The 288,358-nt window shown below is 37.5% G+C and overlaps 11 protein-coding genes and 1 non-coding gene across 15 annotated transcripts in view; 4 read left to right on the top strand and 8 right to left on the bottom strand.

The window, feature by feature from the left end:
* The window catches only part of suz12a (SUZ12 polycomb repressive complex 2 subunit a), an 11,903-nt gene extending 99 nt beyond the window's left edge, over nt 1-11,804 (bottom strand). The window contains exons 1-16 of the mRNA XM_073839450.1: nt 11,110-11,804; nt 10,478-10,524; nt 9,912-9,976; nt 9,644-9,712; nt 9,486-9,535; nt 9,311-9,396; nt 7,711-7,930; nt 7,527-7,629; nt 7,340-7,445; nt 7,068-7,248; nt 6,884-6,972; nt 6,501-6,644; nt 6,083-6,240; nt 4,366-4,564; nt 1,896-1,975; nt 1-1,682 (exon numbers count right to left, since the gene is read on the bottom strand). The exon at nt 1-1,682 is cut by the window's left edge and continues 99 nt beyond it. Of these exons, the coding sequence (XP_073695551.1) occupies nt 1,409-1,682; nt 1,896-1,975; nt 4,366-4,564; nt 6,083-6,240; nt 6,501-6,644; nt 6,884-6,972; nt 7,068-7,248; nt 7,340-7,445; nt 7,527-7,629; nt 7,711-7,930; nt 9,311-9,396; nt 9,486-9,535; nt 9,644-9,712; nt 9,912-9,976; nt 10,478-10,524; nt 11,110-11,281 (2,043 nt within the window). The 5' untranslated portion in view covers nt 11,282-11,804 and the 3' untranslated portion in view covers nt 1-1,408. The remainder of the gene's footprint in view (nt 1,683-1,895; nt 1,976-4,365; nt 4,565-6,082; nt 6,241-6,500; nt 6,645-6,883; nt 6,973-7,067; nt 7,249-7,339; nt 7,446-7,526; nt 7,630-7,710; nt 7,931-9,310; nt 9,397-9,485; nt 9,536-9,643; nt 9,713-9,911; nt 9,977-10,477; nt 10,525-11,109) is intronic.
* Nucleotides 11,805-14,086: 2,282 nt separating this feature from the next.
* Nucleotides 14,087-14,158, top strand: trnat-cgu (transfer RNA threonine (anticodon CGU)). Its single transcript has one exon. It is a non-coding gene; the product is annotated as a tRNA-Thr (tRNA).
* Nucleotides 14,159-64,064: 49,906 nt separating this feature from the next.
* On the bottom strand, nt 64,065-134,627 carry rab11fip4a (RAB11 family interacting protein 4 (class II) a). Of its 2 annotated transcripts, XM_073839430.1 has the most exons (15): nt 134,372-134,627; nt 122,736-122,823; nt 118,741-118,826; nt 80,926-81,140; nt 80,229-80,396; nt 77,825-77,959; nt 73,735-73,770; nt 71,638-71,737; nt 71,341-71,444; nt 70,642-70,782; nt 70,452-70,533; nt 69,688-69,825; nt 69,438-69,593; nt 67,426-67,569; nt 64,065-67,045 (listed from the first exon to the last, which is right to left on the bottom strand). In XM_073839430.1, the coding sequence occupies exons 1-15, from the start codon at nt 134,522-134,524 to the stop codon at nt 66,929-66,931; spliced, it is 1,863 nt and encodes a 620-aa protein (XP_073695531.1). In that variant the 5' UTR covers nt 134,525-134,627; the 3' UTR covers nt 64,065-66,928. The 2 variants fall into 2 exon arrangements, with proteins under 2 accessions (XP_073695531.1, XP_073695539.1); XM_073839438.1 differs by lacking the exons at nt 118,741-118,826; nt 122,736-122,823; nt 134,372-134,627 and adding an exon at nt 95,824-96,171.
* A 2,551-nt stretch (nt 134,628-137,178) lies between these two features.
* On the bottom strand, nt 137,179-141,801 carry coil (coilin p80). The gene is made up of 7 exons (XM_073834212.1): nt 141,532-141,801; nt 140,128-141,142; nt 138,906-138,995; nt 138,423-138,470; nt 138,277-138,346; nt 138,044-138,132; nt 137,179-137,383 (listed from the first exon to the last, which is right to left on the bottom strand). The coding sequence occupies exons 1-7, from the start codon at nt 141,780-141,782 to the stop codon at nt 137,324-137,326; spliced, it is 1,623 nt and encodes a 540-aa protein (XP_073690313.1). The 5' UTR covers nt 141,783-141,801; the 3' UTR covers nt 137,179-137,323.
* A 156-nt stretch (nt 141,802-141,957) lies between these two features.
* On the top strand, nt 141,958-149,195 carry scpep1 (serine carboxypeptidase 1). Its single transcript, XM_073839410.1, has 13 exons — nt 141,958-142,114; nt 143,643-143,782; nt 143,929-144,018; nt 144,177-144,332; nt 144,424-144,498; nt 144,760-144,832; nt 145,014-145,051; nt 145,681-145,809; nt 146,315-146,405; nt 146,493-146,606; nt 146,698-146,835; nt 148,094-148,257; nt 148,989-149,195. The coding sequence occupies exons 1-13, from the start codon at nt 142,054-142,056 to the stop codon at nt 149,049-149,051; spliced, it is 1,332 nt and encodes a 443-aa protein (XP_073695511.1). The 5' UTR covers nt 141,958-142,053; the 3' UTR covers nt 149,052-149,195.
* Nucleotides 149,196-149,300: 105 nt separating this feature from the next.
* Nucleotides 149,301-162,596, bottom strand: engase (endo-beta-N-acetylglucosaminidase). The gene is made up of 14 exons (XM_073839420.1): nt 162,347-162,596; nt 162,160-162,236; nt 159,453-159,654; nt 159,217-159,365; nt 157,404-157,558; nt 157,173-157,321; nt 156,905-157,076; nt 155,356-155,459; nt 154,319-154,430; nt 152,676-152,860; nt 152,459-152,601; nt 152,251-152,350; nt 150,886-150,997; nt 149,301-150,588 (listed from the first exon to the last, which is right to left on the bottom strand). Exons 1-14 carry the CDS (start codon nt 162,445-162,447, stop codon nt 150,193-150,195), a joined length of 2,157 nt encoding a protein of 718 aa, XP_073695521.1. The 5' UTR covers nt 162,448-162,596; the 3' UTR covers nt 149,301-150,192.
* A 7,333-nt stretch (nt 162,597-169,929) lies between these two features.
* Nucleotides 169,930-182,491, top strand: slc16a3a (solute carrier family 16 member 3a). The gene is made up of 5 exons (XM_073834084.1): nt 169,930-170,051; nt 178,328-178,564; nt 180,151-180,294; nt 180,378-181,166; nt 181,247-182,491. Exons 2-5 carry the CDS (start codon nt 178,342-178,344, stop codon nt 181,597-181,599), a joined length of 1,509 nt encoding a protein of 502 aa, XP_073690185.1. The 5' UTR covers nt 169,930-170,051; nt 178,328-178,341; the 3' UTR covers nt 181,600-182,491.
* A 6,466-nt stretch (nt 182,492-188,957) lies between these two features.
* On the bottom strand, nt 188,958-227,200 carry csnk1da (casein kinase 1, delta a). 2 transcript variants are annotated; one of them, XM_073839398.1, is made up of 10 exons: nt 226,747-227,200; nt 210,037-210,147; nt 203,836-203,984; nt 203,298-203,526; nt 202,950-203,120; nt 200,587-200,735; nt 200,326-200,497; nt 199,535-199,647; nt 197,597-197,665; nt 188,958-191,045 (listed from the first exon to the last, which is right to left on the bottom strand). In XM_073839398.1, exons 1-9 carry the CDS (start codon nt 226,820-226,822, stop codon nt 197,633-197,635), a joined length of 1,203 nt encoding a protein of 400 aa, XP_073695499.1. In that variant the 5' UTR covers nt 226,823-227,200; the 3' UTR covers nt 188,958-191,045; nt 197,597-197,632. The 2 variants fall into 2 exon arrangements, with proteins under 2 accessions (XP_073695499.1, XP_073695494.1); XM_073839393.1 differs by lacking the exon at nt 197,597-197,665.
* A 3,804-nt stretch (nt 227,201-231,004) lies between these two features.
* Nucleotides 231,005-240,137, top strand: dus1l (dihydrouridine synthase 1-like (S. cerevisiae)). The gene is made up of 14 exons (XM_073839378.1): nt 231,005-231,056; nt 231,404-231,645; nt 231,781-231,889; nt 233,105-233,155; nt 234,358-234,470; nt 234,672-234,754; nt 234,836-234,939; nt 235,017-235,164; nt 235,574-235,670; nt 235,786-235,871; nt 236,111-236,277; nt 238,014-238,051; nt 238,168-238,243; nt 238,994-240,137. The coding sequence occupies exons 2-14, from the start codon at nt 231,409-231,411 to the stop codon at nt 239,113-239,115; spliced, it is 1,431 nt and encodes a 476-aa protein (XP_073695479.1). The 5' UTR covers nt 231,005-231,056; nt 231,404-231,408; the 3' UTR covers nt 239,116-240,137.
* A 189-nt stretch (nt 240,138-240,326) lies between these two features.
* Nucleotides 240,327-255,422, bottom strand: gps1 (G protein pathway suppressor 1). The gene is made up of 14 exons (XM_073839387.1): nt 255,368-255,422; nt 253,316-253,408; nt 251,510-251,691; nt 251,249-251,413; nt 249,458-249,593; nt 246,963-247,040; nt 246,803-246,863; nt 246,028-246,113; nt 245,811-245,905; nt 245,598-245,703; nt 245,392-245,472; nt 244,389-244,526; nt 244,054-244,188; nt 240,327-240,753 (listed from the first exon to the last, which is right to left on the bottom strand). Exons 1-14 carry the CDS (start codon nt 255,398-255,400, stop codon nt 240,679-240,681), a joined length of 1,464 nt encoding a protein of 487 aa, XP_073695488.1. The 5' UTR covers nt 255,401-255,422; the 3' UTR covers nt 240,327-240,678.
* Nucleotides 255,423-258,539: 3,117 nt separating this feature from the next.
* Nucleotides 258,540-265,448, bottom strand: rac3a (Rac family small GTPase 3a). The gene is made up of 6 exons (XM_073839366.1): nt 265,304-265,448; nt 262,853-262,924; nt 262,625-262,742; nt 261,778-261,840; nt 260,030-260,189; nt 258,540-259,729 (listed from the first exon to the last, which is right to left on the bottom strand). The coding sequence occupies exons 1-6, from the start codon at nt 265,336-265,338 to the stop codon at nt 259,599-259,601; spliced, it is 579 nt and encodes a 192-aa protein (XP_073695467.1). The 5' UTR covers nt 265,339-265,448; the 3' UTR covers nt 258,540-259,598.
* A 5,985-nt stretch (nt 265,449-271,433) lies between these two features.
* On the bottom strand, nt 271,434-286,199 carry prkar1aa (protein kinase, cAMP-dependent, regulatory, type I, alpha (tissue specific extinguisher 1) a). 2 transcript variants are annotated; one of them, XM_073839355.1, is made up of 11 exons: nt 286,092-286,199; nt 283,849-284,031; nt 283,581-283,748; nt 283,398-283,489; nt 283,238-283,299; nt 283,092-283,138; nt 280,409-280,567; nt 280,228-280,288; nt 276,194-276,315; nt 275,888-275,969; nt 271,434-274,470 (listed from the first exon to the last, which is right to left on the bottom strand). In XM_073839355.1, exons 2-11 carry the CDS (start codon nt 284,020-284,022, stop codon nt 274,298-274,300), a joined length of 1,140 nt encoding a protein of 379 aa, XP_073695456.1. In that variant the 5' UTR covers nt 284,023-284,031; nt 286,092-286,199; the 3' UTR covers nt 271,434-274,297. The 2 variants fall into 2 exon arrangements, with proteins under 2 accessions (XP_073695456.1, XP_073695449.1); XM_073839348.1 differs by having other exon boundaries at nt 283,849-284,028; nt 286,092-286,189.
* Between the last annotated feature and the right edge of the window lie 2,159 nt (nt 286,200-288,358).

Genomic DNA, 288,358 nt, shown 5'->3' with positions numbered 1-288,358 from the left:
TCCTATTCAAGATATAAATATCTTTTTTGACATTACTTTATATCAGTAATCCACATCTCGCGTAATCGTTGCTGTATTGAGAGCGCTACGCAAATTGCAATTACGCAACCACTTCAGCCAGTTCAGTAATTGATCTCCAAGCTTGACCAACATTTTTTTTTTTTTAACCCAGTGCACAGTTTTAGCAAAATAAAGCAGTAATGATTCACAAACATATCCCTTTCTTTTAAAACAGATACATACAACAACAAAAAAACAACTATGAAGACTTGCATTTCTGATTTGAAACCAACTAGACAAACATTACAGCCATTTCACTTTGGTCTAAAATAATATTCCTTCTGGAATGCAGTCCCCTTCAGCAAAGCCATCATGTCACTAAACTTATGTACACGTTACAACACTTTTCCTCCAGAAAAATCAAATGGGCACCATGAAGGACAAGGTAAATTAATGGACACTGTGATAAAACTAATGTATGTTGATATACGGAACTGGACACCGTTTTGTGTGCAGTAAAGCGTCATTGAAATCATTCAAACACGCATAAATGAAATCTGTTAGCACTGATTTAGACCAAAAGTTCAAACCCTGCTTAGAGTCCATGTTTCAATGGGTAAGGCAAGTGTAAACAATTTCTGCGAGGCATCGCCCACCCCACTGTGTTGTAGTACCCTGTACATGTATGTTTGCGTTGCAAGGTCAGTTCAATTAAGGCTCTGAAAAACTGATGAACGCTGCGGCGTAGACGGCCTGCAGCACTGATGCTCGCTCTTCAATCGGAGAATCCGAGGAAAAAAGTCATCAAGTCTTCAAGTGTGGTGCAACATTAAAGTGGATACCAAGCCACCAAAAACAGACCAATAAAACTTTGGTCCAGACAATTCCAGAGGAAAAAAAAAAAAGCTTGGGGTGGCACAAACCGAAATGCTGAAAAACTCTCCACAAAGAAAAGGGAAAAACTATACACAAGCGAAACTAAAATGTTAAAGTTTTCAGAATGAGTTTATCAACCCCTGTGAAAAATATGCAAAAGCAAGTTTGTAGGAGCCATTTCCATTCATCAATATTCAAAATATATTAAAAAAATCTTTTCATAGTCCTTTTTAAAAACAGGCACCTAAAACAAGTGCTAAAAATTTGCTAGAGCTACAGGGTTGTGTGGGTGAAGAAAAATCTGACCTGCTGATACAGTCCATCATAAAGACTAATGGCATCTTCAAGTAATTTGAATCTAGTAAAGAGTTGCTCTGTACTCTGATGACATCAGGCCAAAAATCATGATACGTAGAGTATGTGGCCGTCGAAACACATAACCAGCTTCTAACTCGACTTCAACTTTAACCCTGTGAGCAAAATATGGTGGCTCGGTGGCACTCAATTCAACGCAGAGCACAGCGAGGTGGTTTCAGTGATTCTGGGTCTTGACTAAATCTGATACGCTGGCTTCACCATCAGCACCGTCTTGCGTTTTGAATTGCTCCTGGCTGTCGTTTTGCGGATTCAGATCTCTCAGGTGAGCCATGGCCTTATCTATGGTCACTGTAGTTACTAAGCCAAAGTCGTGCATGCTGACCAGATGGAGCAGGACGTTGCGGCACAGATTCTTCTCCATGATGATGGTGCCGTGCTGTTCCACAAACAACATGCAGGCCTGATTCATTTGGTTGTCAGCTATCAATCTGCACACAAACAATAAGCAAATTACTGGCAGAAATGCAATCAAGCTCTGAGAGATGAGCTTATGTAACATGCAAGGTGATACGAGGAGAGTAGCCAGGCCACTGGAATATACAGAACAAAGATTGTTTAATAGGAGAGATTTATATTGATTCAATATAACGCTTTAAACAGAAAGGATTGGGGTGAAGAAGAAGTGAAAAAATAAAACGTACCCGTGTTTCATTACGTGCAGGTTCCACAGTTTCATGACCTCTTTCTCTCCCTCGTTGACATCCGTGAATTCATCGATTTGCTGAAGGGTAGTGAAGATGATCAAAATCCATTTAAAACAGTAAATGCTAAATAAAACTTATTTGCAATTTCAGATTTAGGGGGTGTTAGAAACCTATAGTCACTTAAATTATCATTTCATTTCCATAACAAAAAAAATGACAGATAATGTACTCACCCCCTTGTCATCCAAGATGTTCATGTCTGTCTTTCTTCAGTCATAAATAAATTATGCTTTTTGAGGAAAACATTTCAGGATTTCTCTCTATATAATGCATGTGTATGATGCCCCCGACTTTAAAGCTGCGTTTAAACTACATTTTGGAAGTTCAAAGAGCTCTAAACAATCCCAACTGTGGAAGAAGGGTCTTATCTAGCAAATCAATCAGTTATTTTCTAAACAATGACAACTTATATACTTTTTAACCCCAAATGCTCATCTTGTAGGGCTGCACGATTAATCAAACGATGTTGTGAGGTGCGTTTAGTCAATGAAGCCGGTACTTTGATTAGTAGTAAATCTCCATCACGTGTGTTCAGCTGGAGCGTTCAGAGACGTAAATCACTGACAAGCTACGCCAAATCGCGCTCAAAATCGAATGCGATTTTGAACGCGATTTGGCGTAGCTTGTCAGTGATTTACGTCTCTGTGTATAAATTGCCGCTCCAACTGAACGCACGTGATGGAGATTTACTACTAATCAAAGTACCGGCTTCATTGACTAAACGCACCTCACAACATCGTTCGATTAATCGTGCAGCCCTATCATCTTGTCTTGTGTATATGCAATGCGCATGCAGTTAGGGTATGTCGAAAAACTCCCATCTCGTTTTTGTCTTCAACTTCAAAATCATCCTACAACACTGTTTTACCTTTTCTTGTACTTCTGCAGCGATGTAGGACGATTTTGAAGTTAGGGAAGAAAACGAGACTGGAGTTTTTCGACATAGCCTAACTGTACTTACCCGGATCTCACAGACTACACATGCACATCGCAGAGACGAGACAAGATAAGCATTTAAGGTTAAAAAGTATATAAACTGTCAATTTGTTTCAAAAATAACCAATCGTTTCGCTGGATAAGACCTTCCTCGGCTAGGATCATTTAGAGCCCTTTAGAGCTGCATTTAAACTGCAGTTTGGAAGTTCAAACTTGGGGGCACTATGCATACATACAGGAGAGAAATCCTGAAATGTTTTCCTCAAAAAACTATTTCTTTACGACTGAAAGAAATACCCCCTTGTCATCTAAGATGTTTATGTAAGTACATTATTGTTCTGGAAGTGAACTAATCCATTACCAACATGCAATTTTGCAAATTAATTCAACCCTTTGGACTTTTAACTTTGATTGAACGGTCACATATAATGACGTTTCCTGGTTTAAGTACTATAATTGGGTCCCCAGTGCATCTACCAACCTAGAAAATGTGAAAAGAACAACCCAGTAACAAGCTTCTCTTACGCAAAAAGGGGATCTTATTATAATATTAGTGCCCCTTAATTTCCACTTACGGCACTGCCATTTTGTTTTCACAAGCAATAACGGTGTACTAGTTCTAACACCATGGCAAAAGTTTGAACAAAGCATGCTAACTGTTCTGTCTATTATATTCTATTATAATATCTATTATAAACTTGCGATTTCTTTCCCAGCTGTTTACATTCACAGACATAAATGACTGTTTTTGTAACACCTGTGTGTTTTTAATCAAACTTGCATGTATTTGACAGTTTAAGTGCAGTAAGACATGAAAGAGATCTTAGTTTAGTACTCACATGCCGTGTGACAGCCACTTTCTGTACGCGCTTAGGATGTGAGCGCTTAGAAAATCGTATATCAGAAGTTTAAACCGATATGACTTTAAAACACCAGAGTTCAGCACGATAGACATAATCAGAACCAAACAGACATTTTTAATCAGAGTATATGAGTTACGAGATGTAAAGACACAACTCTATTCTGGAAAAGGGGGCAGGGACCAGCAGCTCATTTGCATTTAAAGAGCAATGCAAGAAAAGTGTGTTTTTGCTTCTACTAAAAATGGGCTTTTTCAAAATGATATAATAAATTATCTGTGGGGTATTTTGAGCTGAAACTTAGAGACATTCTGGGGGACACCTGAGACTTACATTACTTATTGTAATAAGGGGCATAATAGGTCTGCTTTAATACATCTCAACGTCAGATTTGATGTAACATCCTCCTCAGATGTGATCTGAACATGCTGTGTCAGTGGAAGTATATCATATTCATGTCTCTCACAAACTGTGACTGAATCACAAACCACACACCATCTGTCTTGAGTTTTGATTTGTCATCTAGTGTCAGTCTGACCTAGGAAATGTTACACTGGATTTTTATTGCTAACAAAATCAAAGTGTTAATGATCTAATGACAGCTTTCTCACCATAACGGTCTTCTCCCTGAGCCATGCCGGGTCTCTCTCGTCCTCACTGTCCACTTCCATTTCCTGTGGTCTAAGAGGCACGCAGCTGTCACTGTGGAAGTACAGGCGGTTGTGGCCACTTATGTACGTCCTCTGCTGCTCCTGTTCTCCATCCTCTGGCTCCAGGAACTCAGACAGGCTGGGCTTTGAGCGCTTGGGCCTGAGGAAACCGAAACGCTTGATTTTAACCTCACAATCCAAAACAAGAGTGTAAAGTCTGTGATAGGCCTGGGCAGCATGGCAGTATGTACTGTAGAAATGTTTGCTGACTTGAATAATAGTCATTGTGGAATTCAACTGATGCAAAAAGGTGCGTATTTTTACCAATTTACAATGGAGCTCAAACAGAGTGCATCTGGTGGTATTTATAATGCATTACTGCTTTGAATTTGATTTTTAACTTAAGCGTTATATAATATAAAGCAGCTGTTTCAACACTGATGCCAAACGCATCATTAATTTTTTGTCCGTTTTATTTAGCATCCAAATAAAACAACTGACTAGTTAATGGAGGACATAATGGCTAAGCAATATCAAACACACTTTTTGATTTTATTGTAAATATTTTATAAAATATATTGTAACCACAATAGAAATAAAGGGAATAGTTCACCCAAACACCAAGACGACCAGACACCGTAACAGTTTTTTTCCCCAGGCAATCCATCTCATGAACACTAGTCAGTAAATGTGGAACACGCAGCACTATTATACACTTTATTAATCTATTCAGTATTTATTAATACCTACTTATATCCAAATTTGCACCTAATATACCTGTAACTAACAATGGCATACTCTGTATATTGTGTTTTTGCTATTTTGCACTTTGTCTTGTGTACATGTATATTGTTCTTTTTTATAATCTATGTCTTGTCACTCTATTGCACTGTGGAGCTGCTGTCACCAAAACAAATTCCTAGTATGTGTAAACATACCTGGCAATAAAGCTCATTCTGATTCTGATTTTGAAAATGAAAATTCTGTCAATAATTACTAACCCTCATGTTGTTCCAAACTCCTAAGACTTTCGTTCATCTTCAGAACACAAATTAAGATATTTTTTGATGAAATCAGAGCTTCCTGACCTTGCATAGACAGCAACACAACTACAATGTTCAAGGCCCAGAAAGGTAGTAATGACATTATTTATTTAAAAAAAAAAAATGTGACATCAGTCATTTAACCACAACGGTATAAACCTACGTCAGTCTTCGAAGCGCATTCACAACAGTACATGAGAAGAAATTGTTGAACCACTGATGTCACATGGACTATTTTAACAATATCCTCTCTGGGGCTTAAACATAGTAGCTGCGTTGCGGTCTATGCAGGGTCAAAAGCTCTTGGATTTTATAAAGGTCTTGCACACAACATGAGGGTGAGTAATTAATGACACAATTTTCATTTTAAGGTGAACTATCCCTTTAACGGTGGAATGTTTTACTCCGATGCAATTATTTTTGAATTTGGACACACACACACACACACACACACACACACACACACACACACACACACACACACACACACACACACACACACACACACACACACACACACACACACACACACACACACACACACACACACACACACACACACACACACACACACACACACACACACACACACACACACACTTTCAGTCTGTGTTTCACTTTCAACCCACACAGACCTGCAGACAAGGAAGTGTGTAACGGGAGTCCTCTTCACTGGGCCATTACGGCTGAAGGCAAAGCCAGGCTGGCAGTGGATGTCCTGAGGGTTGCCCACATAAGAACCGTCATAGCATTCATTAATCGACACATCTATCCTGGCTCCTTTAGGATGTGGCTGGGTGAGATAAACATGGCTTCATCATTTTAACAAATACAGTCCATATTTGGTAAAAATATTAAATGTTAAGTTGATCTCTACGTCCTCTTTAAGACGTCTAACATTCAGTCATTTTTTCAGACATTCTAAATGTTTAACCCAGCTCAACTATAAGCCATTCACAGATTGATTTCCACAAGTGTAAACACAGCAGTGTTACACGATGACGTAATCCATGTGGTCTGGTGACAGTTTCATAACCTTGAGATATTTCTTACCACATAGTTGAAGATGAAGCGGCTGTGGGACAGTTTGAGGTGCTTGAGGAGGCTGTAGAGCTTACGGCAGTTCAACGTGCACCAGGGACAGTGCAGGTCATCTCTGGCCTCTGTCTGCTGCCGTGTGTTATTGTTATACAGGAACTGAAAAATAGAAGATGGACACAAACCGTGACCACACAGCATCCCAAAACACAAGGTAAACAGCTTAATGTCAAGGCAAGACTTATGGTGATGATATAATATAACAGAATTGACAGTGGAAAGATGCCCTTTTGATAGTCAATATAAAGGCCTGGGATCACTGACAAGTGCTATGTTACGTGTACAGTGTGGTATGAAAGCACTATTTCCAGACAAATTTATAGATGCACATTACTCACCTGATAATAAACACGTAGTTTCTGGCGAGGTTCAACATGAGTGTGTTCTCTTCTTACTGGTAGATCAGCACCAACTGAATCATTAACAGCTGCAACAAATCAAACGTCACACAAATTATGCTTTAAAAGACCAAATAGTTAGTAATCTTTACTTGTAACCACTAACCAGCACTTGTGATCTTACCTACTGCCTGTGGAGGCTTCACATTGCTAGGCTTGCTGCTGTCCACTGTGCTGGATTCAGAATTGCGTGTGGCAAGGGGTTTGGCCACTGGGGCCGTTCCTCTTTCAGCCGTGTCATTGGTCCATCGCAAAGTGAACTGCAGTGTGGGTCCCTGAGAAAAAGTCTCGAAGGGTGGAAGCCACTGAAACACAGGGTAAAGATCCCAATTTAAAGTCCAACTTAATGATGTACAAGCATCTCGAATAGCCACGTCCACACTGCCTTCAACTGACCTTCCCATCTAGTATGGTTTCCCATGTTGCCCTTTTCTTGCCTACAGGACTTTCCTCCATCTCCTGCATGGAGACTTCATACTCGCCATCCAAAAGCTGGAGGCGTCTGTTTAAGGAAAGGAAAAAAATCTTAAACCAAACAAACATTTTAAAAGCAACTAAACGCAATTTAACAAAGAACACCTACCTGTTTTTATCAAAAACAGTCATTTGTGCCACAAATGTAGTTTCTCCATCATCCTGATTAGAGCAGTATCTCTTCTTCCTGTTAGACAGCTCTTCCATAACATCTGAGAAGAAAACAACATTGTTCATCATAATGAAACTCGCTTTAAGGTGCAAGACTATCATAAGCTATTTTAAGCACATACTGGTATCTCTTGTGGTCATGCTGTTGAGCTCTCTTCCCCCTGGACGAGACACTCTGAACAGAAGGGAGTAGGACTTCACCATGTGGCTGTTACTGGGTTCAAACTCCTGGCTGGGCACGTTCAGTGTGGGGAAAGCTCCTAGCTTGGTCTGACTGCTGTCTGGGTTCAGAGGCACCTGCTTTTTACCTGTAGGCACTTGCTTTACTGGACAACTTACATCCTAAAAAAAAAAGCAGAAATGAAACATGATCAGAGTTCAAAACATCTGTTAACTTTGAATCTATATACGTGACCCTGGACCACAAAACCAGTCATACAGGTCAATTTTTTTTATTTATCAGCTGAATAAAAATGCTTTCTATTGATGTATGGTTTCGTTAGGATAGGACAATATTTGGCTGAGATACAACTAATTGAAAATCTGGAATCTGAAAAAAAAAAATTCAAAATACTGAGAAAATCACTTCTAACGTTGTCCAAATGAAGTTTTTAGCAATGAATATTAATAACCAAAATTAAGTATTGATATATATACGGTAGGAAATTTACTGAATATCTTCATGGAACATGATACAAGATCTGTACACTGCCCTCCAAAAGTTTGGAAATGCCATAGAAAAGTGGGGTTTTGGATAATATTGGCATGAATCCTTTTTAATTTGTGATAATTTTGCACTGAGTGTACATAAACTGTTTATACATAGAAAAAAACTTCCATTTTCAATTCATCAAAATATCAACCATTAGCAGCCATTACAGCTCTGCATAATCTGGGCATCCGAGCTGTCAGTTTATTCAAACACTGACTTGATATTACTCCAAGCCTCCTGAAGGATTGCCCAAAGATGATTCACACTATGCTGATATCGTCTAAAACCACACTTTGCCAGAGGTGTTTCCAAACTTTTGGAGGGCAGTGTATCTGTATTTTTTGACTATTGCTACAAATATACCCATGCTACTTAAGACTGGTTTTGGGATCCAGGGTCACATATATGCTAGGGTACTACTAGAAGTTGACTAATGTTAACAAATTTTCAGTCCTTAGGTAGTAACATTAGCTCAACTTCTGCAAAATTTGGGGAGGGCAAAAAGGGTCCATTGTCTATTGTCAACAGTGGAGCAATTTATAAAGCACAGTTACAGCTTCAAACCAAGCAGTATCAGTGCAGTGTCTGTGTGGGGAAATCTTTCTCCCTCACACACAAAAAAAAAAAAATCCAGTTTGCATGGTTTCCTGCTGAAATTACTGGATTTCATCCATAAGAATTTGTTGAACAATAAATGTGACTGCACCTTTTCTTTTCTGGGACCAAAAATCTCGATGACTCATGCTGCACTATGCTGAATTAAGTCTAATAAAATGCTTTTAACACAGACATGTCTACACAAGACACAAAACTGTGCTTGTCAAGCGATTTCATTGAGTTTTTAGTTGTGTTGGCAAGCATAAGTACCAATTAAAAATTAACCTACAGTAGGGACAGATATGGCCACATATACTGTATCAAGGTTTTTTTGATTGCGGAAGCTTGTTTTTGTGAGGGAAAAAGGTCAGTGAAAGAGCTTTTCGTTAAAACTATTTATGACAAAGTTTTACCTTTCTCTTCTTGTGGCAGACCTTGACAAGCAGCACTTCCACAGACACTGAGTTTTCTTCATTCTCTGAGTTCTGCAATGGCTTCTCTGATGCATTGGACAACAAATCAGAATCACTATCACGATCAGAGAACATTATTTATGTACGCTGATAAGATGATAAAGTGATAGCTTACCAGTTTTATGAAAGAACCCAGTAAAAGTGAGCTGCAGGTTTGATGCCATGCTGCAAAACAAAACTGGAGTTAAAACTTCTGCATGCATTTTCCATTCAGTCATTTTTTTATTTTTGAAACTAAGCAAGCGAAATAAATCCAGATCAAGAACGTCTTACTTGTGCGATTCCTGATCCACTTTTGACTTTTCTACTTTAAATAGCAGGTCGTTCACGCTAAAGCATTTTCTGAAATAAGAGATATCAACACATCATTGAGATGTGAAACTCTCATTCAATTTATCAAACTACAACTGAAGAAAATCATTCAGTTGCAGTGCATGCAAACATGCAATTTTTCAAACTATGAGGCCTGCACAAGGAAACAGAAGGTGTGGCTTTTTGACAAACAAAGAGATTAAGACATTAGGTGCATGCATCGTTTTACCTTTTTGAATTTGTTCTTGAGTTTCTGTGGGACATGTAAGTAAGAGATCTGTGCAGGAAGATTGGCTGAAAGCACAGAAAAAAAAATGAAAGATAAAACCAGTCAAGTCTATTGTTATGGCAGCCATGTACAGTTAGTTCACCAGGCTTCCACAAAAGTTCACATCTAAATGTAAACAGCATGTCATTTGTGAACCTGGACCACAAAACCAGTCTTAAGTAACACAGGTATATTTGTAGCAATAGTCAAAAATACATTTTATGGGTAAAAATTATAGATTTTTATTTTACGCCAAAAATCATTAGGATATTAAGTAAAGATCATGTTCCATGAAGATATTTCGGAAATTTCCTACCGTAAATACATTAAAACCTAATTTTTGATTAGTAATATGCATGCATTGCTTTAAACTTCATTTGGATAACTTTAAAGGTGATTTTCTCAATATTTTGCACCCTCAGATTCTAGATTTTCAAACAGTTGACCCAAAAAATTGACAAAAATGGACGCTTATGACTGGTTTTGTGGTCCAGGGTCACATTTCTTCTTGATTATGGTCTACTTACTGCCATGAGATTCCTTGTGCGAAGAAATCTGTATATTTGAGTTGGTTCTGTGAACAGAAATGCATAGGTATCATGTACACCGATGTTGCCAGAATTAGACTCATGCCATGTAAATAACCATTTTTTTAATCGTACCAAGCCAGTATATACAAAACTAATAATTTTTTTTGTACAATAACACTCTTACACATAAATCAAGGTGGCAGCTAGTGTACAGAAACTGCAGTGAGGTTTTCAAGTATTTTGTTCACGACTGTCGTCCATTTCTCTATGACAGCAAGTGTCCAAAAGCATATTAAAATAATAAAAGACATAAAATCACCATAAAGCACGTGCCATCTCTTGATGCACGTGTCTAATTTTCATATAGGATGTGGCCTAGACAACTAATACGTGTCTAAATCCCTCTATTGTGAAAGAAACATGACATAAGACTTACAACATGAATTACCTGGCTTATTTAAGCATTTAGAGAACTACGGAACACAATTTACCGGTTAGTATTGTTGGTTAGCCTTCAAGCTAAGAGTACAGGTCGTAAAACAATCGGATACTGTTAAGTGTGCTCGAAAAACAGCAATTTGTTGGACACACAAAGCGAGTTTGGGGAAAAGTATTCAGGAGCAACTTACTCTCGAAGGCTTGCAGGAAGAGTTCGTGGTCCGCTTGAACCTGCTCCATCTTGGGTCGCTTCACTGAAGTCATCACAACACCGGACGATACGTGAGCTCCTCCATTAGCCGCTTTACTCGTGCTGTTGGCATAAAAACCGTTTCCACCAGATCCGTGCTTTTGTGGAGCCATCCTAAAATAGCGTTCGCGGTCAAATGAGACGTTTGAAACGGAACCCGGTGGATTCAGCCGAGTCCTGGGCCCAAACAAAGGGAGAGCAGCCGAGACCGGTTCGCTCCCTCAACAAAGTAACAGTTAACATAAACGAGCCGGCATTTTAGTTTGTTTTACAGACCGGATGGAATTCGCGACAATACAAATATACGTTTACGCGTAGAAACAAGGCAACAACGACTCATCCGCGTGTAGAATCGAGCGCGTCGCGAACTCTTATCGGATCATGTGTAGCGTTAATTTGGATTCCACGCGATACTGAACGCTGACTACACCACAAAAAAACCCACCGCGGCAGAAAGTGTGCTGAAAGATTAGCGGTCCGCTAGCTTGTCTTCACGCAGATATCGCCGCTGTTTACTTATTAAGAACATACAAGTAAGCCCAGAAGCTTTGTGCCCTATGGGAAACAGCCTGAAGTCGAAAGTGCTGTGAATATTACCCGCCCTCCGTCTTGAATGTATTCCACACAGCTGATAAAACCCTCGAGTTTGGACATTGCAGTCAAGTTTGGTAGAGAGTGTGCTCAGAGCTCACGCAGCCTTCCGTTTCGCTTATTATTTTTTCGCGGGAAATTCGTTTTTTAAAATAGAGACTGTGGCGAGAAAAGGCCTTAGCTGTATACATACCATTTAAGTTGTTTTTGAAAATGTTAATGTTGATCAGATGTTTTGTTTGTTTGTTGCCATTACTTTAAATTAAACGATAGAAAAGTAGGCCCCTCGTTATATTTATTTTTTTTTAAATATTACATAAATGTGACCCTAGACAACATAACCAGTCATAAGTAGCACGGGTATATTTGTAGCAATAGCCAACAATACATTGTATGGGTCAAAATGATCAAGTTTTATTTTATGCCAACAATCATTAGGGTATTAAGTAAAGATCACGTTTCATGAAGATATTTTATGCATTGCTAAGAACTTCATTTGGGCAACTTTAAAAGTGATTTTCTCAAAATTGGGATTTTTTTGCTCAGATTCCAGATTTTCAAATAGTTGTATCTCTGCCAAATATTGTCCTATCCTAACAAACCATATTTATTCAGCTGTCAGAGGATGTATAAATCTCCATTTCAAAACTGACCCGTATGAATGGTTTTGTGTGTTTTGGTCACATTGTTATTTTCTTTCAGTTAACTATAATAAACGTATATTCCTGTTAATTAATGAGTAATTCAAACAAGTGGAACAATCATTATGGATTGCTTTAGAAAACTATTTTGAAACGCCCTGCTTCTCAATACAGTTCTTGACTTTCTTGGCCAAATGTTTAACTCAAATGTGTGGACTGACTGTGCAGACTATTTACGTTTAAAATTTGATAGTAAATGTCAAAGACAAACCAAACATATTATGCCTAAATTACATAAAATAATGCCATTTTATGCCCCATAAAAAATGTTATGGATAGTTATTTCACTAGAGACTCCCATCACTTGATTAGGCAGTAACAAGTTATGAAAACCATTAAAATATGTGACCCTGGACCACAAAACCAGTAGCATGGGTAAATTTGAAGCCATAGCCAACAATATGGGTCAAAATTATAGATTTTTCTTTTATGCCAAAAATCATTAGGATATTAATTAAAGATCATGTTCCTTAAAGATATTTTGTAAATTTCCTACAGTAAATATATCAAATTTTAATTCCTCGCTAAGAATTTTATTTGGGCAACTTTAAAGGCAATTTTCTCCATTTTTAGATTTTTTTTTTCCACACTCAGATTGCAGTTTTTCAAATAGCTGTATCTTGGCTAAATATTGTACTGTCCTAACAAACCATATTTATTCATCTTTCAGATGATGTATATCAATTAAAAAAATTGACCCTTATGACTGGTTTTTAGTTAACTTTAATACATTTATATTCCTGAAAGAAATATAAATCAAACAAGTTTAACCATAATGCATTGCTTTAGAAAACGATTTTGAAAATCCCTGATCATCTGATCAAACGTTTAACTCAGTTGTTTGGACTGACTGTTTAGACTATTTACTTCTGAAATTTGATGTAAATGTAAATAAGACAAGCCAAACATATTATGTCTATATTACATAAAATAATGGCATTTTATATCCCATAGAAGTGTTATGAATGGCTATTTCACAAGAAGCTCCCATCACTTGCTTAGGCGGTAACAAGTTATGAAAACCAAGAAAATATTCTTTTTGGTGCTAGATTTTATTTTTTATTATTTATTTATTACATCATGTCCATCTACCTTTGATGTCTATTTCGTTCAAAATGAATGATGTATGCTTCGAGCTATATTTTGTGCCCTATTAGTGAAATACTATGGAGAAATATCATTATTATTAGTGCCTCGTCGTGCTATTTCACGGTTGTTATAAAATAATCGGAGTGTATGTAGGCTACAATACCGCATATAGACACAACGACTCGGAAAATATTTTTGCTTGCTGGATCCATACTTTAAATTACCAATGACACACATTTTGCGACGTTTTTGTGTGATTCGGGAGATGCATTTGTTGCACTTTTTATTTGATTTGTTGTAGACTGATTTAAATTGCTACACATCCGGGAATCCTCTGGTCTAACGTTTACCGGATGTGTTCAATTTAGAAGAGGGAATAAAAAGAGTTTGTTAGATTGCTTCTATAATGTGTATAAAAAAGACATGGGACTCACATATGACAATAATCAACCAAAAATTAAAAACAGTAGTTAAATTGCCAGTTTCAGTGGTTCGCTATTACACCAAATAACGTAATTTACGCCCTGTTGGCCATCAGGCGCGGTGGCCAAGTGGTAAGGCGTCGGTCTCGTAAACCGAAGATCGCGGGTTCGAACCCCGTCCGTGCCTCGGAAAATGAAAAAAACACGCTTTTTGCAAAAGTCTGTTTATGTACACAAACGAAATCGCATACAAATAGTTTTGTTTTCTTATATTACTATTACACCCCAGCAAGTTTTGTTTCAGCAGGAAACAATAGAAAGCTTGGCATAAGGAACCCAGCCAGAACAGACTTGAATCCTGTGATATAACCAACTGCATATAACCTGAATATTGTAATCCGTAGATGCCTCCTCTGTAAATTTGAACTACTAACTGAATAATGTACTGAAACGCCACAACATAAAAGTGCAAACACTTATAATTTAGAAATGTAAACTATTCATTCTGAAGAAATGAATGGTCTTTAATAAAAACAGTTTCAGTTTCAGTTTATTTCAGTTTCAGTTTATTTATAAAGCACTATTCCAACAACAAGAAGTTGTACCAAAGTGCTGTACAAGCAATTCTAAAATTAAAATAAAACAACACCACAATAAAATCCACATAATAAAACATAGATGCACAAGAGCTCATCCCTCTTCACCTAAAGAGGACATATGCAATAAGTGAATTTTCAAAAGGCTTTTAAAAGAGCCTACAGTTGGGGCAGACCTAATATAAAGTGGTAGCATATTCCATAGCTTAGGGGCAACTACAGCAAAGGCCCTATCACCCCGTTGCTTGAATTTTGTGCGCGGTACAGACAGCAAGATCCCTTTCTCTGCAGATCTTAAAGATCTAGAGGGCTTATGGACCTCAAGAAGTTCTGAAAGATATGATGGAGCTAGTCCATTTAAGCTCTTATAGGCATAGACTAGCATTTTAAAATCAACTCTATCTCGAATGGTCAACCAGCCCAGGGAGGCCAAACAAATATTTATAAATGTGTTAATTTAATATTGTGTTATTGAGGAGAGAAAAATATTTAATTGGGAAGCAGGGTCAGAAATGGACTTTTCCATTACGGGGCAATATTTGCCCCCTAGAATTGATTTCCAGGGGGATTTTTTACATTTGTGAGGACAATCACCTTGTTATAAATCACCATACTATGTTGTCTTTAATGTCAAATACTTAAATTTACCCAATCACTTTCAATATTTTAAACTGTTGTCAATAACAATAGACTGTTTAAAATGGTACCTTATACATATAAAAACAGGAGCTCATAGGGCAGCGATATTATAACAAAACCATGTTATTGTAGGTTTTACAAGAGAATTCACAAGCGTGCGCAATCAACACAGCTCCGGCGTTTTCAGCGCTGACTAATCTAAGTGCCTCTGATTGGTCAATGCATTTCAAAGCTCAACAGAAACGCCCTTGATTGGTTATAAGGCTTATGGAAGGCCAAATGGTTCAAAAACATGAAATTTTAACATGTCAACTAAACATGTACAATACGCATATACTGCGGAGCCATTGAATGCTTGAATCTGATTGGCTAACGAACATTCTAAGGTGTGCATTATTTTCAAGGAAATGCACAGCTAACGTAGTTCCAGGCAGATCTAGACTGCATAACACGTCTATATCGCTTCACCATGTGATTTCTCTTATTTCAAAGGTTCTTACAGCCTAAACATCTAAATAACCAAAACCCACAATGACACTGGCCAAACAAATAAATACAGTTAACAAAAGGATAAAAACAACAGATTATTTCCATGTTTTGCCACAAAATTGTTTTATTATGTACAGAAAGCACATACTCCATTTCTCCCACTCTCTCTTCCTTACCGATGCATACACACATACAGTTTGCACACACATAAACATACAGGCTAATGTTGTTAGTGCTGCTCTGGTGATTTCAGCAGTAACATAGTATAAAAACGTAAAAACTACATGACATTTTTCACAAGCAAGGTAACAGCAGTGTTGTTCCTGAAGAAAATTAACTTAAAGTTTCACTATTAGTAGAGACGCTGCTGCCGAACTCTGTTGAGAGACCGATGGACTCAGTGAGGTAAATCACACACTTAATCTCTGTCTCTCTCTATCTCTAAAATATAACTCCAGTCTGCTATTCATGTGTTACGAAGTGACAGAGATGTGAAGCGGGTGGATCCATGTGCACGCTTTTAATAATAAACAATGCCAAAACACAGGGGTCGAACACAGGAAAACAGATATACAGAGGGCAAGACACAAGAGTAATCCAGGGACAGGTGAGGGTCGATCAACGGCGAACGTAATCCAAAGGGGCAAGGCAAACGGGTAATTTAAACAGACAAGCTAGAGTCCAAATGAGGTACAAACAGAGTCCAAAATGGGAAAGACAAAGGGATAATCCAAGACAGATGGGAACTGCAGGGCAGGCTAGGATCAAGACACAGGTAAACAGACTTTGAAACAAGACTTAACTAGACTTCAGGACAACTAAGAATGGCTCCATTGCTACGTTAGGAGAGTGATAAACGCAACAATCCTCAGCCCTGAATAATGGGAAGGGCCTTGTATTTATAGTGAGTCTGATTGGATACAGGTAAAAGTGCAATCTGTGCAAAGGAACATGGGAAGTGTAGTCCAGGGTGACATGTAACAGTCTGTGTAGTGTGAGAGTCAACGTAATGATTGGTTGCGAGCGGATGGAAGACCATGGACAGGATTTGTGACACCATGGCACAAGCCTCTGTTGCTAAATCTAAAATAAAGTTTTGAAATTTGAAATGGAGGTGTTGGATGAGATGCGTAAGAAATGAATCCTACTCACAATAGCATTTAAGTACAATAAACAAACACATGCCTTGAAATATATAATCTGATCAATGTCCTGAGGTGTGGTATCCACAGTATAAGAGGAATACTTCACTTTGGTCCATTGAATCCTTAGAAAATAATGCACACTTGAGGTGGTGATGCTGCAACGTTGCAAAGCGGAGCCTGTTGTCAATTTTTCCTTATGCATTTAACGTGTATTATATGCATATTTCAAACGTGTAAATACGCGTATAATATGCATATTTTACGTGTTGTTGATGTGTTATAAAATGTACCGGTATGTGTTTTTTGAACCATAAAGGCTCAAGACCGAACAAAACAGCGCATAAAAGCAATTTGATGCAGTATGAGCGAATCTAAATGTAATTCCGCTAATTGACACTTTTCATTAATTTTCACATTTGTGACCCTAGATCACAAAACCAGTCTTAAGTAGCATGGGTATATTTGCTGCAATAGCCAAATGTATGGGTCAAAAGTATAAATTTTGCTTTTGCCTAAAATCATTAGGATATTAAGTAAAGATCATGTTCCATGAATATATTTTGTAAATTCCCTATCATAAATATATCAAAACTTAATTTTTGATTAGTAATATGCATTGCTAAATACTAAGGACAACTTTAAAGGCGAGTTTTTTTCAATATGTTGATTTTTTTTGCACCCTCAGATTCTAGATTTTTAAATATTTCGACCAAATATTGTCCTATCCCAACAAACCATACACCAATGGAATTTATTCAGCTTTTTATAAATATATATACATTTCATTTTAATCGTGACAGCTGCCCCTTCGTCTTGAATTTATTGGGCATTTGCCACAAGCCCTGTTAATTTCCGACCCTGTTGAAAAGGTTTAACAAAACAATGCAAGAGTGTAAGAATTGTGAATTGAAATGTAAATTGTGTGTAATGTTATTTTACGCATGTATCCACAAGATGACGCTGGCGCTCCAAATGAAAACATCTATTCAGTGCGCAGCTAATATAAGCCATGACAGTGAATTTTCTACTGCTCAAAATTATAAAACTATAAAGGCTCAAATCAACCAACACAACTGCTGTTTCTCTGTGGGACTCTGTGTGTATGTTAGCGATATTAAAGAAATTAACTGGATGTCTCCCGACACCGCGCAGACACTCTGCATTTATGAAATAAATGCGAACCCAGCAATAAACTTTCCAGCTGTCGTGCCCTAAACCAGAGGCTAAAAGACAAGTAGGTGAGTGTGACACATTCATAAATGCATGTGCTACCTAGAATTCCATTTTGGGGAGGGCCTGAGAACTGCACGATATCTCCACTCGCTGCTGCTGCTGTCGCACGACACATGGCACGAGTGTGCAGAATCCAGGTAAATCCTTTAAGAAGGCGGCGGTGACAGTCAGGACTACGCTACCGACGAGTGAACTTGATTCAATTTTGGCGCATCCGAGAAAAGAAAAAACACGCATATCTTCTCAGAAGAAACTTACGTGCTGGCTTTAGTTAAGAAGACATCTTTATTCCATTACTGTGACAGCAGTCGGAACCAGAATTGGACCGTACGATCGACAAACTTTTCTACAACTGTCAATACGTACAATCAAAACAGTGGACGTAAATCAAATACAAGTTCAGGTTGATACAACGCACAAACAATGGAAGTCGAACAGAGGTAAATTAATCTATTGTTGTTAATCGACGATAAGAAACTACGTCAATATATGCTTCTACATTCATGCTGAATTATTTATTTGGATAGTTTTAAGATAATATTTTTGGTTTCTAATAGTCTTCTATTATCTGACGATGTTAATACGTTAGTGTGGTAATGAAACAGGCAAAGCGTATTAAAACAGGCTACTGTTTAGTGGAATTGCGTAGTTTTTCATCATTATAAAATAAACACAACAGTTAATGTATAGTAATAAATGTTGTATATTTGGGGTTAAAGAAATTAATGTGTTAGAGGTTGGGTCTTTGCGGGCAAGGTGAGTAGTTAAATTTACTCTCAACTGGCCTACAAAGTCCCAGTTTCTGGCTCATGTAATCATCCTCACTTATTTCTGTCTGAATGGGTGTATTATAATACACACACATAATAAGAATGAAAAAATGTTTATTTAGATGTTCTGCAGGTGGGAAACATTAAAATGGAGATGTGTATATTCCAATAATTGACATAATTTAGCAAAAGAGTTAATTATTCTAAATAGTTTGCTCACTGTCTTCTGTCAAGGATTCGCTATGCAATATATCATTGCTGGAAGTTTAAAACGTATTAAACGTTATATGGTAAGGTCTGTGTGCGCCAAAAGTTTTCTATTTTGACTGAGCGCATTGTTATCGATTCTAGTGTGATTTGTTTAACTTGCACACTTAGACCTACCAGTTTAGTATTTCCTAGTACTTTACAAACATTTCTGTGGCTCATGATTGTAATATTGCAAGGACCCTCACGCTGTGTAATGGGCATGTTTGTAGTGCATGTATAAACACAGAAATACCAATCCGAATAGGAAAGAATCCCGCTCCGAAATGCACTGAACTCATTCACCTCTCTCGGCTACCCACTTAAATCCCAAAGCAAACCCCCTTTTTTATAAGGGCAATTTATAAACCCCTGGCATGCATGCTTGAGGGGAAGAGGGAGGCTAAAATTCCCCTCACTCTCTTCTTAATTTAAACTTTTCACTTGTTGGACGGCTGACAAAAGGGGTCTTGCTCGTTTCCAGCCGTCAGAAGCGAGGAAGCGATACAGCAGCTCCATGTCTGCGCTTCCCCAGGGGAGGGAAAGGGTGTCCAGCTCTCAGCAACACCCAGCCGCCGGATCGAAAGCCGGCTCCGTGCTGTTGAAATGTGAGTCTAGGAAGAGGACCCAAAAGGCAGCAAGAAAAATGAGGGACTTTTAGGGGCAGCTGTGTTTTATTAACCCAGTCATAATGCCCCTAAAAATCCTTATTGCTCTTGCAATTTTCAGCGTCCCTGCGTGGACAGACATGACCGAGCAGGGCTCAATGCACATGCATGACCTAATATAACCGAGAATAACAAAGCCTTCTTGTGAAATTCTTTTTTTAAGACCCTCCTTTTTCAAATGCAGGTTCCTAATTTGGCTATTTCAATTTGTGGTCTTTGCAACACAGTCAACGAATTGTCAAAAGATCTTGTGTAACTTAATGCGAAACACACTATATGTGGTTTATGTTAATAAGCGGTTGAGTAAATACACCCTTTCCTTCAATTAATGCATTGCAATGTACGATTTCTCTTAAAACCAGCTCTGACTTCATTCTGCTCTAAAATCGGACTGCTTTTTATCACAATCACTAGTCAATGTAAGCCTTGTGAACACTAAATGAAGTTTCCCTGCTTGAGCTTATGTCAGGAGACCTCTGGAACAAAGCTGTGTTGTCAAATATCAGTTTGAGCTCATTCATTCTTCCGAAACTTTCTAGTAAGTCGTCCAGTTCTTCTGGACGTGATTGTATTACTCTGTAGGCGTTCTTAGCTTGATCTTGGCCAGTCAGAGCAGAACCTGAGCTTGCTTCATGATCACAGTAGATTCTCTCTAATTATAATGTCACATGGAAATCACACTGACAAATTCAATAAACGCTCTGCATCGTCCCGCGTTTTGGTGAGGGGCAGGTAATAGCCTGCACAGAGGCTAAGAGAAAAAGTGACTCAGCTCGGAGAGGATGCATGCAAGACTGTGGAATCTTGAGCTGCTCTTTGAGATCGCCTGCTGTCCCACACGTCTCATTTGCGCTTCGCTATTATCACAGCATGCTGGAAATGGTGCATTTCCCTCCGGCCAGGACGTCCCTGTGCAAAAATAAGCCAAAGAGAAAGACATGGCTATTAAAGACCATTAAAGCAATATTTTAGACACGTTACATATTGAAATATATATATATATATATATATATATATATATTATATACTGTTTACAATATATATTATTTACTCTACTGATCAAGACTTTGGGGTCAGTACTTTTTGTGGTCCCACTTTATTTTAGGTGGCCTTAACTACATGTACTCGACATCAAAAAAATAAGCACAATGTATTTGTTGTGTTCATATTGTATTGCAAAACACTTTGAGATGGGACACAGGTAAGGTTAGGGACAGGTTTGGTGGTATTTAAGGGTGGGTTAAGGTTTAAGGGATCAGTCAGCAGTTTAATTATAAGTGTAATTATTGGGGGTAACGCATTACAAGTAATGTGTGTAACATAATCAGATTACTTTTTTTAAGTAACTAGTAAAGTAACACATTACTTTTTAATAACTAGAAAATAACTAAGGTACTTTTTCAAATAAGTAACGCCAGTTACTTTCTTTCCCCATTTATTGATTGAAAGCTCTCCTGCCCCCATGTTGAGAGAAATCAGGAGTTCTAGAATAAATGTGAACATGCATAATTCACCTCACTCACAAAAAGTATTGCTTAAAATGAATAAAAATTGTGAAATGCAACTCAGAATGTGACAAACCTGCAATAATTAAATGTTAAATAATACAAATATACTTTATGTATTAAACTCCATTTTATTAACCAGTGTCTTTGCTGCTGACTTTCAATGATCCAACTCAACCATACTAATAAGCAAAAATTGCTTAAGGTAAACTAACATGTGTCCGTCTTTTTTTGCGTTCTACTGTACAGACGTGAATTTACTTTTCCTTCAGTCTGAAGTTTTTGGTGTGAAAGGGCTTTTACATTTTTATATTAAAAACAAACAAGCAAGCCCTGCCCCGATTTAAAAAGTAACACAAAAGTAAGGTAATGCATTACTTTGCCTGAAAAAGTAACTAACGTAATTAGTTACTTTTTTGGGGGGAGTATCGCAATATTGTAATGCATTAAAAGTAACTTTTCCCAAAACTACACATGCAAGTATTTTTAAAATTTTAAATAAATGTACATAATAAGTGCATTGTAGCAAATAATTAATTTAAATTTAGGTACGTAGTAGTTAAGGCCACCTAATATGTGACCCTGGACCACAAAAACCAGTCATAAGGGTCATTTTGTTTTAGAAACTGAGATTTATACGTCATCTGAAAGCTATTTGGCAGAAAAACTAATCTAAAAGTGCAATAAAATCTAAATATTGAGAAAATCACCTTTAAAGTTGTCCAAATGAAGTTCTTATTAATGCATATTACTAATCAAAAATTAAGTTTTGATATATTTACAGTAGGAAATTTTAAAAATATCTTCATGGAACATGATCTTTACTTAATATCCTAATGATTTATGGCATAAAAGAAAAATCGATCATTTTGACCCATACAATGTATTTTTGTCTATTGCTGCAAATATACCTGTGCTACTTAAGACTGGTTTTGTGGTCCAGGGTCACATATAAATTGGGACCCTTTTTTAAATTAATGAACACCTTTTTTCAGCAAGTACACAAAAACTTGTTTAAAAGTGACCAAGGCATTTCTAATGTTACAGACGTCTTCTATTAAAACGGTTTTCTGTTTATCAAAGAATATTAAAATAAGATTTTTGCTAAATCATTAAGCAGCACAAACTGTTATTAACATTGATAATAATCAGAAATATTTATTGAGTAGCAAATCGAAATATTAGAATGATTTCTGAAGAATCGTGTGACACCGAAGACTGGAGTAATGCTGCTGAAAATTCATCTTTGCCATCACAGGAATAAATTACATTTTGAAATATTTAAATAGAAAACAGCTATTTTAAATTATAATGGTATTTTATAATATTGTTGTTTTACTGTATTGATCAGATAAATGCAGCTTTGGTGAGCATAAGAAACTTCTTTCAAAAACACAAAAACATGTCGGTGCCGATAGCCTCGTGCATGGGCAATGCGTCATATGTAACGCCGTTGCGCATTGGGCGTCCTAAGTTCGAGTCTTGGCTCGTGGACCTTTCCTGATCCCGTTTCCCCCTCTCTCTTACTTTACTTCATATCCACTTACTGTCCCATCAAAATAAAGGCATAAAATGTCTTTAAAATTAAAAAAAACATGAACAACAGTGTACCATTTTTGCTCATTCAACGGTGTGTCTTTATGGCTGTCAATTAATTTAAAATGTTGAACGTTGCACAATATGCTAATTAATTAATCTCTACCAATATTTGCTGGCTGAGAAAAAAAATCCAATGAAAATAATGAAAGAAATTTGCATTATTGTAGAAGACAAGTAAAACACTGAATGACATAACAACAAGTGGCTTTAAAGTCATTATATATTCTTTCCACGTCATTACATAACTTAAGTTCACAGCAACTCACTTGTTTAATTGTTTGATTATGCATACAGGCAGACTGTTGTGCCATGTCTCGCTCCATCACCGCTGTGAGCAAAAGAAAAAGAAACAACTAATACAAAAAACAAACGGGTATTTAAAAAAGAAATGGTACAGCACTAGAGGGAATTAAAGATCACAAACATTTGAATAACACTGTGCAAACAGAACTGGTTCAACTGAGTTTTGACATTTTGGAAAGATACTGAGGAACGATATGCCTGAATTTTAGGGCAGTGATGCTTTAGTTCCTATACTGCCCATGGAGGACAATGGAAGCATTATGGGCTGCAGAGTTCAGGACAAATTAACTATTTGCACTGTATAATGAGTAAGGGAGTTACAGTAGGTGTGAGGTCAAAAGCATGCTTAACAATTTCGGTTACTTTAAAAGCATAAGTGAAGGACAAATAAAGGTTTGGTGGTGCAGATGAGAAGATTTGATATGGGCTTTTAGTCAAAAATCACACCCAGGTTGCATACAGCGTGTGAAGGCGTCACCAGAACATCACAGAAAACAGATTTGAGTCCAACTAGCAGAATTTGGAGTTGTGTCATTGTTTAATTTAAAAGAAATGGAAGCCATCCACACATTTGGATGCTGATGTGGTATCACACATTACTTCAGTGATTGTAGTATGTGCTATTGATCGAGCTCACGGGAGTTTTCACAGAAAGAGATGCACCCAAACCCAGATTTCACACACACATATGAATCACACTCTCACTTTTTACAAACAAACATGCATAATGACGACGAGTGAAAACTTGTTGAGCGATCCCAAATGCTCATGAATAGCTTGTGTGTGTGTGATTCAGCAGCTGTGTGTTGTTGAGGAGTGAAGAGGCAGTGGTCTGTGACTGGGTGGGGAAGAGTACTAGAAGGCGGTGAGAAATGAAAGGTGACACAGATCTGGTGACTCAGCAGCACCGACACACCTCCTAAGCCACACTGACTCACAATCACAATGAGGAATTTGTTTATCTGAAAACCGTTAGATATTAATGCTTCACAGTTCACATCCGTTCATGGCCAAATTTATTGCATTAGTTTAGTTCATTGTTACCGCTAATTACTCGTAATAATTTTACGTGGTGCTATATAGAGAGAGAAATAAACTTTAACTGAAAGAACTCAATGGGATAGTTCACGCAGAAATGAAAATTCTGTCATTAATTACTCATCCACATGTCGTTCCAAACCCGTAAGACCTCCGTTCATTTTCAGAACACAAATTACGATATTTTTAATGAAATCCAAGAGCTTTCTGACCCTACATAGACAGCAACACAACTGTAATTTTTATGAAGCTACGAAACAACTTTTTGTGCACAAAGAAAACAAAATAACGACTTTATTTAGCAATTTCTTCTCTTCTGTGTCAGTCTTTGACCCGTGTTCACAAAAGTACCATGACGCATACGCAGGAGCTGGCATTCTGATGCAGAACACAGGTTTCGACAGAGCAATTTTTTGCCCAGCATTACTTATTTGAACCAGAATATCCAGATGATGAATTAAGAGATAGATGTTCTACGTGAAACGCTGTGCTCCTGTGTCAGCGGCAACACACACATGTGACACGTGTCGAAGACTGACACGGAAGAGAAGAAATTGTTTTCTTTGTGCACAAAAATATTCTTGTAGCTTCATAACATTTCGGTTGAACCACTGATGTCACATGGACTATTTTAAATATCTCCTTACTAACTTTTTGGGTCTTGAACATGTCAGTTGTGTTGCTGTCTATGGAGGGTCAGAAAGCTCTCGGATTTCATCAAAAATATCTTAATTTGTGTTCTGAAGATGAACAAAGGTCTCATGGGTTTGGAATGACATGAGGGTGAGTAATTAATGGCAGAATTTTCATTTTTGGGTGAACTATTTATGTCAGCTAGTTGCCACATAAAATTGATTATCTTCTTTTAGTTTAAACCTGAAGTACTACAATAACCAGGCCCAGTTCTTGACGGGTATAGATAGGTGGGCTGGCAGATATCCTAGGTGGGCATTTTTTTCTTGGGGGGTATTTATACTGTAGATATTGCTATATTGCCTATATTATATATACAATGAAGCCTAGAAAATCTTGCACTTTTACAAAATTTTTTTTTTTTTTTTGGAATAGTAAATTGTTTTCTTCTCTGGGTTATTGTTTCTACACTGGTGATACTTTTTAACTAACCTTATTATTTATACCAAACAAGGCAGTAATCATGTCTACAACAGTTGGAGGACATTTTGAGGAAAACATAAAGACCAGACCACTATGGTAAGAAACTAAAAAAAAGGGAATTTAAATGGATTTAGGGGAATATATTAAAAAAGCAAAAAGAACAGTAGAACAACAATAATAATTTTTGATTTAGTAATCGATCTTAACTGCAAATAATATTTTTATTTTAAAATTTGCACCCATTTAATTTCAGTTGTATTGTTGAAAACACAAAACAGAAAAATTATATTGTCGTCATAAACAATTACATGAATCACGTAAATGACAGACCATTTCTATAGTAACGAATGCAACTTTCATCGCACAAGCTCTTTACTTTCAGTTTTTATTCTTACATTCAGCATTAACAGCAAGCCAAAAGGGGTAAGCTTTCAAACAAACTGTATAGCTTACATCCATTTTAAAAGCTTATTGCCTTGTCCATGCAATGAATGCACATTATTGAATAAGCGGGTTTATTAGAACAATAATTTAACTGCTCAGGTAATTTCATTGGTAGGCTATGATATATATGCGTTGAACTCCCCGTAACTCGCAACCATGATAGCGCACAAAAATTTCTGCCCGTTTTTGCTTGTTGTCAGTCTCTGCTTTTCTGCAACAGACTGAAGCCTCTGTGTGAATTCAGCACACTTTGTATTCAGCTAATAAAAGAAAAATGCTGCAATTTTCTAGTGTTATTTTATTATTGTTGGGGCAGTCTCCAACTACACATCTTAAACTTCTCAAAATACAGTGCGCTTCAGATTGGTTTTACTTTTTCACTGTACAAAAAATGAATGCAATTTTTATCTAATTCTGATTGGGTGGGCAAGACAGTCATTTAAAAGACAAAAACTAATAAAAATGGCAACAACACATAAATACCAAAACTTTACAATTAAAGTAAAGTAAAATATAAATTTCAAAATATTAACAAAAACTATAATAGTTTATCAGTAGTACACATATCTCCCTAAAAATGTCTACGCTGATCTTTGCCATGCAACAAAAGTGCTTGGCAATCACTGCCTGTCAAGTTCATTACAATTTTACTTGCAATTCCAAGCATTTTAACCACAAAATGCAATTATTTTAGACAAACATCTCATGCATGCACTACCAGTCAAACGTTTTTGGACAGTAAGATTTTTTAATGTTTTAGTGCTACAAATTCAGCTTTGAAATCACAGGAATAAATTCCATTTTAAAATATATTCAAATTAACAGCTATTTTAAATAGTAAAAATATTTCGAAATGTTACTGTTTTTGCTGTACTTTAGATCAAATAAATGCAGGCTTGGTGAGCAGAACAGACTTTTACCAAACATCAAAAAATCTTACTGTCAAAAAACATTTGATTGGTAGTGTATATGAGAAACCAATAAGATGTTTAAAAATTGGTGGGTATTTTTTAGTTGTTGGTCATGTCTTATCTCGCCTAGAGCCCCAAATGAGCCAGGACTGCAAAAATAGGTACATGACGATCCTGACTTAAAATGAAGCCAGTATTTTAACAGAACACAGAGCTTCAGCCTCTCAGTTGTTCAAAGTGGGGTTGTTTCTGGTGCCCGCCTCAGACACAAAATGATGTTTTCTTCTCCGCAGCAGGAAGAGGCCTCAGGCCTGTAGGCACCATCCAGCTCCAACTGAGTAAACTACGTAAAAGCCCTAACCACAATCAAAGTACTTCTTTTCAAGTTTGCTTTTACATACTGTAGTAGTTTCACCCGGGTGTAATTGTCAAATTGTTGGCTGTACATATACTTATATAGTGCGCTCATGTGTGCGGGTATATACATACATATTCCTAGAAGCATTATTAATGCTAAGCAAACGTAACCAAGATACACAATCTCTACTGAGCCTCTGCTGGATGGAATAAGGAGAGGGAATGCCAGAATAAATCAAACACCTCGTGATTAAAATGATTCGCAAACATGCCCTGTGGTCTGTTAGACCTCTGCCAAAACTTTATGCGAACAGTGAAAGATTTGCCAGGAGAAACGAAAGATCCTATCAAATATAAGAAACAAGATGAGTAGGGCTGAAGAAATCTGCTTTTGTTAAAGTGAAAAATGAGAGAGGCAGCAGTGGTGAGATAGAAAAGTAGAAAGCGGCAGGAGAAAGATATCGCACAAAAAAAAGTGATGTGCAGGAACAGTACATTATACATGTGATATATGACTGAAGTCCTATAGCGAACACGATACAAATGACACGTTCAGACGTACCCAGCCAGCGGTCTTTAGCCTTGTGGTGTGCTCTACCACTAAATGTATTTTTAGTTAGAGGCAAACAATTTTCTCTGTATTCCCTCCTAGCATGTATGTCAAGGGGGAAAATAGTCTTTTAAAGAAACAGACAAAACATCTTTTATTCAAATCACATTTTGCTTCATGTAGAGACAATCTGTCATCTGCAATGACTATGTTCTGTGATACCTGGACTCTTTCGAGTTATTTCCTGTTTGGCAAGCAAATAGAGAAGGTCTCTGAAGAGTGTCTGGCAGATCAAACGTATAGACGACAAGTTGTCTTTCATAAAAACATTGAGATGAAATCAAATCAGATTAGGAATGTTTTAAAAATGATTATGGCATAGAATGCACAAATTGTTTATAAAAAGAAAGTGTATGAATTTATACAAGGAACAAATTTGTTTGAAAACAGTATTTATCAAACCGCCATTACATGGTTTTCTCTGGGTACAGGCCTTTTACCAATGGCTCAATTGCTCAAAATGGACAAAACAACTTCCTAAGAGCAGTTTAAATGATATGCAATATGAGCAGTCATAAACACACTGGAGAGTAAGAACCGACTGTGTGGTAAAGTCTGTCTATTGCTAATCCAACTTGCCAGCCAAAAACGTTTTCATATCCCAGACAGCAGTGGCCAAATATAAATTCCTTTAGTCAATTTGTAAGACAGATCCTTTACTTAAAAGATGCATTTTCAGTCATTTTAAATAGCAGTATGTTAATTATATTACATAACATAATTGTATATTAGCATCATTTCATAAATGTAAAGCTGCTTTGGAACAATGTGTAATGTGAAAAGCACTATGCAAATAAAATGGAATTGAATAATTTAGGGGGAGAAAAAATTGGCTTGACGAAGAAAGATCAGCTTTTATGCATAAGTTAGAAATTAGTGTATCTACCAGTCAAAAGTTTTTGAACAGTAAGATTTTTAATGTTTTTAAAGAAGTCTCTTCTGCTTACCAAGCCTGCATTTATTTTATTCAAAGTACAGCAAAAACAGTACATTTTAAAACGTTTTTACTATTTAAAATAACTTATCTATTTATATATTTTATATATTATATATATTTTAAAATGTTATTTATTCCTGTGATTTCAAAGCTGAATTTTTAGCATCATTATTTCAGTCACATGATCCTTCAGAAATCATTCTAATATTCTGATTTGCTGCTCAAAAAAATATTATTATTGTTAAAAACAGCTGAGTAGAATTTTTTTTACTCAGCTGTTTTTTAACATAATAATAATAATAACACGTGTTTTTTGAGCAGCAAATCAGAATATTACTAATTATTAATAATCACAGGAATAAATAACATTTTAAAATATATTAAAATAGATAACAGTTATTTTAAATAGTAAAAACATTTCAAAATGTACAGTTTTGCTGTATTTTGGATCAAATAAATGCAGGTTTGGTGAGCAGAAGAGACTTCTTTTAAAACATTAAAAATCTTTTAAAGAAACTTTTGGCTGGTAGTGTACACTAATTTGTAACTTATGCTTTTTTTATCAAGCCAACTTTTAATTTTTTCCCCAAATTATTAAATTCCATTTTATTCGCATAGTGATTTTCACAATACAAATTGTTCCAAAGCAGCTTTACATTTATGAAATTATGGTAATATACAATTATGTTATGTAATTTTTTTTGATGAATAGAAAGTTGAGAAGAACAGCATTCATCTGAAATAGATCTCTTTTGCAACATTATAAATGCCTTTATCATCACTTTTGATCAATTTAAAGCATCCTTGATAAATAAAAAAAATTATAATGACTCCAAGCTTTTTAAATACAGAACTAGTATAGTGTATAATGTTACAAAAGCTTTTTATTTTTAGATAAATAATGATATTTGGGCCTTTCTATTCATCTAAGAATCCTGAAAAAAAATTACTTGACTGTTTTCAACATAATAATAACAATATTTAATGTTTTTTGAGCAGCAAATCAGAATATTAGAATGATTTCTGAAGAAGCATGTGACTGAAGTAATGATGCTAAAAATTCTGCTTTGAAATCACAAGACTAAATTTGACAATATATTTAAATAGAAAATGTTATTTTAAATAGTACTTTGAATCAAATGAATGCAGGCTGGGTGAGCAGAAAAGACATCTTTAAAAAAAAAAAGAAAAAAACATACTGTTCAAAAACTTTTGACTGGTAGTGTAACTTGACAACTTATGTACAAACATAAAGAAGCTCAATAAAAAAACATGATGCCTGCAGGTAAAAGTTTCAGAAAGTTAGCATACATTAAGTTTTCTGTGAAATTGTGATTAAAAGATTGATAAAGGTCAAGTATCTTGGTCATTTTATGACCACAACAGTGCCATAGGTCAAGATAAATGACTTTTTAATGTCGCTTTGCTAAATTATCTGCATGTAAATATTAATTATAATTGCAATCATTATAAACCCTATCGTTGGAACCACAGACATTCTGACATCCCTTGGATTTGCTGAGACATGCATAAATATTTATTTCAGAATCAGCACATTTAAAAGACAGGTGCGTTACATTAAATTAATGCGAGTCAGATGAGACTAAGAATGTTGTTCTGTCTGCTGAGAAGTGTCTGTTTTGATTTGGACATTATTTTATTGTATGCATTTTAATTTCTGTTTTTAAAAAATCATTTAGTCATGATCCTTTACTTTTAAATAGTTAACAAATATGTTTACTCCATTGCAATAAATGATTGCTGTACTGAACACCAAACAGTGTACATTTTCACAGGTTGAATCCGTGCCAGAAAGGTTTAACTGGCTAAGACATTTTACAAATATACTATAGCAAACACTATGTTTATCCTATCCACAAGGATTGAACCAAGTATAAATCAAATTTTCTTGTTAAAACCATGCTCTTCCACATTTGGCACAGAATTACTGTTTCATCTAGTTCACCCAGCATACACAACTGACAGCTCATCAGTTAAATAAAGGGGCAGTTTACCCTTCCCAACATCATATTTAATAAGTCTAGCCGAGTTGTAAACAATATTTCCTGAAAATATAAATATAAAATGCCTCTCGAGGAAGTACAGCAAGCACTCTCAGTTTTGCTAGACACAGAGTCCATTTTTGTATGCATTTGTGAGCTACAGGCCACAGGATAATTGAGTGTTTACTTCTGATGACACTGAGTGTTATCATGAACATAATCAGCTAGACTGTTTTAAAAACCTTTTTGGTTCATAGCATTTCACAAATGTGTTTTATTTACACATCTGTAGTAAATAGCATTTTATTCAATCTTTAGATAGATTTACTCTCATACACTTAACGTTAGCATGACCTAATTAACATTTCATAAGAACAAATAATAATTTATGTTAAAAAAAACCTGTGAATGTTATTTAACAATCCAGTATTAATGAAGCTATGTGTTTGCTGGGTTCTTGCTCCACCAGAGCTGTCTAGTGAAAGTGTTGATTAATTTTTGGCAAATGTGGTGGTAGACTGTAACCAATTACCAAACTGAAAGGCAGGATTCAACCTTAAATAACCCTAAGAAACAAAACACACTTTTGCTTGAGCGGACTGGATTAGTGAATTAACCACTGCCTTGACCCACTTGTGCTGAATGCTCTTTGAATGAGTACATCAGGGGAGTTGACATCTTTGTTGCAGGAAGATAAAGAGGGGCATCAGTGCCCAAATTTAGCCCATTGTGGGCCAGGCCAGCTAGACTGCTAGAAATTGATGATGCTAAATGGACTAAATGAGAGTTCCAGACCGCACAGCACATCTACTGCACACAGGTGCAGAGAAAGGACAACTAACCTTTTTTATTGTGTACAAATTTATAATCTCTCAGCTTTTCATTTATATTTAAAGTCGGTGTAAAGCAATATGTGACCCTGGACCACAAAACCAGTCATAAGGTTAAATTTTACAAAACTGAGATGTATACATCATATGAAAGCTTAATAAATAAGCTTTCTATTGATGTATGGTTTGTTAGGATAGGACAATATTTGGCCGAGATACATCTATTTGAAAATCTGAGGGTGCAAAAAAATCTAAATACTGAGAAAATCACATTTAAAGTTGTCCAAATTAAATTCTTAACAATGCATATAACTAATCAAAAATTACATTTTGATATATTTACAGTAGGTATTTTATAAAAAAAAATCTTCATGGAACATGATCTTTACATAATTTCCTAATGATTTTTGGCATAAAAGAAAAATCAATCATTTTGACCCATACAAAGTATTTTTGGCTATTGCTACAAATATACCCCAGCGGCTTAAAGGAGAAGTCCGGTGTGATATTGACCTAAAGTGTGTTGAATCATGATACCGAGTGTGAACGTACCTTGCATATCTCATCTCGTCTTATCCACTGCAGTCCGAAATCTGGGGTCAGTTAGCCGATGCTCACAACAGGTTGTCAATGAGAGTCAATAGGACATCGAAGTAGCCATGTAAATAAATCACTGTTTTATGCCATTTACGAGGCACAAAGTAGCTCCACACTTCATTGGTAGACTTCCAAGGGCCCTGACATTTAAAACGAGACATTGAGAACTCAGAAAAAGCACCGGTAGTTTATTTACGAGAAGATTTATACAGACAGTAACTGCAAGAAGTTTACCGGTCGCCGCCATCTTGAATTTAGTCACGATAAGTCGAATGTCGAGCAGGAAGGAACTTAACAGGTTTTCAACTTATTAGCTTGTAGTTTCCTTCCTGCTCGACTCTCGACTTATCGTGACTAAATTCAAGGACTTTAAAGCACTTTACAGCTTTTCAATCACTAATGTATATATGCTTTTTTCCTTAGCAGTCATTTCTCAGTGTCATATGATCTTTCTGAAATCACTCTAACTTGCTTATTTGCTGCTTAAGAAACATTTTGTATTATTATCAATGTTGACAGCTGCTTAATATTTTTGGTGGAACCATGATACATTTTTAGAGGATTCTTTGATTAATATAAAGTGCACTTCACTGTCACATATGTGACCCTGGACCACAAAACCAGTCTTAAGTAGCATGGGTACATTTGTAACAATAGCCAAAAATACGTTGTATGGGTCAAAATTATAGATGTTTCTTTAATGCCAAAAATCATTGGGATAATAAGTAAAGATCATGTTCCACGAAGATATTCTGTAATGTGGGTGATTTTCTCAATATTTTTTTTTTTTTGCACCCTCAGATTCCAGATTTTTTTAAATAGTTGTCAAATATTGTCATATCCTAACAAACCATACATCAGAGGAAAGCTTGTTTATTTAGGGTTGATGGTCAAAAAAAGTTTTTGACCTTTATGACTGGTTTTGTGCTCCAGGGTCACATTTGATCAATTTACTGTGTCCTTAAATAAAAGTATTATAAAAATATTCTTACTCAGTGGTAAATGTTTTTTCTTCAGTTTAATTTTCTATTTATTCATTATTTTTATTAAATGCTGAACATATTAGTTGCACTTATTAAATATATATCTTTACATTTGATACTTTTCTATTTTTTGTTTTCAGCCAGGGCTCCCAGAAGATACTCCAGGACGTCAGTGGAGAAGACAAAACATACACTTAACACTTAATGTTTTTGAACAGTAAAGTTTTTTATGTTTTTTAAAGAAGTCGCTTGTGCTCACCAAGATTGCATTTATTTGATCCAAAGTACAGCAAAAACAGTAAGATTTCGAAATATTTTTACTATTTAAAATAACTGCTTTCTATGTGAATATAATTTAAAACGTAATTTATTCCTATGATCAAAGCTGAATTTTCAGCATCACTCCAGTCTTCAGTGTCAAAAGATCCTTCAGAAATCATTCTAATATGCTGATTTGCTGTTCAAGAAACATTTGTATTATTATTATAAATATTTAAAACAGTTGAGTATATTTTTTAAGGATTCTTTTATGAACAGAAAGATCCAAAGATCAGCATTCATCTGAAATAAAAAGCTGTCAGAACATTATACACTACCATTCAAAAGCTTTTTTTTTTTTTGGAAAAGAAATTATAGAAATCAATACCTTTATTTATCAAGGATGCTTTAAATTAATCAAAAGTGATGATAAAGACATTTCTAATGTTACAAAAGATTTCTATTTCAGATAAATGTTGTTCTTCTGAACTTTCTATTCATCAAAAAAACCTAAAAATTCTACTCAGCTGTTTTCAACATAATAATAATAATAATAATAAATGTTTTTTGAGCAGCAAATCCGAATATTAGAATGGTTTCTGAAGGATCATGTGACTGGAGTAATAATTCTAAAAAATCAGGTTTGTAATCACAGTAAATTATGTTTTAAAATATACTCAAATAGAAAACTTAAAATATTTCCAAATGTTACTGTTTTTGCTGTACTTTGGATACAATAAATGCAGGCTTGGTAAGCAGAAGAGACTTCTTTTTTTTTTTTTACATCAAAAATCTGGTAACACTTTACAATAAGGTTCTTTAGTTAACATTAGTTAACCACATTAGTTAACATGAACTAATAGTGAACTGCACTTATACAGCATTTATTAATCTTTGTTAATGTTTATTTCAACATTTACTAATGCATTATTAAAATCTTGTTAACATTAGTTAATGCAGTGTGAACTAACATGAACAAACAATGAACAACTGTATTTCGGTTAACTAACGTTAATAAAGATTAGTAAATACAGTAACAAATGTATTGCTCATGGTTAGTTCATGTTAGTTAATACATTAACTAATGTTTAACTAATGAACCTTATTGTAAAGTGTTACCAAAAATCTTACTGTTCAAAAACTTTTGACTGGCAGTGAAGAGAGATACAGAATATTACTTACTACATTCTAACTATTACCTCAATTATAACTAATTATTTTTTACACATTATTAATACAGTAATATTAGTTAATGTTCTTAATAAAAGATATTTAAAAGCCAAGCTCCTGTATAGCTTAAAAATGAAAATTCTGTCGTCATTTACTCAGCTTCATGTCTTTCCAAAACTGTATGACATTTTCTGTCTTCTGCAGATCACAACTGAAGACATTTTGAAGAAAGTTTTTTGTCAGTGAGGTCCAAAACAACACTGGACTTCACTTAAATTCATGAGACAAAAAAAATGCTCCACAGAAGAAAGTAAGTCGTACAGGTCTAAAACAAAAACAAATGCTAAGAGAATGTTAATTTTTTTTTGGCTGAACTATCCCTTTAATAGAGACAGAGGATGTTTTTGATGAAGAGGGTGTCTTAATATAGCCAGGTATTCTCAGCATCTCTCACCCCTCTCCAAGAGCCCAGCGATGTGACCCACAGGATTAACAAGTCAGTGTTTATGACAGAGGCCACGGAGGAGACCCCCCCCCCCCCCCCCAACACACACACACATTATCCTGAGGCCCGATGCTTGTGTGAAACTCAACCCATGACTCTCTAATGGAAGTTAACATCAGCATTCTAAGTGGACATGTGCTATCAGATGCCAACATTGTGATGACCTTAATTAGCAGTTAGTTAATGTGCAATTTTAAACCGGATAGGTTTTGTAATAGATGCGAAATAAAGCCTAATGAATACATCAGCTGTTATGCAGTCAGTTTACTTCTATTTAAAGTTCCTCAGCGGAGTAATTTTCTAAATACGTGACGGACACACCGTTAAGGTGTGAGTTTCCCGACGCTAATATAAGACACAGATGAGCGGCTGCTTCTGCCAGGGCAAGACAAGACATACAGTAGAAATGCACAAATGGCTTGATAAAGGAGCGGGTACATTCTTATGCCATGCCCTGCTCCCGCAGACCACGACGTTTTCTGACAATCCATCACCGACGTGCGAGCCAAGGGCTAAATGAAAACCAAATATGCCATACCTGCAGAAAGCTGAGCCAGCTAACACATGGGTGTCAGTTTGCTCATGTCGTGTAGGAGCATTTTATGAGGTGATGTTAATGGGATACAGAAAGGAGGTCCTTCTTCTGCACACTTCATCTCGGGGTATGTCATCCGTCAGGCCCCCTGAACCTGCGCTGGGGTCAGAAACAGGAGAACCAGATAGATTATCCAGACTAAATACAAGTTGTTCACACACTGAGACGCAGAATGCACTTTAAAGGTCACACATCCTGTGGATTCATGTGCTGGATAATATACAAGCACATACCAGATGTTAATTTGTACTCTGAAATGTTTCCTTTTACTTTCTCGCTTGTGCCTTCGTGATGTTAAAGATAATAATAGAAGTATTTCTGGTATTCATTTTAACTCCAGCCCTCACACCCACATGAGGACAACAAGTCACATGCTCGCTCATTTCCACCAGAAGCAACAAGTCAAACAGTCAGGATATCAACTTCCAGTATAAACTCACTGTGGATCTGAATCAGTCTCATAAATTTCAATAAAAGTGAATCTTTGATGCTGCATCCTTCATTCTGTCTTCTTTTTTACAGATACAACTGGCTCACTGACTGTAATCGCCCTGTGCTTAGATAAATCGTCACTTCCTTTCATCCTATGCTGATCGTATATCATGATGAATTTGTAACGGACATCATTTTAATCCACAGAAGCATATTTCAAATGTGAGATTGCCCAGAAACATGTTTTCATTCATGGCAGGAATTTGAAAACCTTTTAATGTCAAAGACCTCCAAGTATGATACTATTGATACTATTTTCCTAAAATATTACAAAAGCTATGCACCTTATTCTTCAGGGCAGTTAGCCATTTTGTATGCAAGACATTTCCAGTTTATTAGCTGCAGTAAATGGTAAAACAGTTTGCACTACAAACCAGCATGTTCACAATTATGATAACACATTAAAATAATATGTTAAGACACACCAGTTTGCAATATCTAGTAGCTGTTTTGTACAGCTAAAAATTACTGGATGAGGATGAGACCAGAAGCCAGAAGCATTCAATTTACAAATGGCTGCGCCCACCTCTTACTGGAAAATTAATGTGGATACAATACTGGGCGATATACACTGTTTGTTGCTGTTTTATATAAGCTCCACCTGCTGGCAGAGAGTGAATTTTCATCTCATTCAGCCCATCTGCTGTTTTTGTTTGGTGTAGATGTTTTATGTAGCATAATTTCACAGACATAAGCCAGGGATAAGAGAATGTATAGAAATCAACACGTTTATTTAGCAAGGATGCTTTAAATTGATCAAAAGTGATGATGAAGACCATTTATAATGTTATAAAAGATTTCTATTTTAGATCAATGCTGTTAATCTGAACTTTCTATTCATCAAAGAAACCTGAAAAAAGTCTACTCAGCTGTTTTCAACATAATAATAATAATAAATGTTTTTTGAGCAGCAAATCAGAATATTAGAATGATTCTGAAGGATCATGTGACTGGTAATGATACTAAAAAATCTACAGGAAAAATCAGACAAGATTTTTAAAGTTTTTGTGCTAAAAATTTGAAATCACAGGAATAAATTTTAAAATATATTAAAATAAAATAAAAAATCTTACTGTTCAAATACTTTTGACTGGTAGTGTATATGTAGCATATTTGTGATTAAGCCGTTTCATGCAGTCTGACTTACATAAAGGAAGAGTGAGGGGGAAAAAACGTGATAAACCGTAAAACAACCAAAATCCTAACAAAAAGTGATCAAAAGTGACATTCGGTCAAACCCAACAGTAGTGTGGAGTCAGTAAGTGTTTTTTAAACAGCAAATCAGCATACTTGATTGATTTGTGAAGTATCATGTGACAATGAAGAGTGGAGCAATGGCTGCTGAAAATTACACTTTGCCATCACAGGAATAAATTACATTTATTACAAAATATTTTCAAAAACAAAAAAGTTATTTTAAACTGTTTTGACTTTTCACTGTTATGCTGATGATACCCTGGGCAACTTTTTAAGCAATGTTGCCAGGCAACTTTGGCAAATGTTGCCGTCAGCGGGCAGCCAGGTGAGATACAGGGCCCACGACTGATCTAAATTATTCAGATTTTCAAAGTTGCCTGATTAAATTGCTCAAAAAGTTGCCCCGTGTATCATCAGCCTTATTGCTATTTTCAGTTAAAGAAATATAGCCTTGGTGAGCAAAAGAGATTGCTAAAAAAAACCTTATGTCCTCACACCATTTAATGGCACAGTGTTATGTTTTCATGTAGACAAACCCATTAGTAGGCCTACTATGTAAAAATCACTGCATGCAAGCTCCAAAAAATAAATAAAAAGGTTAATATTTACTTGGTATTGAGTATTTTTGTCCACTAATGTTAGAGTAATGCAGGATCTAAAAAACCAGGGCTGTCACAGAATAAAATAATACAATTTCTCTTTAGAAATCAGAATGAAAACGTATAATGTTGACATGATCAAACTGATCTTTTTTTAATTTCTATGTGCACACCCCGATTCCTGGGAGTCACCGGATGCCAAAACCTGAGGCCTATTAGATTACTTTTTATAGATTAATTAATTCTTAATCCACTTATTGACATATAAATTTTCCATTAAAAAAACCTACAGGCCTATAGTGTTTTCATGACAAGTCATCAATCAACAATGCCACTGAACTGAACGATTTTGAATTTTGCCGATTATTACTGCTGAAAAAGGTCAATTATAATCATGTTTTGGGCTGTACTAATCGGTCGGACCAGGAAAAACATTTGGACTGCCAAAAGTTGTTACAAATCAAGGAGATGAGTGTAAAAAAAACCCTGAGGAACAAAAGGCATTTGTGGTTGGCCAAACTGAACCAGGATTTCCAGGGCAAGATTCTTGACAACATTCGCGTTTGTTCTTATCATTTCCAGTCAGGTGAAATATTAGGCTAATATCTTAATTAATACTGCTTCTACGTATCTTTACCACCTATTAACTTTAATTTGTTAAACTATTGCGCCCTTTCCTGCTTACTAAGTCCTTCTCTATATGATAGCAGCTTCCACACATTTGTTTCCCATGGTTTAGACAGCCTAAATTAGCACAACAACATATTCAGTAGTCCATTAACCGTGCAATCCATGCTGTTGTTTACATTAGAGTATCTCCAATATGTCCATGCATTCTGGTAACTGACCAAACTGTAACGTAAGTGCAAACCCTCTGTACTTGCCTTATGTGGATAAATGATTTTTTCCTAGATGCACATCTAAAAGTTATATAACTTTGCCTTAACAAGTCATGTGACAGTATTATCAATGTATAGCATCTCACATCTTGCTCTAATCATTCTGAAACACAGCCCAAAGCCTGTAAAAATGATCACACTGCATGGAAACACTTCAAATGATCACAATTATGTTTGCAATATTCTGATTTAATTTGAGTTTTGGAATAACTATAAACACAGTGTTTGGTGAACAGTAGGCCAAGAGCTGGAGTCGGTCTGTCAGTCACTAAGCCACAGGGAGACAAGGGGGAAAGCGCAGGGGCGGCGGGTCGACACACCCTGGATCAGCGGCCCTGCATTACTCACGGGAACACGGAGAGGCTCTGCTGTGCTTTTCAACCTCTGTTCTCCAATCAGGGAGGAGAAACGGGCCCGGCCTGAACCAACAGCTGACAAACACACGTACACAGATACACAATAACACACAGATGCAGAGAGAGACGTATTGCTTTAACACAAACACAGACGCACGTGCGCTCCAGCCATCAACAGCAGCACACGCTGTAAAAATGCCAAGTCCTCTGTTTCACAGGCGTAGCATTTGAAAAAGATATTATTAAATGATCAGAATGAATAAAAACAAGCAGTTCTAATAACAAGACCTGATCAGCATTGAATATCCACGTTTAAAAAACATTAGACGTTTTAATTTAGACCGTTTCCTTTCTTTTGTGCAGCACTTGTCTACATTGGGCCCGAGAGGAGCATTTCTACAGGCCACCATGCATTAATGAAGCCATCTTGGCCCTGCTTTAAAGAGAGACCATTAATACATTGTTAAGATTACATTCCAGGGATAATTTAAGGAGGACTGCGAGACTGCGGTCTGGAGGAAAGGTTTCATGGATGGAGGAGTCATATAGGGAGAGGGCCAGGTCTCTCCAAAAACATTTCAGAGAGCAATAGGCATCTGGGTAAGCAGTACAAAGGCCATGAGGAGTATAATGACGCCAGTGAAACTGGTAAAAATGATCCAAAATGAGGTTGAAAAGTCCACTAGTGTTCAATGTACAGTGTACAATATACTAATTATTGTTTCAGCATAACAAGTAACTGGTTTGTCCTCTTTTATCTTAAAGTTGCAATGAAACGGAAGTTATAGGGCAGGGATTTGGTTCTATCAGATTAGCTGTAGGCAGATCAGGTGAATGTTAGCTTGTATTTGATTGTAGGAAAAGGGCTGGTTTAAGTCGAGAACACCTGCATATGTCATTGGAGAGAATTAATTTTGCCAGAAGATCAAGGCAGGAAATTTTGATTAAAAATGTCATTGCATGCACTTAGAAAACAGGAATTTCCATTTCATCCTGACTTTAATGACAGCAGCACTCCAGCTGCACGAACTCCACAAGTTTGTGAAAAACCTCATAATTATGTTTTCCAGCAAGATTCAAACAGCTTGAGCTTCAAAGGGAAAACATCTGACCATCTTATATGCTTCAGAATTGAACCAGTAATTTAGATAATCATTATATTGACATATTTAATGCATACTTAAATATTTCTTTTTTATTCACATCCTATTTTTTTTTTTTCAAAATACTAAAACTTTCTATTTTTTTTTTATATATATATTTCAAATCCAAGTTTTTCTGGTCTTAGACTTTGTGAAAATGTTCTATTTATTTTCTATTATAGCATTTATTAATATTTTAAAGTAGCTTTTTATTTTATTTTATTACGTTTTCATTTATTTTATTTCAGTTTTAGTCATTCTGATTATTTTAGTTATTTAAGGCAGCATTTCTATTTCCTGATTATTTGCTCACCTCATGTCATCCAAGATGTTCATGTCTTTTTTCTATAGTCAAAAATAATTGTTTTTGAGGAAAACATTAAAGGATTGTTCTCCATATAGCGTCCAAACTGCAGTTTCAATGCAACTTCAAAGAGCTCTACACAATCCCAGCCAAGAAATAAGGGTCTTATCTAATGAAACTATCTGTCATTTTCTAAAAAAAAAAAAAAAAACACAACTGTATATACTCTTTAACCACAAATGCTTATCTTGCACTAGCTCTGCAATGCGAGTGCGCATCTTCACACATTACGAAATCATGTTGGAAAAAGTCTTGCATGGTTAGTTCCTCATCTGTGTACTTTGGCTCAAAAAGGTAGGGTAGGGTCATAAGCTTCATCTCATTTTCTCCTCCAACTTCGAAATTGTCTGGCATCGTTGTTTTACCTTTTTTTGTAAAGGGCGTTTGACTTTCTTTGCACATTTGCTTTGTAAACACCGGGTCAGTACTTTCAACTACGTCACATGTGCGTGATTATGTAATGCATGAGGTCGAGCTAGTGCAAGACGAGCGTTTATAGTTAAAAAGTATATACTTTGTGTGTGTTTTTTTAGAAAATGACTGATCGTTCCACTAGATAAAACTCTTATTCCTTGGCTGGGAACAGAGCCCTTTGAAGCTGCATTGAAACTGCAATTTGGATCGTGTTCCTGTTAACTCCCATTGAAGTCCACTATATGGAGAAAAAGAGAATGTTTTTCTTAAGAACCTTAATTTCTTTTCGACTGAAAAAAAAGACATGAACATCTTGGATGACAAAGGGGTGAGTAAATTATCAGGAAAGTTATTTTATTTTATTTTTTTGGCATTATTTTAATTAACGAAAATGATTTTCGTAGTTTTACTTAACAATAACAACACTGCTTTACTCTTTTGTACAAACTAAAACACATGCTGATGCTGTCCTGATGGTGGGACGTGCACAAGCATGAGGGAGAGAGAACGCAAACATATACACACCCTCACACTCAGTTTCACCCTTTTAGAGGGGATTACGATGTATATTCTAATTATTTACATCCTCATCTAGTGTATATTACAGGATGGAGAATAGGCTGATTCATAGCGACAAGATGTGTTGAGAGGTCAGGCCTGAGGCACGGAGCTCCGGTATAAATCAGCAGGGCTTTCAGCAACAAAAGACAAAAACTAATCATGCTTCCATATGTGATAGAGATAAATCACATCTCTAATAAATCGAGTTAAACATACAGGAAGTTCTCCTGAAAGCAAACGGCTGTTGACTGCCTGCCAAGATGTCTTACAAATAAAAATATATACGTGATTATACAACGGTTTAATAACATAAGTTTACATTAAGTAACTCACATTTTAGACGCAATACTGTGTTAAAATACTTCCAAACGAAGTCAAAGCAGATTCAACTTGCTCGACGCGTCACGGCAAAACACGGCGTTACTGAATGAATCAGTGTTTGAAGGAATCGATTCACTGAACTGACGTTGGCGGACACGCGCAGACGTAAAGACAATAGCAAAATGTTTTTTAATTTTAATTTTCATAAATAAGTGATACAATTGAAAACGATATTTAAAATAACATAAAACATTATCATGATGAATTCTAGGGGTGATTAATGCTGGGCTGCATGTTTGAATCACTGCTATGCTCAGAACAATTCGGATGTTTCTGATGTTGCTGAATTATATAGACGGTTTCATCGGGCGCACGCGCCTGGACCTAAGTTAACTTCCGGTCTGTGTTTGTTTGTTTATCTGTCTGGTTCGTGTCGCGTAATGAATGAGTAATGAAGTTGGTCTCAGGTTATTGTGCTGTGGTATGTGTTTCCCAAACATTTATTTATTTGTGGCGACCTGCCACGATATAAAAACCGACTGATTTTCAAATAGACTTCGTTGAATAAACGTAATGCACGTTTAAAAATCAAACCGAGGCGTGAGTGTTTTTATATCACTGTATTTCTGAAGAAAGACTGTCTTTAGAAAATGTCATTTTCATTTCATCCTGCATAAGGCAGCGTTTTTAAATTAAGAGCTGCTTTGTCTATAGCCATTACCGGGGAAACCTCGTTTCTCGTGCTTAAAGCACCTCCTGCTGGCAGAGGATGAGTTTGCATTTTTAATAAATCAGTCTAATTTACGCAGCCAACATATTTCGCTTGTTATTAAAAAAATAATCTACTCTAGAAGGATTTAGCTGTTGTTATTGATTCTATTTGGATGTCTACCGGAAGATAAGTTTGGGCCACAAAAGCGCGCATGCGCAGTAACGTTTGTTTATGTTGTTGCCGTTGAAACCGTCGTGACCGTGGACCACAAAACCAGTCATAAGGTTAAAATTTTACAAACCTGAGATGTATACATCATATGAAAGATCAATAAATAAGCTTTCTATTGATATATGGTTTGTTAGGATAGGACAATATTTGGCCGAGATACATCTATTTGAAAATCTGGAATCTGAGGGTGCAAAAAAATCAAAATACTGAGAAAATCACCTTTAAAGTTCTCCAAATTAAGTTCTTAACAATGCATATTACTAATCAAAAATTACATTTTGATATATTTATAGTAGGAATTTTACATAAAATCTTCATGGAACATGATCTTTACTTAATTTCCTAATGATTTTTGGCATAAAAGAAAAATCAATCATTTTGACCCATACAATGTTGTTTAAAGGCTGTGAATGTAATTAAAGTAGTATCTCAGTAGCAATATAAGAAACTGGATGTATTACATCTGGTGGTTGCACACAGACAAAGAACTGGTGTGGTAAATCCGTAGCCTAGCCAGTAGCAGACAATGGCCTTAAATCATGATGATGAAACACTCAGGCAATGCAAAGCTCAGAGCCAATGTTAACATTGGACTTATGTAGTTAAGCCTGTGTCTGCAGGTTTCACTGTCAGACAAATACCCATATAACCCTGACCCAAAACTCCCGTCTATAGTTATAAGGGAGCTTAATGAGACCTTCTCCCACTCACAGTAACAGATGCACAAATGCCAGAACCTACAGAACAAATTTTAAGATAGATAATACGCAGTAGACATTTTTGCCAGTGTCTCAAAATAGCATCATTAGCGCATAGCGGTCATGTGGTTTTAAAATCCACGCTAAATGTCTTGGACGTCTATAGTATGATGAAGGCGGAGGCTTCGCACCTTCCCAACAATCCACTCTTCAACCTGTCATATGGCCAACATAGGAGACATAGAGGAAGAGATGTTTACCCGATGATGTCCTGGAAAACATCTGTTCTCTGCTGACCAGAAGATACAACAAGAGCTCTTGAACCCAGACAGGAGGATGGGCTGGGTGTGGGAGCGTACAATAAAGATGACAAGAACATCAGGTCTGACTCATTTCCTCATATTCATGAGGAATACCAACAACACCACTAAGTGAAATGTCCTATTGTGTCATAGAATGAAAACTGTCATGGAACAGTGGCATCATAGAGCTGCAGCTTTCCCAATGGGACACAGGTTTCACAGGCCTGCATCATGTCTCAATCCCATTCCAACTTTCTGTCCAATATATTTCTTGTGCAATAAAAAAAGACAACCCTGTCCCATCATGCATGTGTTTTCTACAAATGTATTGAGGGAGGTTGTCACCTCCCTTGTTGAAAAAAAAAAAAGACAAAAACCATAACCTTTCCTTTATATTAATAACGTTCAGAGCTGGATAGATTTTTGCAAATTAGTGGTCAAATGCTGTGTCTCCACCTGACTAATGAATGATCCTTGTGTGTATGTTGAAAAAACAGGAAGACTTTCTAAATGTTTATAAGCAGCAGGTTATTTTAGAAAGGAAAAAGATGAAAAAGACTATTGTCTGATAACGAGTATTTTAATCTAATTACAAGTACTTAATTTTTGGATTCTGATTATGTAATCCAGATAACGTAATAATTTTCTACCCAACTCTGATAATGTTGTGTAAAACAAATTAAATATAAAAAATTCTCTACATATGATAATTTACAAACAAAGCAAAGGCTCAAGCAAGTTTTTGTAATTGTTTGCGCAAAACGGTTCAAGCCCAAATTTTGACGTTCTGTAAAAACAAAACAACATTAAGTTATATTTCCTCATGACTGTGAGGGACAGATAGACAATACTGACTCACATTATTGAGTTATCACTGCAAAAAAAAAAACACACATCTTGAAAGTCCAAAAGCATTCACTGTGTGATGAAGCATTTTAGAATGTAGTTAGGAGTTTGTTTTTTATAGCTATTACACAAGCAAAAGTGTTTTCCTGATTATCAGCAGTTTTGAACGAATCGTTTGACTAAATGATTCAGTGAATCATTTATTAAAACAGACTTTCTGCCACCTACTGGCATTTTTAGAGTCATATTTATTTATCCATGACAGGCTTGAAGAATTAGCTCACTTCCAGAATAAAAAATTGCTGAATTTACTCACCCCCATGTCATCAGAGACGTTCATGTCTTTCTTTCTTCAGTCTAAAAGAAAGAATTTAAGGAAAACATTCTAGGATTTTTCTCCATATAGTGGAGTTCAATGGTGACCAACATGTTGAAGGTCCAAATTGCAGTTTCAATGTAGCTTGAAAGGGCTACACAATGCCACCCGAAGAATAAGGGTTTTATCTAGTAAAACGATTGTTTTTTTTAAATCACATTTATTTGCGTAATCACGTTGGTTCTTCAACTGTGTTCAAAAAGGTAAAATAGGGCAAAAAACTCCATCTCACTTTCTTCTCCAACCTCAAAATTTATTTTCTTATTCGCTTTGTAAACACTGGGTCAGTACTTCTGCATACACGCAATGCATGAGGATGAGGCTAGTGCAAGATGAACATCTGTTGTTAAAAAAGTATATACATTTAAATTTTTTTCTTAGAAAATGAACGATCGTTATGCTAGATAATACCCTTATTCCTCAGCTGGGATCGTGTGGAGCCCTTTGAAGCTGCACTGAAACTGCAATTTGGACCTGTAACCCATAAATCCTCATTGAAGTCCACTATGTGGGGAAAAACCAGCCCAATCAAGTGAGCCGTCGTCTGCAAACACTCGGTCAGGCCAGCCATCACCTGGATTTCAATGCTTGTCTATTTGTGGAATTACGGTACAGATGCGTGGCAAGGCCAAAAAGCTGAGAAAGACACTTTTTGGAAGCTTCATGTAGCCGTACGGTAATTCCACAAACAGACGTGCTGCAATATCCAGGAGGCGGCTGGCTTAACCGGGTGTTCACACATGGCGGCTCATTTGACCGCAATGAAAAAATCCTGGAATGGTTTCCTCAAAAACCTTAATTTCTTTTTGAATGAAGAAAGAAAGACATGTACACCCTTGAATGACATGGGGGTGAGTAAATTATCAGGAATTTCTTATTCTGGAAGTGAACTAATCTTTTAAATATCAGCCAAGGTACCAGCACAAAAACACATTAAGCAAAACATCCCACCATTTCAGGTCTCAGAAGAAAAACAGTTAATTTAAGAAAGCTCTTTTTTTTGTTTAATAAAAATGTGTTTAAAATTAGACACATTTTATAATTATTGTGTAAAGATAGCTACAGGAGAAATACTTGAACTATGTTTTTATAGAAGACCATTCGAAAAAATATATAGGTGTCACGACCACACACAAAGGGAGAAGGTGAGTATCTTTCAAGGTATTTATTAACAAACGTGCACAGTACAACACACGTGCAATCGGGTGAAATAAGGTCTCTGTGGTCAAATCTTCAAACAAACACAACAGGTGAGTTCAAGTTCATAAGGATCATAGCGTTAGCAATAGTCACTTCCCTTTAACACGATTAACGTGTATCACAGGAGAACATCAGAGCAATCCACGAGGAGCACAGGAGAACATCGGAAGAATCCACGAGGAGCACAGGAGAGACAACAGGAGGGAGAGAAGATCCACAGAGAAGCATCCATGCAACTTCGATACCAGCCGATGAGTGAGTGGCAGAGGTAGGTATATAAAGGGTGTGGTGATTGCTGGTGCAGGTGACGGTGATTAGTATTCTGGTGATGGTTCACGGGTGTGCTGTGGTGGTGATTGGCTGGTTGGTGGAGGATCGTGGTGATTGGGGCTGAGGGAACGTGCAGAGGGTGTGACATCACCCCCTCCTCCACGGGTGACTCCTGGCACCCAAGAACGGCGACGGGGACGACCACGACCTCTGGGAGCTGGGCGTTCGGGATGTTGGCGGTGGAATTCCTCGAGGAGAGTCGGGTCCAGGATGTCGTCACGGGGTATCCACGATCTCTCCTCGGGTCCGAACCCCTCCCAGTCCACTAGGTACTGGAGCTGGCCGTTCCGCCGCCGGGAGTCTAGGATTTCTTGGACTTGGTAGATGTTATCTCCAAGGATCTCTGGCGGGTCGGGAGGAGGAGGTGACTCCGACTCTGTGGAGGAAGGGAACAGGGGTTCAGTGTGGCGCTTGAGTAGGGAAACGTGAAACGAGGGGGCGATTCTGTAATGTGGAGGTAGGTTTAGACGGTAGGTGACAGGGTTGATCTGTGAGTGCACGGTGAAGGGCCCTATGTAGCGGGGACTCAGCTTCCTACTGGGCAGCCGGAGGCGTATGTCTCGAGTGGACAACCATACCTGGTCCCCGGGGAGGTAAACTGGGTTGGGTAACCTACGGCGGTTGGCATGTTCCGTATGCCTCCGTACTGCCCGCTGGAGATGGACGTGCGCTGAGTCCCACACCCTCTCGCTCTCTCGGAACCAGTGATCTACCGCGGGCACCTCGGAGGACTCTCCAGTCCATGGAAACAGAGCTGGTTGATAACCTAGAATGCATTGGAATGGGGTTAGACCAGTAGAGGTTTGACGGAGGGAATTTTGCGCATACTCAGCCCACGGTAGATACTGGCTCCAGGTGTTTTGATGTTGGGAACAGTACGTCCGAAGGTAGCGGGAGATTTCCTGTATTTTCCGTTCGGTCTGCCCGTTCGTTTGAGGGTGATATCCGGATGACAGGCTGACTGTGGTACCCAGAAGTTGGAAGAAGGCCCGCCAGACCCTGGAAATGAATTGGGGTCCCCGATCGGACACGATGTCTTCTGGGAGTCCGAAGTTCCGGAATACATTGTGGAATAGTGCCTCTGCGGTTTCTAGTGCTGTGGGGAGACCTTTGAGAGGTATTAATTTGCAAGCTTTCGAGAATCGATCGACTACCACTAAAATTGTGGTGTAACCCTGAGAGGGGGGCAGGTCTGTGGCGAAGTCAATGCCCAAGTGTGTCCAGGGTCGGCGGGGAATAGGTAACGGTTGTAATTTACCTTCGGGTAAGCGGCGTGGGGTTGTGTTGACGGCGCAGACCGAACATCCTTGGACGTACCGTTCCACTTCCCTGCTCATGTTGGGCCACCAATATTTCTGCTGGAGGAGCGAGAGGGTTCGCCTGCTGCCAGGATGTCCTGAGCCGGGGGACGTGTGCGTACTATCCAGCAGAAGGGGTCTGAGACGGCTTGGGACATAGACACGACCCGGGGGAAGCTCCGGTGGTGCAGGTTCCTCGAAGGTGGCGGCCCGTATATCTTCATCCAGCTGCCATAGTATGGGTGCGAGAAAGACAGATGGGGGTAGAATTGGATCAGGATCGTCAGAGGTAGGTTCAGGTGAGTGCATACGTGATAGGGCGTCTGCTTTGGTGTTTTTGTGGCCGGGTTGGTAAGTAATGTGGAAATTGAATCGGGCAAAGAATAATGACCAGCGAGCTTGGCGGGCATTTAGTCTCTTGGCGTTCTGAATGTACTGGAGGTTCTTGTGGTCGGTTATTACGGTGAAGGGGAACTGGGCTCCTTCCAACCAGTGCCGCCACTCTTCGAGGGCGAGCTTTATGGCCAGCAGTTCGCGGTCTCCAATTCCATAATTCTGCTCAGCTGGGGTGAGTTTTTTGGAATAGTACGCACACGGATGGAGGGATCGGGGTTCATCAGACCACTGGGACAGCACGGCTCCTACGCCCACGTCCGCCGCATCTACCTCCACCACGAAGGGCCTTGAAGGGTCGGGGTGCTTGAGGATGGGAGCGGTGGTGAACATTAGCTTTAGACGGTCGAAGGCTTGCTGAGCCTCTGGAGTCCACTGTAGTACCCGGCGACCTCCCTTTAAGAGGGAAGTGAGTGGAGCCGATAGGAGGCTATAGTTCTTTATAAAGCGTCGGTAGAAGTTAGCGAAGCCTAAGAAACGCTGAAGCTCCTTCACCGTCCTGGGCTCCGCCCACTTGGCCACTGCGTCCACCTTGCCGGCTTCCATGTGAACTCCCTCCGCAGTGATCACGTATCCGAGAAAGGAGATGGTGGGCTGATGGAATTCACATTTTTCTAATTTTAGATAGAGTTGGTACTCACGGAGGCGTTGGAGAACCTGACGGACGTGGTCTTGATGTTCTTTTAGGTTACGTGAGTAAATGAGGATATCGTCAATGTAGATGATTACGAATCGATGGAGGTAGTCGCGGAAGATTTCGTTCATGAAATTCTGAAATACGGAAGGACTGTTAGCCAGGCCATAGGGCATCACCTGATATTCATAGTGACCGGTGGGGGTGATGAAGGCGGTCTTCCACTCATCTCCTTCTCGGATACGGATCAGGTTGTATGCACTGCGGAGGTCGAGTTTGGTGAAGACACGGGCTTCCCGTAGTTCCTCCAAGGCAGCTGGCACTAGAGGAAGTGGATAGGCGAATTTCACCGTGGCGTCGTTGAGCACCCGGTAGTCAATGCAAGGTCTGAGCCCACCATCCTTCTTGGGGACGAAGAAGAAACTGGATGCTGCTGGGGACGTGGAAGGTCTGATGAACCCCTGTTGGAGAGCCTCCTGGATGTAATTCTCCATGGCTTCCTGCTCAGGACGTGAGAGGGGGTAGATCTTCCCGTGGGGTAGTTTGGCGCCTGGCAGCAGGTCGATACTACAGTCCCAGGGCCGGTGCGGTGGTAGTTGTGTGGCCCGTTCCTTGCTGAAGACATCGGTGAAAGACTGATAGACGGGGGGAATGGCGGTGGCGGATTGAGTGGCAGGGCTCTCTATGGTGGTGGCGTGCAGAGGGATAGGACGGTATGGAGACTCTGTATCTGACGAGGAAGGATGGTAGCCGTGGTCCTCACACGTTGCGCCCCACTCCAGGACCTCTCCTGTGCTCCAATCTATGCGGGGTTGGTGCTTAATGAGCCATGGTCTGCCCAGGATGACATCCACGTTGGCTCGCGGGAGTACTAGGAGGGTCAGATGTTCCCGGTGGTTGTGTTGGGAGACGAGGGTCACTTTTCTGGTCCGGCGAGATATCTTACCATCGCCCAATGGTGAGTTTTGGATTGTGGTAATTTGGTAGGTGACCTCATTTTGAACGGTGGGAATTCGATGTTTAGCAATGAAGTGTGATGAAACAAAATTGCCAGCCGCTCCGGAATCCACGAGCACATAGATGGGGAGAGTGCGAGAGTTTACTATTAGTTCAGCGGTAATATGGGGTAAGAGAGACATGGCCGGAGTAATAGATACGGTACTCACCATTGGACGAGGCGGGCGGACTGGACAGGCACTGATGAAGTGAGAGGCTTCTCCACAATATAGGCATAGACGATTATTAATTCGTCGTTTCCTCTCCGCGGGATCCAGGCGATAGGAGTCAGTAATCATAGGCTCTTCCGCATCTCGTTGGGGTGACGATGTTCGGAGTGGAGGGAAGCTGGGTACAGACTTCGTAGAAGGACACGCTGAGAGATGTTGAGAAATGCCTACTGCCTTCTTAATAAAGGTTTCCAGCGGTACGTCGTCATCGTAAATGACCATATGCTTGCGGATCTGGGGTTTAAGCCCCTTACGGTAGGCTGCTAGGAGAGCGACTTGGTTCCAACCACTGGTGGCCGCTAGAGAGCGGAAGCGCAGGGTGTAATCATGAATATTGGACGTACCTTGATTCAGAGTAATCAGTTCGTCGTGCACGGAAAGGGGAGTGAGAGCAGCTCCAAACACGTCCTTGAAGTGGGCAACGAAAGCATTATAGGAGATTAATGCATCGCTCCGTGAATTCCAGAGTGCATCCGCCCATTGAAGTGCCTGCCCAGTGAGGAGGGAAATCATAAAATATATTTTAGAACTTTCGTTTGGAAACTGGTGTGCGTTGGCTTCGATATAGAGGGAACATTGCAGGAGGAAACCATTGCAACCACCCGGGTCTCCGGAATAGTTCATGGGGCGAGAGAGGGGCGTGTTGGAAATCGTCGTTGGAGCAGCCGGTAGAGATTGACGAAGGACGTTTACCATATCCGAAAAGGAGTCGGGGGTATCTTCTGTGATAGCGGCGCTCGCCTCCATGAGTGACGTGGTGTGTTATTACTTTTGGGCTGGTATCCTGTCACGACCACACACAAAGGGAGAAGGTGAGTATCTTTCAAGGTATTTATTAACAAACGTGCACAGTACAACACACGTGCAATCGGGTGAAATAAGGTCTCTGTGGTCAAATCTTCAAACAAACACAACAGGTGAGTTCAAGTTCATAAGGATCATAGCGTTAGCAATAGTCACTTCCCTTTAACACGATTAACGTGTATCACAGGAGAACATCAGAGCAATCCACGAGGAGCACAGGAGAACATCGGAAGAATCCACGAGGAGCACAGGAGAGACAACAGGAGGGAGAGAAGATCCACAGAGAAGCATCCATGCAACTTCGATACCAGCCGATGAGTGAGTGGCAGAGGTAGGTATATAAAGGGTGTGGTGATTGCTGGTGCAGGTGACGGTGATTAGTATTCTGGTGATGGTTCACGGGTGTGCTGTGGTGGTGATTGGCTGGTTGGTGGAGGATCGTGGTGATTGGGGCTGAGGGAACGTGCAGAGGGTGTGACATCAGGCAATTTTTTTTTTTTTTTTTTTTTTTTTTTTTTAGCATGGCTTCCTTCATGGAAGAATGCATTCTGAGATCTTCCTGGATTTTCAGGAAGCAGCTCAAATCTAGAGTCAACAATCTCTTCACGGTGACATTATTCTTCCTTTCAAAACCGTAAGCCACAGCAGTTTTTCAGCACCTCCAAACATTTGCTCTCCTCATACCAAACTCATACCTGAAATTTACATGTGATGACTGTTTTCTGTGGTTGAAAACATAGGCCACTGCAAGCCCTGTTACCAAGCCAGTTCAAATTACCAAGAGCTAGTATTTTAAGTCCTACATTGAGTGTGCTTGGTAAAATTACTTTCAAATAGTTTTTTCCCACCAAGGCTGGTTTAAGCTGGTTAGCCTGCTCTAGTCAGCCCCAGCTTGCAGATAAAAACCATCTTTCTACACGCCCATTCTATTATAGTATTTTTTTGGAGGGCTCTTTAAAGTGTGAAACCGACTTCTCCATGCAAGTTTCTCTGTCCATTCATTTTGATGAATGGGAGTGCTAACAGATACTGCTCAAAGTATCATAATCCTCTTCAGTTTCCATCTGCGCCCACATAAAGTTGCTCCAGGCACACTGTCTAGTATGACTGAATTAGCTATGCATATTAATCAGATTAAATACTTCAGATTGAATAGACAGCTTGGGGTCATTACATGTGTCAAAAGACATTCAAGAGTCACTTAGACCCGGAGACACGCCGGTATGTCATCACCCAAGCATGGGTGCCATCTCAGGAGAAGTCCACAACCTTGTGATCTTCTTAGGCTTGGTGGCAGTAGATGAGCTAGATGAAGAGGAATGCCAGGACTATAACACGACCCACATGGCTCCACGCACAGCTTGGCACTCTTTCCAGGCAGGACCGGCACAGTTGCCCAGCAACAGTTTAAGTCTGCTCCCCATTGGTGGGTTTGGCAAAGCCAGAACATCGAAAATTTCTCAACACTGCAATCTGTTTTTCCATCAGTTACACAGAACCTGAAATGCCAAGCTGGAATCTGTTTCTGCTCTGCGTTTAGACTGACAAACAGATTATTGCCAAATGACATTCCAGTACGATACGCCAAAAACACTGCAGCGGGACTGGTTAAGACTCTCGTCGGCTAGTGCTTTTATGCATTAGCTTTCCACAAGCCATTGTCTCACATTAGCCCCCGATGTGCCAGGCAGCCAGACCAGGGCAGAATTCCCCTACTTTAAACAGCACGTTTCTATGAGTCATTATATGGGAAAGAGAGAGTGCTGGAGGCATGCCTGGACAGATCGGAGTTCCCCTTTACAGCACACACACATACACACACACTCTGAGTCACACACTCCATGCTCTCCAAAAGTTTTTTTTTTTTTTTCACAAAGTGTCATTTGGGATCCAGAGTCGCACTAGATTTGTCTTTATCTTCTGCAGCTCATGTTGTTCTTAATGCAGACCTCAATGACTTCTGCCAAGTAATGTTGTAATTAACACCATATGACGGTAAAGATTTCACATGTTCAGTTTTAAAGAGACTACCGTACATAAAGTCCCTTGATGCTGTGTCATTCATACTGCATTGCAGGCCAAGAAAACTAAACTACTTAAAGGAACAGTTTACCCCCAAAATAAACATTCAATCTACATTAACTCACCCTGTTGTTCCAAAGACAAATGCATTTCTTTTTTCTTCAGAACATGAAAGAAGATCTTTGTCTTTGTCTAAGGATGCTGGGGCCAACAACATTGGCTTTTATTGTATCATTGTATGGACATTATAATAGTGGTGAACAGAACCTCCCCAGCTCCACCTGTATAGATCTGCTATGGGTTGTTATATATGCTACTTGTGCAGCAGCAGTATGTCTTAAATACTCACAGCACTGTATCAGCATATGTGTTGGCAGTAGCTAGTTCCTGTACTTGCAGCAGCAGCAATAATCTACAACTACAGCAATAACCAACAGCAGCAGCAATTCAGCAGATCTATTCCGCCAAGACCAAATACATGCTAAATCTTTAGAGTTGTCATGATAGAAATATTTATTTTTTGCATTTTCATTTGCTCAAATAGCAATTTGTCTATGATAGTGTTTCAATGACTTTATGAAAGTGGCAAGAGATTGATTATGTTGGTCAAAATAGAGAAATATGTCAAATCTGCTGTCTCCCTCAGACTTTGTTTTAGAAATACACATATAAATGTACATAAATTTTTTAAAGTGGTCATAACATGGATTTTCTTTTTATTATTTTAATATGTTCCTTGAGGTTTATCTATAATGTTACTAAAGTTTTTTGCACAAAAAATAAAATAAAATAAAATATATAAATATGTGTAAACATGGTTTTTTCAACCCTCAATTTGGCCCTTTGTCTAAAACAATCTGGTTTAAGGGGCTGGTCCTTTAAAGGGGTCATCGGATGCAAAACTCACTTTTACATGTTTGAACATTAATGTGTGTTGGCAGTTTGTGTACACAACCACCCTACAATTATAAAAATCCACCCAGTGGTATTTTTTTAAATCTTTGAAAGTAAAATCCCCTTTTTAAAATCAGGTCATCCTTAGCTTCTTGTCTGTGTGACGGCACACTGACAGAGGCCACTCCCACAATAGTTGATTTACATGAGCGCCTTACCTTAGACCCGCCCTCACCGAGCTGAAACAGTCAGACTCTGATCACCATTGTGTCTCTAACTGAGTTATTTAGGTGTTCTGTTGTTGATCATTTACTCCCGACATCTGAGCCGCTGAAGACGCAGAGGATTAACATAACTTTCGTTTTTGAAAGGAAAGCGCCAATCCTGATCTACATATGTGTCTATGTTCCTGCGAATCATTCGTGATGCACCTTCACCCACAGCAGAAGTGAGTATAAGGTTTTTTTTTATGCATCTTTGCAAATGGCCTTTCTTAATAATGTGCTAGTTAGCAAGTTTTGCCGCTAAACGCGACTAAATTTGTAAAGTAAACATTACAACTCGTCATCCCACTGCAGAGAGGGGCGGGGCGAGCAGACCTCATTAGCATTTAAAGGAACATGCAACAGAATAGCTCACTCTAAAAAGGGCTGCTTTTGACAAGGTAAAAAGAGTGTTTTTTACACTACCATTGAGAAATTTTAACCAAAGTATGTTATAGACTTCTCATTAAGACCCTAAAGAATCACCTTGTGGAAAATGGGCTTCTGATGATCCCTTTAAGGCTTCTCAGTAATCGGCTACTGTTATGATTGGCTAACGTCATTGCATAGGAAACCATATCAACGCAATACCAACACCCTTGCTATTGCACATGAGTGTTTTGACAACATGATAAAAAAAAAAAAGGTCATTTCCAGGCAAAGCATTATTTACATTTACATTTACATTTATTCATTTAGCAGACGCTTTTATCCAAAGCGACTAACAAGTGGGAATACAACAAGTGATTCATCCTAAGGAGGCAGATCAACATAGGAAGTGCTCAAAAATACCATATATCAGGCGTTGTTAGAAGAGTGCAGGCTAGAAGGGGAAGATCAAGAAAGAGAGGAGAAATTTTTTATTTTTATTTTTTTATAGTGTCACATAGTGTCGAAAAAGATGGGTTTTCAGCAGTCGCTTGAAAGCTGTTAAGGAGACTGAATTCCGGATAGGGGTGGGAAGATCATTCCACCAGGCAGGAACGTTGAACGAGAATGTTCTGGACAGTGATTTAATACCTCTCTGTGGTGGTACAATGAGGCGTCTTTCACTAGAGGATCTCAGACTTCTGGAGGGAGTGTAGATTCGTAGTAGTGAATGGAGGTAAGCAGGTGATGAGCCGGTGACTGTCCTATATGCCAGCATCAGTGCCTTGAATTTGATGCGTGCTGTAACCGGTAGCCAGTGCAGAGATATGAAGAGAGGTGTGACATGGGCCTTTTTGGGCTCATTGAAGACCAGTCGTGCTGCTGCATTCTGAATCATTTGTAGAGGTCTGATTGTACATGCTGGAAGACCGGCTAAAAGAGCATTGCAGTAGTCCAGCCTGGAAATGATCAGGGCCTGGACAAGGAGTTGTGTAGCATGCTCTGTTAGGAAGGGCCTGATCTTTCTGATGTTGTGCAATGCAAACCTGCAAGATCTAGCAGTTTTAGCAATGTAATCTTTAAAGGTCAATTGGTCGTCAAAGATTACACCCATATTTCTGGCTGAAGTCGATGGGGTAATTGTTGATGAACCTAACTGGATGGAGAAGTCATGTTGTAAAGATGGAGTGGCAGGAAAGATGAGGAGTTCAGTCTTTGCTAGATTGAGCTGTAGATGGTGTTCCTTCATCCATGCAGAGATATCCGCCAGGCAGCCTGAGATCCGTGCAGCTACTGATGGATCATCTGGTTTGAATGAAAGATAGAGCTGTGTGTCATCAGCATAGCAATGGTAGGAGAAGCCATGCGCCTGTATGATGGGGCCCAGAGATGTGGTATATATGGAGAAGAGGAGGGGTCCAAGAACTGATCCCTGAGGAACCCCAGTGACCAGTTGATGAGTTTTGGATACCTCCCCTCCCCAGGCCACTCTGAAAGACCTACCAGAGAGGTAGGATTCGAACCAGCAAAGTGAAGTCCCTGTGATGCCCAACGATGAGAGGGTAGACAGGAGGATCTGGTGATTCACCGTGTCAAAAGCTGCAGATAGATCCAGCAAAATGAGTACTGATGATTTGGAATCAGCTTTAGCAGTCCGCAAGGCTTCAGTGACAGACAGTAGAGCAGTCTCAGTTGAATGGCCACTCCTGAACCCTGACTGGTTAGCATCCAATAGATTGTTCTGTGAGAGAAATAAAGAAAGCTGGTTGAAAATGGCTCTTTCCAGTGTTTTTGCTATGAATGGAAGGAGAGAGACAGGTCTGTAGTTGTCGATGAGTGAAGTGTTCAGTGTAGGTTTTTTGAGCAGTGGGGTTACCCGGGCCTGCTTAAACGTAGTGGGGAAAGTGCCTGTGAGAAGAGATGTGTTGATGATGTGTGTGAGCGCCGGTAGGATTGTGGGAGAAATTTCTTGGAGAAGGTGTGAGGGGATAGGATCTAAAAGACATGTCGTCGGATGGCTGGAGAGGAGTAGTTTGGCTACTTCTGCCTCAGAGTAAGGACAGAAGGAGAAGAGGGGAGTTTCAGCCGTGGGTGTGGTCAACTGTAGTTCCTGTGTGTGTGGAGCTGAGAACTTATTACTGATAGATGTAGTTTTGTCTATGAAGAATGTGGCGAAATCATCAGCTGTTATAGAAGTGGTGGGAGGTGGTGGAGGGGGGCAAAGCAGTGAATTAAAAGTTTTGAAAAGGTCGCGTGCATCCGGAGCATTGTTGATCTTGTTGTGGAAGTATGAAGATTTGGCAGTATGTACTTGGGAAGAGAAGGATGAGAGCAGAGACCGATACATACTCAGGTCAGATGGATCCTGAGATTTGTGCCATTTTCTCTCGGCTGCCCTAAGTTTGGACCGATGCTCTCGGAGAACATCAGATAACCAAGGGTTTGAAGGAGCAGCCCGTGCTGGCCTGGAGGAGAGAGGGCATATATCGTCTAGACAAGAGGTTAGAGTGGAGCACAAGGTGTCGGTTGCTGCATTAGTATCCAGGGATGAGAAGTGGGTTGGAGAGGGAAGGGAGGAAGATACTAAGGAAGAAAGGTGGGAGGGTGAGAGAGAGCATAGGTTTCGTCTAAAAGTAACAGGTAGAGGTGTTGGGGGAGCACAAGTAGCAAGATGTAGGTTAAGGGTAATGAAGAAGTGGTCAGAGATGTGTAGGGGTTTGACTACAATGTTATCTGAAATACAATTTCGTGTGTAAATGAGATCAAGTTGACTGCCAGATTTATGAGTGTATGTAGTGATTTAAATTTAAAACAGAAAATGTAAAAGGCATTATTTGAGACAAGAGCATATTAATATAATAGGCGCAGACCTGTAGCGGAACTGACTTTACCCTGCGCTGACGTAATTTCCGATTTTTGTGAAAAAGGCTTATCGTTTCAATCATACCGGATGACGTATACAGAGCGATGGTTTAACGCCAAAAGTTGCTCTTTTTTCAAAATAAACTTGCGTTCTAAACTACTTAGAACACTATCTAAGGGGCCGTTCACATGTCGCGTCTTTTGCGAGCTAAAGTTCGTTATTTCTAATGTAGACGCGCGGTATGTGCGCGCATAATGGAAGCGACGCGGTTGTGACGCGCTCGCGTTTTCCATGCGCAAGCTATAGAGCGGTATGGAAAGGAGAAAGCGACGCGCCTAGCGTTTTTAGGCGCGACATGTGAACGGCTGCATCGAATGATAACTTGCTGCCATGCTGGATCCATAGTTATAAACAAACTGCTTCGGTGAGTCGCATAGAAGTCGTCATCGTCTTGCTGCTCCCTCCCCGTTCTGTGATTGGTTCCCTATCTGAGGTGAAAATTTGGTCCATGGTTTCCATGCTGCCTTCCAGCGTGAATAAAATCTCGCTGCGCGGAAGGCAGCATGGGGACACCCAGGCTAGAAGGATAAATAAATGATGACAGAATTTTCATTTCTAGATTAACTGTCTCTTTATAAAGCAAAGAGCAAACACAGCAAATTGAATGAAAACAGCATGAAATCCACGTGGCCTACTGAAAACTATTCTCACTGACTTTTTAAACAACATGGCAGGTAATTTTTTTATTTTTCTTTACATTCAATAGGCCCTTACATATGCAGGAATTATCTTACAGTGCATCCTTTGTCCTCCTGTTACTAGTTTTACTATGTGGGAGGCCTTCAAATTGATTTTTCCCCTAAGAAACACAAAGGGAAATCTCACTAAAGATAATTTCCCTCAAAACACCTAAGTGAAGATGACCCGCTGGACGCGTGGGAGAACAGTGATCTTTTTATGGCCAGAGGGCAGACATCACGAAGAGAACAGCAATTAACACGCAGGTAATCAATTTTACTGGGAGGGAGGTTTGTGAGTCCCCTTAACAGCACCCTGTGAGAAAAGCACTCAGTATGGACAACGGGAATTTAAAGGGATAGTTCACCCCTCATGTCTTTCCAAACCGAATCTTTTTTATTTTTGTTTTGTTTTTTAACAAATGCAGAAAATCATACAGGTTTGGTTAATATAGTTAACTAAATCTAAAACTAAAAGCATAAAAACTATTTTTTAACTTTAACTATAAACAACTGAAATAAGACAGAATACAATTTTTTTGTTTTTTACAACTTTTCTTGTTTTATTTTGATTTGTACTAAAATTAGCACTTAAAAAAACATGGTAAAAAGGTAAACACAGTAATAAAAACTATAATAGTATCTCAGTTATACTAAAATAACACTGGTTTGGACTGACATGAGGGTGAGTAAATGATGACAAAATTGTCTTTTTGGGTGATTTATCACTGTCAGAATTGAAACCACTTCATTACATATATCTAGCAAGTCATAAACTTGTATCGGCTGTAAAGAAAAGTAGGAGACAAATGGCTTGTTACTAACAAAACTAAATAAAATCGGTCTAAATCTGATCTTGGATCATTTTCAGAGTCTAAACAGATCTTATCTGATCTTACGGATCTGATTAACGTTCCAAGCTAACATGCTTTATGAGTGTTGGATCAGGTCAGCACTGTTTATCTATCCCAGCAGACTATAAAGTAACTCTCAGCTGTGATTCGAAGACTCTGGCTAAAGTCCAAGACGGCCCATCCTAAAAGGAGATCCGAGCAAAGCGTGAAAGTGGGACAGACCCCTGTACTTTGGGCTCCTCTCTTACGTCCTCCCTGCTCTTGTGAGAAGGAGGTCATTCACACCTTGCAGTGCTCAATCATGAGGAGCAGCCGTGCCTGGCCCAAATAAAGCGCTACATTCCCCTAGCAGAGAGGTAATGTAGCACACACCATGACAGGCGAGTAGAGACTCTGAGGTCTGGTGTGGGAGTGAAACAGCTGTGGGCTACGGCAACATTGACAGGTCATTTACAACATATAGGGCTAATAGCTTGAAGTCAACTTCAGAATTGACCCTATTTATTTCCTTAAAGCAGAATCCTGGTTTCATTGTTGCATGGTCTTGCAAAGAAAAAATTATGTCATGATCTTTAATAAAAATCTGCTGAGATCATCGGACCACACAGGCTAATGTTAAACAATAGTCAACAAGCTATTTCCAAAACTACCACTCAGTTTGGCTCAGTCCTGAAAGTAACGCCTAAGATTCAATCACAGTTTATATATATACCAGTTTACTCTCAAATATATATAGTGAGAGACACAGTTAGTTTGAGCAAGGATTCATTATTTTGATCAAATAATGACAGTAATGCTACAAAAGATTCCTAGTTCAAATAAATGCTGTTCTTTTGAACTTTATATCCATCAAAGAATCCTGTAAAAATGATCACGGTTTCCACAAAAATAGTAAAGGAGTAGTTCACGTTCAGAACAAAAATTTACAGATAATGTACTCACCCTCTTGTCATCCAAGATGTTCATGTCTTTCTTTCTTCAGTCATAAGGAAATTATGTTTTTTGAGGAAAACATTTTAAAAATTTCTCTCCATACACTGCAAAAAATTCTTTTCTTACGTTTTTTTTTTTGGCCTGTTTCCAGCCAAAATATCTGAAAATTCTTAAATCAAGACGTGTAAAAATTATTTTCTTGTTTTCAAAAAAAACAAGCCAAAATTAAGTGATTTTTTTCTTAGAACAAGCTAAATAATTTGCCAATGGGGTAAGAAAAAATCTTTTATTTTAAACAGAAAACAAGATTATTTTTCTTACCCCATTGGCAGATTATTTTGCTTGTTTCAAGCAAAAACACACTTAATTTTGACTTGTTTTTTTTTCCCCTGAAAACAAGACAATGATTTTTACTCGTCTAGAAAATCCTTCTTGATTTAAGAATTTTTAGATATTTTGGCTGGAAACAAGACAAAAAATCTACGTAAGAAAAGCATTTCTGCAGTGTATAATGAACTCCTATGGTGTCCCTGAGTTTGAACTTCCAAAATGCATTTTCAAGAGGGCTCTAAATGATGCTAGCTGAGGAAGAAGGGTCGTATCTAGTGAAATGATCAGTTATTTTCTAAAAATAAAAATACAATTTATATACTTTTTAACCTCTGTGTTCAGTACAGTTAGGGGTAGGCCTATGTTGAAACTCCTCCAACTTCAAAATCGTCCTACATCGGTGCAGATGTACCAATTCAGTATTTACAAAGTGAACATACAAGGAAGGTCAAACGCCCTTTACAAAAAAAGGTGAAACAGAGATGTAGGATGATTTTAAAGTTGGCGGAGAAAATTCCGATAGCAGTTTTCGACATAACCTAACTGTCATGAACCAGAATACATGCAGAGCTAGACAAGCGTTTGAGGTTAAAAAGTGTAATTGTATTTATTTATTTATTTTAATAACCGATCGTTTCGCTAGATAAGATCATTCTTCCACGGCTGGGATTGTTTAGAGCCCTTTGAAGCTGCATTTAAACTGCATTTTGGAAGTTCAAACTCAGGGGCACCATAGAAGTCCATTATATGGAAAGAAATGCTAAAATGTTTTCCTCAAAAAAAAAAAAAACTATTTCTTTACGACTGAAGAAAGAAAGACATGAACATCTTGAATGACAAGGGGGTGACACTATCTGTAAATTGTTGTTCTGGAAGTGAACTACTCCTTTAAGCAGCACAACCATTTTTAACGTTGATCAAAAATCTAAATATATCCTTTTAAAAACTCAAAACCGGAGACAAAAGAGGCGTTTAGTCAGTTCAGGAGAGGGTCTGGAGGTTTTTTGTTTGGACAGCTGTGATAAAACACATGTAAGTCATTTTTGAAGAGCGCATTCCTGTTGGATGTGTCTAATGAGAATTGTGCGGGAGGTGACTGGCTTATCAGAGCCTCGGCAATGTGAAGAATGAGGATATTGCTCGAATACAAATACTTTATGCTGGGAATGCCAAGTGAAGTGCAGATACCATGAGACGTGTACACATAGGCTACATGTGAGTTTGTCATGTGACTATTATCTGGTCCAATTAAAGGCCCATGATAGCGCTCTGAAGGTCTGTGGCATGAACACACATCGAGCTGTTGGAAAACTAGCATTGCACTTTAATTAATTACACACCAAAAAACGACTAAATGGTACCTGAAGGTAATCTTCGCTTGTTGATGGATTTATTAGTTGTGTTGTGTTGTGAATATTTCTCTGTTTCAGTCATAGAAATGTAAAAAAGCACCACAGTTCATTCGTTTCAATTCAGTAGTAGGTTAAAATGTTTAGGAAACTCCGTAGCACCCCCTGGCGGATTATTCAAGAGGACGTTGAAGAATGTTGGTGTAAACTAGATTCATATGTGACATACTGTAAATTACTTTAAGTCATAACAGATCTTAGCTCTCCATTCAATAATGTTTTGGTTACATTTCATGTAATCTCTTACTGAAAGTACCTGCGTTATGAATGAAAGCTGTAAGGTCTGCAAATGAGAACAACCAGACATCCTTGTCATTCCCAGAATTTCCAGACCAGTGTGTAACTTTCCCACCTGAACTCAGCTACATATTTACTTATTTTAGGGAAGTTATATTTAAATCATCTGCTGTAAACACTGTGTCGGTGCCATTTCTGCCCAAATAAACATGATACTGTGGTGAGTTGTAGGCTTGTATTTTTTTATAGCCCTCTCTGACCTCACAACATGTTTTGATGAATCCAAATTTGGTTGGTTTTAGTTTGGTACTTTTGTTGCAAACTGCTGTTAGATCTCATAGGTGGAATAAGTGGGACTTGAAGATTCTGAGGGAAACTAAAATATAAAATTCTTGCTTTTCAAATTGGATTCAGCTACACTGTCTAAAATGTTTAAAATAGAAATTTTGTAGTTATGTGATGGAAAAACTATTTTTGGTTCTCTAAAGAACCTTTCAGGGTGTTATGAACATTTTTCATTTTTTGTAACTTTTTCCACTTTAAAAACCTTTGTGCAGGTTCTTCATGGAGCTATGCCAAAAAGAACCTTACTAAATCAATACTAAATTAATTTTTATATTTTATTAATTCCTCCTAGATTCACCATCCTCAAAAAATATATTTTATTGTTTCTTTTTTCTTTTCTTTTTTTTTTTTTTTTCACATCTATCCTAAATAAAAGAACTGTACCAGGCCGGGTCTCACTTGGTATGGAAGCTGAATAATAAATAATAAAAGGTAATTGCGACTTTTTATCTTGCAATTCTGACTTTTTTCTCAGAATTGTGTGATAAAAACCCGCAGTTCTGACTTTTTTCTTAGAATTGTGTGATATAAACTTGCAGTTCTAACTTTTTTTTCAGAATTGTAAGATATAAACTTGCAGTTCTGACTTTTTACTCAGACTTGTGATACAAACTCGCAATTCTGACTTTTTTTCTCAGAATTGTGAGATATAAACTAGCAATTCTGACTTTTTTCTTAGAATTGCGTGATACAAACTCACATTTCTGACTTTTTTCTTTGAATTGTGAGATATAAACTAGCAATTCTGACTTTTTTCTTAGAATTGTGAGATATAAACTTGCAGTTCTGACTTCTTTTCTCAAAATTGTGAGATATAAACTCGCAATTCTGACTTTTTTCTCTCAGAATTGTAAGATATAAACTTGCAGTTCTGACATTTTTTCTCAGAATTGAAATATAAACTCACAGTTCTGACTTTTTTCCAAAATTGTGAGATATAAACTAGCAATTCTGACATTTTTCTTAGAATTTCAGGATAAAAACCTGTAATTCTGACTTTTTTTTTCCGGAATTGTGATACAAACTCGCATTTAAGACTTTTTTTCTCTGAATTGTAAGATATAATCTCACAATTCTAATTTATTTTCTCATAATTGAGTGAAACAAATTCACAATTCTTACTTTTTTCTCAGAATTGAGATATGATCTCGCAATTCTGACCTTTTTTCTCAGAATTGCGTGATGCAAACTCACATTTAAGACTTTTTCTCAGAATTGTAAGATATAATCTTGCCGTTGTAATTTGTTTCTTAGAATACTCGCGATTTTGACTTTTTTCTCAGAATTGTAAGGTATAAACTCGAAATTCTGAATTTTTTCTCAGAATTGCATGATAAAAAACTTGCAATTCTGACTTTTTTTCAGAATTGCGTCATACAAACTTGCAATTCTGACTTTTTTCTCAGAATTGTAAGATATAAGCTTGCAATTTTTCACAGAATTGCGTAACATAAACTGGCAATTGCAAGTTATTAAGTCAGAACTGTGAGATATAAACTTGCAATTCTGAGAATTATCTTTTTTTTTTTTTTACCACCTCAAATTTGGACTTTATAACTTGCAATTTCAAGTTTGTATCTTACAAAAAAAGTCAGAATTGTGATGAAAAAAAAATCTAAATTATGAGATAAAAAGTCACATTTACTATTCTTTTTTTTTAATTCAGTGGCAGAAATGGGCTTCCATAGCTTGGGGCCCATTGGGCCCTTGGCCACTAATCCTGGCCTCCTATGATGTTACAGTCTTTGTCCACTAGATGAAGACAAAGTTGCATTTTGTGTTTACTGAAGCAGGCAAAGTTGTTTCCAAATTAAAATCGATCTGTTCATGTGTCCAAAACAGATGGAGAAGACAAAAAAAAAAAAAAAAAAAATCAATACTCTTGTCAATTCAAGTCATGCCAAAACAAGTCATTTATTGTACATTTCAAATTTGTCATAACTCTTGAGGCTTTTAAACTATTATTGGATTTTCTGAAAGCTGTTTTCATTTGTCCTTTCCTACAGTACTTGTGTAAATATAAATGAGTAATAGTAATCTAGTTACATACCCACACACTGGACAAAAGAAAGGTCTACCTTTTTCTATAACAACAAAAAAGGCGTAAACAACAACAGAAAAAAGGTTGCGAAAACCATGACCCACAGAAAATTGTCAAACTGTGTTACGTCTAACCTGTAACAGTGGACACAGACACAGCACAACTCTTCAAAATGTGCAAAAATGACATTGTTGCTGGGAATGGGTCAGGGTTTGGTCATCCAGAAATTATATGAAACATAAAGGTTTTAATATAAGTGTTTCTTCACAACTCACTGTTTGAAATCACATTACCTTTCTTTAGATTGACAATGAAGAACGAGTCTTGTCTGTAACATCAGCACTGATGAGTAAAGTGCGGCGTCACTTCATTTCAACGATTACAAATGATTTATACATTATCTAGTAGCTTGTCTAACTTGTCGTTTCTCATAAAACTGTATAAAAGACAGCCTTTCCTTTATTCGTTAAGGTTGATGAGTGGCACATCAATACAAATATTAACTAGTTTCTGTACAACATTTACAATGAGTGAAAAATGCTACAACACAAAAAGAACAGAAAGATATAAAAGCTCCTCTATAACCAGATTAATAGTTATTGAAACAACCGAAACATTAATCGTTACATTCCAAATAAAGGGCACAAACAGAAAGAGGTTAAGACCATGCAAAGAAACAGATTCAGTACAATTTGTGCAACAAAGCAAAACTAGTTTGTGACAATCGAGCATGTAGCAGTATTGGCTCCTTTTCCAAAACTACACAAGAATTTAAAATAATGAATCACATAGTATCTGACCAGCTAAATCTGGAAAATGCAAATATGGGGATACAGAATACTGTGAGGGACATGGTGATACATTCATGGGATGTACAGTTCAATGTGCAGCTTTCTATACCCATGACACTGATGTACAATATCAAGAAATTATTTAGCCTACTTAATAAGCTTTTTATGTTTTTGAAAGAAGTCTCTCATCAAGGCTGCAGTTATTTGATCAAAAATACAGTTAAAATGTATTCCTGTGATGGTAAAGCATCATTACTCCAGTCTTCAGTGTCACATGATCTTTCAGAAATCAATATGCTGATTTGCTGCTCAAGTAACATGTCATATTTTTTTGGAAATATACTACATTTCTTCAGGACTGATAAATAGAAAGTTCAAAAGAGCAGCATTTACTTGAAATATAAATCTTTTGTAACATAAATGTAACATAAATGTCTTTACTGTCCTTTTTGATCAATTTAAAGCAACCTTGCTTATTACATTTGTTTAAAAAAATCTTATGACCTCAACCTTTGGAATTGTGTGTGTGTGTGTATATATCATTGGATTTGCATATATTACATATAGTTTGACACTGACCATGATCTTAAAGGGACAGTTCACCCAAAAATAAAAATTCTGTCAGTAATTACTCACCCTCCCGTCATTCCAAACCCGTAGGACCTTTGTTCATCTTCAGAAAACAAATTAAAATATGTTTGATGAAATCCAAGTGCTTTCTGACTCTGCGTATTCTCATAGCTTCATAAAATTAAGGTTGAACCACTGATGTCACATGGACTATTTTAATGATGTCCTTACTACCTTTTTGGGCCTTGAATGTGTCAGTTGCGTTGTGGTCTATGCAGGGTCAGAAAGCTTTTGGACTTTATTAAAAATAACTTATTCGGTTCTGAAGATGAACAAAGGTCTTACAGGTTTGGAACGCCTATTTCTGGGTGAACTATCCCTTTAACATTTAAACCAGACTGTACTATGGCCATCATTTTTGGGGTTTTGTAGTTCTTGTTAAACAAGAAGATTTTATTAAGTCATAATCATTTACCTCTCACTCATTATGTATAACATCCGCCTCTTTTTTGAAACTTCAGTGGAGTATTTCATCCAAACTCAGATTCTAAGAAAAATAAACTTTCTTTTTCACATTTTCTATAGACTTTTCTTTCTATATGTATATACTATAATGTACAACTGTGTCATTTGTACTCACATTGTTCACTTGTGCTTCTCTACATGTGACCCCTCTGTCAAAAGACGCTGTTGGTCAGCACAGACCTGTTAGATAGAAGCTGTATGATAATTTCAGCCATTAACAGCAGTGACATGATTATATTATTATTTTCACATCCGACCACAACGTATGTTGGCAGAGAACATTCACAAGAAGTCCTCTTAACTGCTGATTATAGTTATTATACAGTCATGTCTTTCTATTGCTGTCTGTTGATTCAGTGCTGGATTGTTAAGACTTCATAGGCAAACATGTTCAAATAATATTAATAAACCCCACATGCCATAGGGCGCATGTATAGCTCTACTATACGGTGTGATCGTGTGATATTTTATATAATTCTACTCTTGTGTAGAATACAACACTGAGTTGTACATACTCAGAGGTAGTGTGTATATATATATATATAACTGAGAGCGAAAGTACACTTCTACTCTAGATTCCAGTTTCATCACTTGTTTTTGTCATTTCTACAGCCTAAACGCACAGCGTGATGACATGAGCAGTGATGGAAACCGTGACCCACGTGTGTGAGAGAGAGCACATGAGAGACACGATCATTTCGACAGCAACTTGCTCTGTAAATACATGATGACTTGGTGTGAGGGGGGCAGAGGCGGTGCATTTCACACCCCCGGCCTGAAGGGGGAGCTCTCTGCCGAGTGTGAGTCCTCTATTTGCTTTCAGCTCAGGAGCCTAATGCTTGATCTCTAAAATGGAGGGGTTGTGGTCGAGGATAGCCAGGATGATCTTGTCCATGTACTGCCTTAAACGGAAGTTGATCTCCTCTTGTTCTTTCAAAGCTTCAACAAGCTGGAAGGATGGAGAGGTTGATCAAATGAGTGACAAAAATGGCTTACATGTAAGGCTAAAGGACATTTTGTAGGTTCCTATGGATTAGAACATCTGCTAATGTTTTTAACGTAAATGCAAAATGCCAACAAATCATACAAAAACTATATATTACGGTACCATTCAGTGGTCAATTGTAGGCTACTTGAAGGAGTGATTCTTTAAAAAAAACTGGGCTGTCTACAAAGTAAAAAGGCAATTTTTTTTTTAAATCCACTCTACAAAAACATCACCTATAATACACTGTGAATGGGGACTAATATGCTATCCCTCAACGGGACCAGGTATAGCTATTTTGTGAGGTTCAGTGTTCTGTAGGTGTCTGTGAATGTTGTTCTCACCTCATCTCTGGAGGCATTGTCTATCTCTGCTGCCAGCGACTGGGCCTTGGTGTGGCAAGCAAACAGGTTTTTGGCCTCGTATAGGCTGAGGCTGAGAATCTGTCCATTCAGATCATCGTTCTGGTCTCTGAGTTTATGGTTTTCCTGTTAGAGAATTAAACACATCAGTTTGCAAACCATACTGAATGCAAGGAGGTATACAGTATACATACACACTGTAAAAAAAAAAAAGAGTCAACTTAAAATAATTTGTTACCCTGCTGCCTTAAAATTTTAAGTTCAGTTAACAAAAAAATTGGTTTGTTAAACTTAAAAGCTGGGCAAGTTACCCAGCTGCCTTAAAATTTTAAGCTGAATCAACTCAAATATCTAAATTGTGCAACTTGTCATTTCAAGCTGACTAAACTTTTTTAAGTTGACTGAACTTAAAAATTTAAGGCAGCAAGGTAACAAATTGTTTTAAGTTGACCTAAGTTGTTTTTTTTACAGTGTTGAGGTCAAAGGTTTACATACATCTTAGCGAATCTGCAAAATGTTATTTATTTTACCCAAATAAGAGGGATCATACAAAATGCATGTTATTTTTTATTTAGTACTGACCTGAATAAAATAATTCACATAAAAGATGTTTACATATAGTCCACAAGAGAAATTAATAGTTGAATTTATAAAAATGTATATACTTCTTAATACTGTGTTGTTACCTGAATGATCCACATCTGTTTTTGTTGTTGTTGTTTAGTGATAGTTGTTCATGAGTCCCTTGTTTTTCCTGAACAGTTAAACTGCCCGCTGTTCTTCAGAAAAATCTTTCATGTCCCACAAGTTATTTGGAGATCCATCTTTTCACACTGAGGACAACTGAGGGACTCATATGCAACTATTACAGAAGGTTCAAAAACTATGCATTAAGAGCCAGGGGTGAAAACTTTTGAACAGAATGAATATGTGTACATTTTCTTATTTTGCCAAAATAAAATTTTTTTTTAATTTAGTGCTGCCCTTCAAAAGCTACAAAAGATAATTACATTTTTCCCAGAAGACAAAATAAGTTAAATGTACCCTGATCTTCAAATTCAAAGTTTTCACCCCCCGACTCTTGTTGTTTTTCCTTCAGCAACAGTGAGTGTTTGAACTTTTGTAATAGTTGCATATGAGTCCCTCAGTTGTCCTCAGTTGAAAAGATGGATCTCAAAATCATACAGTCATAGTTGGAAAGGGTTCAAATACACAAAAATGCTGAAAAACCAAAGAATTTGTGGGACCTGAAGGATTTTTCTGAAGAACAGCGGGCAGTTTAACTATTCAGGACAAAAAATTGACTCATGAACAACTGTCACTAAAAAACAGCTGTAGATCATTCAGGTAACCACTCAGTATTAAGAATCAAGTGTATGTAAATTTTTGAACAGGGTCATTTTCATGAATTCAGCTATTATTTTCTCTTGTGGACTTTATGTAAATATATTTTATGTGAAATATCTTATTCAGGTCAGTAGTAAAGAAAAAAATAACATGCATTTTGTATGATCCCTCTTATTTTGCTAAAATAATGAACTTTCGCAAATTCTCCAAGATGTATGTAAACTTTTGACCTCAGCTGTATATATAATATAGACCAGTGGTTCTCACTAGGGGGCCTCAGCACACTTCCAAGGGAGCCACAAAATGGCTTAATATGATTTCAAATAAGACAAAACAAGTAAAATAAGCTAAAACAGCTAAAATCAAGGCATATTTCCTATTTTAATTTGTTCTTTTGACAACTCTTATTTTTTCTCAAGAACCAGGATTCCCATGGCCTTGGAAATTTTAAAAGTGTGATTTCCAGACCTAGAAAGTCACAGAAAATTCTCTAATAAATATGAATACTTCTAATTATCTAAGAGGTTTTTTTTTTTTTTTTCAAATTGCTATTTGTGATTAAAACATTTAATCCCATAATTATAATTTTTAAATTATAATTTTATAACAGACAGCACAATAAGCACGGCAATATCTTTCCACTGTACCTGCTTAAGCCGTTTTACTTCATGCTCCAGTTCAATCTCTCGAGTCTTGGCATTGTACTCGGACAGCCCTGCGGCGCTACGGCCTCGGCCGGGCTTCTCAGTCTCCAGTTTAAAAAGTTGTAGGTGCTCCAGTTCACGCCGCAAGTCCTCAATCAGCTACAAGCACATGTTAATTGTGTGAGAGGTCTGGAGATTTATGCTTCTGTATGTGTATAACTGTAATCTGCAATAAAAATGACACTGTGCTTACCTCCTGCATGGCCTCTCGCTCCTTCTGAAACTCATGTCTGTTCTGCCAAAGTTTATCCATCATTTTCCTATACAGATCCATCTCATCCTTCAAACGCAAGCTTGTATCTTCCAGTTTATCTGTCATGCGTTGCTTCTCCTGTGCACAAATATAAATACAAATATACACAGTGAGCATTTTGGACTTCATGCAGCTGTTTATTTTACCGTTGTGTCACCTCTGTATTTAATGTTTCACTGAATTTCAAATCAATAATAAAATCTGCCAACAATTTCACCCTAAATATAGCTTCTTTAGCTGATTTGAAAATTAAAAATGCATTTTTCAGTCTAGTCCACAAGAGGACCTTTAATTTTTTAGCTGTATCAGACAGTGACCTAGTTTTTAGCTTTATGGAAATGCTACAGCATCAAGTTGTGCAGTTGCTCAACAATGTTTCATTCCATCTCAGAGATCAAAGCCTCACAGACCCTGCGTCTAAATACGGGGCTGCTAATGTCATGCAGGCAGAAGCTTTCACACTCATTACACTAGCTAATGCAAACATCATGAAACAGTGTGCTGTTAACACTGACAAGCTCCAGGGATTTCACTGCCTCCTGAAATGTGTCAAAAGACGCTTCAGTGAGGTCAGAAGTGATAGTGTGAAAATAGGTGTGTGAACATGTGTCAGTGAGTGTTTTAGTGCAAGAGAGAAAGAAATTGGTCTTTTAATTGTAAAGCTGATGTATGGCGATGGTCAAGGGATTTGACGCATATCTGACCTGGTCCAGTTTCTCAGTTTGAGACTTGAGTCTGCACACGTTCACTTTCATCTCTGCATTCTCCTCTTCCAGCTGCTGAACCCTGTGGGAAGAAATCCTCCATTATAAAGTAGCATGTTTTAAGGTCTTGAGACCTCCATGTTTCATATAAATGTTTTTGTGCTTTTGTGTCTGACAGAAGACTAGATACCTGTTACTAAGCAGTTCAATCTCAGTACTCTTGTCTCTCTCCATCTTACTATAGGCCTCTCTGTGTCTCTTTAGCTCCTCCTCTAAACATTGCTCTGCACGCGTCTCCTGATCTTTGATCTGCTCCTCCAGCTCATGTACCCTGATGGACACAAATAGACATAAGAAAACATATACTACATACTCTATACATACATCTCTTATGCTCACCAAGGCTGCATTTATGTGATCAAAAGAGTAATAGAGTATAAACATTAATATTGTGAAATATCATTACAATTTAAAATGTAATTTATTCCTGTGATGGGAAAGCTGAATTTTCAGCATCATTACTCTAAGTTTCAGTGTCACATGATTCTTCAGAAATCATTCTAATATGCTGATTTGCTGCTCAAGAAACATTTATTAACAATTATTATTAATATTATTATTATTAATGTTGAAAATAGTTATTCCTCCATATTTTTTGTGGAAACTGACGCGGAAGGACTGATGAATAGAAAATTAAAAAGAACAGCATTTTATAACATTATAAATGTCTTTACTGTATTTCTAGATCAATTACATTAATTCTTGCTAAATGAAAAATGTTAATTTGTTTCCAAACAAGTCCTATTGACCCTAAACTTTGGAAGAGAAGTATAATTACGAATAAAGTAATAAATAATAAATCACCCAACTAATAGTCAGATCTCTTTACCTGTGAACTAGTTGTGTGTTTTCCTGTTTAAGTTTAGATTTCAGATCTCCATTCGCCAGACTGTCGTTCTCAAGCTCTGTTATCTTCTTTTCCAAATAACTCACCTGCAATGGAAATACAGAAGAATTCATTATTATAGACCTTTATTATAGACAACGTTTCTGAATCACATGCACAGGAAAACAGCATTATTTTAGTGGCCTTATGAAGTATATCTAAAACATTATTTGAATTTTATGCATTAAGCCTAAACAATAAACATGGTCTTCAGTGAGCAGATTATTATACTTCAAGGACCTTCTCAGTGATGTCAATGTCACAGGAGTCGATGCTGTCTCTGAACAGGTCCTCTGTGCTGCCCTGACTGCTGCTGAAGTTACTGTGGTGGAAGAGCTGACTGTGGGACACACAGAGAAACAGAGAATCACAAAATGGAACTAAAGTTACTAATCATTCTTCTGTCTAACCAGTTAGTGACTTACACTGCATCCAAAATCGAATACAAAAAAGTATGTAAGAAATTTTGAATTCATATTTGAAAGACGAAAAGCAAAAAGTGAATTCTGAAGTGTGCATTCGATGGACACTTTACTATACCATGAGGCCATGGGGGAGGATTTATAAATGGCAGTGCAGTGAGATCATGTGACAGTAACAACATGGTGTATGTACAGTCGTGGCCAAAAGTTTTGAGAATTACATAAATACTGGAAATTGGAAAAGTTGCTGCTTAAGTTTTTATAATAGCAATTTGCATATACTCCAGAATGTTATGAAGAGTGATCAGATGAATTGCATAGTCCTTCTTTGCCATGAAAATTAACTAATTCCCGAAAAAAAACTTTCCACTGCATTTCATTGCTGTCATTAAAGGACCTGCTGAGATCATTTCAGTAATCGTCTTGTTAACTCAGGTGAGAATGTTGACGAGCACAAGACTAGAGATCATTATGTCAGGCTGATTGGGTTAGAATGGCAGACTTGACATGTCAAAAGGAGGGTGATGCTTGAAATCATTGTTCTTCCATTGTTAACCATGGTGACCTGCAAAGAAACGCGTGCAGCCATCATTGCGTTGCATAAAAATGGCTTCACAGGCAAGGATGTTGTGGCTGCTAAGAATGCACCTAAATCAACAATTTATATCAAGAACTTCAAGGAAAGAGGTTCAATTCTTGTTAAGAAGGCTTCGGGGCGTCCAAGAAAGTCCAGCAAGCGCCAGGATGGTCTCCTAAAGAGGATTCAGCTGCGGGATCGGAGTGCCACCAGTGCAGAGCTTGCTCAGGAATGGCAGCAGGCCAAGACTTTTGGAAGATGGCCTGGTGTCAAGAAGGGCAGCAAAGAAGCCACTTCTCTCCAAAAAAAACATCAGGGACAGATTGATCTTCTGCAAAAAGTATGGCGAATGGACTGCTGAGGACTGGGGCAAAGTCATATTCTCTGATGAAGCCTCTTTCCGATTGTTTGGGGCATCTGGAAAAAGGCTTGTCCGGAGAAGAAAAGGTGAGCGCTACCATCAGTCCTGTGTCATGCCAACAGTAAAGCATCCTGAGACCATTCATGTGTGGGGTTGCTTCTCATCCAAGGGAGTGGGCTCACTCACAATTTTGCCCAAAAACACAGCCATGAATAAAGAATGGTACCAAAACACCCTCCAACAGCAACTTCTTCCAACAACCCAACAACAGTTTGGTGAAGAACAATGCATTTTCCAGCACAATGGAGAACCGTGCCATAAGGCAAAAGTGATAACTAAGTGGCTCGGGGACCAAAACGTTGACATTTTGGGTCCATAGCCTGGAAACTCCCCAGATCTTAATCCCATTGAGAACTTGTGGTCAATCCTCAAGAGGCGGGTGGACAAACAAAAACCCACTAATTCTGACAAACTCCAAGAAGTGAAAGAATGGGTTGCTATCAGTCAGGATTTGGCCCAGAAGTTGATTGAGAGCATGCCCAGTCGAATTGCAGAGGTCCTGAACAAGAAGGGCCAACACTGCAAATACTGACTCTTTGCATAAATGTCATGTAATTGTCCATAAAAGTCTTTGAAACGTATGAAGTGCTTGTAATTATATTTCAGTACATCACAGAAACAACTGAAACAAAGATCTAAAAGCAGTTTAGCAGCAAACTTTGTGAAAACTAATATTTGTGTCATTCTCAAAACTTTTGCCCACGACTGTAGTACATCCAAATTCCATTGACATGACCATATTCATATTATAAAGATAATACTTCTTAACAGCCAAAAAGTAAGTTCAAACTTAAATGTAGTACCTACTCAGTATGTGATTTCAGACACACTGATAGTAAGGCAATCTGGCATTAAGCCAGCACTTTGTAGTCTCATACTGTGCTATCATGTGAAAATAACAAAGATGAGAGACTTACCGACCAAATGCTGTACTGGAAATTTTCCGGTTTGGGCTGTAAAAAGAAATTGAAAAGATGCTTGTATTAGAACAAACAAATTCATAAAACAAATAAAATACCATCCAGAAAGGCCATTATATATATACCATTCATAAGTTTGGGATCAGTGCAATTTTTAATGTTTTTTAAAGAAATTTCTTCTGCTCATTGAGACTGCGTTTTTTTATCAAAAATACAGAACAAAGGGTATTATTGTGAAATATTATTACAATTTAAAATAACATTTTTCTATTTCAATATACATTAAAATTATTTTTTTCTGTGATCAAAGCTGAAATTTTAGCATCATTACTCTAGTAAACAGAGTCACATGATCTATCAGAAATCATTCTAATATATTGATTTATTATCAGTGCTGGGAACAGTTGTGCTGCTTAATATTTTGTTGGAACCTGTGATTCTTTTTTTAGGATTCTTTGATGGATAGAAAGTTTAAAAGAACAGCATTTACTTAAAATAGAAATCTTTTCTAACAATATATACCACTGTTCAAAAGTTTGAGGTCAGTACATTTTTATTCTTTCTTTTTAATACATTTAATACATTTATTTAGCAAGGATGTGTTAAACTGATAAAAAAAAGTGTATTTTTACACTATAAATGCTGTTCTTTTTAACTTTTTATTCATTTAAGAATCCTGAAAAAAAGTATCACAGGTTCCAAAAATTATGTGGCAGCACAACTGTTTCCAACATATATTATTCTAATAATAAATCAGCATATTAGAATTGATTTCTGGAGTAGTGGCTGATGAAAATTCAGCTTTACATCACAGGAATAAATTATATTTTACAGTATATTATATAGAAACCATTGTTTTATATTGTAATAACATTCCGCAATATTACTGTTTTTTTTTCTGTTTTTTGATTAAATAAATGCAGCCTTGATGAGCTTAAGAGACTTCTTTAAAAAACATTACAAGTCTTACTGATCCCAAACTTTTGAACTATAGTGTGTGTGTGTGTCTGTATATATATATATAGATAGATAGATAGATAGATAGATAGATAGATAGATAGATAGATAGATAGATAGATAGATAGATAGATAGATAGATAGATAGATAGATAGATAGATAGATAGATAGATAGATAGATAGATAGATAGATAGATAGATAGATAGATAGATAGATAGATAGATAGATATTTAGACTTTAGTTCTAGACTTTTACTAATTCACTTTTGTCCATGTGGCCAAGATCGTGTACTACAGTCAGTTTGTCCTAGGTCATGAGATTACACATATAATCAGACAGCTCTGGAAGACCTCTGTAAAAATAGAATACCTGCACTCTAATTATAAACCTCTCTCTGTGTTTATGTAACTGTGTGACCCACGTCACACTTTAAAGCCCTCTTCTCATTACATCACACAGGTCTGAACTCAAACAGCTCGCCGAAACACAAGTCAGCTCTCCTGTCTTCATACCCAACCCAGCTATCGCCGCACTGACAAAACACATTTCACTACAACGACACTAATAAAGCCAGACAATCTGCAAACCAAGGGAGATGAGGTCAACTACGCTCACAGCATTCACGCACATACCCTCAAAAGGGCAGTTGTGACCTGTCATGACCTGTTAAAGTAGCTGGCCATATTTGGTACAAAAAAAAAAAAATTCTGATGGCTTTTACTTTAAACAGTCATTCAACAGCAGATCTTTGTATAAGTCTGCATTTGTATGTTTTTTTTTCTAGAATATTTATTAATACAATGACACAAATGTTTGGTGGCCATTATAGAGCGGGTCGTATTGGTGCCGATCATGTTTTGCATGAATGCATTTCAACAGAGTATGCAGTGGAGGATTTTGACAAAAATGCCAGAGGATTAATAGCCAAAGGCCACAGAATGCCACATGATCCTACTTCCTCATCACACCTATTCAGTCAGAGAAAAGGAAGTCACACAGAACAGCCTCTCTTGCTCGCTTCCAAAAGGTAGCCACTTGATTATGCTGCCACCTTGTTTTATTATGATTTATAATAATAAAAATGAAAAGGCAATCCCAGAATGCACTGCATCAATCTAGGTGAAAAAATAATTCATTGTAGTGGAAGAAGTGATGTACAAAAGGTTAAATGTTAATTATTTTACCAAAATAAGAGGGATCATACAAAATGCATGTTATTTGTTAGTACTAAAAAAATTCACATAAAAGACGTTTACATATAGTCCACAAGAGAAAATAATAATTGTATTTATAAAAATGACCCTGTTCAAAAGTTTACATACGCTTGATTCTTAATACTGTGTTGTTACCTGAATGATCTGTTTTTTTGTTTGTTTGTCTGTTTGTTTAGTGATAGTTGTTCATGAGTCCCTTGTTCATCCTGCACAGTTAAACTGCCTGCTGTTCTTCTGAAATATCCTTCAGGTTCCACAAATTCTTTGGTTTCCATCATTTTTGTGTAGTAACAATGACTGTATGATTTTGAGATCCATCTTTTCACACTGAGGACAACTGAGGGACTCATATGCAACTATTACAGAAGGTTCAAACACTCACTGATGCTCCAGAAGGAAAAACTATGCATTAAAGGGGTGGAAATATTTTGTATTTAAAGAGCAGGTAAATTTAAAGTATTTTGTCTTCTGGGAAACATGTATCTTCTGTAGCCTCTGAAAGGCATAACTAAATGAAAAAATACAATATTTAGGCAAAATAAGAAAAACGTACACATCTCCATTCTGTTCAAAAGTTTTCACCCGCGGCTCTTACAACTCAACGATAACTTATAATCCTTTAAACAGACCTACTCTAAGCTATGAGATTGTTAATCGATGGTAATCTTTATGTCAACTTATTCTTTAAAAAACTGACTTTTCACTGGGAGTTTGATTGACAGGTGATCTGACCAATCATAATGCTGAATTTGCCAGAGTAGAATACCGTTGGTGGACTTGAACTTGAAAAATGAATGTTTGAATTTCTTAAAAATTTCGGTCAGGTAGATTAAATATTAGGCTAATATCTTAATTAATACTGCTTGTAAGTATCTTTACCACCTATCTTCAGTTTGTCAAAATATTGTGCCTTTTCCTGCTTACTAAATCTTACTGAAGCTTCCACACGTTTTTTTCGTGGTTTAGACAGCATAAATTAGCAGAACAACTTATTCACTAGTACATTAACCATGCAATCCATGCTGTTGTTTACATCCGAGTATCTCCAATACAGCCGTGCATCTGGGTAACTGAACAAAACGTGATGATTCTGACCTCTGAAATAACTCATGCAGTCCCATGACGGTTAAGATGCTGTCTTAGAAGGCTGCTGTAGGAAGTATGTAGTGAGGCCGCTCACTAGGTTTTGAGAAAGTGGATCTGTGTCGGTAGTATAATGTCTCGGTGTGTCAGCAGCAGAGGTGGAAACCTTATAATCCCATGATGCTTTAAATCTTGTTACAGATGAAAGATTGCAGTGTCGTGCTCCTGAAGTGCCAAATTTGTTAGGTGTCCACATAATAACAAAAGGATTATTTCAGCAGTTTTCATCAAATTCCACCACACACACCCACCCACTTAAACACCCCAGGCTTTTCTTGAGGGGCTCCGTTTTTTTTCCTTCACTGTCTGTGATAACATTCACAAAGATTAGTAAACCCTCGACTGGAACATTGTTGCTATGGTAACAGCTCTTCTGATGAAACCCGTCTCCCGATAAAGCTTCTGACAGACCAGGGTGATTAAAGAGACTCATAAAAATATATCTAGCTTTACCTAGAGTGAACTGAGACATAAAGAATCCTCTCAGAAGTGCAGCACTATGCCATTTAATATGAACTATAGATGCTGCAAAGTTCACATCCAGAAAAGTTCACTTCCGTAATCAAAATTTCCTGATCATTTACTCACCCCCATGTCATCCAAGATGTTCATGTCTTTCTTTCTTCAGTCGAAATGTTTTTTGAGGAAACTTCAATGGGGATCAACAGTTTTTATAACGTTCATGTTGGACTACAAAAAGGACATCCTCCCTGTAGCCCTCTATTAGAGTAACACACCATAACTCTTTCAAATAACTCTGTCATCTCTTACCTGTTAGCTTTGAGGTTCTTGAGTCTGGCCTCTAGGTCATTGAGCAGGTTGACTTTCTTGCAGCACTGAGAGCAGTAAACATCCAGAAGCTCACTGTTGTACAGGTGCCTGATCTTCTGAGGGGTCTGTCCAGCACTGGAAACACCATTAAGTCATGATCAATACTGGCAGTAAAAGACTTCAGATTTTACTTGCTCAGTATGTTTAATAACATAATATGGGGAGATCTTTCAAATTGTGTATAGTTGGAAAAGAACGTCTAATAATATGTTATTGAGTTCATGATAAGGTAATTAACTTTGATTCAACCAGAATCACACACAGAACAAATGAGAACAGCTAACGATACAAAACACCCACTCCCATGCCAAATCCGTTTCATAATTATTGGCTGTTGTGATTTTATGTTTAACAATGAGATGATTAATGGCTGTCAAAAGCATTAACGCAAGAGAGTCAGAATTATAAATAACTACTACGCATTAGTAATATTCTTAGTGACTCTCATGAAAACATGTGACCCTAAACCACAAAACCAGTCTTAAGTAGCACGGGTATTTTTGTAGCAATAGCCAAAAATACATAGTATGGGTCAAAATGATAAAAAATCATTTTGATAACATATCAAAACTTAATTTTTGATTAGTAATATACATTGCTGAAAACTTCATTTGGACAACTTTAAAGGCGATTTTCCCAATATTTAGATTTTTTTGCACCCACAGGTTTCAGATTTTCAAATGGTTGCATCTCAGCCAAATATTGTCCTATCCTAACAAACCATACATCAATGGAAAGCTTTATGATATATGATAGATTTATGATATATAAATCTCAATTCCAAAAAATTGACCTTTATGACTGGTTTTGTGGTCCAGGGTCACGTACATCCAGGTCATATTTCAACCTCAAAAAATATTAAATTAAATTGTGAAAATGTGGAAAGATTTGAACTTTAAGCACACCCAAATTATCACTATCATAGTGCACTTTCTTTCATTCTTGTTTTCTTTTATGCTTTCTTTCTTGCGGCAAAAAATTATAATTAAATTAAATATAATTTATTTCTTTTTTTGCTTTGTTTTGGCTTGAACTTATTCATTTCTGGTTTCATGCTTGAATTCATTTTTAATGTTTTAAAAAAAATATGCTCATCAAGGCTGCATTTACAGAAAAAAAGAAAAAAACAGTAATATTGTGAAATATTATTTAAGCAATAAGGTACGAGAGGCCGTGCTGTATCGTGAATAAATCACGGCTGAAGGGCGCTGTTAACCCCTTCAGCCGTAATTTATTCACGATACAGCACGGCCTCAAGTACCTTATTGCTTTTATAAAACGGTTACCACACAATCAAAATATTAAAATCAAAAATATATATTAATTTATATATATTAAATTGTACGTTTTCATAAAGTAAAATCATTAACTGCCTTCCGCTGTAAAAAGTAGTCCCTAACTGCTGCAGCTGTGTTTACGTTGCTAAGGGTGGTTGCTAAGGGGGCTCAATGATACACAAAACCGTTGAGTGAAGCGGTCATAGCAGTGCCGTATCATGAATACGACACAGCTGCTGACCAATCAGAACTGAGGAATGGAACTAACCGTTTTATAATACAGTTTAAATTATTGGATTTATATTTTAGTGTATTTTAAAATATCATTTTTTCTTGTGATGCAAAGCTAAATTTTCATAAGCATTATTATTCCAGTCTTAAGTGTCACATGATCCTTCAGAAATCATTCAAATATGCTGATTTATTACTTTTATTATCAATGTTGGAAACAATTTATAACATACAATAATTTTTTGGAACCTTTGACCCTTTTTTCAGGATTGTTGAACAGCATTTATTCAAAATATAAATCTTTTCTAACAATATAAGTCTTTGCTAATACTTTTTATTAATTTACCACATCCTTGGTGAATAAATGTATTTATATAAAAACAAAGAATAAAAAATTGCTGACCACAAACGTTCAAATAGTAGCTTATATTGTTACAAAAGATTTCTACATCAAATAAATGCTGTTCTGTTTACCTTTTTTTTTTTTATTAAAGAATCCTGTGAAGTATCACAGGTTTCCACAAAATATTAAGCAGCACAACTGTGTCCAACATTGATAATAAATCAGCATATTAGAATGATTTCTAAAGGATCATATGACACTGAAGACTGGAGTAATTATGCTGAAAATTCAGCTTTGCATCATAGGAATAAATTACGTTTTAAATTATATTCACATAGAAAACAGCTATCTTACATTGAAATAATATTTCACAATAATACAGCAATTCTGTATTTTTGATCAAATAGCATAAGAAACATTTTACTGATCCTAAATTTTAAAACTGTAGTGTATGGCCGTATTTTTGTGAGCGGTGCGTGCTAAATTGAGTTACCTGGAGGGCAGAGAGGAGCCCAAGTCAGAGAAACCATTGGTACGTGTGTCATCATCAGGGATGGGGCTGCTGGGAGTAAAATCCACATCTTCTCCCTCTCCATAGTCCTCAAACTGCTCCTCCACTGAGATTACTGAAGCCGCTGCTGACGAAACCATCTGACCACAGCTAAAACCAAACAGACAGGTTGCAGGTCTCACTTTATGTACTAACTATTAGTTATTTTATTTAACATAATTACTTTTTATCCATTTAATCAAACAGTATTTATTGCTACATTTTAACTAAAATTCTGGCAACAAATGTGACCCTGGACCACAAAACCAGTCATAAGTAGCAGAGGTATATTTGTAGCAATAGCCAAAAATACATTGTATGGGTCAAAATTATTGATTTTTCTATTATGCCAAAATTCATTAGGATATTAAGTAAAGATCATGTTCCATGAAGTTATTTTGTCAATTTCCTACCGTAAATATATCAAAACTTAATTACTAATATGCATTGCTAAGAACTTCATTTGGACAACTATAAAGGTGATTTTCTCAGTTTTTAGATTGTTTTTTTTTTTTGCACCCTCAGATTCTAGACAAACCATACATCCATGAAAAGCTTATTTATTCAGTTTTCAGATGATTTTTTAAGCTCAAATAATGCTAAAACAAGAACAACAAACATAATCATCCATAACACTGACTTGTTTCCATGTAGAAAGAGTGCACCCAGTCCTTCTTCTTTATCATGACGCCCTCCTTCAGAAGATTCAGATCCTGCCCCGCTGTCTCCTGCACTCTCCATGTCTGATTCCTGCACGTCCCGTCCACCCATTCCTTCCTCATCAGAATACAGCTGGCACTCTGGGTACGGCCGCGTGCACACAATGATCGGGGGTCCCAGACTCCCCTCCCCGTGCTGCAAAAAGATATCAGAGAAAACCTGTTGAATAAAGTCATATTGCTCAAAATCAAACGCAAAAGCAAAACTAGACTGGATTACTTTAACTCTCTATGTGGTCTTTTCAAACACAAAACTGAGGTGAAATAAGAACTTAAGACAACCTTTCTCAGAGGGACACAAAAGTTGGGTCAAAGGTTATGGAAACTTTGCTCATTAACCTTAGAAGACACAAATGGCGCCAAAATAGGACAAAAGTCATCATGGTAAATTGGTGTGAGACATTTCAATTGACTAATGAATTGTGAGTCTAACAAAGAGAAGAAAAGAATAAGGATTTAGATTGACAAGGGTGCTCTCAAAATTAAAATTAGATTTAAATATCCTCCATTTAATTTATACCATAGTGAACATTTCCCACTGTTCACTGTTTTTAACAGCTATTCTGTCCTGCAAGTGCAGTTCAAAATATTAATTTACTTATTAAAATCCATGTCACATCTCAATGGCACGAGGAACATGGGTATCAGCTGATGTTGCCCAGTGGCTCATTGTTAGAGCAGAGACAGAGCAGAATAATTACCACACTATGAGAGATTGTTAAATCAATGGTAAGTCTTTATATATGTTACAATACATACATATCTGACACTTTCTATCTGACTAATATAAAAGTTTATTTATATTTGCATCTTTGCATCTTGGGAGACACTGCATTATTAAAGCTGAGAGTTATGGCGGGTCATTAAGCCTTTACTACTTTCTGGGGAACAACAGCACACACCAAAGTGCTTTAAAATGACTTCACATCTTAGCTCATCCCTCATAAATGATTATACTGCAAATGATCATAATGCAATGCTCCAATAAAACCTTCTCTGCAACTTTCAGACGACATTAAAAATCACAGAAATAAATAGCCATAAATTGCTAGTTTGTCATAAAGTAGTCTCAGCCTCGGATGTTACACCCACGGACCTAAACACTGGCTGAACATCTGATGGCACACAAAACTGGAAACACTTCAGGAGTTTCAAAGTCATCATCTGATTGGTTGAATTCTACTGGATTTCCGGGAGATGTGTGTGTTGCGTTCTTTAATGTTCTGCCTGAAAACAAAGACGCAGTGTCGCCAAACCCCCTCATGGAAGAAGAAAGCTATTGTGTTTACAACTGTGACAATGAGCACTTATCAGTATCAACTACAAGCTTAATTTTCCAAAGTATGTAAAATATGTAGTAATATAAGTTTGCGGCATAGACTCTTCAAAATACGATCAAGAGTTTTACACACCAGTCTGTTACTGTGGAGACATTTCACGCCCCTAAACATGACGCAGTAGAAAGCGGAACGTGACTTGTTGCTTTAGCTGTCAGTCATAAGGCTCTTGGGCGGGCCTTGGCCATTCAATTCAGCCAAGGTTCCAAGACCTTCTGCCGTCAATCTGAAGGTCTGGCTATGCGAGAGTACTCATACAGTGACTCCAAACGTATTTGAACACCTTTAAAATTAACTTTCACTTAGATTTTTCTGCAGTTTCAATGCACAGATAAAATATCAAACAATTTAAATTACAAACATTAAACTACAAACATTAACTGATAATACTGAACCACATATCTATGGTTTTATTTAAATCATACTATCTGTATTTTCTGTGTGTGAAATGTTTTGCTTAAAATTTGTTTGTACTACATTTCATTAAAATAAATGCCAGGGAGTTTATTATTTTGTCCTAATGTAACGTCATTCATCACTGTGGCTTACGTGTAAACACTCAAATAATTGACCCTTTGCAAACAGCTTGATTGACAGGCGACCTGACCAATCATAATGTAGAATCCGCTATTTTTTCAGACAAAATTATCAGACAGGAAATCAGATTAACTTCAGTGGACTTAAACTTGGAAAATTGTGTGTATTGATGTCTTTCCGCAGTTTAAATAAAATACGTTCTGATGTTCATTCATGTTTATTGTGTGGTAAGGTAAGTGGTAAATTAAGTAAATGAGAAAAGACAATCGGTTTACATGTTGATTGATCTAATAGGGCAATACAGTAATCTGTCCCGACACATTAAAGAGCCACAAAATGGTATATATTGTTTTCTTCTTTATAAAAAATGACATTTTAAAGTCGAGACCTTGTTTCATACCAGAAGTAACCTTCTCTTGTCTGTCGGCGTGTTGTCAGATTCCTCTTTGCTCTGCAATGTATTTTTCACTGCTTGAGAACATGATGTGTACAGTCGTGGGCAAAAGTTTTGAGAATGACACAAATATTAGTTTTCACAAAGTTTGCTGCTCAACTGCTTTTAGATCTTTGTTTCAGTTGTTTCTGTGATGTACTGAAATATAATCACAAGCACTTCATACGTTTCAAAGGCTTTTATCGACAATTACATGACATTTATGCAAAGAGTCAGTATTTGCCGTGTTGGCCCTTCTTTTTCAGGACCTCTGCAATTCGACTGGGCATGCTCTCAATCAACTTCTGGGCCAAATCCTGACTGATAGCAACCCATTCTTTCATAATCACTTCTTGGAGTTTGTCAGAATTAGTGGGTTTTTGTTTGTCCACCCGCCTCTTGAGAATTGACCACAAGTTCTCAATGGGATTAAGATCTGGGGAGTTTCCAGGCCATGGACCCAAAATTTCAACGTTTTGGTCCCCGAGCCACTTTTGCCTTATGGCACGGTGCTCCATCGTGCTGGAAAATGCATTGTTCTTCACCAAACTGTTGTTGGGTTGTTGGAAGAAGTTGCTGTTGGAGGGTGTTTTGGTGCCATTCTTTATTCATGGCTGTGTTTTTGGGCAAAATTGTGAGTGAGCCCACTCCCTTGGATGAGAAGCAACCCCACACAAGAATGGTCTCAGGATGCTTTACTGTTGGCATGACACAGGACTGATGATAGCGCTCACCTTTTCTTCTCCGGACAAGCCTTTTTCCAGATGCCCCAAACAATCGGAAAGAAGCTTCATCGGAGAATATGACTTTGCCCCAGTCCTCAGCAGTCCATTCGCCATACTTTTTGCAGAAGATCAATCTGTCCCTGATGTTTTTTTTTTGGAGAGAAGTGGCTTCTTTGCTGCCCTTCTTGACACCAGGCCATCTTCCAAAAGTCTTGGCCTCACTGTGTGTGCAGATGCGCTCACACCTGCCTGCTACCATTCCTGAGCAAGCTCTGCACTGGTGCCACTCCGATCCCGCAGCTGAATCCTCTTTAGGAGACCATCCTGGCGCTTGCTGGACTTTCTTGGACGCCCTGAAGCCTTCTTAACAGTGCAGTGGAAAGTTTTTTTCGGGGTGAAGTTCATTTTCATGGCAAAGAGGGACTATGCAATTCATCTGATCACTCTTCATAACATTCTGGAGTATATGCAAATTGCTATTATAAAAACTTAAGCAGCAACTTTTTCCAGTTTCCAATATTTATGTAACTCTCAAAACTTTTGGCCACGACTGTATAGTGTGAGAGTGGTATTGTTTGTCAGACATAGCAACAGTAACTAACGAGGGTGGGTTTTTGCGAAGGGTCAAATGACTTCCCTAAGGAACCCTATAATAGGGCTCCACGATGTGGAAAATATGGACAGAATCTAGTCATAAAAATGGAATTTACTGTAATATGGAATGTCATGGAATTTGATGAATTTTGAATTAACTAATCAAAAATATGTCAGGACACCTAAATCAAAACTCAATATGGACTAGTGTCTCTAAATATTAACCTGCAAAAAATACTATTTAAATATGAATCCATGTTCTGCGTGTTTCTGTGTGAATGAATGGTGCAGACATTAGGTTTTGTTTACTACACACATACTGAAGCGCACGTGATGCTCACAGTGTTTTCAGACTCTGCCACCTCAATATATGAGTACATGAATGTAATCTCTAAAACTGTTCCAGGAGTCACTTAATTTTACTGTTTCTTTTTTTTTTATGTCATCTATTATATCATATACAAACAGACACTTAAAGGTTTTTACAGCAACCCATCAAAATAAAAGTGTGGTATAACTTGAAGAAACTGTGACAGAAATATAAGACTTAATGTAATCGTAGTTCTACTACTAATACTAAAATTAATATTATTAAAACATTATTTTTTTAAGAAATATTTACCAGAATCTATTTACTAGAAAAACATAAATACACAACACAGTATTTCTGAAAGAAGTTAACTAAAGATGCTTTTGTTTGTTCAAATGTAATGAAGCCATTAAAACGGAACCCACAAAATTACTGGAAAACACAGAATTTGGTAAAGACAAAAAACTGAATTTGAGAAAAAAATAAAAATAGACCAGAATTTATTTACTAGAAAAACATAAATACACAACACGGTAATTCTGAAAGAAGTTAACTTAAGATGCTTTTGGTTATTAAAATTGAACAAAACCATTTAAATGGAATCTACAAAATGAATGGAAAACACAGAATTTGGTCAAACAAAAAACTGAATTTGAGAAAAAAAAATTAGCTTAAATAAAAATGTAGTAGGGCCTTAAAATGTAGTTTTTGTTAAACCTTTAATAGATAGCTGTTAAATTGTGTAAGTTTCATGATTTCAATTAATTAGAAATGCTTTTTAATTCATATTTTTAATTTAACCATTAAAATAGAGTGTAGGAAAATTAAAACTGGGGGGGGGGGGTAATTTGTGGGAAAAAATAAATGGATTTGATAGGGCCCTACTTTTGACATACTAATACAGAGTACTTGTACTAATAATCTAATACTGAGAGGGATCTTTAATACACTCTCTGTATTACTACTGCTTGATTAGCACAGCAATGTAATATCCCTGGGTCTTTATGTTAAGCCCTAATTTTGCTTATTTTAGGCTTATGTTTTTCTTTACTCGAGAATATACATATGTGTATGTCTAACATATGTGTATATCTAACATATATATGTGACCCTGGACCACAAACCAGTCTTAAGTCGCTGGGGTATATTTGTAGCAATAGCCAAAAATACATAGTATGGGTCAAAATTATTGATTTTTCTTTTATGCCAAAAATCATTAGGAAATTATGTAAAGATCATGTTCCATGAAGTTTTTTTGTGAAATTCCTACTATAAATATATCAAAATGTAATTTTTGATTAGTAACATGCTTTGTTAAGAACTTAATTTGGACAACTTTAAAGGTGATTTTCTCAGTATTTTGATTTTTTTGCACCCTCAGATTCTAGACTTTCAAATAGATGTATCTCGGCCAAATATTGTCCTATCCTAACAAACCATACATCAATAGAAAGCTTATTTATTGAACTTTCATATGATGTATACATCTCAGTTTTGTAAAATTTAACCTTATGACTGATTTTGTAGTCCAGGGTCACATATATGTATTAAAAAGCTAATCTTTCCTTCAACCGCAAATTCATCCTTTTCCTAAAAGCATTTCATTCATATCATATCAGAGTGTATCTCAGAGAGGGTGACAGTGTGCTAGTGTGTATCTGAAGTGACCCCTCTCACATTCACACCTCAGTGAGCCCGTTACCTTCCTTTGTAGGTCACACACGATATTCGCTCACCTCTCCACTCACACCACACGGCAGATCTAAGAAACCAGACCAATACTGAAAAAAACAGGTGTAGAATATACTCAGAAATTGCTAGTATCATTCACAAATAATTACAAAGCTGTGACATACTAAATTAAAACACACTCCAATAATCTTATACGGATAAAGACAATTTGCAGTGTAGAACCAACCTGCCGGATTACTAGCATATATATATCCAGTCTTGCATTGATTAAAAAGGCCTTGAAAAAAAAAACATCTAGTTTGTCTGGACTGATCTGAGATTTTGACTACAAAAAAGGAAATGTAATGGCTAGCCGCAGGATTAAACATCACAGGTCTAGTCACAAATCTGGGTAAAACTTTGATTCTTCCCACATGGCTGTATCTTTGGAGATAAGAGTGGAGGCGCAGATTACTGATAAGTGATATCTGCATAGTCTTAATGTGAAGCTTTGACAGCATAATAGAGGTTCTCCCTGCTGAGCAGCGACTGTGATGAATGCAGCCCTATCAGATACACTCTGACTGCAGTAATGTAAGAGGAGATGCAGGGGTCTCCTGCAGTGCGAGCCCAGATAAATGAGCTATAAACGAAGACCCCTTTTGGTCCAACCCGACCTGAATCTGCCAGCCCCCCTTAGACAGCAACGTCTGGAATGCCTAGACTTAACATTTATTATTTAGACTGCTTTTTAGTCATGCATTAATACACAAACACACATCATTTTCTAAACCAAAAAATCCTATACACTCATAGCACACATGGTTAAATGTATTTCACTGATGAAAGTGGTTAAGAAATTGCTATTATCTTTTCACTCACCATTATTCTGTGTGTATGGTGTAGTGACAATGAAGTGATTTGATTTTTGTGACTGATTAACTTACAATAGGCATGACTTGTGGACTATTTATTTTTTATAGACACATTTTATAAAAATGAAGGGCAGCTTCACTTTAATCCAATCATTTTAGTTTATCTGTACTAAATTACACGTATCAGATTTCTATTTTAATCTTTCAGCTTACTCTTTAAAGTCAAAGCAGGGTTTTTACTGATTTTTAAGGTTAACATGATGGACTAATACTGTCATGCCGCAGTACTGCTGATCCACCAGCGTTTTATGCATTATTGCTGAGTTGCATCAAAGCTTAAATACAGCTCACATCCAAAATTCAAGGATGAGAAGAGCTAAAATACACTCACAAATGTGTCCACATTGCTTACAGTGGGCTGAGCTGGAGAGATGATCATCATTAAAAAGCCAGTGACTCCGCTCTGGACTATGCAGCCAGATATTGATTCAAACACATAGTGATGTCCATGCCGAGTCAATGCTGCTGTATTTTTGCAGGGTGTAAGTGGGATTCCGTCGATGGTTATTGTGTAATCAAACACGCTTTTATGTGTCATTACTGACCAAACAGAAATATCCTTTTATTACTTGGCTTAAAGGGACAGTCCACTAATTAAAGTTCTGTCATCAAGCGTGTTCATTAAACGAATGAAATGGTCAGAAAAGTACACTACCATTCAAAAATGTGGGGTCAGTTTCTTAAGAAGAATTATTTTTATTTGGCAAGGATGTATTACACTGATTAAAAACATTGTAAAAAAGCCTATGCCATAATTTATTTAAAATACATTTATGTCATACCAAGTATGCTTAAAATCCATTAATACATTACCAGTCAAAAGTTTTTGAACAGTAAGATTTTTAATGTTTTTACAGGAGTCTCCTTTGCTCACCAAGCCTGCATTTATTTGATCCAAAGTATCTATTTGAGCCATTTATTTGATCCAAAAAACTTTGAAATATTTTTACTTTTAAAAATACTGCGTTCTTTTTTAATACATTTTGAAATGTAGTTTATTCCTGTGATTTCAAAGCAGAATTTTAGCATCATTACTCCAGTCACATGATATAAAATTTAATGTAAAACAGAAATTTTCCGATTTCTTTAATGAATAGGACATTCAGAGGAACAACATTTATCTGAAATATAAATATTTTGTAAAATTATAAATGTCTATAAAAAATTATAAATATAAAGTATTAATTTCTATAATAGACTGACTCCAAGCCTTTGAATGGTGTAGTGTATAATGTTACAAAAGCTTTTTATTTCAGATAAATCCTGCTGTTTGGATCTTTCTATTCTTCAATCCTGAAAATTTTTTTTTAAATATGGATAATAATAATAAAAAAGCAAATTAGCATATTAGAATGATTTCTGAAGGATCATGTGACACTGAAGAGTGGAGCAACGATGCTGAAAATGTAGCTTTGATCATAGAAATCAATTATATTTTAAAATACATTCAAATAGAAAACAGTTATTTGAAACAGTAATTTTTTTTTTCAAAATTGTACTGTTTTTGCTGTACTTTAGATCAAATAAATAGCCTGGGTAAGCATTAGAGATAAAAAAAAAAAAAAAACATACAAAAAATCCAACTCCAAATTTTTGAATGGTAGGGAATTAAATGTGTTTGATGCGACCCTATTTCTTTGTCTCATTTTCAGAGCATGTCTGAAAACATTCAAATGCACAACATGTCCCAAAAGCTCTCTGATCTATAAATAGAGAAGTTTTTGTCTGTGAGAAGATGCATGATGTAGGAATGCACCTTGGTATCTCTCTCTTTCATATACATTATTCGATTATTTTCCTCAGTGAAACCAAAGCAAGCATTTTTTTTTCTAATGTTTAGATGTGCTTTGATTCTTCTCTATAAATCTGTAGAAGAACAGCACTTCTTAACAGATCTGCCATTTTAAGATGACAGCAACCCACACAAACAAACAAACAAACACAACACTCATTTCTGGCTAGCGGCCAAAGTGCACCATCATATTCAGAGCCTTTTCAAGTGCAGCTCACAAGAAATGTCAAGTGCGCACATAATCATGACAGAAAAACCTCTCAAATTTCTCATGACAACAGCAATCTCTACCACACACAGTACTAGCTGCTGTTTTTGGAGATTTTTCTGACATTTCAGACCACCTGACAACTCAAATCTATAAAAAATACAGCAACTACCTCAGAACAATGTGTATTGTGTACAAATTATCTTAGATTTTAAACCCTGTATCTTGAAATAGCTTTATTTCTGTTTTTGCTTAATGCTACTTTTGGCTAATGACCCTAATGAACCTGTTAGATAGCTTGCTATGTTACTGAAGTGACAACAGAAACATGCTAGTGGGGGACATGCAAGCTTGCTGCTCATTTTCTCTATCAACTGCGCTTGGCTGGTTTTGTTTGAGATCTCAGTGGAAATGCAGCTGGATAGCTGGCCATCTCGCTGCCTACACAGTCAGCAGACAAAAGACAGCTTGGATTTACTGGGAGCCATGAGTCATAATCCAGCTCTCGGGCTCTAAAACTGTCGGCCGCCCTTCTCTGGGCGGTATCAAAGCAAAACACCTTTGAACTCTTTATTGACCTTGAAAATGGTAACCCAACAAACACACAGAGCTGCAGTTACACAATCAATACTGCAGGGGCACTTGGATAAGCAAATTACCGTTTTATTCCACAGCATGTGTAGGCGTCCCTTTGAAAGCAAGACATGTCGAGACAAGTGGAAATATGGCTCTCAATTTAGCTGCTCGAAAATCCGGGCACGATCATAAAAGTGTTCCACTGATTTCAAAAGGTCGGTCACAAAATGTTCATCCACCCCTCTTCCTTGGCAGAGATTTCAGAGCAATAGTCTGGATGCTCCACATTATTGGGTTTTAGAGTGTCCAAACTGCAATTAACCTCTTGTCGCAACTATAACACTGAGTTATATCTTTTGCTGCGCTTTGCATTACGACGCCCATGAAATGGTAGTGCAGATAGTGCCCTTGGTCATGCACAGATTCCCTGCTGCCCATGCAATAACAACCAGGCCTGATACAGCATTTCATAATGGATCGATATCTAAAGCTGTCAGACCAGCTGCTAAATGACTAATCTTAAACGCAGTAGACAAGAGAACTGGATTGACTTATGTACAGTACCTACTTATACAGGATCAGCTTATATTGTATATGGGTGAATGACTTTTACAATAAAAGTTGTACAATTCTAGAAAAAAATCAAGAAAAATAAACTAGCTATATTAGGGGTAAGCAATAGACCAATTATAGGTTTGTAAACATTCGGGATGCGAGTGCATCATGGTTGGAGGAAACTCGGGAGAGAATTACACGGATATGGTACAAAATAGTTAGATAAAAAAAAAAAAAAGAGTATAGATAATATTGATTAGATGTCATTTTCAAAATGTCCTCTGCTTATTCCAAGAGCTTGTCACCCATAAGCACTGTTCTTCAACAAAATTGACATTAGATAGTGGAACTGTCTTACAGATCCGAAACAGGGATGACCTTTTTTGTGGTGGCATAAAACTTACTATTTTTGAGTTAAACCGAGATATAAAGTCCAAATTAGTAGATTTAAACTTGCATTTGCGAGAAAAAAAGTCTGAATTGTAAGATAAAGATACACAATAAATAAATGTTATGTAAAAATGTTAATAGTAGGTTTAAATAATATTTCATGCTGTAACTGTAGGGCTAATACAATATGTCCCCTATGAACAGCACATGTGAATATTATATAGACCTATTGTTTAAATCAAATTTATGCTTTAAAAGTAGAGTAATCATAGCAGTTTTCACCCATAGTATGTCTGTTTAAATGTCTGCGTTTAGCTTCAAATGGCATCTCTGATGACAGTATTCTATAAAAATTATTTGCATTCCGATTTTGACATCAAAAGGCACAAAGAAATATATCTTTTTCTCTTATTCCATGGATTTCACCCGTTTACCTTCACTTGTTACCAGAGTTTTTCTGCAACCACTTGGCGCGCACAGGTGCAAGTGACGCACCTGCGACGTCTACTCTAAATTGGTCTATATAAGCGCTCTATATTGGTCTATATTGGTGTAAGCGTGCTCGTTGCCTGTACATGATTTTACTTTCACCACCTGCAAACTCACAAACTCTCTCTACGTTTCCCTCTGCTCATTTTGTTTTGGATACACTACTTGTTACCTTCGTGTCATGTCGTTACTACCTGTTTGAGTTTTTTTGGAAGTATTTGGACCTTGTTGCTTTCATATTTCATTCAAACCGCACCAGAGTTCATTTGGAAGCGGACCGAGACCCATCTTTTGGGTTCAGACAGCAGCGTTCACATTTACTCAAATGAACTGCACTAACAGAGCAATCACACCAGAGTTGGTTTTAATCGAACCAAACACGACAAGTGTGAACACACCCGAAACCACTTTTGTAACTTAATAAGAATAAATATATTTAATTTACACAGTGTGGAATATAGTGTTTTTATACATTTGATTACTTTATATAATATATGCAGCATTTCTTATTTATTTGTTCTGCTGTAGTTTTTTTGTCCTATTGCTTGTTTCTTATTCTTATTTAATTGCTGACTGTTTACTTGTCTTCAGTGAGTTTGAGTTTTTCTTTTTAATTTAGGCCAGTATTATTTTTTTTTTGAGACTTCTTTGTGATATTGAAACAAGAATTATGAAATTTCTATGTAATCAAAAATGTTGATATCATAAAGACCTTATTTAAAGCAAAAATAACTATATTGTGATATATATTGTTTCCGTGAAATGAAATACTCATATTGTGATATAAGATTTTGGTTATTTCACTCCCTTTGAGATATATATATAAAACACACACACACACACACACACACACACACACACACACACTGTGGTCAGTAAGTTTTTTTGTTTGTTTGTTTTTTATTATTTTTATACACATTAAATTGATCAAAAGAGATATTTATAATTTTACAAAAAAAAATATATATATATATATTTTTTTTTATCTTTCTATTCATTGAAGAAAATTGAAAAAAGCGTCACGATTTCCACAAAAAAATATTAAGCAGCACAACTTATTTTTAAAGTGCCCCTATTATGCCATTTTAAAGGTAGTTAATATTGTTGTAATAGTCTCTTAAAACAGGTTTACATGTATGCAAGTTCAAAAAACACTTTAGTTTTCTCCAAAATTAGATTTATTTTTACCCCGTTTCTAATTGATTCGTAAACGACTCGTGTGAAGCAGTTCGAAGAATCAGTCTCTCTAAACCCCTCCTTTCCGTGAGCCCTCACTGCTGTGATTGGTCAGATGGTGCAGTCCTTTTGGATTGGTCTACCGCTTCAGCGCAAAACGAAACGCCCATTGGCATAACTGAATGACAGCTGCGGAGACCTGTTAATGCATAGAAAAGATAGCCTCAATTTTACCCTATCAATTCGAGCCGGAGTCTGACGATGAAACTGTTGAAGTGTCACATCGACAAGAAACTGTTTTGCAAGCACGACCGGAGCAGGACGTTTCTCAGTGGGTGTCATATGTTAACTGTGGAAAGTGCTTGCAATTTGCTTTTGGAAGCGAACCGGGCACACCTCTACGTTGTGAACTTCAACATTGTACAATGCATAACACTGCGTTAAGCCATCGTTTATCATTATCATTACTTAAACTAATAAGGCAGACAGACAGTCAAGCTGCATCAATCACAAGACTTTTTAGACTACATTGCACTCACAGCTGAACAACAGAACTACAGAAACGCAAGTTAGCCGGTTACCAAGACATGTGCGGGGTTGTTACACACCATAACGTACACAAAGACGTATTTTGAACGATCGCTAGAAAATACAATTATTAATCATACTTACAGGTAGAAGTTCAGAGGAGCAAGCCGGTCCAAATAAACTGGGCACTGATCCATTTTTTAAAACCAAGCGTTTGGTGAATCTCGCGTTGTAACGTTACTCCCCAAGATTGGAAAAGCAGTCATCAGTAAAATGACGCGAACACAAAACAAGATTGGAATTGGACTGCTGAGGTGTTGTTGAAAAAATTAATGTTAACCACTCATTCTTGGTAGTTTCATCTTTCGGAAGGGCATATAAAACAAATTCACTCTCACAGCGCAGGGCGTCTTCTTGACATGATGTAATCCACGTCAAAATGGTAGGCCTACTGTTTGTGGGCGGGCAAGTTGCTCGCGAAATTGAATGTGGGCGGACATTACGCAAATGTGTAGCTCGTGACGTGTGGCCGTTACAGAAAAAAGATTCGAATTGCTGACGACTCGTTTAGGTGAATGTGAGCCGACTCTTTTTTTTGTTAGACAAAAACTTTATTTATAGTGCACTGTCGGCGTCACAACTTTGCAGATAGTTTATGTTCACATACAGCTACATGACACACTACATGAAATATCATATTTGAAAAGGCATAATAGGGGCACTTTAATATTGACAATAATAAGAAACTTTATCATCAAATCGGCCTATTTGTAAGATTTCTAAAGGATCACGTGACACTACAGGACTGCAGGCTGAAAACATGAATAAATTACATTTTAAAATACATGTAAACAGAAAACTGTTATTTTAAATTGTAATAATATTTTAGAATATTATTGAAAGATATTAAAAATCTTGGACAGGGCATGTACTAACGTCCAATATACTAATGCATTAGATGACACAATTATGCTTAATTTAAAACATGATTATTTTGAATACAGTCAAACCAAAATTTATTCAGACACCTTCAACATTTCTCACATATCACAGTTTATTCACTATAGTTTAGAAAATAGTAATAAAACATGACAAGAACTTAAACTGTGTCAGAACAAATTCATCTTGATAATATCAGATAACTCTGAGAGACAGCTATGTAACAAAACACGGTCATATCAAAGCGTCAAATCAAATTTTCACCAAATGAAGAATTTTTGGGTATGATATGTCACAGTTTACTTTATTTTGCTATCCTCACTTACATAAATAAACTATAGTGTCCTGCACCCACTAGTAAAAATATCAAAAATGATATCTGGTATCTGTATGTTTGGTTTGACTATGTATGACAACTTTGACATATTAAAACAATGTTATTTAAACCACCAATATGCTGCGTACAGAGCAAGCTTATGCCTAAATGTCCTTCACAGTGAGGGCTTTGTATTGACTAAACTTTAGCTACAATGAACATTTATCAGCATATAGCTGACAAGCTCTCAGCGGTAGAAGTTTAAGAAGCCAATAACACTTTGACCGAGCCTCCTTGGCAAAACAAATCACGAGAGGGGTAAAGGCAAGCACCAGGGAAGGAATTTTAATGGACGTCAAACCCTATTGTTCCTTGACCTTTCTAAACTGTCCCTCACCAGAGGAAAAACATTACTGCAACATTAAGAAACACAACCCTAACCCACATGCACACATACACAATATGGATGCAGAGCTACCAGCAGGTGGTCATTAACCATCGAAGAGTCTTCCCAAACCACCCCAACATACTCAACCTCCCCTTTCATGTTCACACAGTCCTTTCTAACTATCAGCCGTATTCAAAACTCCACAGTTCCTCCCCTTCGACAACCCCCAACCCCACAACAACTCCCAGCGCACACCATTAGCCCTGTTCCCGAGAGACACAGAATTAACTGTTTAAGTTTACGAGCATGTGCACTTACAACAATCAATCAGTCTGCTAGTTTTTCTACACCATTAGTCTCAATTAAGGTAGCTTTTCTATCTCCAAGAACAGATATTTTCACCAGTCTGACATTTAAGAAACGATGTAAGTGGAAAACAGAAACAATGGGGTCACGAACGGTTGTTCAGTAGACGAAGGCAGACACGAACACACACACACAAGCAGTCCAAACACACACTGTCTGATTAGCATTTCAATAGCATGACCCCTTTCCCCTCCAACAGATTACCACACAATCCAGCCTGGCTCTAGTCATTCATTCAACTTGTCATTCAAGGGCAGGTGTAGCATTTGGGAAACACACAGGCTGGTTGTGAATTCCACCACACTCACATCTTTCATATCTTACACTAAATTGCAATAAAAATCCTAAAATGTATTCATTTAACTCTTTAAAGTGCCACTGGGAGAGGTTCCCAGCATCAATGCTGGAGGATGATGTTCATGTACGCCCTCAGAGATTATTACAGCACGTCTACAGTGTTACTTAAGAGAAGAACATGAGAGGAAGAGCAGGAACAATGGACTTGGCTGCAGCAAATGTTCACACATGCGAGATTTCTCCTCTTATTCTCTTACCCCGCCGCTCAATAATGAAGATCCATCCTCTGCACCCGTGCCGGTTAAGCCCTCATCGGCTGAGGACGCCCAAGACTTGGTGTCCCCGTCTCCCTCCAGGATCCCCACCCTCACCACAGTCCAACAGGTGAAATATCAGCGTCCAGTCCTGTCAGATTTGAGCGTTCCTGTGGATGTGTGGCTTCGGGGATCTCCACCTCTAGCCACCGCTGCTCTGAACTGGCTCAGTCTTTCTCACACATACACACACACGCAAGCACGCTCCGACCTGCACCAACCGATCATGCGGCCACACACGAACACACACGGACAGAGACGCTACCGATCTGGCAACAGTTGTTGGGCTTTTGGCCACTCCTCCCAGCAAATCACCTCCCCTACTCCGGCCTGTCACATTCCCTCCCTCTCTCTGCCTCGTTCTCTAGGTTGTTGCTAGGAAACTATTCAGCTGAGCCGTCCCACAGCCGTGACATCGAGAGGAGCGTGAGTGCGCTCCCTCGCAACACACACACCTATCTTAAGCTCAACCTCAGCTGTGCTGGATAATACGCACAATTACGGATAATTAACCTTCGCCTCGTTTAAGTACCATGATAAATAACGCAAATAGATAAATAAGATACAGAGAAATCTAAGTATCGAGAGGGGGTTGATCATGTGGTGCCCTTTAAAAAAAAATCAGGCAGTGTTCTTATGATCAAAAAGAGATCAACATTCTTGTTTTCTGTTCTGTTATACTAAAATAACATTATTCATTTACTGCAAACAGAAATAGCAACTAACAAATGTTACCCAAAACAGATACGTGAATATGGGAACCATTTATTTTGGTTGTTATATTGCAGCAATTCAGAAATGGTTAAAAGGGATGGTTCACCCAAAAATAAAACCCGTAAGATCTTTGTTCACCTGCTGACTCTTGGATTTCATCAAAAATATCTTACATTCTGTTCCGAAGATGAACAAAGGTTTTATGGGTTTGGAACGACATGGAGATGAGTAAATAATGACTCATCTATAATCGATAATTTTTAGGTAAACTATCCTTTTAAAGGAGAAGTTCGCTTCCAGAACAAAAATTTACTGATAATTTACTCACCCCCTTGTCATCCAAGATGTTCATGTCGTAAAGAAATTATGTTTCAGGATTTCTCTCTTTACTTCTATGGTGCCCCCGAGTTTAAACTTCCAAAATGCAGTTTAAATGCAGCTTTAAAGGGCTCTAAACGATCCCAGCCAAGGAAGAAGGATCTTATCTAGCAAAACAATCGGTTATTTTCTAAAAAGAAATGACGATTTATATACTTTTTAACCTCAAATGCTCGTCTTGTCTTGCTCTGCGTGAACTCTATGTATTCCAGTTCATGACAGTTAGGGTATGTTGAAAAACTCCCATCTCATTTTCTCCTCCAACTTCAAAATCATCCTACATCGCGGCAGAAATACCGACCCAGTGTTTACAAAGCAAACGTGCAAAGAAGATCAAACGCTCTTTACAAAAAAAGGTAAAGCAGCAGTGTAGGATGATTTTGAAGTTGGAGAAAAACAGTCATGAACTGGAATACCCAGAGTTAACGCAGAGCTACACAAGACGATATAAATTGATATAAACTGATAAAAAAATATATACAAATTTTTTTAGAAAATAATTGATCATTTTGCTAGATAAGACTCTTCTTCCTCAGCTGGGATTGTTTAGAGCCCTTTGAAGCTGCATTTAAACTGCATTTTGGATGTTCAAACTTCAGGGCACCACTGAAATCCATTATATGGAGATAATTCCTGAAATGTTTTCCTCAAAAAACATAATTGCTTTTCGACTGAAGAAAGAAAGACATGAACCATCTTGGATGAAAAGGGGGTGACTAAAATTTTGTTGTGGAAGTGAACTTCTCCTTTAATGCTCTATTGCTTTTGAAAGCAATGTAATGTACCATCTACTAAACCCTGTCCTAAATCGATAGTGTTAAAACATACTTGCTGTGGCAACTATGCCATTTCAGCTACTTTATTAGCTCTTTTATTTTAACACAGGACACCTAAGTGCAGTGCTACTGATCAAGTTTATTACGTTAGAAAAGCAGTATTGTGCAAAGAACCGGCTCAAAAGAAGAGGTATGAAAAGTTGTTTGTGTTTTAGTGCCACTTTCTGCTATAAATGCTGTAAGTTAGAGATGGGTTTTTGGAGTTGTGCAAAAATGTAGGTGTTTCCAATGAGCCCACGTTGTCTTTTTTAAACTGTGCAAATACATTAAAAAATACAATGAAAAAAATTTAGATTTATACATCATAAGTTTACCATTAATGTATGGTTTGTTAGGATATGCCAATATTTGGCTGAGATACAACTATTTTAAAATCTGGAATCTGAGGGTGCAAAAAATCTAAATATTGAGAAAATCACTTTTAAAGTTGTCCAAATTAAGTTCTTAGCAATGCATATCACTAATAAAAAATTAGGTTTTGATATATTTACGGTAGGAAATTTACTAAATATCTTCATGGAACATGATCTTTACTTAATATCCTAATGATTTTTGGCATAAAAGAAAAAAGGATCATTTTGACCCATGTGATGTATTGTTGTCTATTGCTACAAATACCCATGCTATTTATGACTGGTTTTGTGGTCTAGGGTCGCATTTTACTTTAGAAGGGTTTTAGCAGTTAAAAATAATGTTGACCTATGGGTTATAGGGTTAAAGGGTTGATGTAAGTCACATGTACAACACTTAGCGGAAGCTAGGTACAGTTTATAGAGTTTTAAAAGTGGATATTTGTCTCACACAAACACATCAATTCAATTTAAATGACCTTTATTTACCCTCGCAGCCATGTGGAGCACTTTTTATTATGATGGATGGACTTTATTTTGCTTCAAAATATCAAAACCCATTCACTGCCATTATAAAGCTTGAAAGAGCAAGAATATTTTTAAATATAACTCTGATTGTATTCGTCTGAAAGAATAAAGAATAGAATGACCTGAGGGTGAGTAAATCACAGGGTAATTTTCATTTTTGGGTGAACTATCCCTTTAAGCACAGTGTAGCATTATTTAACGCTAACAAGAAGTCTGGAAATAATTTAACGATAAAATTGAAAAATTAACTAGAGCTCACTTTAATAACTAGAGTGGTCTTGTGACTGATTTATGGAATATCATAAGAGCTTCCTTAATTACCACTTCTCATAAATTCGCAGCAGCAATGAGCTCTTGCTAGAGGCAACGGCGGATGAAATAAAAATCTAATCAATGGTGAACATTTACACATGTACATTCACACTTCCACAGCTGCGAGTGAGAAGTCTCACATATGCTGTGCTCTGTGTATGTGTGAGTTTTGAGCTGCATGTTTATGCAGGTGTGTGAAGGGGAGAGAAAGAGAGAACGAAAGAAAGAGCAATCCTCCTCCGTTCCTCCTCTCTGCTGTGTATCAGTGATGCCCCACTTTCCCATGATTCCCATGAGCTCAGTGCAGCAGCAGCAGCTAGTTTCAGTCCAGCAGCTTGAACCGGACCCTCTTACACCTCACACATGCTCGTCTCTCTCTGTCAGAGCTTGAAACACCTCTTCAAACCGTCTTTAAATGCATTACATATTATCTCTGTGATGATGCAGGGATACAGATTCAGTCTGAGCTGTACTTGAGAAGATGGAAGAAAGCAAGAGAGAAGGAGAGGGAGGGTGGAAACGCGAGAGAGGATGCTGTTAGATCCGAGGGGTGTTGGCTGCAGATGAATAGATGTTCACACAGCTCTATCACCAACTGTTACTCGACTCCTGATGCTGTTTACACAGCCAAAGCCATTCTATTTCAGACATGTTTGTACTGTTTTACCCAGACTGCAGGTTTTAAAAATACTGTGTACCGAGAGACAGTTGTTATTTCAGTCAGGTGTGGTTGATCTCCACCTGCTTCCTGTTGTCATGTCTCAAAGGAATATAAACAAATGCATAATTTTTTACAATTATTACAAACAGTTAGAGTTTTGCATCATGATACTCTCATGAACGCATGTCGAAAACTGACACGGAATTGAAAAAATTGTTGAATGAGACATTATTTTTGTTTTTTTTGCGCACAAAAAAATGTTCTCATAGCCTAGGCTGGTTCTAGCTGGTTTAAGCTGGACATAGCTGGTTTTAGCTGGTGGTCTCCCAGCCTCACCAGCTGGTAAGGAAAGCCAAAACTGGGAAAGTGGCCAAAACTCCTCTAAAACCAGTCTGCTAACCAGCTATGACCAGCTAAAACCAGCCAACCAGCCTACCCTGCTGAAAAAAACAGGTCAGGCTGGTTTTAGCTGGTGGTCTCCCAGCCTGAACAGCCTGGCCAGGCTGGGAAAGTGGCCAAAACCCCTCTAAAACCAGCCTGCTGACCAGCTAAAACCAAGCTGGTTGAGCAGCTAAAACCAGCCAACCAGCCTAGGCTTGTTTTAGCTGTTTTTTCAGCAGGGTTATACCATTATGGTTGAACAGATGTCACATGGACTATTTTAATGATATCTTTACTACCTTTCTAGGCCTTGAACGTGAACATTGCTGTCTACCCTGCTGAAAAAACAGCTAAAACCATCCTAGGCTGGTTGGCTGGTTTTAGCTGGTAAACCAGCCTGGTTTTAGCTGGTCATATCTGGTCAGCAGGCTGGTTTTAGATGGTTTTGGCCACTTTGCCAGCCTGGTCCAGCTAAAACCAGCTACTACCAGCTAAGACCAGCCAAGGGTATTTTTTCAGCAGGGTATGTAGGGTCAGAAAGCTCTCAAATTTAATCCAAAATATCTTCATTTGTATTCTGAAGATGAACGAATGTCTTACGGGTTTGGAACGACATGAGGGCGAGTAATTAATGACAGAATTTTTTATTTTCTATTTAATAGCAATAGTAAAGCTTGCTAACTTGTAACACTCTGTAGTATGAGCGAAGATTGATATAAAACAGAAAACATTTAGGCTGTTAACTGAAACTGCTCTGCTGTATTAAAACAGTGTAATGTTTGAGTGATTGCTTTAGGCTTTAATTTGTGAAGTGAAGTCTCCTTCTCTGTGTGCATATATGTGCACGGCTTTTATCTCTGCTAACCTTCTTTTTACTCTTTCCCACCCTTATTGTGACTGACAGCTGGTAGATTAGGAGGACTTCTGGAATGTGAGGAAAGACAAGGAGAAAAGAGGAAATGAGAATAAGAGAGGGGGCCACAAACAGTTCAGTCTCTAATCAGACCCCATGAGCCAAAAGGCAGAAGGAATCAGACAACAAACACATACTTGACAAAAGCAAATCAACAACGATTTGAAGAAAGAAAAAAATGTCAGCAACACATGCTCAAGCAAAGCTTCAAATGTTTAAGCAGCTACTAGTGTAACACAGAGTGGATTAGAAAATGAATAGAGGATGAAGTGAGGGACAGCAAGAGTAAGAAGCAGGCAGAGGAGCAGGAGGGAACACAGTGAACACAGGCTTGGCAGTTTGGGCACAGTGTGCATACAAATGACTGTATTGCTCTATAATCTAAAACCAGAGGTCTGAACTGGGGATTGCGACGTATAAATGGGTCACAGGTCTGTTGTGATAAGCTCAGAGACAGCAAAACAACGCTACAATTCAAAGAAATGCAACTTACCATATAATTGTACAATCAAACTACACAAGGTATTAAAAAAATACAACCCAGACTGCATTAAACACGAGTTTAATTTGCAATGCAGACCACAATTTGTTTTGTTAGCTTGTCGTCCCTGCCGGATTTAAAAAAAAATCAGCTAAAGCAATTTTTCTGGTCTTAACTTGGCTCCCAGCCTAGTCAGGAAGGTTTAAAAGGGGTTTTGGACACATGCCCATGCTTAGTAGGGCTCAGAGATGATCCTAAACCTGTTAAGACCAGTTTAAATGAGCTCAGGGTGGGATAAGTGTCTTTTTCCCAACAGTGATGCTAATAATTTTTCATAATGTAGGGCCTGTTTTGTCAAGGTAACATGAATACATTTGCATGTTTAATTATATGGATCAGTGTTTTCATTGTTAACTAAATATTAAACTATTAAAAATCAATTTTGGTCACTGAAATAAAGCTGGAATAACATAAAATTTAAATATCAGATGAAAATGTAAACATTTAAATTTAAAGTTTTGCCTTTGCAAATAACCAAAATAAGCTACCTGATCTCATAACAAAAATATAATGCGAAATACAAACCAAAAAGTTCATATCACTGGAGTTTCCAACAGAAATGTCCACTAGAGGCGGTAAAACAGCGAGCACTTGTAAACATTTTCATACAGTTATGATTACAGCTCCTTATGTTTCACTTTCCGGACGTAACAAGCTTGCTCGCTAGCTCAGCCGGCACGCTATTTGATTTAGGATGCTGAATCCTTGGGTATGAATCCAGTGAAAAACATGACTCACGATGAAAGAGCTGAAAGATGAGCAATTGAAAAACAAGCTAAAATGGCACGCTTGTGATTGTGTTTTTACGTCACATTCGCTTTTGTTCATCTGGTAGGTTTAGGTGTGGTGCAGATGGTACGTTATTTTAAAATGTCACAGAGCATTAAAGTTATAGCGCCACACAATAGAACTGCGGTGACACGTACAAAACCAACGTTACATAAAACGTACCATATGTACGTTCACCTGTTACGAGGAAAAAAAACAAGCACTCTTGTATCGCCACTCAGTGGACATTTGTCATGAAATGTACATGGCGGTATGTATTTTGCGTCTTGCGAAAAAGTTCCCACAGGTACATTTTCGTCATGAGATCAGGTTAGAAATTGAGTACTAAAATTACTAAAACTAAAATAAAAATAAAGCTATATATAAAAGGACATTAAAAATGATTAAAATTTACTTTTACACAGAACAAATTTGGGAGTGCATTTGGTCTGTAATGTAAAATTCTGGTCCTGAAGCAAAAAGCATATCCACCTTATTTTTTCCGTAAGAGTGGGCACACCATTTGTAAACGTCATGGGTCAGGTTTTTCGGTCTTAATCCGCACAAAAAAGAAAAGAAAAGAAAAGCATATCCACCTTATTTTTTCCGTAAGAGTGGGCGCATCCATTTGTAAATTTTATGGGTCAGGCTTCCGGTCTTAATTCACACTATTTTTGAAAAAAGCATATACACCTTATTTTTTCCGTAAGAGTGGATGCGCCCATTTGTAAATTTTATGGGTCAGGCTTCCCGTTCTTAATCCGCAACCAGCTATTTCTAGCTGTACAAAACAGCTCTTTTTGCTGCACTGAATTATGAACACACTGGTTTGTAGTTAAAACTAGGGTTGTGTCGATAGACGATAGCATCGTGTATCGATGATAGGCAGACATATCGCCTGTTGCTGATGCCTTTGATGACAGCAAGACTATTATTATTATGCATCAAAAAGAGACTAGGCGCATAACTTTAGCGATGCAGCATGGATCGATGCTTTTAGGACGCTTAAACTTGCTAATAACTAATATAAACACAAGCATTCACTAGAGTGGCCGCTATCAGCTATGGAGCCATAACACGCCACAAACGTGTGCAGTGTAAATTAGGGGTAAGAGATTTATTCATCGTACAGTGTAGATAGCTTGACTGATTATATGATGATGTTCTTTGATAATGTAAATATTCTTTGCTCGTTTTTTGTAGCTGCTTTTTGAATAACTAAGCATGTAAGCATTATATTATCCAGCATTATTATATGTCTTTATCTGCCAGTAGTGAACCACTGTGAATACAAAAAGTAAGAGCTTAACACAATGACAAAATGGTTGTGACATTTAAAGGTCCCATATTGTACACATTTCTGGAGGTTTATTTTAGTTGTTGGTGTCCTTAAGAATATATATTTGCGATATAAGTGCCAAAATCCATCTCAATATATTTTTACTAGGGGTGGCACGGTTCACAAAACCCACGGTTCGGTTCGTATCACGGTTTTAGGTCACGGTTTTCGGTTCTGTACGGTTCTTGTTTTTATTTTTTTTTATTTTAATCTTTAACACTCCAGAAGTTTGTTTTGGCATATGAAATGTAGCTTGATTATCCACAATTTAGGATACATTATTAAAAAAAAAGTTTTATCATGTAATCATGCACAAACTGAATTTGACTTGACTTTAAGCACATTATTGAGACCATCTCTGAGGAAAGCTAGGGGAGATTTGATACAGCAATAGAGAAGACATTGATGACATGCTTTTCATTTATTTGGCAAAAACAGAACGATGTGTATCTCCACAGGAATTTATGTGCCTTTTTAGCACATAAAGATTGAACTGAAGAATTAACTTGCATGTCTACCAACACACTGGTGTGATGTCTTCTCAGATGAACTGACAAATTAGAAGTGCTGCCGTTAGCATATTATATGCATTTTCCGCAATGCTTGCACACAGTCTCAGTTCGATCTATTCTTTTATTCCCGTCTTCATCATAGGTAACATGAAATCCATCTCAACTTTTCAAAATTCTGCAAGCTCACCGCAGGCCATGTGACATGAACCATCCAATCAGCTTCATCCTTTCCTTTAATAGAATTGAAAGCCCAGCCAAGTTGGATGAACAGCGTATCATAGCTGGCGCATCCTCCAACTCTGGGCAGCCTTCCTTATCTCTCCCACTTGCCATTTCTACACGTGACGTAACCTGCAGCACTCCACTTTTACTGTCTCTGCCTACACACACCTCTTATTTCGCGCAAAAAGGACACTCACGGAGAATGAGGTCTCTACAGAGCAACAAAAGGCGTTCCTCAATTTTTGGGCGTTTTCCAATGGGGTAGGCGTTTTTCAACCTCTGTGCCTGGTTTGCTAAAACTTGAGTGGGCGATTCCTAATACTTGAATACGCTTTTCCCATCAGACATGAGTGATAAAGCGAGAAAGCGGTGAAATGCAGGTAGGAGAGAATATTAGAAGATATAATACACACTCACAGGCTATTATACAAGATATGTATCTTATAACACAAAGACGGGAAATTTGGTTTATGAAAGAATTCCATATTAAAGATCTCTCAGTAGTTTAATGTAACACTTTAAAAAAAAATAGGTACTGTAGCCTGTATTTTATACACATATTTTATTTTGACATAAATGTTGTCGCGATATCGACATAATAGTAAAAATCATGAAAAAACTATAAAATAATAATAACAACGCATTTCCGCTTATGTACAGGCTTCCGTACGGTCTTGAATGGATGGTTGGAAAATGCCTAGCCCGGTTTGAAAACGCCCAATAATTGGAAAAAAACCTTCTTGTTGTTCTGCAGAGACCTATATTTGCACTCACGAGGCTACATTGCGCATGCGTTGAACCGTTGAACCGCGACACACACATGCACCGAACCGAGACAAGCGAACCGAACAGTTCGGTTGTTTTTCATGTACCGTGCCACCCCTAATTTTAACAAAAACTGTCAAAATTCTGTCAAAAACAGGTCAATTTTGGCCCATCTAATTAATATTCATGAGCCTCTCTTCTGATTGGCCTGTTGTTTTCTGAGTGACGCACAGCCAGGCCAACCACAGGTAACTACGGTCATGTATGCTTTAGCCGAGCCCAGAGCCATAGAGAGAGCCTAGCTTGCTGATACTCAACAGGATATTTCAGAATGATCATTAATGTTTTTTCTTTTTCAAACACCGAATGCAGTAAGCTACATAACTGTTGCTTTAGTAAAGCCCCTTTCACAATGCGCGCTGATTCTGGAAAATTACGGGAACGAGCGCTGTGTGAACAAAAGCCAGAACCATAAAGGCAGTGTTGTAGTGATGATGCACGTTACCCTGCGACTCTTCACAACGAAAAAATACGTGCAAAGTGGAATGAAGCGGCGATCAGGCAGAGCCAGCTACGCACTATCAGCACTGAAGCACAGTTTGTTCAGGTTAGTTTCAGTTTAGTGAAACGTACGCATCGCATTACATCTCACATCCAAACGTCACATGTCTTTATGGTTTGTGTGTAAAGCACGCACAGATTCCGGAAAACAACTGTGAATGAACCAAATTAAACAACTCCGGAACAAATCGTGGGACACATTATCCGTGTATTTACCGGAATCGCTGTGTGAAAGAGGCTGAAGTTGACGTGCTTCTGGTCTCTTATATTCACGTTGTTCTGAAGCCTGTGCAATGATGTAGTTTCGACTTCTATTGACTGAACAGGGTTTTCTTGGCTTGTTTTCATGTTGTTGTTGCTTAGCAATGTTATGGACATGAAATTGTCAGGGGGTTTGACAAAAGGAGGGTGGGACGGTGATTGGCGCTCGGGGCGGTGACTGAGTAGATCGGACGTCACATCTGTACGGAAGTCACAGCGGCTCGTGAAAATGAACAGCTACTTTAAACAGGCTGTGTGCAGTTTACTGTGGATTGACTGTTTTTAAACTCATATGGTAGTTACATAGCCTCTAGACCTCAGTTAGTGAAAAAAGCCAGGAAATTTCGATTTTGACAATATGGGACCTTTAACTTTTAAAAATCTGTTGCAAGGCGACAAAGTGCACAGAGTTCATACTTAAGTACACGAAAACTAGGAAAACTGACTAATTCTTGCTGTGCACATGGTTCTAAGCAACATGCTGACATTTTATCTAATGGTAGCAATGTCAGGCAACCTCAAGCTCATGCTGGGCATGACAGTTGACCTCTTGGTGAGAAAGCTCGTACTTAATGTGTGATGTCATTTTTTATTCATCAGTTGTGACAGTGCATAATCTCAGAACCTGGAAGCTCATACCAACCCAGACAGAGAGAGGACAGGAGAAGATAAGAGAGGAGACAACATGACAAACACAGTCCAGTGACAAGCTTGATGGCAGTGATTGAACTCAGCGGGTTGTAGTACTGCACAGCATCACCTAAAAATGAGTTGCCTTTATAATCTGACCCTGGACCAAATGACAATGTGAAATGTAATGGTAGTTCTGCCAATAACTTTTTGATTTCCTTTCATTTCATGCAACCTCTCTCTGCACAGCTAGTACTGACAGACTACATCATCTCTTTTTGTATTTGCCAACACTTTTCATACTTTAATATCAAAACTAGTTTCATTATGCTTTTCCAAAACTTTCTTCTCTACGCAGGGTCAGAAAGCTCTCGGATTTCATCAAAAGTATCTTAATTTTTGTTCTGAAGATGAACTACTGTATTACAGGTTTGTAACATTAACATACTGTTCAGTTTTTTTGCACAGGCCGATCGTTTTGTGTCTTAAAGGGATAGTTCACCCAAAAATGAAAATTTTATGTTTATCTGCTTACCCCCAATGCATCCAAGATGTAGGTGACTTTCTTTCCTCAGAAAAACACAAACGAAGATTTTTAATGAAAACCGGTGCAGTCTGCCAGCCTTATCATGGACGTGGATGGGCACCAAACCTTTAAAAGTAAACAAAAACATGCACAGACAAATCCAAATTACACCCTGCGGCTCGTGATGATACATTGATGTCTTAAGACACGAAACGATCGTTTTTTGCGAGAAACTGAACAGTATTTATATCATTTTTTACCTTTGATACACTGCCACGTCCATCTGTCATGAGCACGAGTTTGGCGTCAGTCACGTCACATGTGCACGCGCTCTAGCGTAGAATACGCAAACTCCGGAAGGGGAAATCAGTGAAAAGTCCCGGATGAGTTTGCGCAAGCAAACGTAATCTTTTAGCTTTAAATCGGTTTAAATGATCAGGATACGCGCAAGTAATTACCATTTTGAATAGCCGCTATACACACAATCTCTGTGCACTGTGTAAACAATGAGTGTCGTATTCATGCGACAGATCGCTTCCGGCGTTTGCGTATTCTACGCTAGAGCGCGTGCACATGTGACGTGACTGATGCCAAACTCGTGCTCATGACAGATGGACGTGGCTGTGTATCAAATGTAAAAAATGATATAAATACTGTTCAGTTTCTCACAAAAACCGATCGTTTCGTGTCTTAGGACATTAATGTATTATCACAAGTCGCTGGGTGTAATTTGGATTTGTCTGTGCATGTTTTTGTTTACTTTTAAAGGTTTGGTGCCCATCCACGTCCATGATAAGGCTGGCAGACTGCACCGGTTTTCATTAAAAATCTTCGTTTGTGTTTTTCTGAGGAAACAAAGTCACCTACATCTTGGGTGCATTGGGGGTAAGCAGATAAACATCAAATTTTCATTTTTGGGTGAACTATCCCTTTAATTTTCATTACTGGGTGAACTAACCCTTTAAGTCTTGCCAATTAATATATTGATAAATGCAACACCATTATGACAAACATATTAATCAAAAGACATTAACAAGCTATTATGACTATAAAAAAATCTATTATTTTATATATAACTCTTCTTTATCCATCTCCTCTAATTTAGGCTCACAGGTAGCAGGCGCTGGCCTGTGAAATTCAATGTCACATAGAGCAGTGTTGCGGTGCTCCTGATGAAGGGAGTGCTGTGGTGCATGAAAGCCGGGGGCTTTACTCACACCGAAACATCTTCATCTCACACTGTCGCTGTGCATCTTATTTCAACACGCGTCTGTGCTTGAAATACCAACAGCTTGAATCTCCACCTGCTTAAGCACAAATCTGCTTCATAGTATCATCTGTATTCACTCTACTCTGAGTAGATACAGACACTTTATGATGATGTTTATTGTGGTGCTTCGCAGATAAACACATTCAGACACTGCTGATAGACAGATGATACTACAAAGAAATAGTAATGAAATAGACACATTTACAAAGTACACAGCATGTGCTTGCAGACACATAACTTAACTACAAAAAAGCAGTTGTTATTTCCAACATTATTGTCCAGGAAAAAACATAAACACCAATATTTATAACCATATTTATAGATTAATGTTTTAAAGTTTTAAGAAAGTCTTGCTACACTTCAAACTGCGCAAAATGAAACACATTACCATTCTTTAATGCACTATAACAGTTTTGTTTTTGATGGTAATGTAAAAAGGGTGTTGTTTTAAACAACCATTGAGGAATTTTAACCAAAGTATGTTAAAGTATATTTCATGAAGACCCTAAAGAATCATACCAACTTGTGGAAAACGGGCAATTAAGCCTTTTCATCTTTTTTTCAGCATGGACGCACAAAATTGATAAAACGTGACCGAAAGACGTTTATAATAGATTTCTATTTCAAATAAATGCTGTTTTTTAAAACTTTCCTTTCATAAAATTAAAATAAAAAACATTGATCAATCTCAACAAATATACTCATTTTAAAAATATTAAAATAGAAAACAGTGATTTTAAATTTTAATAATATTTCATAGAGATGTAACAACATTAAAATCTCACAATACGATAATATCCACAAGTCCACAATACAATTTTATAGCGATTTTTGAAATAAAAGACAAATGAAGACTTGGAAAAAATTTTTAATTTTGTACATTTTTAAGTTAACGTTATCTAATGCACTTTGAGAGTTCAAAATAAAGAGCTCCAACTTTAAAGGAGACTCAGGCCTCTTTTATATGGTATACTGTTTCAGTCTAAATTACATTCACATGAGTGTTTTAGGAAGCCAAATTAGAATACAATAATAGGAATAAGAACAATTTTATATGTAAAATTGTATATTTATATTTTTTTATTTTGACAAAAATGCGTTTCACTATAAATCTTGTGAAATGCTATAATCATCTGCTGCGAAAATAATGCATAATTGGTGGCCGTTGCGTTCCCAAATGCGTGCTAAATGCAATAAAAAAGTTCACTTTATTCACTGTGAACTGAGCCGTTCTGAGGTGTGGAAAACCCCGGATCACGAGCTAATCACGTAAATGAAGTCCGCGCTTCGCTTGGAACGACTTGACGAAGGGATTAAGCCATATTGTGCTTTCGGATTTAGTTCGTTTGACAAATATTGTGCCAAAGCATAATGGCCCAAAACACAACTTCAAAGACCTTTTATGTTAGAATAAAGAGTTTAAATATATTTAAAAATGACACTTTTTGCATGGAAGACCTATAGTTTCATATCGTCATGTGACCACGATAATATCAGGACAGTTTTGCTATCGTGATACCACAAAATTGATAATACAGATACATCCCTACTATTTCACAATATTATTGTTTTTACTGCCTTGGTGAGTATAGAGACTTTAAAAAAAAAAAAAAAACATAAAAAAATCTTACCAACCCCAAACTTCTGAATGGTTATAAATCACAAAAACAAAAAAGTCCCATCAATCAATCTTCAGTAGCTACTGTATAATCCATTATTTGAAATCTCTAGGGTTGGTGTGACCTAAGCTACAGACAATAGAGTCGAACTGATGGATACTGCACTGAGACAGATGTGTGTCTGGGCCATTTTTCTGCTCTCTCCACCACTACACCCTACAATCTCTCTGTCTCAATGACAGCCAAGGACATTCAGTCTTGACTTTCACAATTACCAGCAGTGAAGTCTGTTCTCTACGGATTCAGTCCAACCAAAAATCCATCTTCCTTTACACTAATATAAAACGACAAGACATTGTGTACAGACACTGATTTTACAGGCAGAAAGCTGGGACTACAAGACCATAAGAATAGAAAATAAAAATGTACTTGTATTCATTAGAAGTCAGCAACAAACGAGTTTAATAATATCTCTAGTCAAATGAGCTCACAAGGGACAACCACCTCAACACATGCTCTTCTAGTCGCTCTCTCTCTGTGGTTATCCATCAGTGTAATCGATGTGACAGGCTCATTAGTGCTCTGACTCAACCATCATTCAGCAGCAGTCACTCAGAAGAAACATCTCAGAGTTCAAACTCCAACCACGAGTGATGTGTCCCGAACACAATACATACACATGCGCTCACGTACACATGCGAATTAAATCACAGCTCCATACTGAATGAGATCAGAGGTTTCTTCAACAATAGAAACTTCTTTGCCTTAGATGGTGATTTTAAACTAAGACATAACACCTTTTTCTTTTTGTTATATGAAAAATTGTTATCAATTTTTTATCTTAAAATATTAAAATACAATTTGAAAATTTAATTCACTTTACACAAAAGCCTTATTCAGACGGTAATTGTTTTTCATGGGGACGTAAACTATTTTTAACATTTACCGGGGTTAGTCTGTGATTTTATTGCCATCCAAATCCAGAACGCCAGTGATTTTTTCTCCCACCACCGGCTGAAATACCAACTGTTTTTGACAAACACCAAGATCGTGTGGTAATTTAACTGCTGTCCGAATCAACATCTCTGAGTTACAAGAAGAAATTGATTTCAAATTCAAAGTTTAAATCCTGTTTGACCACTTTTTTATATACAGTCAAACCAAAAATGATTCAGACACAAAATATATTTTGTTATATTTTTTTACTAGTGGATGCAGGACACTATAGTTTATTTATGCAAGTAAGGATAGCAAAATAAAGTCAACTGTGACATATTATACCCAAAAATTCTTCATACAGTGGATTAGTAAAATTATAACTTTGACCTGATCATGTTTTTTACATAACTTTCTATCAAAGTTATCTGACATTATCAAGATGAGTTCTTGTCATATTTTATAACCATTTTCTAAACTATAGACACATAAACTGTGATAATATGTGACCCTGGACCACAAAACCAGTCTTAAGTAGCACGGGTATATTTGCAGCAATAGCCAAAAATACACTGTACAGGTCAAAATTATAGATTTTTCTTCCTTTATGTCAAAAAATCATTTGAATATTAAAGGAATACTCCACTTTTTTTGGAAATAGGCTCATTCTCCAACTCCCCCCGAGTTAATAAGTTGATTTTTACCGTTTTGAAATCCATCCAGCCGTTCTCCTGTTCTGGCGATATCACTTTTAGCATAGATCATTGAATCCTATTAGACCAATAGCATCGCCTTCAAAAATGACCAACGAGTTTCCATATTTGTCCTATTTAAAACTTGACTCTTTTGCAGTTATATTGTGTACTAAGACCGGCAGAAAATGTAAAGACGTCTCCCATTCCGGTGTAATAGTCAAGGAAGTTTGCTGCCATAACATGGCCGAAGCAGGCGCAGTAATATCACGCAGCACATCACAGCACAACGTGACCAACTGCATGCACAGGGAGCGTTCCTCGTTGGAAGTTACCTAGCTGGGAATTTCAGGCGCTGTGTGATATTACTGCGCCTACTGCGTCCATATTACGGCAGCAAACTTCCTTGACTATTACACCAGAATGGGAGAGTAGTTCCTAATCTTATCGGCCTAGAAAATCGCATCTTTACATTTTCCGCCGGTCTTAGTACACGATATAACTACAGAAGAGTCAAGTTTTAAATAGAACAAATATCAAAACTCGTTGGTCATTTTTGAACGCGATGCTATTGGTCTAATAGGATTCAATGATCTATGCTAAGCTATGCTAAAAGTGATATCGCCAGAACAGGAGAACGGCTGAATAGATTTCAAAACGGTAAAAATCAACTTATTAACTCGGGGGGAGTTGGAGAATGAGCCTATTTCCAAAAAAAGTGGAGTGTTCCTTTAAGTAAAGATCATTATCCAAGAAGATACTTTGTAAAATTCCTACCTTAAAAATATATCAAAACTTATTTTTTGATTAGTAATATTATTAATATGCATAGCTAAGATATTCATTTGGACAACTTTAAAGGTGATTTTCTCAATATTTTGACTTTTTTGCACCCTCAGATTCTAGATTTTCAAATAGTTGTATCTCGAACCAAACATTGTCCTAACCTAAAAACCATACATTAATGGAAAGCTTTATTCAGCTTTCAGATAATGTATACACCTTATGACTGGTTTTGTGGTCCGGGGTCACATATGAGAAATTTTAAAGGGATAGTTCACCCAAAAATGAAAATTTGATGTTTATCTGCTAACGCCCAGGGCATCCAAGATGTAGGTGACTTTGTTTCCCCAGAAAAACACAAACGAAGATTTTTTACGAAAGCCGGTGCAGTCTGCCACGATACATTGATGTCCTAAGACACGAAACGATCGTTTTTTGGCGAAAAACTGAACAGTATTTATATCATTTTTTTACCTTTGATACACAGCCACGTCCATCTGTCATGAGCACGAGTTTAGCATCAGGCTCGTTACATGTGAACGCGCTCTGGCATAGTATACGGAAACGCCGGAAGCGATCTGTCGCATGTATACGACACTCATTGTTTACACAGTGCACAGAGATTGTGGGTATAGCGGCTATTCAAAATGGTAATTACTTGCGCGTATCCTAATTGTTCGAACCGATTTAAAGCTAAAAGATTATGTTTGCTTGCGCTAACTCATCCGGGACTTTTCACTGATTTCCCCTTCCGGCGTTTGCGTATACTACGCCAGAGCGCGTTCACATGTCACGAGCTAGATGAAAAGCTCGTTCTCAGGACAGATGGACGTGGCTGTGTATCAAAGGTAAAAAATTATATAAATACTGTTCAGTTTCTCGCAAAAAACGATCGTTACGTGTCTTAGGACATCAATGTATCGTCACGAGTCGCAGGGTGTAATTTGGATTTGTCTGTGTATGTTTTTTTTACTCTTAAAGATTTGGTAACCATTGACTGTCATTATATGACTGATAGACTGCAACAGTTTGAGTTAAAAATCTGCGTTTGTGTTCTGCTGAAGAAACAAAGTCACCTACATCTTGGATGCCCTGGGGGTAAGCAGATAAACATCAAATTTTCATTTTTGGGTGACCTATCCCTTTAAAAAGGAATAAATTTTGGTTTGACTGTAATTAATTTGTGATTATCAAGCTGAATTTGTTGTATTGCTTACAATAGCCTTTTCTGTCTGTTTTGAGCTAAATTCATTTGTTTTCCTTCCAAACACTGCCACCTATATCCGAATCTCAGAAATATCAGAATATATTGAGTTCTTGTCATATTTATTACCATTTTCTAAACTGTGGTGAATAAACTGTGATATGATAATGTGAGAAATGTTGAAGGTATCTGAACAAATTTTGGTTTAACTGTATATGGCACAATATTAGCAAATGGCAGCTTAATTGAATCCTGGTTCAGTTAGTTAATATCCATGACATGAAACACATGTCAAGTTCTGGGATGGAAACAGTAGTCTCATGGTGTCATGTTACCAGCCAGAGTAAATGAACATTTCAATGCATTTTGTTTTTGGAAAGAGAGAGGGAGGGAAGGAAGGAGAGGGAGAGAAAGAAAGGTGCTCTGCAGAAGATCAATGCAGAGCTCCAGTCCAGTGTTCATTTGAAGTGCTAATAGAACCGTTTGCGGCAGAGCACAGAAAGAGCAAAGAGCAGTGCAGTAGACGGCACTGAGTTCATTTGCACATCCTCACATGACAGCAGTCCCACAATTTAAAACAAAATAACAAAAAAGCAGTACTGCAGGAGGTACCCAGGAAACATTCCTAATACCTGCACCACCCTTTTTCGCTTTGAATGGAAACACATAACATTTCCTGTAACAGTTGGAAAACAATTGGCTTTTGCAGCAAGCAAATAATTGGGTATAAACAATGCTAAAAACAATAATTTACGAAAGCATGCTTCTCAGACTGAAAACTGATAAAACAGGCCTTTGTATTAGCAACACATTTGGCTATAAACTTTCAGATTTGTTCATATTTCTACCCTCTTGATATTTTTTCTCTTCCAGATTTTCCTATTGGTGTTATGTAAGCAGTGTGTTTTAAAATAGATGACAATATGGTTATGAAGCTCATCATTACATTCCTAGTGTCAATGATTGTGTCTATAGACAAGGTTTGTTCACTACTGCAGCTGCTGCTGCAGTGTTTAATATCCACATGGACACTACGATCCATCTTCATTCTGAAATGTACTTTCTGACTAATAAAACACTTACAATCTTCCACGCACCACTGTAATGATTAATGAGCTGTTTTAGATTACAAATGGTGATGGATAATATGAATGATTTTAGATCAGGATGCCATATGTTTAGCAATACAGCAAATCTGCATAATGCCATTTTTGAGCAAAATTCTAATCCTTGCTTTTCACATAAATATATAATATTATCTGAAAAGGGTTGTTGTATTGCTTTATTATAGCCTTTTCTATCTGTCTTGAGCTAAATTCATCTGTTTTCTTTCCAAATACTGCCACCTAGTGATGATGAAACGATGTTGCAATAACCCGCTTTATTCTTCATTCATTAGAAACAGCTCTTGTGATAACTGTGATATTAACTGTAATGAGACATCTATACATTGAGTAATAACAGTTTTAAAAATGTGTTCAAAACTAGGTTTTACTACCAAATTTAAATGTTTGTTCATTTAAAGGAGCAAGAAAGTTTTATATCAATGCCCAGTAAAAAACACCTTATAGCTTTTGAACCATGGATGGAAAAAAATGAAGACATTGGGATAGTTATAGTTTTGTTATTTGTCTGCTTACCAGCAATAAATTGTTATATTATCAAGTGGGATGAGACAGTCTCACTCTTTTTTAATGCACAAAGATGTTTTAAATTCCCCATACGGAGGAACTTAAAGGGATAGTTCACCCAAAAGTGAAAATTCTGTCATTAATTATTTACTCTCATGTCATTCCAACCCTGTATGACCTTCATTCATCTTTGGAATACAAATTAAGATATATTTGGATGGAATCTGAGAGCTTTCCGGATGCAACTACCACATTCAAGGCCCAGAAAGGACACTGTTAAAATAGTCCATAAAAATGTAGTCAACAATTCTTCTCTTCCATGTCAGTCTCCGCCACACGTTCACGACAGTACCATGTATGCGTGTGGTGCTGTTGATGCAGAAGCCAAAGAAATTGTTAAATAAAGTTATTTTTGTTTCCTTTGCGCTCAAAAAGTATTCGTGTAGCTTCATTACATTACGGTTGAACCACTGATGTCACATGGACTATTTTAACAATGTCCTTACTACCTTTGTGGGTCTTGGACGTGGTGGTTGCGTTGGTGTCTATGCAAGGTCAGAAAGCTCTCGGATTTCAAATATGTTAATATGTGTTCCAAAGATGAATGAAGGTACATCAGTAATTAATAACAGAACTTCCATTTTTTAGGTGAACTATCCCTTTAATTTTATTGGTGCATTTTCCAAGAAGGAAAAAAGTGTTTTAATTATCTTTAGGAGTATAGATGACTTCATAGCCAATAGAGACGCATTGGGATTTTGATATCAAGCTCTAATAAAAACAAAGTGTGTGATTAACTGCATAATAATACATCTAAATGTCTTTGTGTACAGTACATGTCTATGGATGTCAGGAATCCCCTCCGCTCGGTCTGTTTGACTGACAGCTCCATTGAGTCATATACAGCATGTTGACAGCAGCCATTAAACGTCCGGTGTCAGGTTATGTTTTACAAGGCTTAAACTGTAACTCAAGCAGCAGCCTGTGAAACAGTGGCTGTATGGATTGCTCTGTATATGTGAGTGAGAGCTGACATGCTGGGGATGCATTTTGGCTCCACTTGCTCTCATCTATCAAGTCCACACAAGCCAAGAACTGAATCCGTACTACCGAGGCGGACGTAAAGAAGGTCGCTCCTTGTTATATCGGAGAACAATAGATGCCTCTCCCTGTTAAGTGTCCTAATGCGTCTAGACACACTGCCAACAGAAGTGCTTACAGTTTCTGGCTTGCCGCTGGGTTTTAACTGCCTCTATATGGCGCAAATGAACATAAGAACAAGCAGTAGTGCATGTCCCCAAGTAAAGTGAATCAAAACATGCACAATATATCAGAATGGTTCAAGCCAGTTCTAGCCAAAACAGAACTAACACAAATAGGGCAAAACTTAACCAATCACAAAAACACTTGTTTTCTATATTACTGATGCTATTATCAATAAAAACGCATTTCGCTGTGCTAAAACATACACCAAACTTTTTGACCATATAGTCATATCTATAGACAACCTTCAGAGTTCTAGTAGCTTGGAGATCCTCAATGATACAGTCAATGACCATTAATTTAATGGGGTGCAATTAGGTGCATATCCACAATGTCAAACAAACAGTGTTTTCAGCTAAGCGGACTTACTTTACTTTTGGGGAGTCAACGGCAGGGGTGTGCGATATATTTTATATAATTTATATATCTTAAGTTCCTGTTTTCATTTCATCAATGAAAATAGTTTCAAACAGAGCCACAGTAGAACTGTTTTGTATGGAAGGACGTTTTGGCCACTGAAAAGTCTGAATTGCGATATAATTGCAAGTTTATATCATGCAATTCTGATATTTTTCTTGCAATTGCATCTTTTTAATCTCGAAATTCTAACTTTATTTCTCAGAATTGAGACTTTATTTCCATATATAAGGCAAGTCATAAACTCGCAATTCTAACTTTATAAACCTGCATGTGAGTTTATATCTCACAATTCTGGGAAAAAAGTCTGAATTGTGATATAAACGTCCAATTTCAAGAAAAAAGTCAGAATTGCGCTTATATCAAGCAATTTTGACTTCATAACTCGTAATTGCGACTTATCATCTCACAATTATGACTTTTTTTTTTTCCGCAATTGCAAGTTTATATCATGCAGTTCTGACCTTTTTTCTTGCAATTGCAACTTTTTAATCTTGTAATTCTGACTTAATTGCGACTTTTTTTTCCATTTATAAGATATGCAAGATATAAACTCACAATTCTAACTTTATAAACCTGCAACTGTGAGTTTATATCTCACAGTTCTGAGAAAAAAAGTTGAATTGTGTGATATAAACTTCCAATTGCGAGAAAAAATAAACTCGCAATTCTAACTTTATAAACCTGCAATTGCCAATTTATATCACAATTCTGAGAAAAAAGTCTGAATTGTGAGAATTGCGAATTACAAACCCACAACTGCGCTTATATCTCGCAATTCTGACTTCATAACTCGCAATTGCGACTTTTTATCTCACAATTCTGACTTTTTTATTGCAACTGCAAGTTTATATCATAGAATTCTGACTTTTTTCTTGCAATTGCAACTTTTTAATCTCGTAATTCTGACTTTCTCCGAATTTCTCAGAATTGCGACTTTTCATTTCCATATATAAGATATGCAAGAAATAAACTCGCAATTCTAACTTTATAAACCTGCAGTTGCCAATTTATATCTCACAATTCTGAGAAAAAAGTCTGAATTGTGTGATTAAACTCTCAATTACCCTTTTTTATTACTCAGTGGCAGAAACAGGCTTCCATAGATGTGTTCCTGAGCAACAGATGACAATATTTTCTTACTGAAACAATTATTTAAACAAATTGGTTATATGAATGACTCACTCATGTAGTGATTTGCCACCACCTACTTGCGATTTTAGGTTTATATTTAAAGTATATTTTCCCTTTTTCCCCCCAAATTATTTCAAAAATCACTACTGAACTTTTGTTTTTAAAATATCAAAACATGCATTTGTAACTGCAGGTTAACTGCATTCATTTAATGCATTAAACAGTCCATGTAAATTCATCAAGATGCCACTTCAGATGCAGATTCTGTGCCACCTCTGCATTGCAAATACAATTTTTGGTAACACTGATTTCATTTAATTAGTTACAGCCTTATAGTGTCTTACTATTTGAATTTACTGATTAAATTGGAGAATATGACACAAAAGATGTTGCATACATTTAATTAGGTAAGAACCTTATAATTAACCTTATAAAGGTAAAAATGCCCATAAAAAGTAAAAATCAATTTAAACTTATTGGAAAAGTTAATTAAAATTCAATCTGTTATTCCTAGCACACAGAATATGACGGATATCGAAAGCTTTGGGAGTCAGCTCTCCACAACTATCCTAAACCTGCCAAAATGAATGAATACAAGAAAATATTGAGATGTTATTTTTTGCCACCCCCCAATCAACAGTATAATTAGACATCCCATGTGGGAAAGAAAAGAAAACAGCATCAACTAGCCAAACACACAGAAATCTGCCCACCTGATAGTAGTAGCCATTGTCTGTCTGGTATGGCTGCGCACTGATGTTGGGGGTCCCAAGTGCCGTTTTCAGGATCTCCTCACAGCCTGAATCACAAAAAGAAAAATATTAGTCCTGTCAAGAAAGAAAGAGATAATGCTCAGTTATTATTACAAATTCTATGACTACTCAGCTGATAAATAAATTTGTGGACACGAAATATCAACTTCAGTTGCCTGAATATTATAAAAATGATCTGTGTATTATAAAAATTACTTGATAGACCTATAACAATATGGCTATTGATTAAGTTTGCATCACCACTACTACATAAGTTTAGAAAGATTTTAAAGTGATTTTAATTCTCCCGTTAATTACTCAAACTCATGTTGATCCAAAGTCTAAGACTGACACAGAAGAGAAGAAATTGTTAAATAAAGTTGTTGTTTTTGTTTTCTTTGCACACAAAAAGCATTATGGTTGAACCACTGATGCCCCATGGACTATTTTATCGATGTCCTTGCTACCTTTCTGGGCCTTGAACATGGTAGTTTCACTGCTGTCTAAGCAGGGTGAGAAAACTCTTGGATTTCATCAAAAATAGCTTCATTTGTGTTCTGAAGATGAACAAAGTTCTCACAGGTTTGAAAAGACATGAGGGTGATTAATTCATGACCTAATTTCATTTTTGGATGAACTATCCCTTTAATGTATCTATTTACTTTTTATTAGAGAAAAGATGCTTGTCAGACATACACTGACTAATTAATCAAAAACGGCTTTCTCACATACACACTATGGCTATTGTACTGTATGTATAAATCAGCCTCTTGTCAGTTTACATTTCATTTGTCAGTTCAATGACATCTTGTGTTTTCTCAAACCAGGCTTGAATTATTAAACTACACCCACTGTAAAATTTAGACACTCTTTGCTCCACTTATGAGAGCCAGAAAAATGGTCAAGATACACATCTTGAAGAAAAACTGAAAGTTCAACGCTAAATATCATGTTGGAAAGGGGAATCATTCTCTTAGATATATGGCTATATTGTTTCTCACGCACACAAACCCATCTGCAGTAATACAACAACCTAAGTAAAATGTCATGAATAAATAACGCACTGAGAGGCACAGCGAAGGGCAGCCCAGGCCTCAGATCCATTTATAGTCGCGTAACATGAAGTGTAGTGAAGGCTCAGTGCTCTGTGTGACATCTCAAGTGGGCCGCAGCTCGCCTTGGCTCCGGGAATGTCCCAAATGGGAACATATTGTGGGCAATACATAAATATATAAAGCTGTGCACAATACGCCAGTTTTAGCAGAGCGAAGACAAACCAAAGGCGAAACAGTGGTAACCATCATGCACCACACAACAGCGCAGCGCAGTCTCCTTTGGGACCTCACAAGGACAAACATAGGCTTTGGCTTTGTAGGCTTGCTGTGCGTGCCGGGGATCAGGGATCGGGGGATTCATTAGTGAAAGAGTGAGTGGGAAGACCACTGGGGCTCATTAAACACAGGACACTAGGGGACAAAGTCTCTGGGCCTGAAGCCCATTTGGCCTGCCTGCGTCTCACTCTTCAGCCACTTCCACAGCACGCTGGCACAGAGATGTCCTACCCGGATCCCCGTGCCTGCTGGTGTCCTGCCTATTCAGCTGGCAGATCTCCACTTCATAAGTCTGCCAAGCAGCGTGAGTGTCCCCGGCTGACAAATGTAACCCTGTTTACTGTGCTCTTAATGACAGTGAAATAGGAAAAAGCTAGACAAGGCAATACGTGTTTTGAAACAGCTATAAATAATGTGAAATTAGATTGCTGAACCATGATTACACAGTACCTTTGTCTGTGATTCCCTAAAAAAAATCCCATAGTGATGCTTGATGCTTGACACTATAATCAGGAATAACATCCCCCCATCTTTTAACTGAGAATCACAACCCACGCTAACCAGCGAATTACTATGCTGTCGCTATATGGGAAAATGTTTCAATCTGATAAACGGTTAATTAAAGGCACACCCAGAGATGCTCGTAATTTGCTGTTCAAATGTGGTTATTTTCAATTAGGCAGATCAAGAGTGTTCAGTGGCGAAGCAGAGATCTCTAATCAGATTCTGCTCACTCAGGCTATTCATTATCCCTTACATTTCTAGATTTTCACCAGACACACATGTCAATGCAGAATGCTAAAAAGAACAAGCTCTGTGTTCCATTTTGTGCCTTTGGGTTCTTCTGATGAATTGTTTAATAAAATAAAGTGATAATACTAGGCTGGAATAATGCACAATATGCTCTTTTTAATTCAGGGACATCATGGGAAGTGTCTGTCTATGGGAACATGGTGTTTCGCAACTAAGCTTTTATCTCTGGAGAACCTTTCGGTTTGGCACACTTTGTGCTTAACAGCTGTGTATGACAGAACAGAAGAGATGTGCTCCGTATCTAATGCCACAATATGAACACTTAGGGCTTAAAGGGCACCTATTACACAAAATTAATTTTACATGTTCACACTCTAAAAAATGCTGGCTTAATTTTTTTTAACCCAAATGCTGAGTTCAGCCTGTTGGGTCATTTGGGTTGTTATTAATATTTTTACCAAGGTGCTGGGTAGTTTTTCTGCAATCTAAAAAATGCTGTTTTTTTGTTTTTGTTTTTTTTAACCCAGCCTGTTGGGTCATTTTATTTGGTTGTTTTAAACATTTTTAACCAGGTGCTGGGTAGTTTTTCTGAGCTTTAATACTGGGTTTTCTACCCAACCGTTGGGTCTTCAATTAAATAACCTGGCTGCTGAGTTACAGTAAGAGCGCAGGCCTTTTGCATCTTCTAAAGGAGAGAGTGGTTCTCAGCACTGTTGATTTGGTCCACTTCTTCGGCGAAATAAAGGTTTGTATATGTTTTATTTAATTTATAAAGTCTTTACCGTGCATTTTATGCAACACAACATACAAGAACAAGAAGGTTGTTTCACATGATGGAAATGCCTTTTGCCTTGCATAACATAAACTGATTTTATTTGTTCTAATGCTGAATTTAATTTAATTTGATGTTAAAATATGTTCTTTAATCCCAGTACTGTTTGTTTATGGGCAGGTTATGGTTATATCCATCACCAGCGCAAATTTAATAAGAAATAAATTTAATTTGTCTTATATTTTTGTTCTTGCCTAATAATAAATGTTCATCTCTTGATTATTGCTGTTGCCTCTATAATTGAGTGTGATTTTTAATTTCCAGCTCATTTTAAGCCAGCAATATAAAAAAATGTAAACAACAGTTCACTTAAATTAAACAACCCAGCATGTTGGGTAAAAACATTTAGTCAAAATAAATAAGCATGTGTTCTGTCTAATATTTACAGAGTGCTGGGTTGCCAAATAACCCAAGTTGGATTGTTTTTAACCCCGCATTTTTTAGAGCATACAAGCATAAAGGTGTGTTGGCAGTGTGTGTACATGACCGCCCTATAATGATAAAAATGTACCTGCTCCTTTTTTTCTTACCATGCTCAGAAAACCACATATCAGAAGTTTAAACTGATCTGACATTAAAACGCATGGTTTCAGCATGAAAATCCAAACCAAACAGATGTTTTTTTTAACAGAGTATCTGAGATAGGAAGTAAAGGCACAGTCCTATTCTGGAAAAGGGGATGGGGACCAGCAGCTCACTTGCGTATAAAGAGACATGCACGGAAACAGCGTGTTTCTGCTTCCATCAAAATAGGCATTTTCAAAATGATATAATAAATGACCTGTGGGGTATTCTGAGCTGAAACTTCACAGACACATTCTGGGGACACCTGAGACTTATATTACATCTTGTACAAAGGGACATAATAGGTGCCATAATAGGTATAGTATATGAAAATAATTATCATAATCAGTATTATTTTGCTGTTAAAATGACCTAATTTGAATCTGAATTTAGAATCCCTTTCATCTAATGCAAAGAGATTCATCAATGATATTTACTGGCATGAAATACTGCTTGGAGGAGAACTGTCCCCTTACCTTTGATTGCAAACACTCCATGACAGAAATCTTTGAAGTTAATTCTGCCGTGAGCATTGGGATCCAGGTACTTGGCAAAGTTCTTCACCTGAAAAAAAAGGACAGTTGTGAGAATGGTAACTACAAAGTCACCTTGATGAGGAATACGATCACATGTTCAGTATGGTACCTTACTATAAATAAATGAGAGGATGTGTGTGTTATCAGTGGTCAGCTTCACCTCCCATAGGTATAGCACTAGAACAGCTGCTGTCAGAATGTGTCGTCGCGGTCAGCAAGTCTTTGTGATGGACAGCTGTCCAAATGAAAAAGACTGATACCGACATACTGCTGACACGTGACAAGACTCGCTTACTCAACTCACAGACAATTTGCCTTCAAACACCTTGGTTAAGCGTAGCTGTTTTTCTGATAAGTAAGGGATAATGTAAGAAGGGGCTTATTTCTGCGATAACTACCGGCTGCCTGTACATTATCCCGCTTATTACACGGCTACTTGCCACATAAGGAAACAAAACTGGACATGAATATGAATTTGAAACCTTTTATTGGCATATTTGTTTTAAATTAACATTTTTATCCTTCCGCGGACCGATATAGTACCACGTGACTAACATTCAAACTATGTACGTTAGTAAGACAATTTAAATAGATTAATGTCGAAATTTTCCATTAATTGTGGTTGTCCAGTGTTTGTCACAAGATGGCGCCAAACGGTAATCTTTGTTGGCACGGAGGGATTTTAAACATACAAGTAGTACCGGCTATGCGTTATTACTTTGGAGCGGTAATTATTTGAAAAGAACGAACCTTCAAATGTCTCAACTGACCAATCAGAATCAAGCATTCCAAAGAGCCGTGTAATAACAGAGAATAGTGTATTTCTCAGAGGATGTTTTTTCAAGGCTTAGGATCTCAAAAAATGAAAATTCTATCATTAATTACTCACCTTGTTCATCTTTGGAACACAAATTAAGATATTTTTGATGAAATCTGAGAGCTTTCTGACCCTGCATAGACAGCAACACAACTGACATGTTCAAGGCCCAGAAAGGTAGTTAGGACATCAGTACAATAGTCTATTTAATGAAGTAAGTAATGACAGAATTTTCATTTTTGTCTTTTTCATCTCCATTGGATCTCACTCACTTTTCTAAGAAACAACAGACTTATTAAAGAGATCTCATTAGTAATTCTTCTTTCCTGAGGGAAGGTTGCCCTTAAGGGCTGCCAGACATGTTTATGAGAGTTTATTAGAAAACATTCCATGGTAACAGAGAAATCATTGTAACTGTGATTCCCACTTCACACACAGCTCCTTGACAGCGTCACTCCTTTCTAAATATATTCTCTTCTAAGAAGAGAAGAAGTGTTCTTGACAACCGCTCAGTCTTGCAGCACTCCTCTCATAACCTGCTAGAATGATTCACCACACTGCCACAGAAACAGAGGCGTTAGCAGTAGGACAGAGAGCTGAAACACAACGGCCATGAAGGCAGGTGATGCATCTCTGTGATCGCGCATGCACACACAAGAAAAAGAGGAACACACATGGGCTAAATAAATCACTTGCCCTAAATGTCGACTCTACCTCAGCTCAGGCCGAGAGAAAGAAAAAAAAAATTGGGAAACATACAGAATAATACAGTTTATATGCACAGTTGAAGTCAAAAGTTTACATACACCTTGCAGAATCTGCAAAATGGTAATTATTTGACCAAAATAAGAGGGATCATACAAATATGCAACTATTAAAGAAGGTTCAAATGCTCAATAATGCTTCAGAAGGAAAAACAATGCATTGAGAACGGGGGTGAAAACTTTTGAACAGAATGGAGGTGTGTACATTTTTCTTATTTTACCTAAATATCATATTTTTTCATGTAGTACTGCACTTCAAAAACGACAGAAAATAGTTACATGTTCCCTAGAAGACAAAATAAGTTAAATTTACCCTGATCTTCAAATTCAAAAAGTTTTCACCCCCCGGCTCTTAATGCATCATGTTTCCTCCTGAAGCATCAGTGAGCGTTTGAACCTTCTGTAATAGCTGAATGAGTTCCTTAGAGCAGCTGCGTTCGGTTTACATAACTAAAAACTGGTTACATCAGCAGAAATAAAAAATTCACACCACGTCCGGAATATCTGCAGGCTGATTACGAAACTCTTTGTTTTGAGTCTTTCATCAATCTTCATCCTCACAGCATACGTGATGCATTAAGCACCAATTTCGTTTCCAGTTTTGCATTCTGCTACAATTGAGCCTAGAAAGCTCATATAATGTCTGTGAAAAATTAAATGAGAGCTCAGTCATACGGACATTTTGTCACAGTGTGTTGTGTCAGGGTCCCTGTGAAGCAGTGCTGTTGTTAATGAGTGTTGCATCAGGGGCTCAATGTTAGCAACCGCTCTTCAAGGCCACCCTAGTGCAGCCTGTGGGAGGGGATGGAGAGCAGAGGCACACATGTTCACCACACGTTCTGCACTGAAACATCCTCGTGCTCTTCACGCATACCAATCACAGCATCTTAAAACAGACTGGAGGAGAAGATGGAGAAGGGGAGGGGAGAGACACGAGAGGGAGGAATAAGGAATGAAGGTGAAGACTAGATGAAGGATGAAAAAGAAAAAGGTGACCCGGAGGCAGAAAAGCAAAGGGTATGAGATAATAGCAAGGAAGGGATGGATGGAAGGTGATGACATTAAGAGATATGGTTCTAGAAAAAACGTAAATAGTGGATTAGAGAAAAGAAATGGATGAGAGACTGGCAAGAAGCCCTGCTGAGGCGGTCATCACAAACATTCAAGCTGCTATCATGAACTGGTCTTAACTGTGAGTCAGAATCTGTGACTAGCACCATGCAGAGAGACAAGTCATCTGTGACTGTACCTCGCACTCACACACTCATGCTGTTACATCACTTCCTTCTGCACAAAGCACTCAACTGTATCGCTGCAACTGGTACAACCTGGCACAAAAACATGTGCTTCTGACTAATGGTAAAAACACTACTTCATAGCCATTATGATCATTACAGGATTGTTTTTCTTTGGCATACTTAGTATTCTATTGTGATAGAATCTAGGTAAACAGACATTTATACTATGAAAAGTAAATTTCTAGTTAAAATAAACAATGTTGTCAAAACTATTAAGCAGAACAACTGTTTTCAACACTGAAAATACTAATAAGAAATAAGAAATAAAAAACGTTATTTGAGCAGCAAATCCACATATTTCTGTAGGATCATGTGACACTGAAAACTGGAGAAATTAATGATTAATTTTGAAATTAAAAAAAAAAATGTAATTTTAAAAATGTTGCCATTACAGGAATAAATTACTTTTTAAATCATGTTTAAAAAAGCAGTTATTTTGCATTGTAATAATATCTCACAATATTACTGTATTTGTGATCAAATAAACGCAGTCTTGATTTTTTTTAAATCTTATTGACCCCAAACTTTTGACCCTGGCTGTGAAAATCCAGTTAAAGTCATTCATTTTGTGATTTACTGTTATAAAATCATCCTTCATAAGACTAAGAACTTTCTGCGAAAATCTAACCTTGATCTTTAATATTGACTGAGTAAGGTTGTGTCAAAGACCGAAATCTTAGTGAAAATGGTTGAAATCAAACTTTGATGCTTGTTATCTCATAATTAGATTTTGAGACTTTGGACTGGATTTCACAGACGGAGTCACATATACAGTATATAAACAAAATAACAAAGTCCAAACTGAAAGCCAATCACCTAATCAGTAGGGGTGGGAAAAAAAATCGATATGGCAATATATTGTGCTCTCTGTCGCAATAAATAATCGATACACTAACGGCCAATATCGATATCGACATTATTACAACACAAATTTACCCGTTGTCACTGTCACTACCCAATATCTACCATTCTGTTTGCGGGGGGGCACTGTTCGAGTAAATAGGGGTAAAGTGGCGGAAGCAGCGGCCAGTGAAGAACACAAGTTAACTAACAACAACGGAGAAAAAGCGCAGAAAAAAAGAGAAGTGAGAAGAATGGCGGAAAATAATGAAAAACAAATAAAAGACCCACCCGCTAGTTGAGCATGCTGATCAGTTAGTGTTCCTCAAGAAGAATATGCCTTGATGTGTCCACTGTCCAGGTTAACATAAAGCACTTTACAGTAACTTACTACTGACGTTTCAGTATCATGGTTTACACATGTTAGTTAATGTTTACATGTTGTTTTTTAATGTTCATGCACTTTTATCTGTCTAGCTGTACAGTGTTTACATTTAAGACCAGGAGGCAGTGAGTTATTATGCAATTCCATATTTCTTTGCACAATTTGGAAATGTTGGCATTAATAAATGCATAAGATTTTCTTATTATGGGTATTTTTTTCTTTTTCTGTTACATATATATCGTGATATATCGTTGATGAAAATTCTTCCAATATATTGAATATCGTAGATATCGCGAATCGTGATATTATCAATATCGTGGGCCACATATCGCCACAGAATTGAATCGTGAGTTACCTGTATCGTCCCACCCCTACTAATCAGTATTCAGTAATTCGTAATCCATAATTTGATCAAATCCATAAACTGGTGTACACCACAGTAGGTTTGGTGTGCATTTTACCAATCCCAAACAGTACATTGATAACAAAAAAAAATGGTGTTGACCAATATGTGTTTTTCAGGGCTGATGTTGATACCAATTATTACAGTTTAAGAAGACCAGGAGACAATATTTTAACAGTGAGAGACAGAACAACAACAAAAATCTAAAAATATGCATTTAAACAAAGTTATAAATTGATTTGCATTTTAATAAGTAAAAATAATCATTTGATCCCTCAGCAAGATTTCTGGCTCCCAGGAGTCTTTTATACAGGTAACAAACTGAGATTAGGAGTACTCTCTTAAAGGGAGTGTTCCTAATCTCAGTTTGTTACCTGTACAAAAGACACCTGTCCACAGAAGCAATCAATCAGATTCCAAACTCTCTACTATGGCCAAGACCAAAGAGCTGTCCAAGGGTGTCAGGGTCAAGATTGTAGACCTACACAAGGCTGGAATGGGCTACAAAACCATCGCCAAGCAGCTTGGTGAGAATCAGTTGGTGATTATTCGCAAAAGGAAGAAACGTTAAAATAACTTTCAATCTGTCTGGGGCTCCATGCAAGATCTCACCCAGTGGAGTTTCAATGATCATGAGAACGGTGAGGAATCAGCCCAGAACTACACGGGAGGATCTTGTCAAATGGTACATGAAACCCAGAAAGGGTTTTGCCACCAAGTACTAAGTCATGTTTTGCGAAGGGGTTAAAATGCTAACACTCATTAAAATGCAAATCAATTCATAACATTTTTCTGGATTTTTTTTTTTTTTTTTGCTGTTATTTTGTCTCTCACTGTTAAAATAAACCTACCAATAAAATTACAGACAGATCATTTCTTTGTCAGTGGGCAAACGTACAAAATCAGCAGGGATCAAATAATTATTTCCTCACTGTATGTATTGTGTAAAAATGAACATTATTATTTTATCTGCAAATCGGTTTTGGAAATGACCGATACCCATAAAAATATGTAATATCGGCACCGATAATCGGTCAACCCCTAAAAATAACATACTAAACCACTATAAAAACATCACATAACATATACAATAAAATATTTACAATAAACAAACAATACGAAACAATAAATGCGGTAACTGCTTTCGGAATCACATACTCCAGCTGTTTGGAACACAGTCGATTAAGACAGTTCTGGGAGGCAATTAAACAGAAATACTTTGACGACAGACTTTTCTCAGGCATTTCAGAATGAGCATAACAACATTTGAGATGCTGTGGAACGAGACTGGTCTGCTGGTTAGTCAAGTTATCCCATCCCATAGTGCAAAGTCACATGACTTTTTTTGGTATGCGTGAAGGAATTTATCTGCAAAATGCGTTTCCATCTCCCATTATTCAGACGAACACTTTTTCGCACAAATCAAAAACCAACTCAAGTGAGCGTAAAAACTTTTTTTTGCGAATTGAGGGATCTTTTTTGTGCAATTTTGGCGTTTCCATCACTAATTTCTGATGTGATACTTCAAAACGTGCATAAAAACAGGGTGATGGAAACATAGCTACACTGCAAAAAATGCTTTTCTTACTTAGATTTTTTGTCGTTTCCAGCCAAAATATCTAAAAATAAAGTAAAAATTATTGTCTTGTTTTCAGAAAAAAATAAGTCAAAATTAAGTGAGTTTTTGCTTAAAATTGAGTTTTTACTTAAAACAAGCAAAATAATATGCCAGTGAGGTAAGCAAAATAATCTTATTTCAAGCAGACAACTAGATTATTTTGCTTACCCCATTGGACGATTATTTTGCCTGTTTCAAGCAAAAAAGAAATTTGGATCAGTTATTTTCTAAAAGAAATTACAATTTATACACTTTTTAACCTCAAATGCTCATCTTGTCTAGCTCTGTGCGTACTCTTGTGTAGAGATTAAAAAACTATAACCGATCGTTTCGCTAGGTAAAACCATTCTTCCTCGGCTGGGATCATTTAGAGCCGTTTGAAGCTGCATTTAAACTGCATTTTGGAAGTTCAAACTCAGGGGCACCATAGAAGTCCTTTACATGGAGAAAATTTTTGAAATGTTTTCCTCAAAAAACATAATTTCTTTACGACTGAAGAAAGACAGACATGAACATCTTGGATGACAGGGGGGTGAGTACATTATCTGTACATTTTTGTTCTGAAAGTGAACTACTCCTTTAAGAATTTTTAGATATGGCTGGAAACAAGACAAAAAATCTAAGAAAGAAAAGCATTTTTTGCAGTGTATTGTGCATTTCTCCTGTGCAGCAGTAATGATTTCAGTTTGTTTTGAATCTGTAAGGTTTAGAAGGCCGACTATTACTGAGTCCTTCCCTTTTGTGCCTACTATCAATCAGATAAAATCACCTATTTGTCACCACTGCTGACTCCTGCATACTGCTCACCATGTTTAGAAAGCAAAACAGTCACACAACACAGTGTAAATACATACACTCAACGAGATGGCATAGGGGTCATTTCCAACATCAAATAAAAGATAATCTGTGTGCTTAATAATCGCATTAATAATACCTGAACCTGTGGTCAGATAAGAAGTGCACAACATCAAGAGTTCCTGAAAAACATGCAGGCAAACTAAAGCAGGTTGCTCATTTCGTTTTCATTACTTCCGTCCACTGAGACTATAGAAACTCATTTTAAATGTCAAAGAGCCTTGAGGCACCACAATTCATTATGGATTAAATTGAATGTGTAAAGGAAGCCAATTAAACATCCTAATCAGCCGAATAATAACACTAGCGTCAACCAAGAACAGCTGCACATGGTTGAACAGCACACAATGCGGAAAAAAATGGCTATAATTTGTGACATGGAGATAAAATACTTCTGATACAGTCAACCAAGAGCACTAAAATCTCAAGCCAGTCTCAAAAGGATCATTATAACAACCTGCACTACATCCTTATTTTACCACCCTGCTTTAACTGAAAGGAAAGGCCTTTTCAGCATCCTCAGATTGTTAAACGTGGATTGCCATGGTGACAGGAAACAAGTGTTTTATAGCCGTTATTTCTGCTGTTTGTATTGTGCCTTCATACCAGCCTAATGACATGCGAAAGCACATTCAGGGGTCCAGCTTCTCCTGTGGGATTCGTATTAAAAAGAAAACATGATGAGCGACTAAAAAAAAGGCCTACTGACAAACACAGTCTGGCCCAATTGGGCAGAAGAATAAGCGTCTCTGTAAATGAGAAAAAGATAATGAGGATTAGCCAAAGCACCTGTGATTCCTGTCATTATGTTGTTTGTTTTGGTCACGCTCTAAATACAGGCAGTTCTCTGGAGCAGATAAGCTGAACTGACAGATCAGTTCAGCTTGATCCTTCATTAACTTCATTTTACCACAGATACGTTTACAAACCAGGCACAATTCAATGCGGGATTCTGCACAATTCCTCTAAAAGATGATGCTGTAAACAATTTTTTTTTTACGTGGTCACTATTTGCTTTGTCTGTTATTACAGATCGCTTGATACAGTCAAGCCCAAAATTATTCATACCCCTGGCAAATTCTGACTTAAAGTTACTTTTATTCAACCAGCAAGTTTTTTTTTGTGTCATTTTCGGAAATGACACAGGCTTCTCCCAAAAGATAATAAGACGATGTACAAGAGGCATCATTGTGGAAAAAAATATTTCTCAGCTTTTATTTACATTTGAACAAAAAGTGGCATGTCCCAAATTATTCATACCCTTTGCAAACTGTCACAGTCTATGGGAACATCCAAAGTTCTGTACCATTCCAAATAGTCCAAGCTGTTCTAATGCATCCTAATTACCTTGATTCATTAGGAACAGCTGTTTTATTCAACTCAACAGGTGAAAAACAGAAGCTCTTTGCTTTTGGTTTGTGGACAGTCATGGCTAAGACAAAGGAGCTCACTGAGGACCTGCGGCTGCGCATTGTGGCTGCTCACAAGACAGGAAAGGGCTATAAGACCATATGTGACCCTGGACCACAAAACCAGTCATAAGGTTAAATTTTACAAAACTGAGATGTATACATCACATGAAAGCTCAATAAATAAGCTTTCTATTGATATATGGTTTGTTAGGATAGGACAATATTTGGCCGAGATACATCTATTTGAAAATCTGGAATCTGAGGGTGCAAAAAAAATCAAAATACTGAGAAAATCACCTTTAAAGTTGTCCAAATTAAGTTCTTAGCAATGCATATTACTAATCAAAAATTACATTTTGATATATTTATAGTAGGAATTTTACAAAAAATATACCCCAGCGACTTAAGACTGGTTTTGTGGTCCAGGGTCACATATCTAAATGTTTTGAAGTTCCAGTGGCTACAGTGCAAAGTACTATTAAAAAATACAAGACGTTCCGCACCCTTCAAGCCTTCAACCATAAGAACACCATCCCCACTGTCAAACATGGTGGTGGGAACCTAATGTTTTGGGGGTGTTTTTCAGCCGGTGGACCAGGGAACCTAATCACAGTAAACGGCACCATGAAAAAGGAGCAATGCATCAAAATTCTCAACAACAACATCAGGCAGTCTACAGAGAAACTTGGCCTTGGGCGCCAGTGGACATTTCAGCATGACAACGACCCAAAACACACAGCAAAAGTGGTGAAGAAATGGTTAGCAGACAAAAACATTAACGTTTTGCAGTGGCCCAGCCAGAGTCCTGACTTAAATCCAATTAAGAATCTGTGGGAGCTAAAGATCAGCTAAAGATCAGGGTGATGGCAAGGAGACCCTCCAACCTGAAAGAGTTTGAGCTCATCGCTAAAGATGAATAGGCAAAAATACCAGTGTAGACATGCAAAAAGCTGGTCAGCAATTATATGAAGCGTTTGATTGCTGTAATAGCCAATAAAGGCTTTTCTATTGATTATTGAGAAGGGTATGAATAATTTTGGACACTCTTTGGACACTTTTTGTTCAAATGTAAATAAAAGATGAGGAACAATTTTTTCCACAATGATGCCTCTTGTACATCGTCTTATTATCTTCTGGGAGATGTCTGTGTCATTTCTAATAAAAATTAAATAAAAAATAAATAGCTGGTTGAATAAAAGTAACTTTAAGTCAGACTTTGCCATGGGTATGAATAATTTCGACTTGACTGTATGTACTAAGTATTTATGCATCCATCTATGAAGGATGTAGGCTGTCAAACATACACAACTGTTAGTCAATTACAGCAGTGGGAGTTTACTTTCGAGTCTACAATCAGCCATCCCTATTCAAACAGAGCGTTCTGATGAGGGGGGTCAAAACAAGGACAGAAAATAGCCTATTACTTCTAAATTATGTTTTTCGATGTAAAAATCTTGATAACATTATAAGTAGACCTCAGAGAACAGTACAAAATAATAAAAAAAAGGCAAATCATGACCACTTTAATGATAATGTCCACAGAAACATGCTATATTTTGTTAGCAGACAGCTTCTGAGTGAATGTAATTAAAATGCACTTTCAACCAAAAAGATCTCCAGCAGGAGCAACATTCACACAGGGTAGTGGATACTGACTAGTCACTCTGAGGAGACATGCTCTCCATTAGACAGGTTTCCAGACAAAAGCATTAATTGGCAGCCCATCAAGAAGCACATGTTGAACTACACAGCAGAACCACCACAGCTAGAAATGCAAGGTCAAGATCTACAGTTATAGAACAAACCTAACATCATGAAATGAAATCATTGGTTATTTTATTACCAAAACTAAAAAAGCAGGAGCTAGATTAATACATTAGCACTTTAATCTAGTTTTTCAATGTATCCTGTATGATTTTGAAGCAAAATGTCACAATGTCTTCATTAAAGGAGTCATGACATTAGAAACCAAATTCCATTGATATAAAACATTTTGACGTAGAAGAGGGTTTTGTATGCGTAATAAATCCTGCAAGTTTCATAACTTAAAATGTCCTCATCATCAATAAAAAAGCATTTATGTAATAACCCTCAGAAAACGGCTTATTTTGGATCCGATGTGCAAGGTGATGTCACCCGGGCGTCACCTCGTTTGCATAAACACTGCCTCCAGAGCAACATATCAGCTTAATACATCATCAATTTATACATCATCTAAAACTCAAATAAACAAGAATAAGAATACATAAGCTTTCCATTGATGTATGGTTTTTCAGGATTACAATATTTGGCTGAGACACAACTATTTGAATATCGGAAATCTGAGGGTGCAAAATATCTAAATATTGAGAAAATTGCCTTTAAAGTTGTCCAAATGAAGTTCTTAGCAATGCATATTACTAATCAAAAATTATATTTACGGTAGGAAATTTACTAAATATCTTCATGGAACATGATCTTTACTTAATATCTTAATGATTTTTGGCATAAAAGAAAAAAAAATGATCATTTTGACCCATACAATGTATTTTTGGCTATTGCTACAAATATACCCGTGCTACTTAAAACTGGTTTTGTGGTCCAGGGTCACACATTTTTAAGCGTGTAAATCATGCCAACCTTCGATATTACTACCAAACATTCCTTCATTATCTGAAATGCTGGAACGGCATTCAGAAATGATATGAATTCTCCATGGCCTTGTTTACACAAGTGCATGATTTCATTTTGCAACATACCAGAACTAAATATACGAATTTTATCTTCATGTTAAGGATATGTCGTGGACATTAAGTCAACTATGTGATACATTCCTGGTTCCTGGAATATTGTCTCTGTTATATCTGCAGAAAACATGAATTGTTGGATCTGTAAGTGATGCCTGATGACATCACAGTTGATGAAGGAGAGTGAGGAGACAGTTGTCTTGGTTACTTGATGGAAGTGCAGTTATTAAACTGCCAGTAGCCTTTAAGTAGCCAGCAGCATAAACGTCTGGTACCAATTACAGAAAATTAGATATGTGGATAAACCAACCTGTTTGCACAAATTTGGAGAAAGTGTTTTATTTAATTAATCCCAGAGACTGTAAGGTGCAAGGCACAAAAGTGCTCCGCATTTATAAAAGACAAACATCCCAGAATTAAGTAAATGAGTGAGTGATTATATCAAGAGAGGTTCTTACTTCATCTCCTTGGCCGAACTGTAGACCGAGGTCCACGAAGTGCTCAACCCGAATATATCCGTCTGCATCCTCGTCGCACACGTCGAACACTTCTTTGAGCTTTTTAAGGAACACCAGCAGCTGTTCTTGGTCGGGGAAGACATTGCCGTCCATCGTTACGACAAGGCGCTGTTAAATGCTCTGTCTTAGAGAGACCTGGCTGCCGTGAGCGCGCTCGCCATCATCTCAGCTCGCGCGGAGCTCAGCCTCAGCACTCAGAGCTCTGACATCAGCAGCATCACTCCAATTCATCTGGAAGAAACCATCTGCGCCTGCGGAGGGGTTTTGCGCGCTCCGGAATGAGCTCTATCTTGGGTTTGACGTCACTTATGATGCGAATGGCTTTAGCTCGCTTCGATTGGTTCAGCCAACTGACATAAGACAACGAAACTCAGATTGGATTGAATTAAATCATACTGACATCATTTTGGGCTGATCCCGAGTCAAAGCTGTTTTAAAACAAAAGATACAGTGAGCAGATTATCAGCAATATCTGTTCCTGATCTCCTGTTTAGGGTGTCAGCACATATATACACCAATTCAGAATATTATTCTTCTTATTATTCATTACTCAATATAATTTAGTTGTTTTATGGATTAAACACTTGTGATTTGGGTCGTTTTTTGCAACATTTCATATGATTTTTTTTTTTTTAAACTATAATACCTCATCTCTGTATACTAAACCGTTTTGCTTACCTGTCAATGATGATTCTAAAAAATATGCTTTTCTTCAACGTGGAAGTAAGCCTATGGGTGAGACTTCCGGTTCATTATCCGCTATAGGGAAATAAGAGTACTGTAATAGTGCGCAGTAAACAGTAAAACTGTTTGCATTCCAAACCAGTGTTCATTATTAAGATAATACATTAAAATAACATGGTAAGACACCGTTTTGCAATATCAAACAGCAATACGAGCTGTTTTGTGCAGTTGTACATCAAATTTACAAATGGCTGTGCCCACTCTCACGGGAAGATGAAGGTGGATAGTTAGGTACTCAACTTTCACACACAACTTTGACAAGGTAAAAGAGCATGCTTTATTCTCTCTTTTTTAATAGACCAATTCTTTGTTTGCAAACAGTATTAGGCCTAATTTTTTTTTTTGTGGGCGGGGCTTATCTGGTGGCAGAAAATGACAGTTTTCAAGTAGCAGTCTATAGAAGCCGAGGAATAAAGGAATAAAAAAAAAAGATATTTTGAGTGTATATTTCAAAACTCTGGCCTTATTCTCACAAAACTCGTCATTCTCTCTTTTCCCCTTGTCTCAGATTCATGAGTTTATATCCCACACTTCTGGCTTTTTTCTCCTCAGAATTGACAAACTTGCTATTGTTGAGTTAAATCACATTATGAAGTCTGAAATACGAGACATAAACTTGTATGAAAAAAACTTGTGAGATAAAATAGTTAAACATAAAATGAAATGGGTTTAAATATTGTATACTGTGGCTGTAAAGCTAATACAATATTTCCCCTATGAACTGCATATATTACAAAGACCTATTGTTTAAATCAAATTTATGCTTTAAAAGTAGAGTAATCATAGCAGGTTTCATCAATAGTCTGTCTGATTAAATGTCTGCATTTAGCTTCAAATGACATCTTTGATGACAGCATTCTGTAAAAATGATTTGCATTACGATTCTGACATCCAAAGGCACAATAATACATTTTTTCTCTTATTCCATCCACTTTTTACCAGTGTTTTTCTGCCACCACAACGTGCACACCGCTGTAAGTGACGTAAATGTGACGTCTACACCAAATTGGTCAATACTGCAAGAGAATAGTGGAAAAAGTACAACTTTTAGAGAGATGTTTTTGAACATTTTCTAGCATATACACATATCTTGCACGGTGTAACAATCCCATTCCCACCTTATTCTTGGCCATTTGTGGGAGTTGCCATTTGTAAATTTTATGGTCTGGCTTCCGGTCGCATCTGCATCCGGCTATTTTTAGTTGTACAAAACTGCTCATATTGCTACTGGATATAATTGGTGTGTCTTGCCATATTATTTTAACATATATTAATTATGAACACACTGGCAAAAAGTTTTACCGTTTACTGCACAATGTTATTCTTCTCGTTATTTCACTATAGCTAATGAACCGAAAGTCTCGCCCATAGGCTTGCTTCAGCGTTGAATAAGCTGGATAGGACAAAAAGAAGAATGACACACACTTTAGCTCAGTTTTGCCGTTTGATTTTGTGATGACATTAATGTTATTTTCAGCATTCATTTAAAATAAGACATGAAATTGTATAAATGATAAATTCTAGCATATTGCTTCAGTATTTGTTCACAGTGTAAACTTTATTATTAAACTAATATAGAATATTAGAAAATTGTTTGATGTTTGAAGATAAAAATGTCTTAATGGATTTGTTTCTTAGAAACACAGCTTGTTTCTCTGAAAAATATTAACTGATGTACTATAATTGTGTGGATTGTGATTTTTTCATCAGCTGTTTGGGCTCTCACTCTGACGGCACCCATTCACTGCAGAGAATCCAACAGTAATCTAGTGATGTAATGCTAAATATCCCCAAATCTGTTCCATGGAATTGTTGACACTAAGTGCAAACTGTGACGGATGATAATCACACAATGAGTAAAAAGATTTATGCTATTCATACTAAAACCTAAATATCTCTCAATAGTAAGTAAATACAGTCTATGCCAACGATGCTGGCTATTTGCACTCAATGTATAAACAGACAATGATAAAATCAACCACCTCTACTCCCATTTAAAAAAGAAAAAATATTTATTTCACAGACATTGAGAATAAAATTCAAACTTAATACAATTTTATGGAATCTAGCCGTTTCAACAAAACAGCATTTTAAAATAAAAAGGTTGTCCATATAGGTCTGGCTCAGGTAACATGTTTTGCACGACCATCATCCAACATTCTCCACAATGAGCCGAGGCTCCAAAAGAGAATCCCAGCGCTCAGTCAGCTGCAGGAAAGACATCAAAGAAAGGCTTGTTTTAGCCTACCACAGCATACACTTGTACAAAGAACTGCCCTTATTCTCTTCAACAATTAAAAGGGATAATCAGAAAGCAACATTTGTGTGGGATTGGGGGATGGGGTTACAATCCAAACTACAAAAGAGGGTTTAGAACGTTGCCAAACAGTGCTCGCAAAAGCACTGTCAGAACACTGCATGTGTTAAACATGAAGCACGCACTTTTATATCCCTTTGAAACTTGCGTGTCAAATGCTTTAGTTGTGGTGCTATTAGTCACAAACGCTTCTTGCTATATTTTTATCCACATCCATTTTTATCCAGACTACAACTATCTATCTTGCTGATATCCAAAACATCTTCCCACCAATAAAGTTATTAGGAAATATTCTGGAGCAGTTTGTATGCATTTCAATCCATAGTAAAACCTTTTTAATAAATGGATTATTGCGACGTTTTAATCAGGTGTTTGGACTCTCATTCTGACGGCACCCATTCACTACAAAGGATTCATTGGTGAGCAAATTATGTAAAGCAAAATTTCTCCAAATCTATCTATGGAATGAAGAAACAAACGCATCTACATCTTGAATGACCTGAGGGTGAGTCAATTTTGGATGACTATTTCTTCAAGAGAACATTCAGTACCTGCGATCCATGTGTGACAGCATACTCCACTCTCTCTGATCCATCAGGGTTCTCATATACAAGGTCAAACTTGCCAGGTTCAGCTGGAGCTAAAAAACAAATCAAAAAATAAAGTACTGCTGCAGAAGGAAGAGTGCAATCTAGTGTGTGCAATAAAGCAGCTGCGAACCTCCAGGTGTCAAATTTATATAACGCAAACAGTGCCAATAATAAAACAAATGTTTTGGTGATACCTTGAGGCTGAGAAAGCAGTTCAAGCTCCATCACTTGTGTTTGGGAATTGAAAGCAATAATCTTCCCTTCCTAAATAACAACAGCAAACTGTTAGTTTACATTATACGCAACATGATTAGCATTCAAAAAGAGTATAATGGCTTACTTTATAATCAGACACCTCTGGTGTGTAGTTCTCAGTCAGCTCCAAAAGCTTTGAGACAAGAACGAATCATGAAAAATTGATCATAGACAACTTAAGAAAACTATCAAGGTATTAAAACTTAAGTATATCTTTTATCATTCATCATATGTGACCCTGGACCACAAAACTAGTCTTAAGTAGCACGGGTATATTAGTATCAATAGCAAAAATACATTGTCAATATTTCTTTTATGCCAAAAATTATGAGGATATTAAGTAAAGATCATGTCCTACCATAAATATCAAAACTTAACTTTTGATTAGTAAGAACTTAATTTGCACAACTTTAAAGTTGATTTTCTCAGCATTTAGATTTTTTTGAACCCTCAGATTCTAGATTTTCCAATAGTTGTATCTCAGCCAAATATTGTCCTATCCTAACAAACCATAAAAATAGACCCTTATAACTGGTTTTGTGGTCCAGGGATACATATTACATAGTACCTTAAATGCAATTTTTTGGCCCACTCCAGGGGGAGCTGCCAGCAAGGGTAAAGTTGCGTAGTCTCGTTTAGGAGCAATTTCAGGTGGATTCTATAAGAACAAACAACATAAACTGCATGGTTAGTGATTAAAGTATTACAAAATATATTCATGTTAATAATTTATATTAATTAATAAATATAAATAACTTAATTTAAAAAGAAGATAGAAAGAAAAGTGAAAAACGTTTTCTCAAGAGCAAGGGTTTTCCACCTTTACTGACCAGCATAAAAAGCTAGATTTGAATCAGTATTTCTTTTTACAAAAATGTTTATTATATTATGTATTTTATATTTACAAAAAATTATGCTGAGAAAATCTAGCTTTTTATGTAAACTAAAAACATAGATTATCATTACACAATAACCTGATAAGCAAACAAATATCAAAAAGTAACAGTAAGATTTTGTTTTTTAAATGTTTTCAAAGTATCTTTGCTCATCAAGCCTGCATTTATTTGAGCCATACTACAGCAAAACAGTAAAAAAAATTGAAATATTTTAACTATTTAAAACAACTCTATTTTCTATTTGAATCTATTTTAAAATGTAATTTATTCCTGTGATTTTAAAGCTGAATTTTTAGCATCATTACTCCAGTCACATGATCCTTCAGAAATCTTTCTAATATTCTGATTTGCTGCTCAAAAAACATTATGTTTATTATTATTATTATTATTATTAGAATGTTGAAAACAGCAGTCAGATTTTTTCAGGTTTCTTTGATTAATAGAAAGTTCAGAAGAACAGCATTTACAAACAGAAATCTTAGCATATTAAAATGATTTCTGAAGGATCATGTGACACTGAAGACTAGAGTAATGATGCTGAAAATTAAGCTTTGAAATCACAGAAATTAAATTACATTTTAAAATATATTCAAATATAAAGCAGTTATTTTTAAATAATACAAATATCTTATAACATTACTGCTTTTGTTGTATTTTGGATCAAATAAATGCAGGCTTGGTGAGCAGAAGAGACTTCTTTAAAAACATTAAAAATCTTCTACTTCTTCTTATACTGTTCTAAATCTTTCAACTGGTAGCGTATTTAATTGAATGCAGAAGAGACTTCTTCTTCTTCTTCAAAAAAAAAAAAAAAAAATCATTAAAAATCTTGCTGTCCCTGATTAAAAACCCTATTTTCAGAGGCTATAAACCACATCTTCAGATTCATCTCACCTGCAGAATAAAACTTTCATTAGTCAGAGAATCGTTCTGTTTCCGCCTTTCGCCATTTTCGTAGCTGTAATGATGGTCTTGTTTCCACGGTGTTCCCTTGGCCCTAGCAAAACCTCCTCTCCCACTGCCTCGGCTTGCACCTCGACCTCTGCCTCTCTCCTGACCTCTTGTGTTTCCTCTGTCCCTGCCTGCCGCCTCACTAACGCCAGCAATTTTCAATCCCATTCCTTCCAGGTTTGGTTTCTTAATCACAAGCTCTATTTCACTGGCATCAGAGTCTGAGCTCTCTGCGTTATCCTGGGGCTTTTTAGACACAGAAGACGAGACGGACTGAACTGAACTTTGAGTGGTTGAGGAGGGCTGAGATGCTACTTGTGATTTCTTAGCAGTAGGTTTGACTTGGCTAGGTGATGGCGATGAAGAGGAATCTGTAGAGCTGTCTCTACGTTGCTGCATTTGTAATTTTGATTTTGTGCTAGATAGTTTAGGTGTAACAGGAACTGGCTGTACAGGAACGTTCTTTTTTGGTTTCTCTGTGTCATCCGAAGACGACGAATCTGATTTGCTTTCTTTCCGTGACTTTTTGGCAGCGTCATTCTGCTTGGGTTTGGATTTTGGTGGAGGGGCCTTATTGTGAGACTCATCCTCACTGCTGTCTGAAGAACTTGACGTTGGTTGCCGAGTCTTTGTACGAGCCGTTTTATCACTGGAAGGGACAGCAGAAGTGCTTTTTCTATTGTTTTTAGTCGACGAGGGGGTTTCAATGTTCTTTTGTGGCATGGCAGGTTTGGTGGCTGACTCCTTCACCTCTTTCTTCTTCTTCTTTTTCTTCTTTTTAGCATCCTCTGCTGAAGCAGAGCCATTGGTTAGATCTTCATGCTTCTTTTTTTTACTTAGACCTTCACAGATCTGCGTCTCATCCTCTCTGTCTCTTTTCTTGGTCTTTGAGTTTTTTGCTTCAGAGTTCTGGTGAGCCTCCGCTCCGTTAATATAAACAGGACTGGATACCTTCACCCTGTCATGATAAATAAATAAAGGTTATTTGGGACCCTGGACCACAAAACCAATAGCCAACAATTCACTGTATGGGTCAAAATGATCAATTTCTTTAATACCAAAAGTCATTAGGCTATTAAGCTCATGTTCCGATAAGATACTTTGTAAATTTCCTACCGTAAATATATCAAAACGTATTTTTTGGAAAAGTAATATACACTGCTAAGAATTTAATTTGGACAACTTTAGAGGCGATTTTTTTGCACCCTCAGATTCCAGATTTTCAAACAGTTGTATCTCGACCAAATACTGTCTTATCCTAACAAACCATACTTCAATGGAAAGCTTATTTATTCAACTGTTATACCTTTCAAATGTATAAAACTCAATTTTAAATACAGTTCTTACCGTATACTGTCATTATCGCGTACTATATAAATACTTTCGGTCGAAGGCAGGTAGCAATCCTCAATAAACAAGTCTAAAATACTCTTTCGGCTGTAGCCAAACTTTTCCTTTATGATGCTGGAAAGATCTGCAACAACTCGGCATTTGTTTAAATCCACCAGCAACCAACACATCCGACACTCAGGTGTCGCGGGAGGAGGATAATCAAAGTACAATCTAACCCTGATAGAGTTGAGACTGGAGGTGGCCATGCCTGAGCAGTATTGTCAATGAGGATGATGGAGGCGCTCACGGTTTTAAACGGCGGATTCAGTCACTCTATCACACACTCTGCTGCTCTCTATTGGTGTGGAAGAGAAATAACTGAAGTTTATTTCCCTGTTTGTCAGCTGACTGAAGTCATATGACGCTGTTCCTTACATCACATTGTCCAGAGGACTGGGTTTGAGTACTTATAGCCGGTGGTGGGTCCAAACACAGCCAATGTGGCAGCCTGTTTGAGAGAGCTACAGATCGATAATAATGGCGCACTCGTGGATTGGCATGCTGGCTGTGCTGCTGTTTGCTGTGAGCTTTCATAAAGGTATGAAAGATGTATGGGCTGAATGTTACACTTCGGAAAAATGTAGGGATTAGGTGTATCTTTTCAGGCTTAGTCATACTTTTTATAGTTGTTAGTCTTAAAGTGTGTAATTGCAACATGAGAAGATGTACTGAAATGTTTTGTAACTTTAGATACTACAAAGTGAAAGCGAAAGATAATGTCCGTTGTTTCATTGGCATTCTGTTAAACGCAAATTAAGTCTGTGAACCGAGAACTGAGTTAAGATTAGAATTTTCTCAATTTAGATTCATTTTAAGGGTTTTCGAATAGGCTTTTGCATAATTGTTTAAAAACGTTTGAACATTTGTGTGACAGAACGATGACTTGTATGAGTTAGCCTAGTTTTTTGTCATTTAACGTAAACACGTCAATAGGGCGTATTTATATTCATAAAGTCGAATGGAAATAAATAATGCTTATGTCTGAACATTTTAACACTGACATTAAAATGTATTTTGAAACTACCAGTCAAAACCGTAAGATTTTTCATGTTTTTTTTTTACAGAAGTCTCTTCTGCTCGTCTGCATTTATTTGATCTAAAATACAGCAAAAGCAGTAATATTGTGAATCATTTTTACTATTTAAAATAACTGCTTTCTATTTGAATATATTTAAAATGTAATTTATTTCTGTGATCAAAGCTTAATTTTCAACATCATTACTCCAGTCTTCAGTGTCACGTGATCCTTCAGAAATCTAATATGCTAATTTACTGTTCAAGAAACATTTATAATTATTATTATCATCATCAATATTTAAAACAGTTGAATTTTTTCAGGATTCTTTGATGAACAGAATGATCCAAAGATCAGCATTTATCTGAAATAAAAAACTTTTGTAACATTATACACTATACTATTCAAAAGAGTTAGTATATTTTTTTTAGAGATGTATACTTTTATTCAGCAAGGACACTTTAAATTGATCAAAAGTGATGATGTTATAAAAGATTTATATGTTAGATAAATGCTGTTCTTTTGAACTTTCTATTCATCAAAGAAACCTGAAAAAAAAGTCTACTCAGCTGCTTTCAACATAATAATAATAATTTTTTTTGAGCAGCAAATCAGAATATTAGAATTATTTCTGCTTTGAAATCATAGGAATAAATTACATTTTAAAATATATTCAAATAGAAAGTAGTTATTTTAAATAGTAAAAATATTTCAAACATGTACTGTTTTTGCTGTACTAAGGATCAAATAAATACAGGATTGGTGAGCAGAAGAGACTTCTTTAAAAAACATAAAAAATATTACTGTTCAAAAACTTTTGACTGGTAGTGTATCGAAAGGTAAAAACTTAGCAATACAATACAAATTACATTCTTGTTTTCCCCTAAATGTTTCTTCCTCAAACGTAATAAATCTTTTAAAAGGATCAGATTTAGAACAAGAATCGTTCAATTATTTACATTTCTCAGCCGCTTCTCTACTTCATTTATATTTACAGTAGAGGTGCAGTCTTCAAACTTGAATATAACTTTTGTTATTCTTATTATCACAGGTAGCTGTGTTCCAGTCCAAGCCAAAGAGTCATGGGCATATGTGGATGTCCGTGAAGGAGCTCATATGTTCTGGTGGCTGTACTACGCCAATAGCTCCAGTGCCAGTTATAAAGATCTACCTCTGGTTATGTGGCTGCAGGTTTGTCATCCATCTTCTTCATTTAGATCACATCTAACTAGAAGATTTGTTTAGTCAGAATTCACATAGTTGTTTTAGCTTCTTCTGTTTTTCCTTCTCATTTTCTGAAATGCATCTAAGGTTGCTCATGCTCCTGTTTATTTTAGGGAGGTCCTGGAGGATCTGGCTGTGGTTTTGGCAATTTTGAGGAAATCGGACCTCTTGATAGAGACCTTAAGCCGAGAGAAACCTCTTGGGTATGTAAAGTAATATTTTCTTGACTTTCATATCTGCAGTGGGGTTTATTTTCGGAAATATGGAATATGGTTTTGATTTATTGTTTCTATTTATATACAATAAAAAATGGAATTTCGTAAATAATATATTATTCATCCAAAAAGATTTGTTTATGCAGGTGAGTGCTGCCAATGTGCTATTTGTGGATAACCCAGTGGGCACCGGATACAGTTACACAGACACTGAAGATGCCCTCGCCAAGGACGTTGCAATGGTGGCATCAGACATGATGGTCCTCCTCAAGAGCTTTTTCTCTCGAAAGACAGAGTTTCAAGTAACCAAAACAAAAATACCTATACTACCTATAGACAGAATTTAATATACCTTTCACATTTGTCATAGCATCTCATTTTTCTCCTCAACAGAGTATTCCCTTCTATATATTTTCTGAGTCTTACGGCGGCAAAATGGCAGCAGCTATTTCCCTCGAGCTCACAAAGGTATTGATGTAATTGTTCTCACTTTGGCCTCATGAGAGGAAGTGTTTTCAGCAATACCCACACACAAGACGTTCATAAAACTACTTAAAGTCATGTGCTTGCTGATTTAATCTAAAAGAGGAAGAGTCACAATAGTACTTCTGCAAAAGTAAATCTGGCATCAGTTTAGAATACTAGTTTTTACTAGTTTGCTGTTAATTTACAGACCACACCTCAAACTAGTTTTAATCTGCATTGAATGTTTATTTCCTCTCTTTTTAGGCAATTCAAGCTGGTTCAATCAAATGCAACTTTGCTGGGGTGGCTTTGGGAGACTCTTGGATCTCTCCTATAGGTTTGTAAAATGCCTGTCAAATTTAGTCTGGTTTTGTACAGCTATATGTCTTTTTGACATTACTAATCAGTATGCACATTCATCATGTGAGTCCTGACTCACATGACAACATAAACCAGGTGTAATGCATTACAATACAGCACTCAACTCATCTGATTGCTTTTTCTTTTTTTTTATGCAGACTCAGTCATGACTTGGGGTCCTTATCTTTACAGCACTGTAAGTAATTCATCATAACACCTTTGTCTACTTTTCAGAGAGATTAAGCATGATTGCATTAGCATGATCAAAACAATACTGTAACATTCAAAAGTTTTTGAAAGAAGTCTCTTTTACTCAGCAAGGCTGCCTTTAATTGATCTCAAATACAGGGAAATGGTGAAATACTATTACAAATAATAATGTGTTTTAACATTTTAGGATTAATTTAATCCTTTTAATGGCAAAGCTGTATTTTCAACAGCCGTTTCTCCAGTCTTCAGTGTTATGATCCTTCAGAAATCATTCTAATATGCCGAACTGATGATCAAGAAACATTTCTTATTATCATCAGTGTTGTAAACAGCCGTGCTGTTTAATAAGTTTCTGTTGAAACTGTGATTCATTTTATTTTGGGATTCTTTGATGAATAGAAGAACAGAATTTATTAAAAATAGGAACATGATATTAAAAATAGTAACATGATATTACAAAATCAATTTAATGCATATTTTCTGAATGAACGCATTAATTTCAAACTTGATTTTTGAACGATAATGTATAATGAGATTTATGTGATGGTGTTGACACTTCAGACTCATGTTGATCTGAGGGGTTAATGCTGCTGATGTATGTGCTGTGCTTTATAGTCTCTGTTGGATGACAATGGACTGAATGAGGTGTCTAAAGCAGCAAATGATGTGCTGGAGGCAGTGAAACAGGGCCAGTACCGAAAAGCCACTGACTTGTGGTCAGTCATAGAGAATGTGGTGGAACAGGTGAGTCAAGCAGCTGTTGCTTAAAAATAAATTCAAGTAGAGGTTTTAATGCATTGTTTAATTAAAGAAATTAGATCTAATACAGTTTTACAGAAGGTTTAAAAAAAAAAAAAAAAAAAAAAAACACTGATGCTTCGGAAGGAAACACGATGCATTAAAAGCTGGGGGTGAAAACTTTTGAACAGAATGAAGATGTGTCCATTTTTCTTATTTTGCCTAAATATCCTATTTCTTTCATTTAGTACTGCCTTTCAGCAGCTACAAAAGATACTTGCATGTTTCCAGAAGTCAAAATTAGTTACATTTACCCTGATCTTCTAATTCAAAAAGTTTTCACCCCTGGCTCTTAATGCATCGTTTTTCCTTCTGAAGCATCAGTGAGCATCTGAACCTTCTGTAATAGTTGCATAGGAGTCCCTCAGTCCTCAGTGTGAAAAGATGGAATAATTGTACAATAATTGTAAACTTTTGACCTCAACTGTATATTGTGTTTCATTTGTTACAGAACACAAATGGTGTGAACTTCTATAACATCCTCACTCAAAACTCTGATGAGATGGTGAAGACCAGTTCAGATCAAACCAATGGATTTCTCGGTGAGAAACACAACATGCGCAATTTCACTTTCTTTGTTCACATAGATAAAAAATGTTTTGGTCATCATTTTGTCTTGTTTTTTACAGCCTCGCTGAAGCGTCGACACATTCGCCCTTTGCACCGTCAGTCCCTTTCAGAGTTGATGAACGGGCCAATCAGACAGAAACTTGGTGTCATACCAAAGAATGTCACATGGGGAGGTCATTATTCGTTTTATAATTTACAGTGTATATGTGTAAAAAAAAAAAAAACAACATTATAATTCTTATAAACATTCTCCTTTTTCTTCAGGACAAGCTGATTCAGTGTTTGTCAGCATGGCAGGAGATTTCATGAAGCCTGTGGTGGACATTGTAGATCAGCTTTTGGCTGCAGGGGTCAACGTTACCGTCTACAATGGCCAGCTGGATCTCATTGTGGACACAATGGGTGAGGATGTCAACTATTGGGAAACATGGCAACTCTTGAAGGATTAGTTCACTTCTGGAATAAAAATTTCCTGATAATTTACACACCATGTCATCCAAGATGTTTGTCTTTTTCCTTCAGTTGAAAAGAAATTAAGGTTTTTGAGGAAAACATTCCAGGACTTTTCTCCATATAGTGGACTTCAATGGGGATCAATGGGTTGAAGGTCCAACCTGCAGTTACAATGCAGCTTCAAAGGGCTCTACACGATTCCAGCCAAAGAATAATTGTCTTATCTAGTTAAATGATCAGGGGGAAAAAAGAAAAAAAAACAATATACTTTTTAACTACAAATGCTCATCTTGCACAAGCTCGACTTCACACTTGACGTAATACCTCAAGCATGACATAGATGGAAGTGAGTGTTTTCGAAGCAAATGTGCAAAGAAAGTCAAACGCCAACAAAGTTAACAACGATGTCCGGTAATTTTGAAGCTGGAGGAAAAAATGAGATGGAGTTTTTCACCCTACCCTACTTTTTTGAACCAAAGTACACAGATGAAGGACTAACCACACATGACCTTTCCAACGTGATTATGTAATGTGTGAAGTTGTAAATTAGCATTTGTGGTTAAAGTATATACATTTTTTTTTAAAGAAAATTACAGATTGTTTTGCTTGATAAGACCCCAGAGAAGTAGAGCCCTTTGAAGCTGCATTGAAACTGCAATTTGGATTTTCACCCGCTGATCCCCATTGAAGTCCACTATATGGAGAAAAATCCTGTAATGTTTTCCTCAAAAACCTAATTTCAAGAAAGACATGAACAATTTGGATGACATGGGGGGGGGGGGGGTAAATTATCAAGACATTTTTACTGTGGAAGTGAACTAATCCACTGACCAACACATTTTAGACTAGCGCTTGGGCCATTTTTACACAAACCATCTGTCATCTGTAGTGCCAAAACAAAATGTCCCAGACAACTAAATGAAGTCTGTTTACTTGCTATACACAAATGTATGTAGTCATGAAACCAGAGACTATTCTGTCCATTAAATCGGATTACAAGTGGTCATACTCAAAGCCTTTTAATGCCAAGTGTGATGTGCCGCAGCTGACCACTTGTGATCAGATCACCTGGGTCGGATGTTAATAGATGTGTCTGTAAGTCAATAAGATTTTTATAATCCATTTTACCCATCAGAAAGACAATTATGATTGGGTGTTGTCGGGATAGTGTTTCTGCACTGCCATGATATAATTGATTTGTGAGCAGGTCAGGAGTTGTGGGTGAAACAGCTAAAATGGGATGGACTCCAATACTTCAACAAGATGAAATGGACGGCATTGGAGGACCCGCAAACCCAGAGCCTGACTGGAGCTTTCTATAAGACCTACAAGAACTTTGCCTTCTACTGGATCCTCAAAGCGGGACATATGGTACACAATATTCTTCTTTGCACTTGTTAAAATCATTTTAATGTTTGTAAAATATAACGTTCAATTTTGCTACACGTGACCCTGGACCACAAAACCTTAAGTAACACAGGTACATTAGGATATTTAAGGGATAGTTCACCCAAAAATGAAAATTTGATGTTTATCTGCTTACCCCCAGGGCATCCAAGATGTAGGTGACTTTGTTTCTTCAGCAGAACACAAACAATGATTTTTAATCAAAACCGGTGCAGTCTGCCAGCCATGTAATGGCAGTGGATGGGCACCAGACCTTTAAAAGTAAAAAAAAAAAAAAAAAAAAACGATCGTTTCGTGTCTTAGGACATCAATGTATCGTCACGAGCCGCAGGGTGTAATTTGGATTTGCAAGGCAAGGCATTGCTAAGAACTTCATTTGGACAACTTTAAAGGCGATTTTCTCAGTATTTAGATTTTTATTTGCACTCTCAGATTCCAGATATTCAAATAGTTGCATCTCAACCAAAAATTGTCCTATTCTACCAAACCATACATAAATGAAAAGCTTCATTATTTGGCTGTCAGATGACCTTTATGGCTGATTTTGTGGTCTTGGGTCACATATTGATTTTGGCATGGCTGCAACTGCAGAAGCTGGTTCGGTTCATTTTTCTGAAGGGAGAATACATTTCTCACTATTTATTTTTAGTCTTTATGAGTGTATGTACCTATCTCTATCCATTACATCATCACAGATCCCATCTGACCAGGGGCCAATGGCTCTGCGGATGTTGAAGATGGTGACTCAGCAGGAGTGAGGCAACTTATTCAGATACGAACTGGAATGGTTTGCTACACACTTTTAGACAATCAACACTCAAATTTTACCAAAATCTGACACTTTTTTTTTATCTTTTGGTTGATCTTAATATAATCAGTTTTTTTTTTATGCCTGTGTCTTGTAAAATGTGTAAATTTGAATGCCTGCAAACAATAAAGTCATAATTTTTTACAGTTTGAATTGTTGCCTGAAATCTAAACATGCTAAGAGAGAACTAATGTTAAAGTTGTGTAACATTCCCATTTATTTGCAACACAAATAATGTATCGGCAAGTCAAGAGGGAAGAAACAAGAGAATTTCATGAAGAGACTTGTTATAATAAAATATTACAATTTTGAAAAAGGTAGATGATTATTTTCATGAGGTTTGCATGACATATTTAAAATGTTCTTTACTGTAATACAGAATATATAAGGATATTAAAGGATATATCGGATATAGTATATTGGATATTCTTCAGTTAAAAGGACAGTTCATCCAAAAATCATTAATTACTCACCCTTATATCGTTCCAAACCCGTAAAACCTTGTTCATTGGAACACAAATTAAGATATTTCTGATGAAATCCTAGAGTTTTCCCACCCTGCATAGACGGCAACAGCAGCTGACATGTTCAAGGCCCAGAAAGAACATTGATAAAATAGTTCATGTTACATCACTGGTTCAACCTTAATTTTATGGACACGGAGGAGAAGAAATTGTTGAATAAAGTTGTTATTTTTTATTTTCTTTGTGCACTAAGTATTCTTGTAGCTTCATAAATTTATGATTGAACCACTGATGTCACATGGACCATTTTAACAATGTTACGTTTTTGGGTTTGGAAACATTTCACTTACAGTCCAGTCAGAAAGCTCTCAGATTTCATCAAAAATATCTTAATTTGTGTATTGAAGATGGTCACTGGTTTGAAACAACATGAGTAATTTATGTCACAATTCAAATTTTTGGATGAACTATCACTTTAAGTATTTAGTCATTCAACATTTAGCACCAACCCATCATGCATTTATAATGCATATTAAATAGAAAAGAGATTAGTTTATAATATAAAAACAGCATGTGAGCTGTAGAGTATTGAGGCATTTTATCAAAAGCATTTCACATTGATTGGTTTTATGAGGAACTTGCAGTGTAGCTAAGTGTGCGTCGGCCCCACTGGGCCTCAGGCACTCTGAATCCTTCTCTGCTCACAGGCTCCACCACCAGCTCTATTAGAGCCGGAGCAGCAGGCACCTCCAGCTCCACCACACGGTACAGGTTGGAGTAAGACCTGCCGATCAGAGTCAAAGGTCCGGAGGGAATTCGAGGGTCAGGACCACGGAGATGCCTCCAGTGAATCCGGAAATGGCGGACCTGCTGGGCGGGATATTGCCAGCGTAAGCTGGCATTCAAAAATACCTTGAGCGTGTGTCCATTTCCCGTCGAAGCACCCGTGTGCCACACCACATCATTCACACAGACACCTTCAACAGACTGCAGGGGTGCTTTAAGACTCTCTGCGTCCAACAGCTGTGCAAAAAAAAATAGACCATTTAGCCACGAACTTCATATGTACACCACCATCAATCAGGGGGACAGATTCTTTCATATTTCATTTTTTAAAATGTACTTATATCATTTTGTTTTCAATTGTGCTGCTCATTTTGCTTATTTTACATTCTGAATACCTTTGCTGTCATATAATGCTCACTGTAATGTCAATCTTTAATACTAATAATTTGATAGAACTGTTACTAAAGACCACTTTTAAATCAATTTTTCATACTTTTGTACAAAAGACATGTGCAATGTATGTGTGAATCTCACCATAATCTCACCAATCCTGCAGTTAAAGGAAATGTTTCCATTGCCTCCGTCTCGGGAAACACGAATACACACTTCTCGCAATGAGCAGCCGGTCATTTTCAGCAGGAAACATCTATGCATAGAACCACATTGAGTTTCATTAGATAAGTTATTTCAGATCAAATACAGTTGAAGTCAAAAGTTTACATACACCTTGCAGAATCTGCAAAATGTGAATTATTTTACCAAAATCATACATAATCATATACATGATGCTTGTTATTTTTTATTTAGTACAGACCTGAATAAGATATTTCACATAAAAGACATTTACAAATAGTCTTCATGAGAAAATAGTAGTTGAATTTATAAAAATGACCCCATTCAAAAGTTTACATATACTTTGTTTTTACCTGAATGATCCACAGCTGTGTTTTTTTTTTTGTTTCTTTGTTTGTTTAGTGATAGTTGTTTATGAGTCCCTTGTTTGTCCTGAACAGTTAAACTGCCCGCTGTTCTTCAGAAAAATCCCTCAGGTCCCACAAATTCTTCGGTTTTTCAGCATTTTTGTGTATTCCCTTTCCAACAACTGTATGATTCTGAAATTCATCTTTTCACACTGAGGACATTTGAGGGACTCATATGCAACTATTACAGAAGTTTAAAATGCTCACTGATGCTTTAGAAGGAAACACAATGAGCCGGGGGGCGAAAACTTTTAAAATTTGAAGATCAGGGTAGATTTTACTTATTTTGTCCTCTGGGAAACATGTAATTATCTTCTGTAGCTTCTGAAGGGCAGTACTCAATGAAAAAAACATGATATCTAGGCAAAATAGGAAAAATGGACATCTTCATTCTGTTTAAAAGTTTACCCTGGCTCGTAACGCATTGTTTTTTACTTCTGAAGCATCAGTGAGCGTTTGAACCTTTAGTTGTACTCCGTGTTAAAAAAAATGGATCTCAAAATCATACAGTCATTGTTGGAAAGGGTTCAAATACACAAAAATGCTGAAAAACCAAAGAATTTGTGGGACCTGAAGAACTTCTCTTAAAAAAAACAGCAGGCAGTTTAACTGTTGAGGACAAACAAGGGACTCATGAACAAGTATCACTCAACAAAAAAAAACACAGCTGTGGATCATTCAGGTAATAACACAATATTAAGAATCAAGTGTACTGTATGTAAACTTTTGAACAGGGTCATTTTTTATAATTTCCGCTATTAATTTCTCTTGTGGGCTATATGTGAACATCTTTTATGTGAAATATCTTACTCAGGTCAGTACTAAATAAAAAATAATTAACAGGGTGTATGTAAACTTTTGACCTCAACTGTATATTTAGACTTTTAAGCAGGGGTTAGCAGCCTATTTAGTCTCTTACCTGGTAGTCCAGCCATCTAAAGTCCACCGGCCACAATTTCGTGCAAACTGCTCAACCAACTGGTTATCCTCTGCTAACGCTTCTGGAAAGACACTCTTAGCTAAACACACAGCAGATTAAGCAGATTAGATACACACTTTTAAGCATAACAGCTTCAGACTGGGACTTCTAAATAATACTAAACAACAAAGCCTGAAAGAACACTCACCTGCTATTTCCTCTGTCCCCGTAAATGTGCACAGAGGACCATCTATTGTTTTGAGCTCCAAGGATATCTTCACACCCACTGGTGGCTTGTAGACAAAAGAAACGAATGTCCTGGCAGCCAAGGGAACATGGACAGAAAATATCCTACAAAGGGAAAGAAAGAGGGTGTTTGACCGAAGTTCTTTTTTGTACTCCAGTGAAAACAAATCCTCTAGTACCTTGCACAGACTTCAGAAAGTCCAGATGGAATCATGCCCTCCACTATCAGGGAGCTGCCTCCACTCCAAGCGTCCTCAGAGCAGCCGCGGGTTCTCAGCCAGCCATCATTGTTCAATTTCTCAGAGAGGTATAAAGGCTGGATCTCCTGAGCATGCAGATTAAACCAGCTTTTCTTTTTCTCCACCTACATCATATAAAACAAAAATTACTAGGGATGCATCAATATTTAAAAACGTGTGCACGTCATGGTACTCTCGTGAATGGTGGCTCAGACTGACATGGAAGAGAAGAAATTGGTGAATAAAGTCATTACTTTTTTTCTTTGTGTACAAAAAGTATTCTCATAGCTTCATAACATTATGGTTGAACCACTGATGTCACATGGACTATTTTAACAATGTCCTCACTACCATTCTGGGCCTTGAAAGTGTCAGTTGCGTTGCTGTTTACGCACGGTCAGAATCCTCTCGGATTTCATCAGAAATATCTTAATTTGTGTTCTGAAGATGGATGAATTTCTTACGGGTTTGGAACAACATGAGAGTGAATAATTATTGACAGAATTTTCATTTTTGAGGGAACTATCCTTATAAGAAACCAAGAAAACATTTAATTTTATTTGGGCTCTTATATTTTGTGGCTACTTGAGATGAAAATTTGTGTGCTCCGGGGCCCGTATTCTTAAAGATTCTAAGAATCCTCTCAGAAAGCTTTTAATTTAGCTTAAAAATTCCTACATAGGAGTCTTCGCTTAAGAGTGATTCAGGATCAATCTAAGAGCAACTCTGAGTAAAGAAAAGACAAAAAAAAAATCTTAGTGTGGAGACCCCCGTTGCTAGCTATGACACAGCCTTTTGAAGACTGTGATTGGTTGGTTGTCCAAGAAGGAAATAAAAAAGCACTTTTTGTGTAAGTGTAGGGTCTAGTTTAAGCCTTCACTCTGAAATTATAGGCATCATTTTTCCTGTTTTACCGCACACACACATTATATAAGTTTATATATTTTATATGTTTATATATTTTTATTTACCACGCTGTTAATGTTGTATTTAATGTATTTGACAATGAACAGCAGCACATTAAGGTTGTGAAAGTGCTGTAATTGTTTGTGTGATCTCTTTGCTTATAGAAGGTTGTGAACATACCCAAATTATTACTGCTGCATAGTTGCATTGTTTCCAGTTGCCAAATAAGTTCATGTAATAAATCTAGTGATTTCTTCCATTTCTGCACTATGTCAGAGATGTTAGCATGTCTCTAATAAAATCAGTCACAAACATTATATCTGCACAGTCTCATGTGTAGCATCTTATGAAATCAATCTCATGCATTGTGTGCAAAATATTGCATTGGCCTCCTCATGTTTTGTCAATGTTCTCCACTGCTAAAGAAACTCTTAAGCCTCTTAAAAGTCCTCGTCCCTACTCCTAACAATTTGGACCTTAAGACCTCTTTTAAGGGTTAAGAATCTTTCTAAATTACTTTTTTCTTTACTAGGATCTTTTCTTTAATTTTAAGAGGAAACACCCACATTTCTAAGAATTTTCTTAGATTTTTTATGAACACGGGCCCAGATGTCTTACGATGAGTTACACAGATGTTAAAATGAATCTTAGTGAGACTGTGATTGCGTGCAGCATACCTGCCCCCTCCAGTACATGCTCTTCCCAAAGCCCTGACAGAATGAGGAGATGAATGGAAGACTGGACGAGGGCCGGTGGATATAAAGGAAATCAGACAGCAAACTCCAAAATCTGCAAATAATGGTTAGAATACACATTGGTGAGCGTGATGGTTGCTTGTGTGTGTGTGCTACCAAACACTTACCATTGCAAAACCGTGAGCAAACTATGAGGTGACTTTTTCTGCGTTTAAGTGCTATAATCGTGTCCCAGTGCATCTACTGACCAAAAAACGTGATAAAAGACAACCCAGTAACTTTGCTTTGGTAAACCTTTTTTCTGCAAGCATGTGAAAAAACAGATTATGCTCCCCCTGATGTAGAAATGGGATCTTCTTAAAATATTACCACCCCTTAATCTGCAAGTTTCCACCCATGGTGCCGCCATTGTGTTTTCGCAAGTGACAGCGGTGTACCAGTTGCCAATGGCGAAAGTTTAAGCTGGCTGCACAGACGAATACAGAACACTATTTAGAGGAGACAAGAGAGCAGTGGATTTATTGATTTACTTACTGTGTATTACACTGCTGCCACACAGATCTAATATAAACATGCATTCCTCATCTGTTTACCTTCACAGACATAACCTTTTTTATAACTCATGTGTGTTATTACACAAACGTGTGTGTATTTGGCCGTTTATGCGCAATAAGACATGAAAGCTTCTTTGTAGGTGCTTTGGATGTGATCTCAGTGCGATAGACATGATAATCAAAGCAAACAGATGTTATTTAGCAGAATATCTGAGGTACAAGTTGTAAAGGCACAGCCCTATTCTGGAAAAGAGGGCAGGGAGCAGCAGTTCATTTGCATTTAAAGAGCCATGCACGAAAACTGTATTTCTGCTTCCACTTAAAATAGGCATTTTCGAAAAGATATAATAAACGACCTGCGGAATATTGAGCTGAAACTTCAGACACATTCTGGGGACAGCTGAGACTTTTACAAATTGTTAAAAGGGCATAAGAAGTCTCTTTTAAGTGTTTCAAAGTGCTTACTTGTCCTGGTTTTTGCGGAAATCTCCCTTATCGTGACATTCATACACCCAGCCAGGAGCAAAGATGGCTGTTGAAAATTCGTACTTACGAATCAGCTCCAGAGCCTAACAAGGAAACCAAAAAAATGATTTAAAAAAATGATAGTAAAGACACATTTATGAAAATGGAAATCAGTTTCCATAAAAAAAATTAACTGTTTTCAACATTGATAATAATAAATCTTTCTTGAGAAGCAAATCAGCATATTAAAGGTGCCATAGAATGGAAATCATACCATGAGTCTTAAACACCATAGTTTCCTCCTTCTTATATAAATCTAGTTTTTGCAAAACACCACTGAAAAATAGGTCAATTCCAACATAACACCGACTATTACGCAATAGTCGGGATCGTTAATAGTTACGCCCCCAACATTTGCATCGCCCAATCATCAGATGATCTCCAGATAGCCTATTGTGAAAAAACAAAGCAAGGACAATAGCGAAAATGGCAGATCACAGGAATAAATGTTATGTTCCAGCTTGTGCAGGGGATGTTAAGTGAAGGGATGGGTTGGTGTCTATACTCAGAAAGGCAAGGAAAACAAACAATGCGTTCTAATAAAATAAGATGAGCCACTGAAGAGACACGGTCAGCTTCTTGCTAGCGCTAGCCTGTTACATTGCAGTACATACGATTTCACTTACCACATAAACAGAGTAAAGAGAGATGACTGCGCTGATGATGGCGAATGATTTACAGATCCTGATCACTGCTGACAGCATCTAAACTTGTCAAAGGTGGTAAGTACTGCCTGTAGTATAACGTTACACAGAGCACATGCAATCACCGATCTCAAAAGTGAAACTAAAAAGTTATCGTGAATTCAAAGTGGCAGTTTCAATGCAACACATATTTATAGCGGCTCAAGCTCCGTAATTAAATATTTATTTTCTCCATGTATTTCCTTACAGCTGTGTGAGAGCGAGCTGCACTGTGAGACAGCCAATCAGAGCAGAGCTCCTCATTTAACACTCACTGACCTTCCAAATAAGGTAAATAACAGAGCATTTCATTCTAGGGACAAATCCTAGGGTTGTAAATGGACCTGTAAAACCGTTTCTGGAGAATTTTTCCAGACCCTTTTCTATGCCATATACCTTCTATGTAGATCTCAGAGAACAATTTAAAATATTCTCTCAATGCATTCTATGGCACCTTTAAATGATTTCTGATCAGGATCATGTGACACTGAAAGACTAGGGTAATGACTGCTGAAAATTCAGCATCGTTTGAAATTTTCTTCTAAAATTAGCATTTTTATCAGGCTCCCAAGTTTATTTTTAGTTATTTCACTTTAATGGCAATGGAAAAATAACCTATTAACTAACCTATAACCTATCACTGAACCTACACTTAGGAGCCTGATAAAAATGCTCATTTTAGAAGAGAATTTCAAACGACGCTTAGAGGCTTTTGCATCTGAACTCTTCTCGAATTATAATAGAAACCTTTTTTTTTTTTACCTGAATAATATTTTACATTACTTTTTTATTGTATTTGCACTTACCTTATTGGTCTCAAATTTCCCTCCAACCACCTTCCCTCTTGCAAACACATCAACACCAACATAGATGTCAGCAAAGCGGCCCTTAGCAACAGAGTAGGACTTCATCCACTCCAGACTCTGCTCTGTCCAGTTGTAGTTAGTGAATATTCCATCACAGGCATCAAAAAACACACTGATAGGATGACAAAAGTAAGATGATGACATAAGTTGCATAAAATCTAACAGATCTGAATCTGCCTCTCCATATTCCCTCAAGACCATCACTTGCCTGTTATCATCATTGAGTTCGTTCTGCCAAGTGAGCGAGCCATTTTTCAGTACGCTGTCATACCAGATCACCACACTGCCTGGAACACGCTCATGCATCTGGTCTGTGAGGTAGCGCAGAAAGGGTCCAGTGTTTTTCACAGCAGTGTCCTGAAGGGAGACCTTTGGGGTAAGTACCACACATTATGTCCACATACATCTCTATCTAATCATAGACGCCTTGGTTACTCACACTCAGCACATTTTCTATGTTAATGAGCCAGCCGTCAAAACCGTAGCAGTGGGAAATCTGAACCAATTTATCAGCAGCTGTGCGGTAGCTCTCCTCGTTCGTAAGGAAGGCCTCACATGTCTTCGCTCCATCTGTCCACTCTGTGATGAACGTGCCTTAGAGGGGAACAGAACTATTTTAATACATCTATTCTCTATTAAGCTTGAAGGCTTCATCCAAAAATGTAAATTAGCCCATTATTTACTCACCCTCTAGGCATCCTAGGTGTATATGACTTTATTTCAGACGAATCCAATCAAAGTTATATTAAAAATTATCCTGGCATTTCCAAGCTTTAGAATTGCATGGGTGGGTGTTTCTCTTCATCAGTCTAAAACAAGTTCAATAAAGTGCCTCCATAAAAAAAAAAGTACATCACACGGGGGGGGTGAATTAAAGGCCTCCTATAATGAATATATGATCACTTTAATCTACCTTGCGCCAACTGGTCGTTTATGGAAGCAGCTCCAGGCAGATGACGTATGAAGTCGGCAGCAGCATGCGCCATGGAGAAACCAAACCAAAACGACGGTCACAAATTACATCTACAAAATGAGGATTTATAAAGAAAAATGACGGAGGATTTCGATATAAGCCAATAGGAGACTGGTTTTCCTTTGCTAAAGTAAGGAAACTTTGCTTCCTCTGCTCCTGTAAACAAACAATGGTCTGTGTGAGACTCAACGTCGGCATCATACATCATCCGCCCGGAAGGGCTACCGTGTACAACCAGTTGGCGCAAGCTAGATTAAAGTGATTATTATGCTTTAAATATGGATATTTTTCTTACAAAAGTGCATCAATTTGCTACAGGAGGCCTTTATTCACCCTGTGTGAGGCACTATTTATTATGGATGGATGCACTTTAGTCAAGTCAAGTCAAGTCAAGTCAAGTCGAGCTTTATTGTCATTCTGCTACATGTGTGGACATATAGTGGAACGAAATGTCGTGTCTCACAGGACCACGGTGCTACATACTGGTTAAACATAAACATGAAAACAGTACAAGTATAGGAAAAGCAATTATAGACCTATACAACAGTTTAACAATCTGACTATACACATACTATAATATAACTACAATAAATAGTTGACTACACATTCAAGAACTGAGAATACAAATACTTTACATAAATACTGTACATATTTTGTACATGATTGTGCAAAAGAGATATTTTTGTGCATTTGGTTGTGCAGATAAAGGATTTTGAGGGAAGAAGCACATAGTGCAGAAAGATTTGTAGTGCAAAGAACAAGTAAACATACAGTCTTATTAAGTCTTTGTAGCAGCAAGTGATTATAAAAGTGTCTAGTGTACGTAAGTGTGCTACTACAGGTGGTTTGTATGGCCCACTCAACTATGTGTAGCACACTCAGAATTGTACTTAGGAAAATTTGTCAACAGTTTTTAATGAGTTTGGGGGGAGGCTGAGTTTTTTTATGGTTTCAGAGGGGAACAGGGAGATGGGAGTTGAGGGCTCTCACAGCCTGGGGGAAAAAGCTGTTGAGCAATCTGACAGAGCGAGCTTTGATACTCCTGTACCTTCTACCTGATGGTAGGCGCTTGACTTGTTTTGGACTGATGAAGAGAAACACCCATCTATGCCATTCTAAAACTTGGAAATGCCAGGATAATTTTTAATATAATGATAAGAAGTCATATACACCTTGGATGCCTGGAGGATGAGTAAATAACGGGCTAATTTTCATTTTTGGGTGAACTAACCCTTTAAGACTGAGACTTTAGCCCATACAATCCCAGCAAGAGACTCACCAATAGAGAGCACTCCATGCTTATGTGCTGCATTCGTCCAAACCGCAGGAGGAATGGTCACCATCTGATGACTGAAGTAGTTGAAGATGTCGACATACTCCCAGTGATAGAATACATATGGCTTCTCCACCTCTGCACCTTGAATGAACCTCAGCAGAAAGGACAGGACTGTTAAAATACTGAAGGCTGGCCAAACTAATCAAAGGGTTGAAAATCAGTTAAACTCTGAGTTGTACCTGTCCTCCAGGTAGCCTCCCATCATGTCATGGGACAACAGTGTCCGTCTAGGGGAGCTGCGTAGTGAAGGATACCTGCTAGCCAAAGGCACAGTGGCCACATTAAACGGACTTGCTTCCTTCCGCTTCCATGATAGCAATTCATCAAGAGACTTAAGACTGCAGCTGATGGGCTCAGTTGTGTCAGGATCATAGTGGACTGCTGTTTAATCACAAAAATAAAGATTTTTAAAGGAGACAATAATCTTTTAAAATGTTTGTGCCAAAAATGAACCAATGGCTTTGTGCTTTTTACTACACATGACCTATAATCATTGCCTGTAAAATTAAATTAGAATATGTTGATGTGTATGTCCTTTATTTCGTATTGTTATGTCACCCTTACTGTTGTATTTTTCTGTTGTTCTGTGCTGTCACCCTTACTGTTGTGCTTACTGAGCACAGTAAAGTTAGTTTTAGGTTCGATATTCATGCATTATTTGCGTAGGCTGTAAAAGGATCTGCAAATTTCACTCACAGTGCAAAAACAAACAAAAAAATTAAACCGTTCATTCAAATAATTCATTTTTACAATTGGCTAGTGGGCAGACTGACTTAATATATGTACACTACCAGTCAAAAGTTTTTGAACAGTAAGATTTTTTATGTTTTTTAAAGTCACTTCTGCTCACCAAGCCTGCATTTATATGATCCAAAGTACATCAAAAACAGTAACATTTTAAAATATTTTTACTATTTAAAATAACTGTTTTCTATTTGAAAATATTTAAAATGTAATTTATTCCTGTGATCAAAGCTGAATTTTCAGCATCAATACTCAGTGTCACATGATACTTCAGAAATCATTCTAATATTCTGATTTGCCGTTCAAGAAACATGTATTATTACTATCAATATTTAAAACAGTTGAGTAAATTTTTTCAGGATTCTTTGATGAATAGAAAGATACAAATATCAGCATTTATCTGAAAAAAAGCTTTTGTAGCATTATACGCTATAACATTCATATATCTGTGATGATAAAGACATTTGTAATGTTACAAAATATTTCTATTTCAGATAAATGTTGTTTTGCACTTTCTATTCATTAAAGAAACCTGAAAAAAATTCTACTCAGCTGTTTTCAACATAATGTTTTTTTCAGCAGCAAATCAAAATATTAGAATGATTTTCTGAAGGGTCATGTGACTGGAGTAATGATTTTGAAAAATTAACTTTGATCACACGAATAAATAACATTTTAAAATATATTCGAATAGAAAACAGCTATTTTAAATAGTACAAAAGTTCTACGGTTTTTGCTGTACTTTGGATCAAATAAATGCATGTTTGGTGAGCAGAAGAGACTTCTTTAAAAAAAACTATTTAAAAAAAAAGATTAAAAAATCTTCCTGCTCAAATACTTTTGACTGGTAGTGTATAATTTACACAAGTACAGTACACTACTATTTTTAGAAAACAATTACTGTAATTCACCTAAAGATTTTTTTCCACATTTCAAAGGTTAATTATTTTTAGAAAAAAGTAACCAAAAAAAGTGTTTTTCCACAGGTTGTAGTACATCACTAGTCACCAGACTTACTACAGGTGAGATTTTAGCAATACTTCTTTTCATATATGTATATAATTCACCAAAAGTGTAATACTGTAAATAATACTTAACTTATGTGTAAGTTACTAATAATGTACTACAACCTTTAAAACTTTAAATAAAATATTCCTATGAATTACAGTAAATCTTCCTATAAATTACAGTAATTTTTTAAATACTTTTTCTAAATCAGTTAAGCACAGTCATTTTTCTAAAAAATAATACTGGTCAATAGTAATGCATTACAACTTTTGAAACTTGGTGAGTAATTCTGCCCTCCAAAGGCAAAGTGCAGTAACTACGCCAACACTGAAAGTGAGAAAAATACCTTTAAAATTTTTACGCCAGCTAGTCAAACACGTAGAAACTCTCGTTTCTCTGAAATGGGACAAAATTGAACCAGGAGACTTTTCCACAAGACAAAACAGTTGTCACAAAGTCCTTTTTAAGCCTTAACTCAATTTTGACCAAATGTGTAGTTACTGCGCTTTGCCTTTGGAGGGCAGAGTTGTTTTCTAAAAATAATAGTGTACTTGTTTAAACGGAGGTACTGGCAAAATCTCACATGTAGTAAGTCAGTCTGTTCATTAGTAATGTACTACAATATTTTGGTAGATATTGGAACTGTACATTAAGGGAGGTATTGGCGAAATATCACCTGTAGTAAGTCTGTCTGGTAACTTGTGTACTAAAACAAATTTAAAGTATTTTTTCTTGTAGTGATACATTTATCAAGGGACGCATTAGTAAAATATCACTAATAATATAGCAACTGGAATTTGAAAATATTATCTAGATGATTACTGTTTTTTTTTTCATAAAGTAATTGAGTACTGTATACGTACAAATTGAGATATTGGCAAAAGCACATAGTAAGTAAACCTGCCCACTAACTTTAGCCCTTTTAAAGACGACAGTGTTGACGACAGAACAAAACAACAGTAAAAACGACATAACCAGAGGACATATAAACATACTAATGTATCTTAACAAGTATTCAATGACTGTAGAGAAGAACAAATGTGTAGTACGAATAAAAAAAAGCCGGTTCATTTTTGCCACAAATGTAATCTCATAAAAAGATTAAAATACAGCATATATGATGTGTAACGTTACCTGGCAACGTAGATGGCCCGTAAGATATGACTTCATGAACACTTTGATCGCTTGGCTGACTGAGGCAAGACTCGGAGCTGAACAGACAACCATCACATTGTACATTTAAGTTAACTTATACAGACAGTAAAAGTGAACTTATGATTTGCAGATAATTACGAAAATATATCGGTCACAACAAAGTTACCTGATCCCCTCATTGTTAAGTATCTTGTTTGTAGTTTCCTCCCTTTTTCGTTTGTGGGATGTCATGTTGTTAACTTTCACCTTTGCAGAAACACTTCCCATTCACAAAAGGTCAAAGGATAACCAGGTTCCAGATGAAACCGAAATGTCTAATTGTAGTGAGAGCCCCGAGACAGAAGCAGAAAGAACAGACAGCTATGTGGTGCATGTGAAATGTTTTTCTAGTATACTATGGGGTGTGTTTTTATACATGCTGATTTGTTGATAATAATGAAAAGCGTGATTAAAAAAAACAGCCAGCTTCCGCCTCTGCGCTGATTGGCTGAATGAGTGGCAGTACGTCATCCTGCGTGAAGGTTGCTGCTTTAAAGCTTCACTAGAGGGCAACAGAGTAGACTCTTTAGTCTTTAAAATGACTGGCAACAGAGGACAGAGGTTATTTCTTTCCCCAAACTATCTAAACTAAACTGTTTTAACTAAGTTGGTTAATGCGAAACATCAAGGATACACAAAGCATGTTGCACCAAAGCCACTGCAGTAATTATTTGAGACTAAAAAGACCAGACAATGAGTATTACTGTGATTCATGGAAAATAAACCAATTACCTACATACTAATAAATTATAATTTTGAATACTGGCTTGAGCCCTAGGCTGAGTTTGATCTCACCATGAGCTTCCAGTATACTCATGATGTGGTCACAATATGAGCTAAAAGTGTAACTTCCAGCAAAATCACAAACTGTGGTCACAATGTGAGGTCAAAAACAGCTAAAAGTGTAAGCTCAAAAGCACACTCATGGTGTGCTCACTATGGTCACAATGTGAGCTCACCAGGTGAGACAACCGTGATATCGTTGTGTTAAACTCTCATTCTGTGATCACTGTAATCCAAAATTTCTGTAATATTAGTCAGCCATATCACAAACATGTAGAATTTCATATTTTATTTCCATCAACAAAATATTCAAAAATATATTTTTCCTGTTTGTTTTCTATTTTTTTCAGCCTGGTGTTGGCATTTGACACAAATATTTCTATTTAATAGATGCATTTGGATTCTGCTGTTGTTTTGGTGACTACTTTTCGTTCCTTAAAGGAGAAATTCACTTCAAGAATGCAAAAAAAATTTCCTGATAATTCACAGAATTTTTCACCCAAACCTACCCATTTTAATCAAAGTACACAGATGAAAAACTAATCATGCGTGACTTTTCCAACATGATTATGAAATGAGTAAAGACACGTATGCGCATCGCAGAGCTGGTGCAAAATGAGCATTTGTGGTTCAAAAAAGTATATTATTTTTATTTTTTTAAGAAAATGACCGATCATTTTGCTAAATAAGACCCTTATTCCTTGGCTGGGATCATGTAGAGTCCTTTGAAGCTGCACTGAAACTGCAATTTGGACCTTCAAGCCTCTGATCCACACCATATTAGTGTTAATTTCGTCACCCATTTTTAATTTAGTCTTAGTCTTAGTCTTGTGCCAAATGTCCTTGTTAGTTTTAGTCATATTTAGTCATTCACATATCTTTTTTTGTTAGTCAAGTTTTAGTCGACTAAAAGTCTCGTCATTTTAGTCTAGTTTTAGTCAAAAGAAAACTCAAGGTATCTTAGTCAAGTTTTAGTCGACTAAAAGTCTTTTAATTTTAGTCTAGTTTTAGTCAAAAAAGAACTCAATATATTTTAGTCTAGGTTTAGTCAAAATTGTAGTCTTTTTTTAAAATAACACATAATTACTGAGATTATTACTGATACACATTTCAGTAAAAAAAGTGTTTCACATCTCAAACATTGGTTAAATGTCATAATTACCTGACAAAATACACTTGTTGAATGATTTTTGTTGAATGCAAATGTTAAACGTGTCTGGTTTTCAATTTCTGATTTAGGAGACACATTCACAAATGATTAACCCTTTCAGTGGTGAGTTTAATTCTAGCGGACCCCTGAGAGTGAGTTTTTTTTAAGCGACCGTTATTTTAGAACGTTCGTCCTTATTGTTTCCATGGCGACGCATCAAGATTGTCACGTGACACAACACAGACCCAACAACACTGTATGACAGATAGATCGCTTTTATTTCGTTTTTCCTTTTTTATCCAGAATACTCACACACTTGCTTACCATGCCATGAACTATCTAATATTCCGATTCACAAATATGTGTGAATTAGTATGTTTCGTCGTTTAAAACCCTATATAAATGATCTGGATCGTAATCTGTAACGTGAGATGGGCGCGGCCATGTTTGTTCGCGCTGCCGTTCAGAGTCCTGTCAGCCGTATTTACAGCACATACATTCATCCGTTTCTCCCGAAATACATGCAAGTAAGTGGCTGGTGAACTTGAAGAGGAATAGAGTGAACTTTTTAGTTACTAAGCCTATGTGTATGTGATATGAATAAAACACATCGGCAAATTATATTTGAATAGATTGTTATTTGCTGCTTCCATAGACCTATGTGTGTATTTTACAAACTCTAAATGTCTTCTTTTACTAGTACTTATGTGTATTTAAATGTCTGAAACCTAAAATAAGCGTTATGTGGTTAAAAACGCTGCGTAACTTGTGATTATAAGACAAGCGCAGAGCTCGTCCGTCTCTGGCTCAGCGCCAGCCAGCGCGCCAAAGCGCAGTTTGAATATTTTAAAGCCGTAACAGCTGATGAAAAAGCAGAGACGATTGTAGACGAAAATGAAGAGAGATTTTATCTTAGTTTTTATTTTATGCAAAACATTTTCGTCTCGTCTTATTTCGTCAACAATAATGCATGTTAATTTAGTCTTAGTCAGCGTTTTTGGACAGTGGTGCAGTCTTGTCATCGTCTCGTCTTAGTCATGAAAAAAAAGGTCGTTGACGAACATATTTCGTCTCGTCTGGTCTGACGAAATTAACACTACACCATATGGAGAAAAATCCTGGAATGTTTTCCTCAAAAAAATGTCATTTCGTTTGCGACTGAAGAAAAGACACATCCTGAAATACAGAGCGGAATGGGTCAATGTAATCAACTGCTAACAACTACTTCTCTTGACATTACATTTCTTATAGCCGGTGTGATTACACAAATGGTTTGCTAACAAATCCTTAAGTATCCATGTGTTGAAAAACAGTGACAAATATCTGAACTGCGTCCTCTCAATCTGCTCAGCATTTTGAATTCACGATGAGCTCACGTATTACTCACAGTATAGAAAATGGTTTAATGTCACTGTGATCATTGCATGATCTCACCTGTTGACTGCGATGGCTACATTATGTTTTCCTGCAGGATTATTTGTTTTAGTGTAATGTGAGACCTCCAGTTTCCAACTAGAAAAAGAATTTAAATAACCAAATCTGAATTAGAGAGGAGCTAAAATATGTCAATTCATAAATAATTCACACTCTTTGTCCTGTTTGTATCTATTCATAATATCTCTAGAACACCTCTCATATCTATTGTCTTTGTGTGGAATGATCATTCATTTGTTGTTGGCACAATGATTCTCTATTGTTTTTTTCTTCTTTCAGTAGTCATGTGGGCCTGCAGTCTGAATCGAGTGCTTTTAATAGGTGGAAACTATGGAAATCTGGAAGTTTCGTTTTCATTAACAAATACTGAGATGTCGCTTTTAATGCAGTAAACATCCATTCTCAACCACAGCTTCATGAGCACAGATAACATGTATATTGTTTTTCAATTATTCCGGTATACTGTACATAAATCAATGATAGTAAAACCAATATCACTACCAATCTAATGTTTTAGCAACATTTGGAATGCATATGGATTCACATTAAATAAGTATTTATACCCCTTGATTTTTTTCATGTTTTGTTATGTTGCAGCCTTATGTTAAACTGCTTTAAATGACTTTTTTCTCACATTAATTAACACCCATACACCAAATGACAAAGCAAAAAACAGATTTGTGACGACTTTGTAAATGCTTTAAAAAAAATAATGAAATAAGTACAGTCGTGGCCAAAAGTTTTGAAAATGACACAAATATTAGTTTTCACAAAGTTTGCTGCTAAACTGCTTTTAGATCTTTGTTTCAGTTGTTTCTGTGATGTACTGAAATATAATTACAAGCACTTCATACGTTTCAAAGGCTTTTATCGACAATTACATGACATTTATGCAAAGAGTCAGTATTTGCAGTGTTGGCCCTTCTTTTTCAGGACCTCTGCAATTCGACTGGGCATGCTCTCAATCAACTTCTGGGCCAGATCCTGACTGATAGCAACCCATTCTTTCATAATCACTTCTTGGAGTTTGTCAGAATTAGTGGGTTTTTGTTTGTCCACCCGCTTCTTGAGGATTGACCACAAGTTCTCAATGGGATTAAGATCTGGGGAGTTTCCAGGCCATGGACCCAAAATTTCAACGTTTTGGTCCCCGAGCCACTTAGTTATCACTTTTGCCTTATGGCACGGTTCTCCATCGTGCTGGAAAATGCGTTGTTCTTCACCAAACTGTTGTTGGGTTGTTGGAAGAAGTTGCTGTTGGAGGGTGTTTTGGTGCCATTCTTTATTTATGGCTGTGTTTTTGGGCAAAATTGTGAGTGAGCCCACTCCCTTGGATGAGAAGCAACCCCACACATGAATGGTCTCAGGATGCTTTACTGTTGGCATGACACAGGACTGATGGTAGCGCTCACCTTTTCTTCTCCGGACAAGCCTTTTTCCAGATGCCCCAAACAATCGGAAAGAGGCTTCATCGGAGAATATGACTTTGCCCCAGTCCTCAGCAGTCCATTCGCCATACTTTTTGCAGAAGATCAATCTGTCCCTGATGGGTTTTTTTTTTGGAGAGAAGTGGCTTCTTTGCTGCCCGTCTTGACACCAGGCCATCTTCCAAAAGTCTTGGCCTCACTGTGTGTGCAGATGCGCTCACACCTGCCTGCTGCCATTCCTGAGCAAGCTCTGCACTGGTGGCACTCCGATCCCGCAGCTGACGCTTGCTGGACTTTCTTGGACGCCCTGAAGCCTTCTTAACAAGAATTGAAGTTCTTGATGATCCTATAAATTGTTGATTTAGGTGCAATCTTAGTAGCCACAATATCCTTGCCTGTGAAGCCATTTTTATGCAACACAATGATGGCTGCACGCGTTTCTTTGCAGGTCACCATGGTTAACAATGGAAGAACAATGATTTCAAGCATCACCCTCCTTTAACATGTCAAGTCTGCCATTCTAACCCAATCAGCCTGACATAATGATCTCCAGCCTTGTGCTCGTCGACATTCTCTCCTGAGTTAACAAGACGATTACTGAAATGATCTCAGCAGGTTCTTTAATGACAGCAATGAAATGCAGTGGAAAGTTTTTTTCGGGATTAAGTTCATTTTCATGGCAAAGAAGGACTATGCAATTCATCTGATCACTCTTCATAACATTCTGGAGTATATGCAAACTGCTATTATAAAAACTTAAGCAGCAACTTTTCCAATTTCCGACATTTATGTAATTCTCAAAACTTTTGGCCACGACTGTACATTGCATAAGTATTTATACTGTTCACTTAGCATTTAGCGGAAGCAAGTCTTTTTGGTATGATGCTACAAGCTTTACACATTAACATTTGGCAATTATCTGCCATTCTTCAACTCACCTCTTCACCTCCCAAACTCTGTCAGCTTGGATGGTGGCTGGCAGACATTTTCAGGTTTCTCCAGAAATATTTGATTGCCCTCAAGCCCAGGCTCTGGCTGGACCACTCAATGACATTTACAGAGTTGTCTATAAGCCATTATTGTTGTGTGCTCAGGGTCATTGTCCTGTTGGAAGATGAACCTTCTGCCCAGTCTGACATTCTGAATGCTCTGGACTGGGTTTTCCTTAAGGCTATCTCTTTATTTTGGTGTGTTGAGCTTTCCTTCTACTCTGACGAGTCCCTCAGTCCTTGCCACTGAAAAACAGCCCCACAGCATGAGGCTGCTACCAGCACACTTTTGAGAAAGTTCAGGTGATGAGCAGTGCCTGGTTTCCTTCAAACATGATGCTCAGAATTGAGGTTTATCACACCAGAGAATTTTGTTTCTCACAATCTGAGTGTCCTTTAGGTGCTTTTTTGGCAAATTTCAAGTGTGTTTTCATGTGTCTTTACTAAGGAGAGGATTGAGTTTGGCCACACTGCAATAAAGTCTGGATTAGTGAAGTATTGCAGTGATGTTTGTCCTTCTGTAAGTTTCTTCCATCTGCATATATGATCACGGAGCTTTACTAGAGTGACCATCAGCTTCTTGGTCACCACTCTAGCCAAGGCCTTTCTCCATCAATTGCTCAGTTTGGCCAGTAGGCCAGCTCTAGGAAGAGTCCTAGTTGTTCCAAGCTTCTTCCATTATGGATAATGGATGCTTCTGTGAACCTTCAGTGCAGCAGAATTTTTTTTTCTGAACTCTTCCCCAGATATATGTGTTGACACAATCCTGTTTCTTAGCTCTATGGGCAGTTATTTTGACCTCAGGGCTTAGTTTTTGCTCTGATATGCATTTTCAGTTGTTAGACCTTTTCTGAGAGGTGAGTGCCTTTCTAAATCATACTCATTCAAATGAATTTGCCACAGTTTAACTCCACTCGAAGTGTAGTAACATCTACAAGTGATATGAACGCTTCTGAGCTAAATTTCAAGAATATGAATACTTATGCAATGGAATTATTTCACTTTCTATTTCTAATACATTTGCAAAGTTGTTATAAATCTGTTTTGTGCTTTGTCATTTTGGTGTATGGAGTGTAGATTGATGTGGAAAAAGTAATTTAAAGCAGTTTAACATAAGATTGCAATATAACAAAACATTTAAAAAATGAAGGGGTGTGAAAACATTTGCAAGGAGCTGAACACCCATAGATTTATTTGAGGCAACTTCTGCAAGCATTTAAAAAGAGAAACTACCAACATGCAGATTAGCTTGTTTACAGGAACTCGGCTTGAACATGTCGAATCATCCCCATCATTTCCTGCCATTCTTTTCCCTTTTCCCTTTGCATTGTAATGCCCCATAAGTCATTGAGCTTGTTTACACTGTGACTAAGAAAAGCCATATTTTTTAGACATATTTATACACAAAATATCCACATATAAGCACAAATAAGCCACAACAGCCATTATGGATGTGTTGGGCTTAATGTATTCATGACCCACATTAGATCTGTGTGTTTGTGATTAAATGATTGTGTTACACCACAGCACCAATCAATCTTTTGATGCCCCGCAGGTTATTTCAGAGGCCAGTGCGGTTCCCGCGGAAAGTGCAAAACAAACTGCAATGTTCTGCATTGAAAATGTACAATGGAAAATTTACTTATGTGCATGCAGTTATGCATGTTTAAGCTCCTCCAAAAACTCCAAGATGCACTTTTTCACAGATATTTAGAATATTTTAAATAACATTCCAGTTTAAAATCTACAGTTTCCACCCACATGACTATTTCCAGTTCTTCAACTTTAATATTTCACAACTTACTGTACCTTGTAACAGGCCAGGTTATTTTTACCCAGTCCCACAGAGACAGAAAGAAATGTTGACGTCACACGCACGCAGGTGAACATGACAACACGATGTGAGCAGCAGACTTTAGGACCCAGTCCACAGAGCCAGCTAGTCGGGTTTCTCTTTCTTACTTGCGTCTATAATGTTATACGTGCTGCTAGAAGCGTGCTCCGGGGAACATAGCTGAAATTTGGAGGTGGCAGATCATCATATTTTTAGTAAGTATCATTTTCAGTTAGTCTATATTCCGAAAGCATATTATGGCAATTAGAGGATTTGGATAAACATCCTGGCTTATTATAAATATCTGACATTAGTTGCACAAAAATCTCTAATCACAAAAAAATGCTCTTAGATATAATGACCGCGCATGATAAATTATATTTTGGCTATTTATGAACTTAAATTAATAACCTTGCATCACATAGACTATTGTGGACTGCGCATGAGCCTGTCCCGCATCCATGCAGCATCCCTTACCGTATATTCTCTACATTCGAATGTAACAGGTTACTCGGAAATAAGGGAAAATGCGGAACGCTGTGATATTGTGAACAAGCAGCCAATATTTAAAATGATAACCTAGTGTTACATTAGATTAATCGGATTAAAGTTTAAATTATTAGAGCCTTTTTTTTACGAAGCATCGAACTGCGGAAAAGTGCGGATATTGCGCGTCTGACAGGATGACAAAACAGTTGTACGAAATACGAAAGGCATTTAGGTACAATTTAGTGTTCAGAAATTGACGATAAGTCAGTTAGGGCTGATGGAGATATTTTGAAAGAAAATGGACAAAATCGACCATTTTCTTCATAATATGTACCATGGTAAACAGCTTTTATTCGATTACCAAATGATGTACTATTACTAGGCAACAGTAAAGATTCTTTAACTATTCTGATTCTTTTTTGTTAATAATTTTAATAGTTTTTTTTATTTAGTACTGACCTGAATAAGATATTTAACATAAAATATGTTTACATATAGTCTATAATTCATGACCTAACCAGTTAAACTGCCTGCTGTTCTTCAGAAAAAATCCTTCAGGTCTCACAAATTCTTTTTTTTTCAGCATTTTTGTGTATTTGAACCATTTCCAACAATGACTATAGGATTTTGAGATCCATCTTTTCACACTGAAGACAACTGAGGAACTCATATGCAACTGTCATGATCGGGGCTGTGGGTCTCCCCTCAGCCTCCTGAGGTCGCTGTTCCTACACTGCACTTCCTGATTGCATTCACCTGTCTTTGTCATTAGCACTGATTCACTCACATCTGTTCACTATTATCTGGTCTTTAAAAACTCTCACCTTTCACTCCTGCTTCATGGCTGCATTGTCTTCTGTCTTCTGTGTATTTTGTGTTCTTGAAATCCCTGGACTTTGATCGTGTTCTTGATTTTGTTATTTTGTGTTTCAGTTTATGTTCAGTTTGTGCCGTGTTGGCCTTTTGGTTTATGTTTATTTATTTGTTTATTGTTTAATTAAAAAACCCTTTCCCTGCACCTGGACCCAGACCCTCCCTAATTTAACGTGACAGAATGCAGCCATCAACAGTGGGTCCAGCAGGGAGGATTTTTTTTTTTTGCCCTTCAGGGAGAAGGTGACGTTGTCCAAGGAGATGGCGGCCATTTGCGCTCGTTGGGCGGCGGAGGCGGCAGCGTCCGCTATCTCGGTTCCTGACGCGGCGGTTGTTGAGGCGGCTGTGCTCTCTGTTCCTGACGCGGCGGTGACCGCTCTCTCTGTTCCGGACGCGGCGTTGACCGCTCTCTCTGTTCCTGACACGGCGGTGACCGCTCTCTCTGTTCCGGACGCGGCGTTGACCGCGCTCTCTGTTCCTGACACGGAGGTGACCGCTCTCTCTGTTCCGGACGCGGCGTTGACCGCGCTCTCTGTTCCTGACACGGAGGTGACCGCGCTCTCTGTTCCTGACACGGAGGTGACCGCTCTCTCTGTTCCGGACGCGGCGTTGACCGCTCTCTCTGTTCCTGACACGGAGGTGACCGCACTCTCTGTTCCGGACGCGCCGGTGACCGCTCTCTCTGTTCCGGACGCGGCGGTGACCGCTCTCTCTGTTCCGGACGCGGCGGTGACCGCGCTCTCTGTTCCTGACACGGAGATGACCGCACTCTCTGTTCCGGACGCGGCGGTGACCGCTCTCTCTGTTCCGGACGCGGCGGTGACCGCGCTCTCTGTTCCTGACACGGAGATGACCGCACTCTCTGTTCCGGACGCGGCGGTGACCGCTCTCTCTGTTCCGGACGCGGCGGTGACCGCGCTCTCTGTTCCGGACGCGGCGGTGACCGCGCTCTCTGTTCCTGACACGGAGGTGACCGCACTCTCTGTTCCTGACACGGCGGTGACCGCGCTCTCTGTTCCGGACGCGGCGGTGACCGCTCTCTCTGTTCCGGACGCGCCGGTGACCGCTCTCTCTGTTCCTGACACGGTGGTGACCGCGCTCTCTGTTCCGGACGCGGCGGTGACCGCTCTCTCTGTTCCTGACACGGCGGTGACCGCGCTCTCTGTTCCTGACACGGAGGTGACCGCACTCTCTGTTCTGGACGCGCCGGTGACCGCTCTCTCTGTTCCTGACACGGCGGTGACCGCTCTCTCTGTTCCTGACACGGCGGTGACCGCTCTCTCTGTTCCTGACACGGCGGTGACCGCTCTCTCTGTTCCTGACACGGCGGTGACCGCGCTCTCTGTTCCTGACACGGAGGTGACCGCTCTCTCTGTTCCGGACGCGCCGGTGACCGCTCTCTCTGTTCCTGACACGGCGGTGACCGCGCTCTCTGTTCCTGACACGGAGGTGACCGCACTCTCTGTTCTGGACGCGCCGGTGACCGCTCTCTCTGTTCCTGACACGGTGGTGACCGCGCTCTCTGTTCCGGACGCGGCGGTGACCGCTCTCTCTGTTCCGGACGCGCCGGTGACCGCTCTCTCTGTTCCTGACACGGCGGTGACCGCGCTCTCTGTTCCTGACACGGAGGTGACCGCTCTCTCTGTTCCGGACGCGGCGGTGACCGCTCTCTCTGTACCTGACACGGCGGTGACCGCGCTCTCTGTTCCTGACACGGAGGTGACCGCTCTCTCTGTTCCGGACGCGGCGGTGACCGCTCTCTCTGTTCCGGACGCGGCGGTGACCGCTCTCTCTGTTCCTGACACGGCGGTGACCGCGCTCTCTGTTCCTGACACGGAGGTGACCGCTCTCTCTGTTCCGGACGCGGCGGTGACCGCTCTCTCTGTTCCGGACGCGCCGGTGACCGCTCTCTCTGTTCCGGACACGGCGGTGACCGCGCTCTCTGTTCCTGACACGGAGGTGACCGCACTCTCTGTTCCGGACGCGGCGGTGACCGCTCTCTCTGTTCCGGACGCGGCGGTGACCGCTCTCTCTGTTCCGGACACGGCGGTGACCGCGCTCTCTGTTCCGGACACGGCGGTGACCGCTCTCTCTGTTCCGGACACGGCGGTGACCGCGCTCTCTGTTCCTGACACGGAGGTGACCGCGCTCTCTGTTCCTGACGCGGCGGTGACTGCGCTGCACGGGCCTGGCGCGTCCGTGACTGCTCTCTCTGTCCCTGACGCAGAGGCAACCGCGCCCTCTGTTCCTGACGCGGCTGTGAACGCGCTCTCTGTTCCTGACGTGGCGGTGACCGCTCTCTCTGTTCCTGACGCGGCGGTGACTGCGCTGCACGGGCCTGGCGCGTCCGTGACTGCTCTCTCTGTCCCTGACGCAGAGGCAACCGCGCCCTCTGTTCCTGACGCGGCTGTGAACGCGCTCTCTGTTCCTGACGTGGCGGTGACCGCTCTCTCTGTTCCGGACACGGCGGTGACCGCGCTCTCTGTTCCTGACACGGAGATGACCGCACTCTCTGTTCCGGACGCGGCGGTGACCGCTCTCTCTGTTCCGGACGCGGCGGTGACCGCGCTCTCTGTTCCGGACGCGGCGGTGACCGCGCTCTCTGTTCCTGACACGGAGGTGACCGCACTCTCTGTTCCTGACACGGTGGTGACCGCGCTCTCTGTTCCGGACGCGGCGGTGACCGCTCTCTCTGTTCCGGACGCGCCGGTGACCGCTCTCTCTGTTCCTGACACGGTGGTGACCGCGCTCTCTGTTCCGGACGCGGCGGTGACCGCTCTCTCTGTTCCGGACGCGCCGGTGACCGCTCTCTCTGTTCCTGACACGGCGGTGACCGCGCTCTCTGTTCCTGACACGGAGGTGACCGCACTCTCTGTTCTGGACGCGCCGGTGACCGCTCTCTCTGTTCCTGACACGGTGGTGACCGCGCTCTCTGTTCCGGACGCGGCGGTGACCGCTCTCTCTGTTCCGGACGCGCCGGTGACCGCTCTCTCTGTTCCTGACACGGCGGTGACCGCGCTCTCTGTTCCTGACACGGAGGTGACCGCTCTCTCTGTTCCGGACGCGGCGGTGACCGCTCTCTCTGTACCTGACACGGCGGTGACCGCGCTCTCTGTTCCTGACACGGAGGTGACCGCTCTCTCTGTTCCGGACGCGGCGGTGACCGCTCTCTCTGTTCCGGACGCGGCGGTGACCGCTCTCTCTGTTCCTGACACGGCGGTGACCGCGCTCTCTGTTCCTGACACGGAGGTGACCGCTCTCTCTGTTCCGGACGCGGCGGTGACCGCTCTCTCTGTTCCGGACGCGCCGGTGACCGCTCTCTCTGTTCCGGACACGGCGGTGACCGCGCTCTCTGTTCCTGACACGGAGGTGACCGCACTCTCTGTTCCGGACGCGGCGGTGACCGCTCTCTCTGTTCCGGACGCGGCGGTGACCGCTCTCTCTGTTCCGGACACGGCGGTGACCGCGCTCTCTGTTCCGGACACGGCGGTGACCGCTCTCTCTGTTCCGGACACGGCGGTGACCGCGCTCTCTGTTCCTGACACGGAGGTGACCGCGCTCTCTGTTCCTGACGCGGCGGTGACTGCGCTGCACGGGCCTGGCGCGTCCGTGACTGCTCTCTCTGTCCCTGACGCAGAGGCAACCGCGCCCTCTGTTCCTGACGCGGCTGTGAACGCGCTCTCTGTTCCTGACGTGGCGGTGACCGCTCTCTCTGTTCCTGACGCGGCGGTGACTGCGCTGCACGGGCCTGGCGCGTCCGTGACTGCTCTCTCTGTCCCTGACGCAGAGGCAACCGCGCCCTCTGTTCCTGACGCGGCTGTGAACGCGCTCTCTGTTCCTGACGTGGCGGTGACCGCTCTCTCTGTTCCGGACACGGCGGTGACCGCGCTCTCTGTTCCTGACACGGAGATGACCGCACTCTCTGTTCCGGACGCGGCGGTGACCGCTCTCTCTGTTCCGGACGCGGCGGTGACCGCGCTCTCTGTTCCGGACGCGGCGGTGACCGCGCTCTCTGTTCCTGACACGGAGGTGACCGCACTCTCTGTTCCTGACACGGTGGTGACCGCGCTCTCTGTTCCGGACGCGGCGGTGACCGCTCTCTCTGTTCCGGACGCGCCGGTGACCGCTCTCTCTGTTCCTGACACGGTGGTGACCGCGCTCTCTGTTCCGGACGCGGCGGTGACCGCTCTCTCTGTTCCGGACGCGCCGGTGACCGCTCTCTCTGTTCCTGACACGGCGGTGACCGCGCTCTCTGTTCCTGACACGGAGGTGACCGCACTCTCTGTTCTGGACGCGCCGGTGACCGCTCTCTCTGTTCCTGACACGGTGGTGACCGCGCTCTCTGTTCCGGACGCGGCGGTGACCGCTCTCTCTGTTCCGGACGCGCCGGTGACCGCTCTCTCTGTTCCTGACACGGCGGTGACCGCGCTCTCTGTTCCTGACACGGAGGTGACCGCTCTCTCTGTTCCGGACGCGGCGGTGACCGCTCTCTCTGTACCTGACACGGCGGTGACCGCGCTCTCTGTTCCTGACACGGAGGTGACCGCTCTCTCTGTTCCGGACGCGGCGGTGACCGCTCTCTCTGTTCCGGACGCGGCGGTGACCGCTCTCTCTGTTCCTGACACGGCGGTGACCGCGCTCTCTGTTCCTGACACGGAGGTGACCGCTCTCTCTGTTCCGGACGCGGCGGTGACCGCTCTCTCTGTTCCGGACGCGCCGGTGACCGCTCTCTCTGTTCCGGACACGGCGGTGACCGCGCTCTCTGTTCCTGACACGGAGGTGACCGCACTCTCTGTTCCGGACGCGGCGGTGACCGCTCTCTCTGTTCCGGACGCGGCGGTGACCGCTCTCTCTGTTCCGGACACGGCGGTGACCGCGCTCTCTGTTCCGGACACGGCGGTGACCGCTCTCTCTGTTCCGGACACGGCGGTGACCGCGCTCTCTGTTCCTGACACGGAGGTGACCGCGCTCTCTGTTCCTGACGCGGCGGTGACTGCGCTGCACGGGCCTGGCGCGTCCGTGACTGCTCTCTCTGTCCCTGACGCAGAGGCAACCGCGCCCTCTGTTCCTGACGCGGCTGTGAACGCGCTCTCTGTTCCTGACGTGGCGGTGACCGCTCTCTCTGTTCCTGACGCGGCGGTGACTGCGCTGCACGGGCCTGGCGCGTCCGTGACTGCTCTCTCTGTCCCTGACGCAGAGGCAACCGCGCCCTCTGTTCCTGACGCGGCTGTGAACGCGCTCTCTGTTCAGGACGCGGCCATGACCGCTATCTCTACGCCTGACGCGGAGGCGACTGCGTTCTCTGTTCCGGACGCGGAGACAACCGCGCCCTCTGTTCCTGACGCGGCTGTGAACGCGCTCTCTGTTCAGGACGCGGCCATGACCGCTATCTCTACGCCTGACGCGGAGGCGACTGCGTTCTCTGTTCCGGACGCGGAGACAACCGCGCCCTCTGTTCCTGACGCGGCTGTGAACGCGCTCTCTGTTCCGGACGCGGCCATGACCGCTATCTCTGCGCCTGACGCGGAGGCGACTGCGTTCTCTGTTCCGGACGCGGAGACAACCGCGCCCTCTGTTCCTGACGCGGCTGTGAACGCGCTCTCTGTTCAGGACGCGGCCATGACCGCTATCTCTGCGCCTGACGCGGAGGCGACTGCGTTCTCTGTTCCGGACGCGGAGACAACCGCGCCCTCTGTTCCTGACGCGGCTGTGAACGCGCTCTCTGTTCCGGACGCGGCCATGACCGCTATCTCTGCGCCTGACGCGGAGGCGACTGCGCTCTCTGCTCCGGACGCGGAGGCAACCGCGCTCTCTGTTCCTGACGCGGCGGTGACTGCGCTGCACGGGCCTGGCCCACCATCCCTCCCCCTGAGTTGCCTTCCTCCGTGCCTCCTCCCTCCAGACTTTGGGAACGTCTGGGAGCCGTTCCGTAGGGAGGGGGTACTGTCATGATCGGGGCTGTGGGACTCCCCTCAGCCTCCTGAGGTCGCTGTTCCTACACTGCACTTCCTGATTGCATTCACCTGTCTTTGTCATTAGCACTGATTCACTCACATCTGTTCACTATTATCTGGTCTTTAAAAACTCTCACCTTTCACTCCTGCTTCATGGCTGCATTGTCTTCTGTCTTCTGTGTATTTTGTGTTCTTGAAATCCCTGGACTTTGATCGTGTTCTTGATTTTGTTATTTTGTGTTTCAGTTTATGTTCAGTTTGTGCCGTGTTGGCCTTTTGGTTTATGTTTATTTATTTGTTTATTGTTTAATTAAAAAACCCTTTCCCTGCACCTGGACCCAGACCCTCCCTAATTTAACGTGACAATTACAGAAGGCTCAAATGCTCACTGATGCTTCAGAAAGAAACATGATGCATTAAGACACAGGGTAAAAACTTTTGAACAGAATGAAGATATGTACATTTTTCTTATTTTGCCTAGATGTTTTTTTTATTTTTTTATTTAGTACTGCCCTTCAGAAGCTACAGAAGATACATGTAAATAAATAAGTTCTACTGTAGGTTGAATCTCAGAAGAAAATCAAGCCTGTTTAGGACCATAAAGATTTTTGCATTATTTTTATTGCTGTGAAGTCCATAATTACAATTATGGTGTGCAAATATAACTTGGGCATTTTATGAATTCCCCTTTGAGACCCCTAGAGCTAAAACATTTTATTACAGCTCCCATTGTTGCCCTGCAAATGAATGCCTTGTCATTTGACTAAATGTAATTCTTAAAGGGCTAGTTCACCTAATGAAAATGAAAATTCTGTCATCTGTCTCTCCTGCGTGAGCAGTATCACACGTATACATCATAGTACTCTCGTAAACGCGCCTCAAAGACCAATATGAGAGTCAGTTTTTTGCTTTCTTTGCACACAAAATGTATTCTTGTAGCTTCATAACATTACGGTTGAACCACCGATGTCAGATGGAATATTTTAACAATATCCTTACTACCTTTCATGGGCCTTGAACGTGTCAGTTGCGGTTCTGTCTATTCAGCTTCAGAAACCTCTAAGATTTCATCAAAAATATTCATTTGTGTTTCGAAGATGAACGACGGTGTTATAAGTTTGGAACAACATAAGTGTGTGAACGTGTGTGAACATGTGCGTCTCATCTTTCCACAGAGCAGTAAAGCATCATGGGTGGAGTGGCTCTGGACGATGGCAGTAGTGGAGTGAAGGCCCCTGATGGTGGCTGGGGTTGGGCTGTGCTCTTTGGTTGCTTCATCATCACAGGTTTCTCCTACGCTTTTCCCAAGGCTGTCAGCGTCTTCTTCAAGGAGCTGATTAGAGAGTTTGACGTGGGCTACAGTGACACAGCCTGGATCTCATCCATCCTATTGGCTATGCTTTATGGCACTGGTATGTTCACCACCAATCAAAGGGGTAGTTCACCCAACACTGAACATTCTGTCATCAATGTTTCAAATTTGTATTACTTTCTTTCTTGCAGTGAAAGAAAGTGTATGAACTGTTGTCCATGTAACAAATGTCAACAAAGACTAAAATATCACTGGAGTAAATGATGAGGGATAGTTTAAAGAGATAGTTCACCCAAAAATTAAAATTCTGACTGTACCAGAAATGTACCAAGAACATTGATTTTTGTTTCATAGATGTTCTTAGTACCTTTCTGGTAGGGATGGCTCGATACCACAATTTTGACTTCGGTACGATACTAGGATCTAATACCTTGGTATCGATACCAAATCGATACCATAGGTAAAAAAAAAAAAAAAAAAAGGAAACAGGCAAATATAGGTGAATTGAAAACTCTATGAACAACTGTGCAAAGAAATTGTTACAAAAAAATAATAAAAACTACAATTTTGATTTTAGAAGAAACAAAACTGAAGAGATCTAATTAAAATAAAGTAATCTCTTAATATATGTGACCCTGGACCACAAAACCAGTCTTAAGTCGCTGGAGTATATTTGTAGCAATAGCCAAAAATACATTTTATGGGTCAAAATTATTTAAATTTTTTTTTATGCCAAAAATCGTTAGGAAATTAAGTAAAGATCATGTTCCATGAAGATTTTTTGTAAAATTCCTACTATAAATATCAAAATGTATTTTTTTATTAGTAATATGCATTGTTAAGAACTTAATTTGGACAACTTTAAAGGTGATTTTCTCAGTATTTTGATTTTTTTTGCATCCTCAGATTCCAGATTTCCAAATAGTTGTATCTCGGCCAAATATTGTCCTATCCTAACAAACCATACATCAATAGAAAGCTTATTTATTCAGCTTTCATGTGATATATACACCTCAGTTTTGTAAAATGTAAGCTTATGACTGGTTTTGTGGTCCAGGGTCACATATTTTCAGTCTTTATCACAAAGAAAATGTGAATGCAACCAGAATGCAACAACAACAACAACAACAAACCCAACAGAGTAGAGGATACAGGTTGGATTGTGATTTTGGGACTGAATAAAATGGGTTCACATATACATATCTTTTCAGTCTTTATTTTTTTGCTAGCTCCTTTGACCGCTGCAGAGCGCGTTTCATCTGTGTGAGCCGTTTGTCTGTTATCACGCTTGCCGGTTTTACGCCAGTTTGCGGAACACTGCCGCATAGTGGTGAAAATCGGAACAGCGGATTAAATACCGAACTGAGCAAACTTTTGATATTGTACCGTTTAAAAAAAATAAATACCGGTATTTTCACAGTACCGGTATACCGCACATCCCTACTTTCTGGACCTTAAACATGAAAGGACCCTTGCTGTCTATGTAGGGTGAGAAAGCTCTCGGATTTCATCAAAACTATCTTAATTTGAGTTCCAAAGATGAACAAAGGTCTTACGAGTTTGGAACGACATGAGAGTGAGTAATTAATGACAGAATTTTCATTTTTGGGTGAACTATTTAATGTCTTCTAATTAGTTTAAACTGGATTCAAATAGTACAGATATATGTATAATTATTCTTCGCAGGGCCTTTATGCAGCATTTTAGTGAATCGATTTGGATGTCGTCCAGTGATGTTGGTGGGCGGCGTCTTTGCATCGCTAGGAATGGTTTTGGCATCATTTGCCACAAGCATTATCCACATTTACTTGTGTACAGGAGTCATTACAGGTACTTTAGCCATCATTTACTGTTTTAACAAGAGATTGATGTCTATCCGGGGACATGTAAACATTTATATCTTCTAATTCCAGGTCTTGGAATGGCTCTGAACTTCCAGCCATCACTCATTATGTTAAATCGATATTTCAGTGAGAAGCGTCCGCTGGCTAACGGCTTGGCCGCAGCTGGGAGTCCAGTGGCTCTATGCTGTCTTTCCCCTTTGGGGCAAGTCCTTCAGTACAAATATGGCTGGAGAGGGGGCTTCCTCATCTTGGGAGGGATCCTTCTAAACTGCTGTGCCTGTGGGGCTTTAATGAGGCCTTTGGTCCAGCCAAAGAAGCCAGAGACCCCTGGGATTGAGAACAAACCGGATGAGGGTAACAAGAAAGCAAAGCCTAAGCCCAAGCTGCTGGACTTCAGTGTTTTCAGAGATCCGGGCTTTGTCATTTATACAGTTGCTGCCTCCATTATGGTGCTTGGTTTATTTGTGCCTCCAGTGTTTGTGGTGAGCTATGCCAAAGAGTTGGGAAACGAAGACACGAAATCCGCCCTCCTGCTTACCATCCTTGGTTTCATTGACATTTTCGCACGGCCCACGTGTGGCATCATCGCAGGACTCCAGTGGGTTCGCCCTCGCTGTGTCTACCTCTTCAGTTTCGCTCTCATGTTTAATGGCATCACAGATCTGGTGGGCTCCTTGTCTACAGACTATACCTCTCTGGTGGTGTTCTGCATCTTCTTTGGCATCTCTTATGGCATGGTGGGAGCCTTGCAGTTCGAGGTCCTCATGGCTGTTGTGGGTACAGAGAGGTTCTCAAGCGCCATTGGTTTAGTTCTCCTGGTTGAAGCCATTGCTGTGCTGGTTGGGCCTCCATCTGCTGGTGAGTGTTTCAATTTTACTGTAATCTACTGAGAAACTTACTGAGAATGTTGTTGAAATTCTTGTTCTCACTTTGTCAAGGGCGCCTTTTGGACTCTACTAAGAAGTACAAGTTTGTTTTCCTACTGGCTGGGACTGAAGTCGTGATGTCAGCTTTAGTGCTAGCCATATGCAACTTACTGTTCATAAAGAAGAAGCCTGAGGCACCAGAGACTACAATAGAGAATGGAGAGACAGTGGAGGCAAAGAATCCCTCCAGTACATCACCCATAGAGGAGCCACACAAGGCCAATGGAAACTCAGAGAAGCTGAAGGATTCAGGTGACCTGAAAGACGAGAATGTTATTCAAGATTTAAAAGAAGAGGAAATATTTCTTAAGGATAAAGATGAGCAGAATAAGAACATCCCCTGTTGTCCAGAAGCTGTCCTCTGATTGACATTTCTGCTTAAGAAGAGGTCAGAAAGACACAAAGCTTGTGTGTCACTGTGTAGTCCGACGTGATGTCCTAATGTGTGTGCAACTTACTGACAGACAGAATATTTAATCAATAATAGAGACCTACACTGCACTCACGCTGTTCAAAATCACATTTGCACTGCCACACAGAGAGATTTGGACAGGCTACACTTAAAGGGAACCTCGGGTATTAAGACTTGTATGGCTTTATATAATGTAAATGATGCCTTTTACTGAAATATGTAGTAGAAAACCCATGAGAGATTTATGTTATTTAAAAAATACACATCATTTTATACATATTTTGGATTATGGCTGAAATGAATTGTGAAATGGCTGCACTCAGTGAGCTACTACTGACACTACCTGTTTTTTTTTTTTTGGTATTGCAACACAACTCGAAAAATAAAATACTGATATGATGCCACATTGTGCGGCTTTAGGTTGCAGTTTTCAGTTAAAGGGCAACAAGAGAAGCGATGTAAGTCTCTACTGCTTTCCTAGTGATAAGAAGAGGAGAAAAGAATGGGAAGATGCCTGTGGACGAATAAAACTTCTTAAAGATGTGCGTCTTTGTTCTCTCCACTTTAGCCCTGATGCCTTTGAGGCTTTTAGTAGACCACAGCTACTGAAAGAGCTTACAAAAGGCAGAGACAAGAAACGCTAGATGCCATCCTGACATGATGTAAACATGCCAAAGTTTGTCATGACGCTGAAGGAGTTTCTCAGTGTGGATTTCACTCGATATCCATGGGTGTTTAGACTCCTTGTGTAAAAAAATTGATGGTACGGCATTTGGTTTAACCCTTATGCGGTCTTCGTTTTGGAATCACACTCATGGTCTTTGGGGTCTCTAGAGATTAAATTTAAATTTTGTAACATAATAATAGATTAAAAAATATATATAATAATTTTTTTCCTGTTTATTAATGTTTTTTCTCCACAATTGTGCAGTTTTCGTAGGATTTATGCTATTTTTTAAATATATATAAATTATTAAATAAATATTTATTTTTAATAGTTTTATATGCAAAAACAGCTTTTTATGTAAAATTCACTTTACAAAATACCCACATTTTAAACTTTCATTCATGGGGATAACATGGATAATTTGATATGGTTTAGTGTAAGATTTCTGCCCATTTTTCGGAAAATGCAGTTTTAAAAGTAAAAAAATATAACTTTTACCACTAGATGGCTGCAGAGCACTACTATTGACTAACTGCTATTTGACCAACAATAAGATATTTTTTCACAAGTTTTTTTCAGTTGAGTACATATCTACATATTATAAAAACACAATTATAACAATAAAAAATGCTTTTTGTCAAAGTTAAGCATTTTTTGTACTGAAACAAAACCAGTTCTATTACATATTGAGTAGCAGTACACAACATGAACATAAGAATGCAACAACAACATCTTTTTTTCTTTTTTTTTTTGACAAATTATAAGAGAGCAGTTTTTATGGTCTCCAAAAGTAGTCCTGTGTGTTTCATGATATGTAGATATGAACTCAACTGAAAAAAACTTGTGAAAAGATATCTTTCAGGTGGTCAAATAGCAAAAAGCATATAGTGGAGCTCTGCAGCCACCTACTGGTAAAAGTATTTAAAAGTAAGTTTAAAACTGGATTTTCCAAAAGATGGGCAAAAATCTTACACTTAACCATGTGAAATTATCCATTTTATCCCCATGAATGAAATTTAGACATGTGGGTTTTTTATGAAAGGGAATTTTACAAAAAAAGCTGTTTTTGTATAAAAACCTAAAAAAATATTAATTTATATATATTACAAAAATATCCTAAATCCTCCAAAAACTGTACACTTGAGGAGTAAAAACATTAATAAACAGGAAAATAACATTTGTTTTGTTTTTTTAACTATTATTTTATAACAAAAATTGCATTTTGTTGCCTGGGGTCTCCAGAGACCCCAAAGACCACGAACGTGAGTATTTTTTTCACACTAACATAAAATCAAGCTATCATTCCAATTTAATTTTTTATTTGTAGATCAAGATAGTGTTGACTGATTTACAAAGTCTCATACCATTTGGACAAAGGGAACATTTTTTTTTATTTTAGCGAACGCCATTCGGGGTCCAGAAATCCCCCGAAGACCGCATAAGGGTTAAGCCACTTTAATCCATTGCCACCTATAAGCTCTTTCAGAAGCTATGATCAATGTATCAGTATTTTATTTTCTGAGTTGTGTTGCGGTAAAAATAGCAACAGGTAGCGCCAGTAGCTCACAGAGTGCAACCATTTGATGTCAATGAAATAATGACGGCCCCCATAGTCCAAAATATGTATAAAATCATGTGCATTAATTAAATAACGTAAATATTTCATGGGATTTCTACAACATATTTCAGTAAGAGACATCATTTACGTTATATTAAGCCATACAAGTCTTAATCGTCGGCAACTATATCACCCCGGTCAGTACCTGGATGGGAGACCTCCTGGGAAAACTAGGTTGCAGCTGGAAGCGAGGCTAGTGAGGCCAGTAGGGGGTGCTCATTGTGGGTCCTAATGCCCCAGTATAGTGACGGGGACACTATACTGTCAAAAAGCACCATCCTTCGAATGAGACGTTAAACCAAAGTCCTGACTCTCTGTGGTCAGTAAAAATCCCAGGATGTCTTTCGAAAAGAAAAGAGGTGTGAACTCGTCATCCTGGCCAAATTTGCCTATTGGCCACTGACCATCATGGCCTCATTATTATCCCCATATCTACTGATTGGCTTCATCACTCTCTCCTCTCCACCAGTAAGCTATGGCTGCCATCGCATCATCCAGGTGGATGCTGCACACTGGTGGTGGATGAGAAGATAAAGCGCTTTAAGTGTCTAGAAAAGCGCTATATAAATGTAATGTAATGTAAAAAAAAATTATTAAATTATACCCGGGGTTGCCTTTATCACGTCAGTAGCTCAAAACCACAGACATTGCTTTCACTGAAACATTACCTAGGTTAAAGGTGCTGTAAGTAATTTTTGTCATGGAATTGTGTGCATAAAATGATCCTACTCACCGAAATCACTGTCCTGAGATATCACACTGATCTCTGTGGCAGTCCTAGGGCCAACGCATTACATGATGTAATCAGATTACTTTTTTCAAGTAAGTAGTAATCTATTACTTTTACATTTACAAGAAATTTTGAATGAGATACTTTTTCAAATAAGTACTAAATAAGTCACTTACACCTCTCCTGTCCCCATTTTGAGAGAATATGGGAGTGAAGTGCAGAGGCACTTCCTTCATCCTGAGGCTTTTTAATTACACTTTTGGTGTGAAAGGGCCTTTACAGTTGCCAAAAATATAACTTTTGTGTTTTTTGTTATTAAAAATAAATAAGAAAGCCCACCTCAGGTGACAAAAAGTAACATAAGTGTAACATAATGCAGTACTTTGCATAAAAAGTAATGGAATTAGAATGTAATGGAATACATTACTTTTAAAAGTAACTTTTCCCAACACTGATTCTACAAATTTTGTAGTGATAGCCAAAAATACATTGTATGGGTCAAGCTTATCATTTTTTTTTTAATGCCAAAAATCATTAGGATATTTGGTAAAGATCATGTTCCACGAAGATATTTTGTAAATTCCATACGGTAAATATATCAAAACTTAATTTTTCATTAGTAATACGCTAAGGACTTTATTTGGACAAATTTAAAGGCAATTGTTTTTTGCACCCTCAGATTCTAGATTTTCAAATAGTTGTATCTCAGCCAAATATTGTCCTATCCTAACAAACATGCATAACAACATAAATCAATGGAAAGCTTATTTATTCAGGTTTCAGATGATGTATAAATCTCAATTTCAAAAATACCGACCTGTATGGCTGGTTTTGTGGTCCAGGGTCACATATGTTACGCCGGAGAGCATGATGGGTGAACTTGCATGAGTGGTTTTCAGTTTTGACACTGCCATATTCCTTATAAGGAAAATAAATAGGTTTTTATCTCTGGTGAAAAAGGAAAGCTTCAACTACAACTCTGATTTTGGTTTGCTAAAAAAATATTGCTTGTTCACCATGATTATGCCAAAATGGCAGAGCTGTAGAAAGTGGAGGCATGCCTAAAGTCTGAAAAGTTGAATGTTGTTACAGCATCTTTAACTGAGTGCAATATAAACATCACATCACACAAGTAAAGCAGACAGGAACTGAAAGTGTCAGATCATTTTCATATATATCAGCAGAGACATCAGTTATCTGATGTTTACACTACTCACACAAAATCCACCTTCTGTTCTGTTCACCTCTGTAATAGTATGTGTCCATATTTAAAGACCTTATACAGTATGTAAAACGCTTTGTTTTGTGTGTGGTGAGCAGTGTGGTTCGCTGGCTTTATTAGACTTCTTAAAATGCCATTATTTCCTGCATAAAGATCAGTACTGTTATATTTTCAGTATCACTAGAACATTCCTCATAGACAGCTACTGTAATCCTGCTGGACTGACACCTGCCACTTACTGCCCTACTTCACCTTATATTCTTTGGTATGTGTCAGTGTCAGTGGACAATGTCAAAAACAGAGTAGTTTTTATGTTAGTGGAACATAACTGTATTAATCAGTATTAGTTGTACTGTGAATTTCTTTATTGTCACTGTTGTCATGTGTTTCTCAACTAAGACTTTTTAATGTTATGCTGAGATTGTCATAGCATAGTGAAGTAGAGAGCAGGTATCTCTGCATTTATGACTTCATATGAAGAGTCCTTCAGCAATATTTTTGCATTTACCTATTTTTCTCCTACTCTGAATGTTTAACAAATCTAGTTTTATTTTAACAAATAATTTATATAATCTACATAAACCAAATTAGAGGGCAAATGACAAGTGCTTGAACTACTGATATTGTGGTGAAACTGCTGTTTTTTTTAAGAAACAGTTACCATGGAAAAGCATGCAGTGTGTCCTGTCATTTCTGTGTGATAGAAATGAGGTTTGACAGCACTGCCTGTTGGCATTAGTTTTAATTGTATACCAGCATCAGGAAGAGACTGCTGGTTAAGCTATTGCCACATCTAAGATTTGTACATTAATACATCTGTTACAAGTGCAGCTATGAGAAACTGAGACTCAGTAACCCCAGAATCAGTCACACTGCCCTTCCATTGTGCCTATGTGAGTCAGGCTGGGAAATACTAGCATTATTTATATTGTTTTCGGATTGACTGTATAATTTGATAATTACCTCATATCTGTTTGCTGGAAAACATAAAACCAAATCTGCTCAATAAATGTTGAATACACAACACACAGTTGTCTTATTTTCACTAATGTAGTTAATAAAAAGTGTTCAAATAGTGCCATCTATCAGTCACTAAATGAACTGCAACTGCACTCATTTACCCCAAAAAATAACTGGCATTTACTCACCCTTATGTTATTCCAAACTCATAAGGCTTTCGACGTTCGTCGCCAAAACATATTGATATTTACAATGAATCCTGAAATGAAACACGTTTGATGAGCTCTGTGCGATTATAATTATAATATTTGCCAAATAAAACCTGAATTAAATATTATATAACCCGTTCGATTCATATTAATTACTTAATATAGATGAGAATTACCATTTTGAAGCGCCAAAGTTTACCTCAGTTTTCAATGCTTTAGTAAGCCGTTTTCCGTAAATGTGTGAGACTTCCGGTTCACTAGCTGCATACGAAGTGGAAAAAACCTGAAATTATTTGTGCTACAACCCAGTGTGTTTATAATTAAGGCAATACATTAGAATAACATGGTAAGAAACACCAATTTACAATATCAAACAGCAAAACCAGCTGTTTTGTACAGCTAAAAATAGCTAAGCAGCAGTAAGCACACCAGAAGCCAAACAAATTTCAAAATGGTCGCGCCCGCTCTTACGAAAAAAAAGGTGGTATGTTTCATTTGAAAATATATTCGTGAAAATTTGTACTTTATTTAATATTCTATTCTAAATTCCCCCTAGCATACCCTGTATTTGTACTGTTACTGTCAAGTTTTCTTTTTTTTTTTTACTAATGTATGTTATTATTTCAATTCAATAATAAAAAAATATATATATATATATATATATATATATATATATATATATATATTTTTTTTTTTTTTTTTTAATTTTCGACTTCAATGCAAATGAGGCTGCGAAAGATTGACGTCTATTTCTAACAAAAGTCAAAAAAATAAATCGATAGACAAACACTATTAACCAGCTGTATTAAAGCTGTGAGTTTTTACATTTAGGATCTTTATACAGTGTGTGGCTTCCCTCACAGCCTCATTTAATATGGTGTCTAACCTGATTAAGATCTAGAACAAGTCATATGGGTTCATAACCCTGGTGAAAAAAAACAGCTAAAACCAGCCTAGGCTGGTTGGCTGGTTTTAGCTGCTCAACCAGCCTAGTTTTAGCTGGTCAGCAGGCTGGTTTTAGAGGGGTTTTGGCCACTTTTCCAGCCTGGTCTTAGCTGGTCAGGCTTGGAATCCACCAGCTAAAGCCAGGCTGGAAGACCAGCTAAAACCAGCTACTTCCAGCTTAAACCAGCTACGACCAGCCAACCAGCCTAGGCTGGTTTTAGCTGTTTTTTCAGCAGGGAATGACATAAGTATTAGTAATTGATAGAACTTAAAATTTTGGATGAACAATAGAAACAAAGAATTCGCAAAGGTTTTACTGGTTATAATATGAATTGTACTAGTTTTAATGAAAACTGTAATGGTGCCTAAAGTGTGTTTCACACGTCGTCATCAATCAGCCATACTAGTGTAAACAATGCCAAAGAACCAAACAAAGAAGACATTTTGCTGATTATTGCTTCTGAAAATGGTCAATTATATTGTCATGTTTTGGGCTGTACTAATCGGTCGGACCGGGAAAAACATTTGGAGTACTATGAGGAGCAAAAGGTGTTTGTGGTTGGCCAAACTGAACCAGGAAACCTGACTGGAAGAAAGAACTGGAAGCATTGGTGTTTGTTCTTACTTCCAGTCAGGTAGGTGAAATATTAAGCTAATATCCTTATTAACACTGCTTGTACGTATCTTTACATTTAGACAGCATAAATCAGCAGAACAACTATTCAGTAGTACATTAACCGTGCAATCCATGCTGTTGTTTACAGTCAAGCTGCGTCCAGATAACTGACCAAATGGTTACGCAAGTGCAAACCCTCTATTGGTGGCTTGTTAAATCCACTAAACCATAATGGAATGTCTCATTTTTAATGGTTAAACGTTGGTTTGTAATGTTGGCAATAGTATTTGTAGTGCAAAACATTTGATGTGGTGAAAGGAAAGAAAAAAAACAACAACAACAACTTACAAGTACTTATTAATTTATTTACACATTTTAAAATACACAAATACAGTGGCAATACAAATGAGGAAAAAAATCTTCCAGGGATGGAAGATCTCCATAATTCCACCTGATACAGCACAGTGTGATGCAGAAGGACTGGCCAAGCAGTCATGTGTAGAATGAACCAGAAAATGAAAGAGAGAAATCCATAGTAGCTCGATCCCCGACAAAGTGTACTTGTGCCTACATTTAAACAACACCAGTACCGGAGCGGCTGTTTCTGTGAGACCACCAGTGGAGAGAGAAAGAATTACTAACTTATTAAATCTAGAACGGAACAAAGTCCCTCGCACCTCTCTAAGCACTAGCCTTTTCCCCATACTCACGATACACACACAGACAGTGGCTATGAAAAAAATGGTACTTTGCCATCACTAGAAACATCCTATATACATGACAACAGAATTTAAGAGTTTCACCACTAGCCCCCCACCCCATGACTACAGAAAAAGCCTACGCTCTACTATGCTGAATGATATGGACAGGCAGCTCGCCTTCCACGTCCTCTTGTGACTTATAGCACCAGTAAGTCAAGGAACCACACTTCTGAAACAAGGGAAAAGTAGTACTAAAAGCATCGGTAATACTCAGTAAATAAAGTTGATGAGAAACAAAAACTTGCATCTCATTTTGTTAAAAGTGTCAGTCAAAAAACAAAACAAAAAAAGAAACAAACAAATCAGGCATGGCTTAAATGATGGCTGGTGTACTCTCAGTGAGACAAGCTGGGCTCAAAACATCCATTTCCAAATCCAAACACAATGTTAAAAGAAAATGTGCCCGGTTTGTCTCAACATATGCCCCCAGTTGTTCATATTTATACCCTCAGGTCAGAAAAACGAAGCCCTTTTCTTATTATTAGACTTCTAAACTGCTAGAAACAGTCTTGGCCCAACCATGTGTGCCTGCATTACTGTAAAAGCACTAAGCTTAGTTCAGGGGGTAAAAAGAAACGGCAACATTAATAACATCAACAACTCTACAATACAGGCATTTCACAGCTTTCGAGAAACAAACGAAAAGCATAAGGGAATGCAATAAAATCAATGAGCAAAAAAAAAAAACTGTTGATATAAAGGGCCAGGTTTAATTGGTGCAACAAAACTAAAAATAATCGAAAAAGGGAGTGAAGGTGGTACTGTGATGAGTATGACTACTCGATCTTTGCTGTATGCTTCTCCGCCTGGCCTTGTACATAATAAACTACAAAATGACATAGAAAGGACACACTGCCTTCATCCTGCAACATGAACGAACAAGCTTTCAAACTTTCAATTTAATTCTGCACATTTCAGTAAGCTTAACGCTGTTAAACTAACAAAAAAGAGAAAAAGATTCACCTGCAAAATACTGTAGCCAGTGTGAAATCAATTTAATCTGTTGTACATAAACAAAAAGACAAAAAAAATAAAAGGTTACGGTAAGCAAAATGTCAATGGCTATCAGTACAGCTGCATTCCAAGCTGTGTAAAAGTAATTTTTTTTTGCAACAGGAGAGTGTGAGCCGCGCTATCAGAGCCGTTGGACGTGGCTTTAGCCAAGACGCTCTGCTTTGCGAAGAGGCCCCTGGACGACAAGAGGACGGCCCTCTCCTCCTGGTGTGTGTGTCAGAGGGCCGAAGGCAGCGATGGCCGAGAATCACGCTCCCCCCCGCCCCATCCCGTCCCGTCCCTCCCATCTCGCCAGCGATTGTCTGGCAAAAAGTGATGTTAACAAGCACAACTGATGTGCCCCGGTGTCTTTTGGAGTAGTGTAGGTAAGGAAATTTGTGTGTGGTGTGTGTGAAGAGAAGAAAAAAGAAAAAAACAAAATCTGTCCGTCTCTCGAGTTTTGCGTGACTCTCAAGTGTGTTTTAATTGCATTGAGAGGAAGGAGGAAATGAAGTCTTGTTTCGATTTGATTTGCTGAGGTTGATTTCACATGGTTAGAGGCTGCTGGAGAAGTCCTAGTGCAGATCAGGGCCGTGGTTGGTCTGCTCTTGAGGCGTGTGGAGGGTCTCATCGAGGTACGGCAGACTGCAGGCCACTTGGGGTGACGCGAGAAAGAGCCTGGGGTGGGGAAGAAGAAACGGAGACATCAGTTTCTGAATGCAAGCTGTTGCTGAGAGTATTTTAAAGGCCAATTCACATTGCACTGATAGACCAACAGTGACAGCCTACCAGTATGTCACTTATCAGACATTCCAAGATCCGACAAACGCTGAATCAACAAGTGCTGACCAATGCCAAAAAAAAAAAACTGACAGGGGTAACATGATCAGACAAAACCTGTTTGTCGGCATCTGTCGGTGCAGTGTGAATCGGCCTGAACAGTGTACGTTTAGTTTGGCTACGTTCAAGCAGTCAGTATTTTGGAGTGATAACTGTTAGGCGTGACTCTTCCAAAAGATGGGAGCGGATTAGATGATGCCTTTATGGACGTCACCAAATTGCTGTACTAACTCTAGCATAATGCCTGTAACTATAGCTACAAATAATGATAATAAACAAACACATTGAATTTGAATCTCATACACTACTGTTCAAAAGTTTGGGGTGGGTAAGATTCAAAATTGTCAAGGATTCGAAGTTGTCCTAAGACAAGAACGGATATTGTTATGGTTAACTTTAAAAAGGTTTTGATCCACTTCAAATGTAGACTACTGTATATAAGTGGTGTGCTATGTCCTAGCCACATTTTCTTGGTTAAATATTACTCGCACTATCAGATATTTTTTTCCATTACCAATGTAATCAATATTCTGTTCATTCTTGAAGCATGAATCTCATCCAAGTTAAGGTACTGTTTTTAAGCATTTTACATTTGTGACCCTGGACCACAAAACCAGTCTTAAGTCGCTGGGGTATGTTTGTAGCAATAGCCAAAAATACATTGCATAGGTCAAAATTATTGATTTTTCTTTTATGCCAAAAATCATTAGGAAATTAAGTAAAGATCATGTTCCATGAAGATTTTTTGTAAAATTCCTACTGTAAATGTATCAAAATGTAATTTTTGATTAGTAATATGCATTGTTAAGAACCTAATTTGGACCACTTTAAAGGTGATTTTCTCAGGATTTTGATATTTTTGCACCCTCAGATTCCAGATTTTCAAATAGACGTATCTCGGCCAAATATTGTCCTATCCTAACAAACCATACATCAATAGAAAGCTTATTTACTGAGCTTTCATATTCTATATACACATCTCAGTTTTGTAAAATTTAACCTTATGACTGGTTTTGTGGTCCAGGGTCACATTTATTCCAACTATTTACACATTTTATTTGTAAACTTATGTTCAGCTTGTTTTTTTTTGTAATAGTTAACCTATACCTAGTTTTAAATTTTTTGGGTCATCGGTCAACAAAGCTCTGTAAATATTATTCTCAGACATGGAGATTTCACCAAGCTGATTACTCACTAAAACTCCCAAAGATCTTGTTTTAAGTCCATTTTAAGTCTTATTTTGATGTAACAGTGGTTATTTCCAAGTGTGTGAGTTGTTAACTGAATTTCTTTCCATTAACGCCAGTATATTGTTTACTCAGACTGATTTGCGAAAGCGGAACGTGCACAAACACGATTTATCACATGAACCAATCACATGACTTTCCCCTATTCATTCTTAATTACCCCCCACCAAACTCCCCACACGCTTTTTTTAGGGGGCTCAGGGGAGGCAAGAGAAATGCGGACTCCCGCTGTAACTTTATCTGCTGGCGTTGCTGTATGTTTCTATAGAAAATAAGTAATTTATACACTTTTTTTAATGTTAAATTTAGTTGTAATGGTATAACAGCTGACCCTAAACTTTTGAGCAGTAGTGTACTTCATGTCAATAATGTGACACTAGCTGTCAGATATGGATCTATTCAAATAAAACATACTAATATGCTCTCATTTCACTAGTGATTCATGAATATTTACGATTGTCCATATTTAAGATTGGTTACAGTATGTAAATGTCATTTTATTTTAAAATGAACTGTAATGGATCACATTTAACACTCCAAACAGGACTGACAAGCATATTATTTTGCTGTGTGAACATAGCCATTGTTTCCCTATTCCCATGAGTCATCTCAGTTTGACTGTGTCATGGGAATGTGTAGGATACCACTGACAAAAAAATATGTCTCTAAGACAACCCGTTTACATCTGGTATACAGATCGGACAGTTTCAGGTGATCCAATCATAAGTAGACAGCACTAAATACAGGTGCAAACAGGGAAAGATGCACTTTGTGATCGGATCACTAATTATATTACAAGGTGGTCGAGAACATGTGACCACATTGCATATGTGAAAACTAATCCAATGTATGGCAATCTCAAAGGACCTCCTATTGACCTGCCAGTTAAACACTATTAAAATAAATGTTTAAAACATTGCCGGTTATGTACAACTTCTAAGCAAACGAAAAAGTGCATTTACAAACATGCACAAGTGCTTTGGCTCAACCAAGACAGATCTTAATACCAGGTGTAAACAGTCAATTCAGATCTCACAATCACCGTTTCAGATTCATGATGTCATGCCATAAGCACCATCATGAATTTTAGCTTTGTGCCCTTAGGATAAAAGGTCATTAACAGCCAGGGTCAACTTATTCAAAATAAATGGTTCTTACTAGTAATGCACCAAAATGATATTATTTACAAACACCGATACCGAACTTGGTTTCAATTTAGTCAAATTTCTTCGTTTACACTGGCATTTACACTAAGTTTCAGTAATGATCTCCGTCTACACTACACAACTGAAAACGCATGTCACATGACCATTTAGGCTGCATACGTCATCAAGGATGTTTTAATTTAAGAGAAGTAACCGTAATAAAATTACTCCTTGGGATGTAAAAATACTGTAATTTCCTTTTTTCTTTGCAATTTAACAGTTATTTTTCTTAAATGTGCCTCCAAAATATCAAACAAATAATGAACATGACGTTGTTTGCATGGTCTTTAAAGACACAGAGCGTATGTGGGCAGCCACGCCATCTTTTTCAAAAGTCTCCATCTTGGTCCATTTACACTGAAACGCAGCTCCAGAGTTTTCAAACTAAAACGGGGTCTGCAGCGTTTTTTAAATTCAAAAATGCTCGAGTAGTGTAAACGGCAGGCATAACCGTAGCAAAGGTTATGCGTTTTAAAACGAAAACTCACTAGTTTAAACATAGCCTTAATAATCAATAATCAATCAAGTTTAATAACTAAAAAAACATTTAAATCTCACATTTGGCAGTTTTTATATCAACTTTTTAATGACAATATTTGTATTTCCACTTTGTTGTTGAATTACAAACATTTAAACTGGCTGTAATAATTTTCATGACAGATTTATTCAAAAATACATTGAATAATGATAAAATTCATATGTCATATAGTGCACATAATGCTTCACGCTAGAGTTTTTTTTTTTTCCCCTAGCTAATGAGCTATGAATATTAAAAAACTTTTCTGAGGTAAATGCAACATTTAATAACGTAATGTAATAAAAGCCAAGTTGAAACACTGAACAAAAAAAAAATAAAAAAAATAAATGATTGAGGCTCCAAAAAAAAAAAAAAAAAAGGAAATTTCATTTTGGGCCCAATATTTTGGCGCATCACTAGTTTTTACGGGGCAGTAACTGTTTGTGCCTGCATGCTTTGAGTCCTAAATATTTTAGGTGGTCCTGGGTTCCTCCTCTGAGCTCCCCCATGGCCTGCCAAAGCAGAGGGCATATAGCAAGAAAGGGGGGAACAAGGTTTACAACACAGGGGGTTGGAAAAAAAAAAAAAATTCATACTGTATTTTTTGTTTCCACTCAGGAACACAAATGGCGGGTTATTTCAAGATCGGAGGAGGGGCGACAGCTAATTGTGTCTTGCACCTTTAGATGCACAATAACATCTGAGGTGATTAATTACTAGGTGGGGATACATTTTTCATGATCCTCCGTCAAAGGCAAGGCAGTGCAGGGGGGCCACGAGGACTCTAAGGCCAATCATGTGACAGCTAGCTCTCGAAAGGGCGGGGGTGAATCCTTCTCTGACGTTACAGATGGGAACAAAAGAGCTGCAGAGGTGAGCCGTTCAGTTCAATTCATTCAGGGCACAAACAATAAAAGGAACTTGCAGAGGTTTCTGTAAACTGAGACCATAAGCAGCAGTTTTACACTTAAACAGCTGAAAGCAAAAAGCCTTGTAAGTGTAAAGCTGCAATGATTAAGTGGGCGCAGGAGCATAGTCTGGGTGGTCACACTGCATGCCAGAGAGAGCCAAAACCAAGCACTGGGGGGTTAAAAGAGTGAGAGAAAGAGGCATCCACACCCAGGCAACTAGAGGTTATGGATACATCACAAAGTAGAGTGTAGAAACACACGCTCACAAGCAGAGGGTGCTGCGCAGCACACAATCAAGAGCCCTCTGCTGCACGGCATTTGTGCTTCAGCGACTGAATTTAGCTCTCCAACATTAGATTAAACTTCTGTCAAATATTAGGTTCTCTAAATACATGGTGATCGTGTATAGGCTGCTATGGGACAGTTGTGACAGATGGTCTGGTGGGCATACGTGCATACGAGAGAATACTACTTTTTTTTTTTTGGAGTGAGCCTTATGTTTACAGCTCTTGATCTAATCAAATCTGAGCACTGGGACATGGAGATATAGGTCGGCCAGAAATTCACATGACTAAAAGGAATGATAATAGTGCAAAATGCATCCTCAAACCCATCAAGGGTTGAAATTATGCTTTAAACTTTTTATAGCAGAGAATATTTCTGCTTGAATGCATTTTTTTCAGTCTAGATTTAGTTAAAAACGGCTCAGGGGATAACAGTACTGTCCATCTGTGAGTAACGCATCACATCATCTGGTGTTATGAATTACTTTCTCTGCAAAGATTAAAAATACCATCTGAGTCATTACAGTGTGGCGTGAGGTTATAAACTGCTAACCGGGATGAAGCCGGAATAAAGTATGCAAGTATCCCAGGCTATGAACACTGGAGGTTTTGGTGAGCATTAGTAATAGCTTTGGTTCCAGAAATATTTTCTCCATTCATTTTCTCCATAGATATTTTAAATTCCTCAATTAGGAGCCACAAAACAAACTGTTGAGTGTTGAGATGACGTACGGTATATTCGTACCAAGAATTTCCAATACGGGTTTTCTGGTTTAGCACGCATGTGTACCAAACAAATGCAACGCTGTTTTAACCACTACACGTGAGGAACTTGTGTGTGCAGAACATAATTTGAAACTCTAGAGTTTCCCCCCTAGGATAGGAAAACACTGGTTATATCAATATATTTTGACACTGTGAACACATCTGAAAAATAATGCAGAACACAGAGCTGCTGCGGGAAAAGTGCTTTATCAAAGTTGACCTAAACATAAAACATGCTTTGTTTTAATTGCTTCAAACTAACTGAACCGTGACTTCCAAACATTTACAAACAAAACTGTAATTTGTGTGTACACGGACACCCCTAATCTTCATTACAAACTGTGTTTTGAAGCATAAAAGCATCTGCTATGAGTGAATGAATCACAGTATCATGAAATACTACCAATAGAAATAAAATGGCGATACAATATAACAATGTACAAAAACAATATTTTGAAGGGAACCCCTGGTATTGAGACTTGCATGGCATAAAATAATGCAAATGTTTACAAATTCTGCCAAGATGGCATCTAGCGTTTCTTGTCTCTGCCATTTGTAAGCTCTTTCAGTAGCTGTGGTCTACTAAAAGACTCAAAGGCATCAGTGCTAAAGTGGAGAGAACAAAGACGTGGGTCTTTAGAAAGTTTTATTCGTCCACAGGCATCTTCTCATTCTTTTCTCCTCTTCTTATCTCTAGGAAAGCAGTGAAGACTTGCATCGCTACTTTTGTTGGCCTTCGACTAAAAATTATAACCAAAAGGCCATAATGTGGCATTGTATCAGTATTTTATTTTCAGAGTTGTTATGCGGTAAAAATAGCAACAGATAGCATCAGTAGAATCATCAAACCAATGGCGCCCCCATTGTCGAAAATATATCTAAAACGATGTGGATTTTTTAATAATGTAAATTTTTCATGGGTTTTAAGCTGAATATTTCAACAAGAAACAATTTATGTTATATTAAGCCATAAAAGTCTTAATACCCAGGGTTCCCTTTAAGCTGAAAGCAAAATACTTAAAAGCCATTCTGACTGAATGTAAGTCAATGAAGATGATGTATTGTCAGACACCGACTGTCTGGGTGCTGATCTTCAACGTTTGGATGACATTCGTTTGGTAATAGATTCACAAGAGAATCTCAGAGCTGATGGCAGATTTATGTTTTACTATGGAGAAAATGAATGGGGTTTTTACATCTGGAGCCTGACTGTGGCACTCTATTTGAATAACACCATATTGCTTTTCAATTAAACGCTTCAAGAGCCTTTGCAAAACATCTGACTGCTTCATCTGAATTACAGCTGGGAATGTAGTAGTGAAGTCTCTCTTCATTCTGTGTGGTGAGTGATGTGCTGCGTAACAGCCGTACAGCAGTGATGTGGGACAGGGAGCCTATTACTCAATGGAGGGAAGTGGAGGTAGTCCAGGTAAATAAAAAGACACCCAACTGTCACTCACCCAATGCTGTCTCTCATACCAGAACATGGCGAGCATCTACTTGCCGTGGTGATCATAGGGAATGCTATTCTGAAGTGGGTGGGTGGGTGATTGGAGGGGGAAACATATTCATTTGTGATGAAAATAAAGTCAACAACAATGTGGTTAACACCTTAAAAAAATGTGGATCTGAACAGAAGAGTTAACAGCAAATATTTAAATCACCAGAGAGTCTCTAGACAGAATTATGACTCTGGGCAGCATTTCAAGAATGTGTGACAAGTTCAGAAAAGAACTCTACACAAATAAGATCCAAAATATGTGGCAGTGGTTACATAACACGGGGCTCAACAATAAGGATGGCCCAATGGCTCAGGGCCAGTGCTTGCATTTCAACCATCATTATAATTTTAAGTTATGTCATGTTTTGCAAATGTCACATTTAGTGTTGTCATGTTGGAACAATGTTGTTCGCAAATCAAAAGAGAGTGTGCTAGTCTTGAAAGAGCCCAAAAAAATGAAAAATCCTGTCATTATTTACTCACCCTCATGACGTTCCAAACCAGTAAGACCTTTGTTCATCTTCAGAACACAAATTAAGATATTTCTGATGAAATCCAAGAGCTTTCTGACCCTGCATAGACAGCAACGCAACGAAAACATTTAAGGCCCAGAAAGGTAATAAGGACATCATTCCAACCAGTTCAAACCGTAATTTTATGAAGCTTCGAGAATATTTTGTGTAAAAAGAAAACAAAAATAATGACTTTATTCAACAATTTCTTCTCCTCTGTGTCAGTCTTCAATGCGCGTACTGGATAACGCTTATGGAACAGAAGAAATTGTTAAATAAAGTCTTTATTTTTGTTTTCTTCGGGCACAAAAAATATTTTCGTAGCTTCATAACATTACAGTTGAACCACTGATGTCACATGGACTATTTTAACAGTGACTTTACTACCTTTCTGGCCCTCAACGTGGAAGTTGCGTTGCTGTCTAAGCAGGGTCAGAAAATTTTCAGGTTTCATCAAAAATATCTTTGTGTTCCAAAGACGAACAAAAGTCTTAAAGGTTTGGAGCGAAATGAGGGTGAGTAATTAATGACAATTTTCATTTTTGGGTGAACTATCTCGCGATCCATAATTTTCCAGCATAAATGCTTTAAGTTTGTCTTATGTGTCTAGTCTGTAAAAATGTGTTACATATGCAGCTGAAAATCCCAGAAAAAGTATTAAGCGCATATATATATATATATATACACATATACACACATATAAACACACATATAATAATAATAATTGGGTTTAAGAGAAAAAAATCTTATTGTTGAGCCCAACAAAATCAATCTACCTACAACAATAATAAAACTATAATAATAATAATAATAATAAAACTAAAAATAATTTCCTTATTCTTCCTACAAAGTTATTTACAAGGATAAAATGGCCTGGGCTATGTTTCCCGAAAGCACTGCAACTTTAAGTATTCATACAACCATTGCCACCAATGGTCTCTATGATCAACTTAGCTTATGATGCTTTTGAGAAACACAGCCCAGGTTATTTAGGTGTTCTACACCTATTGACATGCTGTCCATTTCACTGCTGAACACAAATTTAAAGATAAGCTATAGAGCATGTGTAGCCCAAAAACACCTCTCAGAGCAGAGTGCTTTTATAATGGCATGCTAACAGCCCTGTAAACCATGACACCGGCTCCGTATCATGCCAGGCCACAGCAGACACAAACTCCATCCAAGCACTCCTTCATGGCTATCACTCTCTATCCTCTTTTCTTTTGTCTCTCTGCTGGAAAGCAATTGTGGAGAAGTTTGTTTATAAAAGTCCTCTAACCAAAGTGATCTCTTGTAGTGGAGCTGGGACCAAAGACTGACAATGCTGTCGAACACACAGGCAACAGTGGGCAAAAATGCAGAGTATTTCATCTCAAAGTTGGTACCTGTGATGTGGACATGCGTGAGGTGTCCTGTCGGCCAGTTAGATCAGAGGAGGAAATGTTGACAGGGGCTCCGCGGTGCAATCTCATACTGACCTTCCTCTCTCGCTCCATTCCTGGCACAAAGAGAAAAGAAAAGAAAGGAAGACACGTGTCATCTAAAGCATGGAAATGGAAAAAACTGACAGGGACACCACACATTGGGTCATGTCCACCTAAACAAAAATCAGTCTGTTTTTCCAACGGCTCAACCGCAAATTACACCAAACTGGAAAAGCTGCATTGAACTTTGGGCTCCGCAGAGAATAAACATTATTTAAATTAAAGAAACTGAAGTTTACTGGGACTCCGGTAGGGGTGACATATGGTGGGTTTATGAGTCTTTGCGCTCTGCTAATTGAAGCCATACGCATCTAGGCTACTAACAAGACCAGTACAGGGTCATTGTTTAAGTGTCTTTCCTGTAGAAATGTCTGTGTGTGTGAACCTCCGCCCTTCGATAAAGCAAACGCTAGTAAATTTAAGTCATGTCTAGCAAACATCCTGCTGAGCATAGTAGCTCGCAACCCTTTAACCACTTCCTGTCAGCTAAGACGGCAACAAATGGCAGGAAAAAAAGAAGCTGATGAATACAAATCTGTCTTGATCTGAGGCAGTGATGAAAGCGAAACCCCTTGTCTGTCTTCCAACTCAAAATAATCCTTATGCACAATCAAAAAAAGATCCCATAAACATGCTGTCTGATTTGATTTGATTTAAAAACAAGCACCGACAGGCCGCAGTGGACGTCTTACCCGTGTGTGAGGTTGGCGTGAGGGGTGTGGGAGGTGCTACGTCTTGCGTTCCTCTGGGTCTACCTGAGCTGGAAGGCATCATGCCACGGGCAGCAGGATTCCGCCCATGTCGCAATCTTTCCTCTCGATCCCTCCGCTCCCTCTCCGGATCTTCTGCTGCTCTGTTCGCACCCTGAACAGAACACATTATAAATGAAGCATGCCATCTTCACTATTTATGAAATCCAGCATCCATGCAAAGACAACCCATTTGATACTCACAAACTTGAGCATATTCCAGTCAAACACGTAGTCGTATGAGAAGCCTTGTCTGTGGAAAAGGTTCCTGAAGAGCTGTCTCAGATAAGAGTAGTCGGGCTTGTCGTCAAAGCGAAGGGAGCGGCAAAAGTTGAGGTATGTGGCAAACTCAGCTGGAAATAAACAAAAGGCAAAAGCAATTAAAATTATGTTTTGTGGCTTTCAGTCAACTTGGTCACATGTAGTCATCTACACAACTATTTAACAGTTTAGGGTTGGTAAGATTTTTTTCATGGTTTTGAAAGTAGTCATATGCTTACTAAGGCTGCATTTATTTGTTTACAAACAGTAAAAAAACAACACCTATGATTTCTGCAAAGTGAAAAAAGGTGGAACAGAATCGCAAAATCCAGTCATAAAAAGTGAATTAACTGTATTAGGCAGAATGTCACGGAATTTGACAAATTTTGGATCTAGTCCGTCAGTACACTTAAATCAAAATGCAATATGGACTAGTGTCAGTGAATATTAAATATAAATGTTCTGCATGTTCCTGCATGTCCTGTGAGTCTCTGTGCGAATGAATGACGCAGACGCGCGGTTTCATTTACTACTCATACTGAAGCGCGCGTGGTGTTTGCAATGTTTTCAGCCTCTGCCACCTTAATATATGCGTACATGAACACAAATATAACCTCCAGAGCTGCTCTGAGAGTCACTTCATGTGCATTGGAACTTTTATTTGAGAAAATCTATTATAAACTTACAGGTTCAGCTTAAAGGAACACTCCACTTTTTTTGGAAAGAGGCTCATTCTCCAACTCCCCCCGAGTTAATAAGTTGGGTTTTACCGTTTTGAAATCCATTCAGCCGTTCTCCTGTTCTGGCGATATTACTTTTAGCATAGCTTAGCATAGATCATTGAATCCTATTAGACCAATAGCATCACGTTCAAAAATGACCAACGAGTTTCCATATTTTTGGTATTTAAAACTTGACTCTTCTGTTGTTATATCGTGTACTAAGACCAGTGGAAATGCAAAGCTTCAATTTTCTAGGCCGATAAGATTAGGAACTACACTCCCATTCCGGCGTAATAGTCAAGGAAGTTTGCTGCCGTAATATGGCCGAAGCAGGCGGAGTATTATCAGAAATGAGTTCCCAGCTAGTTTAGCATTTGCACATGTGCTGCGTGGTATTACTGCTCCTGCTTCATTAAAATGGAATTCAGAAAATTAATGGAAAATAGAAAAAACTTTAACTTTTAATCAATTTTAATAAACTGCTGTTAAAGTTGAGATTTCAATTAATGAGACATGCTTTTTGATTAATAAAAAAAAAAAATTTACCCATTAAAACAGTCTAGAAAAATAAAAAAAACAAGAAAACTGATTTCATAGGGCCCTAGTAATACTAAACTATTATTATAATTCTAATAATATTTCAATATTTTCAAATGGCAGTCATCTGTCAATATTTTTATTTCTTATTGTTTTTTTTATCCATTGATTTTCTCAAAGTGACAACAAACAGAGCCCCTAAAACAAACAATAATAATAAAATACAGACTTTCGCATGCATGCAAACTTTCATCAAGAAACTATTCACATGCGCATGGAAAATTTTTTGCATGCTTACGCATTTCTAGTTTTATGTAACCCATTTCCCTTGTGAATCACTGCCATCTTACTATGTATGAAACGAGAGCATGGAGGTGGTCAGTGGTCGGTGGCGACAGCCTAGTGGGCAAATGTTGCGTTAAAGTTGTCCCAAGTTCAAATCCCGGCCCGAGGACCTTTCCCGATTTTCATTAAATTCTTAATTTTTTATTATAAAAATCTAAATAGGTTGCATGAAGTAATTACGTAAAGTTACGCAAGTCTGAAAATGCAAAAGGGTGACCCTGGACCACAACACCAGTCAGAAGGGTCATTTTTAAAATACATAATCTGAAAGTTGGTAATTAATCTGAGGGTGCAAAATTGAGAAAAATTGCCTTTAAAGTTGTCCAAATGAAGTTCCTAGCAATGCATATTACTAATCAAAAACTAGGTTGATATATTTACGGTAGGAAAGAAAACAATGCATTTTTGGCTATTGCTACAAATATACCCATGCTACTTATGACTTTTGTGGTCCAGAGTCACATATTATAAATGTCTTTACTGTCACAGTTGATCAATGCAATTTGTCCTTGCTGAATAAAAGTATTCATTTCTTAAAAATATTGATAACTGATATATTTGATTGAACTGTCCAACTAAATGGTCTCTTCTACCACCTGTCTCCAACTAGCAAGTAGCTTATGGTCCATGGCTGTGATGTAACATAGCTTAAGCCTTTTGGTTACTCTAAAAAAATCCTTATATGTATAGGCAGAAGCTTACATGGGTATCCTTTGCACAGGACTTCAATAGGAGTGGACATTTTCTTCTCGCTGATTCGCTCATACTTCTGTCTCTTTGTGGCAGCCTTCAGACCCTGCCATGGCAGAGAGCCCAGGTTGAAGTACATGAGCACATAGCCAAGAGACTCCAAGTCATCTCGTCTGGATTGCTCTGTGAAAGAAAACACCAAAGATAAACACCATAAGTCAATATGATGGCCAGACTATAACAGGTGAAGTGACTTCATCATAAAAGTTAAGGTGATAACAGGTCAGGTCTGAAAGTACAGGAGGTTTCAGTATGATAATATTATCATAATAAATGTATTCAAAAGATGTGTCAGGGTACCTATTCCCAAGTGGGTGTTGATGGAAGCGTAGCGAGCAGTGCCAGTCAAGTTTTTGTTCTCGCGATAAGGGATGTGCTGGTGGGTGCGAGCATCTCTGTACTTCTTGGCCAGGCCAAAGTCAATGATGTAAACCAGGTTGCCCTTCTTCCCCAGGCCCATAAGGAAGTTGTCAGGCTTGACGTCTCTGTGGATGAAGTTCTTGGAGTGTATGTATTCGATACGGCTGATCTGAGGACAGAAGAGAAGACAGGTTCAACAGGTCGAATGACTGAATGAGAGACTGCATGCAAACCTAACACACCAGTTCAAATAAAGCAATAGGGGCATGACAACCGCTGAACAAGCAGTCCTTTCAAACACAAAGTGAAAAAGGACACTGGTTGTCTAAGTAAAACAGCTGAAAGGATGACAGTAAAGCTTGTCGTGTCACCAGAACACCACTTCCTGGAGTCATTATCCCATTTTGGGTGTCCTATAACAAGAGATGGGTAGGGAGGAGAGGACAAAGGTTGCAGTGATCATGTCTACAAGCCTTACCATCTGGTCAGCCAGCAGAAGAACAGTCTTTAGGCTGAACTTGCGAGAACAGAAGTTAAACAGATCTTCCAAACTGGGTCCCAGCAGCTCCATCACCATCACGTTGTAATCTCCCTCCGCTCCACACCATTTGATTGTTGGGATACCGACTGTAAAAGAAACAATTACCATTAGTACAGAATTAAGGGAATACAATGTTCGGATCTCCAAAGTTTAAATAACTGAACAGAGAAAAGTCCTTGAAGCAATTGAAGGAATGACAGACTGAAGGTGACCTACAACATAATAGGCAGGGGGTTGGGAGCCCGTTTGTTTCAGTAGGGCAGTGATGTGATAAAACCCAAGTAGAGCTTCAGCTTAAATAAACCAGAGGTCCTGGTTGGTCACCCTCAGAAAGGGCTCTAACTCATCAGCCATAAAGCATAAACCATCTCTAGATTGACCTTGAAGTGATGCACAGAAAGATATATGCTGTCAGGGAAAGACAGCTGATACCCAATTAGATCACTTCAAGGGCATTTTCCTGCCCCGTCTCACCATTCAGCCACACGTGAACCAGAAAAGGCAGCTGTCACAACACTATAATATAATTTGAATTTGTACTGATACAACCGATGTTGAATGCACATGACTCTCCAGTTAAACGAAGCATCTTTCATGCGATTCAATTATAGCTACCAGCTTCAACAAAATGCTCATTTATATTGGTAATCAGCAAATAAAAACTAAAGCTATGTCTACACAATCTGTATGCATTTGAAAACAGCGTTTTTTGTTTTAAAATGCTCTCCACCCACGTTAGCGCTTTCACACGTTTTCCAAAAGTTTCTCATCCACATTGAAACATTGGAAAATGTTAAATTATCTTTCCTGCGCATGTGTTAAATCTCATAAAAGCTCACAGAGATGATACAGATGGAACAAACTAGTGTTGGGCGATATGCTCAATTTTCATATCGTCCTATCGTCAGCCTCTGAGATCACCGATACACGATACTATCGTGCTAATTTATTTAATATGTAAATGTGTCAATATGTAATAAATTCCTTATTCGTTTTGTAAGGGTAGTGCATGTGACTTGTGACACAGCTGTGCGTGTACAGAGCGCTGACTGTAGTTCTGTTCAAGTTTACTTTCGGTTTCTTTCTCTGCTATCTTCAGTGAGTGGTAAATGTGCGTGCGTGAATGTAAATGAATGTATCTTTCTATACCCGTCATATTGCGATAATGTTACCGCTGTATGTCTGATCTTTGTCATCAGTTCATGTTGTAGTTCAGTTCATATTGATTGTGGAGAAGCGATGTGCGTGTAATTCACGTGCATATGTTTAGCGCCATTTTATTGCATCGTAATTCTAGTTAACGCATACAGATGTTACTGAGGTGAATGTTTATGTTTACTATATACAGACAGATTCTGATATATCGTATTTAATTCAGCCTAAACCACATTTTACTACCTCTGTTATCCTAATGACTGTCTACACTTAATCTATGTACACTGTATGATGAATAAATCTCTTACACATTTTCACTGTACACATCTGCGGCGCTATCTACTCTATGCTTGTGTTTATACCGCGGCAAGTTTCTGAGGCATCCTAGAACCGACTCTCCGCACTGCATCGCTAAAGTTAGGTGCCTTTTTGACGGATTTTTGACGCAATTCTTTTGGCAGGATAATATTATTTACAGAAATGCCTCGTCATTCACTAACGCATCTGATCAAAACACAACTGTACTCACATTTTAGCTCACAACAGCAATTGTGAGTAAATTTTCTGCATTTCTGTATTTTCTCTTTGCACCCTGGAAATGATTTCCAGGGGCATTTTTTTACATTTGTGAGTTTTTATAATAATCTTATCATCACCATACTATGTTGTCTTTAATGTCAAAAACAATATAAAACAATAAAAAACACTTTTGCTTTGTGTCTGCGTTTTGGCCTCATTCTGGCTTCACAGATAAACATGTTGGTCCATGACATTAGTCTAGTCTAGTGCAAATTATGCAAAAACTTATAATCACCATAGCTACAAATTTAATCTTTTATTTACATTTTATGCACTGTGTTGTTTATGATGAGGGAATCGCTTGTGCACTCACTACAGAGTCTCTGATTGGTTAATGCATTCCTAAGTTCATCAGGAATGCATCTGAATGGTTGTAAGGCTCAACGCTGCACAAAACGGCATGTAAAAGCAATCTGGTGCAGTGTGAGCAAATCTAAATGTAATTCTGCGAATTGACGCTTTTCATTCATTTTCACATTTCATTTTAAATCGCAACAGTTGTAATAAGTTTAATTGTGCTGGGCCATTTTTTTTTAGCTCTGCCTTGAATTTATGGGGCATTTTTGCTAATTTTGGTGGCATTTCTGCCCTCTTTTTTTCTGACCCCAGTGTGGATAAGGCCTAAACTGAGTTTTTAATGAATGCTGCATTGTTTCAATTAAAAAATTTCAGTAATGACACCAAATTCAAATGGTCAATGCATGAGGTTGAAGTGAACCCTTATCAATTTGCGTCATTCATGTAAGTAGCTGGAAAAATACATGTTACGAATGATAAATGTTAATGTAACTTAAATACTTAAAAAAGATACAGTAAAGCCTGTTAAAGTTACCATATGCAATATGTAAATTTTAATTTAAATGGTTCAAAGTTACATAATTTTACTATACAATATGGTTTTTGCAGGTAAATACAATAAAATACTGTATAATTTATGGCGAAAGAGGAAGTGTTTCGGTTCTTATTTGAGTAATGTATAGTAGTTAACATTTGAAGTAGTGAAGTAGTTAACCTTTCATCAAAGTTGTCCTAAAACCAAAACAATACCCGTTCTTGTCTTAGCAACAACTTTAACTTTTTTTAGTGTGTGGTGTGTTACCCTGATTGGTGCTTGCTCTTTGCACGTTTAAATATGAGTAATAGCCATGTTTTATAGACAAGCCACTTTTGATGAACTGATTAAACATGTGGCTTTCCATTTTACCACCCGTATCATGGTATCAGTACATTCCGTGGTACAAAGCAGATTTTGGTAATTAAAATGTTAAAATTAATTTATGAATTATTTGTATACAAATAGAATACACAGGCATCAATACACCCTCCAATAATACCTGAAACAATGTCACTATTATTTACAGTAAATTCCTGGCAACCACAACAGCCCTTCCCCCCCCCCCACTGTAAATTTAATGGCCTATATTTTATACTATAACGACTGTTTTCAAACAGGTTCCTTGAACAGTTTTCCAGACAAACAGATAGCCTAGTCAATGTTTTTTTCCAGAATTATCAAGTAGAGGAAGAGACAGGGTTCTGGTAGGTCAGAGATCTCTCGGCAGCTGCTGTCGAGTCTACGGTCGTGATCACCCTGAGCCCGGCCACTGCCTTCAACAACACAGAGCTTTTGCTGTTCAGCACTTTCCAGAAAACATCCTCCAGGTCAGCTATTCCTGCGCAAACTCAGGAGGGTTAAATATATCTCCTGGTCTGAGCCGTCCAGCACGCCTTTCCATTCTCGCATCAGGACAGCTCTGACAAGGTCTATATTAATAAGAATTAAAATAGAAAAATGCCAAGCCTTATGCTTCTCCATGTATGGACTCGAAAAAGAGTACAAGCGTTGTTCAAAAACAAGCAGAAATAACAACATACGGGATAAAATAACATAAGAGGTTTCCTTTCTACCTTCAAAATGCATATGCAAGCACACACACATGCAGGTACCCACACCTTTCTCGATGTAAAGTTATCAGCATGTATTCATGTTCATGCTGTGCTAAATAAGGCTGCGAGTGGTGCAAGAGACCCAGTTAGGAGATGGAATGCACAGGGCCAGCCCCTCCCCCCCCAAACCCACTCCCCTCCGCACGCACCATCTGGCCCGGGGTCCATGTGATCATAGAGAACACAAGCGCTGAGAGGGAGGCTCACTCAGAATGTCGGTCTGTCATGGCACGGATGCCATCGCAACGTTTGGCCGCCGCAGAGCAAACGTCATGCATGCTCAGTCATGCTGGGAGCGAGCGTATTTGAAAGCGAACGCCGTAGACGACACACTTTTGCTGCTGGCACCATAAAATACCCCCGACAGGACTGTCGTACATCTATCTCGAATAAAAGCAATCGGGGCCAAACCCAGCTGGGGCCGGTAGCTGTACGCATCATTCAGGCATCTCATGTATATTCATAAACCATCCCTGTACATTACAACAGAACCAAAATTTCAACAAAAAACTGATTCTGTGACCGATTACATGACGGTTTGATGCAAAACAATGCTGAGGACACAAATTGCCTACTTCCTTTCCACGCAAAGGCCAATGAGAAAACAATTCAAGGTGCTGACAGAACGCTGTGAGTAGTTTGAGATCTGATAATGCCACTTTGGAGAAGGATATGTTGACTCACTGACTGATGATGCGAGGGGAACTGTCATGATTGGTTTGCCGCCCACTGTTGCTACAGTATTCTGTAACACCATCTAAGAAATGGAGATCCTGTGAACTACGCTTTACCTTCAGAGGAACCTCTCACTCAAACAAATTACTCAGAAGCTTGACAAAAGAACTACTTTAATTGAATATAAAATGCCCATCGTTCATAGAGGCTTTTAGAGGTCAGTATTACTAACCAGGGATCAACAGGAAGAGTATTCAGTAGTCCCAGTTTTAAAATTTCCACTTGCCCCAGCACAAAATGACAATTTTTTTTTAAATAAAAGAAATGAATCAGTTTTTAGCAAAATGTTTATTTTTCAAATAAATCGAGTTGTTTTGAACTTCGTATTCCTCAAAAGACAAAAAAAAAGAAAGAAAAAAGAAAAGAAAAACAGTATTACAGTTTCCACAAAAATCAACAAACAGCAGCAAAACAGTTTAAGGTTAATGCAAGAAAAGAAAAAATAAAGTGTACTAAATCGGCATATTTAGGGGCCTGTGATTTCCATGATGCGGAAAACGCAGACGGAATTGCTAAATCCAGTCAAAAAAAAAAAAAAAGGATTTTACAGTATAATGCAGAATGCGCCAATTTTTTAATTAAGTTGGTCAGTTCACTTAAATCATAATGCAATGTAGACTGGAATAGTGAATTTTATATGAATCCTGCATGTTCTGTGTCTGTGTGAATGAATGGTGCAGACACACAGTTTTGTTTACTACATACACAAGTGTGTGTGACGCTCGCTTTGTTTTTAGACTGCTGCCTCAATAAGAGTAGATGGACACAATCATGCTCTGAGAGTCACCTCATGAGCATTTTACCATTTCTTTTGAGAAAAACTATTGTCATATACAAACAGAAATTTAAAGGTCTTCACAGCAAACCATCAAAATAAAAGTTTGTTTTACTACTAATAATGAAATTGTTCTTAAAACATTTTGTAAGAAATATTTACCAGAAAATTTTTTACCGTCATTTAACAAAAAAAAGTGTAATTAATTTTTTAAATAAAATCAATTAAAGATGCTTTTATTACAATTAAATGAAACCATTAAAATTGAATTTGGTAGAAATAAAACTGAATTTTGATAAAATGCTCTTAAGTAAGTTTCATGATTTTTATTAATTAGACATGCTGTAAAAAAAAAAAAATTAATTTAACCATTAAAACAGAGTCTGGAAAAATGAAAATGGAATCCAGAAAAATTTAAATGGAAAGCGGAATTAGGAGAAAAAAATAAAACAGTATTTGGAAAAAAAAAATAAACCTGGGGCAGGTTGCATAAAAGGTTTAGAAGAGTCTTAAAAGTCTGGTAATATTTTTAAAAATGTAGTTATATAAAAATAGTCTCAGTTGAATACAAAAAGAAAGACTGCGCAACAAGGAGAAAATTTCTGAAATGTTTCACTCAAGAAACAATTTCTTAGCAACTGAAGAAAGAAAGACATGAACGTATTGAATATCAAGAAGGTGAGTAAATTATCAGGAAATTGTTGTTCTGGAAGTGACCTTCTCCTTTAATACTAAGAAAAATTTTGTTTGAATTTTCAAAACAAAAAAATTATTATTTTTTTTTAAATACTTAAGTTTGAAGATTTTTTTCCACAAAAGGACAAGACAGGCTCTTATGTATGTGGCCGTAGTGTGAGGTGTGTACGTGTGACTCATAGTTCTCAGTGTTAATGGAGAAGCCGGATGGAGACCACGAGGAGCTGCTGAGTGAGTGTGGAAACACGTACCTCCTCCTTGCATCATCTTGTAGATTTTGCTCTCGATGTGCAGCTGTGGGTGCTTCGTTTTCACACATTCTAGCTTGATGGCTACTTCTTCCCCCACGGAGATGTCTGTGCCTGGATAAAAAAAATCAGACAAGAGGGGAGAAGGAAGTCAGTTACACTATACAGAACCAAAGAGAAAAGTGAACGACTGACAGCGGATGGAGAAACAACCAAATCACTTGATGTGTCTAAAGTAGGGAGCTTTAACAAAAAATATCTGCCCATGTACCTGTGACGTATAATACATGCATACACGAGCATGAGAACAATAAATCCACTCAACCAGAGAGGCTTTGCAGTGTCTAAATACGCTTTAGCTTCCAGTGCTCTATGAGTCATTGGGACAATTAAATATAACCCAAAAAATGTAATGAATATGCAGGCCCACTATGATAAAAAAAAAAATTCTACAGATCTAAGGTTGACTCACGCATACTGCTTTCCAGCATGAGGGAGTGGGCACAATTATCTACGCATACTGCTATACCACCTCCTTTCCGGCCCACCATCTGCCTCAACTCAACATCCTGAGCAGAGGATGCTGAAAATCATCTATAGTCATCTGCTGTAACGGACACCCAAAGAAACAGATAAGGAGAGCAAGACTGTGGCATTCCCAAGGGCTAGACCATGTGTATGTGTTATGAGTGAGGGATGTGACAGGAAAGTCAGGATGAATGAGGAAAAAAAAAAAAAAGAAATTTTGTAAATTTTCCTCCCTCTCTTGCGGAAACTGACGTGCTACCTGAATCAAGTACTGCTCTTTTAGCCTGTAGACATCTCTACCCACACCGGATTAAAATTGCGATGTAGGGGCGATTATCAAATTGCAAAGGCTGCAATTTATTTTAATATATGACCTTTGTGATTTAAAGTGAAAATCAACATAATGTTCATTTACATACATTTGAATATAATGCCACCATTTTAAATGAGTAATAGTGGTTCTGAATTAAAAATATTGGCAAAAGTTACAATCTGATTTTGATAATATGCCAATGATTACAGTTAAAGGGATCGAAAATTACCCCATGATTTACTCACACTCAAGCAGGGTTGGGCAATAAATCGATAATGAAAATTATCACAATAGAACTTTCCTCCAAAAAAATAAAAAATAACAAGAGTTTGATAAATGTTCGATATAATGTTTATGCGGCTAGTCATTTGAAGCGTGCCACTCGGACCATTTATCCACGCAGCTCAAAGATCAAACAGCAGCGCAGCACAAGCTTACTAGAGCAGATTCGTTCACTTGCTGTTGAGTCTCAGTCACGGGACTACTATTCAGCAAAAAAAATACAAATACAAATGACTCAGTTTACAGCCAAATGAAATAGTGCTGTCAAACAGGAGAAAAACTGTGCACATCAATAAAGCCTTTTAAATCTACATATCGCCATCATTTACCATGAATTTTAAAATTGCTCAAATATTTACAGCCATTTACAGATTTTGATAATGAACAAATTTACATCTGCATCTCAACTCAAGATACTATCAAATCTGTATTTCTAAAAGACAAAAAAATAAATAAATAAATATTATTAATATTATCAGGCAACACAAACATGTTTCTTGATTTGAAACAATATTACTCAGAACATGCAGAATGAAAATAAAATAGTTTCTATTAAGATATTTTGTGTGTTTGTCTTGTCCTTACCATTAATAGTAATTTAAAACCATAATTAACTGTCTGGTTTCTACAATTTTTACTTTGGAGCAACTTGAAAATTTTAAATTTGAGATGTATTGTGATAATTATCATTGACTAATATAAAATAAATATAATTTTTTTGGCCATACCGTCCAACCCTACCCTCAAGGCATCCTATGTGTATATGACTTTTTTCTTTCAGATAAATAAAATCTTATGTTAAAAAAAAGTTGTTAAAAAATGTCCTGGCTCTTCCAAGATTTATAATGGCAGTGAACGGGGTTTAAGATTTTGAAGTCCAATAAAATGCATATGCTTACATCAAAATCCTTCAACATTTTTATTTTGCACATCTAATTTGTGCAATTGTCACTTCTCACCAGAGCTTACGATATGGCTAAATCCTATGTCATCTACTGAAACGCCACTCTCTCGTAAACACGCATACGACAGTTAGTAGAAGCTAAAGATTACTTTTTATAAAGTTTTAAATATGGATGTTTTTCTTACACAAACACAAGCACTTTTTATGATGGATGGACGCACTTTATTTTGCTTCATCTCGACACCCATTCACATTATAAAGCTTGGAAAAGCCAGGACATCTTCTAATACAACTCTGGTACTCGTCTTAAAGATGAAAGTCATATACACCTAGGAGAGCTTAGGGGTGTATAAATCATGGAGTATTTTTATTTTTGGGTGAACTATCCCTTTAAGAGAAAAATACACACACACACACACACACACGTAAACACACGATGACGCAACTGATTAACCTCTCATGTGTGTGCTGTGTGCTCTATGAAAGATTGTAACAAAGAACATATCACTAGGCCAATGGTTCCTAATCCTGGTCCTGGGGGACCCCCTCGGTCTGCACATTTTGTATGTTTCTCTTATCCGTCACACTCAGTTCAGTTCATGGAGCTCCATCCTAAAGAGCTGATGATCCGAATAAGGTGTGTTAAATAAGAGAGACATGCAAAATGTGCAGACTAAGGGTCCCCAGGATTGTGACTTTTATATTTAAAAGGTATTTTTGTGCCGTTATATTTACTGGTAATACGTACAGGCCACAGGTAGGCCAACAGGTAAGATAAACTTCAGGTTAAAGTGCCCCTATTATGCCATGTTAAAGGTAGTTAATATTGTTGTAATAGTCTCTTAAAACAGGTTTACATGTATCCAAGTTCAAAAAACACTTTAGTTTTCTCAAAAATTAGATTTAATTTTACCCCGTTTCTAAATGATTCGTAAACGACTCGTTTGAAGCAGTTCGAAGAATCAGTCTCTCTAAACCCCTCCTTTCCGTGAGCCCTCACTGCTGTGATTGGTCAGATGGTGCAGTCCTTTTGGATTGGTCTACCGCTTCAGCGCAAAACGAAACGCCCATTGGCATAACTGAATGACAGCTGTGGAGACCTGTTAATGCGTAGAAAAGATAGCCTCGATTTTACCCTATCAATTCGAGCCGGAGTCTGACGATGAAACGGTTGAAGTGGCACATAGACAAGAAACTGTTTTGCAAGCACGACTGGAGCAGGACGTTTCTCAGTGGGTGTCATATTATAACTGTGGGAAGTGCTTGCAATTTGCTTTTGTAAGCGAACCGGGCACACCTCTACGTTGTGAACTTCAACACTGTAACGTACAACCCATAACACTGCGTTAAGCCATCGTTTATCATTATCATTACTTAAACTAATAAGGCAGACAGACAGTCAAGCTGCATCAATCACAATTTTTAGACTACATTGCACTCACAGCTGAACAACAGAAACGCAAGTTAGCCGGTTACCAAGACATGTGCGGGGTTGTTACACACCATAACGTACACAAAGACGTATTTTGAACGATCGCTAGAAAATACAATCATCAATTATTAATCATACTTACAGGTAGAAGTTCAGAGGAGCAAGCCGGTCCAAATAAACTGGGCACTGATCCATTTTTTAAAACCAAGCGTTTGGTGAATCTCGCGTTGTAACGTTACTCCCCAAGATTGGAAAAACAGTCATCAGTAAAATGACGCGAACACAACACAAGATTGGCATTGGACTGCTGAGGTGTTGAAAAAATTAATGTTAACCACTCATCCTTGGTAGTTTCATCTTTCGGAAGGGCATATAAAACAAATTCACTCGCAGGGCGTCTTCTTGACATGATGTAACGTTAATCCACGTGAAAATGGTAGGCCTACTGTTTGTGGGCGGGCAAGTTGTTCGCGAAATTGAACGTGGGCGGACATTACGCAAATGTGTAGCTCGTGACGTGTGGCCGTTACAGAAAAAAGATTCGAATTGCTGACGACTCGTTTAGGCGAATGTGAGCCGACTCTTTTTTTTGTTAGACAAAAACTTCATTTATAGTGCACTGTCGGCGTCACAACTTTGCAGATAGTTTATGTTCACATACAGCTACATGACACACTACATGAAATATCATATTTGAAAAGGCATAATAGGGGCACTTTAAATATATTCCTAATATATTGGCCCTTTTATTGACCTTTTACCTGTTGAGAAATGCCTTCATTTTTATGGATCCATAAGAGCTGGGTTTGTGACGTTTGAGTTGGGGGAGGAGTAATTTGTGAATTTGGCATTTGAAAATTATTTTTGCAGTTATTGCAGAAACGGCATTAGGGTTGTGCCGATAGACGATAGTATCGTGTATCGACGATAGTCAAAGAAATCGCCTGTTGCTGATTATTATCATTATTATGCGTCAAAAAGGCACCTAACTTTAGCGATGCAGCGCGGAGAGTCGGTTCTAGGATGCCTCAGAAACTTGCCGCGGTATAAAGGTGCGGTGAAAATGTGTAAGAGATTTATTCATCATATAGTGTAAATAGATTAAGTGTAGACCGTCATAGGGATAACCGAGGTAGTAAAATGTGGTTTAGGCTGAATTAAATACGATATATGAGAATCCGTCTGTATATAGTAAACATAAACATTCACCTCAGTAACATCTGTATGCGTTAACTAGAATTACGATGCGATAAAATGGCGCTAAACATATGCACGTGAATTACACGCACATCGCTTCTCCACAATCAATATGAACTGAACTACAACATGAACTGATGACAAAGATCAGACATACAGCGGTAACATTATCGCAATATGACGGGTATAGAAAGATACATTCATTTACATTCACGCACGCACATTTACCACTCACTGAAGATAGCAGAGAATGAAACCGAAAGTAAACTTGAACCTATCCAACAGAACTACCGTCAGCGCTCTGTACACGCACAACTGTCACAAGTCACATGCACTACCCTTACAAAACGAATAAGGAATTTATTACATATCATTAAATAAATTAGCACGATAGTAGAGCGATCTCACAGGCTGACGATAGGACGATGTGAAAATTGTGCATATCGCCCAACACTAAACGGCATACTTCAACTTGTAAACAAAAGGCCAGACAACCTATTGCAGAGATAATACAATAGTCAAAAGATGCCACATGCCATAGATTAGCAACATCTTATTAAAAGGGTGTTGGCGAGAGTTATATCACCTCATTAGATGACCAATGTCGCTGTTAAATGCTCCTCCACAATAGACAAAGTGAATATGATGTGTAACATGAATCATATGGTTGACAAAGTAATACAATAATTACATAAATCATACAACCTAAGTAGATACATTTACTTCAGCAGTGTAACATTTATCAGAATGGTAGGAACAATTGCAATGTCACCGGAGCTAACCATTATGGCTGGACAATTAATGAAAATCAAAGTGAAATTCGACGTAATTTTCTTGTGTTGGTCATTTCGTTTTTTTAATCCTGTTAATACTCTCACATTTAAAACATACTATCGCATGTGAAGTCAGCGCTATGTGTGCTGGCGTCTTTTGCGGTGTCTCGCATGCGAGTAGCACATTTAAGATGCCTTGTCAAGTTAACATAATTTAAACTTTTACATGCAGCACAGCTCAATTGCAGTTCCAAAACAGTGGAGCAATCAGAGAAAGGCCAGGAAGAACAGAGTAAATCACATGCAATCATTCATTAATCGTAATCAAGGTAAAATGTTCAGTGAATCGAGATTTAGATTTTAGGCCAAACTGTCCAGCTCTACACAGGACACAAAAAGAAACAAGAATACAGACAGAAACAACAACTAAACTTTTAAAGTGTTAAAACGCACAGCACAAGTAGTGCAAATACTGCGCACACCAGATCCTGTCAGTGCTTGTGCCAGGACGTTTCTTGAGAACTCGTTTATTAAATATGATTTAAATGTTGGATGCGCAAGCTCTTTATTTTTACATGTTGAACAAGTGCTATACCAGGATCATGCCCAGCAGAGCTGGATCCAGTACTGTCCTGTTGAAACTCCTCCATAAGCATATCACGTATATATTTCCAGCCACTGCTCTTCCTGAATTACCAGGATCTATTTCCACTTTGAAAAGACACTCTGAGAGGCACAAGTCGTACCAGCTTCACAGGACCTACTCTACAAAGCAATCACCTGTCATGGCTCATGAAAAAAGGCAAGCAAGCTAAAAAGGCCAACCGCTTAGATAGGCCCACATGATAGGACTCTGGTGACCCTTTTCAATCACAGCTGTAGTGGTTTTCCCACAGTCCCTGAAACCTTAAACCCAGCCTGTGGGTACTGCTGTGTGAAAGAGTGGTATAACAATCAATAGCTGTCAATACTATAGTGCTCTTCAACACTGCTCCTGAAAATAAAATGAACTGGCTAAAGCTGCTAATGCATGAGCTGCCCAACACAATCAGCTTAATGAAGCTAGACATTACAGATGATCAAATATACATGGTGGGTCAATAAAAGGCATGAAGGAACAACAGCCTGAAAGCTACAAAGAGACATCCTATCAAAAACAGTAACGTTCCAAATGTTCTGCCCGCCCCGCTACTTAGGACATCCTTGATGCAAATCTGTGGAAGAACAGATTGTGCTCTTTTTGCACATGTACAGTACGTGAGAAAATCCTTCTGAATAAACCAGAGCTTTCTCATGTTTCATGTTCTCATGAAATCTACTGCAAGCACTGTAACTTCACTTCTGCCTTATGTGACTATAGAAAGATTTTGGTAAACCAACAGCTTGTTTTGACCAAAACTAATATTTTCATGTCCTCCTTTTTAACTTTAGTGGATAACTGGTAAACTAAATTTATTTGACGTAAAATAAGTATCAATTCAAAAACATCATGATAATTATGACAGGAATCAGTAAAAAAGAATCTGGTAGACATGTATTATTCTCACCTAAGAGAATACAAGCATGACTGTTTCATGTGCAAAACTATAGCAAGTATCTGTATGCAATCATACGCGAAAGGGGTTGTTTGTATTTAAGAAGTACTTGATGGCAAATATCAAAATAAAATGGACACATTTTAAGCCTTAAACATGGCAAGACATGGGAAAAGACGGCGACAAATGATCCTGATGAAAGGAAAAGAACGTGTTGATCTTGAAACAATCATCACAGAACAACAATCTATACTGACTTGGCTAACAACACTGTCTTTCTGTCACATTTACTTTGTTAGTGTGTTAGTGCACACTGATGGATAAGACTGGTTGGTCTTGCATAAATATACCATAACAAACATTTAAAACATTTCATTTACAATGAAACTGAAGTAGCGACAGATCTTTTCTTTTATAATGTGACACATCCAAGTGTACCGGATTATCAGAAAGAAAAAATGTTTAGCAGTAACTTGGTTCTATGCATCTGTTGTTGATTGGATTTTAAGAGTTGCGATCAAAAATGAATGCAAGTTTGTGATCGATGTTTGTAGGGCCGAAGCTAAATGACTGACGAAGTCCAGCATATGGAGAAGTCACCGAAAAAAAGTCTGTTGCTTTACTGGAAGATCAAGCATCACATTTTGTTTAAAGGATTAGCTCACTTTCAAAATAAACATTTCCTTATGATTTACTCACCCCTATGTCATCCAAGATATTCATGTCTTTATTTCTTCAGTCAAAAAGGAAAACATTCCAGGATTTTTCTCCATAAAATGGACTTCAATGGGGATCAACGCGTTGAAGGTGCAAGTTGCCGTTTTTATGTAGCTTCAAAGGGCTCTACATGATCTCAGACAAGGAATAAGGGTCTTACCTAGCAAAACCATTTTATACATATAAAAAATAAAAAACAAATGTACATACTTTTCAACCACAAATGCTCACAATGCACTAGCTCTGCAATGTGCCTCCATGACTTCATGCATTACGTAATCACATTGGAAAGATCACGTGTACGCCGGTTCAAAAAGGTATGGTAGGGCGAAAAACTCCATCATATTTTCTCCTATAACTTCAAAATCAGCCGACATAATTGTTTTTCCTTTTTTTGTAAAGGCCATTTGACTTTCTCTGCACATTCACTTTGTAAACACTACGTTGGTACTTCCGCCTAGATCACGCATGACCTTTCCAACATGACTACGTAATGCGTGAGGGCGAGCCAGTGGATGACAAGCATTTGTGGTTATAAAATATATAAATTAGTGTTTTTTTTCCAATGATCCATCGTTTTGCTAGATAAAACTCTTATTCCTCGTCTGGAATTGTATAAAATCCGTCAACCCATTGATTCCCATTGAAGACCCCCAATATTAGGGCTGGGCGATTAATCGAAAAGTAATCGAAATCGACATTCAGAACCTATAATCGATCAAATTTTTCCAGGTCAATTATTTCAATTACTTTCCCTTTAAAAACACTACCATGTGTGGAGTCACGTGACCCCGCTCCGTTACGTTACGTTATTCCGCCGACATGTCGATGGAGAGCTTAAGCAGTATGTATACAGTGAAAAGTATTTACAGGATATACAAGAGTAATTTTATTTAGAAGAGATACTGCTTATTTTCTACTTTTAATATGCAAAACATTGAAAATAAGTCATTTTGTTTCCAAAAGTGCAAGTTATTTATTTTCACTAATTTAAGAAAAAAGTGACTTTTCGTTTTAAGCAATGTGTGCTTTTATTTCAGTTGTTCAACACTGATGTTCAATAAATAATCATAGATAGTAGATAGTGTGTGCATCCTTCATTCAAAAATCTCTCACTTGTAATATGTGCGCATATTTACTGTACAAAACTTTTCAGTGAACTGTGAGGGCAAAAAAAATAATTATTGTATATATATATAATTAAATATAATTTTATTAATAAATAAAATAACCGTTCATTAATCGTAATCGGGTTAAAATGTTCAATTAATCGAGATTGATTTTAGGCCAAATCGCCCAGCCCTACCTAATATGGAGAAAAATCCTGAAATATTTTCCTTAAAAACCTTAATTTCTTTTCGACTGAAGAAAGAAAGACATGAACATCTTGGATGACATGGGGGTGAGTAAATTATCAGAAAATTATTCTGGAAGTGAACCAATTCTTTAAAAATTATAAAAAAAAAATGTTTCAATGAAACCCAAATTTAGAAAACATAAGGTGAATTTCATCTTGATAAAAAAAAAAAAAAAAAAAAACATTATCAACCCTAGTTTATTTTATACAGCAGCACACCACAAATACGTCAAGAGATACAATGCTACAATTCATATAACCTCAAAAGTTCACCAACTCAGCTTAAAGCCTGAGCAAAATCCTGTGCGGCCTGAGATTGGGATATTTTAAAAGGTTCCTGCCAGGATTTACTGCTGTTAGTCAGTGTCCACGGCTACTCACATCAGCCCCATTTCCATCTAAATTGAACTGAGTCCATTGTTGGGGATGGTGAGATTTTCCCGTCACACACGAGTGAGACCAGGCTGCAGAGCTCATATTGTCCTGCCTTTTTTAGCCTCAGATTACAAGTGCATTCAGAGGAAAAGAGAAACAGCTACACATCAGATACATTAGAGGCATATTACTATAATGAACACAAGAAAAGCCTAGACACCTGATCAGGCTTATCTCAACAAGCAAAGTCCATTCCATTCCAACATTTTCTTCTATAAACACAATAACCAAGCCCATAACTTGCAAAAACGTGCTAGTTTTATTTGACAGAGTCAAGACTATCGTGAACGATACGCATTTCTCTGTAAAATATCTCCTTCCGATCTTTATGCATTTCATGCCTCCATGAGCGTGTTGCACCACCACTACTGGTGAAAATCAAAGCTGCAAAGATATGTACAGTGGAATTCGATTTGCCTGGGCACATTTAGCAGAGAGAATGTTCTTCTTCCCCTATACTGACAACACAGGGGACATGTTCAGACACATCCACTCAATACATCAGTAAACACTACAAGAGCCCATCCTTAACACAGCTGTCTACATGCACATGGTTAGACAGCGAATGACACAAATGACTTTAACGCCCTTGGTGACTTTCCAGTCAATGCATATCAATCATGGTTCTGAGCTCTTGAGCCTTCCCTTTTCATCTGGTTCCTTCATAACAGCTAATTTTTTCCTTTTAAGATAAAAGTGCAATAATTTGCTGGGAAAGCCTTCCATGATGTAATCTTAGAGATCAATAAAAGTCCCCCCCCCCATATTGCAGGCAGCTGGCATTTTTCTCAACCCCCATCCCGCAAACCAGGCCCAGGGCCCTCCAGAGGGATTGAGGGTTCGGCCTGAGCCTGTCTGGAGAACAAATTGGTTGCACTCATCTCATTCACGTGCATATGCTCAGATTAATTTTGCGTGACCGCAAGCTTGTTGGTTTGTGTAGTGCTGAGACAGATGGATACTTGTGTTGCAGTGTTGAGATTCAATTTATTAGTGAGAGTTCTGCTAAATAAGCATCTCTGGTAAATGAGAGAACAGCATGTTAAAGCTGTGTGCGTCTAATACCTGGTTCAGCTACACAAAAAGAGGCTCCAAGAAGAGATTTATGACAACACCGGGTGTTAAACAACAATCAGATCTATTAAACAGCATGTGGAGAAAGTGTTTAACAGGGATGAAAACCTAGTAACGTATTTAGACCAATTCTGATAAGTCAATTATTTTCATGCTATGCCTGATAACCAACAAAGGGCTGATAATAAAATTTTATACTATTTATCTAAATAAACTAAAAATATACTAAAATGTAGGGCTGTCATGATTCCTTGATTAGAGTATTCTATTGTATTTTAAATCATCTCACAGAAGTATTTATTTCAAACACTCGACTAAATTTATGAAGTGAGTGTAGAGTAAAAACATTAAATATGGTATTTTCCCGTGCTTTCAGATGTAGCAGCATTTGCTACACAGAGCCGTAGTTTACTGAGAAGCTACGCAAACACCTGTCATTATAGCAAATAATAGCGATGCTATAATGACAGGTGTCTGCGATAATAAACGCGATATCGCGTAGCTTGTCAGTGAACTACGCCTCTGTGTAGTAAATGCTGCTCAATCTGAAAGCATGTGCTGGAGAATTATTCATGATTACACAACAAGCTTTACTGACAAAATGCGTATGACAGTCACATTTGATTAATCACGCAGCCCTAGCTATTATATAAAAAAAAAAAATCAGGTTTAATGTGTGTGCTTTATTTACATGCATGCAGGTTACATACGTGCTTATCAGAGCAGCTCCGTTCACAGTTGCTCCACACAAACTTTTTACACGTGTGGAACATCTTAAACTCCACCTCTGCATATCGCTGTGAATTTGGGTTTATTATAACGTTCATCTGGGAACGCAACATGCGCCACTTCATTAGATTTGTACGGTAATTAATAGGGATGCACCGAAATGAAATTCTTGGCCGAAGCCGAATAATAATGAAATGCTTGGCCGAAGGCCGAATACCGAACGCGGTGTTTTTCGCATTTTTTTCCATTTATTTTGCCAATTTTTTCACCATTACAATAATTAAATAGTAAAAATTTGCTTTTTACAATTTTGCGTTGCTTTTCAGAGTAATAAATCAAATAACAAAAATACAATTTCAAAATATTTAACACTGAACTAGGGATGCACCGAAATGAAAATTCTTGGCCGAAAACCGAAACAATTATGCCAATTATTAGTACCATTGCATTTATGGCTATGACTGTGTACTAATCTTACTAAAATCAAAGCATTGCAATTGCATAAATTAATATTAAAAAATAAATTTCAAAGAATAAATCAATTATATTAATTTAAATAATTGTTATCAATCAAATATTATATTACTTAAATAACATATACATATATTTTACTGCCTTTGTTTAAATTGTTTACATTTTTATAACACATTATCTTGTGGATCCATCAGTTCACATTTACAATGCGTTTCTCTTCCAGCAGGAGGCGCTGTCAGAATAATATTACACAAAGCAGCGCAGCAAATGACTTTGAAACGTGCAGCGCTCATATTTATTCGATGGATAGCCTTTTGAAGTTTCATCGCAATTCTTGTCTTTCAGTCCCCACATTTAAGACCACCTGAAATTATAATTAAGACTTTCTTAACCCCTAAATAAAACTGCAGTCATCAATGAAAATTAAGAGCTTTATTTCAGTCTTTCAAACAAACAAACCTTACACAAAATACGTTTCTTTTTATTTTTTCCCACCATGTTCAGGGCACAAGAAAAACATTAGGCGACTAAATTAATATCAGCATATAAAGTATAATCGCCTCTTATTGTCTCTGAGAGAATGCACGTCAGATGCTGAAAGCACTGTCAGTTTTACTTTCACTTTCACATATAGCGCAGTTTTCACGTTGCTTGTGTGATATCCATTGGCTCACCTCCATGGTTTAAAACATAAATATTTATAAAAATACAGTATATAGAAAGGACATATCTTTAAAATATTGTGACGTAACACCAACGTAAAGCCATTGTTTTTCACTCACTGAAAGCTACATCTGTCTCTGTCTCTGCTCTCATCACTGGCTGCCCGCACGACAGCAGACACACCCCCTCTTGAAATTTCAGCATTACATGTTTTGCAAATCGCTATCCGTGGGTCTTTCTCGGATATACTGATATACGTCCACACCGCAGATGTGTTGCTCCAGACAAGCACGTGCAGGCTGCGGTTTCTGTTTGCGTCAACACTGTTTCGGCCGTGTTGTTTCGGTGATAAAAGTCTTCGGTGGCCGAATATTCGGTGCATCCCTAGTAATTAATGTACAAACCTACACAAATCCAGGAGAATAAATCAATATCTGTGTCAACTGTTCATCGCAACTTAAAAAAAAACTGAGTTTACATGTTTTGATGCCCACGTATTCAAGAAATTACTGTGACTGTAGAATTCTGTTGTAAAGTAATGGCCAAATATTAAAGATTAAATATGAAAGAGGACATTTGAATTAAATGTTTGATTAATATTAAACAAGGATTAGATTGCGATCATCAGGCCGTTGGCACCCTTTACAGTCATTTGTTATAATGCATAATGTGCATTAGTCCTATTGTTTATAGTACAGTATGTACACTTCAATTTATTTGATCAAAAATACAATAACTTCATATTGTTAATTATTTTTATAATTTAACCACTAAATATGTATTATAATGTTATTTATTTCAGTGATGCAAAGCTGAATTTTCAACACCTATTACGCCAGTCTTCAGTGTCACATGATCCTTCAGAAATCCTTTGAATATACTGATACATTTCTTATTAATATCAATGTTGAAAACAGCTGTGCTGCTTAATATTTTCGCAGAAATTATGTATTTTTAAGATTATATGATAAATAGAAAGTTTAAAAAAGACATTTGTGACTTTTTTGTAACATAAAATGTACAACATAATGTACAACATAAATTTAATGCATCCTTGCTGAATATAAGCATTAGTATGGTGGTGCACATGCTCAATTCCCATATTGATACAAATAAAGATCCAATACTGACCATTTTTGATATTTAAAAAAAAACAATTCAGATACAGTTCCAACAACCCATACAGAAGTTGCTGTTTACTGAAGGAAATGGAAACACATTGTACCACTGTGCCACTGAAAACAGTCTTGGCTGCATGATTTAACAAGCCACAAGACAGCCTCATGTTTTCATGAGAGCTCTGCGAGTATTTCCCCTTCTCTGGTTCACGTAGGCAGGCTGGTGCTGTACTTTTTAAGAGGCTTGGTATACAGAGCCTGTGTTGTTGATCAGGTCAGTCTGGCCTCCTTCAGCCCCAGCTGGAGTTAGTCAAGCTCTGGCTCCCCAGGTGTGGGGATATTTGGAAGTCTTTACATAAGCCCCTTAGTTGAGTACATGAACACGACTGTTTCCAGTACACCAGCTGAATCACCACTGTTGCATAACAACATTTAGGCACTTGGCAATTCACACACTTGGATTGTACTGTTTGGCCATTAATGCCACAGCGACATGTATAAGATGCCTAACCCAGGCGTGACGCCCGCTCCGATCGTGCCATCCTGCTGCAAACAAAAACAAAGGGCCGGTTTTTATGTAAACAGCCACACAAAAATCAGCTGATCATCTTCCTACTTTGTCTGCAACCTCCAATGAACTTCTGCACCAAAAAAAAAAAAAGAAGTAGTGTTGGGTAATTTCGCAAGAACAGACTGGGCGGCTTATCTATTCTGCTTTAGGATCTTGCTTTGGAACCAGTGGTTGTTTTTAAAGCTGTTTCTGGAGAGAAATACAGAGAGGAGGCGTGGAGTATTTCTCCAACAAAGTACTGCAGAGAACGTATCATAATAAACAACTCCGGCCAGCGATGAGATCACTGCACACAACTCCAACTGCGAAACGAAAACGAAGGAGTTGAGCAAGAGCTCGTCAAACCACAAGGAAACATATGCATCCCATATTGCAATGCAAAAACTTTGCATCACAATTCAAAGCATAAGCACAATTTGCAAGGTCTGTGCAGGATGCATCAAAAGGAACTGGAAGTGAGCCCAGGACCATATATATAAAATAACTGGCAGCTTTTAATAACTTCATTGTGGTGACATAATAACTTAGAAGAAAGGTACATTAAAGACAGCTGCCTACAACAATACTAGTCGCCTCGGGCCCCCAAAACTAATGACGAAAGCAAATATTACATCACCAGTTCTTTTCACAAGACTCTGTGGAAGTTACGTTGAAACTTGCATGTACCTTTTATTAAGGCTCTTATAATTAAAGACCTCTAGCAACATGTAGAAACAACTCGGAAGTTGCAAAGATCTGATCACACAATGCACCGACAGCATGCGATACTAACGCTATATGTGTGTTTACACTTGTGACAGACTTTTTCACTTCCTCTTCTGTCAGTCATTTCATTGTTAGACCTGACAAATCAGTGAGATAAAATATAGTATAGCAAAGTCTTCACACTTTAATGTTGAAAATATTGGATGTTTAAGATGCAAAATACTTTTCAGTCTTTGATGGGATATGCCCAGGCATAGCCACTACAAATGTGACAACAAAACCACAAAAGCAGGGTCAATTTCTGGAAGTTGAGGTGCAAAAACATTGAGAAAATCGCCTTTAAAGTTGTCCAAATGAAGCTCTTAGCAATGCATATTACTAAAATTAACTTTTGATATATTTACGGTAGGAAATTTACAAAATGTCTTAACTGAACATGATCTTTATTTGATATCCTAATGATTTTTGGCAAAAATAATAATAATAATAATTTAGACCCATACAATGTATTTTCGGCTATTGCTAAAAAATATACCTGTGCTACTTAAGACTGGTTTTGTGGTCCAGGGTCACAAATGATAACTTCAAATGTGAGACTCCAACAACACACACGCTACCTGTCAAAAGTTTTTGAACAGTTAGGTTTTAATGTTTTTTTTAAATAAAGCGCTTGTGCTGACCAAGCCTGCATTTATTTGATCCAAAGTACAGAGGAGAAAAAAAAAAAAAAGGTAAAATTTTGAAATATTTTTAATATTTAAAATATCAAAGCAGTGTCACATTATCCTTCAGATATCATTCTAATATGCCGATTTGCTGTTTATTATTATTAGTCTCAATATTTAAGAGTTGGGTACATTTTTTCAGGATTCCTTGATGAAAAGAAAGATCCAAAGATCAGCATTTATCTTAAACAAAATGCTTTATACATATGTAACATCACACACTAGACCATTCAAAACCATGGAGCCAGTATAATTTATTTAGTTGTTGGGGGGGTGTAAATAAATAAATACTGATCTAATAAGCTGATCAAAAGTGATGATAAAAATGTTGTACTCAGCTGTTTTCAACATAATACATTTTTTAAGCAGCAAATCTGAATATTAGAATGATTTCTAAAGGATCATGTGAGACTGAAGACTGGAATAATGCTAAAAATTCAGCTTTAAAATCACAGGAATAAATTACATTTCAAAACACATTAATAGAAAACAGTTATTTTAAATAGTAAAAATATTTCAGAATTTTGCTGTATTTTGGATCAAATAAATGCAAGCTTGGTGAGACTTCTTTAAAAAAAATATTAAAAGTCTTACTGTTCAAAAACTTTTGACTGCTAGTGTATTAAACAAGTTATGAACATAATGACACATTAAAATATAGCAGACAGTTCAGCAAACAACAGGCAGAATGGCAAAGCACCAAAGCTGAAACTGATCTGGGACTTACAGTCTCTTCAGTGTTTGTTTTATAGTACAAGTACAAATGGTTATGTACAGTGGCTTTGTAGGTTCTTAATGTAATTTCTAAAAACATGTAGTCCATAAAGCCTAACTGGTTAGGCTTGACTATCTGATTCAGTATTTTCCCTCAAGAAAACCTTCATATCACATAATATTTTTAAGAATATTTATTAACATACAAACACGGGCCTAATGCCTGTTGAAAGTCACTAATCTCCAGTTAACTGACGTGTTAAACTAGCTGGTCACCTATCAAAATAGCCTTGGTTTGTGGGGGTTTTCAGGTTTTCAAGCTATACTGACTTCTAATAGCAGCTGACTGAGACACATTGGGAATCCATTTGACGTTTCAAAACAAAATATGCCGTGCACCTTTAAAAAACTGACAGGTAATACCGACTCACTGACTAAATGAGAAAATTAAATGAACATTTACTTACCCAAATAAATGTCACCAAAGGATCCAGAGCCAATTTTCCTTCCCAGTCTGTATCGGTTTCCTACCCTCAATTCCATGGCAAATTACTAAATAACAAAGCTAGCGATGAGGCTAGCTTTAACGCGATTTATTTAAATGCTATGCGTTCGGTGTTTTTAATAAAAGCAGCGAAAATCCGTTCTTTGTTACCCGTCTATTCTTCTGTGTCTCCCAGCCAGAATCCCCTTATACAGCCTGCTAGCTTGCTAATTCCCTTCACAGTAGCTACCCAGTTTTCACCAGTCGTTTGCTAACATTCCGAATCGGGAAATTTCAAAATATTAGGCTCATTAAAAAGAGTAAAGCCTGAACTTTATGCTCTAGTAATTTTCAGCTTGAAAATCGTCTGTTTAAAAAAGGATGAAGACGGATTTTGAGAACGACACCCTTCCAGTTCCGCTGGCCCTGAAACTACCATTTACTCTGTGTATCTGCTACAACAGAAGCTCCATCAGCTCAATAATCCAGTGGACTGCAGTGACGTCACTTCCCGTAGCAACAACGGGCCACTGGAAAATCTTGGGTTGAGACAACAAACCGTCCTGCTACGGGTTTTATTGTTAAATCGGTTGCAATTTTGAAACAACCGTAACCGAAGTTTTATTGAGATATGAATGTGTTTATTATAGGTTAGATAACTTAAATGTTTTATTAGCGATATCCTCAGTGATGAAAGTGGACAATGCGCAGGGACGTAAAAAATGTATATAAATAAAAATGATGTATATATGTAAAACAACTGATATTAGTTTACTAAACTAGTTTCTCTGTGGTAGCCTGAAAATGACAAAGGTTTACATCTGTGGGTGTTTATTGGGTGTGTTCATTATGATGTTTCAGGAAGATAACTTGCAAAACCAGTTTGTGAAGTCGAAACCTATGTTAAACACATAACTGACATCTTATCTGTCTTTATGTAATCAAATAAAAATAGACTTAAGACAATAGGTGCACAGTAGCTCCAAACAATTGTATAATTAATGTTGACCGGGTTTAAAGTGGTTTATATCCTTGAAGATAAACTGTTTATCAAAGTAGACTTGGAACTCGGAATATTAATCTTTTAAAATATTAAAAAACCTTTAGTAAAAAAGTGGTAACAGTCTTTACAATAATGTGTAATTTGTTAACATTAGTTAAAGGAGTAGTTCACTTTCAGAACAAAAAATTACAGATAATGTACTCACCCCCTTGTCTTTCAAGATGTTCATGTCTTTTTTTCTTCGGTCGTAAAGAAATTATGTTTTTTGAGGAAAACATTTCAGGATTTCTCTCCATATAATGGACTTCTATGGTGCCCCTCAGTTTGAACTTCCAAAATGTAGTTTAAATGCAGCTTCAAAGGGCTCTAAATGATCCCAGCCGAGGAAGAAGGGTCTTATCTAGTGAAACAATCAGTTATTTTCTAAAAACATTTACAATTTATATACTTTTTAATCTCTACACAGAGTACGCACAGAGCTAGACAAGACGAGCATTTGAGGTTAAAAAGTATATAAATTGTTTTTCTTTTTAGAAAATAACCGATCATTTTGTTAGATAAGGCCCTTTTTCCTTGGCTGTGATCGTTTAGAGCTGCATTTTGGAAGTTCAAACTCAGGGGGCACCATAGAAGTCCATTATATGGAGAGAAATCCTGAAATGTTTTCCTCAAAAAACATAATTTCCTTACGACTGAAGAAAGAAAGACATGAACATCTTGAATGACAAGAGGGTGAGTACACTATCTGTAAATTTTTGTTCTGAAAATTGAACTACTCCTTTAACATATTAACTAACACGAACGGACAATAAACAATACATTTATTAGACTATATTAATCTTTGTTAATGGTAGTTAATAAAAATACAGTCGTTCATTGTTTGTTTATAGTTCACAGAGCATTAGCTAATGTTATCAAACACAATAATGCACTAATAAATGCTGAAATTAACATTACCTAAGATTAATAAATGCTGTAGAGATTTTGTTTATTCTTAGTTCTAATGTAGTTAACTATTGAACCCTATTGTAAAGTGTTACTAAAAAGTCATTTCTAATAATCAGAAATGTCATCTAAATTCCACTTGACTGTAAAAACACAACCAAAGCATTGATATGAATTTTTTTTTTGTTGATTTTTTAACATTATGCAGAGAAACAAGTAGTTGTGCAAGGCCATAAACTAAGGCCTGGTTTCACAGACAGGGTTTAGGCTAAGCCAGGATTAAGCCGTAGATCAATTAGGACATTTCAGTCATTTTTATAAACGTGCCTTAGAAAAAAAAAACATTACGTCAGTCAGTGAAAGTTTCTTTCAGTTAAAACATCTCAGATTTACAATTTAGTCTGGGACTAGGCTTAATCCTTGTCTGTGAAACCAGGGGTTAAACATTAACAGCATTTCAAATCAAAGAAAGCGTACAGTCTTAAAACTAAATGAATGTACACTTTATGTTTTATAGTAAAATTAGCACTTAAAAAGTATGTAAACAATAACAAAAACAGGATTATGAATTCATATCAATGTGAAGCCTATAAGGAAGTGGAAAGAGTTAATAGTTACAGTAACTTATGCAGATAATGACTCATCCATGCACAATTACATTTATTTAAATTACAGACACTACTTACAAAAGTAAGCTTCATTTAATTCATATTTAATAAGTAATAAAGTCATGTTTACAGATGTTCAGTATAACAGGATGCAGTTAGCTGTCGTAATGTGTTAGGTAAGAGCAACTATAAGAACAACTATTAACGTATAAGTACATTTTATTGGCACTATGTCATGAAAAACAACTTTTTCATGTGTATTTTGATCCCCTTTTCTGAAAAAAATTATATTTCTCTGATAACGCCCACAGAAGCTGATGTTGTATTCAGTGGAGCATGATTGGTCAGAGCAGAGCCAATGCTAGAGGCTGTATAGGTGAGAGTCACATGACTGAATTACTCAGCTTTCCATTGCATGTGCTCAGTCACGTTGAGAGCAATGCGCCAGGAAAGTCTGTGAACGCCCACTCTAACAGTCATACCAGATTTCTACATAAGCTCTAGCTCTAACTGTATTAGCACAGTGATAAACAACGCTTCTAAGGTCTAAACAGAGGATCAGAAACAAATGCATTCACAACAGAGCTGACAAAATGGAAATAGTCCTCTGTAGATTCTAGTTTAACTGGTACTTTCTGTAACAAGTGTTTTCACCAGTGCTCTGTCAACACAGATGTCCTGAAACATGAGGAAACAATCGCATCGCTGTTGACTCTGTTATTAATAAAGAGAAGTGTCAAGATAACATATCACAGGCAATCTAGATTAATCGACAACCATGAAAACACCACATCTCAAAGTGCTACTTAATACATGATGTACTGATGAGTAAAAAGATTATTTTCCTGGTTCATTCTAAATATTTGGCCATTTAATAATATACCCTTTACTTTATAATAAAGTCTATTTTATTCTGCTATTAGTTAATGAATGTGTACAGTCGTGGCCAAAAGTTTTGAGAATGACACAAATATTAGTTTTCACAAAGTTTGCTGCTAAACTGCTTTTAGATCTTTGTTTCAGTTGTTTCTGTGATGTGCTGAAATATAATTACAAGCACTTCATACATTTCAAAGGCTTTTATCGACAATTACATGACATTTATGCAAAGAGTCAGTATTTGCAGTGTTGGCCCTTCTTTTTCAGGACCTCTGCAATTCGGCTGGGCATATAATACTTTTCATTGAAACGTTGTCTTATTTATCTTCTTGATTCATTTAAACATTCTGTATCTTTTTAACAATCGTGAATTCATAGTAAGCCAGTAAACTAAACACAGGACAGAAAAAAAAACTTAATGAGCACAAAATGATCAGGTCAACACTGACATCTAGTGGTTAATTATACTACGGACTTAAATGTATTATTTCACCTAATTTGTAAATAGTTAAACGACAAAAAGATGAAACAAAGCTTATTTTTTAAGATTCTATATTGCAAATTGCCTTACTGAATTACTTTCCATTGACCTGGCGCAAATATGGATGTTGCATATATACGAACACAGTCATATACAAAGAATATATCTATACATTATAAAGATAACATGGCTTATTTTTACCTTTAACCAAAAACATACTATACAAACTCACTCAGTAGCGGTGTAATGTGTTGTCATAACCCTCGGAATAAATCAATAGGCTTATTGTTTCCTCACGGATGTATTTCAACGCGACACACACGACAGTTCATGTGCCGCATAGTGAGCTGCTGTCTGTGGCTGGATCATAAGCTACTGTAAGTATTGAGGTCTTATTTTAAAACAATGACAGTGAATGGCATCTCCTAGTTAACATGCACGCTCTGTCAATGTGTTTGTGCTTCACACTTGCTTTACTTTCTTCAGATATGTAACACAAATCCGTGGTCGCATCTTTAGTTTCTTACGGGGATACACATTACTTAATGTTTAGTAATGAACGCCTGGACAGATAGAGGATTACTGCTAATAACTCTTAATTTACGTGTTATATTAATGTTATTTTAGAGCGTATAGTAAAGCTAGGTGCTATGCTAATTTAGACAAGCAAGCAAGTAGTAACCATGTCTGTGAACTTCTGATTTCACGATTTCATCCTATGTAGGCAGCATGGCAAAACCCCGTGGGTTCGAGTTCTGGAGGAGCACTCTGAAGGGTGCGCGCTACGTGGTCGCGCCCATGGTGGACCAGAGCGAGCTTGCGTGGAGGCTGCTGAGCCGCAGACATGGCGCAGAGCTCTGCTACACGCCTATGCTGCACGCCCAGGTGTTTGTCAGGGATGCAAACTACCGACGGGAGAACCTGTACAACGAGGTCAACAAGGAGGACCGACCCCTCATCACACAGGTGGGTCTCCGTCCTGTTTGGCATCACAAGTACACACCATTACCCATGTGCTGACAAGAGAGTTGGATTCATGGATTCATATGGTGTGTGAGTTATTCACTGGAGAGTGTAATTTTGATTGGTTTCTCCATGCAGTTCTGTGCCAATGATCCTGAGGTGTTTATCCAGGCTGCTCTACTAGCCCAGGATTACTGTGATGCCATTGATCTGAATTTGGGTTGCCCACAGATGATTGCAAAAAGAGGTACTAAAGCTCATCTGACCTGTCATTTATGTTGTTTGTGAAAAAGAATTTTTTCCAGCAAGGATGCATTAAATGAATCAAAAGTAAGAGTAAAAGATTTAAGATTTCTGTTTTAAATAAATATTGTTCTACTGGACATCGCAAAGGGACTTTGACTTTGTTCATTAAAGAATCATGAAAAAAAAGTGTTACGATTCCAACAAACATTAAATGAATAAATTGTTTGAAAATAAACTTTTTTTTCTTTTTTTTTCTTTTTTTTAAGAATTTGCTTTTGCTCATCAAGCCTGCATTTATTTGATCCAAAATACAGCAAAAGCGGTAATATTGTGAAATATTTTTACTATTTAAAATAACTGCTTTGTTTGAATATATTTACATTTTTTTAATTTATTTCTGTGATCGAATCTACATTTTCTTTCAGTATCAATATTCCAGTCTTCAGTGTCACATGATCTTTCAGAAATCATTCTAATATTCTGATTTGCTGTTCACAAAACATTTATTATTATTATTATTATTATTATTATTACTATTATCAATATTTAAACAGTTGAGTAATTTTTTTTTCAGAATTCTTTGATGAATAGAAAGATCCAATGATCAGCATTTATCTAAAATAAAAGGCTTTTGTAACATTATACACTACACCATTCAAAAGCTCAGAGTCAGTTTAATTTCTTTTTTTGGAAACACATTTTAGAAATTAATTATTTTATTTAGCAAGGGTGTTTTAGATTGATTAAAATATGATAAAGACGTTTATATTGTCAGATAAATGCTGTTCTTCTGAACTTTCTATTCATCAAAAAACCCTAAAAAAAGAATTCTGTTTTCAATATAATACGAATAATAATAAGAAATGTTTTTTTGAGCAGTAAATCAGAATATTAGAATGACTACTAAAAATTCAGTTTTGAAATCACAGGAATACATTACGTTTTAAAATATATTTAAATAAAAAAACAGTTATTTTAAGTAGTAAAAATATTTCAAAATTGTACTGTTTTTGCTGTACTTTGAATAAAAAAAATGCAGGCTTGGTGAGCAGAAAGACTTCTTTATAAAAACATTAAAAACTCATTCTTCAAAAACTTTAGACTGGTAGTGTATTGAAAAAAAAAACATTTATTACAAAAAAATTACAATAACGTTTCACAGTATTATTGTTTTTACTGTGTTTTTGATTTTCTCATTTTTTCGTTTCTCTCCTAGGCCATTATGGTGTGTTTCTTCAAGATGAGTGGGACCTTCTTGAGAAAATGGGTAAGTCATCTTATATATATATATATATATATATATATATATATATATATATATATATATATATATGTATATATATATATATATATATATGTGTGTGACCCTGGACCACAAAACCAGTCATAAGGTTAAATTTTACAAAACTGAGATATATACATCATATGAAAGCTCAATAATTAAGCTTTCTATTGATGTATGGTTTGTTATGATGGGACAATATTTGGCCGAGATACATCTATTTGAAAATCTGGAATCTGATGCAGCAAAAAAAATCAAAATACTGAGAAAATCACATTTAAAGTTGTCCAAATTAAGTTCTTAACAATGCATATTACTAATCAAAAATTACATTTTGATATATTTATAGTATGAATTTTACAAAAAATCTTCATGGAACATGATCTTTACTTAATTTCCTAATGATTTTTGGCATAAAAGAAAAATCAATAATTTTGACCCATACAATGTATTTTTGGCTATTGCTACAAATATACCCCAGCGACTTAAGACTGGTTTTGTGGTCCAGGGTCACATATATATATATATATATATATATATTGATTAATGAACTTTTTCCAAGCTTTTAACAGAACACTTTATACAATTAAGGTTATTACTTTCCCCCATGATGACCCTTGCCACTGACATAATTAAACGATGATAATTCTGAAAAAAAAAACTCAACTTTGTTGTTAGGATAGTACAATATTTGGCCGAAATACAACTATTTGAAAATCTGGAATCTGAGGGTGCAAAAAATCTAAATACGGAGAAAATCACCTTCAAAGATGTCCAAATGAAGTTCTTAGCAATGCATATTACTAATTAAAAAATCTAAAAAAGGTTTTGATATATTGTGGTAGGAAATTATCAAAATATCTTCATGGAACATGATCTTTACTTAATATCCTAATGATTTTTGGCATAAAAGAAAAATAAATAATTGTAACCCATACAATGTATTGTTGGCTATTGCTACAAATACCTGTGCTACTTGAGACTGGTTTTGTGGTGCAGGGTCACAATTTACAATGTTGTACAGATTTACAAATCAACAAAATTATTGTAGGAATAAATTCTCTGACATATTCATAGTGGTCTTTACATACATATCAAACCAAACAACAAAGTCATCTTATTTTAATAGCTCAGTGCAGATTGAACCATATGGATAATATGTCATATTCGGGTGCTGTCGTTTACAGTTAAACTGGCTAATGAAAAACTCTCCGTGCCCATTACTTGCAAAATCCGGGTCTTCCCTGAGATTGAGAAAACTGTGAAGTATGCCAAAATGCTGGAATCGGCTGGATGCCAGGTAAGATGTTCCCATTGCTTATTATATATCAGACACTTTTCTCTAAATTGCATGTGGAGCAACCTGGGATTAAGCACCTTTCTCAGGACCTTTCTAGGTCTCTCCAACCTGGAATTGATCTGTAGACATTTATTACACCAGCTGTGACCACTACATGACCTCAAACCTCAATCTAATGTGATTCATATATTCTTGAACCAGCTGCTCACAGTTCATGGGAGAACTAAAGATCAAAAGGGGGCTTTGACTGGCATTGCTAGTTGGAAGCACATCAAAGCTGTACGGTAGGAGATACTTGAAGAACACTTGCTACTGGCGTTGAGTGTCTTTAGTGTTTTGACCTGATGGTTTATGTGCTTGTGTAGGGAGGCTGTAAACATTCCTGTTTTCGCCAATGGAAACATCCAGCACCTGAGTGATGTTCAGCGCTGCATGGAGGAGACTGGAGTACAAGGTGTCATGAGTGCAGGTAACACTCTTCTCATGCAAAGAGAAGATTCATTAACATACTCATACAGAAAGACTCAGACTTTGATACATTCACAGAAGGGAATCTCCACAATCCTGCCCTGTTTGAAGGCCATAGTCCACCTGTATGGGAGATGGCTGAGGAGTACCTGGAGGTTGTGGAGAAACACACACCCTGCAGTCTGTCTTTTGTCCGTGCTCACATCTTCAAACTCTGGCATCACACGTATGTTCGTTCACATTTGATGCTTGACACCAATATTTCATATAGAATCCTGAAAAAATGTAGCAGTTTTCACAAAAATATTAAGCCGCACAACCATTTTCATCATCTGATAATAAGAAATGTTTCTTGAGAATCAAATCAGCATATTAAAATGACTTCTGAAGGATCATGTGACACTGAAAACTGGAGTAATGATGCTGAAAATGAGCTTTGATCACAATAATAAATTACATTTTAAAATATATTCAAATAGAAAACAGTTATTTTAAATTGTAACAATATTTCACAATATTACAGATGTTACTGTTTTTGATCAAGAAATGCAGCCTTGTTGAGCATGAAAGACTTAAAAACATATACAAATCTAGAAGGTGATGATTGGTGAGTTGTATGTCTTTTATTGCAACAGTTTACAGATACATCAAGACCTGAGGGAGGATTTGGCCAAAGCCAAAAACATAGCTGGGATTGCAGAGGTCAACAGACAACTGAAACAACGTTGCCAGGTAAAGGAACGTTCGTTTTAGGTCAACTTCATTCTAAAACAAACACATTTATTAGGCTTACAATAGAGTTTGAGAAAGTTTAATTTTCTGAAGCAGTTGCTTTTTACTGTTACAGGAGGAGATGGCTAAAGATGAATCAGAATGGACTGAGACTGGACTTCCCTTCCCTCATTGGATCTGTCAACCCTACGTCAGACCACCGTGAGGAAATGTTTTCTGATTGGGTCTTGTGTGACTGTGAACATGATGAGACCATCCCAGTTATAGTATTTCTGTGTTCTCAGTAGAACAGTATAATATCAGTCATAATCTTGCACATTTAATGAATGAGCTAAAGCCAAGGTTCAGATAAACAATTTCTGTCCATGATAGACATAAACTAGTTTGAATATAACAGTCCCCACATTGGAACTGACATGTGAGGCTGGTGTATTTTGCAGGCCCAAGGATCCAAACAGTGAAAATGGGCAGAAAGCACCGGAAAAGAAAGCTGTGAGTGTAAAGAGGGCACTGGAGGACAGTGATGGACCCAACGACTCGCTCTCCAAGAACAAGCAGAAAAAGAAAGCCCGTAACCCCTACAAAAACTTCTCTCCAGAGATGAAACGTAAGGCTTAATCTTTTTTCAATATTTCCTAAACCCTGCAGACTTAATGGGACCTTTAAGTGAAATTGATCACACAGTGCACATTATTGTATCCCGCTAATGTTCAACAGGGTTTCCGCGGGGTCTTAAAAAGTCTAAAATTTAAAAATCAAAATTTTAGGCCTTAAAAAGTCTTAAATTCGCTGTTCTAGGTCTTAAATAATTTTACACAGGTCTTATTTTTCCTATGTCCATGTAACACTACCTCTAATGCTCATCTAAATTCTCTTTCTGTTGTTTCCGTGGTGTTGTAGTTCTTTATTTCACTATTCCAAATATAATTTGCTGAATTTAAACTACAAATGAGACCAGCATGCAATAGCCAATCAGCTTTCTGTTATTGGCGCGAGTCTCTCTCGGATTGTACAGCAGAAGTCAAATGGATTTAATTTTTTAGCTATGCGGAAGTGCAAGTTTAGCGATACTGGGCTTGGAAAAACTGAATATAGGGCTTGGCTAAGGCCAGTTGCTAACAACTGTAGATTTTTTTCTCCCTCTGTGGAAGTTACTGCGTCTTCAGACAGAATCGCAGTATTTATATAACATTTCTAATATATATATTTATAAATCAATAAATGTATTTACATATTAATCTCACTTTTAATTTTGCAGTGTAAATTATGTAATCTCACTGCTAACAGACATTTAGAATTTATTGATAAATTCATAAAATAAATTTCAAAGGTACGCATACATTTCAAAAGTAAAAAAAAAATCGCTTCAGAATTTTTTTTTTTTACATCAGATATTTCTAGTGGTACTTTTATGGGGATATTTTGTGTGGAATAGTATCTGCTGATATGGAAAGTTCACTGTATATCGTAGTAATAAATTTAATTTATGACAGCCATGAAATTTTGTTTACTTTTTACATTAAACACATTAAATATCACATATGCATGTAATATAATATCTATTTCCATTACAGGTTTAGGTCTTAAATTTCATATAAGGTGGTATTAAAAAGGTCTTAAAAAGTCTTAAATTTCACTTGTTCATATCTGCAGAAACCCTGGTTCAAAAATGTAGTTCATTACACTACCATTTAGAAGTTTGGGGTCAGTAAGATGTTTTTTTTTAATATATATATATATATATATATATTTGTGGGTATGTCTTACATGTCAAAAATCATGCTAATATGCTGATTCGCTGGTTAAGAAACATTTTTTCTTTTTCTAATTTATGCTGTCTAAACCACTGAAAAAACTTGTGGAAGCTGCTAAATCATATAGAGAAGGACTTACTAAGCAGGAAAGGGTGCAATATTTTGACAAACTAAAGTTAATATGTAGTAAAGATATGCACAAGCAGTATTCATTAAGATAATAGCGTACCTACCTGACTGGAACTGATGAGAACAAACACAAATGTTGTCCTGGTTCAGTTTGGTCAACCACAAACGCCTTTTGTTCCTCTTGCACTCTTCTCCTTGATTTGTTTTAACGTTTGGCAGTCTGTAGTGCTCCAAATGTTTTTCCTGGTCTGACCGATTAGTACAGCCCAAAACATGACAATAATTAATCATTTTTAGCAGCAATAATCAGCAAAATATGCAAGTTTCATTCGGTTCAGTGGCATTGTTTACATTCTGTGATGCCGATTGATGATGCATTGTGAAAACACTTTGCGATTGAGATATCAGCTAACATTTTTTGAATATGGTAAAATAACATCGTCTTCTTTGTGTTCTGCAGCAAAATACATCAAGTGTGAGCAATGTGGAAACCCTAAAGTAAGACTTTTGAGTGTTTAAATGTACTCATTTTTGTGTTTACAAAAAAAATTACATGCTTTTTAAAAATCTTAAATCCACAAGGTAAATTTCATTTTACTCGACTCCCTCAACAGGGGAATAAGTGTGTGTTCAACTTGTGCCGTGGCTGCTGCAAGAGGAAGGCTTTCAAGGAAGTGGCTGACTGTCCTGGTTAGTATATCAACCAGCTGTATCACTGTGTTTGAACCGCAAAGTTCACTTCATCAGTATCAGTAATACTCGCTGTAGCTTCACATGTTGTGTACTGAACAAGTTAGTTTGGAGATGTTTAGTGATTCTAAAGGGTTTTTTCTCCCAAACATGAAAATTCTGCCGTTAATTACTCACGCTCATGTCGTTCCAAAGCTGTAAGACCTTTATTCATTATCAGAACTCAAATTAAGATATTTTTGATGAAATCCGAGAGCTTTCTGACCCTGCATAGACAGCAACACAACTGACACATTCAAGGCCCAGAAAGGTAATAAGAACATCGTTAAACTAATCCATGTAACATCAGTGGTCATCCTCTTTGTTGAAATCTTAAGACATGTTTGCAAAGACTTCATAAAATTAAGGTTGAACCACTGATGTCACATGTATACATGGGTCTTGAACATGTCAGTTGCGTTGCTGTCTATGCAGGGTCAGAAAGCTCTTGGATTTCATCAAAAATATCTTAATTTGTGTTCTGAAGATGACTGAAGGTCTTACAGTTTTGGAACGCCATGAGGGTGAGTAATTAATGACAGAATTTTCATTTTTGTGTAAACTATCCCTTCAAAGACCCTAATAGGAAGCTACATTTACTTCTAGGAATGTTTAAAATGAAAACACTATTGTTCTGATTTAATTAAACAGTATCTAGTAATGTCCTACCAGTTCTACAATACTATTTGTTTTCTCATTGTTGGGTTACAGGCCATGGATTGAGATTCAAAACCAAGGCTTTGAAACAGTGCAACTCAGATACAGGTGGTGGACTGACCAATGGGAAGCCCAACAGTCAGACAGTTTCCACTGCAGTCAATGATCCACTATAAACCAGACTTGTGCACTGGATATAGGCAACAGTGACATCTGAGGACACATTACCACTTAACATTGCTGCACTGAATTGGAAGCACAAGCCTGCATTTGTGGCCAAACCTGGTTCAGTGTGCGATTTGGATCCATATGACACCAAATGAAATGAACACGCAAAGAAACAAGACGTAGAAAAGATGTGTATCCACAATGCTGCTGTTACTTACGCTAGCTCATCTGTAGAGTTGTTCTTTACTGTAATGAAGTACCACTTTCTGGACTGCTGTCGGGTGAATAGTACTATAGTCTTAATATTTTAAGATTGATTATTAGAATAGCGTATTTTTATAATCTCTGGGAACGTGGTATATGAAGCAGCCGCTCTGAATGCACAATCCTGTACTGCTCCCTGCTCGCACAAGACAGAAGAGCTGGACTTTTATCTCGGGATGTTCAGTTGGAAATGGGCATCTTCACTCAAACATTTGAACTGCATTTTTACTATATTTATTGTCTTACGACTTGGCAGATTTATATGTTGCAAACACAATCAAACGTTGACTTTTAGCATTTTTACATTTTTTTTTAAACATGTATATAAATTCACTTTTAATCTGAGATTTCAAATTACTTTCCTGTGGTGTCATGATCAGGTGACTAGTTCACACACATATACTGACATTTATTTTTACACTACAAAGATTGCTGGCCTAGTAAATTTAGTTTTTCAAAGATGCCTTACCCTAATCACCATTATTGTATTCATTGTTTGAAAGAAGTAAGCAACTTTGGTTCAACATAATGACTTTTTTTATTATTATAGGTCAACATTTATTTTTCCACTGTACTTTAAAGCAGCAGGACTCAACTCAGTGCCTTATTCTTAAGTGGGACAGTTACTCATAAACACCCTTAAATGAATCCCATACTGTTTTTCAATGTAAATGTGTATACAGATCTGTGGATGTTTTTTCCTCATCAGTTCCTTGGGTTTAGTATTGTTCAAACATTTTGCTTAAATAAATTTTGAAGTGTAAAATCTGCCTTTCTCCTTTTCTAACCAAAAAATGAATAGTTTTTAAACATTTCTAAGTATAGTTTATTCAAGGGCATAAAAGCAAAGTCTACCTTTGTTGAACATCACTGACCAGCTCATGATGGAGCAATAACAAACTGTTATTAATCACATGTGAATCAGATGGAGAAAGAACCTTTCGGGGTTGAAGCATCTTTTTGAATGTATGTTTATTTTAAAAGCATGTTTTGTGATGAGGTTTCTCAATGTGTAATCAAGGTTTGTCACAAGACACAGAGGAAAGTGCATCCTTTACAAAGAACAACAGGCCAGTACAGCTTAAGTGCCGCGTTTCTCTTTTTATCTTTTTTTCCTTTTCATTTGAGCAACAGGGTGCGCTTGTCTTTAATACAGACAACAGATATCTTCTTCCCAACTTAAATAAAGTCTTTAGATTGTGATTTTTCTCTCTTCAGCAGGGAAATAATTGATTCTAAACGGGGGGGCCTAAGATGCGGCAGTGGCCCCGTGTGTACTTTCCTAGGAGAGGCATCTGGTCGAGTCTTCACATGTTGGTGCTCATTCGTGTTTGGCTGTTGGCAGGTGTGAGCTCCCCTTGACTGCCTTCTCTTGGAGGGGACTGCGAAAGGAAGGAGAGCGATCAGTGAGAAGCATCGTGTAGAGCGGGAAAAAACTGGTGAGAGTGAATTGTATGCTGGTGTTTGTGAAAAATGAAGATGAAGGCTAGGGGTATAACAAACATTTTTTCAAATTCTTACAGCTCTTTCTTAAGGGGACAGAACCTCACAAGGTCTCAGAGAGCTTACAGTTTTTCCATACATATATATTCAATAACAATATTCCAGATTCAATACAAGTTAAGCTTAATCAACAGCATTCGTGGCCAGTGTTGGGAAGGTTGCTTTGGCAATGTAACAGATTACAAGTTACCCTATTTAAAATGTAATAAGTAGTATAACTATTTCAATTACTTTATTAATGTAACTGATTACATTTGATCACTTTTCTAAATTTTTAATTAATGTTTTCAACTGTTATTCATTCTGAAACATTTAAAGGTTGTATCAGCGATTTCTAGCCTGAAACAAAGTGTCAAATTCAGCTGACCTTTCATCACGATCCGCTCGCTGCCTGCCCCATAAATTGTCTGTGAAAAAAAACGCGTCTCTCTGGTCAGCCTAGGGTCCGAGATATGCCAAAAAAAACAATCGGCACTACCAACCTTTCCACAGATAAACAGTGTTCCAACCAATCAGCGTCAGGGGTTTGGTGTTGTGGACTTTCGCTCCGCCTCCCTCACATCCCAGCACCAGTAGGAAAGTCCACAACACCAAAAACTGAAATTGACACTTTATGTTTTAGGCTAGAAATCGCTGATACAACTTTTAAAGCATTCAGGGTTAAACTTAGAGTAGTACTTACTCAACACTGAATACTGTCAGACTTTCAAAAAACTTTACTTGAATTAAGATTATATTAATTTAATTCTGAAGCAGCCACCACAAAATCAGACTTCAGACAGATCGTTCCGAGTTTAAATACTGATTTAAAATCATAAGATATAGTTTAATAACTATGATACTGTTTTTTAAAAATCTAATTTTTGCATAGCTATGACAGGAAACACTGGCATCTAACTAATCTGTCTTGGATAAAAACAGTTAATCTTAAAAAGAAAAGAAAAAAATAAGGCATATACATGAACCTAGTTATCAAATAAACACGTGTCCTATTCGGTGTCCTAAACTCCTGAAACATTGGTCTCATATTTTAGAGCAGTCAATGCAAATGGAAAACAAATCAATTAAATTATGTATGTGTCTGTGAAAATATTCAGATGTAACTCCATTTGTAATTGTTAACATTTTCATAAGTAACAGAAACACATTTTTTCCTCAGCAACTGTAATAGGTTACATTTATTCTGTAATTAAATTCCAGAACTCTGTAACTAGTTACTCCACAACACTGGCATAACGTTGATTAAAAAGAAGACTTGTAAAAAAAACGAATGTAAAATGTAGGGTTCTAGTGAGGCACTTACAATGGAAGTTATTATTATAGCAGAAATCTGAAGCTTATTTGATTAAAGCACTGGCATTACTTCCTCAATACAAAAGAGTTTATTATATGAGCTATAACGTTTTCTTCATTTATACAGTCATTTTAGGATTTAAGTCATGTTGTCTAAGCAACAAAATTGTAAAACTGTATATACACGCTACCATTTTAAAAGTTTGGGGTGGTTAAAAGTATTTTAATGTTTTACAAGAAGTTTCTTATGTTAATTAAGGCTGCATTAATTTGATCAAAAGCAAAGTAAAAACAGTAATATTGTCAAATATTATTACATTTTAAAATAACTGTTTTCAATTGTATTTAATAATTTATTTCTATGATGACAAATATACATTTACAGCAGCCATTAATTCAGTCTTCAGTGTCAAATGATCCTTCAGAAATCATTATAATATGCTGATTTGCTGCTCTAGAAACATTTTTTATAATCAATGTTCAACACAGTTGTGCCGCTTAATATTTTAGTGGAAACAGTGACATTTTTCAGGATTCTTTAGTGAACAGAGAGTTCAAAAGAACAGCATTTGTCTCCTTACTAAACACCAAATCTTGGAACAGAAATTAAATTTTGCATAGACATACTATATACGTCTTTGGTTATAATGCTAAAACAGCAAATACTTTATCATTTTTTAATTGGCCCCATTCATTTCTTTTGAAAGTGCCTCACTGTGACCCAGATCTTTTCTTTTTTTTAAAGAAAATGAGAGGCACAAGTGCTGTTGATTCAGATTAACCTAAAATGATCTCAGAGTATTCATTTAAGCAATAATTTACCCAAAAACTAAAATTCTGTCATTAATTAGTCAACATCATGTCGTTCCAAACCCGTAAGACCTTCGTTCATCTTTAAAACACAAATTAAGATATTTTTGATGAAATACAAGAGATGACCCTGCATAGACAGCAATGTAACTGAGATGGTTCCAGATCCAGAAAGGTAGTAATAACATAAAATAGTCCGTGTGACATCAGCGGTTCAATCTTAATTTTATGAAGCCATTATGAGAACAGATGTTTTGTGGTACTCTCGTGTACAACTCGGAACAGAAATTGTTGAATAAAGTCGTTATTTTTGTTATCTTTGCACACAAATAGTATTCTCCTGGCTTTATAACATTATGCTGAACCACTGATGTCACATGGGCTATTTTAAATATGTCCTTACTACCTTTCTGTGTCTGGGTACATTTCAGTTACACTTCACATAGGGAGGTTCAGAAAGCTCTCAGATTTCATTCATTTAAAAAATATCTTAATTTGTGTTTTAAAGATGAACGAAGGTCTTACGGGTTTGGAACGACATGAGGCTGAGTAATTAATGACAGAATTTTCATTTTTGTGTGAACTAAACCTTTAACATTAACTTAGTTCTACAAAAGTCACGTGCAGTAAAACAGCTGAGGGTCCTTTATATGAGCGCTATCAGTGTGAGGAAAACAGCTTCATCTCACAGCATCACAATGTCCTCAGATGTGTTACTGCCTTAATAAACGCGGCGCTTTGATATGGACTTAGGAATACAGAGGAGAGTAAGAGCTCTGAGACACTCATGATGAAGGGAAGGTGATGGTTTAGGTCAGGGGGTCATCAAACTTGATCCTGGAGGGCCGGTGTCCTGCAGAGTTTAGCTCCAACTTGCCTCAACACACCTGCCTGGAAGTTTCAAGTATACCTATTAAGACCTTGATTAGCTGGTTCAGGTGTGTTTGATTAGGGTTGGAGATAAACTCTGTAGGACACCGGCCCTCCAGGACCGAGTGTGGTGACCCCTGGTTTAGGTGATGGTGAGGTGAAGAACAGAGCAGAGCGAGGACACGTTACCCTGGGGACCCTGTTACCTTGACGTGTATCTGATTACGAAGCACAGCTGCCCGCAGGATCATGGCTTTCGCTCGTCTCTGAAACTCTTTGCCCATCTGTAGAGACTTCTCAAAAGTTGTGCTTCTCTGATCCACGTCCCTGGCATACAGGATCTACAAACACAGTTACAATTGATATGTTAACCTCAAGTTTTAATGCATGATCTTGACCAAAGGCTGTTTCTAGACCAGTCTCTTGATTAATAGTATTGATACAAAAATCAGCTAATGTATTTAAGCTTAGCAACAAGAATAGGCAACACTGTTCCAGAAAGAGAAGTGTCACGGTGACAAATGAGAGAGTGCAGCCCTGCCTTGCTGTGGGAGTCGATACGAGCATTGATCAGGCCCTCCAGGATCAGCTGGGTCAGTTCATCCTCCAGAGCTGCCACTGTGGTATTAAAGGCCACGGCCATTTTGTTCATGTCTGCTGACACATAGGGGCTAAAGTACTGCCCGCGGGAAATAAAAGACAAAGTTAATCAATTGGTCATGCAAGTACAACTCTGGTAACACTTTAGGAACAAATATTATCTTACTGCCATTACACTTTCAACCTTAGTTCACGTTCAGCACTCATATCAATATAACTATGTCAAGTAAGGCTTAAAGAGATGTAAACCCAAAAATGTAAATTCTGTCAGTAATTACTCACCCTCATGTTGTTCCAAACCAGTAAGACCTTTGTTCATCTTTAGAACACAAATTAAGATATTTTTGATGAAATCCGAAGGCGTTCTGACCCTGCATAGACAGCAATGTAACTAAAATGTTCCCAGAGCCAGACATTTTTGTTTTGAGTATTCTCGTAGCTTTACAAAATTATAGTTGAAACACTGATGTCACATGGGCTATTTGAATGATATTCTTACTACGTTTCTGGGTCTGGGAATATTTCAGTTACATTGCTGTCTATGGAAGGTCAGAAAGCTCTTGCATTTCATCAAAAATATCTTAATTTGTGTTCTGAAGATGAAAAAAAGTCTTATGGGTTTGGAACGACACGAGGGTGAGTAATTAATGACAGTATTTTCATTTTTGGGTGAACTATCTTTTTAAAAACAGGGATGACCTGATGTTCACTGATCATGTGCATGTGTCAATATGCCTTACAAATGTATAAGTCCGGTTTTGGTTACATAATAAACACAGCTATCATTAATTCTACTGATTTTGACTTCAGCCAAAAATTAAAATTCTGTCATTAATTACTCATCCAATTGTCATTTTTGGATAAACTATTTCTTTAAAATCAGATTAAGTATTATACAAAATAAATACAATTCATAGACCAAAACCACATATGCCTTTACGTACCTGTATGAGGGCTCTGTTCCTGATTTGTGTGTACAGTGTTCTTACATGAGGGGCCAGATACATGTCTAGGAGGAGATTATCCTATAATACAGAGATAAAACACTTATGAATCACAATATCTCAACGGAAATCATAACACAAAGAATCAGTGTCTGAAATTTTGCAAAATTAAAACCTAGCAGCTGAACACACATCAATACACTTACCTTCATTTCATCCAGCATTTTCAGACAAGATGCATACTTTGACTCGTAAAACTTGAAGATAATATCACGAACTTGTGGTTCCAACTCTAAAAATAATTTAAAGGAGCTAAAAAAAAAAAAGAAAGAGCGAGTGAAAATAAATCAGTGAGGTTTTTTTCCAATCCATCACTTGTGTTAATTAAGACTCCTAGTTTGAAGGTGCAAAAAGTTCACCTGCTTGAGATGACATTTCGCTGCAGTTCCTGTCTGTCAAATGTAGCCAGGGCACACAGCCCCCCGTACACTGCTACATTACTGGGGGAAAGTAGCTAAAGAGCAAACAGAGCATCTCATTACACACTGTAGGAAAACACTGAATCTTATTCACCTTCAATAATATTAATAGAAATACCTGGTGTGGCATTAGAACAAGGCTGAAAATGACACCAACCTCAGGGAAGTCGCAGTGGTCAAAGGAGGCTTGCAGGAAGCACTTTGCAGCCGGTTTATACTTTCTTGAGGCAAGTTCTGCCAATCCTTTTGTCACAAGAGAGAGATGGTATCAAATCACAAGAAAGGTCAATGCCATGTTTACGTGACTTACTGTACAAATCACAAGAATTGACTAAAAATGTGACTACAATAATAATACAGTAATACAAGTTACTCATGAAATAAATAACACACACCTGTACCACAAAACCAGTCATAAGGGTCAATTAAATTTATATTGAAATTAGGATTCATACATCGGAAAACCGAATAAATAAGCTTTTCATTGATGTCTGGTTTGTTAGGATAGGACAATATTTGGCTGATATACAACTATTTGAAAATCTGGAATCTAAAGGTGCAAAAAAAAAAAAATCACCTTTAAAGTTGTCAATATGAAGTTCTTAGCAAAGCATTTTACTAATCAAAAATAAGTTGATATATTTACGGTAGGAAATTTGGAAAATATCTTCATGGAACATGATTTTTGGCATAAAAGAAAAATCTAGAATTTTAATCCATACAATGTATTTTTGCCTATTAATACAAATATACCCATGCTACTTACGTCTGGTTTTGTGGTCCAGGGTCACATAAATATCTCAGTACATTATTAATACATTTTGAGTATGTAAACAAATCATAAAGACATACTAAATTATGATTTAGCAAGTGTCTACATTACAAAGACAATTACACTTCACATGACCTTGAAAAACAAATAATATACTTGCCTGCAGCACATTTCAGTTTGGTTAGAACAGCTTGGTTTTGACTATCTCTCTCTCCTCGTTGCTGTGTATTGTAGGGATAGACAAAAAACATAAATTGTAGATTCATTCTCTTTTGAACTTTCTCTTGGCTTAGTAAAGTAGAATGAAAGGTTTCTCCTACCTCTGCTATCTCTGGAGTGGATTCAGCCTTGCTGACGTAGCTAAGTACATGGGACCAGTTTTGGAGGTAAACGCTAACCTATAAAATATTCAGGTTGTTTGGATGAGTTGTTGGAACTGAATTTTTAAGCTATCTGCAACAAAAAGATTCATAAGTGTAGCCGTATACAGGCTACATTTTGAGATTTTATCCATGAAATTAAGCTTCAATTCTATGAATTAAATTCCATAATTAATCACTCAACCTCATTGTTGTTTCGAACCCGTAAGATATTTTTGATGAAATCCAAGAGTTTTCTGACCCTGCATCGACAGTAACGCTACTAAAACGTTCAAGGCCCAGAAAGGATGCAATTAAATTTGTTAGGAAATCATTAGTAAGGACTAGGAGTGGCACGGTACATGAAAAACAACCGAACCGTTCGGTTCGCTTGTCTCGGTTCGGTGCGTGTGTGCATCGCACGGTTCAACGTGTTTTTATCTCGATGCGGCGCGGACGCGCCTGGAAAAAACGAGCATGTCGCACCGTGTCGCTTCCATTACGAGCGCGCATACCACGCATCTACATTTTAAATAACAAACTTGAGTGCGCAAAAGAGGCTTCATGTGAACGGCCCCATAGCCAGGTCAGTTGTGTGGGAACATTTTGGATTTCATGTTACCTATGATGAAGACGGGAATAAAAGAATAGATCGAACTGAGACTGTGTGCAAGCATTGTGGAAAATGCATATAATATGCTAACGGCAACACTTCTAATTTGTCAGTTCATCTGAGAAGACATCACACCAGTGTGTTGGTAGACATGCAAGTTAATTCTTCAGTTCAATCTTTATGTGCTAAAAAGGCACATAAATTCCTGTGGAGATAAACATCGTCCTGTTTTTGCCAAATAAATGAAAAGCATGTCATCAATGTCTTCTCTATTGCTGTATCAAATCTCCCCTAGCTTTCCTCAGAGATGGTCTCAATAATGTGCTTAAAGTCAAGTCCAATTCAGTTTGTGCATGATTACATGATAAAACTTTTTTTTAAATAATGTATCCTAAATTGTGGATCATCAAGCTACATTTCATATGCCAAAACAAACTTCTGGAGTGTTAAAGATTAAAATAAAAAATAAATAAAAACAAGAACCGTACAGAACCGAAAACCGTGATACGAACCGAACCGTGGGTTTTGTGAACCGTGCCACCCCTAGTAAGGGCATACATCATGGTACTCTCATGAATTGTGGTGGACAGTGACGTGAAGGAGCAAAGTTGTTGAATAAAGTTGTTGTTTTTGTATTCTTTGCACATAAAAAGTATTCTCGTAGCTTTATAAAATGACTGTTGAACTCCTGATGTCCCATGGACTACCTTTTTGGGCCTGGGAACATTTCATTTGCATTGCGTTCTATGGAGGGTCGGAAAGCTTTTGTCAAAAATATCTTAATTTGTGTTCCGAAGATGAACAAAGGTCTTACAGGTTTGGAATGACATGAGGGTGAGTAATTAATGACAGAATTTTAATTGTGGAGGGAAATATCCCTTTAAATTAGGGATGCACCGAATCCAGGATTCGGATTCGGATTCGGCCGAATCCTGGGCTTTTTGACGGGGTTCGGTTTCGGCCGAACCTTAGATTTATTTTCCACCGAAACCGAACCCTAGACTTGCACTACGACGTCACGCGGCCGTTGATTACGTGAAGGTGTTTAGGCTACATAGGACCCGTTCGAATGTAGTAGGCTGTAAGAATCTGAAAATGGAACTCGTAAGCAAAAAAAGTTTTGTTTGGCAGTACTTTCCACCAAAAGAAGGCGATTCAAGTCGAGCTTTATGTTCAATTTGCAATGCCAATTTGTCTCGTGGTGGCAAGGACCCTAAGCAGTACACAACATATCGCCGATGTTAAAACATTTGCGTCTAAGGGGCCGTTCACATGTCGCGCCTAAAAACGCGTGGAAAACGCTAGGCGCGCCTCTTTCTTCCTTGTCAACAAAGCGCTCGGGCGCTTGCGCTCCGGAAGCGTCTGCCGTTTCTAAGCAACCATCAGCTGCGCTCTAGCTCCAAGCTGCGGAGCGCTTGCTGCATTCTGAAAAGTTGAGATGTTTTTATCTCGATGCGGCGCGGACGCGCCTGGAAAAACGAGCGCGTCGCACCGCGTGCGCGGCGCTTCCATTATGCGCGCGCAAGCCGCGCATCTACATTTAAAATAACGAATTTGAGCGCGCAAAAGACGCTACATGTGAACGGCCCCTAAAACATCCAAAAGAATACGAGTTTTGCATGAAGGAATCTACAGACAGCAGCCAAAATGCAGCAACTTCAGGTACGGCAGCTGGACAGTCACAGCTAAAAACGTGTAATTAAGGATGCGAGTAGGATTCGGTATTCGGTTTCGGATTCGGCCGAATCTTAAACAGTGTATTCGGTATTCGGCCGAACCCCAAAAATCTGGATTCGGTGCATCCCTACTTTAAATACATCAGTGGATAGTAGCAAGTCCATACCTTGATTACATTAAGACACATGTTGATGACATGCTTGGCGCTAGTGCAGTAGTCTCTGGCTCGTGAGTAGCATTTCAGGGCATTGCTGAGGTCACCACAGTCAAGATAGTGATCTCCAAGGTCATCGTGACCCCTCCTAAACACATGCAGATATGAAAAAATATATATACAGTCAGGTCCATAAATATTGGGACATCGACACCATTCTAACATTTTTGGCTCTATACACCACCACAATGGATTTGAAATGAAACGAACAAGATGTGCTTTAACTGCATTCACCCTGATTTGGTATTTACATCCAAATCAGGTGAACGGTGTAGGAATTACAACAGTTTGCATATGTGCCTCCCACTTGTTAAGGGACCAAAAGTAATGGGACAGAATAATAATCATAAATCAAACTTTCACTTTTTTAATACTTGGTTGCAAATCCTTTGCAGTCAATTACAGCCTGAAGTCTGGAACGCATAGACATCACCAGACGCTGGGTTTCATCCCTGGTGATGCTCTGCCAGGCCTCTACTGCAACTGTCTTCAGTTCCTGCTTGTTCTTGGGGCATTTTCCCTTCAGTTTTGTCTTCAGCAAGTGAAATGCATGCTCAATCGGATTCAGGTCAGGTGATTGATTTGGCCATTGCATACCATTCCACTTCTTTCCCTTAAAAAACTCTTTGGTTGCTTTTGCAGTATGCTTTGGGTCATTGTCCATCTGCACTGTGAAGCGCCGTCCAATCAGTTCTGAAGCATTTGGCTGAATATGAGCAGATAATATTGGCCGAAACACTTCAGAATTCATCCTGCTGCTTTTGTCAGAAGTCACATCATCAATAAATACAAGAGAACCACGCCATGACACTACCACCACCATGCTTCACTGATGAGGTGGTATGCTTAGGATCATGAGCAGTTCCTTTCCTTCTCCATAATCTTCTCTTCCCATCACTCTGGTACAAGTTGATCTTGGTCTCATCTGTCCATAGGATGTTGTTCCAGAACTATGAAGGCTTTTTTAGATGTTGTTTGGCAAACTCTAATCTGGTCTTCCTGTTTTTGGGGCTCACCAATGGTTTACATCTTGTGGTGAACCCTCTGTATTCACTCTGGTGAAGTCTTCTCTTGATTGTTGACTTTGACACACATACACCTACCTCCTGGAGAGTGTTCTTGATCTGGCCAACTGTTGTGAAGGGTGTTTTCTTCACCAGGGAAAGAATTCTTCAGTCATCCACCACAGTTGTTTTCTGTGGTCTTCCGGGAAATTTTGGTGTTACAGTAGTTTTGGCCACGCCTAATGTTTTTGCTCTCTCTCTCTGATGGGTTTGTTTTGTTTTTTTCAGCCTAATGATGGCTTGCTCTTTGGATCTCATCTTGAGAGTCAACAGCAACAGATTCCAAATGCAAATAGCACACTTGAAATTAACTCTGGACCTTTTATCTGCTCATTGTAATTGGGATAATGAGGGAATAACACACACCTGGCCATGGAACAGCTGAGAAGACAATTGTCCCATTACTTTTGGTCCCTTAACAAGTGGGAGGCACATATGCAAACTGTTGTAATTCCTACACCATTCACCTGATTTGGATGTAAATACCCTCAAATTAAAGCTGACAGTCTGCAGTTAAAGCACATCTTGTTCGTTTCATTTCAAATCCATTGTGGTAGTGTATAGAGCCAAAAATGTTAGAATTGTGTCAATGTCCCAATATTTATGGACCTGACTGTATATGTACAAAAGGCAGAGCAACAGAGTCAATAAAAACGAGAGACATTCTGTCTGGACTTACCTTATGCTTTCTTTGATAGAGTTTCCCTTGTAGTTCTTAAGGTCGGTATCCAGCTTCTCCAGTTTGAGCAGAGCTTTTTTCCTGGTGGATTCTGCCCAGGCTGTGTCGAGAGGAGGGGGTTCAACTGCCCCCTCCGGCACCGCATCTGGGACACCTTGCACATCCCTGTGATGACACAAATATTTTAAGTACAACCTTAGTCATGAAATGTTTCCATGAGGAAACCATGTCAGGTTGTAGAAAAGAAATAATTTGAATTGCCTTGTGGCTTCAGTGAGTTTGCGATGGATTTCTTCATAGACATCAACATTAAAGGTTCTTTGGACAAAGGACAGGGCCATCTTCAGTGCTTCCACTCGTAGTTGGGGACAGTGGTCTGCAATAAACTGCAGCCTCTCGATCCTCATCAGCCCACTGTAGCTGGAGGCATACTGCTCTAGATCCTGTGCACAACAAAACAGGAAAAAATTAACAAGTCCATCCAAGTCCCAAAAAAGATGATCAAACAATATGATAGATGCTCATTCCCCTTATTTTTATACCTAGATTAAAGGGATAATTCAGTCAAAAATTAATTATGTAATTATGTCATGAATTACTGACCCTCATGACGTTCCAAACCTGCAAGACCTTTGTTCATCTTCAAAACATAAGTTTTAGAAAAGATATTTTTGATGAAATCTGAGAGCTTTCTGACCCTGCATAGACAGCAAGGGTCGAAAATACTACGAAAATACTTTTTGTGCACAAAAAAAACTAAAATAATGACTTTATTCAACAATTCTTCTCCTCTGCCTCCATCATGGAGAGAGAATTTTACTTCATAAAATTACAGCTGAACCACTGGATGTCACATGGACGATTTTGTCGATCTTCTTTGTACCTTTCTGGACCCTGAGCATGGTAGGACCCTTGCTGTCTATGCAGGGTCAGAAAGCTCTCGGATTTTATAAAGAATATTTTAATTTGTGTTCCGAAGATGAACGAAGGTCTTACAGGTTTTGAGAGCAAGTAATTAATGACAGAATTTACATTTTTGGGTGAACTATCCCTTTAAGTGAGCATTAGATAAGGGCAATGTTAAATCAGTGTTGTTACTGTTTACACTAAAACTACTAAACTAAACTTTATTAAATTAAATTAAAATAAGCTAAAAAGTACTAAAATTACTAAAACTTAAATAAAAATAAGTTAAAAGTAAATGGAAATATAAAAAAAAAACTTATAGATTATAAAAAGTATATACAATCACAAACTTAAACTAAAATTAAGTAACATTTAAAATGTTTATAAATACTATAATAATACATAATACTAAAATAACACTGAGGTAAATAAAAATGACACTAATAATTTAATGTCAAGTGTAATCTTTAGCAAATCTTAAAATGAAAATCTTTTGTACTTTCAGTTATAATGCTGGGATGCCCCAGCATTTAAAACAATGTATGTTTTGTTTTTTGTTTTTCAAAAACAAATCAAATATTATAATCAAATTATTATAATATTCAAATTTAATATCAGCCATTTACTAATTATTGGGCTAAAACTCTACCAAAAAGTACAACTTTTTGTGTGATTCAGAAAATGATCAGACTACCAAGAGAAGTTAGATGTTGCATGATATTTTATGATTTAAAAACAAGGAGTCTAATGATTTAGAAAAGCCAACAACTTAAAGACAACTTTTGTGACCCTGGACCACAAAACCAGTCGTAAGGGTCAATCTTCTTTAAATTGAGATATATACATCATTTGAAAGCTGAATAAAGAGAGACAACTATTTGAATTTGAGGGTGCAAAAAAAAAAAATCTAAATATTGACAAAAATTGCCTTTAAAGTTGTCTGAATGATGTTGTTAGAATGCATATTGCTAATCAAAACTTAAGTTTTGATATATTTACCATAAGAAATTTACTAAATATCTTAATGGAACATGAATTTTTGGCATAAAAGAAAAATCTTCAGTTTTGACTCATATACAATGTATTTTTGGCTACTGCTACAAATATACCCATGCTACTTAAGACCAGTGGTCCAGGGTCACAACTGTATATGATACATACCAACGTCGGGTTTTCCACAACATAGTTGGTGTCAGGCGCATTCTGCTGGTCTTCCTGAGGGTCAGCATCTATCTGCATGGGCTCTACAGACCCCTGTTAACACAGGAAACACCATGTTTAACACACTGCACTGGAGGAAGCATTCAAATGTAGGCGACATAAACAAAACTGTACATCTTGAGGAACTGCTATCCTTACCACCAAACAAATCGTGTGTGGAAAGAAAAACATAGTACCACAACACTGAGTATCAACTCCAAGGCTTTCAGATGACTACACATCCTATCTGCCTTCATTGTGTGTGGTTACCTCCTGGGAGTATGACGAGGAGCTCGAGCTGTATGCATTGAATCCGGTAGTAAATTCCATGAACAGATCAGACACGCTTCTTTGACCACTGAAGTGCAGCTCGGCCCACGAGAACGAGGCTGATCTGACTGGCAAATTCAAGCTTTCCCTGATCCTGCCCTGAACCTGCCCTTCAGCATCCTGCTGACCTGACTGAAAATTCTCCTGCAAGAAGGCGGATGCTTATAAAAACCTTCTGGGGTGGCAACAGCTCTGAGACAAAAACAAGTCAAAGTTGTTGAAATTAACACATAAATGTGACCTGGGACCACAAAACCAGTCATAAGTGTAATTTTTTTAATAGAGATGTTTTAAAGAGAAGCTGGATAAATAAGCTGATGCATTGATGTATGGTTTATTAGGATAGGACAATATTTGGCTGAGATACAACTATTTGAAAATCTAGAATCTGAGGGTGCAAAAAAATAAAAATACTGTGAAACTCCCCTTTAAAATTGTCCAAACTAAGTTCTTAGCAATGCATATTATTAATCAGAAATTAAGTTTTGATATATTCACAGTAGAAAAAAAATTACAAAATATCTTCATGGAACATGATCTTTACTTAATATCGTAATGATCTGGCATAAAAGAAAAGTGTACAAAATACACTGTATTTTTGGCTATTGCTACAAATGCACCCATGCTACTTATGACTGGTTTTGTGGTCCAGGGTCACAAATATAAACCAAACAAATAAAAGAATGTTTCTACTTTAGAAAAAGAAAAAAGTAAACACTGGCTTCTTACATGCAACATTTTGATGCAGGTTTGTAACCATAAAAGACACTGAGAAAGAAATGTCCCTAACAGTTTTCATTTAACTAGTGAAATATTTTGCCTTTTCAATGACAGATTCTGTAAAATAGCATTATTCCATCTATCTCGAATAAGCAGTTATATCATTAACCACATTAACTGTCCTACACTATTTACTAACATTTTTTTATGATTACAAAACACTGCATTATATGACCTGGCCTGCCACTTTTGATTAACCACATTATAATGTACAGGTACATGTCTAGGGTTTCTAAAATTGAAACACTGCTCTCCATAATGGTTAATCAATTTGGTCAAGTGAACTAGATCAGGCTTCAATTGAAATATTCAGTGCTCTAAATTCATCTCTGCAAGCAAATGATGGAGGCGGTGTCTCAAAACCTAGTGAGCTGCCTATCTAAACAGTGTTTTAGAGTAACATATGTTCTAGAACACTTAAACGATGACTAAAATGCTTTCTAGCCAAACAACGTACTATGTTTTGAGACAGCCTGAATCTCCAGCACACTGGCTAAGTGATACAAAACAGACAGCTTGCTAACGAGATAGCTTGCTAAATACACTTAGCCGGCTAAAGAAAGTTTCTACCCAAGTGTTTCACAAACAAACCCCCAAAAACCTACTGGACCACGTTCGGTGTAAACCAAAACAGCTCTATCGAATGTATTCATTGTGGAAACTACACTGGTCTCGCTCCTCAGGCGGATAGAGGCGCGCTGCCGCTAAACTTGAGAAGTGCCTGTCGCGTCCTGAGGGCCGCTCTGACTTACGAGCTCATGCTAGACGAGCTAACAGCTCTCAACGGCTACGGGAGCTGAGGAATTAACAGTGTAAACAGAGGTACTTCAAGTCGGTATGCTTCTTCTAGCTGCTCTCGTGTTGTGGAAGATGACGAAAAAGCATTTAAAGGCGCTAATTTACCTGAAAGTTAAAGACCTGCACGGGTAGTGGCATCTCCTCCTCCTCTGCAGAAACAGAGCACACAAACACATCCGGGGCATGAGAGTGTGCGTGGTCAACGTCTTGCAGCGCGGAGACGTCACTACCTTGACACTTCGCGAGTCACTGCGCTCTCATGTGGGAGATATAATAAAATATATCAAAATATTTTTGCAGGTTGGAGACCGTAAGATGAGGCTTGGTTTGGGATGGTAATGCAAAAGGAAAAACACATTTACAGGTGACATTTTAACATGAGTGGCTGATTTTATATTGAGACACCGTCTGCTGTTTGGTCCTTCGTTTCTTAGTACAAGTAAAATTATGTTGAAATTGAAATGAAATTCTGAAGACCTTATGTTTAAAAATATTTGGTAAATGGTTCTATTTATCATATGTTATTTTTTTTGTGTGTGTGATTTTTGTGCTTTTCTAAAGTCATAATTTTGTCATAATACACTATCAGTCAAAATGTTTAATGTTTTTTATTAGCCTGCATTTATTTGATCCAGCAACAACTGTAAAATTCTGAAATATTTTTACTATTTTAAATAAATTTTTTCTAATTGAATAATTTTAAAATTAAATTTATTCTTGTGATTTCAAACCTGAATTTTTTGCATTACTCCAGTCACATGATCCTTCAGAAATCATTCTACAACTCTGATTTTCTGCTAAAAAACATGTATTTTTTTACTGTTGAAAACAGCCGAGTAGAATTGTTTCATCAACAATTCCGAACAGAACAGCATCTGAAATAGAAATCTCTTGTAACATTGTCTTTATCATCACTTTTGATCAATTTAAAGCATCCTTTCTAAATAAAAGTATTAATTTCTATCATTTCTTTCCCCCAAAAAAACAATTATACTGCAAGCCTTTGAATGGTATAGTGTATAATGTTACAAAAGCTTTTTACGTCACATTAATGCTGATCTTTGGATCTTTCTATTCATCAAAGAATCCTGAAAAAATGTACTCAACTGTTTTAAATATTGATAATAATAATAATAATGTTTCTTGAACAGCAAATCATCATATTAGAATGATTTCTGAAGGATCATGTGACACTGAAGACCGGAGTAATGAAGCTTTTATCAAAGAAATAAATTAGATTTTAAGGGTAGAAAGCAGTTATTTTAAATAGTAAAAATATTTCACAATATTACTGCTTTTGCTGTATTTTGGATCAAATAAATATAATAATAATTATTAATTATTGTGTAGTAAATGGAACCAAAAAAACAAAACAAAAAAATTAATAGTCCCTGTATTTCAATTAATAGAGATAACAACTGAGATTTTAATAATATTGTACCACTGATCTAGGTAACTTTCCTTGTTTCCGTGTCAGAAAACTGGTTGGTTAAATCTACTTATGTAAGGGATATTGTACAGTCAGCCGATTATCATCAAGGAACATATACCACGCTGAAGAGTATGCAGTCAGGTCCATAAATATTGGGACATCGACACAATTCCAACATTTTTGGCTCTATACACCACCACAATGGATTTGAAATGAAACGAACAAGATGTGCTTTAACTGCAGACTGTCAGCTTTAATTTGAGGGTATTTACATCCAAATCAGGTGAACGGTGTAGGAATTACAACAGTTTGCATATGTGCCTCCCACTTGTTAAGGGACCAAAAGTAATGGGACAATTGGCTTCTCAGCTGTTCCATGGCCAGGTGTGTGTTATTCCCTCATTATCCCAATTACAATGAGCAGATAAAAGGTCCAGAGTTCACTTCAAGTGTGCTATTTGCATTTGGAATCTGTTGCTGTTGACTCTCAAGATGAGATCCAAAGAGCAAGCCATCATTAGGCTGAAAAAAACAAAACAAACCCATCAGAGAGAGAGAGAGAGCAAAAACATTAGGCGTGGCCAAAACTACTGTAACACCAAAATTTCCCGGAAGACCACAGAAAACAACTGTGGTGGATGACCGAAGAATTCTTTCCCTGGTGAAGAAAACACCCTTCACAACAGTTGGCCAGATCAAGAACACTCTCCAGGAGGTAGGTGTATGTGTGTCAAAGTCAACAATCAAGAGAAGACTTCACCAGAGTGAATACAGAGGGTTCACCACCACAAGATGTAAACCATTGGTGAGCCCCAAAAACAGGAAGACCAGATTAGAGTTTGCCAAACAACATCTAAAAAAGCCTTCATAGTTCTGGAACAACATCCTATGGACAGATGAGACCAAGATCAACTTGTACCAGAGTGATGGGAAGAGAAGATTATGGAGAAGGAAAGGAACTGCTCATGATCCTAAGCATACCACCTCATCAGTGAAGCATGGTGGTGGTAGTGTCATGGCGTGGTTCTCTTGTATTTATTGATGATGTGACTTCTGACAAAAGCAGCAGGATGAATTCTGAAGTGTTTCGGCCAATATTATCTGCTCATATTCAGCCAAATGCTTCAGAACTCATTGGACGGCGCTTCACAGTGCAGATGGACAATGACCCAAAGCATACTGCAAAAGCAACCAAAGAGTTTTTAAGGGAAAGAAGTGGAATGGTATGCAATGGCCAAATCAATCACCTGACCTGAATCCGATTGAGCATGCATTTCACTTGCTGAAGACAAAACTGAAGGGAAAATGCCCCAAGAACAAGCAGGAACTGAAGACAGTTTCAGTAGAGGCCTGGCAGAGCATCACCAGGGATGAAACCCAGCGTCTGGTGATGTCTATGCGTTCCAGACTTCAGGCTGTAATTGACTGCAAAGGATTTGCAACCAAGTATTAAAAAAGTGAAAGTTTGGTTTATGGTTATTATTCTGTCCCATTACTTTTGGTCCCTTAACAAGTGGGAGGCACATATGCAAACTGTTGTAATTCCTACCCTCAAATTAAAGCTGACAGTCTGCAGTTAAAGCACATCTCTTTCGTTTAATTTCAAATCCATTGTGGTGGTGTATAGAGCCAAAAATGTTAGAATTGTGCCGATGTCCCAATATTTATGGACCTGACTGTATCTTGAGATAATGACTAGTTGGCTGTACATTATCCTGCTGTTAATTATCAAATGATAAAAGAACAGCCATAACCATACCTTCACAATAATGGCACACTCTGTCACATACTGATTTATTTCTTGGCAAGAACTGAAACTGCGACTGAGTTCATGTATGTGCCAATTCTTTAATTTTCAGTCATTAGTTTGACAAAAAACAAAAATGCTTGATGCTAATGCATACTAACAAACCATAAAATGCTCAGTTGGCACACATACATACACACATCTCTTTGAAAATTGAAATATTAGTCATTAAACTGTAAAAGATTTCAAAGAATCATCTGAACACTTAACAAGTGTTAAAACAATTTGTTAGCCCTGCACAAAATCAGTAATGGCACATTTCATCATGTTTCAAACATATCAAAATGTTTAAGAAAATGATTAGCAAAAAAAAAACGATGTACAATCTACACAAAATAGTTTTCATTGTAAGTTGCAGTATGTAGTCCATTAAACATTCCAGCCAATTGTGATTACAGCTTATTTTATATAGTATTCTTTTTGTTTATAGTATCTAATAGTATTTTATAGGCAAACAAAATTTTTAGTGTGTAATATTTCTGTCATTGTTTAACAAATCATCACATACAGTAGTCACATTTAAACACAGGTACAGTATGAAATGTTTAACAGGCAATTAAAAAGCGGAAATTAAAATACTTAAAAATGATTTCCTGTCACCCCTCAAGTGAGAGTATTGACTATGGCCGCACATTTAATAGCAAAAGCTATTCGCAATATCTATTTACACAATCTTCTGACACATTCACAGATCCCAAATGGGAAAATTATGTGCAGATAAAATATGAATAGCCACAATTTCCACACAATAAGCTCTGAAAAATGTCACATTTGTCACAACAGGGCAAAGATCTTTACAGTTAGCTATGCTTGTTCTTTAGTAACTTATTTATTCATCCTGATGCCATGGCCTTACGTCATTCTCTTCCAATAAATGTTCATGTTAAACCAACAATTTAAGGCAAAGTTAAAAAAAACAAAGCAAATTTGGCATATTTATGTCGATACATCTGTTACACCAGACATACCATGGAAATGCATGTCTCTGCAGTTTGTTACCTCACAAGTTGGATTTATCTGTTGATAACAGCAGAGCTGAAGAGTGAGAGCCTGCTGTTTACATAGCATATCAATGAAGAAATGAGTTGCGGTGTTCCTCAAAATACAGTACACCTCTTGCACTTTTTCTTTACAGGTGGAGGACATAAAACAGCACGGATGGCCTCATCAAACACGGTTTTTAAACCCCGCTGAGTAAGAGCAGAGCACTCCAGGTACTTCACAGAACCTACAAAGCCAAATATTTAATTGAGTCAATGGTACATGATACGATGTGGCACTGCAATGCAGAAACACGATTATAGCACATTGAAAAAGTTCTACTTTGTAAAAAGAATTATATTTTTAAAAGTAAATAAAGACTAAGTAAGTTTTACAAAAAATATTTGTATTTTATTTTTTGTATTAAAAAAATGAGTTTAATTTATTGTATAACTTGCCATTTCTCAGTAATTGTTAGTGAAATTTACTAGCAGTTTTGGTTCAGCGTAGGTGGAAATATACTATATACCCAGGAAAAAGTTCTTACCAATTTCTCTAGCCATAGCAAGCCCTTGCGGATAAGTGATGGGAGCTAGTTTCTTATCACGCAGACGTTCAATCGTGTCTTTGTCATCCCGCAGATCAAGTTTAGTGCCCACGAGTATGATGGGGGTGTTTGGACAGTGATGGCGAACCTCAGGGTACCACTACAAAGAGAAATCTGGTTAACACAAGGCACCCTCATACCTTGTGGATCTTGTTAAAGAAGTCATGAACTGAGAAATCAAAATTCCCTTGATTTGTGACACATAAGAGGTCACTGTACTTTAAAAACGCCCTGTACATTTCAGAACTCAACTTTCTTGTTAGTCTAAAAAAAAGTTTATATTGAAGCAAATCTGCAAAATGACAGGTTGTGTAATGTGCAACTTTATGATGTAATACTGCGTTTTAACACCGCCCGCAGAGAAGATCAACTGTAGTGTAAAATGTATGTGAATTTTCGAGAATAAAGTTGAAATGTTTTGAGGATAAACTCCATATGTTACGAGAATAAAATCGAAATTATAAGAATAAAGGCGAAAGGTTACGAGAATAAAGTCCAAATGTTACGAGAATAAAGTTGAAATTTTCGAAGAATAAAGTCAAAATGTTTCAAGAAATCCAAATGTTTCGAGAATAAAGTAAAAATGTTACGAGAATAAAGTCCAAATGTTACGAGAATAAAGTTGAAATTACGAGAATAAAGTAAAAATTTTGAGAATAAAGTCAAAATGTTATGAGAACAAAGTAATAATTTTCTCTTAATTTTAAATAAATAAATGTGAAGGAACATCAGAAGGAATGAAAAAAAAAAATAGTATAGCCTTATTTAATAAAACGAATGTCTCACTGTAATCTTGTAATTGCTATGAATTAATTCTCAGAATTTTGAGTTCATTCTCAAATTATTTTGCCTTCATTCCCTAAACATTTCAACTTAATTTTTGAAAATTTGACTTTATTTTTCGAAACATTGACTTTATTCGCATAATTTTGACTTTATTTTCAAAATATTTTGACTTTATTCTTAAACTACTTCGACTTTATTCTCGTAACTTTAACTTTATTCTCGAAACATTTCAACTTTATTCTCATAATTTTGAAATATTACTGTTGAAATATTTCGACTTTATTCTTGAAATACTGCAACTTTATTCTCGTAATTTTTAACTTTATTCTCGAAACATTTCCACATTATTCTCATAATTTTGAAATATTACTGTTGAAATATTTCGACTTTATTCTTGAAATACTGCAACTTTATTCTCGTAATTTTTAACTTTATTCTCGAAACATTTCCACATTATTCTCATAATATTGAAATATTACTGTCGAAATATTTCGACTTTATTCTTGAAATATTTTGACTTTAATCTCGTAATATTAGTTTCTTTTTTAATGTGGCACTAAAACACTGTCAGAGTTTTACAGATCGTTCAATTTGTACTGACAAATGAATTTTTGAGATTTTTGACCTTAATCTCAGCAGCGTTCCTCTATGAAGGATGTAGGGCTATTAAACATACACAGCTGTTAGCCAATCATAGCAGTGGGTGTTTACTTCCGCGTCTACAATCCGCCACACCAAAACAGGACAGAAAACAACCTATTACTTCTAAACTATAATGTTTTTGATGTAAAAATCAAGATAATATTATAAGTGAACCAAAATAATAAACAAAGGCAGTTCATGACCCCTTTAAGGGATCCGAATGTCCAAGAAATATTTCTTATACTTGGGTGGATACTAACCTTTGCTCTTACATTCTCAAAGGATGCAGGGCTCACCAGTGAGAAGCAAATTAAAAACACATCCTGTAGAAAGCAAAGAAGACTCTTTGTAAAAATCAATGTCATTAATTATTCATTTCTGATTACACTGCACTTTATAATGCTGAGGATATCAGAAACCTGAAACATGATTTTTTAAAAAACCTTTTTATAACCTTTTTGAATCATTTATCATTTGAAGAAAACACGGTACTGTTCAAATGTTTGGAATTCATTTAAAGAAGCTCTTTATGCTCACCATCATTTATTTGATCAAAATACAGTAAATATTGAGATATTTCATATTGAGATATATTATTACAATTAAACATTTTCTATTTGAATATATTTTAAAATGTCATTTATTCCTGTGACAGCAAAGCTGAATTTGTTTTGTGGAAACATTGATACATTTCAGGAGTCTTTGATGACTAATGAGTTAAGAATAGCATTTATTCGAAATAGAATTTTTTTCTAACATTATAAATGTCATTTCTGTCACTTTTTGATCAGTTCAATGTGTCATTGTTGAAAAAAAGTACATTTTCATAATGAGGGACAGAAGAAAGGTAGGGGGATTCATATTTTTCAAAGCCATTAATTATATTTGAACAAACAAATCATTAAATTGGCTACATGCCTAAGATCCAACTTCAAACAAAGCTAGTCTCTGGACCAAAATGATTTATTGGTTATAATTTACAAAGCAAAGAACAGAACATTTCGACTAAACTGAAAATGTCAAAATTGTAGAAAGAATACTTCTAGCATAGATGATTTTTTTATACAACTCAGGATTAAAGGATGAAAAATGCAGATATTTACGTACCGTTTGGGGGTAGGAGAGTGGTCTAAGGCGATCGTAGTCCTCCTGTCCTGCTGTATCCCAGAGGCCTAAGTTAACAGGTTTGCCATCCACCATAACATTGGCAGAGTAGTTGTCAAATCTGAGGGTCACACAGTTTTTTTTAATAACATTTCCAAAACATCTACAGAGGAAAACTGACACACATGGGCAGCTCAGACGCACAGGAATAAAGTATCAAACTGTACTCACACTGTGGGAATATACTCTCCTGGGAAGGCATTAGTGGTGTAGCTGATGAGCAGGCATGTCTTACCCACAGCACTGAAATACAAAAGATGCTAAGTGGTAAGTGTGACTGCAGTACTGAGGACCAAGGACTGCACATACACGGCACATCAACAAAACAATTGTGGAAGACAGGCAGAAAGGCCTGTGGTTAGTCATCCAGGCTTTACATTCACTCTTGGGCTCGATGGCACGCTGGCAGCCAGTAATTCACAGTTCTGTTCTTAAATGAACTGCCCTGCCGGATGAGGAGTGAATACAGCGGGACAGCTTCTTGTCAAGAAAAACACACACTGCATGCACTGACGCAGAATGTAGAGTAAAGAGACAGGAAATGCAGTGGCGAAAAGTGATAAAAATTAGGGAAAGAAGACTAAGAGTGAGGAAGTCTGATAATAAAAAGGGTAAAAATAGAAAAAATAAATAAACAGGCAAAATAGCAAGTATGCTTGAGGGCTTAGAAGCTTGAATTTATATTTCTGTCACCAGGTCAGTAGGCTGTGAAATGTGCTTGTATATGGCAAATGAGAGGAAGTGTATACTATGAGACAGAGGCTAAAACTTAAATGGTTACTAGATCAACTGAGAAACAGCTAATAGTAATGCTGCAAGGTCTAAAAGAAACACATATTTAACTAATACCATACCAATGTTTTGGAACAGATTTTTAATGCTTTTTAAAGAAGTCTCTTCTGCTCACCAAGCCTGCATTTATTTGATTCAAAATACAGCAAAAGCAATAATATTGTGAAATAGTTTTACTATTTAAAATAACTGTTTTCTATTTGAATATATTTTAAAAATGTAATTTATTCCTGTGATTTCGAAGCTGAATTTTTAGCATCATTACTTCAGTCACATGATCCCTCAGAAATCATTCTAATATTCTGATTTGCTGTTCAATAAACATTTATTATTATTATTATTATTATTATGCTGAAAACAGCGGTGTAGAGTTTGTTCAGGTTTTTTTGATGAATAGAAAGTTGAGAACTTTTGTAACATTATAAATATCATCACTTTGAATCAATTTCTTTCCCCCAAAAAAAAAAAAATTTATACTGACTCCAAGCTTTTGAATGGTATAGTATATTATGTTACAAAAGCTTTTTATTTCAGATAAATGCTGATCTTTGGATCTTTCTATTCATCAAAGAACCCTGAAAAATATATACTCAACCATTTTAAATATTGACAATAATAACAAAAAAATAGCATATTAGAATGATTTCGGAAGGATCATGTGACACTGAAGGCTGGGGTAATGATGCTGAAAATGTAGCTTTGCGTCACATGAATAAATTACATTTTAAAATATATTCAAATAGAAAACAGTTATTTTAAATAGTAAAAATATTTCAAAATGTTACAGTTTTACTATACTTTGGATTAAATAAATGCAGGCTTGGTGAGCAGAAAAGACTTCTTTAAAAACATCAAAAAATCTTACTGTTCAAAACCTTTTGACTGGTAGTGTAAATTCAAATTACACCAAATGCTAGAAATAATAAACGTTTTGACCAATGTTTTTAACTATTCTATCGACTGTTCTATATCACAACTATTTTATAATCATTTTAACAGCCATTCATGCTTATGAATTTAACAGAAATGTTTATAAACCATAAGCTCAATATTAGTATTAAAATTTCATAGTGCAGGAATGAGGTTGCATAGTGGTTACATGACACTTAAATGTTAAAAATAACCGGTATGGGTAACACAAATGTCAGTTGACATCTACCAAAAATATAGCCTATACCAATTACAACTATTTGTATTTCCATGTTTATCATCGTTCGGATGATTTTTTTTTTTTACAATTTAGGAAGGAATTCATGAATTTATAATGCTCTCTAAATTGAAAATAGTGGATTATGAAAAGGTTAAGGATAAAGTTCGGGCTTACAAGCATTACAATCATTTCCACCGGAGCTCATGTAGGTGTGAAAACATGACATCATTACATAGCGATCCCACACAGTACACGCGCATCTCATTTCTACACTGCACGAAATCCGTGTAATATTTGCATGGCTTACATGTTATCATTGTCACAATTTTTTTTTTAAAGCGAAATAGATACATTTAAAAAATAGAACAAATGCACACAATAGTAAAAGCCTGAGCATATATTTAACAAAAAAGCCAACAACAAACAGCCTATTTTATAACACAGCCTCATTACAATCTAATTTTACACCATTATGATAAAAACTACCGTGTCTCGGAGACTGACACAGTAATATGTTTAATAATTATAGAACCTTTAATTCTGTCTCAGCAGATCTCACTCATCCGCTAAACCAAACCACAATCCCCACTCCCCAGCTCCTTGCAACAATTGCTTTCCCCCCAAAAGAAAACCTCCGTAGAAAAATAAGCAATTTTAGCACTTATTCTTTAACATCTTACCCGTCGCCGACAACGACACACTTAATGGCTTGCATTTGCAGTGCACGAGTAGTATCCGACGAGCGAGGAATCTGAAGAAACAGCCTGAAATGTGATGGTAAAGTGCCTGTAGGGCTGGTACAATTGCTGTTCAGCTGCAGCAGCAGCGGTCGGTGGCAGTCAATCCGCGTGTCGTCACATCCGACTCCGATTAGCATCGTAAAGGATTTTCCTCCTGTATTATTGTCAATGAACAGACACCAGTTTAGTGAAGACAGTTAAACTAATTTAGTTGGACTTCGCAATAAACGGCAATATGCAAAACTGTTTATTTTTTACTGACACCCTACTATGTATGTCTTCCTTCATTTTAATGTGTAACTTTATCTAATCGATGCGATTGTCAGCGCTGCCATCGTTGCCTGTCATGAGATAAAATGAATAGCAGCAAAATGCTCAAATTTCTCCCACAGGAATAATCTATTCTTGCAGTATAGTTAAACGCGCTCAGTCACGGAGGATTTTTGATGATTGATATTGTTTTGAAATAATCGTCTAAGGGCTGGAAATATTCGTTTATTTGAACAACTTTAATTTGAAATAATTATTGAGGATTGCATCGTAAAGTGCATAAAAAAATTGAGCATTATTGTTGAATATAAATTTTCCATTGAACATTTACTTGTTGGTATGATTGATAACACAAGTTGATATGATTCTTTAGGGTCTTAATGAGAAGTCTATAACATACTTTGGTTAAAATTTCTCAATGGTAGTGTAAAAAACACTCTTTTTACCTTGTCAAAATCACCCCTCTTTAGAGCAAGCTATTATGTTGCATGTTTCTTTTAAATGCTAATGAGCTATGTTCGCCTCGCCCCTCTCTGCAGTGGGATCCCTGCTGAAAAAACCAGCATATGCTGGTTAGGTATGTTTTGGTGCTGGGATGCTGGTTGTAGCTGGTATATGCTGGTCCTTTGCTGGTTTATGCTGGTCCCTTGCTGGGTTTTGCTGGTTTATGCTGGTCATGTTGCTGGTTAATGCTGGTCCTTTGCTGGTTTATGCTGGTCCTTGACCAGCAACATGACCAGCATAAACCAGCAAAGGACCAGCATTAACCAGCAAGGGACCAGCATAAACCAGCAAAGGACCAGCATTAACCAGCTAAAACCAGCATCCCAGCACCAAAACATACCTAACCAGCATATGCTGGTTTTTTCAGCAGGGATGAGGAGCCATAATGTTTACTTTAGCTGAGTTTAGCTGTGAAACTTGATAATTCTTAAGAAAGGCCATCTGCAAAGATGCATAAAAAACCCTTATAGTGACTTCTGCTGTGGGTGAAGCTGCATCACGAATGATTCGCACAAACATAGAAGCATATGTAGATCGGGATCAGCGCTTTCCTTTCAAAAACGAAAGTAACGTCAATCCTTGTCTTCAGCGGCTCAGATGTCTGGAGTAAATGACGACTGCTATGTTCATTATTACATCCAACAACAGAACACCTCATTCGCTCAATCTGAGACATTCTTGTCTTCCCCTGCACCTGAGTCACACAATGGCGGTCGGAGTCAGACTGTTTCAGCTCGGTGAGGGCGGGTCTAGGGTAAGGCACTCATGTCAATCAACTATCGTGGGAGTGGCCTCTGTTGGTGTGTCGTCACACCCACAAGAAGCTGAGAATGACCTGATTTTAAAAAGGGGATATTACTTTTAAAGATTAAAAAAATACCACTGGGTGGATTTTTATCATTGTATGGTGGTTGTGTACGCAAACTGCCAACACACGTTAATGTTCAAACAACATGTAAAAGTGAGTTTTGCATCCGATGACCCCTTAAAGCTTTGGCTAACTGACATGCTCTTTAATGTGAAATGCTGTTTGTATTGTTTTCTTGCAGTTTTTTTAATAACATAATGTGGTCAGACTCTTAAGTGTTGTGCATACACATACAGTATGGCTTGCACGCTCCCCTTAAAGTCACGAAATATACGTCGGGATATCATAAAGCCATCTTTTTTGGTTTCACAATTCACAATTTACTCAATTAATGATTGTAAACTAAGTTTGGTGTTTTAAGAAGACATATCTGTATTAAATTTTACATAAACAAATCACAGCTATCTCGTGCTATCTCGCTTTCCATTTCACGATACTTCCAAAAAAAGATGGACACAGGGTTTGTACACTTTCAGAAATCTTGTGAGTCTGCCTCTTTCTCTCTTATTCCATATCATAGGATGTGCCTGTGAAAATGTTAGTAATATTATAGATAAAGAAGCAAACACTGCACATTAAAATGTAAAAAACAGGTTGATGTGTTGAAAGAAACTAGAAGTAGTGGAGATAGTGAGATTTACACGATGGGGTTAAAAGAACAACTGTCATGCGCTGCCAGTTGGAATGACAGTTGTTGTATCGGGTGTGGAGGGGTGGGGCAAATGATACAGATATCTCTGGAAAAATGCTATTAATTCACATGGCTACAAATATTTTGGTAAGAGTCACCTCCCTGAAGCTAGATAAAATAAAGTGTCACTAAAATACAGTGCCCTCCACAAATATTGGCACCCCTGGTAAATATGAGCAAAGGCAACTGTGGAAATAAATCTGCATTGTTTATTGTTTTGATCTTTAATTTAAAAAACTCACAAAATTTTTATCTTTCATCGAAGTAAAACAATGGAAAGTAGGCAGGAAAATCTCATTATGAAATAAATGTTTTTCTCAAGTTTACGTTGGACACAATTATTGGCACCCCTAGAAATTATTATGAGTAAAATACCAGGAGCACAAAATTGTCTAGCCATGACAGAAAGCCTAAAAAAAGTCAAATAGCCCCTACATCACCACATGTTGTTTAGGAGGGTTTCAAGAATAATTCTGTTTGCTTATCCAAAAACAAACTCCAGCTTATTCAGTTGTCATATATGATCAGATGAAACTAAAAAAATAGTTTTTTTGGCAGCAAAAGCTTCTGGCATGACAGTTCCCTGACCTGAACCCTATAGAAAAAGAGTGGGGTGAACTGAAGAGGGAAAGCACCAACATGGAGGATCCGAAGTTATTCTGTGTGAAATAATAGTCTCTGATCTCGTGACAGGTGTTTTCCAAACTCATCATGCATTATAGGAGAGACTCGGAGCTGTTATCTTGAGAAAAGAACTAGAGAACTAGAGAACTAGAGAGTCAACTAGAGAAAAAAACATTTATTCCATAATGAGAAATATGGAACCCCCCACAGGGCTCGAAATTAACTTTTTTACTTGGTAGCACTGGTGCTCCCAACTTCAAAAAGTTAGGAGCATCCCAAAAAATTTAGGAGCACCCAATTTCTTTTTAGTTATGCGCCAATCTTGATTCTTAATGGCCGATTCTGATTAGCACACGTACATCTCGGAGATGTCTATTTGGCGTCTGCATTTACATCTGCAAGACATCTACAAGATGTAGTTTGCTCATCTGCAATACGTCTATTGGACGTTTCCTATCAGATGTCAAATAGACGTCTTTAAGATGTTTAGGATTCAGAATGTGTGTAAAACTGACATCTTACAGACCCCTAATTGCAATGCAGTTTGTGCAACGCCGGAACAGGGTTTGGTTGAGAGAGAGAGAGAGAGAAAAAAAAAGTCAAATTCCAAGTTAAGTGGAGCGCAGTGTCAGTGACAGGGAGTGATTGACGGCATAGGGATCGCAAAATGTCATCAGATTTTGGTAGCCTAAAATTAATTTAACTAGCCCAAATAAAAAATACTTTTTTTTAATATATATATATAGAGAGAGAGAGAGAGAGAGAGAGAGAGAGAGAGAAAATCAGATAGGAGTCTAAATGTCAATCAAAAATGTTTTCAACACTAATATAAACAAATATCAAGGAAGAAATTTTATTTCACCATTTAATGTAGCTGCAGAATTATTTAATATCAATTTAAGGCAATTTATGACCCTTTTTAAGAGCTGCACAAGTTAAATGAACAATATGAGTGGGTTGGACAATGTAGGGTAGAATTTTAAGCCATAAAATTAAATGATTTATAATTCAGATACAGACACAAAAACAAAATATCTAATACAATGGCATTTCAACCTTTATACCATTAAAAGGGATAAATCAAGTATATTCTTATATTTATATAAGATATATAACATTAGTATTACTTAATTGTTTAGATTTTTAAAAGGCACATTTAACTTCTTTCACATGGATCGAAAATTGCAATAATTTGACCATAAGCAGCTGAAAAAATGTATTGGAAAAAAATGTAATTCTTTGTCACAAGGGGGCGCTTTAGGAGTGCTGAAATATTACGGTTTCCCTAGTAACAGCTGTACACAAACCAGCCTTAACGCAGTTTTATCAGACATGCAATGAAAATGCAAAGACACGTTTCTGAGGACAGTCGGTTCCCTTCAGATACATTCATATAAAGACATCCATGCCGCGTTTTGACTTTGAAACGTACAGCGTGCATATTTATTCAATGACATCATTGCCTTTTTGAAGATTTATCCAAACCTTTCGCGATCGTCTTTCCATCTCTTAAACTTATAACCAAGACTTTTCTTATACTATTTTACATATTTATAACTTTATGGCCTTACATTTGATACAAATAAATTGAGGAGTTTTAAGGACCTGCAGAAGTCCTCTACTTTACGATAGACCGTTGTGCAGTCCAGTGAAACATTCTGGTAGCCCGACTGGAAACACAATAGCCCCGGGACGTCGGGCTAGCGATTTTGCGAGCCCTTCCGGCTTATATCTCAAATCTGCATTTAAGGTAATAATGTGAAGATGAAGTTTAAATAGTTATGTAATGTTGGAGAAACCGTCACAGTATCAGCTCAGCAGTCTGTGCAGTAGTTAGGCAAGCGACAGTTTCGAAACCGAGTCGCACCACACTCCATTCTCTCACTCGCACAAATGCTTCCAAATATAATTTGAGGTCGCACAGATTAATTTTTGGTCGCATATGCGACCAAAATGGTCGCAATTTCGAGCCCTGCCCCACTTTCAATTGTTTTACTTTTACAATTGTTTTTAGATTTATTTCCACAGCTGCTTTTGCTCATATTTATCAAGGGTGCCAATAATTGTGGAGGGCACTGTGCATATACAGTAAAGCCATTTTAACAATAAGATTTCTGCAAAATAGCCTCTTAGGAATTATTTTATTTTGTGAAAATTAAAATTATCGATATACATGCGGTATTAATTAATCACAACAGAAAATATGTGACCCTGGACCACAAAATCGTAAGTAGCACGGATATATTTTTAACAATACCCAAAAATACACTGCATGGGTCAAAATTATAAATTATGCCAAAAATTATTAATTAATAATCTAACAATTTATCTAATATCCTAATGATAATCATTAGGATATTAGGTAAAGATAATGTTCCATGGAGATATTTTGTCAACTTCCTAGTGTAAATATATCAAAACCTTATTTTTGATTAGTAATATGCATTGCTAATAACTTAATTTGGACAATTTTAAGGTGATTTTTTCAATATTTAGATTTTGTTGCACCCTCAGATTCAAGATTTTCAAATAGTTGTAACTCAGCCAAATATTGTCCTATCCTAACATAGGATAACCATACATCAATGGAAAGCTTATTTATAGCTTTCAAATATATATATATATATATATGGCTAGGATTACCGGGAATGTAGTTTATGGAATCAAAAAAGTAGGAATGATCCATGGGGTCGACAGACATATTCCCCCGGTTTCACAGACAAAGCTTAAGCCTAGTCCCAGACTAAACTGCAAGTCTGAGCTGTTTCAACTGAAAGAAACTTGCACTAACCGATCCTAAAATATATCAGTGCCTTTGTATTGTCTCGAGATGCACACCAATAATGTTTTATTCTAACTCACATTTATAAAAATTACTTAAATGTCTTAATTGAACTATGACTTAAGTCTGGCTTAGTCTAAGCCCTATCTGTGAAACCAGGCCTATATGTTTGATCCAGCATGATTCATTCAGAGCATTTAATGTCAAAAATATGTAATACACAAATCATGCATTAAGTGATGCAAGTAGTGTTAATATTTGAATCCGTAATCCTTGAGAGAAACACTTTTGATGTATGAAAACAGTCCAGGAAACACAAGACGCTTACATATTCAAGAATTAATCATTTTATTGCTTGACCTGCCATTGGGACAATCTATACCAAAAGGTTTACAACTTGAGCACATCCAATGAAATCAAACCGTACACAGTTATAGAAAAAGAATAATAGAAAAATGGTCCTCTGACATTTTACAACTCTCTGTGCTGAGGGCTCAACAAACTGAAGAATGGGTGAACAGGAGTCTCTAAGCCTTGATGGCAAAGCCTACGAGCAAATATATCAATTCCTCTGTACATACTAGAACACAATTTTACTGAAAACTTCAGAAGAAAACACCATTGGCAGTCACAACCAGGGAATGAAAAGCAAGCTACAGGGGAGAAAAAAAAAAAAAAAAAAAAAGTCTAAGGGTGGTAATACAAACACTTTTGCCGTGTATGTTCAATAACAGGGCCTGAATTTGTTAATAAATCATAGTAAAACTAAGCAGAAAATTGAATTAGCAATGGAACAAATCATTCAATCTATTTATAAAAGGGAGAGAATTACAACAAAGTTTAAGTAGCGCATTTCACAGAAAATGGAGACAAGATTTATGTCATTGTGTCAATTCTGCCCTGCCAAATGAAGTTAAATGTACAAAGCAATAACAAGCCTATCAAAGGGCGTCACAGTTTACATTAAAGACTATGTAAATAATTTGACCATGTTTGTTTATTCAACCCCATCATAAGGCATAAACCACTCAGTGAAAAGACAGCAGAACGGTTATCAAAAGGCTATCCTTCACATCTCATTACGGGTGCAAATTGTCTTTTTAAAGCTACAGCACCAAGATTTGACTGATTCAGAAATTATAATCCAGTCTAAAAGGGCAAAAATTTGTGAATGAGCATATTTTCCCAGACAACTGCAACTGTGACAGGCTCTTAAATCAAGTGTCAGAGAGTAAAAAGAAAACACTGAAGATAAAAACACAAAATATAGGTCAGTTCACTTGCACCTTACTTTAATTAACACAGCAATTTTGGGACAGTTCAGTTAAATAATCTCTTAATTACTGAAGCCTCAAGTCTAAATAAATTACACTGCTAAGGGCATCCGAATACACCAATGAAAAAAAAATGTAGTTTACAAATAATACAGGTAACAAGCTATTTAGACAGAATATTTATGGATATAACTGGGATGGCTATGCATTGTGAAAGTAAAGAAATCAGGCACTTTTCAAAATCCAAATCTGCTTTCAATAACATCTGCAGTATAAAGGAGCTGGATATCTGTATAATTACATAACACAAGATGTGTGAAAAAACAAAAATACACAAATTTAAAATTCACATCAACTGCTTTCAAATAATACAAGAATATCTCTGTGTGACAATTAAAAACTACCTTCAGCAACTGTTAACACTATTGTACCACCCGGTAAAATCGTACAACACAACTCGGAGAACCCTAAGAACAATATCTGATGAGAGATTAAGATGGTGGCAGTAGTGGATCGCAAATCTATTCCAAAAACATTTGATGGATCCTAACCCTAACGGCATACAGACACCATGAACTCAACACAAGCGGTAAATACTGTCCCTGTTTTAAGACTTTGATTTAACTGAGGACAATAATCGAAATCTCAATCAAAAAAGGACACTGATTATTTGAAAACTATTTTCTTAGCCCTGCCCTGTTTATTAACCAATATTAGTTTAAAATTTAAAAAGAGAAAGAAAGAGGGGGAAAAAAAAGACATTTGGGATTTCAGCAGTTCACATACAATCTCATCGAGAAAGAAAACCTAATGGGATCTCCGATGGCCAAGAGGTCAACTTCCAAAGAGTAGTCACTTCCTGTCGAGGAGGATCCTCACATACTCTGTTATTAACCATTACATTTCCGTAACTCTTTTTAACAATTAAAACTTTATCAGTACTTATATCCGCCATAAACACAATGTTGAATAAAAGATAACATCACCTTTTCGTGGGGGAAACAAACAAATAAAAGCTTTTGCAGCAGGTGGCATTTCAGAAGGGAGAAAATGCAAAAAAAAAATTACTTTAAAAGATTTGACTAATCCTGGTGTGCTCTACATAGAGTCCAGTGCAAGCCTGTGTGTAGCATGAAGGACAAAAAGTGAACAAAACATCCGAGAGAAAATGAAAAAGTCCAATGAAATGGGATCAAATGCCACAATGAAAAACAGCAGGCGCATATAAAGTGTTTTTATATATATATATATACGTATATATAGATATCAAACTGTGCAAAAAAATATGGTTATGGTCATTTACTTCTAATATATAATCATTTACATACACTATATATGTGCAGCTATAACAATAAAAGAGCAAAGCTGATCACCATGATACACATGGTGACATTTTACCTTCAGTACCCCCAAGAAAACAACATAACACACATGGATTTATGCCTTTGGCTTCCCTATACTCAAATGCTTGAAATGAACGAGGGAAAACAGAATCTGAGAGTCGATGGCTCAATTAAGATACATCATCATATACTGAATAGATACACTACGTGACTGTCAGTCCGGCCACTGATTTCCTTCCGTTCTAAACACTGAAACATGAAGCGATTTGGAGGAATCCTGACAGACCTTGTTAGTTCAACATCTGTTCACATGACAGGCATCTGTGGCACAATGATTGGCTCGTTTCTCAGGCAAAACTAGCAATCGGCCTTGTGGTAAATCTACGATGGATACGAACGCGACAGGGTACGGCACGAATCGAAAAAACAGATAGAGAGAGAGAGAGAGAGAGAGAGAGAGAACACTGAAGTGAATGGGCACCTGGGTGTTGGAAAATGCATAACGAAAAGTAAGAAAATAAAGCGGATTTGCATTGGTGGACCCTGCAATAGAGGAGGAGGAAAGAGCCTAGTGCGCCTCAGACCGACAGAGACACGAAGCTGTTGTACTGCTGTATGTTTCGTTTCAGGATATCTGAGCAGGGGCCGAGCACACGTTCGAACCGGGGACGGTCAAGTTTTACGCACTTCAGCGGGCCGCGAGCAACCACGGTGGCGGCACGAGGCCGGTTCATGAGCAGAGCAATCTCACCTGTTGAAACACATATGGAGGGAAATCAGTAAAGAGCCATAGAGAAACAAACACATTAAAGGGACAGCTCACCCAAAAATGAAAATTCTGTCATTAATTATTCATCCTCATGTTGTTTCAAATCCAGAAGACCTTTGTTCATCTTCTGAACACAAATTAAGAAACTCTGAATGAAATCTGGGTCAGAAAGCTCTCAGATTTCATCAAAAATGTCTTAATTTGTGATCTGAGGATGAACGAATTAATGACAGAATTTTAATTTTTGGGTGAACTATCCCTTTAACTTGCACTGTACATGGAATCAATATGTAATTACATTAGCAAAGGGATTTCTGTAATATGTTTATTAGGGGTGTGACGAGACACTTATCTCACGAGACGAGACGAGACGAGATTTTGGGCTCACGAGAACGAGACGAGACAAGATTTTTGAACTTTTTTTAATAAATCCTCAATGATGAAATATATAGGGGACAATAGTATTTTAGTCAACAAAAAAACACAAAATGCAAAAAAAATAAAATAAATGTAGGTGCATTTTGATATGAACTTGTACTTTATGAAATTAAACTTATATTTTAATGAATTATATGCAGTAATAAAAATGCTGCATGATTCTGGGTAAACTGAAAACCAATTTTCTTTTATAAACTGGAGATCACGATTCTGAAGAAAAAAAGGATTTGAAAATTAAACAAAATTACATAATTTACTAGTGGTTCTGAAATAATGTTCATTGCTTAAGTCTGAAAAAAAAAAAAATGAAGGAGCCCGTGTCTCAATTAATAAAGACGTGTTTCACTATTGGAATCTCTTGAATGTTTAATTCAATGACAAATACTTTTTTTAAGGGTGCAGTTGTCGCCCTCTCCTGGTGAAGAGAATAAACGTTGCTCTACAGACGTGTTATACTTTCTTTTTTGATCGCTCCTGTAGACAATAAGTGTTTATATCCAAACTATAAGCTTTTATCCCAGTACTTATGTTATTTAAATGTCTGTAACAAAGACATGAAGATGATTACGTGGTTAAAAAGACTGTTTGTGTTGCTTTCTGAAACCGCCGCAGTAAGAATGCAGATTTGAATGTCTTCAATAACTTTCACATCGTAAGCGTCAATGGAGCGCGTCAAACAGTTGTAATAGACAAAGCTGAATCGTTGTCATTCATGAACAAGATCGCATGGGTGTTTGAATAGAGATCGTGATATTTATATAACTATTAGTCATGCAGCCCTAATGTAAACATTGCAAAATGTTTTGCCATGATATCGTCACGTTCTCGCGAGACCAGTCAGATCTCGCGGGACACATCGGAGTCTCGCGAGATCTCGTGCCACAAGATCTCGTCACACCCCTAATGTTTATATATATGCAGCAAGATCAATTTTCCAGAAAGTCAAGAAAAACACATTTACCGAAGTAGTCAGATGGTGCGAGTCTTCCAACCTCCACAAATTCCTCATTCTCAGACCGCCGCTGCAGGACTGCTGCTGAACCCTGAGGACACGAGTCGAAATCAATATGTCTGTTCTTCCATGACGTCTCTCTGAGGTTTAAGGGCTACACTTTCTATAACAATCCTTTCATTATTTACACTTTTCCTGAAGATTGTTGAAGTATACAGAAACACATGACTCTAATTAACACAACAACTTGTTGAAGACAGATGAGAACAGAGGAATGTAGGAAAAATGAACGGATTTAACCATAAAAAAAGCTACCTCAAGTATAATGAAAAATTCATCTCCTGGTTGACCCTGCACAACAATCTTCTGGCCATCCTCAAACTGGACTGTCTCGAGGGCATCAGCAACTGTCAACCGTTCCCATTTATCCAGAGACTCTGTTCACAGGATGTTAGCATGTTAAGATAACATGCCACAAAAGACATGCAAATGCATATTTGGGCCATTCTACAGAATTGGAGCAAACTGCTGTCCCACAACCAAAAAACATATTTAAAAAGCATTTCATTATTCAAATCTAAGACGTTTACTAAGATCATTTTATAATCTATTGAAACCCACAATAATAGTTAAAGGCTGTATCAGCTAGAGATGTTCCGATAACCTTTTTTCCTTCCCGATACCGATTCCGATACCTGGGCTCGGGGTATCGGCCGATACCGATTCCGATACCTGGGCTCGGGGTATCGGCCGATACCGATTCCGATACCTGGGCTCGGAGTATCGGCCGATACCGATTCCGATACCTGGGCTCGGGGTATCGGCCGATACCGATTCCGATACCTGGGCTCGGGGTATCGGCCGATACAGAGTACTAATCCGATACCTGGGTGTGTAATTGTATATACAGCTGTAGGTAATACTAATAAATTATTTTATTGTGTGCTTCAGACTTATTCCTTAATAAAACAAATATACAGTGATATATACAGTGAACTAGAGTATTTTTATTATATGACATACATTGAACTTTTATTATATGACATATACAGTGAACTAGAGTATTTTTATTATATGACATACATTGAACTTTTATTATATGACATATACAGTGAACTAGAGTATTTTTATTATATGACATAAATTTGACAGTAATATTTTTTCATATAGTGTATTACTAATCTGGTTTTCTGACGTACATCAGCCCTGTTTATAACAGAGAATTTTGGCCAGAATTTGAAAGATTTTCACTAGATCTTGCAGCAACCTTATTCATTGTGCGGCATTTTCAAATGCTCCTCACTGGATCTCGCAGCAGTAACAGTGTTGCAAAATCAACGTTGGCTCCCGAATAAAGCTGTTCGGGGTTTGTGCAAGTTTGTTTGCATTGCAGTCCAAGCTGATAAACGGTCAGCGCTGAGCAGCTCAAATGTGTCGTGTTAGTTTCACTTTCGTTTCGCGTGCCATTTTATGTTTCTCATCTGAGACAGAAATGGCAGAGCTTATGAGTTGAACAACGCGGTGGTCGCGCCAGTGTGACCGCTCACGAAAATTAGTAACACTGGCAGAAAAATTGGTCACAGTCTGGAGCCCTTTAATATTACCGCAAGTGTCCCGCGCGCTTCAGTACAAGGAGTAAACAAACCACGCACCTGTACAATTCATTAACACAGAACCACGCATTAATTCATATTTAAACAGTCGGTTTTTGGCTTAATATTAGTCCATATCACGATTTGATTTAAGTGTAATGAACTACCTTTGATTAATGCATCAAACTTTGACAAATTCCGTGACGTTCCGCGTCAAACTGTAAATTCCATTTTGACTGGATTCCGCGATTCCGTCCGTGTTTTCCGCATCGCAGAAATCATAAAGCCCTACATATGAGACATGCCGCCGTTTTAGCGGACAAACTGCTATCACATTTGTATTTCTTCTTCGCTGCTCTAAACAGTGGTTGCTTGTGGCAACACTGTTTGCATTCTGAGCCGCGAAGAAGAACAGGCTTCTGATTTGCTAGCGGGAATAACTTAAGAAAATGGTATCGGATCGGTACGTGGGTTCAAGTACTCGCCGATTCCGGTGCTAGATTTTTTTGTGGTATCGGCGGCATTTCGATACTAGTATCGTAATCGGAACAACCCTAGTATCAGCAATTCTAAAGTGTCACATTCAGCTGATCTTTCTACACGATCCGCTCGCTGCCTGCCCCATAAATCATCTGTAAAAAAAAACGCGTCTCTGTGGTCAGCCTAGGGTCCGAGATATGCCAAAAAAACAATCGGTGCTATCAACTATTCCACAGCAAAACAAACAGTGTTCCAACCAATCAGCGTCAGGGGTTTGGTGTTGTGGACTTTCGCTCCGCCTCCCTCACATCCCTGCACCAGTAGGAAAGTCCACAACACCAACCCCCTGACGCTGATTGGTTGGAACACTGTTTGTTTATCTGTGGAATGGTTGGTGGCACCGATTGTTTTTTTGGCATATCTCGGACCCTAGGCTGACCACAGAGACGCGGTTTTTTTACAGCCGATTTATGGGGCAGGCAGCGAGCGGATCGTGAAGAAAGATCAACTGAATGTGACACTTTATGTTTCAGGCTTGAAATCGCTGATACAACCTTTAAAGTATCAGTAAGCTTAATATATAAAAATCATCATTTAGTGGGTACTTTCAATAAGGGCTGTGCAATTAATCGAAATTCAGTTTCGATTTCGACTTCAAACGATCATGGAAATACAGTAATCATGATGAATGATTATTGTGCCCCAGTGGTGCTTTCGCTCCTCCAAAAGAGCCTAATTTCACATGCAAATCAACAAAATCGTGACTTTCATAAAACGGGACATGCTTGATTTATTAATGTTTCTTTGATGTTGTGTTTTTAAAAGCGAAAAAGACAACACGGACATGTAAAGTTATCTTTTAGCTCAAGGTGCGCTCCTAAACGGTCAAATACATTTCAAAAATATTTCAAAATGAGGCACTTGATGATTATTCATGTAAACCCTTGTCACTGATGACTTAAATGATTATAAACAGTTGAGAATGAAAATGCGTTTATAACAGTATATTGGATCTGTGTGGCACTTAAAGTGACAACAAATAATATTCCTTCTGCTGTCTCTGTCCTTAATGTTAATAAAACGGAAAAATACAAAGAGTAAAATCACTTACTGATACTGAATGAAGGACTTTCGTCATTTTAATAAGAAACAAAGCATGTTTAATTATTACAGTAAATACACTGTTTTATTATACATTCAAATACATTCAATTTCTGTAGTATTGTTAGACTACTTTAGACTTGCATAAAAGTATTCAGTATTTTTTTTTCCCCAAGTTTTTGTATCTTTTTTTCTGTTGTATTGCTATCTTTAAGTTTTGGACCCAGTCATAATCATGTGAAAATAATTGTGATTACAATATTGACCAAAATAATCGTGATTATGATTTTTGCCAAAATTTGAACTACACCCCTACATTTATGATCACTACCAAACACCTTTTTTCTGCAATTAAGCACACTTTTTTGGGAGTTATTCCATAACATTTAGTTTTTATATGTGTACCACTGTTGAGAATTGTGCTAGCTAACCATGTGCTAATTAGCATATTTGAGCTAGGTTTAAAAATATCTAAAATTGTCAATATCAAAACAGTTACGACAAAACATTTGATGAGCTTTCGGAAGTGACATCTTTGTTTTTTTGGGTGTTATTCCATAAATTTGTCACTACCAAAACAGTCAAGATCAAAACATGTCATCATTGTTTCTGTAGTGACAAAACAGAACACATAATCCTCATATTTGGATGAAATAAACAACATTTCAGTACAGTTATGCAATTGTTTTGTGTGAATTAATGAATATTTAAACAAATGAATCCTCAACTTCGAAATCAGTATATAACCTTTTTGCATTTTACAAAGAAAAACTGGATTCAAAAGACAACAAATCTCATAAATTACACTGGAAGTATTGTTAAAATTTTAATTGTTGTTGATTTACCTCTGGAAATTTTTTAAGAAATAGTAAAAAAAATATATTTACGATGTAGAGTAAATGTAAGCAAAATCTTAAAAGGTCAATATAACTCTTCTAATCAAATTATTATTACTGTGCTTCTGTAGTGACACATTTGGGGAGAGTACAAATATGCCAAAACTTTATGAAAATACAATAAGAGAATTAACTGCACAATTACTAGAAATGTGTACCTTGGATATTATACAATTTGCATACATACAAAGTTTTTGGAAAAAGACACGTTTCCAACTCTGACTTTGGACCAATTCTTTAGAATGGCCCATATATAATATAAAATATTCATCAAACTCACCCAAAATGGAGACCTTGCTAAGGAATTCCTCATACATTTTTCTCTTTCGAAGAGTACTTCCCTAAGCACAGATTGAAATCAAGATTAAGCAGGAGAAAAACGAACACAAAACAGTATAATAAAAAAAGATTGATTGTTTATAATAATGGCAGTTAAAGAATCAGTTGAATAGTATACTAACCATAAGTATTCTCCTATAGCTGTCTCTGTCAATTCCCCACAGCTTGACGTTGGTCTTTGCTCTGACAGTGGCTGCTCTGGGAGTGCCGTAGATTAAAGCCAGCTCACCAAAACTGCCACCTTCTCCAATACTGGTCACCCACTCATTGTTGACGTACACCTGTCAAAAACAGAATGTACAAATATATCAGTCATTATCATTCACATTTTTGCATTATTCAAGTCAAGTCAAGTCGAGCTTTATTGTCATTCCATTACATGTGTGGACATACAGTGGAACGAAATGTCGTGTCTCGCAGGACCACGGTGCTACATAAATAAACAAATATGTGACCCTGGACCACAAAACCAGTCATAAGGTTAAATTTTACAAAACTGAGATATATACATCATACGAAAGCTCAATAAATAAGCTTTCTATTGATGTATAGTTTGTTAGGATAGGACAATATTTGGCCGAGATACATCTATTTGAAAATCTGAAATCTAAGGGTGCAAAAAAATCAAAATACTGAGAAAATCACCTTTAAAGTTGTCCAAATTAAGTTCTTAACAATGCATTTTACTAATCAAAAATTACATTTTGATAGGTTTACAGTAGGAATTTTACAAAAAAATCTTAATGTAACATGATCTTTACCTAATTTCCTAATGATTTTTGACATAAAAGAAAAATCAATAATTTTGACCCATACAATGTATTTTTGGCTATTGCTACAAATATACCCCAGCGACTTAAGACTGGTTTTGTGGTCCAGGGTCACATATAACATACAACACTAGACATGAGAGCAATTGTTTAGTCCTATACATAGCTAACTTACTGAAACGGTAATCTAACTATACATATACTATAAATAGCTGACTATACAAATAACTTGAGACAGACTATAGAAGTACTTTTGCTATACAATATTGTGCAAAAGAGGTATTAAGGTTAAAGGTCCCATATTGTGCACATTTCTGGAGGTTTATTTTAGTTGCTGATGTCCTTAAGAATATATATTTGCGGTATAAGTGCCAAAATCCATCTCAATATATTTTTACAGCTTTTTTAGGAGCTCTGTCAAAAACAGGTCGATTTTGGCCCATCTAATTAATATTCATGAGCCTCTCTTCTGATTGGCCTGTTGTTTTCTGAGTGACGCACAGCCAGGCCAACCACAGGTAACTACGGTCATGTATGCTTTAGCCGAGCCCAGAGCCATAGAGAGAGCCTAGCTTGCTGATACTCAACAGGATATTTCAGAATGATCATTAATGTTTTTTCTTTTTCAAACACCGAATGCAGTAAGCTACATAACTGTTGCTTTAGTAAAGCCCCTTTCACAATGCACGCTGATTCTGGAAAATTACGGGAACGAGCGCTGTGTGAACAAAAGCCAGAACCATAAAGGCAGTGTTGTAGTGATGATGCACGTTATCATGCGACTCTTCATGACGAAAAAATACGTGCAAAGTGGAATGAAGCGGCGATCAGGCAGAGCCAGCTCCACACTATCAGCGCTGAAGCACAGTTTGTTCAGGTTAGTTTCAGTTTAGTGAAACGTACGCGTCGCATTACATCTCACATCCAAACGTCACATGTCTTTATAGGTTGTGTGTAAAGCACGCACAGATTCCGGAAAACAACTGTGAATGAACCAAATTAAACAACTCCGGAACAAATCATGGGACACATTATCCGTGTATTTACCGGAATCGCTGTGTGAAAGAGGCTGAAGTTGACGTGCCTCTGGTCTCTTATATTCACGTTGTTCTGAAGCCTGTGCAATGATGTAGTTTCGACATCTATCGACTGAACAGGGTTTTCTTGGCTTGTTTTCATGTTGTTGTTGCTTAGCAATGTTATGGACATGATATGTGACCCTGGACGACAAAACCAGTCATAAGGTTAAATTTGACAAAACTGAGATTTATACATCATATGAAAGCTCAATAAATAAGCTTTCTATTGATGTATGGTTTGTTAGGATAGGACAATATTTGGCTGAGATACATCTATTTGAAATCAGAAATCTGAGGATGCAAAAAAATCAAAAAGATTGAGAAAATCACCTTTAAAGTTGTCCAAATTAGGTTCTTAACAATGCATATTACAAATCAAAAATTACATTTTGATATGTTTACAGTAGGAATTTTACAAAAAATCTTCATGGAACATGAACTTTACTTAATTTCTTAATGATTTTTGGCATAAAAGAAAAATCAAAAATTTTGACCCATGCAATGTATTTTTGGCTATTGCTACAAATATACCCCAGCGACTTAAGACTGGTTTTGTGGTCCAGGGTCACATATTGTCTGGGGGTTTGACAAAAGGAGGGTGGGACGGTGGTTGGCGCTCGGGGCGGTGACTGAGTAGATCGGACGTCACATCTTTACGGAAGTCACAGTGGCTCGTGAAAATGAACAGCTACTTTAAGCAGGCTGTGTGCAGTTTACTGTGGATTGACTGTTCTGAAACTCATATGGTAGTTACATAGCCCCTAGACCTCAGTTATCATGAAAAAAGCCAGGAAATTTCGATTTTGACAATATGGGACCTTTAAAGAAACGAGTAGTGCAATATGGCTTGTGGTGCATTCACAAGTAAACATTTGGGTTATCTTATTGAGTCTTTGTAAGAAAGATTTATTATACTAAATCCTGATTCATCGCTAATTTAAAAGCATTGCACTTACATCCATTTCACCTTGGTCAATAACGTAAAAGTTGTCACCCTCATCCCCTGGAGTGAAAAATATGATACATTAGTTAAATTATTTTACTTGTTTTTACACATTTAGCTTTTCCTAAAAAAAAACAAAGAAAAAAAAGAAAGCCTTACCTTGTTGAATGACAGTCTCTCCTGCAATATAGGTGACTGAGAACATGGCGTCAAATATGTCACTGTGAAAAGCAAAATAAGTTGTTTTCAATAATTAAAATACTATTCAAGTTACACAGAATAGTTTAATCTACTTATCGAAAACCTCAAAATGTGTCACCTTCTTTCATTGTCGTCAAGATGAGCAAAAAGCACATTCTTTTCAATCGCTTTTGCAAGAGCAGCCATAGTTTTATAGTCTTTAGGAATGACCTGTGAAAAACAGCAAAAGCAACTATTGAAAGTAGAATTCAACACAAAAATAACACTATTTGTGCCACGGAAATGCAGACTTCTGGGTTACCTTTCTGACATAAGATGCTGCATCTTCCTCAGTGTAGACCTCTGCACTGATGGCACCGCGGCGCCGTCGGCCCTTAACCACAGGGTTCATGGGAGGAGAAACCTCATCTTCACGGGAGTCTGAGCGAGAGCTTGACTTCTGCTGGCTGATGAATTGTTTAGCTTCCTCCTGATAAACATAAACACCAATCATGGCACTGAAACATACTTTTTTAGGTGTAAAGAAAAAACCACGTCTATGAGCAAGTTTCCCTTGTAAAATGACTGACCTTCTCAAGCCTCTCGAAATACTCTCTGAGAAAAGCCATGGGCCTTTCAGGCCTGTTAGTGCACAGATGCACAATGCAGTCCTTCAGCAGCTGCTGGATGTTGTGCTTCTGCACGTAGCGCTCACACTCCCGCAAGCTCCTCTCTTCTTCACTGCTCGTACTGCTGGACGCCATGGTGACCTGCTGACCCGACACATGCAGTTCACATCAGCTCACGAAACTCAAAGAAAAATCTTTAAAAGAAATTAGTCAAAAACATCATTAGACTAACTATTTGCATTGAAATGTGAAGATCTCTTTGAAATATGGTGTAATGCCCTAAGTGTTTTTTTACAATAACTTTTTACAATATACTTCAATCAGAAGTTGCAACCGACTTTGTGACGTATTTTCAAATGAAAAGGAATATGGAGGGTGGGGCCATCTCTAGTTTACAGAGATGTTCATGCGTCAAACTGACGTCACCCGAGAAGGAACACCATTCCAGAGGAGAAGCAAACTCTCATGTTGACTATGAAGACAAACCATGATTTTTTGTGGATTAAACTGCACTTAGATTAACTGTTCACCACGAGACTAGTGCGCTGAGTAAATAGGGTCAAATCTGGACTTTAAATTAAAAAATAAACTGAAAAACCACTAACTATTTTTTATTTTCAAACTTTTAGACCAGGTATGAGTTAGCAAGCATACTCTACTATACAGTCAAACCAAAATTTATTCAGACACCTTCAAGATTTCTCACATTTTCAGTTTATTCGCTATAGTTTAGAAAATGAAAATGAAATGTAATGAAATATGACAAGAACTTAAAAAGTTAAACTGTGTCAGAACAAATTCACCTTGATCAATCACAAATTAAATACAGTCAAACCAAAATTTATTTAGACACCTTCAAAATGTCTCACATTATCACGGTTTATTTTCTATAATTTAGAAAATGCTAATCAAATATGACAAGAGCTCAAGAGTTAAACCATGTCAGAACAAATTCATCTTGATAATGTTCAGATAAGGTATGGAAAAAAAATATGTCAAATCAAATTTTTAGTCCCAAATTTATCAATTTTACTGGTGGTTCACTGTATGAAGAATTTTTGGGTATAATATGTCATAGTTTACTTTATTTTGCTATCCTCACTTACATAAATGAACTATAGTGTTCTACACCCACTAGTAAAAAAAAAATATTAAAAATTATATCTGGTGTCTGAATAATTTTCGGTTTGACTATATTTGCACTTCAATGGTTTCTTAAAACACACGCACGTGTAAAAGCATGTCTAAACGTTCTTGTGGTTAAAATCACTTCCTACATTTCTGTCAATCGTACAGTGACAGTATATAAATACGTGAAATTAAATTGCAACCACGTTTTTCAATGTTACAAGGTTTTCACACATTTTGACCAATTGACTTCCAGTCCATCTGCTATTACAGACTATATAGAATATAGAATTTTTAAAAGATTGGACTCCCAAGAAGAACTGAAAAACTGATGAACTTAACAGAATACATAGAAATGTTTACATTATACAAATATGAATGTCTTCTTAAGACTTTACTCATTTTCACTAGTTTTTTCTTTAAATTACGTTATATTTTCAGGTCTTAATGACGGTGGGAACGTTCAGGCTTACAAAAAAAAAAAAACTCGTGATCATATCTTAGTGAAAACAAAGTAGCAGTGATAAAAACTATACAACATAAATAATGTGTTGTCAAATTGTAACAAGTTCAACAGCTAACATGGCTCCTATATAGCGAACGTTACATATCTAGTATATCAGTCAGTTGACTGAGTTAATTAGCATAGAAAATTATATTAAATAATATATTATTTTAAGCAGTGTTGCATTTTGACAGGCATACTGTGGCCCTCAGTCCCTGTCGGGGCCCCTGAGCTCATAAAAATCGCAGTTCGCATGCCCACAGGCATTTCTCAATTCAACGCTATTCGGTCATGTGAACATAATATTTTAGTGCAGAAAACACATGACATTGTACATACACACTATTTGGCACGTGTTTAAATGTTAAGGAGTGTAATCCTGCAGCCTCGTCCAGCTCTGTGTTTTCTGTAACCAGTTTTGTCAAGCAGCAAAATACGCCATCTTGCAAGCTACATTATCACAACAACGGAAGCCGACGGCATTACACTTAACCTCTCTAAGAGCCTGTCAGCTCACGCATCGATATCAGCAAATGCTACAGCGAAGACTTCTGCGATTAAATATTCATACCTGAGTCGCTTTGATGAGTTTGTCGACGTGTTTTACTCCGTTTACGCTGGCTTTCTCACAGTCCTTGGATGGATGGATGCCTCACCGGAAAAGGTTATGACCAATCACAAACAACGATTGACGTCAATGCGCCTCGATCTGGGAAGCTCGTTACTCCTGACAACCTTAAAGGGCAAGGGCTTGTTTTTGTATTTAGAGGAGATCGAGGTTATCACACACGCTAATTTATTACATTCTGCTTCACACGATGTGCTACATTATATTTTATGGCAGTCTCCCTGCCATGACATTGAAATACAAAAGAACAGTATTTATTTTTCATGTGTTTTAAAATGAGAGCCCGTGTCATTTGGATCTAATGACAGCTGAAAAGGTTAATGGGACTGTACAGACACCGAAGTGTTGTCCTTATTCAACCAGGGTCATAACCGCCACTGAAACGGCATTCTTTACCTTAACAAAACTAATACTACAACATATCTCTGATAATTGAATCCAAATAGAAATGCAAAAGTGAAGAGTTAAACATGTAGGCCTGCATTTATTTATTTACCAGATGCTTTTATCCATATGTGACCCTGGCAGTGGTGTCAAAAGTATTCACATTCATTACTCAAGTAGAAGTATAGATACTAAGATTTAAAAAGACTTTTGTAGAAGTTGAAGTATCAACTCAAGCTTTTTACTCAAGTAAAAGTATAAAAGTACTGGTTTCAAAACTACTTAAAGTAAAAAAGTAAAAGTAATGTAAGGAAAAAATGCCATTAAGGACAAAAGCTTAGGCTGCGCCACAGGGGCATATTGTGCACTACCCCACCTCCCCAAAAAACATTTCTAAAGGCCTTAGTGACTATGTTATATTAAAATGTTAATGTTGAAAAATTTGGAATGCACTAGGCTACCTGTTTTAGCTGCATATTTGCCAATTGAAAATAAACGCATTTTATTACAATGCAAATGCATTAAAGAACCATAAATGTGTACTACTGAGCATTAACATGTGTTTCTTGGAGCGGAAGATATGATGATTAGTTGCTGCCTATAAGTATTGTTATCGCAACATTGTCAATCGCGTTGTCAATCGCAAACGTTTATTTATTAAAACGTCTTTCTATCAAACTACCTACTATAGCTTCATTTGCAGAGGATGAAGAGAAAGCACCCATTTGATAAATAAGCAAGTAGTAGAGAAATAATAACTTGTAAGAAATAATCTTTTTTGAGTATTGACCCGAACACTGGCTATATCCTTGCTGGAGTGCAGGGCTGGACTGAGGTTAAAATTTGGCCATGGACAAATTCAGCCCATCCAGCCCACAAGTTCCCCCGTGAGTTTTAGGGCTTTGGATTATAGGGCCTTTAATTAAAGTAAATAAATAAATGAATAAAACAGGACAGAATCAAATAATATTAGATACTGAATTCAAATGCAACTTTTATTAATAATTTATAAAATTAATAATGCATTTTTGTCACATAGAAATGCATGCAGTAAAGCATTGATTTTGAGCTAGAATGCGGGACTTTTATTGCTAATAAATTCTGTAAAAATTATTTACTTTTGTAGAACACAAAAGATATTTTGTAGAATGTAAACAAACATATTTGTTTACCCTTGATTTCTACTCTATAGACACAATTTTTGAATTTCTCAAAGTATCTTCCTTTATGTTCCACAGAAGAAAGAAGTTCATACAGGATTGAAATTACATGATGTTGACTAAATAATGACAATTTTTATTTTTGGGTGAACTGTCCCTTTAAGAACTTTAATATGTGTAGTAAACACCTCATTTATATAAGGCACTGATATTTATCTTTAATCAGGCTCTTACTGAATTAACATTTTACTGAATTAACATTATACTGTAAATGAATTACAACAACTGTCGTCACAAGAATAAAATTACAATGGTTATGTTTTTTTAATAATTCATAATAATAAACTATGAAATTTTTAATAAAAAAATGACAGTAATTATGTATTGACGTTTATCACTTTACCTCCTCATGCAGCTGTTTTCAGCAGCCCAGCAGATACAGAACCTTTAATGTTCTCATATCACACAACTGCCTAACACAATTCTGTGTTAAATCTGAACGCGTCAAGCAACTTAAACTTGCGCCATTTATCACTTTGCATCGCGCTGTGCAGGTGACTGATTCCGCCACTTCACACTTTTGGGCTTTTTGCAGATTCAAATGTCATTTAAAATAGCGCATAATATGCGGGAGATCTGCCTCTCTTCGGCGATCGGCCCACTACT

The sequence above is a fragment of the Garra rufa genome, chromosome 1 (genome assembly GCF_049309525.1).
Source record: "Garra rufa chromosome 1, GarRuf1.0, whole genome shotgun sequence".
Taxonomy (NCBI): Eukaryota; Metazoa; Chordata; class Actinopteri; order Cypriniformes; family Cyprinidae; genus Garra; species Garra rufa.
The sequence above is the reverse complement of the archived record's forward strand: the minus strand, read 5'-3'. Positions and strand labels throughout refer to the sequence as shown.

What these genes read in the sequence shown, in the direction of transcription:
- prkar1aa (XM_073839355.1), bottom strand. Translation starts at nt 284,022, where the DNA reads ATGGCGTCCAGCAGTACGAGCAGTGAAGAAGAGAGGAGCTTGCGGGAG. An exon ending in TAGCAAGGTCTCCATTTTGG is followed by an intron (nt 276,316 to 280,227) that starts GTGAGTTTGATG and finishes TCCTGTGAACAG; the next exon opens with AGTCTCTGGATAAATGGGAA. An exon ending in AATTTTTCATTATACTTGAG is followed by an intron (nt 275,970 to 276,193) that starts GTAGCTTTTTTT and finishes TCGTGTCCTCAG; the next exon opens with GGTTCAGCAGCAGTCCTGCA.
- dus1l (XM_073839378.1), top strand. Translation starts at nt 231,409, where the DNA reads ATGGCAAAACCCCGTGGGTTCGAGTTCTGGAGGAGCACTCTGAAGGGT. An exon ending in ACCGACCCCTCATCACACAG is followed by an intron (nt 231,646 to 231,780) that starts GTGGGTCTCCGT and finishes TTCTCCATGCAG; the next exon opens with TTCTGTGCCAATGATCCTGA. An exon ending in CTTCTCTCCAGAGATGAAAC is followed by an intron (nt 236,278 to 238,013) that starts GTAAGGCTTAAT and finishes TGTGTTCTGCAG; the next exon opens with CAAAATACATCAAGTGTGAG.
- rac3a (XM_073839366.1), bottom strand. Translation starts at nt 265,338, where the DNA reads ATGCAAGCCATTAAGTGTGTCGTTGTCGGCGACGG. An exon ending in TGTGTCGTTGTCGGCGACGG is followed by an intron (nt 262,925 to 265,303) that starts GTAAGATGTTAA and finishes TTTGTATTTCAG; the next exon opens with TGCTGTGGGTAAGACATGCC. An exon ending in TGCTATGGCTAGAGAAATTG is followed by an intron (nt 259,730 to 260,029) that starts GTAAGAACTTTT and finishes TTGGCTTTGTAG; the next exon opens with GTTCTGTGAAGTACCTGGAG.
- rab11fip4a (XM_073839430.1), bottom strand. Translation starts at nt 134,524, where the DNA reads ATGGACGGCAATGTCTTCCCCGACCAAGAACAGCTGCTGGTGTTCCTT. An exon ending in CTCTTTCTACATGGAAACAA is followed by an intron (nt 80,397 to 80,925) that starts GTCAGTGTTATG and finishes GTTTGGTTTTAG; the next exon opens with CTGTGGTCAGATGGTTTCGT. An exon ending in AACACACAACTAGTTCACAG is followed by an intron (nt 70,783 to 71,340) that starts GTAAAGAGATCT and finishes TGTGTCCATCAG; the next exon opens with GGTACATGAGCTGGAGGAGC.
- gps1 (XM_073839387.1), bottom strand. Translation starts at nt 255,400, where the DNA reads ATGCCACTACCCGTGCAGGTCTTTAACTTTCAG. An exon ending in TTGTGGAAAACCCGACGTTG is followed by an intron (nt 251,692 to 253,315) that starts GTATGTATCATA and finishes TGTTGTGCACAG; the next exon opens with GATCTAGAGCAGTATGCCTC. An exon ending in CCACTCCAGAGATAGCAGAG is followed by an intron (nt 246,864 to 246,962) that starts GTAGGAGAAACC and finishes TACAATACACAG; the next exon opens with CAACGAGGAGAGAGAGATAG.
- csnk1da (XM_073839393.1), bottom strand. Translation starts at nt 226,822, where the DNA reads ATGGAATTGAGGGTAGGAAACCGATACAGACTGGGAAGGAAAATTGGC. An exon ending in CAAGATGATGCAAGGAGGAG is followed by an intron (nt 203,985 to 210,036) that starts GTACGTGTTTCC and finishes TTTCTTTTACAG; the next exon opens with TCGGTATCCCAACAATCAAA. An exon ending in CACGCCAACCTCACACACGG is followed by an intron (nt 199,648 to 200,325) that starts GTAAGACGTCCA and finishes TCTTTGTGCCAG; the next exon opens with GAATGGAGCGAGAGAGGAAG.
- slc16a3a (XM_073834084.1), top strand. Translation starts at nt 178,342, where the DNA reads ATGGGTGGAGTGGCTCTGGACGATGGCAGTAGTGGAGTGAAGGCCCCT. An exon ending in GGCTATGCTTTATGGCACTG is followed by an intron (nt 178,565 to 180,150) that starts GTATGTTCACCA and finishes TATTCTTCGCAG; the next exon opens with GGCCTTTATGCAGCATTTTA. An exon ending in GGTTGGGCCTCCATCTGCTG is followed by an intron (nt 181,167 to 181,246) that starts GTGAGTGTTTCA and finishes CACTTTGTCAAG; the next exon opens with GGCGCCTTTTGGACTCTACT.
- engase (XM_073839420.1), bottom strand. Translation starts at nt 162,447, where the DNA reads ATGGGAAGTGTTTCTGCAAAGGTGAAAGTTAACAACATGACATCCCAC. An exon ending in GCATGGAGTGCTCTCTATTG is followed by an intron (nt 157,559 to 159,216) that starts GTGAGTCTCTTG and finishes TTCCCCTCTAAG; the next exon opens with GCACGTTCATCACAGAGTGG. An exon ending in TTAGATGGCTGGACTACCAG is followed by an intron (nt 150,998 to 152,250) that starts GTAAGAGACTAA and finishes TTCTATGCATAG; the next exon opens with ATGTTTCCTGCTGAAAATGA.
- coil (XM_073834212.1), bottom strand. Translation starts at nt 141,782, where the DNA reads ATGGCCACCTCCAGTCTCAACTCTATCAGGGTTAGATTGTACTTTGAT. An exon ending in CGCGATAATGACAGTATACG is followed by an intron (nt 141,143 to 141,531) that starts GTAAGAACTGTA and finishes TTATCATGACAG; the next exon opens with GGTGAAGGTATCCAGTCCTG. An exon ending in CTGTCACACATGGATCGCAG is followed by an intron (nt 137,384 to 138,043) that starts GTACTGAATGTT and finishes TCTTTCCTGCAG; the next exon opens with CTGACTGAGCGCTGGGATTC.
- scpep1 (XM_073839410.1), top strand. Translation starts at nt 142,054, where the DNA reads ATGGCGCACTCGTGGATTGGCATGCTGGCTGTGCTGCTGTTTGCTGTG. An exon ending in CTCTGGTTATGTGGCTGCAG is followed by an intron (nt 143,783 to 143,928) that starts GTTTGTCATCCA and finishes TGTTTATTTTAG; the next exon opens with GGAGGTCCTGGAGGATCTGG. An exon ending in TCAAACCAATGGATTTCTCG is followed by an intron (nt 146,406 to 146,492) that starts GTGAGAAACACA and finishes TGTTTTTTACAG; the next exon opens with CCTCGCTGAAGCGTCGACAC.